Source organism: Drosophila melanogaster, chromosome X, assembly GCF_000001215.4.
Source record: "Drosophila melanogaster chromosome X".
NCBI classification, from domain to species: Eukaryota; Metazoa; Arthropoda; class Insecta; order Diptera; family Drosophilidae; genus Drosophila; species Drosophila melanogaster.
Window position 1 is genome coordinate 19,117,954 of NC_004354.4, and position 208,157 is coordinate 19,326,110.

Below are 208,157 nucleotides of genomic sequence, written 5' to 3' on the forward strand. Positions count from 1 at the left end.
ATCTGGCCAGCTTGAGATCCATACTCACTTCGAAATGATCAGAGTTTGTTTTAGTGCATCCTCTTGTAAGCTACTTGAAGGAAATGTGTTGCATAGTTTAAGGCTGCCGCACACAAAGAGCAGCTGAAACTGAGGCAAAAACAGCAGCCAGAGCAACGGGACTGACTATCAACTATAGTCGAGGAAATTACTTTCAACATTTCGAATGCAGTCTCCGGGAAAGCGCCCCCCTGCCCCCCTGCCACCCTGCCCATCCTGCCACCTCTTCGTCTTCAAGACAGCACAAAGTGTGTATTTATATTTAAGAAAAATGTAAAAGAAATAAAATAAGAAGTGAGCAGCCGGAGTGGAAGTGGGGGGAACGAATGAAAAACAGGAAAATTATTTGATTTTTATGCATTTCACTTAAGCAACAAAAAGGCCACCAGAGACGAAGGATAGAACACAGCAGGATGGCTGGATGGCGGGAAAATCGGAGAGAGAGAGAGAGAAAGAGAGACAGAGCGAGAGCAAGAGAGAGATGGGAGGAAGGACATGCATGCATTATAGATGAACTTGCCGGCAACGAAATAAAGCAAATAAATGCAATCAGGAATAATAATTTCAGGCCAAGACAGCCGGGGATAACTTGATTTCCACCACCCCATCAACATTTTCCGCCCGCAAACGCATAAACAACAATTTCACAGGGCCTGAAGGTTCTGGATAAAGTCATGCACTTGGCTCGTAAATAAAGCCAAAAGCCTATCTTCAAGGCCCTGCCCACCACGGGCTCAAAGTCGACCGGAAAAGCTGGGAAATCGGGCTGGAATCGGGGAAAAATAGAGGGGCCAAGTCAACGCCCAGCCAGTTTTTCACTTGGAAAAACTTAATTATGCATGGTTAACACGAAAACTCAATAAATTTTCAAATAAATTCACATGGGCCGAGCCGAAAGAAGAGAAATCGAAAAAACGTCCGCCTGGCCTTTTGGTCTATGTAAATTTTATTTGCCAAAGGATTTTTCACCAAGTTTCCTGGCTCTGTTGCATTTAGATTTATTCGCAACGTGTGTGCTATGTAAAACCTATTAGGAGCCACTCCAGACCACCGTCCATTCCCCGCCCCGCTCAACCACGACAGCCCACTCCATTCACTTCGCCCACACAACCCACTCAACTGTTGCGCAAGCAAGGACTCGAATCCCAGGACACGGGACTCCGAGGAGAGTCCCGGCACCTTCGCAAACTAATCGCCTGTTGAAAATGCGCCGCACTGTGCGAGTTAGAATTTATTGAGTTCTCATATTGAGCAATGCTATAAAAATAATGAAGCCAGGACCGAAAGGTAGGTGGCCAGGATGCCGGGATGCCAGGATTCCGAGGAGGTCCTGCTAACTGCTCTACACACGGGCGGGTGGCACTGACGCAGGATCAAGCCATATAAGGTTGCAAGAACTTCAGAGCTCAGGTGAGCAACTCAGGTGTCAACTTAGATGAGAAAAATGTATTTCATTGCGAAAATATCTAAATACTTTTTTCTACAGCAAGAGCTAAAAATATATCTATATGAGACACAGGATATAAATGCATTGAATTTAAGGAGGACCTTTTTCAATAAAACTAAAAATCATTTACAAAGAATTAAGGTTTAGAAAATTCCAAATAAATGTTTTAAAGTGATTTGATTAGTAAATAATTATTTGTGCCACTTAAAGATGCATCAAAGTTTAATAAATTCTAGCTTAGATCAAAGCAAATCAAATAGAACTTCATTTAAACAGAATAATTTATTTGGAAAAATGTTTAATATAGATCGATATATAGATCTATATAGATAGATATAGATATAAATTGCAATTAACCCATAAATCATTTTATGTTTTGTTAAAGCTGAACAATATGAGCTATATATATATATATTGTATTAATTTTGATGTACGCACATTCATAGGAAGTTGCATATTCCACAAACTGAGACTCGACACCAAAACTCCCGATCCTCAAGCGTAGGGGCCACGTTTTGTCGTCGACAGTTGGCTTAGTCGAAAGCCAAAAGCCCACGCAGCTTAGTGTGTCCTGCGAAGGACAACCACCCAAGGGGGTGGTGGAGCTGAAAGGGGGCGGAAAGCAGGAGCGGTGGGTCTCTACGACTGCTGTGAATACTTGGGCAGAAGTGGCAGGAGCAGCGGCAAAAAGTAAAATGAAGCCGAAAGGCAAATAGAGCATAAATTACGCAAATCCAACACGACACTTTACAGCGTCGACTGCGGCAGAGGCAGCATCCTGTCCGTGTGTGTGTGTGTGTGTGTGTTGGTGAGCACATGTGTGGGTGTGCGCATCAGTGTGTGTGTGTGTGTGGCGACAACTACAACAAGAACTGCAACAATAATAACAGTAACAGCAACAGGAAGAGCAACAAATAAGTTAAGTCAAAGTCGAAAAAGCAAACAAACATTGCACACGACGGAGATGGCAGCACTTACACTCACACACACACACACACACACACACACACCGAAAGACACCCATTGCAGTTTTCTCACTTCCGCACATTGAAAAGTACACTGGCAGAAAAATAACTATCATAAAACATTACTAGAAATTTAATCTTCTGTGGCTAACTTGGATCTGAACTATTACATCATCGATCAATCTACAAAAATGTAAATTTAAATTGTTAATGGATTTTCATCACCTCCCCTTGATTTCTCTCAGTGCAGAGTGCAACTCGCACTGGGCAGGAGTGTGGCATGCAATCAGGCGCCAAATGCTCATGTGTCTCATTGTCAGCGTGTTGCATGTGCAGCGGGCGGTGGCAGAGGACGGGGGAATGGAGGCGAGTAGCCGGGTAAAATAAAGTAAAATGAACAGCAGCAGCAAAAATGTTAAAGCAAGTAAATAAACATTGTACGCCATTATCAGGCACTGTCAGCAGCAACAGCAGCAACAGTGGCAACAATCAACAGCACCAGGCAACATAATTTGCAGTTGCAACTGAGAACTTTTCAATGGTTTGAAGCTGAAAAAGCTGACAGGACCTCCTGCCCCCCCCCAGCAAAAAGAAATAAATGGGGGGAAAACCAGAGGCAGCACTGCATGCCAAGCACAGTGGGGATAGCTATTGCCTACTTTTAGGATGCCTCTAATGGGCAGTAGGACCAAAAGAGGACTTTTTAAAATCAAATAAGCATTTCAAGCCGAATTGATATTGAAATTATTTGATTATAATCGAAGAGAATGAATCTAGATTTCTGTCCAATAACACTTTATTCTTTTTGCAACCTGTTGCAACTCGCGTATCTGCAACATTAGTGTCTGTAGGCTACAAGGTTCTTGAGAACATTATGCATTCGACTTTGCTTTCGAATTGCTTTCAAAGCTATCATAGCATTTTTAAAAAGATTTCCGTGTTCATTTCGTTGGCTGTGGAGTTATCATGTTTTCATGTATTATTTTTTTTTTATTTCAACATTCTTCCACTGTCCGAGTAAAAGTCCATTGCCTGGCATAAAGGCCGGATATGCCGGCGAACTCGGTACTGCTCTTGTATGTGTATGTGTATGGGCCTGAAAATGTGTGTGTGCATGCCTGTATGCAGCTGTATGGATGAACAGTCAATGGCGGTGTAGCTGAAAAGGCCGGAAGTGCAGTCGAGCAACAACGATTGCATGCATGTACATACATACACATGGGTGTGTGCGTGTCCTAGCTCGTGTGCGAGTGTGTGTGGGTGTAGGTGCGAATGCAAGTGTGCGGGTAGCGTTTGTGTGCGTGTGAGTCGGCTAAACAAAAGTGGCACAACAAGCTGAACTTGTGAGCGAAATGGGAGTGCTGAAAAACGAAAAGAAAAGCAAACACAAGTTGACATAGAAATTGTACAAACTGAAAATGATTTGTGTGCCCCCTTTGCCACACAGACACACACACACACACACACTTACACGTGCAAGCATATGTATATTTGCACAACGGTAGGTCGATTTATAGGAAAACCCCCAAAACAAAAAAAAAACAATAAAACAAGAGAAAATGCTTTGGTCGAGTTCCCCGACTATCAGATACCCTTTACACAGCTAGTGTGAATGCAATCGCGAAATTTCATAATTTTTCTGGGATATCAATGGATATTGGGGAATACAAATTGTTCAAAAGTGTGGGCGTAACCGATTTGGCGGCTTTAGGTCGTTAAAGTGGGATAGAAATTTACACGATTAATAAAATGATGAAAAAATATCCAACAATTTTTTAAATATGTGCGCGTGGTAATTCTGGGTGGTTTGTAGGCGTTGGAGTGGGCGTGGCAATATGTTATAGAAAACATATCAGCTAGAAAACTTTTATAGATCCTGAGATCTCGAAGTTTATACGGACAGGCGGACTAGATGGCTAGATCGACTCAGCTATTGATCTTGATCAAGAATATATATATATACTTTATTTGCCTGTTACAAACGTTTCAATGAATCTAGTATACCCTTTTACTGGACGAGTAACGGGAAGGAAGGACATACATAAAATGGAGAAAAATAACAAATGGACTCCTTTTAACAACGTTCCACTCTTCAGTACAAAAACTCTTAGCCTGAAATAGTTAACTACTTAAGTTTATTATTTCTTAAGTATAACTCTATAAATCTACATTCATTTTGGCAACTAACTTGTAATTTTTAGGTACTTTCCCATTGAACACATCCTCCGACTGATTCGAACCTTAAACCATAAACCTAGTGGGTCGCCAAAATGCGTCCGATTTCAAAGTTAAACCGGTGGGCTCCCGTACCTCCCAGCCACTGCGTGGGAAGAGGAGATGGTGGATGCCGCAGGTCCAGGACCCGATCCTGCCAACCAAAGAGCCACAAGCGAGACAGACAGCCTGCCGAAGGGCAGCCAGCGGGGAAGGGGCGTGGCAGGTGGACAGGCATCGGCGAGGGGAGTCGGGAAATAGGAGGCGTTGGCAGACAGTTGAAATTGCAAATTATGCTTATGGGAGGAACAGGGTGCCAAGGGGTAGGAGAAGGAGGAGCATTGAATCGGCGGCGGGGAGTCCACTGTCTGCGCTCTAATTATGCAAACTACCTGCTGTTACTCAATTAATCTTGATTACGTTTGTGTTATCCAAATACAATTATTTTGGTATTAATTACAGTGGCCAGGAGCCACCAACCACTGGCCACCCAGCCACTGGCCAAAATGGCAAGACCAGGCGGAGGACCACTTTTACGAGCGGAAATTGTCTGGGTCGCCGGGTAAAGCAATGTGGAGCACCGCCCCCACTCGCCAGATTGCCTTGGAAAATGCACACCACGCATTACGGCAAGTGTTTTAGTCCAATTTTTTCTCGGCATTTTAGGCAAAATTCGCATTTCCATTCTGATTCCACTGCCATTCGTATGCGATTCGCATTTGACGCGACTCTACCGACTTTTCCAAAGAAACACAAAATGTCGGCCGGTAGGTAGTCTAATTTCCTAATTAGCCCAGGGAATGTGAACTATTGGAATGCCAGTGTTTCACCCAAATTTTTTGGGGTGAGCCGCAGGGAGCGATGACCTTAATTAGCTGCCTGCGAGAATGAGACTTAAGTGCTCTGAAGTGGACTTATAGGGATAAGCCAATGAATAATTGTAATAGTGACCCACTGAACTGAAGTGGCTCCTCAGTTAATAAATTGAAAAGCATCAGCTTTAGGCCTAATTTGAGCCGAATATATTTCAAATACGTTCAAAACTAGCTGAATATTCATCAGTAATATATTGTAGTATGCGTGCGATGAACCTTGTTCTATAGAACTTTAAACTAAACTAGAGCCGGCGAGTGTTTGGATTTTTTAATTATTGTATTAAGTTAACATATGTAGAAGTTTTCTTATTCGGGGTGGTTGATAATATATTCGTAGACCAGGTGTGCACGATGCAGCGCCAGGCCCGTGATCACTCTCCTCACATCTTTGAGCTTCAACTTGGGTGCCCTACGGGAGCGGATCATGGTGGACACGACCACTGGTAGCCTGTTCCGGAGAGGGAGTGGTGATTGCATCATCATGAACGTTTTATGCACCACATTTTGCATCTGTAGGTTGATGACCTTCACGATCCGTGCCGCATAGTCCATACTCTGCTTTTGGGTTAGCGCTTCGGGATTATTGGGCGCTTTGGTCGCTTTGGGTACAACTGCCGCAGGCGGTGGATCTTCCTTCGAAACAGATTGACCCTCGAGGTTCTTTTCCTCGCCGGCAATGTCGACATCATTCGGGGTAGCCAATTCAGAGAGTGTGTCCTCACTGAGCAGCTCCTTCAAAGATAGTTTCTCCATATTCGCGAGTTCTTTGTTCATGTTCTCCATCCTTCTGGGTTTCGGCAGCAATCAATTTAGGGTTTTCCTCAGTATTCAATATTCCCAGAAGATTGAAAAGTTGGTTTTTTAATTTATTTCGCAATAGCTCACTTGAATCGTGTAGAAAGTAAAGGATAAAGTGAGAATCATTCAACGAATAGCTGATTAACTGGATCTAAAAGTCTGGGCATACTTAAATACCAATTAGTGTGCCCGCATGTGTAAAAAAAAATTCGAATAGGAACAGAGCTTTTGCAAAGAACACTTGACTGTACTCAATACAATGCTAAAATAATTTAAAAAAAACTATACACATTCTGTTATAAATAATATGCTCTATGATCATTTTTATTTCCAGTATTAAAAGTTAAGTAATTCGATTTTTCGAATCGAGTGTTTTATATAATAATCCACATATTTAATGTCAGCAGTAGTAAAATCACTCTTTTGATCATTTGCCTTAAAGTAACAAATATGTACTTGCTTTTCGATTTCTAGTACTAGTGTTGCACAATGACGTTAAAAGGTGTTACCAGGGTTTGAAACAAGTTGCGGTAAGTTAAGCCACTCAACGCCACGTGGCCATTATTATTTCATTTACTCATTGTAGATTGTTGAAAACTGTACAAGAAGTATAACCATTTCATACGCCTTAGGCTTCTAAAGAAAACTGTTTATTTTCCTTGCGTACATATGTTGTAAAGCCAATCATTTATAGAGTTTAAGATTATTATGGCATAACAAAGTTCAAGCTGGCAACTCTAATTTGTACCATTCAACAGATCAGAGATTGCAGTCATTTCGTACGTACACTTACAATGTTAATAGTGCAGCCATACCATTATAGTTGCGACTAATTCATTTTTCTAGATATGCAACTTTTTGAAATCCTCATTGGAAATCAAGAGTAAATGTCCACCCAGTAGCCCTCCATTATCCTTTTAATGCCTTCGTGTGGCCCGTCTGCCACGAGCTGCTCAATAATAAATACATGAATAGATAAACTAGGACGTGGATCGGGCAAGGACAAGGAGTCGCAACAGGACAGCATCTGGCAGCCTTGGCACGTTCGCCTTGTGCCCATAATATATTAAATACACGATAAGCACACACAAAAAAAAAAGGATGGAAAATATGTAGATATGGACTTGAGATTGCTGCTGCTGAAGTGGCAGAATGGCTGGCTCCTGCCTAGGACACCGGATTGTCGCTCTCGGGGATGACCAGCTCCTCCTCCCGGATCTTCTTGGGCAGCCGTTCCGCCACCTGCGCCCTTCCGGAGAGCTGGAACTGGTAGTTGAAGTAGTCGTACACGTACAGCTGCTTGCTGTGCACATAGTGAAAGGCCACCGGGTACTCCGACAGGCAGTCCATGCACTGCAAGAATACGAAGATAGTTTAGATAATAATCAAAAGAGGACAAGGAATGCGAATACGAAGGTGGAAAAACTATACGTTGAGGCTTGAATATCAAAGATAAAATGCCTCCTCACGCGGTTATAAGCCAGTGACGAACGCACCTTACCACCACCTTTCTGGTAACGAAGAATGATGATTACGTTCGACTAAATAATATGAGTGCTTGGCAAAATATGGCGTTGTCTTTGTGACACTTGAGTTTATTTTCTATTTTGCTGGATTGTTAAAAGGTACTGGATGGGTAAGCTGTGCATTCATTCATATATCTACATACATACAAACGTACTTTTAGTAGGGTGCTAAATGCATCCAAACTCACCGATCTCGGATTGTAGTAGGCGTACTTGTACAACCAAAAGTCCATGCCAACGTTGCCCGAGAGAAGGGCTCCATAAGGAGCTATGGGATAGAAGCGGTTGCGCAGCTGCTCGTCCCTGGAATCACCCGCCTTCACGCCCAGGTTGAACAGGCACTTGCCCATCTCGACGTCCTCGGCGTGATCGTCCTCCTGGCGACACTTGGTGGTGTCGTTGACGCCCTCGGCGAAGATCCTAAGAGCCTCGCGGCTCAGTACGTAGCCACTGCCGCCGGACATGTATGACTATTGAATCGGATTCATATTCAGTGAGTTTGTAATGTAATCCGAACCGGACAGAAGATAAACTCACCTCGTTCTTCTGGTGAGTGCCGACCATCTTGTAATTAAATCCAAAATAAATAGGTGTCTCCGGTGAATACGGGTAGAGCATGTAGCGCAGATTTTCCAAAAAGAGGTAGCTATTGATAGGAGCAGATTGAAAGTTCAGTCAAACTTTAATAATGCTATCTTTTCTTTATCGGTTCCTAATTATTCTTCATTCAACTGTTTTGGCTGTGGCCCTAACATTGAGATACCATCAGTAGTTACACCACAAAGGTAAAACAGAATGATAATAATGTTCAATAAATACATACATACATATATACATATGTACGTGTATCTGTGGTGACGAAAACAACCATCCATTCACTTATCAATTCCTGCAATAAAATGCCACTCTTTCCCTATTTAAGAATCTGAATCTTTCACATACGTGTCGTCGTCCGCCTTTATGAACCAATCCGCCTCGTGGCGCATCTGCTCGTGGATGTGGACAAAGGCCTCTTTGGTCTTGCCCCACAGCATCTCGTATCGGTCCGGCTTGGTCAGCACAACGGTGGGCAGCTCGTCATCCGGCTCAGAGGTCATGAAGTAGATCTTATTGCAGCGTTTGCCCCACGTTCGCAAAACGTGAATGGCCCGGGTCTTGTGGTATTTGGGTGTGGTGAGCACCCAGCACAGGACTCTCACCTCCCGATGCATCTTCTCGGCCAGGGTTTCGTTGCGCAGTCCAGGCTCCATGTAATCAACAGAGCTAGTGCCTCTGGACAGTGGCAGTGCGCCGGCGTTGAGCACCATTACATCCCAGTAGGCAAACAGCCCGATCACCGTGGTGCTCACCAGCAGAATGAGCAGGACCAGGCGATCGGTGGAGATGCGCTGGGCGGAGCGGTACATGCCATTCGCCAATCCGTTGGAACTGGAATGGAAGCCCGGATAAGTCGACGAGTTCTCCAGTATGATATATTCCCCGGCCATTGAAACACTGACTTGCGGCATCGTAAGCACTGTCTATACCAATCGAAAATGGTCTTATCGCCGGGAAAATGCGGCCCAGATTAGACAAGGTGGCTGGCAGAACTAATACTTATGTCGGGAACATCGACGAGCAGGTGCGCTCAATTAGTCTTATTACTAGGTTGAAAGAGAGAGAGAGAGAGAGAGGGAGGGAGAGGGAGTAACATGCACAGAACAGAGTTAAAATGAGTGAGTGAAAGTTGCACCAGAGCTGCGGAAATAGCAATACACTAATTGATATGGTTTCTAGGTGAATGGAAATCCTTATTTAAAAAAAAAAAACATATACTCGTACATGTGGCAAACAGTAGACAAAAATAAATAAACAATTAATGTAATTAATTGCGCGTATTTCCTGATCCACAATCATAAATATTATATTGATATATTATTGAGTAACAGTTAAGCTGCTTAGAGAGGTACCAAAAGCCACTATCTATTTAAAAACTCTAAAAACTTTAGTGGTCCAAACTAATTGCTTGCCAGCTTGGATTGTACTAAGAAATTTGTTTAAATTTCACTCAGCATAGTTCATTAATCAAAACACTTGGGACAAGCACACAGAGCAACAAGCACCTCGAAAGGAAAAATATAGAAATAATAAAAAAGTGAGTTCTAAAAGGGGGGGGGTTGGGTGAACGCAAAACCCGAAAACAGTTGAAGTTGAGAGAATCTTTCAATTAATCATGAGCGACATGTGGTCGTTGCTGGACGCTTTTCAGTGGCGTTGCCAAGATGGGGGGGGACTAAGGCGTGGGCGTGGCACACTGGCAAGGACCGCCAGCAGTGCGGGAAAAATAATATAGCGCATACGCCCTGTGGGGCACTCCAGCACTCCGACGCTCCGGCACTCGGATGCTCGCGTGCAAACAAATGGCTGCCATAATAGCGACGAGGCGGCATCCTGGTCGCATCCTGGTCGCATCCTGGACGCATCCTACACCCCGCGCCCCGTAACCATCCAATCCGCCTGCGCTGGCAAACAAATTCCCATTAATAAAATAAAATGCAGCCAGCGGCGGTGAGGAGTAGCGGCTAAGAATGAAAACTATTTGGCATTGTGGGCGTGTGACCCCGCTGCGATTTGCCACCAGCAAGCAGAAACCAGCTACCATTTCTACCATTGCCCATTGCCCAAACAAATACAAATTTTTCCAATAAAAGCGGCGGCTTTGCTCGCGCATTTTTTTCTCTTCGAATGTCAAAATTAGTTTTGGCCTGGGCAAACAGTTCAACATGAAATGCAAATAGGAGTGGGTGCCAAGTGGGCCTGATAAATGCCTTTGACCTTTCCGATGACGTGACCCACATGGGCTGTGGGTCCGCCCGACCATGGGCGTTGGCCAGCGGAGGAGACTCCATTACTTTCCCGGTACAATTTACTTTAAATGTATGTATGTAAGAACCACTTAACGCGTTCTTCCATTGTTTAATGTCGGTTCAACTATTTTGCCCTGCAACTTCGGTGGCAATTCAATTTAAAGGACAAAAGAAGCTGGATCCTGTCTCCTCTCTCCTGACCTATCCCATTTCCTAACTCTCCCCCCCCCCCCCTTTCAATCCCATCTTTTCGGCCGACACTGGCCCCACAATCAACAGTTCCTTTCCATCTGGTTCCCGCAGCCTCAATACAATAAAAACTCAGCCAAACAGGCAGTCCTGCGATGGTCGGTCGGTTGGTTGGTCAACTGCAAACTGGGCAAATCACAAAAATAAACCAAAGTCAAATGTATAACTGCAGATTTTTTGTAATAATGTTAGCTTTCGGATTTTACAAGCGCGCCAAGGCAAACGCCATTTGTCTCGCTGCCTGAATGTACTTCTCCCCGTCTCATTCGCTCCTTTCCATCTCTTTCTTTCGTTCTGTATGTAAATATGAGTGTGTGTGTGTGCATTGTTTGCCATGGAGATGACCGCGTGAAAAGATTCATCTTGAATAAATTGAAGTATTCAAACACAACTGAACTGAGCACATTTTTGAAAAAAGTCAAACTTAAGAAAAATGCATGAAAAATGATTGATAAGATAGGATATTTTGTGAAATCAATCTAAGATTCTATATAATCAAGATCGCTCATTCTCTCTCTCACTCCCACCACCACCACTACCAACCAATGCATGTGTCTGCGCCACACACATGCACACGTAAGCACACCGACGAACACACACACACACACACACACACACACGCAGTGAGACATCAAACGTGCAAACATTTGCCATATTTTTGTAATCAAAGTAAACAATCCACTTAACCCAACACGGACATGCAAAACGACCGGCAGCTGGCTGTCCTCCAGCCATCCCGCTCTGAACCTCAACTCATCTCACTTCCGCCACAGTGAAACGTCTTTCGCTATTTCGATTCGATTTTTTTTTTTTGTTGGATTTGGAGGCCAACGACACCAGTGCTGCACTCCACCCACTTAACCCACTCAATTGGATGGCTCTGCGAACCACACTCATATTTTGTACTATTTTGAAACTTAACTGAATAAATAAGAACTAATAAGCACTATTATTATTCATATTGTTTGCTGGAGAATTTAATAAATCCTTTTGCCAACTGCTCAAATAGTTTTTAAGTAAATATTACTACTTTAGACAAATATCATAAAATCATGTTAAACCTTATTTCATAGCATAATATATTTATATGTATAGATAGATTAGTTCCTGAAAACATACTTTCTCATAAAAAACGAATCGAATATATTAAATACCATTCACTCAATATAATTCCATATAATAATTTTTAAAATGATTTTTTTCTTGTGCATCCACTGCTCGTTCATATATCGCTGTCGGCATCCGTTTGTTGCTATTGTCACTACTGAATTCCAGCAGTTTTTTTTTGTTTTTTGGCCCCACATTCCACTGGGATGGAGCGAGGAGGAACCGACTCCTGGGCACGTGATGCCTTTCGATGTCTTGGCTCGTTTTTTATGCAAACAGCATTTGAATTTGAAATGAAAACGCTGACGGGCGCCGCCAATGCCAATGCACATGGAACTGGGGCTCGGATCCGGTGGCCGGGACTTGGGACCTGCGATCTGCGAATTTCCCTGGATCCGGGAGCTGGTCCTCCACCCTCCCGAAGTCCTTCGCTGCAGGGGGGAGGCCAATGCCATTGCATACTTGTGAGCACCGTGCGGTTACTTTTAGCTCACTGATATGACAACGGTCCATCCAAAACACACGTAAGGAAGTAGGGTGGCTCATATTGTTAGGCAGATTTGAAATGCGCTTTCCATAGCTAAACATTGTGCAATATCCATCAGTGGAAGTGTTATGCAGTATGTATGCAGCAATATATCTCATAAGCATAACCGCAATCATAAGGATTAGAATCGCACATATCGCAGCATACTTGTAAGCACTTCTTTTGCTAAAAGAGGTAATAATGGTCAAATATAACCAGCTTTTTAATTGATTTTCAATATCTTTTCTGTACGTTTTTGAGCGCTTCTTTGAATTGAGCCACCCTTCCGTGGGCGCATTGTGTCCATTGGCATTTTGCTGGCACAAACACAAGAGTCATGGCCGGCGGATGGGGTTTCCAAGGGGATTGGGCAAATAGTTTTTACTGCACACAAACACAAAACGCAATGACAAAAAAGGGTATAAAAAGCAGCGCCGCCAACTTTGTTATTACATTTTTATACCGGCCACACACACTCACACATGTGCAAACCCGTTTTTATTGGCATAAAGAAGCAAGTGGAACACCTGTTCCAAACTCCACCGACATCCCGCTGTCGCGGATTCATTTGCATTTGCATTATTTCCCTGTTTGCTCGGCAACCCTTTTGGCCATTTTTCTCCCTTTTTTTCCCCCCATTTTCCACCCGCCTTCGGACCAGACTTTTATTATTTTTGGTTAGTTTTGCTGCATTACAAAATGTGTTGACATGTTATGATTTCGATTTTAATTTCAGCAGCTGCAGGCGGGACAAAAAGGATACTCTGGCTGCGGATGTTGGCGCGTCGAACATTTACCAAAGTCAAGATTCAGAACTGAAGCCGGAGCTCAGCTGGGACTTGGAGCACATTGGAGTTCGGTCCAGGTGGGAGAGAAACAGGAACATTGCTAACCTGGCAATGAGTTAACGAAAGTTCAGGATTAACCCATGGAATGGCAGCTATGGCTTACCATATTCTTATAATGGCTTTCCTTTCCCTTTTCCCGATTGCACATTAAGTACCATAATTTTGTTATTATCTCAACGGCAGCCATCAATTTTACCGGCACTTTCGTTCGCCTCGTTAAATTGCGTTAGTACAGCTTAGGATATTATGATTACCCATCGAAGGGCTCAGAAGCTCGTCATTATCGGTAACAAGTACTCAAACAGATCGATTACCGGATCCCCCATTTCGATGTTTGCTCCACAGGCAAAAGGACACGGTAAACAACTTAACGCAAGGATATGCCAGCTGCAGCTGGAGTCTCGATTACTTATATATATTATTACTACTATTATATTGCAAATGCCCCGAGTTCAGTTTGCCTGAAAAACCACTTGGCAGTTCACTTAGCGTATTGATTTCATTGTATGTATTCAGCTCTCGACGTCCTTAGACATTAATTACGAGAGGGATTACTTATTGAATGCATTATCCTTTGGCCAGTTATGTTCGCCTTAGCCTTAGTTTTGAAGATGATAAGCTCGACTATATATAATCCTTGTTGTAATTTTTGTGTGATTCCTGGCCGAATTTGTTTACTGCCCCATTCATCATTGTTGTTCAAGCCATCACCTTCATTCAGTGTTTCGCAGATACCGCTTGGTGAGTCATCTTTCAGCTGATCCCTCTGTCATTTGTCAGCTGGTTGCCTTGGCTTTTAATTAAATATGTTGCCAGGATTTCAGCCACATCCTCGGGAGCTGGCTCACAAGTGTCTGAAGACTGTGACAGGACATGGACATAGTTGGGCATCCTCCAACTCCACCACCGCCACCGGACGGCACAAAAGTTGTCACTCGGGTGTCAGTCGGGGAGGATAAATAAATAAGCTGTGGGCCAGCGCGTTAGGCAAGTTGTGCTGTTATCCTTGCGGCTCCTGCCACTGCCACAGCTCCCACTACTCCATATATTTATGCCTTTGCCATTGTCCTGTTGTTGTCACGCGAGCCGGGCGCGCATTTCCAATAATAATCTCTTGTCCCGGGCATAAATGTCGCATTAAAATGTCACGCACTTGTGGCTTAATCACGCCAAAGGATAACGGCATGCTCACTGCCCCTAGATAACATTGAAAGAAATGAAATTGTTTACAAATATTTATATTTCATTCTATAGAAAGACATCTAAAGTTGCGCACTAAACTTTCTAGGAAATCAGCATTAGTCCGGTAAAGGTTGCTGTAAAAAAAGTTATGATCACATGATTCCGCCACTGAATTAAGGATAATAAGGATATTTTCTTGGATGACAAGGATGTCGATCTTATTATTCGAAAGACGAGTATTTAGTAAAAGGTAAGTAAGAGTACCATGGATATGCTGAAATGCAATAGTTGCCTATATTCGCATGCCTTTTCAGCCGCTTTTCAAAACATTATTCAACATTTTTTTTCTTCAGGTGCAGGACATCAGGACGAAATGTGGGACACCAGAGGAGCGCTCTGACAACAGCACTTGAGCAGTCCGCGTCTGCCCGCGCCACCCCACTCCTCCCGCTGCTGTTATCTCAGCTTGGACTCGGTCCAAGGACACTGGATCCGCAGGACTCCGGACTGGCGGAAGGAGTCGTTCGGTTTGAGCACTGCGGTTCGTAGGCATTACTTGTTTGCGGTTTTTATTATATCATTCTCGTGTCAAACGGGCTCAGCATTGTCACATCCTTAGCCGCTGCTGACGATGATGATGCTGCTGCTCTGCCAGCTCAGCGTCCTGTCATTCCAGATCTCACCCATTGCCGCCACCCCCATCCGCATCCACATCGGCTCCGCTCGCTCTTCAATGCCCAATCCTCAATCCCCATCTAAGTCGCACGGTTCGCTCTTGTCCTTCATCTCAAGCTGCCAGTTATTACACATTGCCAGCGTCTTAATGTCGGGATTCTCGGACGGGGACTTCAAGCAGCATTTTCTGGTGATGAGCCAGTTGGAGCCGGGCAGCTCGACCCGAGTCCTGCGCCCAAAACTCGCCAACAGGTGGCGGGCCTGGCTCAAGTGGATCTGTGGGAAGCGATGGGCTAGGGGATGCCTTTTGTTTAAGCGAGATGAGATGTCCTTTGGGCTCTGGCACACAAGTCAAATGCTCTTTTAATCTATGCACTTACTTGCATCAAAGTACTTTGAAAATTGCTGACCTTAAATTGCATTTAAGTGAATTTAAATTAGCCTAATATCTTTTCGGCCCACTAAGACTATCGAAAATTGATTGCGATTAAAGCTAATATTTAAAAAAGCTGTAGAAAACACAGCGAACACGAATCCAAGTTGTTAACTGTTTGTCCTTTGATTTAGCCAGAAGAATTAAAATCGGCAGGCTTCTTGTGGATTTCTTGAGAGTATTGAAGCTTCGGTCCAGGAGATGTGAGTCCACTTAGGCTGGCTGCAATTGGCAGCAGTGGGCAACATTTTATAAGTTAAGGCACGTTCCAGTGGTTAGGTTCACTCAACGGCCTGGTCTGGCCAGGACTGCAGGACGAGAGGGTCCTGTGGTCAGGAGTGAACTGCAGTCGACTGTCGCCGCAATGAGAACGCAAAGTTTATTTGCTGAGCCCGGACTAAAAAAGCCAAAACCATGACCATGACCATAACCGAACCGAATCCGAATCCGAATCCGAATCCGCAACCCCGTTTTCTCTGCGATGCGGCAAGTCAGGAATTGAATTATGGAGAAGAGAATGCAAAGGACGCTTTCTGCGGGGCTAATTCGATTAGACAGCTACAAATGCTGATTCAATTTGCATTGTCAATTAAATCGCTATCCTGGTTGCACTGCCGCCCATAATTGCATTACAGCATATTTGCCTGTCATCAACATGTTTTGCCCACAAATTTTCCACTGACTTCAGCACTTTGCGCAACGCCCCCTTTTTCCTTTTCCGACTGGTCAAAATAACTCCTAATTTGGGTGGGCCGTTGCTTATTGCCAACATATAAGCAGTATTGCCAGTAACCCGTAACCAGTAACCAGTGACTCGGCGGCTTTCTTGATGATTGGCTAGCAAAAAGTTTTTGTGGCAGCCGCAATGTCGCCCAAGGAGTTCGTGTGCCATGTCCTGCGTCCTGCGTCCTGCGTCTTTCGTCCTGTGTACTATGTACTGTGTCCTTTGCACTCGACTGCGCTGAGTCGAGTTAATGAAAGGCCAAGTCAAATGCCTCACTGATTGCATTGACATCCTTCTGGCCCTTTTTGGCCCTCTTGGCCCAAAATGTATTTGGCCAAACTTTACGTATGATTTGCTGGGAAAATTGAAATTTGCCCTGCATCCTGTGGGGTCGACTGGGATTCATTATTACGTCCACACATCCGCCCCATCAAGTCGGTTCTGCAGTTCACAGTCTGCGATTTGCATTTCAATTATGTTCAAATTGCATCTTCCATATCTGCCATTTCAAATATTATTCAAGCAGGGGGAAAATTTTGTGTTTGGCTTCCCAGTCCACCCATATATGTACATATGTACATGCATACATACATATTTGGTCAGCAAACTGAAATTTTCTGTTATTTATTTGGCCATGTTTCTTGCGAATTTTCGGAAAATAAAGACTCTGATTGACTTATTATTGCATTATGTATTTCCACCAGTTCTACGTTACTTTGCATAAAACAAATCAATAAAAAGCAGACGAGTTTAAAACAATGCATGTCTACTATTTTGCTCTAATACAATTATTAATCACTGTATACAAATAATAATAATGAAAATCACACTTATACTAAGCACAATCGTGTGTAATTTCCATTAGAGGGCGTTTGATCTGATTAGAAGACTCAACAATGAACTGTGATGAAGCCCATTGTGTCTGTCATGTGTGTGTACATATATGTATGTAGTAATGTATATATGTATACTTTATTTTTTGTTTATTTGGTAAATTACGAGGCGATAGTTCCACTCTGCTTGCCCTTAAAATAACACTGGAGAATCAGGTATGGATAGTCGCACGTGTCCAGATTGGTGACGCCATCGAACTGCTGCTTACACTGGGACAAAATCACGTGGTCCTCTTGAGATCCTCGCTTTCCCACCTTCTGCAGATCGATTTTCCCATCATCACCGAAATAATCCTGGATCAGACACCGGCTATAGCACTTAACGGCCACTGGAACATCCGCAACGGGAGTGGATGGAGCCACTGCCTGCACTTGGGCACTGGTCAGATTGTGGTGCTTTAGGCAACCCTCTGCGTTAACGCGGCCAGCTGATTGCCACTAGAATAGATGGTATTGTTAGATGGACACATAACTATTTCGTTAAGAACTGACCATAGTTATCAAGCAAATCCATAGTACAGCTATGCTGCACACAACCTTCATGGCGAAAATCTGTTTCCCAACTAACAATGAGCGCATCATCACAGCTCTATATATATAACCCATCGATTTGCTAATTCAGCTCAAAAGTAGACAGGAGATTTTAATTAAATAATTGGATGCTACTTTACATTCGCCACACACCAACAAATAAAGTCTATAATTGAAATTTTAAGCGCAGTTCCCGATTATGAGCTACACGTATGTCGTATGCGCAATATCTGCATTACAATTGCCAATAGTAAATTACCAACTTGGTTTTCTTCATATTTATTAAGATAGAAAACATACAATTTTTGGCTTTTACACTCCAAGCATCTCTGAAGTTTAAACAAAAAACATATGTGTAGCCTATCTACTGTATTGGACTTTATTCGTATATTTTATATGGTTCATTAATATAGGTATAAATACAAATTATATTCACGCTTTGCGATTTGCAGCGAATATCACATCTTATACACGATGTAAAAAAAAAAAAAATATTTCGTCATGTTTTTAGGTTGGCCGCAGGCAGTGCTCACTGTACCGCCACAATGTTTATCGTTTTGCATTTTTTTTTTCTTTGTTTTCTTGCGGTTTCCCCTAATTATCTTTAGTATAAACTTAGTCTACTGTCTTTTTTGGTAAGTATTTTCGTGATGGGCTCGTCTATGCGAATTCCCATTTCCAATGAATAAATAAAGTAATTAGAACATTAAAATTAGCAATAAAACACGTACATTTAAAGCTGACAACAAAAAAAAAAAGTATTCTTATGTTAAACTGTAGTATGTGCCTATGCAATATTAAGAACAATTAAATAAAATAGCATATTAACTTATGGCAGCACTTTGTTGCTATGTTTATGTTTATGTTTATGCACGCAGTTAGGCCAGGGCGGATGTAACATGATCACCCACTCGAAGGCAAAAAGTATAAGTGCATGGTCAGCATTCACACGCCGACCAAATACATATTACATACGTACATACATATCTCGCTCTCCCGATAAGCCTAGATATATAAGATATACATAAGAACGCCGCTCCGCTGCTGGCGTACCCGGCAGCGCAGCTACGCGGATTAGCCTAAGTCCAAATATATTAAAAACTGTAAAATCAGAGAGACTCTGTAGACGTTGAGCTGACAGAACCATTTCTGCCTACTCTAAAATCAAAAGAAGAAATTGAATAAATATATGTCAGCCCGACGGCTGCCTTCAACTTAAAACGGACTTGTGTTCTGAATTGGAGTTCATCATTACATGGCGACCGTGACAGTCGTCCAACGCTGGACGAATTGACCAAAGCTGGTGAAAACAAAGGAACAAAGGAACACTGGACTGGAAGAAGACTGGACTAATTAAATGGAACTGCAAAAACCAAGGAAAAATCTGAGTGAGTAGAGTTCTATTGAGTATGGGCAAACACCGTGGCGGTTTGAAAACTAAGCTGAATAAACGTATAGCCCACGTAAGGTGGCTAATATACGGTCAGCAAACGCCACCGGTTTGGTCGAAAGCTCTAAAGCTACATGCAGAGCTAGACCACTTGTTGCAATATCAGCAAGAATTAAAGACCCATAAGCTCGAGAAAACTCACTCAGATAATATTAAAAATATACCCACAATTAATGAAGTTCCAAAATACCAGGCATGTCCAGCACCAGCACCAGCATTAACAAAACCAAAGAAGTCCTGCCCCCCTGGCTGCGAAGGAATCTGGAGTCCCCACTGCCTGGGGACTTGTGAGCGACCATCGACGTCTTCAGCGGCGAAGAAATAGACAGCAGCGAGGGAGTGTCAGCGTGCCACCCCCGGCGACGCCCAGCTGACACCTGATGAGCATCATCAACAGCAGAATATAATAATAAATATATATAAATATAAAGTAAATATAAAATATATATAGATAAGAAAAATTGTAAGAAATATTGTAAAACGGAGCATATACTATTATGCCCTGTTAACCCAATATGGCCCGTGAAGCCATAGCTAGAATCAGGCAGGCAACAATGTAAAATACAATTTTTTTTTACTCTTGCGAACATTGAAAGATTTTATAAATAGATAATTCCAAACATAAATGTCTATAGAGACAAATGAAATAAGTAAAACTGAAAATAAAAGTATATACAAAGGAAATTTTCTATTCTATTCTCCAAAATATAAAATTAGTATACCCAAAATGGGTCTAATAGACACTAAAACTGTGGACTCTACAGCCAATGTAATAAATAAAGTAGAAGTCCAAAATGCAGACTTGTTCTGGATAACCATAATACTAATTGTAATTGCATTAATTATGGTATCCAATGCATTAATAAAAATATACAAACTGCATAACAAGTGTCTTAAGAAACGATACCGTAGCACTGCTAACGGTATAGATAATATTTAAGGAAGATCTTTAATAAAGTCAATTATGAATGAAAATATGAGAAAAATTATATGAAAAAAAAAAAATAATAAATAAAAAAAAAAATATAAAACGTAATATTGAATTTATCTACGTTAAAAAAAAAAATATATACAAATGAATAAATTTGAAGTTATGAGTATACCACAGCATGGACTGGGAAAAGCTTGTTGATCAGATAAAAGATCAAAATGAAAATTTCAGAAAATCCTATAAGTGCTTAACGCAAAACAGATCAACACAAGCTGTAACAATCAATAGGAATGCCCAAGTCTTGGTAAATAGTTATAATGAAATCAGAGAGTTGATCCAACAAAATAGAAAGAATTTGGAACGCAAACAGTGTGCTAAGGCTTTGAACCTACTGGTGACATTAAGAGAAAAATTAATATTTATAAAAAATAAATTCAGTCTCCAGATAGAAATTCCAACCATAGTAAACACCCCACTAAGAATAAATTTGAATGAAGACAGCACTAACTCTGACGAGGAAGATAGGACTATAGTCAAGGAAGACATTAAAGAGGAAGATCTTCACGATCTAACTATACCAGCAAAATTAATGCTGAAGAACGACGATAAAACAAATAACGCAGCCGACTCCGAAAATAACTTAACCATGGCAGAAGAAGCAGCTGCCATTAGGTCTTACATTAGGGAAGTCGCCTGCACAGTGCCAGAATTTGATGGGCAAAAGATCCATTTACAAAGATTCATTAAGGCAATCAAATTGGTAGACCTAGCTAAGGGACCATTTGAAGACATTGCAGTTGAGGTCATTAAGTCAAAAATAGTTGGCACAATTTTGAACTCAGTTGACAATGAAACGACAATTCCAGCAATTATAAACAAATTGCAGAAAGTAGTTGTCGGTGAGACATCCAGTAATGTCAAAGCAAAGCTAGCAACAGTTCAGCAGAGAGGTAAAACTGCAACGCAATTTACCGCTGAAGTTGATAGCCTGAGAAAACTTTTAGAAGCTTCCTATATCGATGAGGGTATACCTCTAGAACATGCCACTGGTCTAAGCACCAAAGAGGCAATTGAAACCATGATACATCGTGCTGAGCACGAAAGTATCAAAACAGTACTGGAAGCAGGGACTTGCACCACTATGGATGCAGCGATAAGCGCATACATAAGAACGAGTACAAGAGTTACCGGTGACATCAATAAAGTGATGTACTTTAGAGGTAACAGACCCAATAGAGGATACGGAAATGCCAATAGAGGTAGTAACCGCGGTAGAGGCTTTAATAACAATAGTATTAGAGGCAACTACCATAACGGTTACCAAAATAACGGTTACCAAAATAACGGTTACCAGAATAACGGTTATCAAAACCGCTATAATGGAAATAATAACCGTTATAATGGCTATAACAGAGGCCGTTATAATGGAAACAGAGGCCGTAACAACAGTCAGAACAACTACAACAGAAACAATGCCAATGTACGAGTAATCCAAGAACAGGGAAACTCGCAACAGCCTTTAGGTACTCAGTAGAAGAAGATCGTAGAGTATACACCATCAATTATAATCTCAACATATTTTCTACATTCATTCATGCCAAAACAGGCGTAAAACTAGTTTTTCTACTTGATACAGGTGCAGATATCTCTATTCTCAAAGAGAACTCTGACAAATTTTCTAATATTCAAATAACCAATAAAATAAACATTCAAGGCATAGGCCAACAGAAAATTCAGTCTCGAGGACAGACTTTTATTGAGATACAGACAGGTAAATACGTTATCCCACACGATTTTCATTTAGTAGATAAAAACTTTCCAATACCGTGTGATGGAATAATCGGAATAGATTTCATAAAAAAATATAATTGCCAAATCGATTTAAACCAAGAAGAAGATTGGTTTATAATTAGACCAAACAATTTGAAATTTCCAATATATATTCCCATAGCATACAGCTCTGGTATTAACACAACGTTATTACCAGCAAGATCCCAAGTTGTCCGAAGATTAATAGTATCATCAAAAGATGATAACATTTTAATTCCAAACCAGGAAATTCAAACTGGTATTTATGTTGCAAATACAATCGCAACATCAAGTAATACATTTGTCCGAATTTTAAATACAACCGATTCCGACCAATTAGTCAATATGGACACTCTAAAATATGAGCCACTTTCGAACTACAATGTAGTTCAGGCAAATAGTGAACACAGAAATAAAACTGTCTTATCTCAATTAAAGAAAAATTTCCCCGAATTGTTTAAATCACAATTAGAAAATATATGCAGCGAATATATAGATATATTTGCATTAGAATCAGAACCTATAACAGTTAATAATTTGTATAAACAACAGTTGAGATTAAAAGATGATGAGCCAGTATACACGAAAAATTATAGAAGTCCTCATAGTCAAGTGGAAGAAATACAAGCCCAAGTTCAGAAATTAATAAAAGATAAAATAGTTGAACCATCAGTTTCACAGTACAATAGCCCTTTGCTATTAGTACCCAAAAAGTCAAGCCCGAATTCTGATAAAAAGAAATGGAGATTAGTAATAGACTATCGCCAAATTAATAAGAAACTTTTAGCTGACAAATTTCCACTACCGAGAATAGATGATATTTTGGACCAACTTGGTCGAGCAAAATATTTCTCCTGCCTTGATTTAATGTCAGGTTTTCATCAAATCGAACTGGATGAAGGCTCGAGAGATATAACATCTTTCTCAACCAGCAATGGCTCATATCGTTTCACGCGATTGCCATTTGGCTTAAAAATAGCGCCTAATTCATTCCAAAGAATGATGACTATAGCATTCTCCGGAATAGAACCGTCTCAAGCATTCCTTTATATGGATGACTTAATAGTCATAGGTTGTTCCGAAAAACATATGCTTAAAAACCTCACTGAAGTTTTTGGTAAATGCAGGGAATACAACCTAAAGTTACATCCTGAAAAATGTTCATTTTTCATGCATGAAGTCACATTTTTGGGACACAAATGCACAGACAAAGGAATTTTGCCGGATGACAAAAAATATGATGTCATTCAGAACTACCCAGTTCCACATGATGCGGACAGCGCTAGACGTTTTGTAGCATTTTGCAATTACTACAGACGTTTTATCAAAAATTTCGCCGACTATTCGCGGCACATAACAAGATTATGTAAAAAGAATGTTCCATTCGAGTGGACAGATGAATGTCAAAAAGCATTCATACATTTAAAATCTCAGCTAATTAACCCAACACTCTTGCAGTACCCAGACTTCAGCAAAGAATTTTGCATAACAACAGATGCAAGCAAGCAAGCGTGTGGCGCAGTTTTAACTCAAAACCATAATGGCCACCAACTCCCAGTTGCTTATGCATCCAGAGCTTTTACGAAAGGTGAAAGCAATAAGAGTACAACAGAACAAGAGTTAGCAGCAATTCATTGGGCAATAATACATTTCAGACCATACATTTACGGAAAACATTTCACTGTGAAAACAGACCATAGACCATTGACATATTTATTCTCGATGGTGAACCCCAGCTCTAAATTAACTAGAATAAGGCTTGAACTAGAGGAATATAATTTTACAGTAGAGTATCTAAAGGGCAAGGTCAAAAGACATTATTACTGGAAAAATATGAGTAAATACATAAAAGAGTACGTAAGGAAATGTCAAAAATGCCAAAAAGCAAAAACAACAAAGCACACAAAGACTCCAATGACGATAACTGAAACACCAGAACATGCTTTCGATAGAGTTGTTGTGGACACAATTGGTCCACTACCCAAGTCAGAAAATGGTAACGAGTACGCAGTCACTCTCATATGTGATTTAACCAAGTACTTAGTTGCCATACCAATAGCAAATAAAAGCGCAAAAACAGTCGCAAAAGCTATATTTGAATCTTTTATTCTAAAGTACGGTCCAATGAAGACGTTCATAACGGACATGGGAACAGAGTATAAGAATTCAATAATTACTGACCTGTGTAAATATTTGAAAATAAAAAATATAACATCAACAGCTCATCACCACCAGACAGTTGGAGTAGTAGAAAGAAGTCATAGAACTTTAAACGAGTATATACGATCCTACATATCGACGGACAAAACCGATTGGGACGTATGGCTTCAATATTTCGTATACTGCTTCAACACGACCCAATCTATGGTACATAATTATTGTCCATATGAATTAGTTTTCGGTAGAACAAGTAATTTACCAAAACATTTTAATAAACTACATAGCATAGAACCAATATATAACATAGATGATTACGCTAAGGAGAGTAAATATAGGTTAGAGGTAGCATATGCTCGAGCAAGAAAACTTCTTGAAGCACACAAAGAAAAAAAAATAAAGAAAATTATGACTTAAAAGTAAAAGACATAGAATTAGAAGTAGGAGATAAAGTTTTACTAAGAAATGAGGTAGGTCATAAATTAGACTTTAAATATACGGGGCCCTATAAGATAGAAAGCATAGGAGATAATAACAATATTACGCTACTTACTAATAAAAACAAAAAACAAATAGTTCATAAAGATAGATTAAAGAAATTTCATTCATGATTGAATTTAAACTTATATTTTCCTTAATCATTTATACAAATTTTCCATACACTACGTATATTTTTATCTTTGCATTATAAAATCAACTATTGTTGTTCAAACAAAAACACAAACAAAATAAAAATAAAAATAAAATAATTTGCATTTAATAATCAAAATAACTTCACTAGGTTACGTTATTTTTCAAAAGGAGGGAGATGTAGTATGTGCCTATGCAATATTAAGAACAATTAAATAAAATAGCATATTAACTTATGGCAGCACTTTGTTGCTATGTTTATGTTTATGTTTATGCACGCAGTTAGGCCAGGGCGGATGTAACATGATCACCCACTCGAAGGCAAAAAGTATAAGTGCATGGTCAGCATTCACACGCCGACCAAATACATATTACATACGTACATACATATCTCGCTCTCCCGATAAGCCTAGATATATAAGATATACATAAGAACGCCGCTCCGCTGCTGGCGTACCCGGCAGCGCAGCTACGCGGATTAGCCTAAGTCCAAATATATTAAAAACTGTAAAATCAGAGAGACTCTGTAGACGTTGAGCTGACAGAACCATTTCTGCCTACTCTAAAATCAAAAGAAGAAATTGAATAAATATATGTCAGCCCGACGGCTGCCTTCAACTTAAAACGGACTTGTGTTCTGAATTGGAGTTCATCATTACAAAACATATGGTGAGAGGGGTGATGTTTGATGTTTGAGGCACTTGTATATCGATGCTGCTCGATCTTGTGATGTGCGGAGAAGGGGGCGTGGCAGCGAAGGGCGGGTAGCCTGCATCCTAACAAACTAGACGCTCATTGTCCGGATGAAAGATGCGATCATAGTTCTCGATCAGCACCTTGGCCAGCATGTTCATGCGTCCAATGTCCAGCTGTATCTGATTGGCACTCAGCAGACAAGGACCCCAAACGATGGCCAAATTGGTGGACGGCATGCGATTCGAAGCGCTGGCAGCGGCAACTCTGAAAAACATTTATATAAACATTACTAACAATCGCTATTTCAACTTATATGTACATATGTATATGCAAAGACCACAGAAAGTGGGGGATAAACCAAATTACTTGCTTCGTGATTCATAACAGCTTGCAGTGTTTCTGCTCACATGCTATTCATGTATTTAAGATCACTGCTTCTAGCTTTTGAATTTGGGCAAACTTGATCGAATCGTTGCAACTCTTTTTGTTTGCCCACTAACCTGGTCAAGTGCCTAATGAGGAAGCGCAGCGTGGAGCGGTTCGGCTCCGGCATGTCGTCAAAGGCCAAACTCATCCGCTCGATGGCGGCGTCGTCGTTAAGGCTCCTGCCCAGTCGCTCGTAGGCCTCCTGGGTGATGAGCGGAGAGGTGAGCTCTCGGAAGAACTGCTTGTGCAGACTGGTCAGCGTGTGGATATCGTCCGTCTTCAGCCAGCGGGGATCGTACACGTGCGTCAGCTTCTTGCGCAGCTCGTCCACCAGAACCTTGTTGCCCGATGCGCGGTACAGTCCGTCCTGCTCGATGCACTCCGGCTGTTCGATGTAGGCGCAAACGTCGACCACGAAACGTGGAACATTCGGATGATCGGTCATGTTGAGCTCCAGTGCGCTGAGCGGAGCGGCAAAGAGCGGATACTTCTGCTCGTCCAGGTACAAACTGTTCACCTGGCCTCGACGTGAACGCGACTTCTTCTCGCTCTTCGGCGAACGGTTGCTGGAAAGTGTGGCGATTTATCAGATATATTCTTGTATGATATTCATAGCTTCAATTTAATACTTACATGCGAAACACATTGCTATTGACGGCGACTGCATTGATTTCGTCATCACGCACCCAAACATGGAAGGAGAAATTATTAAAATTTAGTGCTCGACTTGCAACTGAATTATGGGTCTACATTGCGACAAACGCCTGTCGAGGACGAGGGAATTCTTCGACATTCCGCTGCGGAAGGCGATCAGGAATCGAGCCACTCCCGACTGAGAGACAACTGCGAAATGCGTATGAATACGCTTGCCTAAGCAAAATATCTCAGCCTCAAGGAATATCAAGCATTCAGTCAATCAGTCAGTTACTCAAGCATTCCTCGCCTTACGGAGATCATGATTCATTGACGACTCATTTGCATTATCCGAATACAGCAGCAGCCCAGCCAAAGCTATGCAAAGCTTACCGCGTCCGGCAAAAAGTGAAACCCGCTTTCATTAACGAAAATACCCGATAGAGACTCTAGTATTCGTCTTCGCAATGAATGGGAACTCAGGTGTCCGTAGCTATATAGATACCCGTACATAGAAGTCAGACATTCGCTGTGTGGGCCGCAACGACCTTAAAAGGCCAGGCAGCGCCGAGCTCGAGCCACAAATGCACTTGAAAAAATGAAGTGAGCACTTGCTAGATCTCTTAAAATATATATACAAATATCGAGATCTAACCATTAGCTGTGACTACAATGTTTGATCATTGATTGCCTTACAACAAATTAAATATAGAAAATATCTTATTAAGAGCAAAATCAAAGCTCAGTACTAAGAATAACAAAACATTCCATCGTTAAGTCGAAATATGCTACAATCGGAGTTTAAAGATATTTTTCAAAGCGCATTTGGTTGAGTGCACGGCTAATGGGTTTTCCATTCGCGTTGGTGGCTTCTACTTGGAATCGGAGCTCCAAGAGCAGCTCCATCTTCGCAGACAGTGGGGCGCCCTCTTTAAACCGGTTGGCACTGAATTCCCCCGAAGGAAAGTCATCGTTGGCACAAGAAGTTGTAGACACTTTCGGATGGTGACTAAATGCTGCCAAGCGGACATAAATTGTTGCAACTTCTTGCATCACCAACGCAACAAACTAATTATTTGAAAATCGTGAATGCAAATGCTAGTTACACATTTATAGATCATAGTTATATCCCATATATGATTTCTTCCTGGCAAATTGTATACATATATTCCGGCGATCTCGCCACTTATATGACAATAATAATCAAACACAACTCTGTGTACACTAAGCAGTTTAGGTTTACCCATCAACAATTTACAAACAATTCAGCAAAACTGGTGCCTCAGTCTACCGTGTCTACGGTAATTTGCAATAATTTACACTATGTGCATCATATTGCAACGTGCAACCGATGAATGATTCGTTTTGAATATGGAAAAATCATAGGCTGCATCCTGTACTTACACTTCATTCGCATGCGATTCTTGATGGACTTCTTGTCATCCTCGCCGGGCAGATCGAGCAGGTTGCCAATGGAGACGCTCTTATAGCGCTGGAGAATCGTTGACTGCTGCGTCTGCTGCACCTCATTGTCCTCCTGGATCTGCTGCGCCCGCAGAATGTCAGTCACTGGCACAATCTGCAAAATAGCAAATGAGAGCCCACAGAGGGGTGTCAGAGTCACGCAGTGCATAAATATTCAAGTTCGGTTCGCAAAAGTCTGGTGGGGGAAGGAAAAGTGCGGGGCTATCTAGTCCAGAAGCTCTGGGAGCGTACAATTGAGATACACAATCCGACAATCTAAGTAACGTCTGCAAATTAATTGCAGCTTTTCGTGCCGTTGTCGATGTTTATTCTCTTGCCATTTTTTTTTCTTTTCGCTTTAATACCTATTATTTGAGCTGCAATAGGGCGTTATGTTTAGGCAAAGAGCATAATCTTCGAGCTTTAACACATAAACTAAACATTTAGAAAAACTAATTGTTCATACGAAATTGATAAAAGCATCAAAGACACAACACCTTGTTGTTGTTTTTTACGTGTTTTTTTTTTCGTTTGTTTATCTATTTTGCGAGGTATTTGGCAGTCGACACCATGGCTAGAAATTGGTGTTTTCTTGTTCATACCGTAACTGCCATTAGTTCGGGGCAAGTTCTTTCTGTTTAGTGGGTTTCTTCCTATTCGGTTCCACCCATCGCTCACCGTTGTTTGTCTTCGCTTGAGATTCAATCTGCCTTCCATGTCTTATCGCTGTCTCTCTCTCTATTTCTCTCTCTCTCTCTCTCCCCTTTTAGACTGCACACCCACAACAACTATGCGCTATCTCTTTCTCCGTGGACAGTGAAGCGGGCGGAAAGCGGAACACACAAACACCGATACAGAAAGCAATTGCGATAAGAAATTGATTTCGACTTGTAAGAAATCGCGCAACGCCACGGAAAATAAATGCAAGCGTCCAAGATAACGGCTAATCGAACAGTGCCGCTCCAAGGTGCCGCTGCCAATGCATTTATCGCCTTTGCCACGCCCAACCGGCGTGGCCGACCGATCTGTTGTTTACGGCAGGATAAACAAATTCCTCAGGTTATCGGCGACATATGTACAAAACCATTCGTAAAGAAGGGGGGAGTTATTCTAAACCCCATATAACATACATATACATATGTACATACTAAAACATATATGTAGATCAGTTCTAGCTGGCAAACTATTTGGTGCAATTCGGAATATATCTCAATCTTCAAAAACCATAGATGAACTATAGCCACTTGATTAAAAGTAGCGCAAATATATTATAAAAGATCGAATCTTTCGGAATAATACCTTACTTATATATATTTAATAAATTTCTAATAGTTAAGCCTTTAAAGACGATTAAAACGATCCCAGTAATAAATGCCTTTCAAGTGGGGGAAACTCCCGAACTCAGACTGTCACCTGTCACCTGGAGTTTGCCGGAAATGCCCATGGCTCCACTTTTCATTGCCTTCCCAAAGAGCTTCACAGATCTATTGTAACTTATTGAAGACATAGGTCAGTGTAATTATATGTTAACCCAGCAGTAAGATAAACAATACATATCTTATCTTATTCACAATGGAAAACCATATAACATTTTATAAGGCTAATATTGTTAGATAGCCTACAGCAGCGAAATCTTTTGAACCACTGCAGATTTCGATGATGACAAATGTACTATATCCACCTTTTTGATTCCAAAGTCCCCGATCCTCGATTGCCCGAAAATCCATTTAGATATTGATTTGGCCGCATAACATGCGTACAGCCAAAGTCTACTTTTTAATATCAACAAAAGAAATGTTAAATAAACAGAACCTAAAATTCCGCATCGAAATCGATCGAATAAATATCGGATATTCGAATATTCAGATATTCGTTCAGTTCAACCCCAATTAGCTATTGATAATTCCGGGAAATTGAGATTCGAGCCGCGGCATTCAAACTGATTAGACTCAATTTGTTTTGGCTAATTTGCTTTCTGTTTTCGGCTTTCCATACGAGTGCCGCTATAGTATTTTAAATTATTTTTGCGAGCGTAAACAAAAGCGCAAATATGGCGTAGTTTCAGTGTTTTTTTTTTTTTTTTTTGTTCTCTTTATTTTGCCGCTGCTGCCTTACACACACAAAATGGAAATTTATGTGCGCCCAAACAGTACGTACATAACTATAAAGCCCGAAAAAAAAAATGGGAAGGTAAGGCGATTTAATTGATACGACCTCGAATAGTACTAGTGCTGGTGGTACATGTGTTTGCATTGCTTTATTTTTGCCTTATTCGCGCGCCCGCAGATACAGTATCTGTGTCCATATCTAAATACATATGTATCGCCCCATTCGCCACATGATTCACTAAAAAAAAAAGCCACGACAAGCCGAAAAAAAAATACTGAAATAAAACCCGATACGAACCGCGGAAAATAAACAAATGATCCGAAAGCCAAACAAAGTCGACTCAGGCTAAGTTGACCTTTTTGTTTTTGTCGATTTTTTGTGGTTTTTTTTTTTTTTGGGGCTTTTGAGTTGGGATTTCAAGAGGAGGAGCTGCCTTGAAGCCCCTCCTCCTTTCCCTCCAAGCACCACAGCACCCAATATCAAATCTTTGAAAGTGCGTGGGCAATCCACTCATAGAAATCTTCGAGTTCGGCTCATCTGAAGACCCATTGAGATCGTGTTTTTTCCAAGTGAGCCTATTTCCAGAGTGTTGACAAACTAAATAAATTTACTTTGCCACTTCAGTTTGACACAACATATGAGGCCACTAGAAAAGTCGCTTCTTTTTCAGTTCGAGAAACAATAGAATTTCGCTTGGGATGTTATCACACACTCTATGTATAAAGATACCGAACTACATAAACAACCAGTTAAATGCCAGCGAAATGAGGGGGGGAAAGAGCTTCAAGCGAATTCAATCTTTTGCATATGCTCACGTAAACATATCCGTACACATATCGCCCAGTCTTATTTATGGAACACTCAAGTTCCGTTATGATTTTTACAGTGCCAGCGATAAAATTTGGTAGCCCAGTCAGTCGAAGGTTCAGTTTCCGAGAAGGAACACAGAGGAAAAGCATTCAAGGCGTTTACAAAACGACCAAGAGTTACAAACATATTTGACTAATGATTAACCAATTAAATGCTGATAAATGCCATGAACACAGCTTCGAGGCAGGAAATTACACATAAGAAAAGGCAAATAAGACCATAACACAAAAAAAAAAAAAAAAAAAAAGGGAAAAACCGGCCCGAAAATGCCCCATAAAATGTGCAAATTGTACATTCATTGCAATGAATATGTGAATAATATTGCAAAAACAGTTCACTCATTTCGCACACTCAAAGCAATATCATTCATATTACATTTTGAGTATTATATTTAAAAGATAAAAAAGGGTATACGAAATCCAACGAAAGTTCTATTCTCAAGCGGGGAACCGGTTTGGCAAAGTTTATAACAAAAATCAAAAAATTAACTTTGGACACACACTAGCAAATACCGATACACATACAAATGTATGTGCAAAATATATGCATGCCAAAAAAAAAGGAAAAAATAAATACGGCAAAATAAATAAATAATTGTCGTTCGCGAAATGTGAATCAACATGTTGGGGCCCTCGCGTCCAGGGGCGGGGTATCAAAGGGGTCGAAAGGGGGCCGAAAGGGGGGGATGAACTCTCCCTGCGAATTTCTATGGAATTTCACATGCAGCGGCAACTGCAGCAAACAGAAAACAACAAACGTGAGAGGCAAATAAATAAAAACACATTATGCAGAAAGCAGCACACGTCCCTATCTACAGATGTACAAATGTACATACATACATATGTACATATGTATGTACACACCTACAGCCGTATGCGTTATAAACAAATTGCAATCAAAAGCCAAGTTTGGGAAACCAAAAGATACACTTTCGGTCGACTCAAAAATGCCCTAGAGAAACCGAAGTTGCGACACAAAAAAAAAAAATAGATAGATCCCTTGACAAAATGTATCTTTATCTTTGTATCACAGGTTACGCTTCTTCTCGAATTATTTATATATGTATATACATATATACAACACTTGGATATGAATTCATAAAGTCAAATCAAATCATGCTAATTTGTTAATGCGACAAAAGTTCAGTCGCAATATGCGATTGATTCGTGACCAGAGAATATATGAATCGATTCAGTAACATAAGCATATTAGTATCATTCCCAAATCGACTCATAGTCATGACCTCCCAGTGTGACTCCCAGGGTACTTCAGCACAACTTTTGGCTCCCCAAACGGAAGGTTGAGTAACTTTTTTAGCCCTCGGAGAAGGGGTTCACCGACTACAGATCCAGCCCAAAACAATCGCATGAGCCGTGGATACGGAGATACCTAGATAACTAAGCTACAGATACATTTGCTGACTTTAATTGATGTGACAAGTAACAAGTGGCGAAACAATGGCCAACCCGAAGACGAAGAGACTGAGAGAACGTATTGTACATGGCAAATTGCAAGTGACAGTGGGGTACCCACTCGAAAAACCAACTAAAGTCATTTGCTTGCTTAAAATAATATGAACAAAGAAATCAATCTTTCTCATTCTCTTAATTAAGCTTCATGAAATATAAGTCACGACTTTAAGCTTGATTCAACGTTGATACGAAATGACTTTCCCACTATTTATAGATTATTTAAAGATCGTTGGCCGGAAATTCCAAAATCGGAATTTGGATGTATGAATAATGCCTAGACTAATATATATGTTTTTCAATTCATCTTTCAAGACATTTCCCCACCCACTCACCATGTCCTCCTCGTCCTCGCAGCAGTTTACATCCTGCAGCGTTTCCCGCCACGCCAGCACGGAGTCCGTGAGCAGCAGCCTCGCATTGGAGCGAACGCGCAGTTTGCGTCCCGTCCTCGGAGCCACGCCCCTCTTACCGGCCACCGCCCCCGCGGCGAGCACGGCCCGCTCCCACTCCTCCTTCAAGGGCTTCGGAATGGCCGGCGTGGGGTTGTGCTGGTGGTTATACGAATCCTCCGCCTCGCAACTGCAGCCACTATCATCGCTGCGTGGTGCCAGACTCGTGGTGTTTGAGGTGGCCAGTTGGGCGGGTGGCGGTGGTGCTGGTCGGCGGATCCGGGTCATGAACCGCTGGTGGACCAGCGAAAGATGGTAGTCGTAGAATATAGCGCTGTACTTCTTCGGATCTTTTTGGCTGTAGAAAATGCAAATGTTCCTTAGGATCGGATGCACCACGACTGATGGCTGCTGATCCGCTGGCAGATCCTTTGGCGTATCCTTTGGCTGCCCGGTGACGCTGCTGCCAGTGCTGCTGATGGAGCCCAGGGTCGCTGTGCTGTTCGTCACCGTACTGCCCAGGCTTAGCGTTTCATCCGCCTCCTCCTTACTCTCCCGCGAGTACATGAACTCCATATCCGTCTCCCACGCTCCATGGTCCATGGAGGCGGTGGGCGAGGGCAGGGGCGTCGGCATCATCATCTTGGAACGCTTGGTCAGCGTCGATGTGGACAACTTATGGCGCACTCCGGCGGCAAAGACCGCCGCCGCTTGGAGAGCCATCACATCCGGATCAGCATCGGATGGCAGCGACTCGTCGTAGTCCCCCAGATCCTCCTCCTCATCATCCACGTCGTCGTCTTCCTCGTCTTCGTCCTCCTCATCTTCGCCCTCGACGGGAAGGGCTTCGATTATCTCCTGATCTACGGGTTCGATTGTCTTGAACTGCCAAATGGGTTGGTAAATGGACTCCTCCTCCTGCTCCTCTGGGCTGGAATTCTCCGCGGCAAAGGAGTTGCCTCTCAGGTTATCCTTTTTCCCTCCGTTCGGCTTCGTCTGCTCCTCTTCAATCTGGCGGGGATTGCTCAAAGATGTGTTGGGATTTCGAACGGGTACCTTTGGCGCCGGTCGTCGAACTTTAATAACGCAATTCTAAAAGTTGAGGTGGAAACATACTATATTGTCAAAACAAAAAATAATATCCTGTTTCGACTGTTGTGTTTTACTCGCTGCAATAATTGACGAACGGTGGGATATCGTTTTGATTTCATTTCGTTTCAATTATAATAAAAACATTTAAGGAAACCCCATCTTTGAATAAAGTTACGAATTTAGGGTTACTTCTCACAAACTGATAAACATAGTTAATTAGTTAGGTAATTACGTAAAATAACAAAAGTGGAGGCGGATTTCCCGATCAGCTTTTAATGGAAATTATCATTAATATGCCGCCTGCGAAAACAATGAATTACTCCATTAATAACTTCTTTGCTAGGAATCACAATATTGAACTTTTTTGTGCAGTTGTGATGGCAACTTTACTGCTTTTTACGCAAATTTTGCAATCAGTAAAAAAAAAATATTCAAAAAAATAGTGTGAAAAATGACGTTAATTAAACGCTGATTATTTTATAGTTATCTTGTGCTTTCATTGCAAACTTGTTTGTTTTACTTCACATTTTTTTCATTGTTCAATGGTTGTTTTTAATTAGATAAGTTTGTTTATTTATTTATTTTTTTTTTTCGTTTCGCTGGCCAATCGAATGTTGGCATCCCTTTCGCACGTGAACCGTTAGTCAATTTTGAACTGCAGTGAAACGTAACAGAATCAAGTACACAGAGAGAAAAGTATAATTGCATCACAATATTAACGTATTGCCCTCAAACTGTTTTTCATATATAAGAACAGAAAAAAAAGTAGGGATCAATTTTAATCGTTCCTGATTGATGTTGAACTGATTTGACGGATCGCAATTGGGAATTATAAATTTTATATTTATTTACATGCACTATTTGTATTACTTTGATTTACGGAAATCAAACCAATTATAGTTAATAAAAAAATTGGTAAAATTCAACCGTGTCAATTGAATTTTTAAATAATATATTTTTTTTTTGTGGCGCTCGTTGATACCGCCCAAACTTTTTCTCTCTGTGCATTTTAATTTTGCCTTTGATTGATGCGGCTTTTGTTTTTGCTTTTTATTAATGAGTGTTGACCTGTGTGATTGGCTGCTGTTGTTGTTGTTGCTGTTGTTCATTGACATTGCAATTGGCGTTGCCGTCGTTATTCTTGTTGTTGTTGATACCGCTTTCATTGTCAACGGTGTGATGGTTGTTGTTGTTATTGCTGATGTTGTCATTGTTGTTGTTGCTGCTGCAGTTGATGGTGTTGTTGTTGCTGTTTGTTGAGGGGCGCTCTGCCTCGCCATTTGGCTTAGGCGCTGCCATCAAAGCTCCGCTGTTGTTGTTACTGTTATTATTATTGTTTTTCTTGCTGTTGTTACTGCTAGTGGAGCTCTCGCCCCCGCACACACCCTCTTCCCTGACTATCGCTGTCCCTCTTCGCCTCGTACTTCGATTCGCGCGGCGTCGCGACGCAGCAGCAGCACACACGTCTACGCTCTCTGAAATCGCTGGCGAAACTGAAACCGAAGCCGAGGCCACCGAACGATCGTTGCCGCCGGCGAAGGAGAAGGCGAAGAGAGGCAGGCGCCGTCGCCAATCCCCCACAACGCCAACAACTGAGTCACGCGCTCTCCTTCGCCGATAACCGTTGATCGGTGGTTGTTGTCGCTGTTGTTGTTGCTGGTGCCACAGCCACAAGCTGAACGATTTGTCATAGGCGGTGAGAAAGCCACGCACACTCACGTGCAAGCTGGCCGAAAGAGCGAGACTCTGCATCAAGCGCAAGAGAGATACAGAGACTTGAGGCTGAATTGCGATTGCGACGACTGCGACGTGCTCTTCGATTGCGGCCACCTGTTGATGTTGCACTGCCTCTTTCTCTTCGCCCAGTGCGCTCAGATAGTCATTCACAAAGTTGGCCGTGATGGCGCAGCGCCGTTGCTCTCTTTCCGGCTCCACGTTGTGCGCTCTCTTCTGCTGCAGCTTTCGTTTAAAGTCCTTGACCAACTTCGCCTGCTCGTCCGCACACTTTGCACTCTCCTCCGTGCTTCTCCGCAGTGTGACCGTGCTCTCCTCGGCGGAGGATGAAGGATCGCGCGCTGGTACGCTCTTTGGCTGCTGCCACGGCCCCTCGTCGTAGTGGTGCACCTGCCGCCTCAGGGAGGTCATCCACTGGCAGATGCTCTCGTTGAGATACAATGATGAGGATCCTGATGTGCTTTCGTCCTGCAGCAGGCGAATGCGAGAGACGCGCGGCCTCTTGCGCTCTCTCTTGTGGCTCTGGCTCTCTTCGGGCTCTCTTACGCGGCCGTAGATGTGCTGATCGCTTTGGCTGCCCTTCAGTTGCTGCTGCTCTAGCTTGAGTTCGCAAATGCGCTGGAGGTCAAAGGTCTCCTGGGTGCGGAACACCTCGTCCACGTTGTGGATGATCTCCAGGGAGCCAGCGCTGCTACTGCCAGTCGTGGGTGTCCTCGGGAATATCCTGCGCTGCAGCGACGACGAACGGTTCAGCTGCTTAAGAGAGCCAAAGAGACGGGTCAAGGTCGCCGCACTGGACTTGGAGTAGCCCAAGAGCGACCGCGACTTGACCTTGGTGGGTGGTGTGGGCGGTGTGGTTGGTGTGGACGGTGCGGGCGCTTTGGCTGGCGTCTCTGACCTTTGACACCGGCACCGCTCGTTGTCGCTATAAATGCCGCGGCACAAATCGCAGATGTTCTCATAGATGTTGCTGCTCTCGCCGGAAATCGTCGAAAGGGGCGGTGGCGGTGGGGGAGGCGGTGTACTCACCACGCCCCCGCTCACGATGCACTGGCAGAAATGGCAGTAGCGTCCTTGGGCGGCAAACACGCCGTAGCCGCAACCCCGACAAAGATTCTCGTAGATCGCCTCGCGCGGAAAATACTTGCGCAGCTCCGCATTCAGGTGACCTTTGGGGGTGGAGGTCAGGCCCGGCAGATTCTCGTAGATGTGCGCCTCCATGCCGACGTTATCGTTAATGTCCTTCGCCTGCTGTGGCATCTCTCTTCTTTATTTCTTCTTCTGCCTCCCTACTTTCTCTTATCGCCGCTGCGTCACATCGTAATTCATTATTAAGTGAGAAAATAATCGCCGAGCGGGGCAATTGGAGAGATAGTAAGTGAGAGCACTGTCATCGAGAGAATTTCGTGCACCGCAAAAGAAATGTCGCGAAGGTATTTAATTAACATAAATTCGATTTGGAAATGCTCGAATGGCTCTTCTTAAATTTCTCACTCGAGTGAATTGAATAACTTGTAATCTTCGATTACTCACTATTATTTTTTGAGAAACACCCCAAAAACGACCTTAGTTCTCGCAGTGTAATCACTGAGAAAAGTCAATGGGCTTGAACTCTTTAAGTGATGCCACTACCCTCATTTTCTTTCTTTCTGTCTCTTTCCCTCCCGCTTCCGACTGCAATCAGCGATATTCATTATCTCAGCCAAAGTCGCTGCACTCTGCACTCAGTTTTCCTCCAAACCATCGGCTTTGCCTTCAAAACACAATTCTTTGGCTTGACTTTTTTTAAATCTGGGAATTTAAAGGATGAATTTTTCGAATCTAATTGCAAACAGCTTTTAATAATATGACCCTGTTATCGTGAATTTCTTTACCATTTCTTCTAATATTTACATATATTAGCTATTTTGATAAAATATTATTGGAACCCATTGCTGTATTCAATATATGTGTAACTAGACCCAATATCTCTGTATATTTCACGCCCAAAAAGATCCAGAGCACTTATCACTAATCAGTTTAGAGCTCTAAAATGAATTGTTTGTTTGCCCTAAAACATTTGATGCTTAAATGCAAATAATGTTTAAAGTAAAAAAAACCCCAATGCATTTCATCTGACTAGAATTCCACAGTGCTGCTTCTGCTTTTGAGCTTTGTTTTTCGTTGATATACGGAGATGAGTCACTAACCGATCCACCAAACCATGTCGGTCCTCTCGTAACCCCCGTCCTTATCCCTCGGACTCAAAATGATGGCCATGACTGGGTGAAGAGAGCGGAGAGGGGCGAGAAACCCCAGAGAAAACCCCGGAGAAACAGAAACAGGTTGGCGGCCAGTCGAGAATTGTGTAACGATCGTCGACTTCCTCACCTACGCCTCACAGGTGCCGCCAGGTAGATGGAATGTGGAACATGGTGTGTGGAATATGGAATGTGCTCAGTTCACACTGGCAAAAAATAGTAGCCACTGATTTTGGGAATTTAAAATATTACAAGAATTCTACAATTCCTTCTTACTGAAAAACCAAAACGGAAATATGCAAAATTTCATTTTACATATATTAATATATGTATATTCTATCTTTTTTTTTCAAGTGCACAGTTATCCCGAACGGAAGGCGAGAGTGAGCCTAATGGAGTTAAGGTGCCAAGAAACGAGGGTCCGTGCATTAATCTTTCGATCGGCGTAAGTGGGGAAATCATGTTTATCTCGATGGTAGATCTTGAAATCTTCTTCGGGGGCTTCGTATTATTCGTAATTCTTTGATCTAGGATCGCCGCCATTAATCATAATCGGCTTGGGGCGGAAAGGGGAAACCGGTTAGGGGTTTTAGGTGCTTAAAACATGTTTCGCATTCTCCAACACCACCAATTGTTGTTACAGCGTCATTTAAATAAAACTGATTCAAATCCAGTCGAGAGTAGCCTACCACCATATTTCAAAATACAACAGATTTGGATCGTTAGGTACCACAAATGTTGGTTGGTTGGTAGGTAAAAGCGTTTTCACGGTGTTGTTAATCATACTTTGGTCTAGAATCAGGGTCAATGGTCAATGGTTGTCTTGTTTGCTTGGACAATAACCTGTATTATTAATTTTCAATTCTTTATAATCATGTTTGGGTTGTCCTTTAAAAGATAATTTTACAGAACATTCTATAAGATATTCATTTCTCTGATAAAAAACACACAAATTATACAGAAACCGAATTTATTTAAATAGAAAATCTTGATTAATTACTTGCGTGATATATTAACAATCCGAGAAATAATTTAACAAAGAGCCATACACTTAATTGTTCCAAACTATTTGAATTTTAATAGCAAACAAAAGGCTTGTGGAATTCTTCATAACTGATTGACTGTGTTTTCACTAATATAATTGTTGTGGTCTCATTAGGAGCATTTCTCTGAACTAATTAGCTTTCTACAAAATAAACAATTCTTAAATTGAATCCCTAGGGTCTGAAGGTTCTGAAGCATAGTTATTAATAAATAAGTGAATAAACTATTTAGAAGCCTGACATCACTGGGCTTGTTGTTCATTTTGGAAATTTTGAAAGTATATATTTCAAATCCTTCATGACTTAAGAAATGCTTGCGATTCACTTTAAAGTGTTAAAATTTCATTAATAAAATGTTTTTATGTACTGATACGAATCACCAAAATGCAGCAATAGCATAGAAAAAATATATTGATACCGAATTCATATACTTTTTTAAAAATTTTCATTCAGAAAATCCGTTTCGTTATAAATAGCTATAAAAATAGCTGTAGCACAACCAATTGAATATTATATTTTTTAATATGATTATGATATATATTTTGTTGAACCCAATTAACTAAGTTTAACTTCAAACACTGGCAAAATACACAGTTTATAGTTTGATTCCTCAAATACAAAAAAAACAAAACCGCAAAACTTTGGTTTTTCGGGCGCCTTGGTGATAAACTTGCATACTTTTGGGCATTCGATCGAGACCTTCTTGACCCCGTCAATAAAACCTGTCCAAATTGTGCAGCCCCCAAGGAGACAGCAATGCAATCAGTGTGGATTGTGGGTAATCCGCTGATTTGCCTATGCCGATGATTCATCGCCGTTCATTTTCAGATGGCGCGACAAATGAATAAATGACGATGAATGCCATTGTAAAAGCAATATACTGTAATTCACAAGAAACACATGAGCACACACACCCATATTATGGGCGAAAGGAAGGAACAAATAAAACGGGATTGGTCCCGTTATCTCGCAGCGCTTATCTCACTTTCTCTCCAATTTCCCCAAATGCACTGTTTTATTATTAAAACTATTGTAGATCGATCGAGGCACTTGGTGGGCTTCAATACCGAAACCCGAGCACCAAAACAAAAAGCACCGATTTTGGCCAGCACTGATAAGCCGAGCTTTAAATGGGAGCATTACGAAATTGGGCTTGAGGTGGGGCTCTCCATCAAATCGGGAGCTGCAGGCGCGACGCGTTCGCGAATTTAACAGAATATCAACTGAAATTGAACTCAAGATGCCGCCGAGAATTTTCTTGGGTGGCGGTCCGCCTCGTAAGCGATTGACGTCGCAGTCGCCGCGCAGTCGCAGTCGCAGTCGCAGTCGACGCCACGAGTCGGTGGCGGTGGCTATGGCTATGGCGATGCCGACCTCCGGTCACCCAGGGAACTCGAGCACTCCACACTAGTCAGCAAAAGTGGGCACTAACCCCCAAAGCCCGCAACAAAATTTTGTTGCTTCCGATGAAAAAGCAAGTTGGGAATTATAAGCGGGTAATTTCAAATATTTCAGATATTCAAATGAAATATAATACATATATTACAGGATATATCAGTATTTTTAAAAACTATAAATGCTAACTATATATGCCAGCCTTACAAAATTATATCATCAATAAGTTTCTTTAGAATAAAACTTTTTAAATTAATATAAGATTCAATAGAAATTCTTGCCTTGTCTAATACATTTCTTACAGTTATTTACTTTTATAGGCAAAGTCTATGGATCATTATTATGACCATGACTATGGACCATTATGAGCTGTGATTCATCATCGGTGAAACTATGACTCATGTCAACCGAGCTTGAAACTATCCTTCGTACCCATGTCATGCTGACCAGTGTGGGCCAGAGATCAGTGATGGGGAGGCAAAAGCCCAGAACAGAACAGAACAGCGCAGAGCAGAACAAACCTAAAACTGAACTGAAACCGAACCACATGTGTGTAATGGAACATGGGCAACATGTGTGGCTCTGTCTGGCTGTGCGCCACCACATTCACGAATGTGCGTGTGTGTGTAAGGGTTGGGGGTGGCATGGGCTAATGAGGGGGTGAGAGGGTAAGGGTGGGGCGTGGCAGCGACAAAAGACGCTTTTTATACTCAACGCCCGTTGCCTAATTAAGCATATCGAGTGCGGTCCCTGAAGGAGGGTGGTAAAGGGGGGGGGGGTGCTGTCGAGGGTTGGGAGTTTGTTTTTCAGTTCGGCTGAGTTGGGAGTAGGGGGTGCAAAAAAAGGGGGGGGCTGGGGTCGGTTCTGGGACCGCAGAGGGGGCGGTGCTGGGCGGGTGGATCGAGCTGTGTAAGTAACCATGATGAATGCTAAACACTGTTCAATTTATGCACAACAGTTGCGTAAACCGATTACGATATGCATATACATATGTACATACATACTTTTGCTCAACACTTTATTGCAAGCAATTCCGATATGAAAATGAGAACTGCACTTTCAGCACGAACCGTAAGCTCTCTTATTTCTTATTGAATTTTGAAACCAATCCTCATAATCCTGTTCCTCATAATACTGCTCGCAATCATGTTTTGAAGATCCATATAGTACACGACCGATATTTACAAAAATCGGAATCCATATAAAACAGAACCGGGAGCAAATAGAGAAAGAAAAGATGAGGATGCATCTTTGGGGAAAAAACAACAATTCCGGGGAAGAGACTTAAAAAATAGGCGAATGAGAGTGAGACTGAGAATGAAAATAAAAATAAAAATGAAAATGAAAATAAAAATGAAAATGAGCAGAGGCCGGCGAAGAATCGCATTGCAGCCGATGTTCAGCAATATGGTCGCTTGATCTTTGAACTAAATTAATTAAGCACAATGAACACAATTGTTGTTGTTGGCTTCGCTGCCGACGGCATCAAATGTATCCACCAGATACGAATACAAATACAAATACAGATGCGGATACAAAACAACAAATACGCACACATACCGAAATAAAGAAATGCATTCAGGCTGTGACCAACATTGCATTCAACTGTTTGCTATCGGCTACCCTACATACATACATATGTACTTTTATGTATGTATGTGTATATGCAGGAATATACCAATAAATCATAGGGTTTTCTAGGGTTGACTAAGTGTGGGATTTACACTATAGATTTAATATCTATCTTAAAGCACGCCACCACATATGAGTTTTAAGTGCATAAATTGAAACCCAAATATATTTAATATATATTTATTCGGCTAATAAATTATGAATTATATCTCGGAGTAGGGCATTTAACATTCGCAGTGCTTGGTAAATTAATTCCTGAAGAACATATTTCTCATGTTTTCGCTTTCAGTTTCCATCTTTTTTTTTTTTTTTTGCCCCGACTCATATTTGGTTTGGCTTTTCTGCGGGTTCCTCGGCCGCCTTCTTTTCCCGAAAAAAAAAAACAAACGAAGAATTAAAAGGGGTGGCCCACGGCTCATGGCCCGTGGATGATGGTTGATGGCTGATGGCCCTGTCCAAGTCCCGTCCATGTCCCAACCAAATCCACAGCCCCGTCCCCACTCACATCCACATCCACATCCCTGTCCAGAACCAGACTCGCGTCTTTGGCAGCATTATGTTTCCGTCGGTAATGAGTTGGCAGCGACTGCAACTCAGTGTTGTCGAGATCCGACAGTAAAAACCCGATGGATTCGAGTAACAAGTGCATTTCAATATTTCAATGTGTATATAATAAGCCTCAATATGCAGTTATGATAAGCGGAGAGATTCTATACAATTTTATCTAATCTTAAATGTGTAGTATATCCTAAATGTATAATAATATCTAATAGTGTGCATAAATAAAGTGTATTTTAATAATAATTTTAATTTTTAATATTTTCAGTTGGTTTCTGAAAATGCAGAAAACTTCATTCTCAAATAATTTGCAAAAGATTAAAAAAAAATGCTATTTCTTGACTAGCAATTAAATAGTTGGAATGGCAACTCTATTTCTGCGTTGAATGTTGCATGTGGCTGTATTGGTGTTTACTCCCCCTCCCCCAATACATGCATCCTCTTCACCCCCCTCTCCACTGAGTTCACTTTATGATTATTATTGTTGGACGGCGGTCTTCTCCTTTTTTAATGAATTTTATTAAGCGCGACAGCAGCAGCAACAGATAGATCGAGTTGAAAAGAGGGGAGTGGGGAGTGGCTGTGTGTAAGTGTGTGTGTGTGTGTGTGTGCTGGGTGACCGAAGCCAGCAGCTTTTGTCAACGCCTCAAAAGTAAAGTAAAGAGCTGCTGGTAAAATAATAAAAATACAAAAAAACTGCCTTAATTGGTACTTTTTATTGACCATCGCCTGTGACTCATTCGATGTTTTATACCATTCAAGCATGAAATCTAATCCGATGAATTAGTCAATAATTGATAAAATGGAAAAACAATTTGCGTAAAATGGTGTGAAGTATGCAATAAATATGCACTGCATTTGTAAGTGCTTTACGCCTCTTAATTAATAGCATTTAAACGATTGTGTGGCTAATGAGAAAAGTGTGAATTAGAGAGGGCCTGTTCAATATTATGAAATTAGTTTTGTTTTTTAAAAACGCAATAAACCTTACACACACACAGAACCTTGTAAATTTTGAGAAACCGTTGCATTACTGTGTAAACTATTCCCGATTTTAACCATATTTCCCTATCAATTGCTTGGTCAAAGAATTGAACTGAAAGATATTAGTTTTCGAAACGTGTATTTATGCATTTTGCAAACGTTCGTGTTGACAGGAACAGAAGCTTGAATAAGTAAATGAAAATTGTTGTTTCCTATATAATTTTGTTTTCGATCAATCCTACTTATATGTAAGTAACACCAATTTAGGGAATGAGCCCGCTTCTATATAGCTCATCTCCAGACTTTCCTATCAGTAACACACTGCCGAAGGGCCCCCGAAACTTGACTCATAGACTCACAATTTGAGATAAAAACCTCTGAGATACAAATTGTGAGAATTCAATGACGCACGCGAGAGGGGGGGGGGGGGGCAGGGAGATAACGGAAGCTGAAATTGGAATTGGAATCGGAATACGTAAACGAGTACGAATTCGAATTGAAATGAGAATGTCAGCTCAAGTGTCAATCAGACGACGACAATTCTACTTGGCGCTGCATTAACAAAGAAAAAAAAAATTAAATTAAAAGAGAAATTTCGAGGCAAAAGTGCGGGGCAAATCAGAGCGAGAAAATGAAATGCATAAATAAAGCCAAATGGAAATAATGCACGCAGAGTATCTATGTGACCGACTGGGTACGTGTATTTGTGCCCGTTGTTGACTGATGACAAAATTGTTGCACTCGTCAGTCAGACGAACCAAGTGATAAGCCTCTGCACAGCAAAAAACAAAAGGCATTCAGTTGTTATTAGGCATTACAATTTACACATAGCAAAATTTCGTTACATAAGATGCATTCGGTGTCTGAAAGTATGCAGCAATATATTTCTAAGACAAAAGATAGATACATGCGAGAACTCGACATACTAGTGACTCCATCTAGCTAATCTAGCTACTTGAGTAACTTAAAAAATATTTAATGCGATAAAGAAATAACACGTATTTTCTCCCGGTGCATGTCTTTTATGTTCCCTCATTCGCATCAGAGAAATTCGCTTGACAATTGCTTGCTAATGAGACCCAGCTTATAATGGTTATATTCTATTTTTCCTGGTTTCATTTCTTTCCCCATTTCGCAATGCAAAAATCGCTGGGAAAACGCGCCCGAATCGCTGCCAAGTCGCGCGCAACACGCATGCGCAGCTGCACTCGCAATTAGTCGCCAAGTTGAGCGGCACAATGGAAATGAAAACGAAAACGAAAACGAAGATGGACTAAAAGATGATAAAGTAGGCAAAGGCGAATGGCAAAACACGCAACGGAAAACGAAACAGACAAAAGCTCGAAATAAGACCATGCGCAATGCATTTTGCCATTGCATCAGTGAGAAAACCGCATGGGTTAAGGGGGTTTTAGGGGGTTAAGACGCTTTTCGGATGGCACAATGAAAGCCCCTATGCCATTGCAAACGCCATGCCAAACGATATTCACACAAGTCCATGATGTTACTAACATTGATTTATGGTAGTTATCAAATAATGTAAATGTAAATGTAATAATGTAAAATTATGTGAAAATATGCACCCAGTTTGCCAGGAAACAGTTTTCCCTTAGCAACAAAATCGTTTATATATATATTTTATCCCATGAAAATGGGTCACTAAACTTGCCCAGCACGGCTGCAATGTAATCAACAAGGTTAAGGTTACGAAATATGTACATATGTCCATATTTTTATCGCATTCTTCGCACAAACGGAAATGTAAACACTGATGTACATACATATACACGATGTGTTTTTGATATAAATGAACTTGCTTATATGCCCATGACAAGTATGATTTATTGGCTAATTGGCCAATGGTTTTTTATGGATTTCACAGTTGTTCACGTGGGTCATCTTAGTTTAATGATACAGTTTCCAAGCAAGGTTTTACTCTTTACTGCACGCACATTAATACGAAAAGTCGTGTATTAAAACAAATTAGTTATCAAAATGAGTTGATCTTCAAGCTAAGCGATCTGAAGGACGCCGAGATGCGCCAGTGGAAAATGGATTTTCACTTTCGGACCCAACGGAACTCTTTCGGAACCCGTTCCGGTCTCACTTTCACTGGGAATGCAAATTTCATTCCGAACCCTCCAATGAAAGACCGCTAACGGACCGTAAACGGGTTTAAATTCATGGGCCAGGGAAATCCTATGGATCGCCGATAAATAAAGCTGATACACGGATTATCAGTCGAAGATCAGTAGTTGCAGCTTTTTCGGGGAAATTCAATCTCGGCTCTATTAGGGCCTCCCCATTCACATTTATATGGACTTTTAAAGAGGTATTACCAGTGATTAGCATTTTTGGATCTCTCTAAGGTAGCTGGATGTGTCATACAAAGTGATCAAATAAATAAATTACGAAATATCAGTTTTCGTACATCACATAGGCTTAAAAGTTAATGATTGATTTAAAGTCAACTAGGATGGACTTTCTTGGCTGATTCTCCTCTTTGATGGATGTCTTGATGGATGGGTCTGGTTAATGCCATTTTTGAAAGGCGTTTGCTACTCCCCACAAATTGATGCATGTTTCTAGGTGAGATTGGACTTACCCTCAAGCCGTTCTGATGGCGATGGTTGGAGGTCAGATCCAGCATGGAACTGGCCCTTAGCTTCTGGTTTTGATCCGCACTGGCAGCTGGAACCGGCACTGCTGGCACTTCGGGAGTCAGGGCTTGACCTTTTGCCAACTCCATGTCCTGGCCATGATACGGATCTGGGTTTCCACACTCGCTGCAGGATATATTCTCCGCCGATCGCGCTGATCTGCTAGCCAGTGGCGACAAGGATGCGGTGGATGATCCCGCCGATGCGGACGCAGTTGTGCACGTGGAGATTGTGGGCGATGTCGACGTCCATGTGGCTGTGGGTGGTGTTATGCTGGTGAGCGTAACTGTTAGTTGGCCGATTCCCTCGTTGTTGTTCTCGATGGTGTTGTTGTTGTAGTTGATGATATTATTGTTGTTGTTACTGCTGCTGCTGTTCGTATTACTCGAGTTTTTTGCATTGGCGTAGAACACCTGGGATATGCTGCGAAATATGGTGCGATAGCCCCTTTTGTTCTCCGTATCGCCGGCCATGATCACACTGTGCAAAAAAAAACTAATAAAAAAAAACAAAACAGATATCACACACTCGAAATCTGCACGATTCTGCTCTTTCCTAATTCTTCACTCTTTCACTTTAAACTCATTGGTTTATGGTTGCGTTTTGTTAACTCTTTTGTTTTTATGGCGTTTTTGTGTTGTGTGGGAGGGATTCACTGAAAAGAAATTGGGTTGGTTGTGGGCGTCACGTTTTTGGGTTTGTACAAATTAGGTTTTTTTTTGCATTTTTAGTGGAACAAATCGTTTATAGGTAAGTCTCGTCACAGTTTATTTCATATTCATGTACGAGCAAGTGTGTAGGATCCAGTGAAAGAGTGTACATATATTAAATGCCTTGTCAAAGATTGCACTTTTTTTGCTCAGTGCACTTAAACGAAACGTGAAAACGTCGGAAGAAAGCCAAAAGCATGAGCAACGCGTCCACTTCTTATCACTTTTCTGCGCGGGGGAGTGTTTCTGGGGCCACACAAATCAATAATTTTAATCGTAACACCCTGGAAAATATCATAATTACACGAGGCCAGTGGAAATGGAAATGGAATGGCATGGAATGGGGACTAGACCATGGCGACCATTCGTATCGAAAACTGAGAATTGAAGCACACGGGAGACGCGTTCGGGCAGCGGCGGCCAACTAAATCGTTTCGCAGCGTTACCGCCTTCAAGCGCCACCGTTACCTTACCGCCAACGCCGACGCCGACTGCGACGTCGACTGAAGCAGCAGCGGCTGTTGGCGTAATCGTTTTTCTTGCCGCTTTGGCTGTTGCTTCTTTTTTTTGCAGACTTTGTTGGTCTTTTTCGGTTTTTGTTTTGTTTATGGGGCTCTTCTAGGCGCACAGTGGTTGTGGATCCATTTTATGGCTGGCAAAATACTGTGAAATCGGAACTATATCCTGTTACGTCCATATGGTCCTTCAGGCGGGATAAGAAAAAACCCTTTAATCACCATTTGTGGACAATTCCTTTCATTTTTTGTCTCGTTCTTGATGTTTTTATACTAGTTATGCTATCGAACATATTATTGATATTTATGGAAATTAATATCCCCCACATACGACATACATTTCGTTATAAACAAGTTTTAGGTAAGCTATTAATGGTTATAGAAATTTTAATTTATTGATTTGTCGGAACATGTTTTGAAAACCTCAGAACCCCAGACTTGACAGTGGAATATTGATTTTTTCCAGCGACCACTGTAGCCCATTATGAGTGTTAACTTTTTTTTTTTATTTATTTACCCCGCTTCGAGAGCTTTCTTCGCCTAGTCTGCATGCAAATCGAAAAACAACAATGTGCGGCATTTTGTATAGATCGAAAACTCGTATCCAGATGCCAGATGGAGAACAATAGTGACACAAATTGGACAACGAAACAACAACAAAAAAATGATCAGAAAGGGAACTTATCAATCACAACTTTCACCGAAAATAGCCATTCGGAAACAAATAAGGCAATAATCCGCGGCCAGATGATGCAATTCCACTGTGCGCTTAAATGTTTTACACACTTGTCGCGGAGTGTTTATCACTGCCCACCGTTGTGTTGTTGCTTTTATTGCCATGGTTGTTTTCGCTGTCGCTTATCACGCGCTAAAATTTGTGTGTGCGATGTGTGTGTGTGTGTGTGTGTGTGTGTATGTCACACAACACGCATAGCTGCAGTCAAAATAATAGTGTCGAGCATTTCAAGCAGTGATAATGCAACTGCTCTGGCTTTCTTCTGTTGAGCAGCCCCGATTAAAGTGAAATAAAGATAGTGTTGCTATGTATATACAATGTAATTTTTAAGACCATATATTAAGTCGCAAATATTTGGCTATCAGATAATTCATGCACTTAACAAGTACGCGATAGGTTATTTTCAAAATCGCTATGTGCGAAAAAATATTAAATTAGCTTGAACTTTTCTTACTATTTTTATTCGGAAACCTATTTAGGCAGAGCAATTTTCAAAAAATTATATCAAGTTTACGACTTGAAATATGACTTAAAAGTTACAGTTAGTTAATATGTATTTTATCAGCAAAACAACTTTTCTCAGATATTTTTTTTATTTTGGAAATCCCAAAACTCTACCCACAGGTGTGTGGCAACTGTTTGCTCTTGATTTTGTATCTCAGCAGAGCCAATTACGAGTGCGTTACTCACTGGCCAGCAGCAAGTGCATTGGCAATTCCAATAGCTGACCACTGATAGCCGACTATTGATGCAGTGGCAAAGATGCAACAGCAAGCGCATCTGCAAACGTCACGTACGCGCCTCAATTAAATGCATCGCATCACATTAAAACAACTCAAAATCAGCTCAGAATCAACAGCAAATCAACGAAACCGAATGGGCAAATCGAAAGGGACGGCGGTTGACAGGCGACTAAAAGCCAAATCACCGAGCACAAACTACGGAGCGACTAACTGTGGCCAAGTGGCACACTCAAAGCCCAAAAACACGGCGGCAACTGCAAATAAACAAAAAATCAGAAACCGAAAACCGAAAAAAAAAACCGAAAAGCCAAAGCAAAACAACAGCGGCGCAAAACAATACCGAATGTGAATAGGGATAGGAATACGGGTGCTATAGATATGGGAATAAAATACATATAGTACATAGATGTAACCAAAAGCTGAAGAAACAGAAACACCGGCCGCACCTCTGCCGCAGTCGACGTCGGCGTTCGCAGAGGCAGCGGCAGAGGCGTCGACAGCCCACGCAAACGTCAAGCGGAAAGGGAGAGACCCCACAAAAAGAGGCGGAGAATCGGGGGGAGCGATAGGAAGCAGAGCACCGACGTCTTGATACCCTCTAATACAGTGGGAACATGCTATGGGGTATACTCTTATACCCTTTGCCACAGAATTCGAGAATATATCCTATGTTTTCTGCATCCTTAAAACCCTGCTGTTATGAAAACAGCAAAATTACATACTTTTAGTTAACTTTTAGATAGATAGATTTTAAATAATTTTAAAATACAAGTTAAACAATATTCTCTATATAGCTATATCGTGTATCCCATTCCACTCAAGTGATTCTTGAGACTTATCTTAGGATTTCTTCTTTCTGAAAACTCTTCTGTAAATTTCCTTCCTTTAGAACTTATCAACATGGTACGTCACATTTACAAAAGTAACCAACGTGTTGACACAAATATTAACAAAAATTGCTAATTAAGTTAAATATTTATCAGTCCTTCATTGTCTGCACCAATTCAAAATTCATATGCATACAATCGCCAATCACTATCTTTATCAGTTTCGAGTGCTAGAAATTGATAGGGAATCTTGTACGATAATGAAGTGTGTCTCATTCAGACTAAGTTAGGATCGTCATTTTTTTTAACTAATGCAGCAAAAGAATCAGTTCTGCAGAATACTCCTATCAGCTGGTGAGTCACAGCAAGCGGGATCTCCAACTGATATGCCCCACGTGAGTGCGGGGCATATTAAACGCCACACGAATGGCTTTTGAATAATATTTACATTCATTCACCTGAACGAGTGCCAGTGTGAGTGTGAGTGTGAGTGTGAGCGTGAATGTGAATGTCAGTGTGAGTGCGAGTGAGTGAGTTGCGTGGCGTGGCGAAGGCGGCCAAATGCGAGCGAGTTGCGTTGTTAATGTGCGCAAAACAATGCTGAAACCACGACGATCGAGGGAATCTGGGGGCTTGGAGCTTGGAGCTTGGGGCTTGGGGCCTGGGGATCGTCCCAGCAAAAATGACGAAATTATGGCAGCAACTAGTTATAAACAATGCACATTAAATGCCAGCAGCTCCTAGGTAACAAATGTAGAAGCGGCGGCTCATCACAAAGTTAATTCGTATATAGAAGCAAACTAAAAATGCTAGAAGTATATTGCTTAAGATTGCTTAATAAAATTGTAATAGAACTATATAAAAATATGAAAAATATGTATTTTTTACGATATATTATGATGGTATTCATAATACACATTTAACTATTTAAAACAAATATAGATGAGCTAAAGCCGAAAATGTTCTCCCTTCTGCCAAGCATATTTGTGTATGAGTAACCTATTCCTACGAATATTTTACAATATTTTACAATATATCGTGACTTTAAATAGATTTATATTCGCTTATTGTCTTAAAACATAGAAGTACATAATTTTAAAAGGAATTGAGAGGAAATATATGCAATATACAGATTTAGATATATGCAAAGGGCACGAATTAACGAACGACAGCAACGTCAATTGATAGTCGGCAGTCGGAGGACGAGGCGAACTGGGGATCCTAATCCAATCCGTGGACCTGATCACTAGCGATCCTAGACGGGACTCTCCAGGGTGCTGCCCGATGCGGAGGTGCGCAGCTCGCAAAGTTCCTGCATTAGGTCGCGGAAGAGCATAGGATTTACGTTGACGCTAACCTTCATCATCAGGAACCAGTCGCCGATGGTCAGGTCCCGCAGGGCACGCTTCACATGCCGTTTGGTCATGAAACGCAACTGGCTGCGTATCATCTGCTCTCGGAGATACCTGCTGCAAATCATGGCCAGCCGGCACAGAAGGTTCAAACCGGACATCAGGGCCATGAGCAGGAACCACGCCCAAAGGAAGACGAAGATTTTCTCGTTCAGAATGTTCAGCGGCAGGATGCACAGGTTGTCCATAACGTTCGCCGTGCCGCTGCCCCCGAACTTGAGCACCTCGCACTTGGCGATCTTCGGGAAGACGCTCGAGGACACGCGGTTCCAGCGATCCCAGTCGTAGAACGGAATGGTGGCCAGCGCGCGCAGATACTTCGACCAGAATCCGTTCAGGAACACTTCCAACACGATTATGTTCACCACCTGCGGATTGGATACCATAAGCTGTATTACGATTATGGTAAAATTAGTAAACATATCTTGTGATATATTAGTTTTTCGATAACAAAAAAACTATAATACAAAATCCAAAAGTTTAGATGTCCTATTGACTGTTATGTTAAGTCCTTATGTTTAAGTACTAAATTTATATTTTACACAAGCTAAGAGCTCTATATTCAAAGAAAACCCACGGAAATTGTTCATAACAGTTTAAAGTCATATATGTTATAATATTCTGTAAGTTTTCTCCTCTTCACATTCACAAACCTACTCACACTGATGAGGAAATTGAGGACCTCGCAGAAGACGTACTTGGCCATGTAGCAAAAGTGCATGTCCTCGTAGTCGGTGGTGAAGTACTTGACCAGCATGCGCAGCCGGGTATTGTAGGTCTCCTCCGAGAGGAGCGCGTCGCCGACCTCCGAGCAGAGCTGCTTAAGCCGCCGGCCCTCCCACACCTTCCACAGGCACGAGGGGAAGTAGAAGACGAACGACTGGAAGAGCAGCAGGATGATGACCCACTGGTAGTAGCGCAGATACTGCCGCTCCGTCTGGCCACGAATCTCGGGGCCCACGCCCTCGGCTATCGACAGGGACCGCGCGTAGGCCTCGTTGTACTCGCCAATCCTGCGCAGACTCGATCTGAAGTGGGGCCTGGTGCGGACCCTCGACGATGACTGCGGTGCGTTGGTTGTGGCGGATGAGAAGAAGGCAGAGTTGTAGGAGACTTCCTGATTTGGGGAAACCAGCGCCTGCTCCTGATCGCCGAAGTCGTCCAGCTTGAGGATGTAGGTGCCCATGGTCCAGCAGTAGGACTGTATGTACTCGATGTTCTTCTCCTCGCTGATGCACTGGATCGGATCCCCAAAGTACTGACGCGCGGACAGGAGAAGCGAGCAGGTGAGCAGGATGACGACGGTGCACCTGGAGTGGATGGTGAAGACGGAATCGTAGATGCGTATTGACTTGAACTGGAGATACTTGGAGAGCGGCTTCACCGCCGAAAACATTTCTTCTGCCTCCGGGAAGAGTTCCTCGAGGACAGTTTCCAACTCTCAACGCTCCGCTCCTCTTCGCCTCGCGGTGCTACCTGTTTATGTTCCTGTTCCTGTTCCCGTTCGTGTTCCTGTTCCCGATCACAGTCCCGATTTCGATCCTCCTTTGTCCTGGTTTTCGTCCGGGTTTTTGCCCTATCTATGCTGCCCCTGGGATTAATCACTTCGATCTTTGAGGGATGACAATGAATGCAATCGAATTGCCGACCGAGGATGGTAGCCAGTTCACAGATCAGATCGTCGCTTGGTTTTACATATTTTTTTGTCCGTGCCGTCATTATTACCTACTTGTTTTTTTTCCCCATTTCTCTCCGGAACTTGGCAGTATGTCAGTTGGGTCCTGTCACTGCCGACCAGTGTTGTACAATCGATTGATGATTACCGAAATCCGATTACCCAAATTATTTTACAGCCCAAAAGGCTGCCAAACTCCATTGCCTACTTTCGGGCATTTTTTTTACTTAAACACAAGAACCCAATCAATATCTTTGCTCACATTGCTTTAAGTTTATTTAAGCGTTTGTTGTTAGCCGTAAGATTATGACAGATTTCTAGCTATAATTCTCATGATTCAGCACTTCAGCCTTGGCTCTCTAGGTCAGCCGGTCAGCTCATCGAATTTGGGGTAAAAGGGGAGCCAAAATCATCGTCGTTGTCGCCAGTCAGTCCAAGTTCAGGAATCCAATTATCGAGGGTATCTGCAATTAGGCAAGGTGCACGCAGCTAATTACCATAAATCAAATAAACTTGTAAAGTCCGCTGACGATGACCTTCAAGGTTCAAGAAATATGTATCAACTTTTTCTTTTTGGAGTTACAAGCGACAAAAAGAGCAAAAACACAATGAACCCATCTAATATAAATCGTGCATGAAATAATAAGCAGAGACAATCGAAATAATATATATAGAGAGAGAAAAAAGATGGGACTGAGCTTATAAGTATATTCGTTTTTGGAAATCCTAAGCAAAAAAAAAAAAAAAAACAAAACGCCAAAAGTGATAAAAAGCTAGTGAAGCAATTGCCAAAGTTAATTGTCATATTTAAATATAATTTACATATTCAGCTGCCAAGACACCGAGTAGCATTAATATAATTACAAACAAAATCCAATCTTAAGCTTTCTTAAAACGTTTCTACTTTTGTGCCTTCTCCAAATATGAATCAATCAAATTGTTATATTAACTTGATCTGAGTTTAACAGGCATTAAACTTAAATCAATGAGCAGGAAGAAAAATTAAACTTGAAGAGCATTTAATTCAGCTGAAGAATATTGTATTTTCCTAAATTTAACATCGAACAAGAACCCAATTATCTCAAATTCGAAAAAGGCAAATTGAATTTGATATAGAAAATCATCACTTCCTGGCACATTGAAAATCACACAATTCAAACAGCTCGCGTCAAGCGCCATTTGTCAAAGTATCTAAATACTTGAGCAATCAGATACTTTGACACCTGCGCCTGCAATCCGAATCGTTAAGCTCCGGCACAGTAGAAGATGGAAAAAATAACCATAAACTGGTGTTCCCTGAACTTGACCTCCAATGGCATTCGAAACGAACAAAAACCACTTGTTTGTTGAGGGGGGGGGGGGGGGGCGGAGGATTGGGAAGGGGACTCGTCACGATCCACCGATCGAGCTCCAAAGCGCCAAATTGAGCGTTAAGAGCTTCTCGTTCGGCTGCCATTTGTAACTTCAATACTTTATTATTATTAATTTATTTGTGCACGATGAGTGGGCATGTTTTTTGTTCTCCGAATTTGAAATTGCAAATGAAATATGCGGAAGTTCTGGCAGATACGCCAACGGCGTATTAACTGGATTTCACATTTTTTTTTACAAGAAAGAATTACGTAGATAGTACTTGACCACATAGAAAAATCACCAATTAATTTGATGTTCTTTTTATAGCAATCTCATACTCTTGGGCTAACCAGACTTGTGATGAAATCATAGGTATATCTGTATGCTCATATGCTTGATAACTACATATTAGATAGTTTCTATGATAGTTAGAACTTGAGATAGAATCTGACGCCAAGTTCGTGTCTGGCTACTGTTTTTGATTCTATTTCTGATTCTGAGGCTTGTCTGACTTGTCGTTTTCGTAGCTCCAATACCCACTCCCTTGGACATCGGCGTTCCGCAACGCTGAGCGCAGTAACAATTAAGATACTGGAGCGCAAAGGCAAAGATACTTACGTCGAGATACTCGTGCTGGCACTCGAGTGCCAAAAGAGCTGGCTAGAAAAATCGACTGTCATCATATACCTGAGCCAGCCAGTTGGCTAGGTAGCATTATGGCTATAGATACACTTAACTGGGCAGCAGTCGCCACAAGCGCAGTTCGTGTATCTGTATCTCTTGGTCGCAAAAACAATTGTTTATTATTTACGAGCATGGAAGGAGGCGTTCTCCGCAGGCCCATATCTCAATGTCCCCTTCTGCATATGGCCAGCATTAATTTCGTGGGCCTGGTCAAGTCGTTTAGGTAGATGCACTGCGACAAAAGTCGTCATAGGAAGAAAGTCAGTTACTAGCACCAAAAGTATGGCAAACAAATGCTACAAGTGTTTCTATAGCACATACTATTATTTCCGTATTCAATTTAATTAATCCCTTAGTCGCAAGTGAACTTTTATTTTCTCAGTGTCGGGTGGATTGCAACATTTGCCAGGTGTTTTTTGTCCACAATTGGCGGAAGGAAAGTGAAAGAGTTCGGATAGACTGTATACTTTTTATTAGATCGCCAACATAATCAGAGATCAGCGTATCCCAATTAACCTCAAGAAGTAGAGCCCCTTTCAATTTGTTAGCTCTTTTAGTTGTTTATTATTGTTATGACTTTTTTTTGGGGCTTCATTCATTCATCAACAGTGCAGCCTTCATTTGCTGATCGCTAATGGAGCTAAGTGTCTGAATAAAAACAAAAAAACTAATTTAGATGACAGATGCTGCTAATTGCCAGCACACTTCTTTTTATTAATCAATTTCGGTGTTCTGTCCTCATCCCATACGTTTTCGTTTGATCTTGGACTATTTGTTTAAGGTTGGGGCACCTTTTCAAAAGCCAAAAAACGCAGTTCAAATGTTCCTCTCAAGGTTTTCGGTTTGGTTTTGGGGAATAGAGCGGTGAACTCACCTTGACTAACCTCTTATTCACAAAATGCATTCGCAGTTCACTCACACCAGACGATACAAAATTCCCTCGTATTTGGATTTATAATTATGTACATACGGAGCATTGCTGACCAATTAGCAAACGAGTGGCGATGTTGTAACCACAAATTAATGGGAAACACTGGAAGCCCCAATAAAAAAAATAAGCCCTTTGCCAACTGGTTTGGCATCGGATTCTACTTCCGCGCCACCAAAATGGATTTCCTAGCCAACCATTCTCCATTCAAATCGAATTTTATTGTCTTCGGCTCCAAAGCTTCGCCTTGACCGTGCCCCACAAGCTCGGTTTTTTTTTCTTTTGGAAATAACTAACCTCTCAGCGAATTAGCAATCCCACAGATCAATGCTAACTTCATCTATTCGGATGCTCTGCATGTGGTGATTAGCAAATTTCCGCTAAATTATTACTATAAACACCAGATGTGTGGGAATCGAATAGACCATGGAGTACCTCTTTTTAAAATTTTGTATACTTTTTTTAAAATTTAGAAACTTATCTACCAGTAAAAGAAGAGCTCATTAACACTAAAGTACATACAAAAATAAAATGACAAAAATGCTAACTTGATAAGCTACGCGAATAGCTTGAATGTGGCTGTATTAAATACTTTTTGATAAAACTTCTCTACAGAAATGTAATATATTTTATGTATATTCACTCCACTCATTACTATTAGTGCTCATATACCCTAGAATGTTTGGTTTACATAGCAACAAAACCAATCAAGCAACCAATTGCTTACTGCTAATTGCTACCTTTGATTCACAATCTTGTCGAGCGCTCACCTTGGTGATAATATCATCCTCCGGCTGATCTTGGGGCGGTGCCATGGCTGCTCCTCCTCGGAAGTGGGACTCTTCAGAAAGGCGGCTAGTTACAAACGATTATGATCTGCACCAACAGTCCATAGATTGTCATTTCTCTTCTGGGTGAAAAACTCGCGAAATCAAACAACAACAACAAAAAACAAGTGTTTTATTTGGGGATTAAAACAAAAACAAAAAAAAAACAGTAAAGTTGTTTCTAGGTTCGCGCTTGATCTAACAAGTAAGTTGATTTACTAAGTGGCAATCAGTGAACCGCCTCGTCTGACACTCCGTTTTCGACTGAGTGAGTTGGACTCACCATATCGATATAGTCGCCAGGTTTTTAAAGTCGGCAAACCGAGAAACGCGAGCAAAACGCGCGGCTTATGGCCAAAAAACTGGTTATTATCGTTCTGGGTTCTGGGCTCTGGGTTCTCTGGTTCTCTGGTCTACAGTCTCTATTCTGCTCGGGGTCTGGTCTTCGGGTTTTCCCTCGTTCGCAGAAGAATCTGAATTCGAGTCCGAGTGATCATGATCAGAATTGGACCCACCTGTGGGTACGTGACGTCAGTTGAACTTGCCGCTTGAACTTAAAGTTGAAGGCCATGCTGAGTCAGCTGGGAAATGGCGATAGCCGCCAAATGGAAAATGCTTGATGCAAAATGCGAAATGGAAATTCAATGGAAATGAAGTGCTCAAATGGCAGCTGCAGTCAGCCATTGGCATTGGACATAATAGGTAGAGATAAGTAGATACGAACGTACGCACATGCACATGCAACCGAGCTAAGCTGCGACTAAAATCGCCCTTGAAACGCTGACAAACCGCTCGAAATGGTTTTTCACTTTTATTGTTTTTTCTCGCTGCACTTTGGCGAGCGTATTTAGTTGTTAGTTAGTTTGAATTGCAACGGGGACCAGTCGGTCTGGCTATGCCATAAAAACTAATTATTTATACATATGGCCTATCAAAGTAATCGCAATAGAGAGCCAATAAAAAACTGGAATCCAACGAATTTCCATTAGCATCAGTTCCAAAGGGTTAATTAAAAAGTAACTCCAAGTATGACTTAACTGAAAGTGATCAAAACGACCCTTAATTAAAAGTGGAAAATTAAAAAAATATATTTTGTAAGTTTAATTGTTCAGAAATAAGATATAAGATATATATATTTGAATATTTATTATATCTCTTATTTGAATTTAAGTCAACGAACGAACAAAAATGCAAGCTACATTTTTTCAAATTTTAATACGAGTATATTTATAGTAGATATGTGTACATATAAACATACATGATGAAAATATAATTACAACATTATTATTGTCTTTTAATTATATTTTTCTATTTTATGTACAATGCATACATTTATCCAAATCGCAACTTTTATGTTGTAAGGTAATTATTTTCAATAAATGTCATAAAGCAAACTTGTATTGTGTGAAAAGTGCATGTTATTATATAACTAATAGATTTTAATCAAACTTTTAAGAAAGTTCCTTCGTCTACAAAGCAAAGAGCATTCAGCTGGAAGTTCAATTCGCAATTCGTTTTCCAGTTGTCATCCAAGCGAATTCAACCAGCTTTCGTGGTGGACAGTCTGACGAGCTCTGCTGCGCCTACACTTGAGTTCGCGGAGTCTAGAGTTTGGAGTCTTGGATCTTGGTTGTGGGTCTTGTTGACGCAGTCTGGTGATTCTAGTGCACAAGCGTTTTAAGTTCAATGCAAACTCGATGGGTGACCAAATTGGGAGGAGGCAACGCATCGAGTTGGCCATAAGCAATCCAACCGGACTGGGCAACCAAAAGCGAGGAGTTGACGCCGTTCAGAGTCACAGTCATAGTCCAATAATCATCAAATGTAAGGCGAGCGTAATTAAAAGCCAATCGTTCCAAGGTTATCCGCACACACACAACCCCATAATAATCCGCCTGCCAGCCACATTAATAATGAATTGGTATCTTTGATTAGTCGCGGGCTTCCAAAAATCGTCAAGAACCGCCGAAAGTGCTTAACTTAGTTTTGATTAATAATAAATCTGAAAGGGAAACTTCTCTTTGATCGGCTGACAGGTTCAAGCCAACTGGGAATTATAATTGGTTAGCGCTTGACTTTGATGGCTTTAAAGCTGCAATTGACATAAAAGATACGTTTTGCGAATGGCGGTTTAGAAAGGCAATAATAATAATTAACCATTCGCGTTTGTGTACATAATAAATTGATTTAATATTGTATGAATGTATTTAATGCTTCTATGATTTATGTATATGTAGTGGCTATGCTGTTGCACCTACTAACTTTGTCAAGTTCTGTTACTTTTGATGTTTATTTTATTAGTTACTAACCTGGAAGTACACCGTATCTATCATCGATGGCTTTATCCCTGACAGAAACCCATCAAAAACTCTTATCCTATTCACTTCCTCTTACATTTCGTTTACTTAGCAAAGGAATTAATCGACATTTAGATGTTTACAATATAGAATTATGTACAAAACATAAGATAAGCGCTACACACGGTGATGGAAACAGAAGGTCAGGGAAGGGGCAGAGGATCGGGCCGCGGATTAGGATTGGCAAGGTCCAAAATGCTATGCCAGAGAGTCTTTAATGCAAAGTATAAAAAAATTCAATTACATCTAGTTGTGAGCCACGCGAGGAGATGCCGCAGCAGGAGGACAGAGCGGGAGCCGGGTTTCCGACTAACTGATCTCGTACTGATATGCATCGTCCGAGTCCTCGCCGCTGGATAAGTCCCGCTTACGGCGACGCTGCTCCCGCTTGCTGAGCTTCTTGGCGGCTGGCGCCACTTCCGGTTCTGGCGGCGCAAGGGGCTCCTCCTCGGGGAGCTCTTCCTCGATGGCGGCCGCATCCTCGTCCGGCTCGTTGGCCTCCTCCTCGGCCCGCTTCTGCGTCTTGACCAGCTCGCAGAGATACTTGTAGCGCACCAGGCACTCCTCCTTGGTCTTCTCCGGCACACTGTTGGCGATCTTCTGCCAACGGTCTCCGCCGGCCGTCTTCCGGTACTTGACTATCGCCGCCTCCAGGGCGCGCTGCTGCTCTTGCGTCCAGTTGGTCTCCGGAATTAGCATGCTCTTCTCGGCTGAAGCTCCTGCATTTGCGGCTGCCTTCTTCACTTTTTCCTTACGCTGCGCCTGCTGGGACTCCTGGACGAGAGCCTCGGCCACGCTGTCAGTTTGGCCGGGAATGCGGTAGCCATTCTCCTTCATCTTGGCCGCCATAAAGGTCACCTCCTGAACGCTGCGGTTCATCGACTCGGCGATAGTGTTCCAGCGGCTGCCAGCTCCGCCAGGATACTTTTTTACCAAGCGAATCAGCTCGGTAAGATCCTCGTCAGTCCAGAAGCCGCCGCTCACCGTGCTCTAAAAGTAAAAGCATGAAATTAGTAGGGTTTCGAATTTACTAGGGAACAGGAAACACTATACTGTCGGCTTTATACCTTCTGGGAAGCTGGACGAACTGCATCGTCATCTGTCAATTCGCGAGTCTGAATCTGCGAATAGCCGCGCAATTCTTCCTCGGTCTTCTCTGGAGCCTTGCTGTTCTGCTTGCGCTTCCGCAGATTCTCCTTGTGCTCCTTGCGAAGGCGCGCCTGCTCCTCGGCCTCCCGTTCCAGTTCCTCCTGACGACGGACGGCCTCCAGTTCCCTGTGGATGCAAATTGGGATGAATCAATTAGTTTCTTACTTCTTACTTTTGGATACCGTTCCCACACGATTTTTGTTAGCTTGTTAGCTATTCTACGCTAATCGAATTTTAGTACCTTATCTGTGGTCATATCAAGAATGCTCAGTTTCATTTGATTATCGTGCGACACAAAGACTGACAATATTCCTTCTTTGGAACCTATCTAATGGTGCAAGTCATCTTAAGGTGCACTCATGAGCACCTTTTTTGGAAAGCATAAAATGTGTTTGCATGGTGACATATCGTTTTCTTTCTTTGTTTCTTAATTGAATTGCCTATATTTAGAAGAATTGTTCTAGCTTGTGAATATAAAATGCTAACTAAAGGCTATGACCAAAATTTCAACTGAGAAATGAGAAACTAACCAACTTTTAATATTAAATGATATCACTCTGCATGCAATGAACATACAGAAACCACAGCGAATTAACGATAAGAGTGGCAATGTAAGTTATCAAAACCTGATGCAATACAAAACTAGAATTATATTCTTTTGTTGCTCTATATACTAAGATATTGAAGACTAAAGTAAGAGAGGTCTGCCAAAACTCCGAGCACAAGGTCGCAAAATAATAATCCTTCCGCTGCCAGGACCTCTCGATATAGAAACTTAATGAAATAGCAAAATCCTACAACTCCAAAATGACTACAATGGAACAAGGCGCTATAATAACGTAAAAACGTAAGGTAAGCAATAGAACCCTGCCACTTACTGCCTGCGCTTCTCCAGGGCGAGTTCCTTTAGCTCGTTGGCCTTGCTGAATCCGTTCTTGATGGTGCGCGGCAGGTTCCACAGGGCCAAGGGGATCTGGATGGGCAGGGTGTTGAGTAGCGAGGGCATCGGTATCTCGCTAAGGATCACGTCCATGTCGATGTTCTTGTTCTTCTTCTGCAGCTTCTTCAGCTTGGTGCCAAAGACCTGTTCGGCGGTGTACTTCTTCTCGAGGTAGGCCGCCCAGGCGAATAGATACTGGCCCACGGTGGTTATCAGGAAGAGGATAAAGGCGCCCTCATAGAGCCCGATCTTGCGCATACGTCGGTAATAGTAGAGGGCAGACTTCCAGTTGGGCATGCCCTCCTTCAGTACCCGGTCGTACTTCTCTCGGCGCGACGGATCTTTGAGAACCTCGTAGATGGAAACGAGGTTGCGGAACTGGATGTTGGCATCCTCGGCCGGATTCTTGTCCGGATGCAGGACAATGGACAGGGTGCGGAAGGCGCGCTTCACCTCGGCGCCCGTTGCCGTTTGGTTGATGCCCATGAACTCGTAGAAGTTGCGGTTTACCTCCTCGACCAAGTCAAAGATCTCCAGTTCCTCCGAGTGCCAGGCGCTGGCGCCAGTGGCGCAGAGCAGCAGGAGGCCGGCCAGCGTCAGCTCCGGTCGCATCATCATCGTGGTCCGAGTTCCGAATCCAGGTCAGGTCCAAATCGGAGTAAAATCCAAATTTAATGCGCCAGACCCACGCACGCACCACAAATACACACACACGCAAGCAAACACGGATAGGCTCAGCTGGAAAGTGGCAACGTCAGCAGACTGGTCGCTGGTGCGACAGCGTTGCCACCACTCGGTAAAGTTTGTGTAGACAAAAAGATATTTGCAACGTTTCTATTATTTATTTTTACGAATTTCTGTTTTTTTGTTCAAAAATAATTTACTGCACTAATTCTGTAACCATATATATGTAATCAAATTTTACAAATTTTTTTTTCCAACTAACGACACACAGTAGGTCAAACAGATTTCGTTTGTTTGCTCATTAAAATTTGCTCATAACATTTGTCAAGTTCTTCCTGAAAACAATAAAACAAATTCTCTTTCTATACCGAATTTTGTTTTAACTTGATACACGTTTTTCACCTGTTTCAAACCAAAACGCCCAACACTGTCGACTGTTATCGATAAGCTCTCGATGGTGCATCACTTGTGCAACTAAATGAATAGAAGCGACGCGACGTTTCACTCTTATAAGAATAAGAAATCAGACGACAATGAAGCTGCTCTATATGCTGTGGCTGCTGAGCATCTTGGTCCTGGTCTCAGGCCAGCAGAAGCAGACAGCTAACTCCGCCACCAAGGACGCCCCAGTGGTGGCCAATGCGACGAACGTGCTGCAGGCCAAAGTTATTCCAGGATCGAAATTGGAATCTGGATCTCCGGGAGCTGCCAGCCAGCTGGTGCCGGGTAAGGATGCAGCTGTGTTGCAACAGGACAAGAACTTAAACAAAACGGCCACAGCAGAAAATGCAGGTAAAGCCAAAAATCTCACAAACACCGATACAGGAGTGCCCACCATTCCTTTGGTCACTTCCAAGCCGGCTGTGGAGCAAAAGGCGGCCAAGGAGGCGACCAATACGACCTCCACTACAACTTCTTCCACCACGACCACCACCACCACGGCAAAGCCAGCTGCAGGATCAGCCATAGTCACCGAGGGCCAGTCCATGAAGGATGTCACCAAGCCGAGCAACTCGTCCACCAACGGCGCGGCAATATCCCCGACCAACAGCACCCACACCGCCACAGCCACCACCAAAACTGTCAATTCAACCATCATCGCAACCACGCCAAAGCCGAAGAAGCCCCCAGTGGTATTGAGCACTGATATACACCAGGAGGGGGAGGATATGGCGGAGCTGGAAAAGAGTCAGGATAAGCCAGGTACAAAGGGCGCTCCCACCCAGCCATTGGCCACACCACCAGAGCCATTGGTGCAGGGGCTTACTGGAAGTAATCTTGCCGATCACGGAGAGAACGGGTATGTGGTACCCATTGTTACCGTGCTGCTGACCGTTCCGCTGGCCATCGGCGTGGTGACCATCATGTACCGCCGCTTCCGCGACATGTGGAGCACCAGGCACTACCGTCGCATGGACTTCCTGGTGGACGGCATGTACAACGACTGACGAAGACGCGGACGACAGGCTGGCGGCAAGGGCGGCCACTTCACCGGGTGCTCCAACGCCTCCTCCGGCGCACTCGGATGATTATTAGTTGTTTAAGTTATACACGACTGGACGTGCTTGCATTCAATGCAAGATCGCCGGATCGAAAGCAGAGTGAGAGTAGCGGAGAGCAGAGGAGGCGGTGGGAAAACGAAACGAAACTATGATATTGCTCAGTCAATTAGAGGAGGAGGAGAAAGGGATTCGCTTTGCAGCGTGGCTAGGATACCCTTCCGAGCGGCCAAATTGAATTTAAAGCCAACTGATTTTCAACACTAAATTCGAGTGGACTCTTAAGTTTAAGCATTTGGATTATTGTCAAGCATTTGTTAGCAATCAAAAATTGATACCGGCACTTATATGTACCCTATATATACATATATCTACTTAGGCTGCTGCTGTACATCGAAGGCTGCGGACTCTCAACCATCAACCATCAACATCAACATCAGCGCAATTAGCAATCACTTGATGCATCCACAATCTAGCCGTAATGTGCCTTACGAACCAGCTCTATATACACCTTTACACATGATATTCTCCATCGCCGGGTCTTCGAGGTGATTTCTTCGCATTTACTTTACGCAACCAAGCAGCAGCACTCACTCAAAAAAAAAAACCAGCAGAAACCAAAAACACAAGCAATCGGCCTGAAACAAGCAAATTTATTGCATACCATGTGTATATACATAAATATGAATATATATATATATATATATACATATTTCTTATTGTTATTAATTTAACAACTACAATAAAGCAACAAGGCTAAAAAAAAAAAGATATATTTGGAAATGAAGTTTATTTATTAAGAGCCTCGGGCACTACTTGTGCCTCTATGATATCGTTTTTCCTCGTTTTAAAACAAAACTAATTGCTTATTCTGTAAAATGCAAACAACCGCAGTCTTGAATGTCACGCTAATTACTTGGTTTTGAATAATTCATTGAAATGTTAGCAATCAATTAAAAGGAAATTAGATAAAAACAGATATATATATGTGATATTTTAAATAACAAATAATACAGGATTGTAGTTAGTCGAATAGAACCCAAATTCAATTAATTCCTTAATAATTTTTTTCCAAACTCATTTTGGTAGTGTAAATCATGATTTATGCTTGCCAGCCCCGTTCAAATTCAAATATCATGCACTAAATCTTCTGGTTAACCCATTAATGTCTTCATTTATGCTTTATGGTTGGGAACACGCAATCGACTCCAGTGGCCAGATTTCCCTGGAGATTCGAGGCTACCAATTGATGTGCGTCCGGAGCTGTGACCTTTGGTGATAATAGATCACCAGCGCCTGTTCCTCGCGTCTTGATTTAGACAAATGGGGAACGAGGAACTGCCTCCATGCAGCCACCAACCCACCCACCTACAAATGGGCAACCTCCAACCAAGCTATGAAATAATGGAAGACAAGCGAGGAACTGCCGAATGCTCTCGATGAAGTGGTTTATAAATGATCTCCATCTGCGAAGTTGTTCGTGGATCGTTTCAATAATTTAAACAAAAAGAACTAAACTGCCAACAAAACGATCCATTCCGCGTGCGTGTTAGTGTGTGCCGGGAAATTCGGAAAAGCGGGAAAATCGTTCGGCCACGAAAATGTGTGAAATGAGCCGAACGATTGCCGCTGCCAGCGTTTTCACCTCTGTCTAGGATACAGTTTATGATACCCAATAAAGTGTAGGACCCAGAGGGTATAATGCATTTATGAAACATTCGTTAACCAATTTGGTAATATATCAAAGATTTGAGAAGTTTTAGCAGCAATTAATTAAAAATATAAAAACGTTAGGGAATTATTCATATTAAATATTCAAATAATTTATTGATCAATGCAACATAATAATTAGTTAATAATTAAACTTTTATTTTAAATAATAATTGGTGCTTCGTTTTGAGTATGCCATTGTGAATTGAATGTTCTTGTTAAAAGAAAAATTAAGATTATAGATTATTTTTGTTATACGATTTTGGTATATATTCAGAATATATGAAAGGAAACTTCAAAGAGATTGATTCCAATTCGAATTTCCACTTTGCATGAAATATGAAAATGCAAAATTAGAGTGCACTTTTACATGGTATCTAGCAGTCGGGACACCGATTGGTATGTGGAATAGTTTTATACTTCCTGTCTTCGCCTCTGCGTTTGGCTTTGTGTTCGTTCTTGGCGTGCTCATTTCAAAACGTGCGCTGGACGCGTGCAGTTCTCCAGTTCGACCAGTTAACGTCTGATACCCGTGGAGTGGAAATCGCATCCCTCCCATCCAATACGATCCGAGAACGTGTCCTGCTGCAATGCATCCTGCCTCGCCGCATCAGCACCGCGCCCGCCTGCATGTCGGATCGCCAGGATCGGGTGGCATACAGGCCTCCTCCTCCACGGAGACCTTCCCACTCACTCCGCAGCACCAGTCCTCGCAGCACGCCGTTCACATCCCGCCGCCCCCCTCCCTGCCCTACCAGGGACTCAAGACCTGTAAGCATGGCGAAAAAAAGGGTTAAGAATCTAATGATATGATATGATATGATATGGGATATTCCATTTAACATTGATCGCGGATTAACTTTTTAAAAAATCATTCATTCATATCAGGTCTAAAAATATGATCAGTGGTATGTTCAATTGTGTTGCGCCTTGTTAAAAACGAACTAAAAGTGATATACCCAAATAAACAATGGTATAATTAATGTTCATCGAAACCGAAAAACAAACAGCGAGGTATTCGGAAAATATACAATACTTGAGCACTTTTATTCGAAAGTTTTTATGACCTTAATCAAGATATGCAAAAGAAATAATATTTACGTAACGAGTTACTCTAAATAAACGGACTAAGTTTAATTGTTTCAATAGCAGTATTATAAACATCTAATTCAACTTTAGACATTCTAGTAATTTTACTACAAGGTATATACATATATATTAATCGTCCGACAAGTTTTAATGATATATATGAACTATATACATCTGCTGGAAAGGCTGAATGAAACAATTGTGAGAATCTTACTATTGATTACTTTTAATTCATTCATTCAATTAACATTCTATTGCCAAAACATTTGCGTCTTTTTGTCTTGTTTAGCTAAACAATAAAGTACTTGTAGCCTGATTAAAAAGTGAATGAAATAATGATCGCAGATGGCCCAGTCGTGTGTGTGTGGCAAGACTTCCTTGATATCTGGACCGGATTTCCAGATGCATATAACCAAATAATTCGCTCGGCGATTTGTTTAGCTCATAAAACTACACGCACATTGACTGCCAGATACAAATAGTTTTTCACATTTTCCCACCGCACCCACACACATGACCTCACCCCACAGAACTCTAGTGCTCCAGAATAATTCATAATGCATAATTCATAAATCGGCCAAATGTGCGATTAATGCGATACGAAACCATAATCAAGGCGCGAGGTGAGTCAGTGAATCACCAGAGTGAATCAAGTGAATCGTATCCATGCATCGATCGATCGTCGCGACCACCTATGAAGTATGCAATATAAACTGTGCGCCGACATATGAAAATAAATAGAGATGATCGGTGCGGACCGGATCGGATCAGATCGGATATATGTATATGGTACGGATCGAAACTCGAGAGATAAACAGAGCGCCGGAATGGGCAACAGCCAGGCACGGGCGCAAACATGGCCAGTTGTGGAGATGTGGAAATCAGTGATCATATTCAATGTCTGGTCCATAGCCATAAACAAAAAAATGCCCAGCCATGTTGTACATAGTTAGTCGAGCATAAAAAGCAAAGGCAGCCCCGTTGCTGGGTATTTATGGAACTCCTGGGCATTTGTACTAGATCAAAAGCAATTTGTACAAGTTAATTGCCCCAAAAACAAAAACAAAAAAAAATACAGTACCAATCGTGGAATATGCTGGCGCAATTGAAACAATCAGGTCGATCACCGAAATCACCGAAGCCACTTTTCATTGTAAACAAACAAACAGCGGCCATTTCGAAAGGATCATAAAATAGGTAATTGGAAAACACATTATTGGGTCAGTCACTGCTCGCTTTCCCTACGGAAAATCTACGGAAAATCTCAACGATTTGCCAAATCCAACTGAAACATGTATCTTTTATCTGTTTGGCCAGCAGTTGTAAAGATACATCCATACTCGTACTTAGTATTGGGATCAGTTTTCATTTGATGGAGTGTATTCAGAAAGTTATAATATACTCGTATGTTTTTAAGCTAAAGTTAAATGCAAAAATGGTGTCCATTTTCATAACCAATGATATTAATTGCATATCTATTGTTTAAGCTTTAATAATAAATATTAAATTAAGTCCAAAATATTACAAAATGTTGTGAGAATTGATTGTCCTAAGCAAAAGTTTAAAAACAATCATACCAGCTAATCATCATCATAACCAATCATACCACTTTACATACTGCATACGATGATCTTCAAATCTTGCAGCTGAAAACGATGACATGGGCTGCGTGGAGATCCTGGCCACGGTGGTGTCCGTGCTGATCATGGTGCTAACCTTTCCCATCTCGGTGTTCATCTGCTTCAAGGTGGTCTCCGAGTACGAGCGAGCGGTGATCTTCCGGATGGGGCGACTGCGCAGCGGCGGAGCCCGTGGTCCCGGGGTCTTCTTTGTGCTGCCCTGCGTGGACGACTACTATCCGGTGGATCTGCGCACCGTCTCCTTTGACGTGCCGCCGCAGGAGGTGCTCTCCAAGGACTCGGTTACTGTGACGGTAGATGCGGTTGTCTACTACCGCATCAGCGATCCCCTCAAGGCGGTCATCCAGGTGTACAATTACAGCCATTCGACGAGTCTCCTGGCGGCCACCACGCTGCGCAATGTGCTCGGCACCAGGAATCTGTCCGAGCTGCTGACCGAACGCGAGACCATCTCGCACACCATGCAGATGTCCCTGGACGAGGCCACCGATCCCTGGGGCGTTAAGGTGGAGCGCGTGGAGATGTGAGTAGCCAACTGCCGAAAGTCGTGATGTGATCATGACATGATCCACTCTATCCATGATCCGCTTGCAGCAAGGACGTATCCTTGCCAACTGCCCTCCAGCGGGCGATGGCCGCCGAGGCGGAGGCAGCGAGGGAGGCGCGGGCCAAGGTCATTGCCGCCGAGGGCGAGATGAAGTCGTCGAGGGCTCTGCGCGAGGCTTCCGAGATCATCTCGGCCAGTCCATCCGCCCTGCAGGTGAGTCATCTTCTTCCATCTGAATCCAACCATCGGACATTTGGAACTGGCCCAAATGGTTTCATTCGTTCCATCTTCTTCTCTACTTAGTTGCGATACTTGCAAACACTGAGCAGCATTTCAACCGAGAAGAATTCGACCATCATCTTCCCGCTGCCCATGGAGCTGCTCACGCCCTTCCTGAATACCCAAGCACACTCGCAGCAGCTGCAACTGCAACACCAGCAGCAGCTGCAACAGCAACAGCAGCAGCATCAGCACCAACAACAACAACATCCTGCGGCTCCTGGCACGCCACTCCATCGACACCCGCACCAACACCACCAGTGACGCTCGATGTCGGTGCTGCAACCATATCTGGAGGCACTGCATCGCTGCGAGCTGCAGCGTCAGCAGAAGCAACAGCGAAGCGGAGCGGCTGCAGCGGGAGCGGCGGATGACGATGACGACATCGTGGGTTTCTTGCTCTAGTGGAACGGCGGCAGCAGCGACAGAAAGCGGAACTGTCCGGAAAATCCGGAAAATGAGTCACCAATGAATTCGAATGAAAGTGCCATGGAATTCCCTAGATTCTGGAGAGATTCAAACATGGTTCGGACTTAAAAATAAATTTTTTTTTTTTAGAATTTATTCTAATATGTCGAATTTAGTATGCAATAGTAACTGAGGCTTTTCCAAGGCTTTTCCTTCTTCATTCACAGTCGTTTTAAGTAGAGACGTTATATTTAAAATAACCAATATTATTTGTTTGTATCTTAAGAATTAATAACAATAGCTAACTACAAACCAGGGTAAAAGCTAACCATTTAAATAAACCAAATGATTCAGAAAACACATTTTTTTTTTCAGTTCTTCCCCCTTTTTCGAAACAACAAAATTTACATTTATATATGATATATATATATGTATGTACATATTTGCTCTTCGCTTATCTAAATAACTCAGATTTGCATGCCACTTCAGCGAGTGTGGCAGATAAGCTCTTCAGTGCTAATGTGACCGCCAGATCAGAATTGAGTCACCATCGGGTGGCTCCAGCCAATGACCCGTGACCCCAAAGCAGAACTGCGTCTCAATGCTCCAGCTGAGATAACCGATTGATTAAAGTGCTAAACGCACTTGGGCCAGATAGAGCTTACTCGGCTTTCATTGATCGTCGGTCGGAATAATCTGAAAGTGTACGCCTCCAGTTGGCAATTCTTTCGGCGCAGTGCAGTGAATCATCCGTGGTGACCCATGGCTCTCGACTTACAGAGCGGCTCTTGGTGTTTCCCCGGTCGTAGATACACTACACTGAACGAAAATTTACGAGCCGATGCATTTACATTCCATTCCATTACATTCTCTTATATGGCATGTGCTCAATTGCTGTGGAGGATGTACGGACTAGAGATCGCCTCTTTCAGTGGCGGCACACTTGGTTCGTGGTGTTTCAGTGCAGTGCTTCTTTTCTCTCACTGTTGAATCGCATTTAAGCCGCTCGGCAGCTCAGCGTAGCGATAATGCCAATGCGATACTTCGTATCTGAGAGAACCAGTGCGCTCTTATCACGTGAGAACGCTTTTGGGCATTCAGTTTGGCTTTTGCGGCGCTGACCGCTGGCGACAGTTTCGAATCCATAGCCGATCGGAGAGCAACGAACGTAGGCCAGAACGGAGCAGAGAAACAGCAATGGAGCCGCACCAGGATTCGCCCGTGTACGCCAACTACGAAGATATGCGCAACTCTGGGCCGGCCAGCTCCACGGCGTACATGGTCAACATGGGCGCCGCCGGCATGGCACCCGAGCCGGCACTTCGAGTGCCCGGCACCACGCAGCAGTATCGTGGATTCAAAACTTGTAAGCGGGCGGAAACGGTGTATACTATAGATGCAGCAAGATGATGACCCATCCCGGCCAATATTAGGAGAATTATTATTGTTAAAAAAAAACAAGTCTTTGCTTACTGTCAAGCGCTAATCACTTTAGATCGATTGAGATACGATTTCTTGGAATCGCTGGTTCAGATAAGATTGCAACAGCATTTTGATCGCGTGAAAAGTTTGTTTTTGGCTCAAAGCATTCTACAATATTTCAGACATGCAAAACCGCTTGATTCGGTTAATAGTATTCACTAGATAGGAGTTCTAAAAATACAAACTATCTCTCGCTTTATCAAAGTAGTACTAGTAGCAATTTGATTTCCATCGTAATCCCACATAATCGTCAATTGCTACAACATTCTAATTGTATTGGCGCATATATATTACACCTGTCTATATTTTTAATCGTAGGAATTTTTATTGGACTCCAAGATAAGCGGGCTGATTGGTGTTTATCCGTGTTTTCTTTTTTTTGATTGTGATGGCTATTGCTTTTCACAGCTTTCTCTTTTTCAAGTTGTTACATAGTCCATCATAGTCCTGTTTTACTTAATAATAAGTTGGTCTCTTCGGAATCCGGACAAAGAAGGTACTTCATCTTGGCCATCGAATTGAAGTGGACTTATCTACGTTTCTCTTGCGGCACAATTATTGTACACATATGCCTGAAATATGGCCATTTTGTAGATGAATATTTCATATTCATATTCCTAACATCCCATTGCAGCGGAGAACGAGCCCAAGGGCTGCATGGAATGGGTGGTCACCCTGTTCTCCGTGCTGATCTTCATCATCACATCGCCCATCGCCATCTTCATATGCTTCAAGGTGGTGGCGGAGTACGAGCGGGCGATCATCTTCCGGCTGGGCAGACTGAGCGGCGGAGCTCGTGGTCCCGGCATGTTCTTCATCCTGCCGTGCATCGATGAGTACCGCAAGGTGGACCTGCGCACGGTTACCTTCAATGTGCCGCAGCAGGAGATGCTGACGAAGGATTCCGTGACGGTCACTGTGGACGCCGTTGTCTACTATCGCATCAGTGATCCCCTTTATGCGGTCATCCAGGTCGAGGACTACAGCATGTCCACTCGCCTCCTGGCGGCCACCACGCTCCGAAATATCGTCGGCACTCGCAACCTGTCCGAACTGCTAACCGAGCGCGAAACCCTGGCCCACAATATGCAGGCCACGTTGGACGAGGCCACCGAGCCGTGGGGCGTCATGGTGGAGCGCGTTGAGATGTAAGTAGCCATTTAGTAGGCATTTGACATCCATCAGATCAGATCAGTATTTCTTAACATCTGTACGTTGTATGCACTTCACCCGCTGACAGCAAGGATGTCTCCCTGCCCGTTTCCATGCAGCGTGCCATGGCCGCCGAAGCGGAGGCAGCTCGTGATGCTCGTGCCAAGGTGATCGCCGCCGAGGGTGAGAAGAAGTCCGCCACAGCGCTCAAGGAGGCATCCGATGTCATTTCCGCCAGTCCATCGGCCTTGCAGGTGGGTGTTGTCCTAGTAAAAGCTGAAATCAATCGTTGAGCACGGATTACCAGCCATTCGAATTTTTCTGTCATCACAGCTGCGCTACTTGCAAACCCTGAGCAGCATCTCCGCCGAGAAGAACTCCACCATTATCTTTCCTCTGCCCATGGAGCTGCTTACTCCGTATCTGGCCAAATATGCCCACTTGATGGGCCCGCCACCGGAACTTAAGCAATCGCCAGAAAAGTCAGATAACATAGTTTTAGACGCACTGGACGCTTGGCCGAAAACCAACCTATGATTTGAATCTAGGGCGTTGCCAGAGTTTGAAAATATTAATGTCTTATTCATTTTTTTTTTTTTTTTAATAAATGCAATTCGCACTAGCTGGCAGCTTCAGCAATCGGAAACTTGCCGCCATTTTTCATTTAACGATTGCACGTGAATTCATTTGGTTTACTTTTGCAAGAGAACTTTATTGCTAAACGATGGCGGACAAAGAAAACAGCCCCAACAACAAGAACACAGGTGGTTTCCCCGCGGAGGAGGAAAAGCAGAAGGAGAACGATCAGCAGAAGGAGAACGATCAGCAGAAGGAGAACGATCAGCAGGAGGAAGTGCAGGAAGAGCCGACAAAGGATGAATCCAAGGAGGCCGGTTCGACGCCGCCTCCAAAGCACATGGGAGTTCACAATTCGGCTCGGGCAGAGCTGGCTCGGCTGCTCGTCGAGTTGTTGGTACAACAGGCAGAACTGGATGCAACCAACGGTGGCAGCGTGTCAGGGAATCTCGATGGCGGCAATTCCAATGAGTCCCAACCGTTGAACGTGCCGCCTACGGATGCGCTCCTGGTCCGCGGCAAAGCAATTGAGAATGTTATGTACAGCTATATGCTTGGTGACACGGTCTACTTCATTGTCACCTGGAAGGGATCCAAGTGGGGGGAAGCCGTGCCTGTTCAGGAGATCAAACATGTGCACCCCAAGCTACTCATTGACTACATTAAGAGCCTGAAGCTACAGGACTGAAAAAACCTCCGAAGCCCGAGGATTTATAATATAACTGGAGCAGATCTCCAAATTGACTTTATCCATTATCATTATCCATCCATGAAGAAAATGTTAAAAGATCTTGAATCAACTCACAGTATTTAAGTTAAATTACTTTATTTTTTTTTTCGTTTTTGTCTTGTAACAATAAGTTTGCTTCAAAATAAAATTATCCTTTTTATTGTTTGTAAGTAATTCAAATTATTTTGTAAAGAATGTTTCGAAATAACGAATTGTTAAGGCACAAACACATTTGTTTCTCAAAATCAAGGTACAGGGTATGTTCAAATTGGTGTTCAGATTATTCCAATCTGAACACCAATTGGGTTGATTCCTAAAATATCATCCACTTGGTATGACTTGAATTAGATTGGATCACTAATAGTCAAATGGAATCATAACCATGTTGTGGACACAGGAGGTCAAATAAAAAGATGACCATAGAGAATGTTTAATGGCAATTGGATTCATAATGTTTCCTTTCGATTCATCCAGTGAATAACCAGACGCTCAATTGTATTAATTACAGCGAAAACCAGTCGGCTTTTTTAAAGACAATTAAATCCCGATCGATACATTTGGTATGAGAATTGCAACTGCAATGCTCAGATTTTAACAAAGTAAATGATTTGCCGACAGCGAAATGGATTGAAGAGCCACCTGGATGGCCAAAACCATATGTTCATTTAGCAGCGATAAGTATAGATGCCCTATAACCAATTAAAAGTAGCAAGTGTGGGCAAAACAGTAGAAGTAGTTGGAGTTACCTGTATTACTGATGATGAAGAAGTGAACTCCTCCTCCTTTATGGAAGTACACATTCCATTTTCGGTACACTCAAATGCTTAATTGGAAGTATAGAAAACATGTAAAAGTTTCAAATGCCAACTAGAGAGAATGCTATAGTCAAGTTCCCCGACTATCAGATACCCTTTACTCAGCTAGTGTGAATGCGAACGCGAAATTTCTGAATTTTTCTGGTATATCGATAGATATTGGGGAATAAAAATTGTTCAAAAGTGTGGGCGTGGCAGTTATGGCCGCTTTAGGGCGTTAGACTGGGTGTGGCAAAAAAAAAATTGTAAATCGATAGAAATTTACACGACTAATAAAATTATTAAAAAATATCCAAAAAAAATTTCAAAAATGTGGGCGCGGCAGGTTTGGGCGGTTTTAGGGCGTTAGAGTGGGCGTGCCAAAGTTTTTTTTAAATCGATAGAAACTTACACGACTTATAAAATAATTTAAAAATATTTCAAAAATGTGGGCGTGGCAGTTTTGGGCGTTCGAGTGGACGTAGCAAAACGTTGTTTGCAAGTCGATAGAAATTAATGAAGACTAATCAAAATGTGAAAAAATATCAACACATTTATTAAAAGTGTGGTCGTGGCAGTTTTGTGCGGTTTGTGGGCGTTAGAGTGGGCGTGATAGCCTTCTAGCATTTATAGTACCTAAGATCTCGACGTTCATACGGACAGACGGACATGGCCAGAACAACTCGGCTATTGATCCAGATCTAGAATATATGTATATCTTCTGTCTGTTACATACTTTTCAACGAATCTAGGGTATAAAAAATATAAAACCCTCGGTATAACCAGTACGATCACAAATTCATTAACAATATTCAAATATTTATAAGCAACTACAGTTTTTCCCGGCATTTACAACATATAAATGTTTGCCGGATCTACGTCCAATGATTGTGTTGCTATTTGGGCGATGTTCTTTTGAAAACTTGAATCTCCAGCCACGATGAGGACACGCTGTCCGGGAATCGCGGGATTGAGGTGGGTGGCCAGTTCGGTGGCATCTAATCGGGACACCTTTGCCGTCTCCTTGTAGCGTAGATTGTCCCGGAGCTGAGGGCACTGCTGGGCACAGTGGCCCGCCTCCTGGCAAGCGGAGGAGTCACACTGCTGATGCGGCAGGTAGAGGCAGCTCCTGTAGTTCCAGAACTGGGCGAACTCGAGCATCTCCTCGCGGAAGTAGACATGCAGCAGGTCGTGAGCGCACACCAAATGCCACAGGCGACTCATATCCTCCTCGTTGTCCAGCACCTGCCGAACCAGCGGCAGAGTGGGTGCAATAGCAACTCCCTGGGCGATAATATAGATGCACTTGGCCGGCTGCGGTTCGTGTACGTATTGCCCGATGGGACCACGGAATTCCAGCAGATCGTCGGGCTGTACGGCTTGCAGGTGCCGAGACATTGGCCCCTCCGGCTGCAGCTTCACCAGGATACGGAACTCTTTGGCCACAAAGTCGCTCCAATAGGGCGAATACGGACGCAGCAGGGAGCCGACGCGCAGCATCACATGGTGGCCGGGCGGGATGTCAAGCACCGTGTCCACCGCTCCATCGCCGTCCCCCTCCTCTGCTGCATGAGCAAAGTGCAGGAGCAGCAACTGTCCATTGGGTCCCAGCGCTTCCCGCCGCAACAGGCGGAACTTCGTGTAGCTCAGGATCACGTTGCGTTTGCCAGCCAGCAGGACGCGTTTGCTTGGCCGTGGCTTGTTGTCGAGGATGCAGTTGGTGCAGCCATTGCCGCAGCAGTCTGAATCCCGCAGCTGGTCCTCGTTTTCCTTCAAATCTTCCAAATAAGATAACATTTTCCTGTGCCTATCGAGGCTATCGATAGCAGGCTAGCGTAGCCGGAAATCTGGCGAATTGTAGCCAGACATCTGGCTAGTCCTTAGTCAAGCCAATCGCCAGAGCAGGCAAGAGTTATCGATATCGAATCTCGGGACAGAAATGCCAGTCAAAAAAGTGTGTAAATAAAACAAAGAACAGAATATCTACAGGGAAAGGGGTGAAAGATCGGCGCCAGGCGTAGAGTACTAACTGCCCCCGCCCCCCCACTCCATCATAACACACAGCCTTGTTCGGGCGAAGATCGCTTCGTGGAGCGGACGCGGTGCGGCGGGTGCCCACGAGCAACTAGTGTCCAGGTACCAAGTGTCCAGTGACATAGCTCTATGGTGTCCTCAGCAACATGAATCTGGAATCTCTGTTCCGCGACTTCAATCCCTGGTGAGAAGCCTCCGACTGCGGACGACCGGATCACATGGGTTCCCAATCTAAAACATAATCGACCATGTTCCCTTTCAGCAAGTTCATCGTCCACTGCAGCCTGTTCATCTTTGTCACGCTCTTCGCCTTGCGCCTCGACAACTACATTGGTGGGTACTTTTCTGTGGCAGTTCTGGAATACACAACGTCACCCAGAATTAAAATAGCACGGGGATGCAAGAAAATACAATCATATAACAATACAAGCATATACGACCCATACACAAATATGTGTACGGTGCACCATCGCTTCTTCTAGAGAATAGTCCAGATTTATTGTATACAAGGGTTAGCAAGCAGATCATGAGATTGGATATAGCAATATCGAAGAAATCGTCTGACCATAGAGGATCATCCAAATTTGGTCACTTAACGAGGATATTAGTTCTCTCGCTATTTTAAATAACTTATCTAAGCTAAATATTTAGATTTTTAATTACTGAACAAGATTTATTGTAGGGCATTAACCTTATAATTGGCCTAGTAGCCTAGTCTAATCGAATGCCTTATCCCAGATTGGCCCTACTGGGCGATTTTCACACCGCTATGGATATGGAAATGCACCGCCATCCTGGGCGCAATCGTAGGAGCCATTGTGTGGTGTCGGTATCCGCATTATCGTCTCGAGGGCGATGCCTACACGCAGTTCAAAGCGATGCTCATCTCACTGGCCCTGCACCTGATCCTGCTGATGTTTGAGCTGCTGGCCTGCGATAAGCTGACCTCGGACCGTCACTTGTGGGTGCTGGTCTTCATTCCGCTGATCTTCGGCTCGGTGGTTAGTGTGGGCGCCTGTGTCTGGGCCGTCAAGCACGATCGCTCCTTCGAGCTGGAGCTCTTCCTGGCGGTCAACGCGCTTCAGTTTGTTTCACTGCCGCTAAAGCTGGATCGCTTTGTCTACTGGAACTGGGACGTAGTGTTTGTGCCCATGTGGATCGTCATATGCCTGAGCCTGGTCAGCGTATTGTATAACATCATCTTCTGTGGCATCATGATGCGTACGCCGGAGGTCTCGCTGCAGCAGAAGAAGGCGGCATTAAACGCAGCGGTGGGCAACATCTGCACGGTGCTCCCACTGCTCTGCTTTCAGGTGAGACCTCATCTAGTCCCTCCAAAAGATTGTGCATCGCTAACCCATCTATTCCGCCAGGTGGTCATCTGCGACAAGCTGGACGGCGAGCTTAAGTTCCCGTACATCGTGGTCTTCTCACCGCTGCTCGTCTCTATTCTGGCGCTAATAGTTCTTAGCTCCTCGGCAAAGGGCGGCAACATGTGGTGGTTCGGCATCCGCAAGTCTTTCAGCCAGTTCCTGTTGTCCGCGATGCCGTTCCTGCAGGAGTACGGCAACATCAGCTATCACCCGGAAACCCACAGCAATGCTGCACAGTCCATGCCGCTGGACGCAGCGTCCTCCTCGACGAGCATGGCGGCCAGCGAGCAGCTGCACGAGTTCCACAAGCACGACAAGAAGAGCAAGAAGGGGGCCAAGAATGACATTCTCAAGCCGGTGGTTCCGTTCGTCAGCATCGATCTGCCGGACTAGATATAGACGGCCAGTACAGCACAGGAGCAGTACAGGAGCAACAGTAAAACAGCAACATTTACAATAAATCGCAAGAACCGCGTAGACTTAAGGACAGCCTCTTTGCACGCGCACAAGGAGACGCCGCACACCTTTGTTCAGGTGTTTATGTTAGGCATTGTTAAGCATACCCATACCCACTTACACACTCACGTCTCCGTCGTAGCTTTTAGACTTGTACTGAATTTTAATTGTAAGACAAACGCTAACACCGCCCACGAACCATGTCCAACCAACCAACCAACCAACCAAGCACATCGCACCCACCATGCTCCCTTCCACGCATCCGCCTGCATATGATAGCACATATAGCACATACATGCATACAGGACCTGACCACCACACGCTTTTGTCCAGACCCGAATCGGACTCCAACTTGACCACAAATTGAACAGCGCCGCATTCGGAATTTTGACTCGTGTGCTAGTATTATATGTAAAACATCTCTCACACCTTGAGAAGCCCACTTATGTGTAATGACCTACTATAAAGTGTAAATAATTAACAGAGTACGTGAAAACGAGAAATATACTTAAGTGCTTCCATCAAAATGAAAAGACGATGATGAAATGGTTCGAAATTCGTGTGAGTTGTATTTATCTTTATTCAATTAGGAAGCTACAAAGTTTACATATGTATTTCATAGTTAAGTTTTGCATTTCATTTTTAATTAATTCTCTTACGTTGTGTCGCCTAAAAAGTTATGCAAAGGTAAAAAGTTGCATTTTAAAAAGTGACCATCCATTTGCCGGACAAAATAATTGAAGATTAGCCGGTGAGCGGTATATATAAAGCGCATATATATATATATATATGAATATATGAATATAGTCTGCAACCGGATCGGATGCGACTGGAAGTACATATTCTTGGGGGTGTGGGAAAGAGAGAGTGAGGCACATAATCGGAAATGGGGAATCGAAATGGAGCGGGACAGAGTTATACATTAGTATAGATATAGTTAAAGTGGGCTAAACGCAGGCCGTGTAAGCATTAACAATAATTCAAATACAATATATATCTGATCGATCGCGAGGTGCAACTGGCAACTTAACTATTGCATAACATATCGCATGAGTGGGCGTGAGCTTGCTTGCATTTGTTAATCTGTATAACATTTTTTTTTTATAGAGTGTCCGTTTGTATTTGGTTTTTTGTGTGAGAATTAACAATTGTTTCATTGGCTTAGCTACATAAATACGTTGCTCGTTTTCGGGAACATACGGGGTTATTACCTAAGACGTCGATCTCCTGCAAATATAATGCACAATCGCAATCATAATTAAGGTTAGCAATAGCACGTACTACTTATCGAATAAAACCTTCCGCCTGAACCTGCTGTGTACATATGGCACAAAGTTGGCCAAGTAGCGATATCAATTTGAACTCTTCTCGATTTACACTAAGTACTCTTGTGTAGAAGAAAAAAAAACAAAAAAAAAACACCTACGCAACTCCTTTGCTGCAAAATATATTGATCCTAATCTGGTTTGCAATTCGGTTACCTATGATGGGCCTCTAGTTTTCACCGGATTGCTCCGTCTTTCGATTTTTATTTCACTATTAAAGTTGGCTAAGAACAATTGTTTACTTGGCTACATTTGCTTATACCACTGACCTTCTGACCCCGTGAGCACCAGAAGCCGCACCTCCACGTCCATTCGGATTATTCAATCCGATCCACGATCAGTGAGGGATTCTGAAACTATGGGCATGAGTTAGCTAGCTATCAACTATCCGGGAAATATCATTTGCCATCACTGCTCGGATGGAATCTGTGGAGGTCCTGGTTCGTTGCCCGCAGCAAAGTCGCACACTTAATGTCTATTGTCTGATTACCGTCTATTAGAATCGTGTCCTTGTTCCTTTTATGTTTGTTTGTTTTTCTTTTGTGGTTGGGGGCCAATAGGGCCTGTCCCAAGGAGGCTATTTCCCGCTGCTCGTTATCATCTTGTATAAACGATATGTACTAAGTGGTAAGTAATGCGACTTCTATTTATTTTACTTTACTTTACTGCCTAACAAATGAAACTGCTCGCACCTGGCTTGGCTCCTTGCATTCCATTCGAAATTGACATGAGATCTGGCGAGCTGCGATCCATTTGGTTTGGTTTTGGTTTTGGGTGCACTTAATCCCTAGGTAACTTATTTCACGTATTTAGAATGTGTACATAGAACGGTATGCCCTCTAATCTGGCAAAATTCTTTACATACTTGTTGTTAAATTCAATAGCTATATTAATCATGGAACTATGGAACATTTATCTCTGGATTTTGGTTTGGTTTCGCTTTCGGTTTAGATTGATACATAAGTGTAAGTGTAAAGAGAATCGAAGAATTAGAAGAAGGCTAAATTTGCTATGGTTGATCGGTATGGAAGCGCTTAGTTTTAAAGTTGAAGAAGTTCGTTAATTGTACGTTTCGCACGGGAATTACACGCACACGGTTCACTGGAGGAGTGGCGTGCTGGGGGCATCTAGTCCTGGTCGAATCTAGTCCAGTTTCGGCCGGTTGCTCAAATACTGGGCAAGATTCTCGCGGGGTCCCTGCACGATCATCATGAACTGCGATGGGAAGTCCCAGATGATGGTGAAGTGGAAAAGCATGTTGGCAATGGCGATCAAGTACTCGAAGAACGCGAACCAACTGAATGCTGTCAAGAGATGTGGGAATAGAGATGTGGGAGATTCATTATCTGTTTCGGGGTGGAAAATGTGAAACTAAGAGATTTGAAACGCACCCAAGTCGTGACAGTAGAAGCGATGTTTGGCAAAGAACACCAGCAGGCCGACGGTGCTCAGGATGGAGACGGCGAACAGGATCTTCTTCCACTTGATGGAGAGGAGCTGCTTTTCGCTCAGTGCCTGTCCGGCATTGAGGATGCCGTTCAGCTTGATGGTGGCCAGCATGTAACACAGCGAGCAGACCATGAACGTGATGAATATGCGCTCGTGAACGGCTGGAAGAGAGAGAGCAGACGGATCAGAGGGATCAGATGTACGATTGGGGGGCTGGGCAGGACCTACGGTAGTTCTCGCGATTCGATATATAGGTGACGCCGCCCAGGGACGCGATCTCGATGCAATTGAGCACCAGGATCAGCGTGATGAGCAGGCTCGTCTGAGGCACCTGGGCGGGACTGATCCGACGCAGCTGCGAGCGGTAGTAGTTCTTGTAGACAAAGGCGATGGGGATTCGCGGTCCGATGTGGAGCGCGATGCTGAAGCGCCAGAAGTAGCGCTGCGGACTGACGCCGGTAATTGCACTTATCGAGGGTATAATGTTGTAGACCTGGTAACGAATGCCATACATAATTAATAACATTAATCTGGAGACTGAAGATATGGTGGGAGATGCTCTTGAATATGGACGGACGGGTTACCCTTGAAGTGAATGCTCTCTATACTTGCAAGGAAAATGAATTATGGCCACTAATAATCAAAATATATATTAATAACATAAAAAAATCAGATATGTATAAATCTATTTGAGTTATATATATACCCAAATAGGAATATATTTCACTGGTGAAATTTATTGTAATTAAAATTAAATAAATGACCGCTGGTGAAAATAAAAACCGCCATGCGTGGAGCAATTGTGAGCGAATCGTTTGGAAAAGCGGATTTGCGTGTCTCCAATCTCGGCGGGATTCCCGCAGGGATGACAGTGATTTATTGGCCACGGGCGACGCGCCGGAGCCCTGCCCAAAACATTCATCATTCATCAGCATCATCCTGGCCACTGAATACCCTTGGATCGCCCGGTGCCCATTTACTCACGCGGCAATGTGTCTCGTGGACATCGTCGTACTGGAAGACGTAGGCGGTCACGAAGCACGTGAAGAGCGTCACCAGCGGCAGCAGGGCGGTCACCACGCACAGTTCATGGAAGCTAGCCAAGTAGTGGATGGCAACCTGCTGCTCCTGCGGCTCCCTCGCATCCGCCTGCTTGGAGCTAATCGTTGTGTTGATCTGCAAGGAGTTGCAAGGAATGGAGGCCATTAGGATCGAGCGGAGTTCAAGCAAAACCACTGCGCACTATACTTGGGATGTGCGAAATGCCACATAATAACATGTGATGGAGAGTATTTGCAACATATAGCTTTTCGTTATCAATTAAATGAATTAATTAATATTAAATTGATAGTTAAAATCCACTCATTGAGTTATTAACGTATAGGTAGTAATCAGTATTAGGGTTTTTCGAGTTATCATTGAAATTAAATATTTCCCAGGACAATGTTTGCTTATGTGGCATCGTTCCAGCCCAGAACCGCAGTGGTTTCGCCTCTTAAATGGAGGAGTGGAGAATGGAATGGGATGGCAGCCCTTACCTGGCCATAGTTGGTGGTCGAGTGTTTCGTTTTGGTTAATGCACAACAACGATAAAGCGCTAAAAAAAAAATAAATAAAGGTAAAAATAGAAATGAAAACCAAACAGAAGGCGTGTGAATAAATCAATAAACAAAAGACGAACGATGGGGCGCAGCGAATTAAGGCGGAAACTATGCGATCCGGCTGAATAGTGAATGCGGTTCGCCTGGCATCCCGAACTGGATGAGCCGGAGTTATAAATAAACAAGTCCTTGAGTTCTTGGGCAGACAAGGGGAGTAGGGGGCGGGGGCAGGATATGAATGATAGCCTGGGGGGGTGGCAAGGACACTCTCTCCCCCTTTCTCACTCTCTCTCTTGCTCTTCCTCTCTTTATCGTTCTCTGGCGCTGCGAAGCAGCAAAGGATTAAGGACCAAAAATAGACGAGCCTCGCCTGACGTAACCATTATTACCAACGGCAGCTGGCCAAAATTAATTAGCTCAAGTTAATGGGAAATTGGCCGGGCGTCAGAAATGAAATTAAATATGTGCTGCGATTGAATCGGGACACCGGAAGCGAGCAGCTCGAAGCTCGCCAAGAAACTGGGCCAAAGGTGGGTGGTTGGGTGGTTGGGTGGTTCGCAAGGACATGGCGAAATCGAATAAATGATTAAAACGAGAAACAAACAAACAAGCGCCGCCTGTGTAAATACACGCATTTCGAAAATTAGGCAAGCCAGCGAGAAAAACTAAATAAATGCGAAAACGTGTAGCAGAAATGCACGGAGAATATTTTTCATTAGCTCAATATTTTCCAAACTTCTAGAACTTAGCTGGGTTTACAAATCAAGTATTTGCAGTTCAAAAAGATTCATCCGTTATTTCATGCAGTTTACGATACATTTACAGGGATTCTCAAATATCAATTCTATTCTGTATGGCATTATATGTACTTATTGGTTATCCAATAAACTTTTGAGTTTCAGCAAGTTAGCCATTTGTGGAACACCTCTATTCCTGTAAGTGGTAAGCTTTCTTTCGGCTTTAAAGAGAGAATTGTGGTTTCGAAAGGAATATTATTAGCTTGATTACTTAGCCTTACGGAATAACTGGTGGAGTAAAAATATGTACTTGTGATTGTTTTTAAATCCACTGATTCTGTGTGCTAAATTTGGTTTCATTTTATTTTGTTGCAAAAATGGCTTTTAGCATTTCTGGATTTCTGGACTAATTTGAAAATATTTTCGGTGTGAAAAGTGTTGTGGGATGGTGGGAGGGGGTAGCAGGGGGGTGGCATGCGCGCTGACTGCGGAAAATTACAACAAACGAGCCGAGGAGGAGCATGGAAAATAAAACGTTCGCCCACACACACACACACATGTACACACGGACACACACAGTTGTTGTGCGCGTTTACAACGCTTTTTGCTGAGCAGCGGGGTGAAATGGGTGATGGTGGAGGATGATAAGGAGGAGGAGGGTTTGGGGGTGTCACTAAGCGTGCGCTGCCTCCGCTTAAAGTTATATAATTTTTGGCCAGGCCAAACAAACCATAAATACACACACTGGTTCGCACGAACACTTAAAAAAAAAAAAGAACAAGAAGAAAAAGTGGAAAGCAACAAAATTGGGCAACTCCATGGAAAAACGCCTCTCACCGCTGCTGGGTCGCTGGATCCGCCGGAGCAGCTGTTCCCGCCACCTCCCCCGCCGTCGCCAACGCACCTGGACACCAGGTCCGTCGCCCCCATCCCGCTATCTGCTGCGGATGACGTCGCCGCTCCGGTGCTCTGCTGCATTCTGTGCTCGGTTGTCGGCGTTGACGCTGGCGATGACTTTGGCTGTGGCGTTGCTGTTGCTGCTGCTGCTTCTCGTGCTCGTGCTCCCGTCGATGGTGCTATTTGGCATAATTTGCATGCCCCAATCGCTGCCGTCGCCCAGTTGTGACCGCGCGCGCGCCTCTCTCGCAACTGCTGCTAATCCGCGGGCCGTGTTCCCAGTGGCTGCTTTCTTGCGCGGCCTGGTCGCACTGCCCGTCTGGGGTGGCATGTCCACACTGGCGATATACCGTTAGCTTTTGTTATTACCGTTATGCTTTGTTGGCAGGGTCACACTGATCGCTCGACCTTAGCGGGCATCAGGCATATCTATTTCGAAATTTTGATATAAGACAGAAAAAGCTAAACAATCAAGTCTTTTTTCGAGATTAGAATAAACAACTTGAATTGTCACAACTTTGGCCCCTTTTGTTGCATCCTCCTCCCTGTGGATGATTTGAAAAGCATCATAGAATTTTCATATATTTTTTGTTTAATATATATTTCTGTTTAGTTCGCTCTGCAAAAATAAATTATATTACATTATGTACCTTAGGTTATGAAAGGTGTACTACTTCCTAAGGGTTAGAGAAAATCTTTACAAAAACAAAACTAATACCATTAACCCACATTTACCTATATTTGTATAATAAGTATTTGCTTGAATAAGCTACATTTTCAAAAATACTAAATTAAGATTGATTCCTTATTAATATTATCTAATTTATAGGAATATAGCGACATTTTCTTTAAAAAAAAAAAAACCGATAAATTCAAAAATAAACTGGAGTATTAGTATGATTTTCAATTATCAGCGGCTCTGATCTTTTCAACTTAACGATATGAAACAGAAAAGACAATGTAAGAAAAAAATATGAAATCCAGTAATTCCTAGTTTAGAGTTAGGATTAGAGCAGTACATTACATTACATTAGTACATATTCATAGCTTGCTGTATTCTAAATATTAATTATAAACTTGAAGATATTCGGCGATTAATACATCCTTATTCGCATCGCTTTTACTTGGTGACATTTTATTGAAGAAATAGATTCTCTTTTACAATCAGATATGAGAACAAGTTAATGCACCAGCAGGGGTCTCAGCCATCTCGATTCTATCGAATAAACGAGTTCGTTCGATGGCTAAGTACTTGTCGCGAATTCATGCTTGGAGTGTTTACGTAAGATTTGTAAAAATAAGTAAAGAACTGAATTCTCCATTTTTGCGTAGTTTTGTGCTTGAACCCCTACTGCCACAACTTTCCGTCGGCGATTTCCAGGGCCATCTTCGTGCGGAAGTACAACATTTCCGCCTGGGAGAAGGTAATCGGAACATCACGCGTTATATACTCGGCGAACATGCAGCTGAAGACACCGCAATCGCTGCTATTCCCTTGACGTGGTATATTCTGCGCGTTCTCGACAACGAAACCGGTCATATCAAACGGCTGTTTGCGCTTGTCTAGTGACTCTTCGTGCAGATATTTAACTAGAGCATCAAGCGCCGGTTGGTTTGGTCTTCCCATTGAGTCGTAATAGAAGATTGTCTTGTTACGCAAGTGTATGATGGCCATGCACCAGTGGACGTTGCCGCAGTGCACTGGCACCGGTATTATGTCCTTGCTGAACAAGTCCACTTTGCGAGTCCAGCGCCTAACGCCTGCATACCCAGCTTGCAGGAGACGGGGCATGAAGAATGTGTTCATGGCGTAAGTGGCGGGAAGTTCGCCAGCTCGCTTCTCCGAGCGTTCCGTCAGCATGGACATGTAAAAGTTGATGATCGCGTCGTTAAGCCATTCGCCATCAACAAACGTGAATATGTCGTCGGTAGTTATTTGTAGGTTATATTTGAAAATTAAGTTCTGAAATAAGATTTTAAAGCGCAAGCATATAAACGTTTTAAATGGGTACACATATAAATAAATAAATATATTCGTTTACCGTCGTAACCTCAATAGTTGTCATTTCTTGAAAGCGAGCGTGGTCCTCCTTTGTTAGCGGAATGAGCTTGGTCTCTTTCTTCTCTTCCGGCTGTTCCAGGGGCCCGATTTCAAAAAAGGGCCGGTGGGGAGCACCAGACCGGAACATGACTTCCCGCAGCTTTTTTTCATAGGCAAGGCGTTCATCTTTGCTTTCATTAGCCCTAAAATTGGAAAAAAGCCTCTTGGTACTGGGCCTAATTATAGCGTTACAAATACTTACTGCTGTTCAGCTATTCCAAGAAGATGCATGGATTCAAGTTGCCGGCGATTCGCTCTTGCTTTGAAATTTTCCGCAAAGTCATTCCTTAGAAAGATACAGTTGGCAAAGCGACGGTGCAAGAAGTCTGGTTTCTTGATTCTGGTAGTTGTAGGTTGAGGTGCGTCACTAATTGGTGATAAAATCAGGATTTTTGATTATTGCAAATTATTTACGTTTGGATATAAAGCATTTATTTACTTTTCCTTGGTTTCGTTGGCTTCGTTGGCTTCGTTGGCCTCGTTGGCTTCGTTGGCTTCCTTGACCTCCGGGCTATCTTTAACCAACATTGGCTCAGTGTCAGAAGATGAGCAAGTTGAACAAGTGCTGCAGGAGGAAGATGCGCTGCTGGAAATAGTGGACGCATGGCTGGCAGAGCTATTGCTAGCGTTTCGCTTTGGCTGCTGTGGTGCCGGAGACCTGTTCTCCTCATTCTCCTGGCGGTTGATCAATTTGGCGTACTCCGTTAGCTCAGGGTTCGCACGGCCATGTGGCGACGGGAACGAATCTGTTATATTCGATTGGTTGTCTTGCAGTGAGCAGCTGCTACTGGTTGCCGACTGGGCTTTAGCCCGCTGAAACGTTGGCGGGGTACCCGGCTTGAGGTAGCGACTGCCCACGTAATTTGTTTGGGTACGGATAAGTTCGTTATACTGCTCTTGATCCTTGCAGTTCATCTCGTGGGACAGAATGCTTCTGTGCAGCCGAGACGGTTCTCTGCGCACCGTATGGCTGGAGTGCCCATTTACGCGCGACTCGGAGATGCCATTATGGCCTAGACGCACCGCATCCGAGTAAGTCATGGGCCTGGATGATGGGCCCGCGTTAGCAAGTCTCTGTGACGACTCCTCATCGTCAAATGGCGTAGGTACGTGGGGGGCATCATTGCGCACTCGGTGCTGCGTGTATACCGGCGGATTAAATATTGAGAGCCGCTTTGAGCTCTGGGGCTGATCCCGCTTGGCCATCGAATTGTTGGGAATCAGGTCCTCGGCCGTCTCATTCGTTATCAAGCGGGGAAAGCTGTTGTCCACACGCCGGTACTTGATCAGACGAGGGTTCTCTTCTTGGTTGCTGAAAGTAGAGAAAAAACATTAATTGAAATTTTTACATGGGAGTAGCAATGAATGACATAAAATTGTTGCGCAGGCTTACCTAGTTGGATTTAGGTAAACAAAATTAAAAATAACATAAAATTCTTAATGCTTACCGTCTTTTCTGGGATAAAAAACTATTTTCCGGCTGGCGGCCGGCACCAAAACCTTTTCCGTTTTGAGCCTGGAATCCCGTTCCGGTATCCGTGGAGTCCGTTTCGCTTTCTCTGGAAGAATACCAACCGGATAGCATACCACGGATCTTTTTTAATATTTCTAAGCCCATCGAAATGTCTTCTTGGAGGTCTCTTTTCGGCGTGGGGCGTGGAGGTATTTCCTTAGTTTGCTCGAGAATCTCTCTCAGAATGGAGATGATCTCATCGGTGGCCCGGCCGTGTATAATTTCGGTTAGAACCTTATGGCACACATCGGCTAGCTTCTGGCGGAGAAGGAAAATTGACTTCCGGTGGGCTTCGGCTTCGGGTTGCTCTGGATCGGCCACCAGACTTTCAGAGATATCGCGAATTAGATTGAAGGTTTTGCGAATACAAATAGTGCTCGGATCGAGTGACTCTAGCTGCTCCCAATGTTCAGGTGAAACGGGGTCTGATATATCTTCTGAAGTAGATCCTGGTTGAGCTTCAGCGGGCGGTAATGGTGTCGAGACCTCATCAACAAAGTTCTGATGCTCGTGGCCTGTGTAACTAACCAGTTCTCTGTCCCGTTGGCCTTCGTTTACCTCGTATGCTGGTTGAACCTCAAAACTGTTTTCCTGGGATATTTCCAATTGAGGTACGTACGGAGTCGCAGTTTGTATAGTTTGTATATACTGGACCTTAGAATAAGCCTGGTTAGAGTGGATGGTGAATTCCTGCTGAATATACTGCCTCTCTTGGATATGATCTTTCTGACCTTTCTGCTGGTATTCAGAAAAGGGCTGCAACTTTCTCTTTTTGACCTTAGATTCGAACTGGTGGGTTTGCTTCTGGATCTGTGGTACACTCAGCTGATCTTGCTTCTGGAGCTGGAATTGTTGGTTCCCCTCAAAATTCAGGTAATGTTGATCTTCCTCTTGGTCTTCCGGTGTTAACTGCTCGTTTTCCTCCTGGATGTATGTTGCGAACGGGATGTCGGTTACATTGTGATAATTTTGTTTGTGAGTGTCAGTAACAATCTGCAGATCTCGCTTCTCGATTTCAGATGCGAACTGGAACCTTTCCTTTTGGAGCTCGGCTGTTTGTTGATCTTGCTCCTGATTATCAGATGCGAACTTTAGATCTTCATTATCATAATGGATCTCGATTACGAACTGAGGACTTTGTTGGTTTTTCTCCTGGATTTCAGGTATAGTGTGCAGATCATCAGATTCGAACTTTAGATCTTCATCATCGTCATCCTGGATCTCGATTACGGACTGAGGACTTTGTGCCTGTATATCAGTAACAGAAGGAGATGCAAGCTTCGTAACTTCGGTTACGATCTGCTGGTTTTGCTCCTGAATCTCAGCAGAAAACGAGAGATTTTCCCATTGGATTTCGGAGACAGCCGAGTAATCCTCCTGGGTCTCGGTTATAGTCTGATGATTTTGCTCTTCAGTTACAATCTGGTGATTTTGCCCTTGAATATCAGACGAGGTCTGGAAAACGTTCACTTGGATTTCGGGGGCAGTCTGGTGAACTTCCTCCTGGATCTCCGTTACAGACTGGTGATTTTGCTCCTGGATCTCTATTACAACCTGAGGACTTTGTACCTGTATATCAGTAGTGACAGGAGATGCAATCTGAAGACATTTCTCTGGGATCTCGGTTAATGTCTGTTGGTTCTGGTCCTGAATCTCAGAGGCACGCGTGAGATTTTTTTCTTGGACTGCAAGGACAATCTGGTTTTCATCCCGGATCTCAGTTAAAGTCTGATCCTGAGCCTCAGTTGCAATCGGATGATTTTGTTCCGAGATGCCATTTTCAAATTTCTGATCTTGCTCCTGGATATTATTGATTTGAATTTCGGGGACAACCTGGTGGAATTGCTCCTGGCTCTCAGTTATAGTCTGGGGATTGTGCTCCACGATATGTAATATAATCGGTTGATTATTCTCGGAGGCCTGATCGCATAGTTGGATTCCCGTTCCTATATGAATGTTTTGTTGATATAGGACTGGCTGATTGTTGTACTGCTGGACATAATATGCGACCTGGTTGTTTTGGTCAAGATCGATCAGGGCATCAACTGTAAGGGTGATGGTCGGTAGTGATGGTGGTTCTGGCAAGGGGGATGGAAATCGCAGTCTTATCGGCGAATCTATCAATGGACAATTTTGCAGCTCATGGAGTTGATGTATTGGCGATCCATCTGGAGAGTAACGCTGATTCGGAACTGGGACACACCGCGGCAGCAGCGGCGAGTAGTTCTGGCTAGGGAACGTAAATCGTGAATCCCCTGGCGGGGAACAATACGCATTAGTGTTCAATGTCTCGAATGCCTGTTCAGTTGGCAATAAGTGCGATGTCGGGAGACCTTGGTTCTCCGCCCATAGGAGTTGTGTTGCTGTGGCGTTGGCTGCTGCTTCTTCCGATCCTCTTGGCGCTACTGACGGATTACCCCAACTTGGAAACGTGCTGCGGCGTGAGTCCACATGAGACGCGACGCGCTCAATCACGTTCGGGTGAGCTGCTGGCGACGGCGAAAATCGCTGTCCTACTGCCGAACCGACTACTCGTGCTGCCGACACATTGCTCGCGATTTGGAGTGCGGATTCGTATGCGGAATTTGTGGACAAATCGGTGTCCTCGGGAGGCAGCGACATGCGTGTGTTCGCTACCGCTTTCGCTACTTTTAGCTGCAAATTGAAATTTAATCAGAAATTATTTTTCCACACGCATTCGCTTTCAAGAATCGCAAGAAGAAGAATAAGCAAAAAAGGAAAACGAGCCGGCAAAAAGGAAGCCCGATTTTGCGCATTTTTCGCTGTTTTTCGCCGTCTTTGCTTGGTGCCACTTCTGCGGCCGCCGGAAAATGCCGACGCTGCTATTGCACCGCACTGAGTGCCACACCACAAGCGCCTTGCAACAAACACTTACCCCTTGGCCAGGTTTTAAACAATGTACACTTTTCACTGTGACTTGAGAAAATTTTCGCAACTTAGCTCGATGAAAATTGAGTAAAGAAAGAAAATTTCGGTTTTGGCGTACTGGTGCCTTAGTATGACCGTACAAGATATTGCTCTATAATACCAAACCAATCGATATCGGCCAACAGTGTTGGGTCTGGCTGCCGCATCATAGCAGGCAGCTTTCGTCACGCAGCGAATGTAATTACCTAGAAATATCTGAGGAAATAACGGCATTTAGTCTTACTGTAAAAATACGACAAATTCGGTGAAAAGGGAAATTTTTCGTCAATATTTTCCAATAATATTTCAATATTTTCAATATTTCTTACACAGCGAATTTTGTAAGAACATGCATTTTTTTTAGTGTGCGACAGATTTCTAAAAAATTGAACCAATCTCTAGAATGAACGCAACATTTTATACTTTTAAACTTATTTTAATCGGAAAAAAACTGTCCACATTTCCAAAGTACAGTAGTCAGCACAGCTTAATGGAAAAATAGCTAAAAGGCTATAGCTACTTCTGTAGCAGTTCTTTAGGGATATTTTAAAGGCCAGCATTCCATTCTTTTTTCAAATTGACGTAATAAGACTTTTAAGACTTATGTTAAAATGTATGTAGCTTGCTTATAGTTTATATATTTATTTATTAATATCACTGCACAAATACAACAACAACGTCAGCCACAGCAGCACACACACACACACACATACACGATGCCTTGTTGTGTGAGAGTGCGCGAATTCTTCAGTCCCTCAATCCTTGCTCTGGCAGCAGAAGAAGAGGAAGTTCCAGAGCAGCGTGGTAGTTCCGTAAAGGGCGCCGGCCAGTCCCACGGTGGCCTGGAAGGAGTACCGCTCCACCACCCAGTGGGCCAGCGCGCCCCAGAGGAGAACCAGCAGGCCGTTGGTGAAGTGCACCGGACGGCGGATGGCCGTCCAGTTGGCCCGCGTCATGCCCATCTGGAAGACCAGCTCCTGCAGAAAGGCGGTCACCACCTGGCCAAATCCCAGCAGCACGGCGGACACACTGAGCAGCAGCTTGGAGGTGGAGAAGCTGATGACTGGAAGCGAAACAAAAGATGGATCTATTGATGGCCCGGGGAAAGCTTGAAACGGGTATCATGACTCACAGATCAGCGCCAGGCACTTGCAGATGCTGCCCAGCGTGTGCCACTGGAGCTTCCGCTTATAGAGGCTCGTGCCGAAGCGCGGAGTCATCAGGGAGAAGCACATCCATGGGAAGGCCAGCAGCGAGAAGAGGAACGGGATCTCGGCGTTCTTCAGCGCATGGTGGCTGACCGCCAGTCCGGGTAGCACCGTCAGGCACATCACGTAGCTAAAGATGTCCGCCGAGAGGAGCAGCGTGGTGGCGTACAGCTGCGGCACCAGCAGCGCCTGCTGCAGCGGCATGGCGATCTTGTCCAGCAGATTCCACCACAGGTGCGTGGTTACCGCACGCGACATCCGCCGGATGCGGCGCTGAAAATGAGGAGCATACGGAAAGGTTTCACATCCGGTCACCATATTCCACAAAGCCTGCGCACTACTCACCAGGTTGGCATAATCGGGAGGTAGGGGTGAGGAGCTACCTGTACCAGTTCCCGTTCCTGTGCCCAAAGGATGCTGGGGCGTCAGTGGATAGAGACGTCCATTGGACAGGGACTTGTGCGACATCTGCGAGGCGGACATGGCATAATTGTCGATGGTCGCATTGCTCGACCGCATCATGGACACCGTCTCGTCCTCCTCGGGTATGATCTCCATAATCTCCACCCCGTTGGGATTCACATACGTCACATACGCCTCATCGGTGGCCAGCATGTAGTTGCTGTGCGTGTCCACCACCACAGCGGCGGCGACGGCACCACTGGGCGTGGCCATTTCGGTGGTGGCCGGATTCCGCCATGAGAGCGTGTCCAATCCGTCCAGCTGGTCCGCCACCAAGTTGGCCGCCAGTGCGGCTCGCAGCGGCAGTGCAGCGAATCCCGTTTCCGCCTTGATCACCGATATCCGCTTCGTGGTGAAGGCATCCTCGCGATGCTTGGTAATGATCAGGCTCAGCGGGATGAGGTTCACCAGCAGGGCGGACATCAGTACGATGGACTGGGCGGTGCCGTACAAGGTGCGCAGGCTGGTGAACACGAACGAGAGGAACAGCTGGCAGAAGGCCTCGCCGCACAGGTGGATCGTCTTGCGGACGTACTTGTCCTCCCGCGGACGCACTGCCTCCAGAATGACGTGCGTCTTCCACAGGTACAAGCTGGAGCCGATACCTTGGACAAGGCGATAGAATGTTGTGTTAAATTTGTCGCTTTTCCGCTTTGAAAATAAAAAATTCTGTCGAACTTAAGTTTAACTTTAGTTTGGGCACAGTTTAACATCATTGATTCTTTAATCGAACTCCTTGCGGCATAGAACTATGAAATTATTGAATTCCATTTATATTTGAATACATAAACAAAATCGGACTGATAAGGCGTGCAGTGTAATAATGACACCCACTAATATATATATATACGTGATATGTGATATATTGGGTATACGATAAGCGACTTATTATCACAACGAAGCTGTCGTTTTATTTGAATAAGTATGAAAAATATCCTAAACTTTCTTTTAAAAGTGCTGTCACAAATAATAAACTCCGCAGGCACAACTATGTTTATAAGCACAACTGTACAAAAGGCTTCCCGCCTTTTTGGACTTGAGATTGCAGATGACAGATGATTAGCCCCAACTTGTTACGGATGACTGAATCCCAGGTAACTTACCTGCAAAGAATCCGTAGAAGACAATAGCTACCACCTGTGTGGTGGTTGTGACCACGATCCAGGCGGAGGAGAACAGGATCCCGCTGACCATCAGCGATACGCAGGCAATGAGCGTGGCCAGGAGGAAGACCCGTCGGTACTGCGTCGTCTCCCTCGATCTGCCACTGTACTCTGTGTCCAAGTGCTCCATGATCGAGCGGCAGAGCTCGCCTGTGGCCTGGTAAACGATCGCCGGCCATATCCTCAACACCAGATCCTTGTCGGACTCCACCACGTTCCCGTACAGATAGGCGGGTGTGGCCAGGAAAGCCTAGATCTCAATGGGATTAGAGAGACAACATGATGGCATATACCATATATTTACGTGTATGGCGAAGCCGCAGAGCATATACTTTTGCTGGATGTGCTTCTTGACCACCCTGCGTCTCTGGATTCCGGCGGTGGCTCTGGCAGTGGGTCGTCGCACTGGACCGGAGGCAGCCACGCCCACGCCCGCCCCGCCGATCGCTGAGGTTGCCATCTAGCTGGCTATACCGATGTGCGGCTACGGGGACTCTGCTCGATGTGGACTAGATGGACGACTAGATGGCTAACTCGGGAAGGTTGATCCGTATCCGTTCGCTGGGCGCTTGGAATTTTTGTGTGCGCTCCGTCTAGCCGCTGGCATTCATCATTCACCAAACCCCAAAAACCGTTTAGATAATGGGCGCTAGCACACACATATGGAGCACACACGAACGGTACGGACCACCAGTACCAGTACCAGTAACCATACCCGGAGAATCGGAGAACCGGAGAGGCAGGCTGATAACATCGGGCCTCTTATCACGATATACCACAGATATACCACAGAGATATCTCTGTCCACACACTGCACAAGTGTATCTGCGCAGCTGCGTATCTACGTATCCGTGTATCCATAAAGCCGTGTATCCGTGAGATTAACGTCAGATATGTAAAGCGTTTGCCTGCAATTCAGTCAGCGCGCAGCGGCGTCAGCGCCGGATTATGTTTATGGCCGCCAGTTGGAGCAGATAAATGGCTACATATACAACTGTACACCTAGATCGACAGACACCTGGTGGGTGGTGGTCGCCCAGAACGGTTAACAAGGTCAACAGGCTTCCGATTGACCCTCATCTCGCTTACGAATCGTGCTTTTAATGGAAAGTACATGTATCATTTTTGTTGAACTCCAACGTAGATATGCGCTTATCGGTTCAAAAATATCCACTAGATTGCAGATAGATGACTCAAAATTGCATAGGTGGAGCGCATAGACAAAGCATACCATATTTCTAAAATCATGACTTTTTGATTCTAAATACTTCATACATACTAAATATATATATATTTCACTGTTTATCACGTATTATATTAACCGTTTTCTTCAAGCCAATCATTTATATTCTTCCATAATCTCTATCGACTTTGATAAGCCTTTGCACTTTCCCTTATTATTTATATACCTTCGCGCACATATGTACTTTCCCAATCCAAAGATTCCATCCTTCATGTTATGATGGGCAAATCTTGGTATTTTGGCTTTTTTTTTAAAGAGAAAAGTGACTCAGAAGGGGGATATGGTTAAATATAGATAAGGTGTCAGCATGCGATTAAGTTGTACATCACGGAGTTTCTTTGAGTGCGCTAGCTCATAATGACGACAAAGTTCTAAGTTTCTTTAAATAGAGACCAGTACTTCAGGGAATAAAATAAACCATGTTTCGTTCATTTTTATCAATGGAAATAGTCCTGTAAAGATAATTTTTACGGTGATCATAAGTTATGCTAATCATTTAAGCCTACAATTTTATACTTAGCTTATTTTGTAAACAATAAAAGAAAAGCTACCAAATAATTAGAGTTATAAACGATTATGAACTTCAAATGATCCTTTTTAACGAAAAACGTGTTAAGCTGCGCAGTGAGGATGTTAGGATGGAATGTCACCATGGTTTGCAGATTTGGGATGCGTCACTACCATTGTTATGGTTCTCCTCCGGAAAGATCGGCAGCAAAAAAACAGTAGCGGTGAAGGGAAGAAGATCGGACAAACATGTTTATCTGGAGCTGCCATATGACGCCCACTTGACCTCCCCCCAGATTTAACCGACTTATCTTTACACACTTCCGTTTCACATCCGCGGGGGCATGTGGTGCCGGTTTACAACTGTATTTTGCAACCCCAAAAACCCTCCGGCGACGTCAGAGCGGGGTGAAAAACAACCAGATATTTTATTTGCACCATATACGGAACGTATCTGGCTGCCTGTCTATCTGCCAGATACAGATACGGACATACGGCACAGTTACCGGGGAGATGCGAGGTGCTAAGCCCGATAAGGCCCGCCACCATCACAGCATCCCCGACGGATCGGCCAGCTATATAATTGGCCGTATTCTCGGCTAGCAGCTCACACAACGATCGACCGACGTTAGCCACTGGCAACGATGACAACGACCACATCACCTAGAGAAACCACACAGACCACATTTACGGTTCGCAAGATGACGGGCCGGCGAATGTCAAAGCTATCCACAGTCCTGCTGTTCTGCGCCGCCTTGGTAAGTTTCACCGGAGGACCCAAGTTAGGCCAAGGATTAGGCCGATACCTGACCATTTGCTAACTTGCAGCTGCTGACCAAGTCCTGCGGCATCCTGGCGCTCAGCGGCGACGGTTTGCCCCAATCCCAGGATGTGGGCCAGGCGGAGCTATGGAGCGATGATGCCACCACCACCATCATTTCGCCCAGCGAGGAGAACAGCGGTTCCGGTGGCTGGGAACTGACCACGGAGGCGGACACCACCATACCGAGTGAGGAAACTACTGCGGGCAATGAGGAAACCACCGTTTCCGAAGAGGAGACCTCCACGGACGCCTCTGGAGATGTAGAGACCACCACTGCTGCGCCGGAAACTTCACCAGCTGACCAGGAGAGCTCTTCCGCTCCCGAAGAGACCACTTCCGCTCCCGAAGAGACCACTTCCGCTCCCGAAGAGACCACTTCCGCTCCCGAGGAGAGCTCTTCCGCTCCCGAGGAGAGCTCTTCCGCTCCCGAGGAGACCACTTCCGCTCCCGAGGAGAGCTCTTCCGCTCCCGAAGAGAGCTCTTCCGCTCCCGAGGAGACCACTTCCGCTCCCGAGGAGAGCTCTTCCGCTCCAGACCAGACATCATCAGCTCCCAACGAAAGCTCTGCTCCTCCAGAGGAAACCTCATCAGCGCCCGAGCAGACATCTTCCGCTCCCGAAGAAACCTCCTCCGCTCCTGCAGAGCCAGAGAGTTCTAGCACTTCCTCTGCAGCCAGTCCTTCCACGCCGGCAGGTACCACCATTGCACCCACCCCGCCCACTTTCAAATGCCAGACGGCAGGACTGTTTCCACACATCAGTGGCGATTGCAGCCGTTACCACAACTGTCTCTTGAATCCTGTGCTGCGACAGCTGCAGGACATTGAGCTCACGTGCCCGGAACTGACCGTCTTCTCGCCGAGCCTGGGCAGATGCGTGAGGGACTTGGCCGAGTGCCAGGTGGAGAGCTTCCCGTGCCTGTCCGTGGGCAGATTTGCCGGAATTGATGAGACCTACTACTACAGCTGCGTGGCCAGTTTGCAGGGCGGCTTCCACAAGTTCATTGTGCGCTGCTCCAGTGGCCAGAGGTTCGAGCCCCTGATTGGAGGATGCTGGCGCTATGACTGGACGCAGATTGTGCCCGGACAGGAGGCAACCGAAATCAGCGACCTGGCTGCCATCAAGCGGGAGCTGAAGCTGTACAAGGCCGAGGCCAAGCTGCGCCTCAAAGCGCAGAAGGAGCAGGAGAAGCTGGCCAAGAAGCAGCAGAAGTTGGAGGAGAAGGCCGCCAAGAAGGCCGCCAAGGAGCAGGCCAAGCAGCAGGCGAAGGCCGAGAAGGACAAGGCCAAGGCCGAGGCCAAGGGCGAGTCCATCGAGAGCGCTGAGTCCGCGGAGTAACTTGCTCCAAGCTGCGAGCTCCACGCTCCTTTTCTACAGATAAACCCTTCCATTTATGTTGGTCCCTTGCTCTAGTCTAGCGAAATTATCTATACTAATTTTTTTTTGCTTTGTGGCGTAAATAAATATTAAAAAAATATGCGTTTTTTGTTAAAATAGAAAACCTTAACCATCTTATAAGGTTAAAGTGCGAAATCTTTTAAGATTTGTTTAGTTATGATAACCTTTTTTCCAGAGTTAGTAACTTAGTCTAACTTTCTTTATCACAACTAAGCAAACTAAGCAATAAACGTGGTAGGGTAAAAATATTCCAGTCAACGGTATGTACATATTTATAAGCAAGAGCTTTAAATACATCTTTAAAATACACAGTAGCAATAAGAAAATAGTTGTTTATAAAATAAGATCTTAGGAAGTTACTATTTGATTTTAAGGGATTTTCACACTTTATCTATGGACTAAACGAGTTTGAAAGGAGCTCAAACATGGTAATTTCCATTACGGAAGAGATACGTTTCTTCGAGGGCAAGGAGATATGACCGTACTGACATTTATAATGATCCCCTATCTGAAGCTTAGTCACCGGGCCAGACTTTCGGCCATCACTATCGACATGCCTACGAATTCTGTCTTTATCAGCTAATCGTTGGCCATCTAGAAGATTGCCACCGTCACTGGCTATAAAAGAGCCCGGCCGATTGTCCGGCCAGTTAGTCCGTCGAACCAAGTGCCGAAAAACGAAACCCCAAACGAAATGTTTAAGCTAACGATGCTGATGGGCCTGGCCCTCATCCTGGCCCCATCAACGATCCAGGCCAAGTCCCTGTGCCGCAGCAGCGGCTACTTCGCCCTAGTGGATAACACACCCGACTTCTATGCCTGCCAGTCAACCGCCTACGGTGGCTACTCTCTGCGCTTCCTGCGCTGCCCCGCTGGTCTGGTCTTCAGCTCCTCGATGGCCCAGTGCGTTCAGTCCATTGCCGCTTTCGAGGCTCGTGATGATAGCAACATCGAGAACCCTACCATTCCGCCGAGCAACCTGGATGAGAGCACCACTGAGAAACCAGCCACTGAGGCACCTGGCACAACCGAGAAAGTAACCACTGCGGCACCTGGCACCACTGAGAAAGTAACCACTGAGGCACCTGGCACCACTGAGAAAATAACCACTGAGGCACCTGGAACCACCGAGAAAATAACCACTGAGGCACCTGGAACCACCGAGAAAATAACCACTGAGGCACCTGGAACCACCGAGAAAATAACCACTGAGGCTCCTGGAACCACTGAAAAGCCCGCCACCGATGCTCCCGGCACCACCGAAAAACCAGCCACGGATGCACCTGGAACCACTGAGAAATCAGAAACTACTGATGCTCCCGGCACCACGGATAAATCAGATACTGATGCTCCCATTACCGACGAGCCGTCAACCGCTGAGACCAGTACCGATGAGCCCAACACCGAGACCACTGAAAGCGGCGAAGAGACCACCATCGAGGACAATGTGTGCGCCACCACCGGACTATTCCCGACGGGCAGCTGCACGCACTTCATCGTCTGCAGCTACGCCGAAGGGGACGAGCTGAAGGCCTACACGAAGAAGTGTCCTGGCGAGATGCAGTTCGATCCCTTCAACAGCGTTTGCTCAGCGTCTTACGACTGCACTGCAGGAAACTAATTTTGGGATGCCAGAGGGAATCGAGAATGGATGGATGGTGTGTCCTTTGAGTGGGCTGCAAACGAAGCGGAGTAATAAAAGCAGTCCAAACCCAAATTTAATCGAGCTCTAGCTTTTATTTACTTCATTACTTTAATTTTTTGTTATTCACTAGTGATTACCTGTTTATTTTTTTTTTTTCTTTTTTTGAAGTGAATAAATTCTAGTTTAATTATTATTAATTTATTGGAAATCATATCTGGCATCTTGATGGGCTGTCAAGTGGTTGCGAGTGACGCCAATTTCGAGTTCAATTTCAATTCCATTCGCATTATCCATGCGGGCGATAAGAAGGCATCCTATTGGGCCTCCACTATCTTATCGCCAGTCATTAATCATTCCAGTTTGACCAATTCTCGAGTGACAAATTAGCCTCGCAGAGATGTCGCCAAATCGATTTCGTGATCACAAATCAAGTGTCGAACTTCGAGTCACTTCGAGAACTTCCAGGAAATACCTCTTACTTTTCGGCAAAGTAAGTTGTTTTCGTTTTCGGTTAGCATCCATATTGAACTTCAGCATGGCAATTTTCGTGAAAATTATCTAATCTTTGCTACTTTCATTCATCTTTCACAGAAGACTCACTTCGTTTATAGATTGCAGACTGCAGCCGAGTCTTGTCTTTTCTGAAATGAAATTGAATAACTTTTAATTTTTAATTTTGAAAGTAGTATATATTTTAGCTCTCATAATTGAAAAATAATAATTCCTCGTTCTCGGGTCTCCAAAGACCCTTTCCAGTTCCTGGAATCATATCTTATCTATATTTTATTAAATTGTCATTGATTGATGAAACTTTTGATGAACTTTTTATTGTTTCCTTGCGTTGAACCTATTGACATCTATTATATCAGTTTTTATGGTATTTTGTTTTGATTCTTATGTTCATTATTAAATGAAAACTAATTAACGTATGTGGGCCTTTTTAATCAACCGAGAATTCCCCGAATATTATCTAATCTTTGTCAAATGAATATAAATAATTGCTACTTTTTTCCCTTTTATGATATGATTTACCTACAACAATTTCTTAGTTGATATGTAATAATGTTGAGAAGCTATATCATTTTTTTCCACATGTAAACCAGATCCCCTTTACAATAAAATATATTATAATTATGTATAATATAATTTGATGAATTTGATTTTTATAAAACTGCAGTTTATATGCAAAAAGGTAGTGCGAAAATATGGATTTATACATATGTAGATATATGCTATTTATATTCGTTTTTGCAATTTAATGTAGTAATGATACGTTGATGAGGTGTGATTATATCCCACTCCTGTTTCCTGTCCTTGGTCCTAGTGTATATTTAGTTGGTTCTACCCCACTTGTATAATTGGTTGTGAGATAAGCCCACAAAATAAGCAGCATATTATTTGTTGTTCCCTTATCCCCGCCGTGAAACTGGCATTCAATCACGTGTATTCATTTATTCACGGCGATAATGAATGAAAATACCCGAGTTATCTGGCGGTTCCGTGTCTTGGCGACTATGCGATGGATGGTCGGGTGGCTCGGTCAGTGGTTTCATCGGCTTCTGGTCAGTGGGTGGTGGTCCGGCGAATGGCCAATAAACTTCCGCATGGTGGAGCACGGGTCAAGAGCTGATGATGAGCTGCAGAGGATTGCAGGGGATTGGGATCTGCAATGAATGCGATAAATGCGCAGGTTACCGCCGCAAACCGATGGACGCAGATTTTCAAATGAGTGAAAGTCTCTCTCACCGGGCGCCATCGCAATCGCCGTGGCATTGGGGCTCGGATCGGTCCGCTGCCCGGAGCAGTTGCATAAAAAGTGGCGGATAGACGCGGAGCATCGGCGACGCCGCTTGGTTGGACAATTGCGCATGCGCGTAGCTCGTTAAAATGCCTTCTTTCGGCGGCGACAATTAAAGCAGCCCAGAGTCTGGCCAAATTTGCTGGCTGGAGGCAGTAATTCGGGGCACGTACGACTGTAGCCACTCCCCGTCGCCATCCTCAGCCTTAGCCTCAACCTCATGCTCATCCCCATTCAAATACCCAACCGCCTTCCTTCCAAATCGCAATCGTAAAACCCTGGATACGTGCATAGTGCCATTTGGCACACAAGCTGTTGCCATTTGGCCCTAAACGATCATAGGCAAATGGATAGTTAACTGAGTTCGCGAACACGTAAAGAAAAGCTGATGTTTCACATAATGTTAGCGAACACTACTTTCCAAGAATATGTAGCGAAGAAGTTGGTTTATTTACTACGTACTTACAAATAAATATAAATGTGCCTCAAAATGCAAACCATATTTGTATATATTTACATATGTATATGATTATACATAAGAATATACATTTATTACAATAGACACTTAAGCGATTAGTGAATAATGAACTTAGGAATTCTGCAGCTAGTATTGGTCATGGGTCACCTTGTGTTCGACTCGATGGTGGTGAACATGAATAGGCTCCTAAAGATATTTAGCTGATAAGCTAGTAAATAATACATATCTTAGAAATCGCAGTTGTGTATCTTGCCCCGGTGCGCTTTGCGCAATTGGCCACCGCAAATATTGACTTGTTGCACTCTTACTTTTCGCAGTGTAGATAGGCGTATTGTATCGGGGTCACCACAAAGTATCTGTTACCCATCCTGCATCTCGAACAGTGGAACGCTCTTGTTGACCACTTTCATTTGTGCAAACTCGAGGAACAATCGGCGCACCGCCGACAAACATTTGCGTGCGAACATTTGTGTTTTTTTTTTCTGGAGATTTGGGGCTTTGGGTGGGGACACCCGAGATAAATGGCCAGATACAATTGTATCTTTATTTGAATGTCAGCGCAGACTCGTACTCGTTATGTCATTTGCACATTTACACGTTTTATGCGTTTTTTTTTTTGAAGTGCTGTTATATCTTTTATCTCATTTTGGGCAGCGTCTCTGCCAGTCAAGATCAACATTTAAATGTTGTACAATTATGCGAGCTTCTCTGGACCGCAGGCCCATTAAGATTATGTGTGGCAGCAGCTTCCTAGTCCAAAGCCCATCCAAAGCCGAGCTGCTGTTGAGTAACTGTCATGAGCGTAATCATGATTTGGAAATTAAGAAAATTGTCAACTCTCAAGCGAATGTAAGCGATGTAAGCGACTGGCTGTTGGTCTGGTCATTTCTACCAATCCATCGATCTGCTAATATTGCAAAACTCTCCGTAATTGAGGAAATCTTCAGACAAACTTTCAAGATGAGGTGGAGAAATGGAATTGACACACTTAAGGTAGCATTTTAAGCAATCAGATTGGCTTGCCAGGTGTCATAATCATCAGTAACATGTCATTTTTATGGTATTCTGGTGATAAAAAGTCCTGCTCCTTGACTTTCATGATTCATGATGCTGCTTGTGTGTTTCTAAAATTGAATATGAAAAAAAGGGGTCACCAATTATGCCCATTATTAAACTCATTTAACGTAACTGAAACTTGTTATTGTTAGACTCGAGTTATTTCTTTACTGATTTTTGTTATGATGCGAAAGCACATTTGGCCCTACTTTCAATGCCTTTATTTCAAATTTCTATTACCGAGTATTTCCGTTTCCGTTAATTCTTAACGTTATTAAAAATCAAAAATTAATTTTTATCATATAATATAATATATAATAGTTATACCATTGGATTATAGTATGTTTTTAGTCAGTAACGTTGTTAAAGTTTAAATGTTACTTCTTTTATTTATGAAGTGATTTAATTTAACAAATTGAAGAAATTTTCTATGAATATTCGATTTTCCAATCAATGGACACATCATTGGGCACAGACCCAGAGCACCGAGTCCCGAGCCAAATGGTAACCCCACTGCCTCCCAATCCGCGTAGCAGGATGCAGGTCCGTCGCAGTCGTTGTCACAGATATTTGCAACATTTTGCATGTGGCCTTTGAGCGGGTGCCGCTCACGTACGCTCCGCGCAGTCGCAGTATGTCTACGTCACGATTCCGCTCTCTCCCGCCAAATTTCTCTTTCCGGATTGCGCTCTGTTTCTTTCTCTCTCTTTCTCTCTCTCTCCCGATCGCAGTTGGCAGTTGGGTTGGCCTTACCTGCCGCATTTTCCACGGCCAGCGCTCAGTTCGTGGGCGCCTGCGCGCATGTGCAGTTCGAGTTTTCAGTGAGAAGATATTCAGATAGTCAGATACTCAGCATTCGTTCGTCGGCGGTGTTTTTTGATTCCGAGATCCAGTCGGCGATATAAAATATATACATATATACATGCGTACTCTGCGCTGTGTACAGCATCCCTGGCGATTCGGTGATAAAAGTGAAATTTTAAGTGCCCAAAAAGTTGCCAAAATCACAAACAAATTTTTTGTTTCGTTTTTGTTCGAGTGCCGAGTGTTTAGTTAAACAATCCTCAAGCGAAATTCAAAGGAATTTCAGGTAGCCAGCGGGTTTACCTGATCTCGCCGGGGATCACATCAAGATCAATCGCCGGATAGAGGAGTTCGACCTTCAGCGAGTAGTAGGTTGATCTATGTTCCACATGTTACCGAGAAATCATCTGTCAGTAATGGTAAGTGCAACCGGCGAGAATTGAGAATACAGAATGCTAAGTAAGCCGGTGTGAAAATTACCAAGAACTCTTCACATGGAACCGTGCAGAATCGGGTTTACGATCGTCGAATAAGAAGAAGAAAGAGAAAAAGAAGAAGAAGGGGTCTCGTAGGTCAGGATTTTATTGAGGGAACCAGAGCGATTCTCGCTCCCCGGTGACTTTTAGGGTTTTTATGACCACTTAAGAGATGGAGATTGTCCGATATTTGGGCTATAGAATATCACCTGTTTGGTGGAGGGGAGGGGGGGGGGCTCGTTATCACTTTCGATGGGGAAAGAAGACAATGGAAAGGGAAATCAGCCTAGAAATTTCTGGGAACATCTATAAAACCCATCTAGTTTATTCATTTAAATCGGCGATGTTGCTTTACAGTTTATTGTGAATATAAAGAACTTCTATTGTTTAAATCTTTCGAGAGCATTTCACTAAGATATTGCTTATAGATGTATGGCTTAAAAACCCATTTTAATGAGTTCGGAATTGAGAGATTTTAGTGACTAGTTTGTTAGGAAATTGAGTTCTGAATGAAATGGAGCATAAATAAATGGTATCTAACTACCATTTAATAATGACCTGGCTTATTTGAGCATATGCTTTTACTTTATGAAAACTACAAATAATTCTCGTTCAACTTCAGTTTAACAATGAAGAAGTAATAGGTGCTTTATTACCTCAGAAACTGGGACAGCTTCTTTTTTTAGATACTTCAACGATTTCTACAACTACATAAAAGTTTTGGAAAATGGTTAGAATTGCAATGCAAGGCATATAATAACCATTTACTTATTTTAATAATCATAGAATGAGATAATATTCACATTAGTATCCATTAGTCATTATGAATTCAATTGTCGGGTTAAAGGCTGCAAATTGATCAATGATTGCAACAAAGTAGCCAATTAATCAATCTGCTCGCTTTGATCTTCGGCCAGATCATTGAGTTGAGTTGCCAAATTGGTCGTGATGCCGGTGCTCCAATAAAATCCCAACTCATTGCGCGCTGCCCTTTCCCATGGCCCCCAGATCAGATCCGATTCGATCAGATCGAATCGGATTGAATCAGGTCGAATTGGATATTTTTTTAGCGCCCGAGGTGATCCATGATCATTACGCACCTTATCGTCCGACGATCTGATGGATCACGGGAACTACGAAATGCCGATCACGGATGGCAAATCGGTTGCGCAAGAGCCAGAAAATATTATGCCTAAGTGTAAGTATTACACACATCCAATTGGGTGGCTCGGTTTGTTCAGTTAGCTCAGTTCAGTTAACTCAGTTTGGTACAGGTAACACGCGTAACAGGTGCGTCGAGTGCATTTCAATTGTAATTGTGGTGTTCGCATTGTAATTGAAATCGAAAATCGAAAGAGAGTGTTTCGCTTTTGTCTTTCGTTATATGTTTTCTGTATTTCTGTTTTTTTTTTTTTTGGACGGCAGGGGCAACCACGCGAGATGCATGACGAATTTGTATAGACGAATATGGGTATTATTGCCATATATGTATGTAGTTAGGGTACTGGCCACGTAATTGTAACACAGCCCCGAATTTTTGTGCAGAAATGGTATTGTCTTTAGGCACCCAAATATATCATAGCACTGGCCATCACCAACACGCATTGTACATACCAAAAAGGCCGTGGCAATTCCCATTGTGTAATTGTTGAATTGCACTTTATGAGGCGGCACACACTCTTTATTCCTGGATTTATGTCTCTGTGGATATTTTGCATTTTATTTTTATTTTTTTTTTTGGGCCCTTTATCGCTGTGCTCTGTGCCGTGCATCGTAAAAACCAATAGGCAATCACCAGCCATGGAGTTGGTGATCATCGGACCACTTGAAACACTTGGACCACTTGGGCCACTTGGGCCACTTGGACCACTGGAGGGTTAAGGTGTCAATGACTGGTTAATGCGCTTGCCGCCCATTACATAATCGCCTTCGATGATGGCACCTTAATTCACCGAAGTCAACTGTCAACGCTTTAAGTAGATCGAAAAGAAGAAACAGTTAGCGGGGCGTGAAAAACTAATTCACATAATTGCTGAATTCACGGCAAGTGCATATCTCGCCCTCAAGAAGGGGCCAATAAAAAACACATTCGTAAAACACCTCAATTTGCACTCAACAAAACCTCTAATTTCCCGGCTGTCGTTTTAAGTGCAGGGCATTGTTGAACGGTTAAATCTTAATTAATTATGCGTCGATTTTATGTTTGAAGTGCTATTGAAATGAAGTATGGATATTCAAATATGAAATGTAAGTCCCATTATTGCCATTATTCAAGATAACAATATGGCATGCCCATTGATGTATTAAACTCATTATATGTACATACATATGTATCTATTGAATGTGTGAAGAACATTTATTGGATAGATCATCTTTTGCCATTTGGAAATATACTTCTATGTACAATACATGTGTAATTGCTTAAGATATTTTATATAACTCACGTTAAATATTGTTAGAAGTTAAATATTTCAATCACATCGCTTTGAAAAGTTAGCTTTTTCCTTTTTCCGCCCAGTCAGTTTAGCATTTTGGCAAATCACTCGCTTCCGTTTCGATTTGGGAAAGTACATTTCTTGGTCTTTCTGAGCGGAAGACAAAAGAAATTGAAACCTTTCTATGCAAATCGTAATAAATCAGAAATCTACATTTCCCAAAGACCTATTTCCGATCCCACACCGCCCGCTAAATTGTATAATAGATGGACAAACGAGAGCAGTTATGAGAAATGCGCATATATATACATATATATATATATATATGTATATGCGAGATATATGATTAGCAGATTACGCATACGCCGTGTGTTACAGTGGGCCAATTAAGGCAATGGCTGGCAATTAACGAGCCGAACCAAACAATAAAATATCTGGCGCGACCATCGCTTTTGCAGCCACACTTAATTATAATTTAAGTATCATATCTGTGTGTTTTTGTGGGGTAGGGTAAAAATCTGGAAACTGAAATCTAAAATCCGAAAGATAATAAAAGTTGAATACATAGCTATGGTTTTAAATAATCAGTTGCAATTTCACTTCAATCTTAGCAGCCCACAGAGTTTGCCAGATTATTTATGTGACACGGTCTCAGCCTCCGACTTTCATAATTGGAAGCTGTCGGTTTGTTATTTTACCATTTGGGCTTTTCGTTCCCACAGCAGTTGGCATGTCCAGATTTTCCCCTTGACGGCCCATTTGCAGAACTTGCATAACGAGAAGCGAGAAAAGCGAGCGACTAGACCAGTGAGAAAATGCACGCCTAAAGTAATAATAGTACTAAGTATAAAGGTACGCGGCTAAAACTCAAACACGACCCCTTTTTCCCTTCCCCCCCTTCTCTGACTACCAACTTCAAACTCCAACTGACCAACGTAACTTAATTGGCGTCACTTAGGCCGGCGAACGATCTTAATTACCGCATGGATCAAGAAAATACAGGTGTGTGTGTGTGTGCCGGCAAAGGGTGGTGGGGGGAGGGGGGGATATGATGTTGGACAGGTGCTCGACTTTTTATGACCTTACCCCCACTCCACGCTACCCTTTCTAAAGAAAAGAAAATAAAGAGCAAAGAAAACCCAACGCGCAACACGCAGCTGAAAAACAAAGGAAAATGCCTAGAAACAAAAGTGAACTTCAAGTCTGCGACAACAATGAGAGCAACAACAACCACTTTTACTTTTGTTTTCATTCGAGCTAGTTGTTTTTTTACAAGTTTATGCCGCCGACTTCTTTCTTATTTGGGATTTTCAACAGCCAAGTTCAACGTTGCACAGTGGGACGATTTCTATGTAAATCAAATGAAAAAAAATAAAAATATTTTCACTGAACTCCTATTAAATTTGTTTGCAATTAATCTTCAAGTTTGAATTCCACAACTATATAGTTGTTAGAACATAATAAACCATTTGGAAAACAATTATTTTTAACGCTCAGCATTTTGGGAAATGAAATTCTTTCTTAGATGAATATTTAATATATTTGTTTAATTTTATAAACGATTTTTAAAATGATAAGAAAAACTAATACTTTTGGTTATTTTTACATATTGCATAAAACCACTCTTGGTTTATTTCCCAACTATTTTCTTTTTTTCATTAAATTTAAATGATATCTGACTTAAATGTAGACTTAAATATGCTGACTTGAATATAGAACAAGCCATGCTGATTTAAAATATCAGATTTAAATCTTAACTATACTTGCCCCACTGTGCCGCAGTAACCCACAAGGCAGGTCGCCGGAATACCGGCCATCTCCACTCGGGGGATACCCCGCTCCCCGCCGGAACCGTGCAAAAAGTAAAGCAAGCGACTAGCCGGCCGAGCGTGCGGTCCACAAAATTGGTGGGCAGATCGGGGGCAGACCGGACCGGTTCTATGGGATGGGGAAAAAAGGTTTCCAGGCGGAGTCAAGCTCACGTTGTCACACGACAATTACACGCAAGTGTTGAGAGTGAAGCGGCAAGCCCCCTTTCCCCTTTACCCTTCCCCATCACGCCGAACCGACCGAAACTTGGAGCGCGTGTGAAAAGCGCATAATTTTTGGACGCGGACAAATTTTCACTTTTTTCCCGAGCATCTCGCCAGCGATTCAAGCTTTTCTCTGCTCTGCTCCGCTCTTCTTGTTTCGTTCGCTTTTCTTATTGTTTGAAATGATCACACCGCCTCGGAGGAGCTCTAGCCCCACATTGGTGGAGGGTACTTAGCTCGGGTTGCGGCCAAGCCTGTGGGTGAGTGGAGCGACAATGGAAAGAGGGAGCAATAAAGTCCACAATGCGCCGATTATGTTAGCAATCTTGGGAATCGGTATTGTTGCCATTATTTTATTATTACTATTATGCCGGCTCCCTATGGCTTTTTGCTCCATTTTATCATGGATCCAAATATGTGTATGTATGTGTGGCTATTTAAGGTAACTATATCCACCGGCACCTTTGGACAATTATGGTTTCGCCTTACCTTCATTTTCTACTTCTATGCTGCTTGATTTGAGATTTGATTGGATAATTTATGAGTAATTCATCATCTATCTTTTATCTTTCGCACTTTTTGTGGGCATACTGTTCTCAGTTCGAGTGTCATGGCAAATATAAAAAATAAACATTGTTAAGGAGTACGTATAACTTAACGTAATAGATACCTTATATTTTTAAGCATTTAAGTTATGGGTAGCTTTACATGTTAAGCCTTTATATATCTTAAATTATTTTGTAGAAACACATCCACATTCCAGCCTACAAATTTCTCTTTCATCCTTCCTTGTTGTGCGCAGATACATATAGTACGTATATTTCTCTATCCTATAGCCGTGGGACATTGTGCGTAACCCAGGGAGCAGAAAGTCAGAAAGCGGTAATCGATCCCATCAGACGAGCAAGACACCACAATCGACATCGCCTGCGGTCTTCCGGGACTCGAGATCGGGATTTTGATTGGGACTGGAACTGGGATTGGCTAGACCCATAGATAGATATATAGATATATGTACATATATGGATGGGTATTATGCAAAGTGGCTTGCATTGCACTGCGATCGATTGTTCAGACAGCATGGCATCCAGATGGTAAACAATACACTAATTTGTTTATAATGACTGGCGAATGTGTAGCCATCGGGTTATGCGACAAATGCTGGGTGGAAACTTGTTAATTGCTCGCGTGCTGTCACAATTGTGATTCCGCATTGCGTTGAATATATATATATGTAGGGGTATATGAACGTACATCATCATTATGATCATCAGCGCAGTTGCGCATTGCTCGTCGCACAATTATGTACCATATGTACCATATGCAAGTAGTCACCAGCCATGACAGATATTTCGAAAATGTCTGTGGCATTTTTCGTCTTCAGATCAGTCACTTCCACATCCCAAAATTCAACCCGATCCGCAACTCTAGCTGAAACTGAGCGTGGCGAGCACAGGTAATCAAATTAGTCAGCTCCATGAATTGTCCACATTCGAGTGAATCTCTGAGGTCGTGACAAGGCCAATGGCCACTTGGACACTTGGCCACTTTGTTTTCCGTCGAGGTGAGATTTATTTTTCGGCAGCGAATCTACATGTGCAATTTTCACGTCACACGAGATAGAGTCATCATACTTTTCGCCGGACTAATGAATACCTGCAAAATGGGTTTAGCATGGTATTAAACCATGACAATCTTCTTCATCTTCTGCCAAGCTTTTATTAACCAATAGGCAAATCAGGGCTGATATACACGTACTTGGCTATTGGAAGAATTATGAATTTCATTAACTAAGTAATTAGTCCATTGGACATCTAAATAATAAATATTAATTCATGTCAATAGGTATAAATTAATACTCCAAAGTGCTCAATCGTTTTTCATATTATAGGTATAACTAAGTGCGTACTACCGCATCCATATCAATTTTCTGCCCAGCGTCAACAAAAACTAATCAGGCAATTTAATATATATACAATACATATATATAACTTCGCATTATTCGCCGGCCATCTGAGATAGCATTCGTCTAATATTCGACAGACACCTGTCGACCAATGAAATTGCAGACAGACTAAAGGCGAGATAAGTCGATCATCGATAAAAGTCACTTCGAAAGTATTCGTAATTATAATTTGAGTTGTAAGTGGCCCACGGTGGAAGACCATAAAGGCCTGAGGTCGATAACGAATATTGGTGAAATTAATTATTGATTGTCACTCGTCATTTCGTTTGGCTTCATTCGCCTCAGTTGTCCCACATTCGGCGAACGGCTATCATTTTGCATGCATTTTGTGCCATCTCATTTGGAAAAAGTGTTGTCGCCAAGAAGCAGGGAGATCTCAGTCTCCACCTGTCGCTGGTACAAGCGACACCAACCACAACAGACGTTTCCGCCACGAATACCCACCCATACCCATATGATGAGTGGGCCAACGTAAATACGGAAAACGTTTCTCAATTGCCTGGAAAAGCAAAGAAACACGGCTGCCACTGATCAGCAAAACGAAGCGAAAGTGATGGCCTCACGTTGGGCGCCATTTGGTGAATCAGATAGTTCCACGTTGGGCGCCACCTAATGGACCAGATAAATGGATCGATAGGAGGCCAAGGCGTTACCTGCGGAGCATGGTGTCACGATCCGGTCGATTGGGAAAACAATAGAATTGCAGTGTGCAATCACTGCATTTGGATCTGTCTCAAGACATGTCGCACATGACATTCAACGTGTGTCAGCTGCTACCACCACTTTATGTCAAGCCAGCAGCAAACGTCATATGGAATGACCGCGTGTAAAACTAAGTAGCAGTTACAATACTGTTAATGCATATATTGGAATATTGTGCGTCTTAAATAGGCCCACCAAATTGTATATACAGTAAAGAAGAACTACGTTTTTTGTATGATCAAAGAATTTTTACATTACACTTTATGATGGCTTGTTGTTTGTGAAGAACTTGAAATCGCTGCTATCCAAAGCAAAGTTAAGCCTTTCAAAAATATAACTCGGCTATCAAGTACTTCCTACTTAGATAGTGGAAGTGTGAGAAAGATATTCGAAATTAAACTTTCTAGCTTTTTTGGTTCCCTAGATCTTGAATAGTGGTGTTTCTGGGCAAGAATATATATATATATATAGGGTTGCAAACGCTTGCATTTACCCGTTACATGCTTTTCAACAAATGTGGTGTACCCTTTTAATCTAAGAGTAACGGGTATAACCAGCTTTCTTTTAAGCTTAATGGGCAGCCAACTTAAAGAGTGTACAATTTGGATTATTACCCAGATAAATCATCACATTTAAAAACATTCCTTGCCTGGGTTTTCCGGGATGAGCATATCCATTTCCTTGGATGTGGGGCTTGGAAGCCCAATAAATTTGAATGCACATATTCATGGGGTCATTTCTGGGGGCATAGCTGCCATCTTCGTGGCCGCATCCATAACCATATGCATTTCCATTGCCACGTCCGCTGGCGGTTGACGACTTTGAGGCCCATAAAATGGCATTTGTTGTTGCCATTACTTTGTTTTATTTTATTTTTTGTTGTTGTTTCTGTCCGCCTGGGTTTTCTTTTTTCCTTTTTGCAACAATATTTTTCAACGGCGCATGCGATATGAGTATATTTTCATAATTAATTTCTTTGCCTTTTGTTGTGCGAAGTGAAATATTGCTGCAAGCACTACTGTTTTTGTTGCTGTTGTTGTTGTTTGGAAAACCTAGTGCCGCGGTGTGACAGTTTTTCTTGTTGTGGCGTTTTTCCTTTAGCTTCAAATCCCCCCGCTGTCCGCGCTGCTGCCTAGCAAAGCTGCCGAGTTTTATCGACAATTTCACTTTTGCGCAGCCGCAGAGGAGCGAAGATGCAGCTGAAAAGCGGGAGGTCGCTTGGTCTGTCGGTCGGTCGGTCGGTCGGTCGGTGTTTCGGTCTCTCATATGCGATGACGATGGGATGCCAACAATTGCGGTTTGGTTATTTGCCCCCAAAAAGATTCCCAAGCACATTGTCGGATCGCGTGCAGTAGCCCACCACCACCAACCACCCACCACCCCAACCCCCTTATTTTTCTGGGCCCCCATTTGTCAAACCCTATGGGCTCCATGGGCTCGAGTTTCCCATTTTTGCCATTTTCAAGTGCAAAGCCAAGGTTGCATGCGCCCATACAGATCCTCTCCGGCGGGAGTTGCAGAAGTTGCTTGTATTATCGACACGAAACGAGTTTTTTGGGGCCCTCATGCCGCCGGTTCCCAGAGCACCGCAAGTTCCGAGAGTCGCAGTCAGACCAGATCCAGACCCAGACTCCGATTGGGGCGCCTCACTTGGCGAAAAGAGTGCCGAAAAATCTGGCCTTTGGGTGCTAATTATATGCAAGCTTTGTTTATTTAGTGCTTTATTTTGGAATTCCTCAGCATCTTGGCTTATAAGTACTCACTGACAAATGGCTTCCCACTCAAATTGTTTCATGTGAAATCAACTGTTATTGCTAACTTATTAATAAACCCTTTTCTTCATTATGTTCTATTTTATATTTAACAACAATATGGTAGATGAAAGCCAATTTATATCCGAATAAATACATTTATTTGCAAATATTTTCTGAGTGTAGGAGCTGACTCCTCCATCTGTCAGCTGCTCGGTTGTTTGCCAACAGTTGCAGAATTTCACTTTCTTTTCAAATTGCGGCGACCTCGATTTATTGCCAACCCAGCGACATCGCCATGTGGACGAGGTGGATTCCAGCGGAGTGGGATGGAATGGGGACTGGAATTGAGTGGCAGTGGCTTTGGTGGCATTAGTGGCCCCCGCGGATCTGCTTTTGTTTTGATGCCCGCACCGTTGGCGGGCATAATTGAATTACGTTGAGCCGAGCTAAGTCCCAGCTTCTGCTGCTCTACGATGGGCTCTACGTGGAAGTATCCCAAATAGGAGACGAGCTGAATAAACACATAAAATAAAATCATAATAATTATGGGAAAGTGAACGCCCATTGTTAACTCTCTGCTGTCTCCGTTTTTGGCTGCTTATTGATAACTCACATTAATGAGAGCTAATTTTCACATAATTAGTTGTTGCCTGGCTCACTGGGTACTGGGAAACTAGGTTGGTTGGAGGTCCAAGGGTTGCTTGGGATCTTGGATTGTATTAAATGGGGATTGGTCCCAACGGGGCTCTCTTTTCCAATGACCAAAAGGCAACTTCAAGACAATTTGATATCTAATAAAATTCATGACGAATAATTGTGTCTTCAATGGTTTCTAATGTAGAAAGTCTAGTATCATTGGAATTGGAATGGTATGATTCGCGGAGCGAACCCCTAGTTCCCACACTTATAAATTGGTGATGAGTGATTATCCGATCGATTTCCATCGTTTCCCAGCTTATCTGTTGACCTTGGAGCGACCTTGTGAGGGGGTGGCCTGCGATGAGCATCAATCGCATCGGATCGGATGCAGTGCAGCCAGCTGGCAATAAATCAGCGGATGAAAATTATGACCATAAATAATGGCAAATTGTCGTTTAGAGATGCACATGAGTGGGGAGGAAGTCATCAGCCGAGATGTTTTTGGCTTTTTTTGCTTCGATGCTGCGGTCGAGTGTGTGTGAAAAGGAAGTTGAGGGGATTGATTGGTCAGTAGCTGTTGGCCAATTGCCTTGGCTAATTATCAATTTTGGACAACTGACCACCGACCCAGCCCCAATTGACCAGCCCGACCCAGCTGGAGAAAGTTGCGTCCAAGCTCCCATAGCCAATATATGTACATTGGTGATTTTGCCTTGAAGAAAATGAATTTCTTTTAACTATTACTTAACTATTTATTCAGCATATTGAAACGAAGGTTCTTTCGTGTGTAAACAACGATAAAGGAATTTTTACTCACCACCTGATAATTGATAATTGAGTCTATATCTCGCCTCTAAATAGTTTATAACTTAGTCAACTTGTTTGTGCGTCCAAGTACTGGGTTAATCAGTTCGTGGCAGTCTTTCCATTCAAATGCCACTATCGTTGTCCAAAAATCGCATTATAATTTATTATTGTTGTCAAAGTCTTGTCATGGTTATAACAATGGCATCGTATTACCATTCTTAAGACATGTCCGACCATCAGCATTAACCACCCTTAAGCTTTCAAAATGTACACTTAATTTTTTAGTAGGAAGTGAGGTCTGTGACACCTTCTTTCGAAGTAACTAATTTTAAAAGTAGACTATTGTAAAATTCCTTTTTTAAACATCCAGGAATATGATTGAAAAGTTACAGAATGTCTTACAGAGAGAAAACACTTTCAACTGGGAAAATCAAGTAACCAAGTAATGTGTTTCAACATAATTACTGTGTTTTATAAATCTATCAACTTAGTTCGTTTTTATTTGGTAACAAATATCTGAATCAGAGAGATAAAACTTGAATTGAATGCTTCAATTTTTTTCAATTAAATTGGGTTATTTATTCCGTGGGATTTCTTGATTTGCCAAGTATCAACTGCAAGTCCATGAAAACGGAACCGGATCAGCTGCTTGGCGCAGTGGCACATCTTTCATCTCAATCCGCAACCGGATCGCCTGCTCTCTATAAATTTGGATCGTTGGCGTCTGGCTGGGATTTATGAGATGGAAAGTGAAATTTGGCATTCAATTGAACTCACCCAGGTTTCTCCCGCTCTTCATTTTTCCAGGCTCTCCAACGGCGATCGGCGTCTCTGGGTCTGCTCACCTTGATATTGGCCTCCTCGCTGGCGGCATCCACAGCGCAGGTCTCGGTAAGATCGGGCAGATCTCCACTGCCCGCCCAACCGGCGGATCACCTGGTGCCGCCACCACTGCCCGTTCCCCAGAGACTATCGCACGCCGGTGCGGGTTCTCCAGCGCCTCCTCCATCCTCTGCACCCGTTGCCGTTCCCGAAGCCGGCTTCATGACCCGCGTGGCCAGGTGGTTCGGCTTGGCTGGCGGCCAGTCGTCCAAGGATCAGCAGCTGAGTGCCACCAATTCGTTGAGCTATGCCTATCCGAAACCAGTTTCCGGCTTCGACGCGGGTGGCAAGCCGTGCAGCCTGTGCAACAAGTATCCTTGGGTGCCAATGGTGGGCCAGCAGCAGCAGCAGCAGCAGCCGAATCCTCAGCAACTGAACAACCAACTGCAACAGCATCACCATCATGCGCAGCAGCTGCAAGTGCAGCAGCAACAACTGCAGCACATCCCGCAACAGAAGCAGCAACAACCTCACCACATACCACAACAGCAGCAACAACTGCAGCATATTCCGCAGCAGCAGCAGCAGCAGCAACCCGTCCCGCAGCAACACGCAACATGGCAGCTGCAGCAGCCGTTGGCTCAGGCCTCGCAGCAACGCCAGCGGGCTGTGCAATTCCGTCCCAGCTCCGGACAGAGTGTCTTCCTGCCCCTGGCGGTGCCACTGCCTCCGCTGTACAATGCCCAGCCATTCCGGCCTGTTGTACAACCGCTGGTCAAGGAGAACGTAGTGGCCCAGTCGGAAGTGAGACCCGTGCCGGTTTCCCTGCCCCTACCAACTCCTGCTCCGCCAGCCAGCACCTCCAGCTTCGAGATCGTGCAGAGCCACCAGGTGACGGACTTTGTGACGTCCGTGGAATACCCAGCCACGTTCGTGCAGTCCCATGCCATCGATCTCGGCTCTAGCGGATCTGCGGCCAGCCAAAGGCCAAGTCATGAGTTGGCTTTGGAGCAGGAACTTCAGGCGGATATCAGTACGGTGCGCTACCAGCTGGAGGATCTGAGCAGTGGTCAGGTGCATCAGCATTTGCCAGCCTCGCAGTTGCTAACGGAGATCGGACATTTCGCTGAAACCACCACGCAGCCACCGCCGGCGGATAACTATCCAGCGGCCTCGTCGCAACAGCAATTGGAGCAGGAGCAGGAACAGGAGCAGGAGCAACCCTTCTACTATGCGGAGCAGTTTCAGGATGAAACCAGCACACTGTTATATAGCACCAGCACGGAGTTGCCCACCACAACAGCACCGCCACCGCCACCACCGGCGCCGGTCATTGAGCTGAATAACCATCTGGCTGCAGTGCATCACTCGCACCGTCAGGGAATCGGTAGGGGCAGGGAAACGCCAAAGCGTCTGCTTGACTCGCCCATCAACCACGCCCCCTTGGCGGGAGCCGGAGGACGGCCCTTCACCCGCGATCCAGCCGATCTTAATTTCCGAGTAAGCCAGGTGTACACGCCCACGCAGCCACCAACGCCCACGTCCACGTACGGTGCGATCGATGCCAGTGGACAGTTTGCTGGTATGTCACCACCGAGTCCGCAGCAGGTGATCATACCCTACACCACCAAGCAGCGACCACGGCCCTTCGAGAGCTGGACGCCCTTGAAACAGCACCCTCAACATCAACTACACCATCAGCCGAATCACCATCACAATCACCACAACCACCAAAGCAACGACCTCGAGGAGGAGCCACACGAGCAGCAGGAATCGAAGCTGGCTACAGCCACCGTGACGGCGCCACCTAATTCGCGACGCACCACCAAATACCTGACCAAAATCCTGGCCACCAATCTGAGGGAGTTGCTCAAGCGGGAGAGGGAAACGAAGCGGCTGCCTGGTCAGGGATTGGGTGTGGACATATCCCGGCTGCAGAAGAACATCGATGGCTGGACGGAGCAGGAGTACAACTCGCTGTCGCATCGACCCAGCACACCCACGATTCGAGGAAGATCCAAGCACATACCGTCCGAGTATCTGACCACCACTACCACAACTCCAGCGCCGTTATCGCAGCGCCAGTCGAAAACCACTCGGGGCGAGGGATTCGAGCTGGGTGGCGCTCCACCCACTGATGCCGGTGATCTGTCCACTTCCATCAACAATCTGGAGCAACTGCATCTGCTCGGTGAGCGGGGATCGAAGGGCTTTCAGCCCATCGAAGACAACCGCCTGCATTTCGACTACTACGATGCCCAACAGCGACCAAGATCCACGTCGGCCATGACCACCATCAGTCCGCCCAGCACCACAACCACCACCAATACACCGCCCACCACAACGACAACGGTGGTGACACCACTCTACGTGCGCAGCACTCCGGCGCCCAAAGAGCTGTGGAAACAGGCCCAGGTGGCCATCCTGCCGCAGACCAACGAGAAGGTGTACGTGGTTACGCCACAGCCACGGCATCAGGAGCACCACCCGGCGGAGCATCGGGATCGCCATGTGGCCTCCGCCTCGGCGCCCAGGCCTGTTTACCAAACGCCAGCGCCGCGGTTTCCACGGATGCGACCAACTCCAGGTGAGGATGGGGAGATTAGGGAGCTAAGAGAGAGCCTTACATAACCATATAGAATATTTATGATCGTGGACATATGCTTCTATTAGCCACTCAAAACTAACTGCTTTCATTGTCCATTGTTGCACAAAGCAGGCGAAGTGAAGTCGGCCACGCCCACCAGCTCGTCGCAGCTGCGCAACTATACGCCGGACATTTTCGGGCTGATGGGACTGTCCGCCTATGTGCCCGCAGAGCCCGTGGAGATAATCGACGGAAACTCCAAAGTAAATCGCAACTCACCTCGTCTAGACATGTAATCGAGCTTCTCTCTTGTCTTCACCACACACTGAACACTGATTCATCCACACTGATCCATCCATAAAATTGCACCACCACACACCATGCACAACCCATCAACAAACACGCACCACCACCCACCACCCGCCATACATCGCACACCGCAGGTCAACACGATAGTGACAGCAGCGCCGACGGCGGCGGCACTTCAGCGACCCACAGCGAGGCCCACGATGTCCCCCTCGCCCAGATAGAGGTCGAAGCAAGGTCAAGGCGCCCGGAGCCGCACAGCCCCCCATCCTGTTGTAATATATTTCACCCCAGCCGCCCCTCCAGGCCCCCCGATCGCAATGTGGAGCGAGGATACGGCCTAGATATAGAGCAAAGTCCTTGGAAGCGCTATGACGATGAGTGGAGATCCCGAATCAAAGTTAGAGTATTTTCGCATTTGGTAGCTTTATGAACAAATGAGGAGGATCAGAGAACCAAAGGAGTGGAGCTACGCGTAGTATATATATATATTTGAAAAAGGATTTGTATTCACAATTCTCTTTTTTGCTTTTTTTTTTTTTTAGTAACCTCTGTGTTTTTTTCGTTCTGGCTCTTCCTTTGCTAGTTGTAGTTCTATGTATAAAATACCTATTATATCTATTTCAATCTATCCGAAGAATGGGTTGTCAGGCGATTGACAACGTTATAATCGATGTGCAACCAAAATATAGCAAATATGAACAAACAAACGATCGAATAAAATTAAACCAAGCAAAGTCATTTTAATGTACCTACTCGTAATATAAATAAATTATCATCGGACTTTTAATATATTGTATAAAAGCAGCACGAATGGATTGCTAATGTAGTTTGTTGACTGATTTTCAAAGCATCCCAAAAGTATACTTTTCGAAACTGAATGCAAAAATTATCGGTCACATTTATTATACAAAACTTTTCCTTAAGTCTAACAAAAAAAAAGAGTTCTCCCTACGCTACAATGTCTTTGAGTTGGGGGTACAGCTTTCCGAGGAGCTCCTCAGCTGTTCACCAGGCGCTGTTTGCGGCGATGCCGCCGGATGAGGGCCTCCAAGGACCAGGATGTTGCTGCCACAAAGGACATCATATTGAGACAGTGCAGGGTAACCGAATAGTCGTAACGGTCACGCACCAGGCCTAAAAACAAGGGAAATATTAACATAACTAAATTTGCATCCATGGATAAGATATTTCATTATATTATCAAGGAGATATACGGATTCATATTCATGTAGATATATGAACAAATGATGATACTTATGACAGTATCCTTTTTTACATCCACATTGAACAACAAAGGTAATGTATCAGATTCTATAGGCACTCACCGACAAATGGACCACCGATCAGGGTGAATAGTCCCGAGATCAGCAGTTGCAGTCCCGAGGCGCCTGGCAGGCGGTTCAGAGGCACATAGCCGGGTATGATCAGTGGCCAGAAGATGGTACGCACTCCCTTGCAGAGACCGATCCACACGAAGCTGCAGAGGATCAGGCTGTAGGAACGCGTGCAGGCCACCACTGTGCGGCCGAGAGCGATGCCCACCACGCCGATGAGGAAGAATACCCGGTTGTCCCACGGAATCTTCTCAGTGAGGAAGGGGACCATGAAGCGCATGGTGATGTCCAGTCCCGCCAGCAGCGACATGGCCAGCGTAATCTGTGGAGTATCGAAGCCAAAGTCCACCAGAATGAAGGGCGTCAGTATGGAGAAGTTGAGCTCCCCAAAGTTTATGATGGTCAGTCCGGCCACCAGATTGACGAAGGTGAAGTCGCGCAGCAGGTCCAGATCGAAGAAGGTCACCACCTTGGCCAGAAAGCTCATCTGCGGATCGTGCAGTGGAGCCGACTCCATTCCCGCCTCCTCAGCCTCGGCTTCCTTCTCCTTTCGGTTATTGTTGTGCTCCTCCCGCTTGGCCGAACACTGGCAACACAGCTTGGCCTCCAGGTTGGACTCCACCCGCTCCCTGCGAAAGTTATTGGGGCGCAGGAACTCATCGCTCTCGTGGTTCTGCTCCTCGCTAATGGGACAATGCAGTCGCTGCGTCTGCTCCAGATCCTTGGAGCTCGAGATGGTGCGAAAGCGAAGGCGGCCCGAGGTCAGCGATAGCCGGGATCCATACCAGCCATCGTTGGCGCGCGAGAGCATCGGTGTGCCGGGCTCACAGATCTCGTAGCCCGGTCGCTGGGCATCGTCGTCCTGGCATAGATACTGACTGGAGAATATGCCGCCCGGCTCGCGTTTCTGCTGCCACGAGCAGTGGGCACACAACGCCTCCGCCTGCTGCTCCTGATCCGCCAGCTGCTCCACCGGTGGCTTCACATGGTACCGAACCGGCTGATAGATCAGGGCGCAAACGAACGAGTGCAGCGAGATGGCGGCGAAGAGTAGCGTGGTCCCCTGCACCCCGTAAATGGTCAGCAAAAAGGTGACCAGATGCGGCAGAAAGATCGGTCCCAGACCCGTTATGGTCCACGAAAACCCGGCCGCCCGACGACGCTTCTTCTGGAAGTACGTGTTGATCGCCAGCGAGGAGGCCGACACACTAATGCCCATGCCAAAGCCTGTGGATTGTTCAAAAGTTAGTAGACAAGCTAACACAATTGCTTTCAAAACAAAAATATCCAATAAAGTATAATTTAACTTTGCAATTCATTAATTATAATGTCAAAGGATAGTTTTGAACGACATCTTGAGTGCATCGAGATGCCTTTGTACTCACCAAACAACAGGGCGTAGGCCACCATGTAGCTGAGAAAGGTTTCACAGAAGGCGGTTAGTATGAGACTCCCGGAGATTAGCAGAGAACCGGCCATGGCCACCTGGCGAAAGGTGAACCTCCGGAACATCGGTCCATTGAGCAGACCCGTGCAGGCCGATACGGCCGGATTTGCGTTAATGATGGCTGTAATCTGGGAACTGGACATGCCCAGATCGGACAGGCGCTCCCTGAATAGAAAGCCAAACTGTTGCAGGCAGGGGTAAATGGAGAGCTGTAAAGCAAATCTATTAGAGTTCTTCCGAGTGATAGGACTTCAATAGGAAACAGTAACTATATGCTTATGTTCACCTAACATTCACTTAAAATATATTTGACATGGAAATGGATGAAATTGGCTTAGTTTTACCTACATTTGAAACGCCAGCGGCGACGCAAACGATCCACGCCCATCCCGCGTCGGGCGCCACAAAGTCGTCGCCCAGATCGCTCTTGTCGTGCTTGTTATAGTACCGTGCACGGGAGACCCTGGGCAGCGGTCGCGTTGTGTCCTGATAGACCTTCTTCTCCATGGCCAACTGTAAGCGAATCAGTGAGAAATATTGTATTAAAAGGCATGTCCGTAACCCTGAAAACAAATGCAAATAGGGAAGTGATATGGGAAAAATTCCATTGAAGGCAGCTGGCCGAGTTCGTAAATGATTTACGGCAATTACTTGGCGCAATACGTTAACGATCACTTGTCACAATTAACCGCATACGGGTTATAAAGATGCCATCCCAGTCGCCGCCAGCAGGCAGATCGGTGGCACAGTGTTGTTGCCATCTGATCAGAACCCGGGTTCACGATTGGGTACCAAGAAACGAGAATACCAAATCTGACATTCGAAATCTCCGGTTTTCCAATGCCTTCTCACCCTCTACCTCTCCACCAGCAGCAGCTTTCCTTATCAGCGGCGTCATGTGACAGATTTCCACCCAGAGACGCAGACCAAAACCAAAGTTAGCGCGCAAATTGTGAATCATATTTATGTCCTCTACGCACACAGAAAGATGCTAAATGTGGTTGATGGTCTAATGAGGAATGTCATATCTATGAAATATGCATCTTCTGGCAGTCAAAAACTACGATTAAAAGATACAATTTGTGTCAGATAGAACCAAGTGTAACAATGGCTCATTTTGCATCATCAAAACCTATTTGAATATTAAACATTTCTTTAGAGTATTTTTTTGTGTGTGATGATTGAGCGTAGCGATTCCCCTGCCCAAGGTCAATGGTGTCTGGTCCGTAAGATGTCCACTTATCAGTAGTTCGATTCTGTATTCCGTAGTGCTCCAGATTCGATCTACGTTTGGGCAAAATTTGAATTCCAGCCAATTTCAGATTCTAGATGGTTTCGAGTGTCTGCGGATTCGGTGCAAGCCACAAGACTGATGGCGAAATGGGAAATGGAATTCAATGGAATGAATCCGAAGCTGAAGTAATGACACAACTTAAATGGTAGACGATGGTATTATTCAATGAAGTTAACTACAATAGTTCCTCACTAAAGCAATTGCAAATAGAATGCTTACTTCTCACCCTATAATTGAGTAATGATTTAGTTTTACGAGGTGCGAGAAAATGTGATAACAAGCCCCCACTGATAGCGACTGAGGTCAAATCAACCAGTTCGATTAGTATAGCTCTTCAAAACTAACCACAAATGGCTTGCAGACAACCGGTGGAAGATTTGATTTGCGAGCAAGTGTGATAAAAGCCCACTGATAGTGACTTAGTTCAATACAACCAGTTCGATTAATAGAGCTTTCCAAAACTAACGAAATGGATGGAAGATTCGATTGGCAGGTATCCAAAATATAAACTATTCCACTGAGAACTGACTTGCGTGAATCGCTTCAATTAAAACAATTAGCATTCAAGCTATTGAGAAAACAATCAAGAATGCCACACTACATACATAGTACGTAATACTAGTGCATATTTGAGAGGCTGAACCCACACGTTTTTATAATATACATATAGTAGTATAAATCTATACAGTTTTTAGACTTTCGATAATTATAGCACAGCTGCCCTAAAATGTTTGCACTTACGTTTTAATGTAAGCTTGTGGTTGTTTAAAAGTTACAGAAATATTAAATTTGCACGTCGCTCGTAACTTATTTGACAATTTCTCATAACTAAGTCACGAATACACATAGCGTATTTCGTATTGAAACAACATGTTTCCCATTTTCTCGTTGTTTCACTAAACCTTAATTTGATTTCCAAACTGTATGTAATAGTTTTTTGCTTTTTGTCGGAAGCTTTCTAAGCAACTGAACTTTCGTAACATTATGAAATAGTATAGATTTTTGTCTATACTTTTTACCCAACAATGTTTTGGGTAAACATCCATGCTATTGCCAATAAGACCGAAGCCGCTAAACACTTAATTGACTGAAGTTGATGGAAAACAATGGGCCCAGGCCTAGATACACAGATACAGATACAGATCGAGATAAGCAAAGCCCAGTGACTATGGATCCATCGATAAGGTGATAAGATTGCGATGGGCAGCGTGGTTACATGTGGCTCTGGAGTGGAAGCCACATATTTGGCTACCAGCTGTGCCCCCAGATAGCCAATGATTCGATTCGATGGGTTGTTGACACTTTCCCGCCTTCGACTAGTTTTGGCATGCACTGAGAACGAAATCGTGGAGTTCTGAACTTAAATCAAATTAAAAGATGCATTTAAATCGATTGAATATCACTGCACTTAGATCTTTGCATTTCAAATGCAATTCAGAAAAACATTGGAATTTGTATTCAGAAATTCAGTACATTATAAGTGTATCTTATGCTTGCAAATATGAGTAACTTACACCTCAGATACACATCCATACATACATATGTATGTCTAATGTACTTAATGTTTTTCACAATGCAAATAGCATTTTTTAGATTTTTTATTTAATAATCAGGGTCTATACATGTATGTATCAAAAGCTGATAATGTAGCTTTACTTTTTATTCAAAGAATTTATTTAATTTGGTAGAAATTTGTTAAAATTCACTGGGTAAACGAAAAGTTATAGAGAAATGAGAAAGTTATCTATACGACGAGTATCTTTCAAGTCGCTGTGTTCTCATTAAGACATAAATTAAGAGTTTAGTTTGCGGTTTTTTAACTAACTTACAGAATGTTTTTGGCCACTTTCCGCCCTTATGTCACTCAACTCAAACGAGGGCTATAATAATCTGAAAACCAATCAGGTGTTTTGAACATCTGCTGATAGCAGGGCAAAAACAAAAACGATTCCAAAAGACGTCGGATGAACTCGTGCGAGGTGTGTGATGTGAACGTGTCGCACCCATCATATCCCATCGCGATTCCAATTCCCGATGCGATTCCGCCCACTTACTTACCTGTGCTCCGTACGTAGTATTCTAGTATTTGGTATTCCCAGTGGGATCCGCGTATAGTATCTCCTTGGCAAGTTCGCCAATTGGCAGCACAGTGCTTCCTGCGCCAGTGGTTTATGGCTTTTATTTTGGGTGCTGGTGCTGCTGCTGCGGCTGCTGCTAATGCTATTTATTTTTATACACCACGAGATGCACTCACTAGCGGACCAAACGACCAACCGAGTGACTGAATGACTGAAAGACCGACTGAATGGCCTGCATCTAATTGAGAGGCGCTATGTGGACTACGACTGAAGTTCAAGGTTGTAGCATTGATGGTTACCACAGGGAAGGCTCAAGGTTTGCCACTCCTTGCCTTAAATCACTGCGAATGCTCTATAGAGCTATATTCCCAAAATGCCACAAATTCCACGATGCCCGCGATATGATCCCGAAACCAAATCCGAAACCGAATCGAAAACCCAGCTAAAATCTCATTTGACGAGGGCTCGACGTAATCGCGGTACTTCCATCGCCGCCAGCTGCGAAAATCAACTAAACCGAATCTGAACAGAACCCAATTGCTATGGGCATGAGCCGAGAAAGCGCCGATGGGAAGATCGGATCGACTAACGCCAATCGATCGGCGCTACGTCCACGTAATAGCAGCGCCCACTGCTGTTGGCTAACAGGGCTGTTCGGGTTTCGACCATCCATTGACCTATGTATGTCTATCTGTCCATCCATCTACTCGTAGTAGTTCCTTCTTGGACGCGCCATCTAAAAACTACTGGCGGCTCCAACCTATCCATCACAAATTTCGGTTAACATGTGGTCTATACACACATAATATACACACGTAAATGCTACGGATTTGTTTCCGGTGTGGAGAACCCAAATGCCCAAAAGTGTGCAGCGATTTTGTAAGCCTTATCCATATACACAATCCCATTTGATTTATTGACCAAAATTATGAAATTATTATGAAATTATGACTTGGATTACTTTAATTTGCTTATTTGAATTTTATCTACCCAGCTTATAGTATAGAATAACTCATGATTGATGGTCCACTTGAGACGAAAGAGTATTCTATGCGAATTTTTTTTTTATGTAATATAAGCATTGCTTAACTATGTGTATTATATCTTGTCTCATAAGAAGTTCTTGTTACTTAAACATAATATATACTGTTTATTTAAATTTGATTTTCTATTAACATGATATAGTTAAGTTTTAAGTAAGTGCAGGTATATTACATAAATCTACAACTAAGCTTTTCTCGATTTTAATAAAAACTTTAATATAGCGTATCATAAAAATCACCTGTTAACGACATAAAAACTATTGATATACATTTTCATTCAACTAAAAAACTGCCATATCTAAGATATAAGTCACGCTTTGTAAAAATATTCGAGGTGGACAAAATTCATTTGAAAGGAAGTCTCTAGAGCCAAGTGCTTAGACGTTATGGGCGTAGAAACTGTAGCTATTTATAGAAGTTTTTCCGCTAAGCTAACGTGTTTTTCCAAAATTTGGTCATATTTAGTTGTTTAACAGAAAATATAATATTTTAGGTTTTCCAAATAACGTTTTGTTGCGGGAGAAAACCAAATCGACATAAACTCTCATTTTGAAAAATGGCCAATTACTTGTTTTGAAAATATATTTCAAACGGAGGTTTAACAAGACTTCGGTTTTTTTGTCAGTAGCAATTAAAACGCAACTGATGGGTCTCAGTTCCAATTTGTTGTACTTTTATCGGAACCATAAAATTTTGTACCTTTTGATGTATCACTCGTTATCTGCCAACTACAGCAGATTTTCGTTCCTTGTGTGTATACATACTTATATCTACATAGCACACTCTCCTGGTGCGCTTCGGCACTACGTGGACTGCCGTTCACAGTGATGTATTTAATAATAAAAAATATTTGTATGCCCGTTACTCGTAGAGTAAAAGAGTATACTATTCGTTGGTAATAGCTAGATGGTAGCGTTTCCAACCATAAAAATTACATATATTCTTGATCAGGACCAATAGCCGAATCGTTCTTTCGTGTGATAATTCTTTGTTTTATTTTTTTTTCCCAAAGTCTATAATATGCCATCAAAATAATTGAATTCCGCTAATGCATTTCCACTTGCTGAGTATCTGATAGTCGGGGAAGACGACTATAACATTCTAGATTGTTTTGTTATTAGGCAAAGATATTTATTATAGAGTATTTGTTTTGCCGTATCAATATTACTCGTAATATACTCTATATTGTTAGGTACTCGCCAAAGTTGGGAATACCCCATTTGTTTTTCCGTCAGAGAGTGTTTTTGGTAATTGGTCACACTGCTCTCCAAGTGCCGGGTACAATTCACGTTGTCACTTTCGTTCGTCTGGGAGTGGGTTTTCATATCGAGTAGCCGAGGAACTCGGAACTTGGAGCACGGAAAATGTCCAGAAAGTACGGCAAGCTGCAGCAGCAGTTCCTCTGTTGCTATCCGGTGAACAAGATGGCCTGGTCGGTGAGTAATCCATGTGATACATTATGACCCGGCCACCTGTTGAATCGATTTGGTGTCCATTGCAGTCGGTCACGCTGCCCCTCAGCTGGGAGGATCAGCAGGAGCTGTTAGCGGCCACCTGTGGCCACCCGATGAACCAGTGCTATCCTGTGCGTCGCAGCTACCTGGAGGCCTTCCTCAAGCACCTGCTACTCCTGCTCGGAGATCAGGAAGATCTGCACGACGATATATACAGCAGCTTGTGCGGTCCGGTGGCGGAGAACGAAGCGAGCACAGGGTCATCCACGTACGCCTACAAACATTATCTCCTCGAACCGGGCGCCCACATCACGCTCCGTGAGTCCACCAGCTTCGTGGCCGAGGGCACAACGGGATTGTGCACCTGGGAAGCGGCTCTGGCCCTCGGCGATTACCTCCTGCAGCACCGCGACCTGGTGCGTGGCAAGAACATAGTGGAGTTGGGAGCCGGTGCCGGGCTGCTGGGAATCATGCTGAAACTACCGGCCCTGCAGCTGCAAGTGGGCCAGGTCCTGCTGACCGATGGCAGTGAACCCTGCGTCCAGCTAATGCGCGAGAATATCAGCCTGAATTTTCCAGACACGCCCAAGGAGCAGATGCCCCAGGCGGAGCAGCTAAACTGGGCTGCGGTCAGTGAGTTCCCCTGGGATTCGCATGCTAAAACGGATCTTTTGATAGCCGCCGATGTGATCTACGATGATTCCCAGTTCGATGCACTGCTGGGTGCCATGGACTATTTGTACTCCCGACGCGGAGGTGGACTGGAAACCCTGCTGGCCAGCACGGTGCGGAATGTGGACACGCTGCACAAGTTCATGACCCAGCTGGGTGAGTCATGTCATATCTCCAGATGGGGAACGCCCGCATAACTAAGCATATTATCCTCCAGGTGACAGTGGCTACAAGGTGACTCCATGTGCGAACGTATCGGCCTGTGCCAGCCACTTTTGTCGCGATCACACCGCCGCCGTCCAGATTATCTCCATAAGACGCTAGTTTTAGTCCTAAAATAAACCTACACCACGTAAACAAACACCCACTATCTGGAACCCACTTAAGGCCTTGATTGTATCTCTATTGGGATTGTTTGGAAAATTGGAAAAGAATTTACAGCTCTTTAATGATGATAAAGATACAACTGCAAAACCTTTTAGGCGGATCATATGAAAATGTGTATATCAGAAGTTTTGTATCTAATTTCCAAAGAATTTGACTTAAGCAGTTATAGTTCTATATTTAATATTCTTAAGTCGTTTATATGCCTTGATATATAGACGAAATTTATAGCTTCTTCAACTCAGGCTCCTATTTCTGTTGTCACCAATTGTATGTGGATAAAGACTGAGAAGTCTTTTTATTTTCGATTCATTAAATACTGAGTATTTGTGATAAGATAAGAAAGTGTGTGTGTACAGCTCGGGGACCTAAGCTCAAATTCGGGCTCACTGGTTGATGGTGGGAATGGTGCCGTCGTTCAGCCAACGGACGTTGAGCTGCTCGATCTGGTGCTTCATAAAGATGATGCCGTACACCTCGTACTGGATCTCCAGCAGCTGGGCGCGATGCGTCCGGGGCACCTTCATGCCCACCACGAGTGCCAGCAGCGAGGTGATGATGAGAAAGACGAATCCCTGGGCCATCAGAGTGCTCGAGTCGGTGGCATAGAAGTAGGAGTTCTTCGCATCCGCCACAAAGTAGAAGTACACGATGCTGGTGCAGATCAACTTGAGCACATACGAGATGCATATGATGCATTCGGTGAAGCGCAGATGGGTGACCTCCAGCAGGAGAATCTGCTGCTGCGAGTACGACAGGCCAAAGAGCACAAGGAGCAGCCAGAGCGACCACCTGGAGTCCGTAACGCTGCAGAGGATCATGGCCAGCAGAGTGAAGGAGATGAGGGCCACCTGCGAGCCCACAAAGGTGACCTTCACCGACAGGAACCACTGGCAGATGAGGGCCAGCAGGCTGCCCGCAAAGATCACCCAGAACATGCCGTCGATGCCGGAGAACTCTGTCAGCCGGATGGCCGGATTAAGGGCAAACCAGTAGACAAAGTACACGAACAGGGCGAACTGCACGGCCTCCGTGAAGAGGAGCAGTAGCATTATGTTCCACTGCTGGTTCTTGGTCACGTAGAAGAACTGCAGTCGCTTGATGACCTCCGATCGCTGCTCGAAGATGCTGCCATTCGAGTTGGCGATCCGCAGGTCGTTGTCCATGCTGTTCACCAGGTCGACGGTGCCCAGAAAGTGGAGCACCTTCTGGCCCACCAGAATGGCCAACACGGCGGCCGCCACACTCAAGTAGGTGCCGGCGAAGTTTACATAGATGCCATCGATCAGTTGCTCCGTGGTCACCGTCTGTCCGGCCAGCTCCTTTACATTCCGGCTGTAGGAGGCCACGATCAGGCTGACGGCGGACGCCACGCCCAGCAGGTAGCAGCTGCAGCTGCCCGAGAGGAACAGCGACCTGCTGCCCTTGGAGCTGATCGTGAGCAGGAAGCTATAGCCGGCCACGAAGGTCATGCTGTGCGCCAAGTACGATATATAGGCTCCGACGTGGTCTGAAGTGATAATAATAGTGGGATTAAGGAATTGGAAAAACTCGCTGAAATCATACATTCAAAACATTTCTTAACGATATTGATTTAAGAATATAGATTTCAAAATCTAGCCAAGATTGAATCATGCTCAACATACTCAGATCGAGATCGAATCATTTTCAGATTGCAAATCACTTTGCCTCTCTCTCTCTCTCTATTGGGAAATAAATTCAAGTATTGTTAACTGAAATCTATTTCAAAACTTATATGTAGAACATCCCAGTTCCAGCCATATAGATACAGATTGATTTACTTTTCACAAGCCTTTCGAAGCGAATTAATAGCCCATAGAAATGACTCACCAAATCCATCGGCAAAGTAGAAGCAGCTGCCTATGAGATTAAAGACTCCGGCTGCCAGGAGCAGCCATGGCTGCCAGTAGACGATGCACTTCTTCACGAACTTGACCGTCAGCATGGCCAGGGCAGTGATCAACGCCCAGCAGGCGCCCAGAATCAATGGTCCATAGTGAATGAGTCCAGCGTTGAGGTTCCGCTCCGCAACAAAGGCGCAGATCGTATAGCCAAAGATCATGCCGCAGGGCAGGAAGCACAGGCAGACTGGAAGTGAATGAGACGTAATCTCTGGACAAGGATCTCCATTGGCGTGGCTAACTCACCCACATAGCTGGGCGCATATTTAAAGAACTTCAGCACCAGTTTGCCCCACACATTCGACATTTTTGCGATAGATTTGCGTTAGTTAGTCCAGCAGCAGGGAGAGGAAGGTTCGTCTATCGAAGGAGCTTAGAGCATTTTAGCGAGCAGCTGGAATGGAGATGCCTACGATGCGACGCCGGACAAATGGCAAATGGGCCGGTGGAAGTCCGGCGGAGAATTCGACTGCGACGAAGGCGGCGCAGATAAGGCGATAAGATAAGCCAACCCGACCCGACCAGGTGCATGTGTGTGGTGGCCATGGATACACGGGCGGAAAAGTTGAGGGTTTGGGATTATCTAGCCATTTCTCCGCTCGGGTTCATGAATTATGATAGTCAAAAGGAAATCCGATTATGTTGCGCATCTTGTGGAGAAATTCGTTGGTTATAGATCAATGTTTTTTTTTGTACCTGAATGTATCTTTTTTTGAGCAAGTATCTATCTATGGCATTACTCGAAGTACTATATTTCCCATTTTATGTAAATATTTTTACCCCAATTTATATGATCGAATTTCCTGGCGCTTTTTTCGCCAGTGTATCCCAAAGTGAGTGACTAATGCCGCAGTGGAATAAGCCACTTGGACAGATAAACAGATGTCCGCCGGTTGATAAGCTCCTTGGCAGTTGGCCCAACTGAGGGCCCCTACTATTTACCACGCTGCCACGGAAACGTACAATTTTTTGGCCTTTCATATGCATAAGAAAACAATGTGGCAAAGGCCATTGGGCCATTCCAACGATAGGGCTTAAAACTAATCTCAAATGGCTAATGGTGATAGGAGTACGGGCAATAGAACGTCCGGCGATAATGCTTGGTAAATTGATTTCAATCCAATATTAAATGCCAGCAAGTACTTTATCAGACGCAAATGGGGTGGTTGGGTTGTGGGTGGGTGGTTGGTTGCCAAAGTGGGTGGGGGTAAGTTCTTGGTTAGTTTGTTTACCTTTGAGCGGAAAATTGATTGAAGCCGAGAGCAAAAAAGAGAGAGAGAGAGAGTTGCGACAGGAAGTAAGAAAATAAAAGGCCGTATACGAAAAGATTATGGTCGAATAAATATTAAGATGGCATTCCCAGCCTACATAACAAACTATATACATATATACATTTTTAGAAATAATAAAAAATATTAGAAATACTACTTAACGATTGCGTTTTTGGAGTACATTTTATCATGTATTCGTTGTGAAGTTAGAAATTAACAAATCAATAATGTCTATTATTATTGCTTAATATAAATATAACTTTATCAGACTTGGAAATTAATTACTAACTTAAGTGAAATACTTATTTATTAAGATTTGATTTGTGTAGAAAGCAAAGATTTCGTCAAACCCTCACAAAGCGGAAATTCTTCAGATTTTAGTATCTTTTGATTTAACTATATATGTCTGCTTTCTTTCTTAAAGACATGATGTGATAGCAAGCTGTCACTACATTAATTATCTGCTACATTCAAGACTTGGCACTTCTTTCGGGCAGTGTACATTTGCGACGTCACACCAACGGCGATTCGACGAGCTGGCGAGAGAGCAAGCAAAACGCTCAGTTGCATAAGCGTCCCGAGACGAGAGAGGATGTGTCCAATGCGCCTGTGCGCTTCCCAGGCGCAACCATGACACGGCCGCTTCCCCCACCCATCCTGTCATCCTGCACAAACGGAGCCGAACCGGCGGCCCAGGCAGCGCTTATCCGCTGGCAGGGCACCCCAATGTCTTGGCCCTGCCTTATCCCTGGCTTTCACTTCCGCAACTCGGCTGCGACGACAGCTCCGGCACTTGCAGGCCGAACTCGTAGCGCCAGCACCACCCCAACCACACCAACCACCCACCAGCCACCTAACAGCAGCAGCAACCACCAGCAACTACCAGCAGCTCCAGCGTTGCGAACAGCCCCATTCCTTCAGTTGACTTCGCGTTGGCGGTAGCCGCCAGCCGCTGCTGCGATTGCAAATCACAATCGGAATCCGGATGCTGCAGGCAGTGCTCCGGGGCGACTGAGTGGCAATGGAATTTGACGGAGCGCTCGGAACCGATTATACCGCCAGATGCGAGACACGGCAGCCACTAGCGCCCAGCCAGCCATGATTGTGATGAGCATCTGGTGCAGCAGCCTCAGCCTGAGCAGCCGCAGCCTGGCCATCGCCCTGGTGATCTGCGTGACTCTGGTCTACTTCTCCTACAGCTTCAATGCCTGCCTCCTGGCCAGCATCAGTCGCAGTCTGCAGCAGGTGAATATGTCCACGAATCACTGGACAATGTCTAAGTGTAGGGGCTAAATGTATCCAATATCCAATGCATTTATTCATGAAAACAAACTGATAATTGGAAAATCGAATATAAAGTTTCGCTACACACATGTGTAAAGTGGAGCCAACTCAAAATTAGGGGGGGGGGGGGGGTTGTAATAATCCCCAGCGGTTTCAAAACATTTAACAAGCTGTCCAAAAGTGTGCTGTGAAAAGTTTAAGTTTTGTCTTTCGCTGAACTTTGCGATGCTATCTACATACATATATACGATTATATATATGTACATTTATAGTTGCATACTTTTCGGCATACTTACAAGTTGGGCATTTTCATAAGCCAATATGTTGATATGTTTCGCACGATGTGTGGCATTGACCTCTGACCTCTCCCGCGCAGAGCAACTTACGCAATCTACTGGCGCTGACCTCCTCGCCCCGCAACGAGACCAATAACGCCGCCAACAGCAGCAGCAGCAACAGCAGCAGCAGCAGGAACAGCTCATCCACCACCGGTGCTCCGCCGGCACAGACGGTTACTAGCAGCCTGGATGGGGCGCCCAAGTATCAGCTGCTCCGTCAGCAGGGGCTCCGACCATCGCGCCACCTGCCCGACACGCTCATCATTGGCGTGAAGAAGAGCGGGACGCGGGCGCTGCTCGAGTTCATCCGCCTGCATCCGGACGTGCGGGCCGCCGGTTCGGAGGTGCACTTCTTCGACAGGCACTACCAGCGGGGACTACGCTGGTACCGCCACCACATGCCGTACACTATCGAGGGCCAGATCACCATGGAGAAGACGCCCAGCTACTTCGTCACCAAGGAGGTGCCGCAGCGCGTCTACCACATGAATCCGGCAACAAAGTGAGCTTTTCTACATCAAACCTATTGTGATCATAATCGTAAATTGTTACTCCATCAGATTTGATAGAACTTAAAAACGGTCAATTCTTAAAAATGATATTTTTAGAATACTGCACTTTATCCACAAGACTGTATTTAGTCATAGCATACTTTTTAGCACCTATAATAGAAGTGTTGAAAATTGAAGAGAGATACTTTTTAAGGCCGATTTGATATCCCTTAAATATTGAAACCGTACGTAAATCGTAGCATACTATATAATAAAAGTGTTTCAAACGCTTAGCTGAGATTTTTAAGGCGGATATCCCTTAAATATTGAGTCCTTTTAAATATGTGCTTTATACACAAGACTTTAGAACTTGTTTTAGGTTTTATCATACTTTTAAGCACCTTAAGTGAAATGGTTTTCGGAATACAACATTCGATTTGATCAACATAGAAGGGATTAACATTATATTCTAAATGCATTATGCGTTTTACATTAACCCTACGTATCTGGACCATCAATCACTAGCATATCTTCACTTAACCTCAATTTTATACGCCCGTAGATTACTGATTGTGGTGCGGGATCCGGTGACGCGGGCCATCTCCGACTACACACAGGCGGCGAGCAAGAAGGCGGACATGAAGCTCTTCGAGCAGCTGGCCTTCGTCAACGGTAGCTACTCGGTGGTGGACACCAACTGGGGCCCGGTGAAGATCGGCGTCTATGCACGCTATCTGGAGCGCTGGCTGCTCTACTTTCCGCTCTCGCAGCTGCTCTTCATCAGCGGCGAGCGGCTGATCATGGATCCCGCCTACGAGATTGGACGCGTACAGGACTTCCTCGGTCTGAAGCGCGTGGTCACCGAGAAGCACTTCTACTTCAATGCCACCAAGGGCTTCCCCTGCCTCTTCAAGTCGGAGGCACGCTCCACGCCCCACTGTCTGGGTAAGACCAAGGGGCGCAACCATCCGCACATAGATCCCGGGGCCATCGAGCGCCTCCGGGAGTTCTACCGGCCCTTCAACAACAAGTTCTACCAGCTGACGGGCATCAACTTCGCCTGGCCATAGGATCCACGGCTGGGTGAGTAGACGGAACTGGGATACGTGCAAGGCTAGTACCGAAATGGATTGGATTGGCCAGAGGCTAGGCACCTTCACTGATCTGCTCAATTTACATATCACATCCATCCCCATTGGAGTATGCTTGACTATCCCTAAGCCCTAATCCCTAATATCTGGTATCAATTTCCGTTTCAGCGGGCGTGAAATGAATGGAGTTTGAGAATAGGAGATATTGTTGTTGCTGGCCACGGCAACGGACTGATATTGTTGATTGCATTTTTGATACATATAATTGTACTTATATATAGTATATACACACACACATAAAGTTAGTGCTCAATTAATTGTAGCTTTATCAGGAGACAAATTCAACGAAGTGCGCAACCTGAAAAGTCCGCACTCAAACAATACGGTTCCTCACTCCAATTCAATTCAAATGAAATGAAATGAAATGAAACTCACTTTTCCCACTATACTCGAATGTCAGGCAGTTGGACGTGGAGGAGCCACGTTCGATCCGAGATGGACATGGTTCCCCCGTCCGCTGGGCACACACATTGCTATGTACTACCACTACCTAAGATCATTATACCTAAGATCATTATGTGCATTTATATACAAGAATAGTGAAAAAATAGAGCTTACTACGAAATTCCTACAGTCTCCTAAACTAAACATATACAAAATATTGTATGCATAGTTCCAACAATTTCAATTGCATGACTCAACCAATACGATTGCTTAGCCAATTTCAATTAAAAAACAAACTAAATAAATCGACCTTAAATCTAGTCAGCCCCTAAGAAGATTGTTATCTTTCCATACGATTTTAAGTAAATAGCACTTGCTGGGTTTAACTTTTTCAATTTTTATAGTTTATTGATTTCATTTCATTTTGGTTTTAAAGTGATTGTGAACGATTCACGGTATGCTTCTTGCTTTGTTTTCAACAATAATGATAATTTCTTGGTTTAAGGTTTGTGTGGTCTTTTTGCTTTCGCCTGCCACTGGGTCTCTTTTAGTTTTAAGTACATTAATTAAATAAATTGCGGTGGTTTGTGGTTGTTTCTTGTTGCTTCAAGGCAATTATCCAATTTGCTTTCGATCTGCTTCTATAAAATATGTTGGTACACGCTACATAAGAAAATTATATATTATTTTTTGGGATTTTTGTCGTTTGTTGGTTTCCTGCTTACGGTTATGAATTTCTTTAAAAATAACTATGCATAAGTGGTGATCGTAAAAGTAACTATGGTAATAACTTTAATTTTAACAAACTAGTCGAAAATAACTTAAATCCTATAGTACGGATTGCCTTAATCTACGTAGCTACATGTTCTTTGATTTGATATATTACATTTATCCGATTGGTTTCGGTTTAGGAAGGCGGGCGGCCAGTAAACGAGATGTAAGAGTAGGCAGTGCGTCCCCATTGGGCTACTTCAATTGATCTTCCGCCAGTGCGTCTAGGAGTTGTCACGCACAGTTGTCAGTCCCACACCACCGGATGCTCTTCTCGCCTTCGCCACCTCATCGAGGACCGCTTCCGATTTGGAGCTCTGCAAGCGCTTCTCGCAGTACAGGCTGCCCACCGGCCTGGCCATCGATGCCGACAAGCTCTTGGTCACAGTGGAATATCTTAGGGCTGACGAGGAGTCATTGCTGCCACCGGTCCGCTGCATAATTGGCAGCGCACTTGTATTCACATCTGTCTGAACCGTGGGCTTGGACTCGATTAAACTTTCGATTGGTGGAGGCGTTGGTGTTCGCTGGCTGCGATTCTTGATGGGAAACTTGTTCTTGGTGCAGCTCAAATCGAGCTCCAGCGTATAGAATCGTCCGCGTGTGAATTGCCGGTTTTCATTCTTTAGACTTGTACTAGCATTATCAGATGCGCTTGTCCCAGCACCAGCGGAGTTTGAAGTTGCCGCACCTGGCACCAGCTGGCTTGCTGTGCATGTGCCAATGCTGCTACGATTGCTGTTTCCTGTGGGCAGGGCTGTATGAGCGGTGGTCACCGAGCTGGCCTGGGTGCCGGCTCCACTGCCGTCGCAAACATCCTCACCGGAATCATTTTCGCCATCGGTACTGGACAACGAACTCTCCGTATCGTCAATGTGCAGCTGGTTCCGGGCCTTTGCTTTCGTTTGAGCATTGGCCGGTTGATCGGCAGGCGATGACTTGTTTATCCGTGGCGACTGGTCCATCAGCAGGTTCTCCCAACTAGTCTCATAAACGCTAGCCAGTTGGGCCGCCGGTTTAGGCTTGAGAATCGTTTGCTTAAACGGCATGGCCTGCATTGCCGTGGGGGCCGTGGCCTCTGCTTTTTCCTCAGCGGAAAACTTACGTGCCCCGATTATGAGCTGAGGCTCCACGTAGAACGAGTCAAAATTAAGGTCCAGAAAGAGCTCCTGCAGGAAGCGGCGGGCTATCATCCGATAGCTACTCCGGCCTATCGTTTTGCAGGCCTCCGAATAAAGGCAAATATCCTAGAGATAAAAACGTGGTAAGTACGAACCATCATTTGGATTTCAAATGAGTCTCACCTGAAAGGCGTGCGGGTGTTTCTGCTTAAGCTCCAACAGAGCCATTTTCGACTGCTTGGCACTAACGGGATTGGCCAGACGCTGCACGTTGTACAGAATGGAGGCCGTAAGCCTGTCCGGCAGGCTATCCTCGCTCAGCATGCTCTCTGGGGAATGGAAGCTGATGTCGGCGCCAAGTGCCGCTGAAGCTCCTTGGGCAGATGAGCCACTCTTTTTAGCCAAAACTGGTCCAGCCTGGATGCCGGCTGCCACCAGAGCTGCTGCTGCACTGCTGTACAGCTCGCAGGGAGCGAGGGATGCGCCTCCTCCACCATTACTATGGCTGCCGCTGTCATTACGCTGCTGTCGCGGGGAGCGGGCACAATGGAGACACAGACTTCGCGAGTGCTTGGCGCCTTGCTGCAATTGTCGTGTTTGTCGCCGACTTGCAGACGAGACGTCCGACAGCGATGATATAACCGATGACTCGTCGCCGCCCTCATTGGTGAGTGAGTCATTGAGACACTGTGGCCGTAGCATGGTGTTCAGCAGATTTATGCCCACTATATCTTGGTCCTGGATATCCCGCGAAACGTACGTTCGACTGAGGTTACGCGTCGGAAACAGGTCCAGAACGTTCTTAGGCAAGCAGATACCCGCATAGCATGGCCCTTTCAAATCATTAGGAGGCAGGAACTTGGGAGCATTAAGCGTGGGCAGAAGCACATTCAACTCGTCCGCGGAGAGGCGTCTATGAACAGATTACCAAGCAACGCTATTAGTACCTCTTAACGCGACTACCATCCACAAAGGATGACTCACCTATAAACATCACTTAGCTGGCGGTCCAAGCTGCGTACCTTAAGCCGACGGTGGGAATGCGTCCAGTCGAGCTTGCGCATCTGAACCTCTGGTGTGTCCAGTATTTCCGCAAAGTCGTAGAATTCCGCCGAAGATTCGGAGAATACGGGTCGGCTGTGCTTGCGCAGGGAGCGTAGCTGGACATAGCCCTTCATCGCCATAGGACTGAGGGTGGAGGGCAGCATACTGGTGGCTAGCTGATTTCGACGAAACAGCTCATCGCTCTCGAGCAGATTGGACATGCTTGGAATAGGACTCAAAGGGAATTGCTGTAACTCATTGGCTGCGGCGGCATATGCAGCTGCAGTGCGTCCGGTCACCGATTCGCAGCTGCTAACGCCGGAAGTGTTTGAATCCGTGCACGAGTTGTAGCGTATTCGATGCTGATACGGCGTTGGGTAGAGAACAGCTCCCGACATCGTACCTACACCACTGCCCAACAAGCTGATCACATCCGTGGTCTTCGATTCGGAGAGCGAGCGTTGGTGCTTGCCCTGACGCAGATTGCTACCTTCTGGCAAAGTCTTTGATTTGGCAGCCACTCCAACCAACATTCTGGGGTGCACATCATCGGTCGTGGTGCGAACACTGTCCGTGGTCGTAATCGTTGCATTTGGATCCTGCACTATAGGATGCATACCGACGACTGTGCCGGCTACACCCCCACCACCACCACTCGCATCAGTCTGATCGGCGAGCATGTGCCAAAAGTCTGAGCCCGTTTCGTAGAATCTTTCTATATAGTCATCCATCATGGTCATATTGTCCGCCGGCACGTCCTCGTAGTAATGTCGCACCGGTGTGTACTGGCTGGACATCCAATCCTCCGGCTGATGCACGGGCCACATTGTGTTCTTGTCATGTCGCACGCTCAGCCAGTCTGCAAAACATGCATTTTTCAATTAGGACACAATCAGTTTTTCAAACACATTTGTGATGGGACACTTACTCAACTTAAAAAGGATATTGGCACCTGCCTGTGTGCCTGCGATAAGACCTAAGGCACTAAAACAGGTGGCCCTCACCGAATATACCTCGCATTTGGTCACCAGAACAATAAGCTTCTCGTATAGTCTACAAACAATAAATAACTTTGTAACATCTTGCATCTTTTGTGTATACTCTTTCAAATTCGTGGGACACGATTCGAAGTTATGTGATATGTATGTGACTTACCTGGCATTCAGTTCGACAAAGTATTCAATTCCATTGGAGTGGGTTGAGGCGTGGGCCAGTGCCCAAATGGCGGCCTTCAGTTCAAGGCACTCGGCATCGTCCGTGCATTTGGCGCGTCTGAGCAGTTCCAATAGCTGCGGCAGGTCTCCGTGCTTCCGCAGAGCTGTCATACCCTGGCCAGTCTGTGCCATTTGCCCGTACAGATGAGGTGCAACGTTTGGTGGTACAGTCTGTGGTCTCTGGTTGCAATTGCGACGCGAGTAGTAGCCATCCTCATTGCGGATGTGCAGCGTCAGGCTTGAGTGGGTGTCGGCTTCCACGAGGAGCACGTAGCGCTTGTTGTACCCATTCCGCCAGTAGCGGATCTCATCCTCGATTCGTGCCATCGTACTGTTCAGGCCGCGGGGCAGTGAATAATAGCGGGCCATCAGCAGCCGTCCTGCATCACCACGATGCGTTAGATTGGGCCACCGACTGACAATCTCCTCCAGGTAGTACTTGTCGTGGCAGGCCTCCTCCAGTACATCCATGGCTGCCAGCCCCACGCTACGGTCCGAATCCCGCGTCTGGTTGATAATCAATGGAATGCCCCATACCTCAAAGTGAGGCAGACGGGCACGCAGCAGCACTGCCATGAACTGGGTGGAGTACAGACGTCCGCGTGTCTTCGCCGACGTAAGCGCCTTTTCCAGCACCTGACGTGGTAGCTTCTCGTAGCTGTAGTTCAGGCCGGACACAATTAGCTTCACATAGCAGACGTGGTCCGTCACCCGCACCAAATTGATCAAGCTGAAATTAAGGAAATCTCGATTAGCGAAGGTCTTACTAGGTTTAGTTAATATTGAATGAGTTAACCCCTTCCGATTAGTCGATTCGTTTTGGTCTAACATCTTTAGATTCTTTAACCTAATTTGACAAGATTTAAGTCAAATTATGTACATATCACTCAGCACTCACTATTCAAATACGGTGGTATTTTTGAGTACTTCGATGCCTTTTACGGTTCGGCACATGCGTCCGATGTAGAGGAAATACTGCTGACACATCGTGTTATTCATATGCTGTGGACTAAATAGACAGTCGTGTGCACGATTCGATGTGGTGACGGCCGCCAGCTGTTGGCTGATGTCCGAAAAGTAGTCGGTTATAAAGCGCATACATTCAAGCTGCAAATTAACGAGTAACTTTAGGCTATTTTCACTAATTAGGCCATCATTAAGAGAATCTACCTCATTGCTGGACAGGAGGACGTCAATTAAATCCAATCCGGCACTGACATATGTAGGCAGCCTCTGTCCAGGCACCAAATCCTGGTGAGAGAACCGATTATTGCGCGGCTTGTAGAAGTCCACGAGTCGCTTCAGGAACTTTCCTTGGGTGTAGTCCAGTTTGCGGATTAAATTCGACTGCAAATGTTAAGATGAGAATCGTTTATAAACTGGAGATACCATAATATTTTCTGATTTAGTTTACCTTCAGTATGGTGGTAATAACATCCCAGTCCCAAAGATGCGCGTCCGCTTGGCTCAGCACACGGGAGTCTGTCAGCAGCCGATTGAAGGCTCGGAAGTTATCATATAAGGCTTGCGGAAGGAACTTACGCTTCAGTCGAAAACTGGACCTCGACGAGGTCGAAGCCTGTGAGTTGGACTCGTCGCTGGAGGAGACAGAATCCAGCCGAGAACGATCGAGGGTGCCGCGAAACTGAGTGACAGGCGGTACCGCAAATGCCGCCGCCTCCGCCGTTTCCTGCAACTGTAGCACAGGACCCGCTTGCTCCTGCACGTTGAGGTGCCGACGAAACAGTCGCGTCTGGATGAGAGCACCGCCCTGGATAATGCTGTCTAGGAATAAGCTGCGCGACGCCGGCCGCTGGCGCAGCAACTTCTGGTAGTTTTGCAGAGCGGCCACCGCTGCATTGGCCTGCTGGTTCCCCAATGTGGCATGACTCACCAGCGTGGGCAGTGCCGGACTCGTACAGCAAATATCCGGGGGCAGGTGGGTGTGCATTAGCTGCAGGATCTTGCCAATCAGCACCGTAGCCTGTACCGAGACGAACTGATCGCTGCTCACCACAACCTCGACGAGCGCATTGAGCAGTCCAGTCTCGAGGAAACAGTACAGCATCAGCGCCAGGTGCTGCTCTACTACGCTCGGTGCACGCGCCGCCAGCGTTGGCAAAATGGAGCGCCCTTCGGCGGACACGAAACCATTGCTCAGCAGCCACGTGTCCTGGAAGTCCGACGGATCCACAGCCTGCAACGCCACCGCATAGTCATCCGTCCAGGTTGGCTGCGGCAGCGTGAGCAGCTCGTACAGCAAATCCAATATTGCTTTCTGTTCAAATTGCATGTTCAGTAAGTTCAGATCGATACTAAGAGGGGAATGTACTCACTCTGACTTCGATCTGGTTCAAATACAGAGCGTCGACTATTGCTTTCAGGCCTGAGGGTTTGCTAGGATCACAGAATTCGAGGGTGCCCGTCCAGCTGCGCAGCACAGACAGCAGTGCCAGCCGACAGCTGGTGTAGCGAAGTTCGCGCGCATCCCTGAAAGATAGTTTTATTTATAAAAGAATGATGTAACTGATAGCGCTTATCTACAACTTGTAGTAGTACATCTTGTGAAAAAACTTCAGTAGATGTTTGTGGGATAGTCTTGTTCGATTTTCCAAAAGTGTTTCGCCCGATTTAACTACTCATTTAGAGCATGAAACGAGGTCAATGGCCGTGCTGCCTTTAGTTATCTATTTTAGAATTTCATGTTTGCATCCGCTGTTTGATAATCTCAAAAGACGGCGTGATGTTCATCGATTATTTGGTTACAATTCAACAGCAGATATAATTACTCTACATTAAATTACTTTCGGCGAATTAATGAGTGAAGTGGATCCGTCTTACATCTGGCTTGATAAACTGCTTTTTGTTTTGGGTAACCCATTTGTAGTATTCTGCAGCCAAGCTGCAGTATTCAAGGAGGGATTGGTGGGATCTTCACTAGGGCACTCACTTGTTCTTATCGACGATACTCTGCCGGTAGGTGAAATCGCAATAAGGAGCTGCCAGGCAGTCCAGCCGCACACCGCAGATGTTCCTCGTTTGCGGCCACTCGAGCAGGTACAGAAGCACGCCGCACAGGCTCTCAGCGATGCGGGGATTGTGGCACTCTAGCACATTGCGGGTTATGGAGGTGACGCCGCCGCAGACGATCAGCAGCGCCGGATTGAGCACAGCGAACTCTGCCAGGGTGGCCAGGCAGGCACGCAACAGATTGTCGTTCTCCTCGATGCCGCTATCCGCCAGCGAGACCAGGCAGCGCACCACCGCCGGACTGATGTCCTCCGGCGCGATGGCCAGCATCTTGCGGACCAGCTTCAGTGCCTGGACGCGCTCGTCGTCGTTCTTCAGCATTAGATCGATGGAGCGGCAGAGCAGGTGCTGCAGCTGCAGTGCATTGAACGTCTTGATGTCATTGGGCGTGCTAATGGCATACCGGATCGTTCGCAGTGCCGCCGCTCGCACTTGGGTGAAGGTGTGCACCAGTGAGGCACTAAGGCTGCAATTAAGGGCGATCAATTAGCCATGTTAAGAACAATGGTTTCCCCAACGGGCATCTTACCAGTAGAGCAGCTCCTCGGTGGTGAAGCGTATATTGCTGTGGTGGGAGCCCTTTCGGGCCCCCAAACAGAGCGAGGCCAGCGCGTTGAGCAGAAACAGGCGCTTCGTGTCCCGCGTCTCCTCCAAACAGAGCATCGAGTATATTTCGAATGCATTTTCGGCGGCCGATCGCTGTGGATCCAGGCGGTAGAAGTCCTCCGGATCCTGCGAAACTGTAATGGAGGAAAAGTTTCATTGCTTTTCTTATCAGATCCGTACACACTAATTACTAATTAAAACAACCTTTTATGAATGAATAATATGGCCACATCGATGTACTTGAATATTACATAAATATTATTTGCAAGTAATAGCTTTTTCGGATATGCACATGTTCAAATCATCATAGTACATGGGGTTTTTACGGTCAAGAGGAGGTGCACACATGCATGCACACAGCGACTTGCATTAGAAAGCCATCAAAGTGAAATTGATCGTGGATCGTGGAAAGCTAATCAGCTCAGCCGCTGCCTCTGTCTCTGCCGACGCTGACGCAGGCTGTGCACGTGAAATGACAACAACACAGCGTCATAACAGTTTCGTTGTTGTTGCAGTTGTCGTCGTTACAGCTAACTGTACTTGCATGATGGATTTGGTTGGAAAAGGGGGAGAGCGACAGAGAGAGAGAGAGAGAGAAAGGAGAGAGCATGACGAGCGAAGAAGAACGAAAGAGTGAAGGACACGATGAATGGAAGAAACCAAGCTGAGCATTTCGTATGTTATTGTTTTTGTAGTTCTAGTAGTGGCTGTTGTTATTGTTGTTGTTTCTGCTGTTGCTATCGCTGTTATTGTTATGGTCGATGTTTAGTGAATGTCTATGTTGTTGCTTGTGCTGCGTCATCGTTTTTGGGGGCTCTCTCTATGCTGTGGCGACCGTTCTATAAATAATCGGCCAACATGTAGTCGAAGAATTTGGTCAAATGGCAACAGCAACAACAACAAAAGTAACCAAAATAAAACCAAAAAATACATAAATAAAAATAAAAACTAAATAGAAAATAGAAACGAGAACAACAACAAATGTATAAATAACGGAGGAAACACTGAGGAGATCAGGAGAAATGTTGATCAGAATGCCATGCTGTCGATACATGCGTACATCACTGTTGCATCGCTGCTACATCGTTACCGTTATGGGCAATGCTGCCAGTGTGCTCATTCCCGCCCCCCTCAACAACATATTATTGTTGTTGCTAGTTGCCATCAATGTCAACAAAAAAAAGAACCCTTTGCTACCAATTATTGGCCAAGTCCAATAAACAGAAGGCTGCTGGAGGGGTAGGTGGGGTTGGGGATGAGGTCGGCTCAAGATCCACAACAACAACAACAACAACAACAGCTGCTGCTGTAATGCTTATGCCTCGCCGTAATGCAAAATAATGCAAACTGAATGGAATGGCGGGGGTCGGTGGGGCGAGCCATGTGAGACAAAACGTCGAACGGAGTGATTGCGCCATTATGCCGATGCCACCGTCGCCGTGTTTGATGTCAATTAGCACATTCGTTACATTACCTTTGATGCGTAATTGTAATTTGCTCCGCTTGCCAAAACGCCAACTGGAATGTTGGGAGGCCATCGCGTTGCTTCGCCTCTTTTTCGATTCGCCGATGGGGGCGTGGCGAGGCGGGTGCGGCGCCGTCGCCCGCTCGCCTATTAGCTGTATGTCGAACACACACCCACACACCACAACACACAGATCACACTTAAATATATTGCTTTTCAATTTCACTTGCTGCACAATTTACATTTTTTTTATTGCTCGCCGCTTTAAAGTGACCGTCGTCGGCGCAGGAGAAAAAACCAACTACGAAGCGCCACCGCGGGCACGAGAATTTGGAATATTTACGCGACTTTCAATGAAAAACATTTCATTTTACACTTACATCTTACATTTACATTTGACATACAATTTTGCTTGCTTACTTCCTCTGAAAGGCTAGTGTCTGTAATATAATGAATTTCTTGTGCACTAATTATAAAAATTGAACGGAAATATTCAAAATATTACCTGAGAAATTCGAGGACAGCTGAATTACCCCCAGATAGGAATTCTCCTTATCGTAGAACTATTTTATATGATTATAAATTACGAAATTAAAACAAATACTGTAAGGGAAAATTTACTTAATATTCTTCTGCAAGATTATTTGGTGACTTTTTTTTTGGAGTCAATATATGTCATGTGTATTTACTCTACTTACTAATTTACATCAACTTGTTATATTAAAGCATACCGAGGTGCACAATTAATTTTCGTCACAAAGTAACAATGCTATTAACATATCGTAAATACCACACATGCAGTTGGTATTTTCGAAGGAGCCGCAAGCGGTTACACGGCCGCCCAGACTGTTATCGAAGTCGAGTATGCTCTTCCTCTTCGATAAACGCAATATTTTGCAATAAAGTAAATTAGTTTTAAAACCACAGTGGCGAGCACTTTCTGAGCAACTCGGCAGCCGCAAGCACTGTTCGCGCGTATCCGGTGCACAGGGTGAGCCCTTCGCGAACGCGATACACCCCACTACGCTCGAATTGTCCCGAAATCGTTGTTTTTGTTGTGTGTGGTGTTGGCTAGTGTTGTGCTCTTCATTGCCTTCCGTTTTTGCTCTGTGTATCTGTGCTCGGGTTCACCAATCCAATCGCAACGGCCAACTGATGAGTCTCAATTGTGTCCATTAACGCGACGCGAGTAGCACCCACCCACCCTCCTCCTCCCCCCTCCAACACTTGCCAGTTGGGCCCGCGCCCCACTTCACACCATCACCGCCAACGCCAGCGCCCCACCCGCAACCCCTCCTCCAAATCCGAAACGAAAACCAAATCCCAATCCATATAGTAATACCCAACCCAACCACTGCGAGATGGCCAGCAGCAGTAGCAGCAACAGTTTTGGGGGCGTGGCCGGCGTGAACGGGGATCTGTGGCGCGAGTGCGTCGCCTGGCTGACCAGGTGCAAGGTCATTCCGCCCGACCACAAGGCCGCCCAGCCGGACGCCGAGATCCGCATCCTGGCGATGACGCTGCGCGACGGCGTGCTGCTCTGCAACCTGGTCATCCACCTGGACCCCAGCAGCTTGGATCCGCGCGAGTTCAATCGCAAGCCGCAAATGGCACAGGTGAGTGAAATGCGAGAAGCAAGTGACTTTGCTGGCAAATTGTGAATGGGTGGCACACTCTAAACCTTGTAAACAAGCAACACTGAGAGAAATAGGGGGAAGTATATCTGTAAAAATAATTTAAATCATTAAAACAAACATCACTTACAATTAGTGACAATAATTGGCCAAAACATCATAAATTCATAAAGAAATAGAATATGCCAAATTTATGCACGAATTTGCATGTGTGAATAAATAAATAATAAACATAAATATATATAAAATGAAATAAATGCGTTTCCAGAGAAAAATTACTGTAATAATTTAACGAATTCGATCGAAAATGTGTTTAAAATGTGCCGAAATAAATTCTCCGAAATCCCATATTTTGTTCAGTATGCCAAATTAGAGTGAAATATTATTGAACAATATGATTTATTATTTTATTTTTAAGTACGTCTGTTTTGAGTGAGAGTGACCTGAAATATAATATAATGCCAAATACAATTAGAATGGCACGTAATTAAATTGAATTGAATTTAATTGATCCATTGCAGTTCCTGTGCAGCAAGAACATCAAGTTGTTCCTGGACGTGTGCCACAACAACTTCGGGATCCGGGACGCCGATCTCTTCGAGCCGACAATGCTGTACGACCTGACCAACTTCCACCGTGTCCTCATCACGCTCTCCAAGTTGTCGCAGTGCCGCAAGGTGCAGCAACTGCATCCGGATCTTATGTGAGTGCTCCGATTGCCCACATTGATACCCAGTTAGTTAACCATCCCGACTAGCAAACAATTGGGTCTTCTGTTCATACCATTCAGAATCGAATGGCATAGATGCCAGTCCGAGCAACTGGTGGTTCAAAGGGAAATTCATTGTGGAAACACAATTGAAATTATAGTTTTCGATGCTTAAAGAAAAGGTTTCAGTTGTAGTCTGTAGATTCATTAAAAAAAAAAATTCCAAAAATTCATAAATCAAATGATATGTGTACATATACATATATGTACATTTTGGAAATACCTGCACGGAATGGTTTTCAAAATAACACATGAAGTAAATCATTCCATCCAGCTTGCAAATATATACATGTTCATTTCAATATGCTGAATCGGAATTTCTATAAAGATGTATAACATTGTTTTGGCGCGTACAAGTATTATTATTATATTGTATTACAATTGCTAAATATAGCTTTTTGAATTATATTTTTAGACACTTACGTATTTCAATTTTTAGAAATAGAGGGAATCCGATCAATAGTAACCCCAACCAACTAATCAATTGCTTACCATTTCAGTGGCTTCAACCTACAGCTTTCGCCCACGGAGCGTTCCCATTCGGACGAGGCCATCTACAAGGACCTGCATTCCACGTGAGTTGACGCGTTTGTTGGGCGAGAGCCCTGTCCCTGTCCACTGTTCCCTTAGCCATGTTGCGTATTCCACCGCTTGATCTTGATCTGCTCTCCATGAGCGGGCGATGTGCCTGCATTTCCTGCGCCACCATTGCAAACCCCTGACCCTGCCCCTGCCCCTGCCCACGTCCACGCCCCTGCCACACGAATACCCGTTCTCATTATGCGCTCACATGCTGACCGGTCCCAAGTCTATAAGCCCATGACAGCCTGCTTATCGCGCACATGAAAGAAATAGCATTTCCAAAATATTCTCTTGTTTTGCTCCCTGTAAAATCCCATGAACGAAAGTAAGAAAGTATTGAAAATACACATCAAAAGTTGCCTGAAACTGTGTGATGCTTTTAAGAAATGCTACCTTAAAGTGCGCTATTTAATCGAACAAAAACCGTAGAAATCGCTGAACTTTTGAAACTAATATTACTCCTGATATCTAGCCGTCCATATCGAATGGTCGCCCTCGGGAGATCGGTAGAGTTCTCTGTGCAAGGCGATGAAGTCGGTCCAAGATATCTCCGTGTCCAACTCTATCTAACACACTCTCTCTCTCTCTCTCTCTCTTTCTCTCTGTCTCCTATCTCTGTCTAACACACTAACCCTTTATGTGAATGTGTGCGTTTGTTGCTTTGTGTGCGTGTGCGTGCGTGTGTGTGCGTGTGTGTTTGGCATATGGGGAGACTCCCCCAGCGATCTGAACATGCGGAAGACGAGCAGCATAGACGCCTCCGCCTCCTCGTCGGCGGAATACTACGACCGAACGTCGCAGAGCGGATCGCTGGACGAGAATAGCGATATTACGATCGAGAACGGCACCGAGGACATCGACGACTACATCGAGGACTCGCTCTCCAATATGTGCGACTCGACCATCGACAACGATGCGGAGGATGCGGGCGTCGAGACGCCCCTGCTTTCCGACTGCCAGGGCAGCCATGTGCGCGAGCTATCCTTCGATCTCGCCCTGGATGTGGTTAGCTCCACGACGGATGGCGCATCCAATGCGGTCACACCCACGCCGGAATCGTATGCCCGCCAATCGCAATCACCGTTGGCCGCCGCAGCGCCAAGCGTTCCTGTGTCCGCTGCACCGGGGCCACCTATGGGCCGTCTGGTGTCCACCTCCTCCTCATCGTCGTCGCTTCTGGTCAGCGAGAGCCAGCGGCTGCAGCGAGCGGCCGCCGCCGTCTACAACTACCGCTCCTCGATGGCGTCCACCGAGCACGAGTATGCCTACATCTACAGCGAGGACGACGAGAAGGTCTACGAGGATTTGTGCTACGTTACCTTCCAGGCGAAGGCCAAACCCGAGGTGTGCTGTCCAACATATTAAATGTCTTTGTGTCCAGCGGGGTGGGATGCTACTATCAAAACGCATCCCAAGCGTGGCCAAATCCCAACGAGACGCGCTGTGTAGCAACGGAGTTTCCATGCAAACCCAAATGTTTTGCATAGAAATTATCTGTTTCCACGCAGCTGTGTTTCCTTGTCTGGCTGGAGATGGTGTTTGGGTCCTTGGAACGGAAAGTAATCTTTAAGCCACTTACGAGTGTATGGGCTCAATTTAATTGGCTCCTTTCAATTTTCACCCAATCAAAGCTACGATGTAGTAATCTTCTTTGATTGTGGAAAGGAAACGTAACATGAACAGAGATTACCTTCTGCTCCTCGGATTTGGTGTTAGAACTCAAACCACCCCCGTGTATCGTCATGTGTAACAGCCTCTTAGATATCAGCCTCCTCTGGCCTCTTTCTATCCCTCAACCTCTTCTTCCTTCCGCGCCCGATCCTTGCTCTTCCCTCGAATGCCATGCCCCACAATCCCTTCGATTCCTCTCTGTAGACCTATGCAATCCATGCCCTGCACTGCTTGTCTTGCTTGCGCTTGAGCTCACTCTCACTCCACTAACCATTAACCACTAACCACAACGAACCACTAACACTAACGCGCACCACCACCACCGACGTAGCCCGCATCCCCAAGCCTATAGATAACTGTATCGCTGCGTCTGCGGCATTCCCATTCTGATTCCGCCTGGCGGTTCCTACAAGGCCGCCACCAGAGGTTCCATAACGGGAATGCAACGGAGCAGCGGTGGCGCTGGGTTATCGAACCCAACTTGACACCGATCGAAGGCCGGGCCAAACATAGCCACCGGAAGTGGCTATGGAAGTGCCGTCCGCCCATCACCGCCTTACGCGTATTTACACCGATACTACCGAGTTTCTGCGCTGCGCGAAAGTAGTGCGGTACAGTCATCGGAGCGCGTGGATGGCGATGGTGGGGAGGGTGGGGCAAGAACACACCGATCCATAACCGAGAGCTTCTGCTTGTCAGCTTGTCAGGGATGCGGTGCGATAAGGTCGATATACGGAACACGGAATACGGAGCACGGCCGATTGAAAGCCAAATCCCATTAACAACATGCCCCACTATCTCTCGTCCGTTTGGGTTTTACCAAAAATTATATCCCAATTCCCTTTATGTTAATTATGCCACCTTGATTTCTGTGTTTTTCTTTAGTACATCATTTTTATAGCGCAGGCTGCTACTAGTTGCGCGTTAGTTAAGTTAAATGACTAAGAAACTAAGACGCCCATTGAGCCCATTGACTTTTTTACATTGAGTTTCGTACATACATTGCCATACGTATTGTATTTGGTTTGCTTTCTGGTTTATCTAATGCGTTTACATTCGTTCTTTCGATTAACGTATTATGCTTTCGTTATCACTGAACGAACGTACGTGTCTATCTATGCGGCGCTGTGCACGCCCTATTCTTTAGCGGAAAATCACTGTGGACGGTTGTCCGCGTAATGACGACGAAGCGCAGTGGTGGGAGTCATTTGAGAGCCCACACGATATTTTGTTTGTTGATTGTGAAGCAACACAGCTAGGAACTTGCACTTGAACCCTGAAACAAGCAGGCGACCGACCAGAGAAGCACTCGGATGCGTTCGCTCAGACTCTGAGTGTCATGGCATCGGCCTCGACTCCCAGCTTCTGTTGCTCCAGCTCCAGCTGCATCTGCTGCTGCTCCTGCTGGAGCTCTTGATCCTCCTCCGTCTCCTCCAGAACCTCGCTCCTCTCCTCGTCACTGCTGCTTGGCGCTGGCGAGCTGAGCGTCACATCGCTGCCCAGGGCCAACAGTGGCTGGACATCCATGTCGGGAGCAAACTGCTTCAGCAGTTGTCCCACCACGGTGCACAGTCCCATCAGACGCTTCTCCATTCGCTGCTCGTAGCGACGGCGGTGCCTGCAAAGGGGATTTTACGATTAATCTTTAGCAGCAAACGGGATTCACCGTGTAGGTAGCACACACCTGTAATACTTCTCCTTTTCGCTGAGACCTTTGCGATGGTGTTTCCTTAACAATTTACGCGCCTTCGGGATAGGCTTCTCCGGCTTCTCGCTCTTCACAGCCGTTGCCGTGGGCACTGTCGCCTCCTCGAAGTCGTTGTATCTGCTGTTGGATAGCGACACCTCGCCGCCAATCATCACCGGGCCGCATTCCATTTCGTGGCAGTTGGTGTTGCTCAGCATGCACACATCCTCGCCGTCGCCAACTGCCGCATCCTTGCGCGCCGTCGCCTCGGCCAGCAGCCTGTCCAGCTCATCGTTGTTGCTGTGGCCACTGTTCCCGTGGCAGGGCGACGTGTTGGACTCGTCCATGTCATCGGTGTCGCATCCGTTGGGCGGCGAGCGTTCGCCAAAGTTGTGGTCATTGAGCACGCCCAGCATGAGTGGCGAGAGTTGCGCCTCGTCGCAGGAGTAGACACTGGCGATGGCCAGGTTATTGTTCGGCTGCTCCACATTCGGCTCCTTGAGCGCGTACGAGTGCAGGTCGGCGGTCTTCTGGTTCATGTAGGCGTGGATGAGGCCGAAAAACTCCCATTCCTTGTTCAGCTCCTCGATGCTCTGCTTGTTGAGTGGGACGCCCAGTGTGTTGGCCTTGTGGATGCGGTACCGCTGCACCATGGAGAACCACTGCTTGCGTAGCGCAATCTCGCTGAAATCGCCGATCTTGGCCATTTCCTTGAATTTTCTGTTTGTCAATGGAATTGGGTTAGTTTTCATAGCAATCGAAGCTTTTAATTTGCTATATTTAAAATTTGAGGTAGTGAAACTGAATCAAGTACATGCCAATTGTTATTTTTTCTTAGTTTTAAAGTTTCAATTAGTAAAACTAGTTGGGAATTTCAAGAGTGCCTAATTAATGCTGAACACACATTAAGAATGAGTTGTTTGAGCTTCTAAGCTTGACTCTATAAATGGATTAGGTTTCAAAAAAAGTTATAATTTCAATTAATAATGATAATCACAATGAAACCTACGTTGTGTTTATAACCAAGCTTTTAACCTAATATCTGATCTGGACATTGTGGCACCTTCTTTTGCCACTCTATTGAAAGCAAAACAAACCAAACAAAGTCTTCGATGGCCAAAATGTCCGGATTTGGCCGCGATCTCCTCGTGGATTTGATAACCAAGAAACCCCAAGAAACTCACTTCCATGGCTCCGCGTGCTTCGGTGAGTAGCGGGAGAAGAGCTCGTCCGCCGCGATCCGCTGCACCACCAGGTTGCGCTTCTCTTCCGCGGACCCTGCAAAAGTGCAAAAGTGCAAGAATGCAAAAATTGTTGCAGTTGGAGCAGCGAGCACGTGCTGTGGTTGTTGCTTACACTTCTTGGATCCGCTCTTGGCGTACGTGTGGTGGTCCATGTTGCGAGCACTGCAGTAGCAGGTGTCCAGGCGGTGCGAGCAGGCCAAGTCGCTGAATTCGGAGGGGGGAAGTTGCCAAATTAAATTCCGAAAATACACAGCGAGTATTTTCCTTTTTTTTATTTGTTCTGCCACAGATGTTCTTGATGGCGATGCAGCCCTGGCTGCACTGGCACTGGCAAGCCAGGGCTGCTGTGGCGGTGGGCCTGTTGGACGTAACAGCGCTGTGTTGGCTAACGGTGGGGAAATCGATTACAGAGTAGACTGACTATCGGTCTATCGAGTTTCAATATGTGGCGCACTCAGTAGAAATTTTAAACTTGCCAAAAAAAAGTGTTTTCAGTTCCTTTATTAATACTCCTCCATAATCTATTGTTAACAACTGTATGTTATAGTTGCAGGCAGGAAATAGCTTAAAAAAAAAACAACTGTTGAATATCGTTTTGCTACTCATTTATTGTTTTACCTCTGCTCGAATGTCCATTATGATTTTGCATTGTTTATTTTATGATTTCTGGCCTTTGTTTCGTTTTCGTTTAGTACCACCGACAATATTGCATGCAATGGAACCGGTTACGACCACACCAACACAAAAGAGGAGGAGGTGTACCAAGACCTGTGCGCCCTGCACAGGACGAGTAGAAGCCAGGTAGAATTGCGTACCAAACCGCCTGTCCATGCATGAGACACTTCGGTGGCCCCGTCACTTAGGCCGGAATCGTGTCCGTACTAACTCCCTGCTCTCCATGTTCTTCCTTCCCCTCTAGACCGCCTCGTCGACGAGCTTTGAGCAGCGCGACTATGTCATCCGCGAGCTGATCGACACGGAGTCCAATTACCTGGACGTTCTCACTGCGCTGAAGACCAAGTTTATGGGTCCGCTGGAGCGGCATCTCAACCAGGACGAGCTGCGTCTCATATTCCCGCGCATCAGAGTGAGTTGCAGCTGCCTGTGATTTATTCTGTTCACCTTAAAAACTTCATGAATCCATGTTGCGCTTCAGGAGCTGGTCGACATCCATACAAAGTTCCTGGACAAACTAAGGGAATCGCTGACGCCCAATGCCAAAGTGAAGATGGCCCAGGTGTTTCTCGACTTCCGCGAACCCTTCCTCATCTACGGCGAGTTCTGCTCCCTCCTGCTGGGCGCCATTGACTATTTGGCGGATGTGTGCAAGAAGAACCAGATCATCGATCAGCTGGTGCAGAAGTGCGAGCGGGACTACAATGTGGGCAAACTGCAGCTACGTGACATACTCTCAGTGCCCATGCAGCGCATTCTCAAGTACCATCTGCTGCTGGACAAGCTGGTGAAGGAGACATCGCCGCTGCACGACGATTACCGCTCGCTGGAGCGGGCCAAGGAGGCGATGATAGACGTGTCGCAATATATCAACGAGGTGAAACGCGACTCCGATCACCTGGTCATCATACAGAAGGTGAAGGACAGCATCTGCGATATTCATCTGCTGCAGAATGGCAACGGCAGCGATCTGCTGCAGTACGGCCGCCTGCTTCTCGACGGTGAGCTGCACATTAAGGCGCACGAGGACCAGAAGACCAAGCTGCGATACGCCTTCGTTTTCGACAAGATCCTCATCATGGTGAAGGCGCTGCATATCAAGACGGGCGACATGCAGTACACCTACCGCGACTCCCACAACCTGGCCGACTATCGCGTGGAGCAGAGCCATTCGCGACGCACTATTGGCCGCGATACGCGATTCAAGTACCAGCTCCTCCTGGCCCGCAAGTCGGGCAAGACAGCCTTCACTTTGTACCTGAAATCGGAGCACGAGCGGGACAAGTGGCGCAAGGCGCTCACCGAGGCCATGTAAGTGAAGTGATGATTGTGTAGCGTGATCGAAATGCACTTACTTAACCGATTTCGAATACGATATACAGGGAAAGCCTGGAACCGCCTGGCTGCCAAAGCACAGACCACAAAATGGAGATCTACACGTTTGACGCCCCGACAACGTGCCGTCACTGCTCCAAGTTCCTCAAGGGCCGCATCCACCAGGGCTATCGATGCAAGGTGTGCCAGATCAGCGTGCACAAGGGCTGCATCTCGTCGACGGGTCGCTGCAAACAGAATCCGGTAAGTGTGCCGCCACCCGTCTGCGATCGTCAGTTGTCCGAGTTCAATTGGTTTGCGGGCAACATGGATCGGGAGACGGCGGCCCACCGGCTGGAGAACCGGCGCATAGGCACCTACCTGTTGCGAGTTCGTCCGCAGGGCCCATCCACTGCCCACGAGACGATGTATGCGCTTAGCCTAAAGTGAGTAGTTAACACTATTTGGCCAGATCTGCATTGGAATCATCGTTTACGGTTTTTTTTTTCCATCCAACAGGACCGATGATAATGTGATCAAGCACATGAAAATCAACCAGGAGAACTCCGGCGACTCCATGCTGTACTGCTTATCCTCGCGAAGGCATTTCAAGACCATTGTCGAGCTGGTCTCCTATTATGAACGCAACGATCTGGGCGAGAACTTTGCGGGGTAAGCAAATATTGTAGTAAAAGCTATTCGATTGATCACGACTCTCTCGGTTTGCAGGCTCAATCAGTCGCTGCAGTGGCCCTACAAGGAGGTGATCGCCACCGCTCTCTACGACTACGAACCAAAGGCGGGCAGCAATCAGCTGCAGCTGCGCACTGACTGCCAGGTGCTGGTCATTGGCAAGGATGGGGACAGCAAGGGCTGGTGGCGTGGCAAAATCGGCGATACGGTGAGCTGAGCGCACACAGTGCAATCCAACTAAGATAGGTTGTTACTGAAGCGTTGCATTGCAGGTGGGCTACTTTCCCAAGGAGTATGTGCAGGAGCAGAAATTGGCCAGCGAAGAGCTTTGATATTACAACTACGAGGTTTACTTTGCACCCAAGGCCATTACGCCCACAGCGGCAGCCATTGCTGAATTGCCAGGAGCAGGAAATGGAGCTGCAACTGGAAGTGGAAGTGGATGTGGAACTGGAACTGGAACTGGAGAAGCTGTAGCTGCAGGCGGAGCCATTCGAGGAGCCGCCATCGAGGAGGCCGTGGCCGATGTCGCCAGTCACAGCAACAACAATTGCAGCTAGATCGTAGCCTAGTTAAATGTATACCTTAAAATGTAACTTGTTTTTATTCGTGATTAAGCCTATTTTGTTTGCCTTCCTTTTATTTTCTTTTCTTTTTTTCTTTTTTTTTTTTGCGTCGTCTGCTCGAAACATTTGTGCCAATCACCGGAAAATTACAAAATCCACAGCAAGCAGCAATGTTTGTGTGAGAATGTTTAACGTTTCAATTGTTTACAACTATATATTGCAAATATATAAATCTGAGTGTACATGCTTACATTTCTAAGAAACTTTATAGCCACTTAAGTTGTATATGTGCGTTTCTTTTATTTGTTTTATTTTTTTTTTTCTTTCTCGTTCTTAACTTGTAATCGTCCCACGTCGAGTGAGGGTTGTGCGAATGAAATGAAATGGAAGGGAATGCGTATTTCCATAGAAACAAAGCTTTAAGATTTATATTCATATTATTGTACTTGTACTGGTAGATATTTAACCCTAGTTGAAACGCAAATGTTAACATAACGAAAGCAACGCAGCCACAAAATGTTCGAACAGAGAATAAGAATACCACAATGAAGTAGTAACGACGATAAGGAAGTAAAAGCTTTAGAAATAACGATAGCCGTCATATTTACACGATGATCAACATTTTAGGCCAGCCAATTTATAGATATCTATACCTATAACTATAACTATACCTAATAACTATAACTAACTATAATGTACCTATTTATATAGCCAACGAATCACCTTGCGAACTTGATGGATGATGAGTCGAAAATGTGTAGTTAGCAAACGCAACGATGTTCTTGATAATGCAAAAAAAAGATACGAAAGTTTATTCCGCAAATATCAGTCAAATATCATGTTCCCATTGCCACTAAATTCGAACTAGTATTATTAATTGCTTATTCCTAAGCTTTTCAATGTCATATTAGCTGCATTAATTGGTGTCATCAAAATTGTGTTAATCAAAAACTAAGCCCCGCTTGAATGAAAGTTGAGAACGGTGGCAATTGCTAGGTAAACTATTTCTAACTATTTCGCACAGCACTAGGAATATGCAATGTCATTTTTTATGCGCACCAAGCACCGGAGCAACAATAGATTTAAAAATGCATACTAAAATGCTAGGCTAGAGTGTCGGTTTCAAAATCTTTTCATGTGCTAAGTGTTCAAGTTGTGTGTGTGTTTGAGTTGAGGTTTCAAATTGAAGACACTTCGATTTCATTTCGTCGAATGTCGAATCCGAATAGTTAACGTTAGCGATTCCCAAAGCCAAAGCTGCATTTATCACCAGCTGCTATAGCCGTCTCTTTCGCCGCTCGCCTGCTGTCCCTTTCCCTTTCGCATCGGCAGCTCCAAAATTATTGTTAAGTAAATGTTGTTCGTTTCAATTGCAAATTGTCGCATCCAGTTTAATGCCAATGTAATGATGTTTGTGGTTTTTACAAATAAATGAAATGGTTGGGAAATCGACGAGAGCGCTCCCCTCAATAAACGACTTTTGTGCAAGTTTTCTTGTTCAATTGAAATGAATTCATCGGGTCTCACTTGCTTGTTAGTTATTAACATTGAATCATGGTTTTATTTTGCATATATCCTTGTTGTTCATATGTCTTACAATTGTTCCATACTTTGCCATTGCCACAATTACACTTCATATCAAATTTTATAATGAATCTTGAGCTCCGGCTTAAAACAAACTCAAAAGCAAGCAAATATTTCGAAATGCCTATGCTAATAGTAGATGTGTATAAAAATCCACAAGAGTGCCTCATATTTCGGAACTTCACCTACTGATATTCGAAGATTTTTGGGATAAAAAACCTTTTTCTAGCTAATCGTGATCTTAATCTCTTCCAGCTGATTAGCCCACAAGTATGCAATGTGTTCTTACAGAATGATTTATTGTAACAAAAAAAAAAAATGTGTGTGGTAATCAATCTAAGCTAACGAGTGGGGTATACATTGAGTCATGCGAATGAAAACACGATTTTTATTGCACTTTAGCCGGTCCGCGCCGACGCGTAATCTTCACCAGCCGCCGGCGACGCTGGCGTGGCACTGGGAGCTCCGTTGTCCCGCCGGCCGGCTGCTCCGACCGCGGCCCCTGCTGATCCGTGCCCTGGGCATAGCTGTAGCTAATGGTGCGCTTGTAGATGCGCTGCTCCTGCTCCGACTGCTGCGACTGCTGGGAACGCGGCTTACGTTTGTGAACGGAGCTGGACGGATGACGGGTGGAGGAGGCCTTCGTCTTTCGGGTCTTGGCCTTGCGGGCCTGCACATCGTAGCAGCGTTCGATCTTCTGGCCCTTGCTGTCCTTGCACTCGTAGCAGACGCTGTTCTTCTGCTGGCGGCGCACGCACAGGCTGCTGGGCGCCACCGGCTCGGCCTGCTCCTGATCCGCCTTCTGTGCGGGATCGTCGCGGTAACGCTTGTACTGGCTGCCGCTGCCATAGGCGTACTGCTGCGGTTGGTCGTCGTGCGAGTAGCTGCACGTTTCGGACACCTCGTTGTTCTTCAACTGGCGACAGATCTCGCACAGCTGGCCATCCTTCCGTTTGACCTGCCGGCAGCGCTGATCCCTGACATTGGTGGCCTCCGCCTGGGTCTCCTCCTCCTCCTCCTCCACCAGGCCTTCGCCTTCGTCGTGGTCATCGTCGTCGGCAGCCCGATCGAAGTACTCCTTGACGAACTGCTCGTAGTTGCGCTCGTAGTTGTCCTCGCCGGAGTAGCCCTCGTGGCTGGTCTCCGCACTAAGGCTGTCCACATCGTCAACGGCCGCCGCCTCTGCATCCGTCTCAACATCCACGTCCACGTCCTCATCCACCTTGGCCTGCGCTTCGTTGGCTGGCAGGATGGGCTGCATCAACTGCGGCAGTTTGACCACCTTCGATTGGTCCACATCCGTGACGGTGAGAGCGTCCAGGCGCTGGAGCAGCTTGCCGGGCGCAAAGGCCTCCCAGTAGTTGACGCTTCGGTCGTAGCTGTCCGCCAGGGAGACGGCCAAGCCGAGTAGCAGCAGCTCCGGCAACAGCATCGCATAGAAATCTGCGACTTCCGTCGCCTGCCGTCGCTTTTATGGACTCGACACTCGGCCTGACTCGACTGCACGCCACTTCACTTCACTGCAGATGGAAGCGGGTCCAATGGAGCGCGTCCAAACCGCAGAGCCATCAGGAAGTGTGGCCCAACTGATCCGCGAGGAGGGAAGTGCGAGTGAAAGGCAAGATTTATTTCGTGTAGCCAATCAACTAAATCGAACAAAAGAAAGGGGAAACAGAATGCAGGTGGTCGGTTGTGGAATGGTCAGAGTGGGTGAGGCTGGTGAGGTTGGTGAGGTTGGCTAGGGGCTGGTGCAGCTACAACTACGCCGCTCGCTGTCCGGCGGTCAGTCGCTGAGCGCCCACAGTGGGCGGGGCCGGGCGGACGGGCGGCTGTCGCTGATGGCGCAACTCACGACGCTTCTCACGCAGAATGTGCTTGGTCTGGGAGGTGTCCAGCTCCTCCCAGCCGCCGGCATTATCATCCACCCAGTCCTCGAGATCGGCCTGCCGAGTAAGAAACATTAGTTCGTTTCATGCATTCCATTCGGGCTATAACTGGCTCACATTTACGCTAATTGGCACCAAGTCCTGGGCCTGCAGTCTTGAAAAGTCACTTTGTTGGCTGGTCGCCGCACTCGTGGATGGATCCTCCAGGTAGAACTTCATCTGCGGCTTGATGGTGGGCGTCAGCTCCTAAAAGAAGGTTACATTTTAGCCAAATCGTTGAGGATATGAAACACAGATATTATAAATACTTATATATTCTATATATAGTCATATAAAGAATATATGCATTGTGATTCACAATTTTTTTATTTGCTTGTTTTTACTTTTGTAGGTATTAACTAACTTATTTAGCTGGATGGTTCTTCATGTTTTTTATTTTTTACTTAAATCAATGCCTGTTGCGTAGAAATAATATGGAGTTTTTGTTCATAAAACAGATACCTCAATATGAACAATTAGCAAACTAAAAACGGCTGTTCATTAACAAATATTATTCAGCGTTGTAAGCACTCACTTTTTAGTTTACTATGCAAGTTTTCTATATTTTATAGCTTTAAAAATCATAGGATAAATATTTTGACATTTGCATTTGTCAAATCTGCAAGTATCTATTAACAAATAATGCGTTTAAGTACACTCTTTAAGTATTCCTGGTTCAAATGTTGTGGACTCATAAAATCATATTTTTGAAATTTCTAAAAAACTATTGAAATATTAACAAATTATCACAGTAATAAGCTAAATATTCATATTTTTTAAGTAAACCTTTTAAATATTCCACAAATATTTAGTTAAACACAACTAGAAATTAAGCGTAATTTGAAATAAATGGTTGTGAATAGTTTCGAAAATGATTTCTTTCTAGATTTTTATACCTGTCGTTTTCTATGGCTGCTAATCTTTATGACGTGATTATGGCCCACATACAAACTTGTGCAGTTGATAGGGTATAGGGTAAACACGCCGAAGTCACCTAGATACGTGTACAGGTGGGGATGTCGCCATTTAGCCCCAACATAGCCCACTATCCCACCATCAGCGAGCGTGAATATCCCTACAATTGGGCTACGACTATGGGCCGTGCAAGCGGCGCAATCTGCGTAATCCGCGCCCATTGCCTGAGTACCAACTCACACTGAAGAAGTCCGGTTCGGGTTCCTCCTTGGGCGGAGTGGGTGGCTGGGCCATTCGCTGGCGGTACTGCTCGATGTGCTCCTCCACGGTGCGCGGACTGTCGTCCCAGGAGTTCCAGTCCCGCTCGCGCGCCCCCGCTGTCCTGCCACCGCCGGCCTGGCCAGCGGAGGTGGCGCCGGTGGCGGAGAAGTCGCCTCGCTCCACGATCACGTTGACCGCTTGCAGTTGGTCGGCGGATCCGGTGGCGGAGCCGCTGTGGCTGAGCTTGCGGCGCCTGGAGAAGCAGCACAAGGCACGCCGGCACAGCGTGATGATGCCCAGCACCAGCATCTTGATTTGCTGCAGCATTGTCACCTGGTTAACTATCCTATTCTATATTATTTACTAAATTTCAGTTTCTTGGACCCCGTTAGTGTGACCGCCACGTGGACAGCGGCGAATACCAAATGGTTGTACTAAGCTACCGACTTCTCTATTTGTAAATACCGAAAACTGTGACATTACCGTTAAGTATTAAACAGTTTAACTGTGATTTTTGAATTTATGTTTTTTCCTTTTTTGAAAAATACTGTATCACATTCATTTTTCCAAGCTATTATATTAAATATTAAATATATATGTTTCATTATCAAATTTCCATTTTAAGAACAAGCTGTTTTTTTCTTTATCGCAAATGATACTTTTGACAATTTAATTTCCCATCTAAAAACATGTTTTGGTTTTATTTGCTTAATACTTCTCGTAATTGTACCTAAATTACCTCAATAATTCACGATATGTTTTGTTAAAAAAAAAGGAAGGGGGGGGGGGGGTGGTAGAGTTTTTTTTATTGGACCATTGCACTACGTCCCTGGTTATCAACATCCTCGTGATCAACGTTGTTGCGTTCGATTTTGTTACGCCTCCGAAACTTGACGATCAGCACTTCGAGGACCCAAGGAGCGGCGCACAGGATCATGAAGCCGTTTAGGATGTGAAAGACGAAAATGTAATCCCTGGTCTTGTCCCGAATAAACCCAACAATGGGACCGATGAGGAACATGGCATTGCCTTGGATGAACATGAAAAGGCCATAGCCAGTGGCGAACCTTAAACGAGATGGAAATATATGAGGAATATATATTATAATTTTGTGATAAATGCTATAAGCTTGCCAAAAGAACCCACCTTTCCTTGGGCAAGTAGTCGGCAAAGACCAGAGGCAGTGGAACGTGGAGCCAGGTGCGCAGAAATCCAATGACCGCCGTGATGCAGGCCATGCCCACAAACTGTGTGATTCCGTTGAAGGCTGTGGGAAAATGAGTGAGATTAGTGGGAGGAAGGGAGTTCTTGGAGCCCAAGGAAGGGTTCGCCTACCGAATCTCGCAAAGACGGTGAAAACGGCTCCGGCCAAATAAATGTATCTCGAAGGAACCTGGATGCACACGGCGGTGATGGCCAGGAAAATACGAGATGCCAAGTCTGCGGCCGCTCCAATGGCGATAATGGTGGCCGTGTCGGGCTGAAAAAAAACAATATTATTTATGGGATGTAGAAGTTACTGAAAGAACTGGAAATAACCTGGTAATCGCAATAATCAGACTGGGAAAACCACTTAGAAATCGTTTATATATTCTTACGGTAAGCTTATGTTATTTTTATGTTTTTCTTTTACAAGGTTTTTAATTTTTTTTTTTTAATCTGTAAAATACTGTTTCCGATTAGCCGTTTTTTAACGGCGAAAGCGGACAAAGTGAATTCGAATAATTCAAAATGGCGTCGCGTTCGTTTCTGCCTTTTTTTGTGAACGTTTTTTATTCTTTTAAGTTGCTTCTAAATCTCATATAACTTAATTTTTGTTATCGATTTCAGATTTATCAGTTGCTTATATGATCGCTCAAAGTGTTAAGTTTGGTGTGCGTTAAAAGTTAGTAATTATTATTGAAACTGCGTTTTCGCAAGTAAATTTTGGCATTTTGTGATACCTAAAAGAAATCTATTTGTATATAATTCACAAGAACAAAAATTCAATTAAATCAGCAACGGGTGTCGGGTTCCGCGACTATTAGATACCCCTTACTTTGCAAGATATGATTATATGCAAGCATCGTAGATATTGCTTGGCAAGTAGTAAACTGCTTGACAAGCAGCAAGTCGACTGCTTTAGAGATTGTTCAAGGTGACTTTAGATATACGATCTATACCACGTGATATAATTTCAATTCAGTTTGAACTGGTTTCTCAAAGAAATTTTGAATAAGGTTATCAAGATTAGGGATATGATTAGGGATACGAAAAGTAAAAAGTACATATGGAAAGATTGCGAAAATTTATGTTAATTACACATAAATATGGTGTCTATTCTACTTTGCTAACATATATGCATACAATTTTTATGTAATTTTTCAATCAACCCACCACATCTACATTTCTTTCAATAGAGCTAGCAAGTTTAGTGTAAACTACGGTAAGCCTACTGCTCCAGCCCTTAACTGTGGATATTGTGGTAATGACTCACCCTGCTGTATCCCAGCTCAAATAGGTAGACTGGCTGCATGGTGAAGAAGGTGATGTCGGAGTAGAGGGCAAAGGTGATGCCCAGCACGATGTTAACGAAAATGGGCTTCTTCAGCAGCGTGAGATCGAGGAAGTCGACGATGGTGCGCACCCAGCTCTTTTTGGTAGCGTGGGCTGGAGCTACTGCACCTGATGCACCGGCAATCGTGCTCGGACGCCGTGAGGTCTGCAGGCTGTGCATCATCTGGGGCGAGGCGTCACTGACCACCACGGGTCCGGACCAATTGCCCAGGCTGGTGATGCTCGAGGCCCGACTGGACAGAACCTTCAGCATTTGCTCCTCGGCGTGGGAGAGCTTTCGCGCTCCTGGATCAGCGGTATGAAAGTTGGGCTCCTCTCTGGTAGCCTTAAGCGGTGTTTCCGGCTGCACTCTAATCACCACCGTTGGGCTCAACTCCTTGAGTTCCTCCTGCTCCTCGGGCTGGATGGGCACGCGACGCATGTGCCACTCCACTGGGTGCATGACCAGCATCCCGAACACCGCATGAGCATTCAGTCCCGTGAGGATGAGCAGGCAACCGCGGAAGCCGTACCATGACATCAACTTCTGCATGACAATCGGATATAGCATGGAGCCCAAGCCAATCAGTGTCTGGGCAAAGCTCATCCACATCACGCGGTTCTTGACAAAATAATGGTTGAATGTCGTATAGCAGGTGGGCACCATCAGCCCGAAGGCGAATCCCTGAACGACGCTAAAGGCCATGATCAGGTGTAGCGTGGAGGTGGCGAACAACTGCATTCCAGTGCCCAGGAAGTACAAGATGCCGCCAGTGACGCCCACCTGCCGCATTCCAAAGCGCTGGAACAGGGAGCCGGAGAACAGGCCGGCGAAGCTCATCGACGAGAAGAAGGCACTCGTTATGATGGCCATGGCACTCGTCTCCGCTCCAATGCTCTTCAGGAACTCGCCGAAGACCAGGCCAAACGATGGCAAAGCCGCAAGGGCACTTGTCTGTAAGTAATCGTTTGAATTTATGCTAATTGCGTTCTTTATTTATGCCATTATATCATTAGTTCTAGAAAAAAAAAGTTTACTCTGAATTTTATTTAAACTATTTTCCATTCACTTAAGAACCACCTCGATACCCACTGACTTTGCATTTCTTGGCCGATTGAGTTCCCTGCGTTAGTACTTACAAAAGGCAGGGCCATGCCAATGCAGACGAGGATTCCCCAGCCGCCATCGGGTGCCTCCAGTGTGTAGGATTTCGACTTCTTCATCTGGTATGCTGGGCGCGACTGGAGTCGGTGCTCGATCGTCAACCAGACGATCCCAGTCTGAGGCATCCGTCCGTGTGCGTATATCAATCCCATCATATAAGTCGGCGCTACCAGTAGCAGCCTCCTCGATTATCCGCTTATCGCACCTCGGGACTTTATGGCCAAGCTAAGCTTCTTATGACAAAGGTTCATACATAATATGGCTTTCCCGATAAGATTAGCCCAGATACTCGCATACAGTTTACAAATTTCCCTGCGGTGCCGGCCCCCGTCGTGATTTTCAAGCATTTCCGCTAGTGTAAATAGACGAGAGATCGGGTGGGTGGGTTGTCTACGCCCTACTACCACGCCCCCGAATTCCAAATTCCGTGTTGTAATGGTAATGGTACATTTGCGAATAACAAAACAATTTTTGGAGCATCATTTGGGGTCTTTATCGAGAACAAGTTGGCCCGACTCCTACGCTGATAAGAATTTCCAGACCTAGTGCTACGGACAGGTTTGTCACTAGATTTACAACAGTCCTCGTGGGTCGTCGCATACCACACCCTCCTGCGAGATATCTACTGCTTAATTTATACAAACTTAAATTTATTCTTCACGCATTACATTTGTTTACACGCAGACGGTGAGTTTTGCTCAACTCGATACTATAAACGCATAAACTTCGCACTAAATGATGGCGATTATGGGGTTGGGTGTAACTTAACCGGATGTTTGAGTTCCCAAATGATTTTAAAAACCTTGCACTTTTCCTTCAGTTACTCATCTATACCCATTTATTTATCTATTTTAAAGAAGGCTAAGCCGCACGCCTTTTTTTATTTCTAAGATTTCTAAGATCTAATCTGTTGGAATTTGTTAACTTTTCCAGCCTGTGCAGTTCCAGGAAATATTATTCGCAAAAATGCATACTTTTCATCGCTTTATTTTACCAATTTAATATACACACATATTCATATATATATTATTATTATAATATATTATTTAGTAGGGCTACAATATCGGGCAATACATTTCCAAAAGTTCGCTTCAAACGCTTGTATCAAAAACGCTCCTTACTGTTTTACTAATTCGACAAAAATATATATATTTATATATATATACATATATATATATGTATAATCCATGATAAATTTAAGTACCCAAAATATACTTAATCTAGTAGTAATTTGTGTATATAGAATATCCGAATGTCGTCATCTGGGCATCGGCTAGTTTAGTTCTCAGTGTAGCATTCCGCGCCGAGCCCAAAAGTTTGCTACATTGAGTTAACTTGGTCTTTTTCCACGATTTGTCGTGGATTCGTTTGCATTTATTGCTTATCGGTTGGGCTTAGTTATTTCATTAAACAATGCACATAGATCTTACTTATTAATATTTTAATATTTTTGGACCAAACATACACGACATCATCCCTTCATTTCGATTTCGATTTCAATTTCGACTTTGTTTAGTCCTCTCCAAGTATTCTTCATCAATTGTATATATATATATATATATATATGTATTGTGGCATTTCGTTGAATAGAATAGAAACAGAGTCTCATCGCCTTTAAAATTGAGGAAAAGCTTCTCTGGCGGACTGTTCTTCCATATTTCGTCAATTCATTTAACATGCCAAAGTAGTTTTCATATTGAACGTAGGATAAATGATATATAGTGTTTTATTTATTATTTGTATAGTTTAATTGTTTTGTCGCTGCTTAACTTCGCTCCTTAGGTACATTTTAAAGCCGATCAATTTTCAACACTCCTTCCTCATCTTCCTGTCACATCGATGTATCTTCAGATGCAGATATCAGTATTTCTATAAGTAGTGATTAACTTCTAAATTAAGAACTATCTTTGAACTATCACATACAAGTTCACTAAGAAGCAAATCGGAGAACAATTCAAGGCGAAACGCTTGCGAAAGGGAACGGCTCGAATAATAATAATGATAATAATTAGAAAGTTGGGAACTTAACTGAATCAATTTGGGTTACCTTGATTCTAACATTAAAATGTAAACGCACTTTGTTGTGGTTTTTGTGGGCCTTCTGCGTGGGCCACACACCCCCACTGGGTTGGTTACACTTAAGAGATGTGTTCATACAACTAAAACTGACAAAAATTCATCTTAATCATATAGTTAATAGTTATGGTTACACGTTGGGTATGGAGTGTGTGTGTGTGTGTGTGATTATGTCTCTCCAAGATCTTAAGTCTCACTAAGCATATTGCAAGAAAAAAAAAAAAAAAGAGCGCAAACGAAAAAAATGTCTTAACTATGTTGAGTTTTAATACATTTTGGGGTATTAGGCCTCCACACTCGAGGATCAAACGTAGTCTTATCCTTCCATTGTGCAGGAACCTCTTAAGTATATTTATAGTTGGGCACTCGTACTCGCTGTACTGTCTTCCTTAAAGTAGATCTCTCTGGTCCATCTCATCTCGTGTCCATTGCCTCCTGCCACCGGCTTACAGCTTACAGCTTCACATCGTTCTGGTCCGACGTCGCTGTCGTCGTGGCTCCCACATCTTGGGTTGGCAACTGGGCGGCATCGGCGGTGCGACGTCGCGACTGAATGTACTCAACCAGATACTCGATGCCCCAGGCAGTGGCACAAATCATTATGCAAACGCTCTGGGTGTGTATGCAAATCGGATAGCTGTCGGTCACATCCCGAATGAGACCTGAAATGGGCAAAATTGTCTATGTTAACTGGGTATTCTGGGCCAAAGATCGTTCGATTTCCATACCAATGAGCGGTCCGAATGTGATCACAAATAGGGCTTTGCCCACCAGATGCCAGCCGAATGCCGAGGGCAGCTTCTCCAGTGAGCAATATTCGGATACGGTTAGGGTGAAGTTGCTCAGTGCGGATCCACGGAAGAAACCGCAGATCGAAAGCCAAATCATCAACTGGGTCCACTCCGTTTGCTCAGCCATAACTGCAAAGCACAATCGTGTGTTAGAAATTCCAATCAAAATCATCATCAAGCATTAAGCAGCTGTTATCTGAATGAAATTGAACATTTTTTTCAAATACTCAAGTAGCTTTGAATGGTGCGTGCCACTTGAATATTTCTACTCCCGGATGACGCAACTACTCACTTGAACGGGTCAGGGCAACAAAGATGATGGACACGAGGAAAATGGTGCGCTTCTTGATTGTGGTACGATCGAATATCGGCGGCAGGACAATACGAGCGGCGATATCCGTAATGGCCGTAATCGAGAGGCAAAAGGCGACGTCCGTCTTCTGGTAGCCCAGATTGGCAAAGAAGAACGGCGTGACCATCTTGAAGTTCATCTCGGCCACATAGAAGATGGAGAGACCGAAGAGCAGATTGAGAAACATCTTATCCTTAAGCATATCAATGTCCAGCAGATCGGCAAACCGGCGCCAGAAGCCCGGCTTCTTGGCCTTCTTCTTGGCCTCCTCGTCGAGGGCGGCGGCTGCCTCGGCCTGCTTGTCCAGCTCGGTGGGCTTCATTTTGATGAAGCTATCGCGATGACCGCCGAGGACAATGCTGCCCGTGGCGGTGCCAACACGTCGCAGTTCGCGATCGTTCTGCTCGAACTCATCGTCGCCGGTGTTGAGATGCACCTGGAGAATGGAGCCGGTGAAGTCCATGTAGGAGAGGTTCGAGGTGACCGAGGCCTTGCGGCAGCGCAGCTGCGTAGCGTTGACCTCCGCCTGCGATGTATAGCCGCCCGAATCTCCGCCCGCTCCATGGGCGGCGGACTGAACTCCGGCCAGGGACATGATTCGCGGAAATGTTGGCCTCTTCGGAATACCCAGCCGAGAGCCGTTCATCGTGTTCATGGCCATTTCGGAATAATTCTTGCGCATCGAGTGCTGGTGGGGATGAGGCTTATGGAACAGCAGCGTGTTCATCTCGGGCAATGCGTCCTCCTCGTTGCCATCCTCCTTGATCACCTTAAAGACGGGCGCTCCAGCTGATGCCGCGCCACCAGCACCGCCCACCGTCAGCTGTGGCTGCGGGGTGGGCAGGGCCGAGATGCACATGAGCTCCTCGTCGTCGAACTCCTCCTTCATGTGCCACTTCACCGGCTGCAGCAGCACCGATCCGACCGTGGCATTGAGGGCCACACCAGCCAGCAGCAGCACCGCTCCCCGGAAGTCGTACGCTTCCAGCAGGATCCGCACCAGCTGCGGCATTATCAGCATGCCCATGGCGGTGCCAGCCATCGATAGACCCACCGCCTGTCCGCGCTTGTGCTTAAAGTAGTGATTCAGAGCCACGAAAGCGGCCGATGTGGAGAGGCCCACACCGATGCCGTTGATCACCGAGTACGTGCTCAGGATGTGGGCCATGCTCGTCGCCGGCGATGTGAGCGCCAGGCCCAGGCCGCACAGCAGAGATCCGGCGATGGCCACCTTGCGGTATGAAAACTCCTTCAGCAGCGGTCCCACAAATAGTCCAGAGAAGTTCATGCACACATCCAGTGCACTGATGATAACCGCTGCTCCCGTCGTGCCCACATTCAGCTCCTTCAGAGTGTCGCCAAAGAGCAGTCCAAACGATGGTTCGATGGAGCGGGTGGCCAGCTATAAGAAGGGGTAAAGCATTCGGATGAGTATCAAGTGGTTAACTGGAATATTCCCCTCACTTTGCGACACTAATATCGGGCACACATTAAATGATGAGGCTCATCTCATCGTGAACTGTTATTAAAATTAATGTGCAAGGCCAAATTTTCCTTATAATTGGAGAAGACTTTAATCAATTTGTTTTCTTTCGTTATGGTGATCGAAAAAATGTTCTATAGCTAACACAAAAAAGAATAATTGATATCGAGCATTAAAGTATTCATCAAATTATTCACGTAACGTTTGAGAATAGGTTTCAACTTCATAAGTTGGTGATATTAAAAACTAAAATATTGATTTATTTGTTGAGCTTGATTTTTTGATAGAGATATCGGGGACTTGTTCACTGAAGTTTGTTTGCACTCGTCAATGTTTTTCAAGGCTTTTACGTCATACATCCATCCATCAGATTATCGACGAGCTTTCATTGCAGTTCTTCGATTTGCTCACCATAAATTATACACTCGATTCGCGATCTTGGCATTACTTTTATTCTATTTGTATTTTTATGTGGGCCAATTTGTGCTAGCTAATCTGTCGTTCAGAGGCCGCGTGATTTATCGGCTCCGGGGGCAGAGGGCCAGCATAGAATAGCAGAAGAGCGTGTAGGGAGTGAGGATGGCTATGAGCCATAACCATAACCATAACCGTCTGATAATAAGCAAGCGACTTGGCAATCTTGGCGGATTGGTGGATTGATGGAATGGTGGCATGTGGGGGGCAGGAAGATACGTCATCACACGGATAGTCGTATCGCAAAAATACCCCTTATCGCTTTTCACAGCAGAACCCTTTGGCGCGGCCAAGTGGTCAAGAGGAAACCCAAAGTCAGCACTACAACGCCCGTATCGATGCACTTGAGATGATGATGGTCCCCCGATGGTGGTGGTTCCAACCTTATCGGTTGTGCAATTCAACTGGACGGGCAGCCTTATCATTGCGTCCAGGGTCTTTGGATTCAGCTACGACCAGCGTTCTTTTCCATTCATGATCGTTTTGATTGATGCGTTTGATTGCGTTGCTATTTCCTTGTGGAAACTCCATCTGGTTGCCAACTATAACTGGCCATATCTGCAACTGTCATGACACAGTCCCAATTCGAGCATGTTCAATTTGTATGCACAAGTGGTTTTGGTTTGGCCCAAAAAAAACTAGACTGCTGCGAATTCGGTATTAGATTGAAATTCACATACTTTGGGTCAACCGATCGAAATGTGCGATGAACGAAATCAGAAAGAAGAAAGCCCTCGGATTCATGCTGATAACTTTTATATACTCGTATATAAATGGGGGCTTGAATTACTCGAATTGCTTGTCTTGCAATCATAAACATGATCTAGAGAATACTCCAGTTTCTGATATCAATAACTCAGCATCTTATGCCTTCAAGTTCGCCGAGGCCAACGTATGTGTACACGATTGATGGGCTTCTTTCTTAAAGTGTTTTATTTATTTGCGACGGGGCTGCGATTATTATTGATTGCGCCTCTCTGGTGTTTGTCGATTTTCGAATTTCTTAATTGCGGCGCTATATGTACTTTTATGGGGCGTTTCAGTCAGAGCCTTTAATTGCCTGATAATTCAATTATCAGAACTCATAATTGCAGGAGGAAAAACATTTGTGGCATTCGAACACGCGCTCACAAGGTGTTCGCAGCCCAAAATGGCCTGGCATGGTTCAATCATTGGTGATCGTGGGTGGTATACATACAATACAATCGATATTGGGGGCATCCATAATTCACTTTTAGTTCCCACACTTTGATTGCAAATCGAGTCGAGTGTCGACTGATTGTTCCAATCAATCAAGTTTACCATGGCTGCAAACTATTGTCTTGGATCAAACTTCTTAGACTTTTTAACTAACTTAAGTACGCAGTCTCTTAAGTTGGCTAATAAGAAGGGAAATTAAAGTGCTAAGCTACCAATAATTTATCTTATTTCAACTTTTTTGATTTACATCGAGTGTATGTACTGGATTGCAAAGCATTCCGAACTTCCGCTATAACAAGGAAATCTCAATCAACGCGTTTTTTCGATTTTCGATTGTTTTTTTTTTTCGATTTCACAACATTTTTCAACACTACCAGTTTCCATTTGAAATCTTCACATTTTCAGTCGGATGAGATGTGTTGGATGGCTTATTGTAATATGTAAATATGACATACATTTTCTGTTGCCTATTGCCCGCTGATGGGAATTGTTTATTGGCACATGTTTTCATTTATTTGGCTTCAATCGCTCGACAATTTTCGCGAAAAACAGCCAAGTATAAACAGCAAACGCGATAACAACCGAGTGATCTGTTTGTTGGATTTGCATATTACTCCAAATCATCTTATTGATTTATTCGCCGCTGGCTATAATTTACACAATTAGCCGCTAACTTATTTTTAAACATTTCGTGCAATATTTTCGATTTCAATTCACAAGTGGATGCCCCGTTGCCGCCGCTTGCGTGAAATTAACGTGACACTTGAGTGATACATATAAACTATATAGGTGTGTATCGTTACTATTCCATATATATATGATATATATATAACTTAACCCTGTCGAAGTGCAAACCATCACAGAAAGGGTTTATGGCATGGAAAGCAGTACTTTATTACGACTACTTGGGATGTGATTTATTGTTTTTTTGTTTTGTTGCCACCATTTGAAAAACTCATAAATAACACTTCCGAATCGGAAGCCATACGTTCCATAAATGCAACTTGCTTTTAAGAAGGCATATATTTCGTATATTCATTACTGAATATTGAATAACACCCATTCATTTGTGAAACCAGTTGGCAGTTAAAGATGGTCTAATTTGATGGGACTTGAAATGACAACCCAAATACGCAGATTCGCTAAATATCTATTGATCTATTGGCAGCACCTCGATCGAGATCCAAGTCCATTTCACAATTTGTGAATATGACACGCCTGGGAACCGGGATACGAAAAGTTCCACTGTTTATCTGAAAAGATATTGGATTGGGACACTTGGGAGCCACTTGGCGGCGCGTGTTTCATTGGCTTCGAATTTCACTTTTGGCGTGTTATCAATTTTCAAGTCCAAAGTCCGTGTCTCTTTCCTGCGTGCGAACGTATGGATGGATGGATGGATGGATGGATGGGTGGATGGATGGATGGATGGTTGGATGGGATATAACCCATATTGTTATGCCATCACAATGTGTCACCCTTATGTCAACGATGACGTTGTCGAGCGGAAGACGTCACTGGATTCAACGTTCTGCGTTCTCATTCCCATTTCCAGAAAGCTCTTGACCACCATCGTAAATCAAGTCAATTCCATTCGATCGATTTACCATTTTGCGTGTTTTGCGTGGCATTTTTTATGCTTCCACCAACTTGATATTTCATCATTCTAGTGCTGAGCCCGTGTCCTTCACTTCATTTCATTTGAACTTTATAAATTTTTTTGTAATTGGTATCTGAATGTCCGACCGACCGACTTTTAAGCCCGATAAGGAGTGAATAGTTGAGCCACAGTCTAATTTCCGCGTCGGTCTTGTCCAACTGGGCAGAGCAGTAATTGGCTACCAGAAGTTAGTAGCTCATTTTCAGTTATACTATACTCAATTATGGGTAATCTAGTCTAGAGAAATTGTAGAAATGCGTTATGTAATTGGGAGTGATTGGGAATGCCTAATGAATTTATTTTCGGCACTAATACACGCTGTTTTCCAACTCGCAGTGCGGAAAATTGCGTTCTATTGTAACTTAATATCACCGTAATTGCGTGCGAATCATGCAAAGGTTGGCTATATATTCAATTTGCTTTGCTCTTAGCTTTATAATTAAGCCATCACGAACTTAATATCTTTGGCAAATCTACGGTAACAGCTAGATATCGAAATAATTGAATTGCAGTTTATTGTTCGATTTAGGTTTAAGTTCAGTTCATTGGAATGGGCTGACTTACTTGTTAACCCGTTCAGTGCGAATTCAATGCGTTTTATTCAGTTTCGGTTACACCGCACCATCCCAACCCCCTTGACTTAAAATCAAGAGTGAATTTACATATTGAAATTTCATGCACATCTGGATATTTTTAATTATTTATTTTCTGTATTTGTAACTTTAACGAGAGCCTTGAACTTGAGAAGACTGTCTGTCTGTCTGCCTGGAAAAAGCAGGAAAAATGTTGAGAATTTGCAGGAAAAACCGAGAAACGATCCGCAGAGAATTAATTTGTTTGAATTGAAATCGAATTGCCGCTGTTGCTGGGCCCTTGTGGCAATTGAAGCAATTAATTGTGAAGTACATTTCACTACCGAAACAGCAAAGCCGAGCGAATTGCAACTCAACTCGATTCAACTCGAATGAACTGAACTTAATTGAAGGGGTATTCGGCCGCTGCCAAACATTTCAATTAAAAGCAACAACAACAGAGCAGCGGAAAAATAATAATAATGGAAACGAAAAACCAAAAAAACAAAAACCGAAACAATGACAAAAAGTTGACTCGACTTTGTAGCCATAAAACAAAAGCCGTCACCAAGCTGAACTCGAAATTGAATCGAACGGAATCGAATCGAAGCCAGGCCGATCCAATCGCATTGCAGCACAGTGGGCACTGCCTATGGCGGAACTAATTCTTTCATTTATTTGCTTATTTTGTTCTGGGAAAAGCATTGAGTGCTGTAATTGTAGCAACAAGTTAATATTCAATATTATTTTATCATCGGTTCGTGCCAGCGAGGCTCCACTGTTAATGGGGCAGCAAATGGAGCGGATGGGAGCTTAATGTTGGGTCTGGCCTGCTGGAGATGATGGTGATGCGGCTTTTTAGCTGGCTTGCACATGATCGCAATCATGTGATTTACCCAGCACACACAGTGGACATTCTCGTGCACAGAAACAAAAAATGTTGGTGGTACATACATGAATAATTTGAATTACTTTGTATAGCGTAACTATCAGACATTATATATATATATATATATATAGAAGGGGGTATTTATGGGAATATTATGAAGTCAAATTGCGCAATTGTTGTTCAGTTAAAATGTTTAATTTGATATGTTTATGTGTTATTGCTTTCTGAATATTTAAGGAACATTCTATTCAGCTTCTTTGAGCTTTTCTACTTTTTTGTTACTATTTCCCCAATGGTATTGCAAATGCCTTTTTTGCTTGAGGATTCATATTTTCTGGTATTCAGTAATTCGAAAATATCAAAATATATCCATGTATCTTTGTGTTTGCTTGCGTGTATCCAACGGATGGATAGCCAGCCGCTTTTTTAACAGTGCAGATACAGATAGCCAGGCAAAGATTCAGATACAAAAACAGAAACAGTTACGAGACCAGCTGTTTGCCGTTTGCCTGTAAGCGGCAAACGAGTTTGGTTTAGCTAGATTCCATTTTTCTCGAGCGGCACGAAGGCGGGCAGTGCAGGAAGCTGCAGCACCACGGTGCAACTTGCAACACAGTCACGTGATCGCGCGACAGCATCAGCTGCTGGCCTTTGTTGTGGACAAACTGGATTTGTGTTTGTGCCCCAAGACAACGTCAGTGGCGCACATTTGACTATTGACTGCTGCTGCTGCAGAGCTTATTTGGGGCTCGTTTAAATTCTGCTGCCTTGGCCACGATCACGTGACGTCGCTTAAGGCCAATGCTAAACTAAATTGGTTATAAAAGAAAGTTTTCTTCGTCCCATTGTCTTGCCTTGTGGCAAAAACGTTTTGGCTTTCGTCCAAACTAGTACATTGTACTTGCAATGGCCATCTGCAGTATCAACAATTTAATCTAATGGTCTTCAAACTTCATTTCGGGCACAGCAAGAGAGTAGATAAAAGATCTACAGATTTGCATGTGATATCTGTGTATGTTTTCAAGATCAGACAGCTGAATCATTTTCGACTATTGCAAAATCGGCTGATCTGCAGCCATAACACGCCTGAAAATCACCACTTAGTTGATGGGTAAATGAAATGTCTGGCGCGTGGGTTGGACATTAACACCCTCATTCTAAATTGATAGCCCATCCAGATCGGAAACTCCGGCGCCTGCGCCAAAGTGCCTATATGTACATATGTACATATGTATGTATGTATGGCCAATGAAGCACAATAGATCAATTTTTCGGCAGCTCGCTTTTAGCAGTTGTTAGAATCTAATTTAATTAACATTCAGATATAGCCGCACGCTTTTCGATCGCCCAGAGATGATATTCATCGATGTGATATAGTTTGGTTTTAGCATTCACTTGCGAATGCTCATCGTGCAGATTCTTTGTGCGAAATGTGTTTGCACAGCTAAAGGGGTTCTGCGATATGTGGGATGATATATTATATTATACATATGTTTCAAGTGATTACTGTGTGCTCTATTTAAATTCTATTTGTTGTTTCTCTCGCGATCGTCACTCGGAATTTGTCAAAGAAATTAGCTGGCATTTGCGAAAACAGAGGCCACATCCACACAGAGCCATTCGCCAATTGTGCAAAGAAGCTGAACGTCACAATTAACCAGCAACCATTCGAATTACTCGAAATTTGTTTGCGGGAATTAAGTGGTAAAATCTACAAATTTTCATACAAACAAATTGGGCAGTGCACATATGTATATGTACGAGTACATATATATGGAAATTACTTCCTACAAAAACATTCGATGGAATAATGCTTATTATTATTGACTTTCTAAATGGCAACAATATCTCAATGGCATTTGACCGTCAGCTAATCGAACCATAATAAATCAAGCAATTATAATGCTGAAAGCATTACTTGGCCGGTTTGTTGGTTTTTTGACCCGACCAAGGTGTCAGGCCTAAAGAGTTGTTTTTTTTTTTTTCCAAAAGTTAACGCTACTGAAAACCCCCCAACAGCCAGCTGATTCGAAAGACGTTAACTTATCTGAAACACCATTCGGAAATGTTCTAATTGGATTGCGAAGTGCGACGACACTAATGCCACTTCACATATATCACAATTCGTATATATGTACATATGTGCGGCATGTCCAGATATAGATAGATTGTTCGACTCGAACTCGAGTGAAGCATGCCGGATACTTTTATGACGTATTGAGTGAGCATGCGTTAGTCGAATGCTAAACGGTCGCCAGTTCGGTCAAACACTGGGTGATTACACCCCACAGAGGTTTCATGCGAGGAGGGGGCTTCTTTCGGATTCGACGGGCATTCAAATTCGGTCTCTCACGCCCGCCTTACATGTCCAGCCAGCCAGCCAGTCATCCGCTAATCAAAATCCGCATATTCTAATTATCAATTAAGCCAATGTGCTAACTTTGAAGTCTGGTAACATCTTGAGCACCCTGAACCAATGTGTTAATCGCGCCTGATAATGATGATAACACACAGACTGAAAAGCGGAGACCGACCGATACAAGAACGGAATCGCAACTAGTGACGACTTTTCCTTTGAGTATTTTATTGCTTGTTTTGTTCTTCTTTGTTTTCGAACGTTAGAAAACAAAAGGCTTAGCCAAAAAATACACTATGGCTAACAGATACCCTGCTTTTAAGCTTATATCTGTAGCTAGATTTTTTTTTACACTCATTGCGTTGCTCGTTGAGCTCGTATGGCAAGTGAGGGGAAAGTGTTTATGATTATGTGGGTATCAAATTCGAATCCAAGCAATTTTATAGGAATTTTCATAAACATATAGTACGAGTACATATGTGTATACACACCAATGGCACAATATACCCCGAGCATTTGGGAAACTGAAAAAGAGCACCCGCAACATGAACTTGGTATTCAATTTTGCACTGACACTGAATACACAAAGGCGAAAACACCATATATAATTTATAGGTGGTAAACAGAAACAGACGACGTTCTCGGCATAAAAAAAAAAAAAAAAAAAACAAGGAAAAGGTGTATAGAAAACGACCGATGAAAATGAAAAAAAAAAATAAATAAATAAATAGAAACAGATTCGTCGCATGCTCAAAGTCAGTGGAGCAAAGTCCACAGTTGTTCCGCCGAAGAAATCTTCGATCTGTCTGTTTTCAATTGTTTTGCAAATTTCATCATCGGTCAACCAAAGAGCCACCTCCTCCCTCGTCGTTCCACTCGCCACTAAAATCTACGAAATACACTTTATTTGCCGTTTCCAGTGTTTGAACAAGTAAGAACACAACACGGTTGCAAATCAATCACAATCAAACAAAAGTTGACGAGTTGCGAAGTCAATCAATTGACCCCCAATGGATTTCAGATAATTTTTCACGGGTGCTTCCTTCGGTTTTTCAGCGATTTTCATGACTAAATATCGAGACTAATCTGAATTATCTGAGAATTAATCTGTTCATTTTCGAAATCGTTTAAGGGATTTAATTGAGCAGTTATGTATGTCTGATTCTGATCTATTTGATTGTATGATTGATTGAAATATGTATTTACAGCTTTGAGTAATGAACAATCGAAGATATAGGTTATGCATATCCATGTGAAATCGTTTTGCGCACTATTGAATTGAATATCCATTTTATTTCGATTAAAAATAAACCATATAAAAAAAAATTTGCATATATCTCTCTGCTTTTGTAGACCCATTCCGCTATCGGTCACGTGCTTTTGCTTTTTCCAATGGGTTTCTTTGTTTTGGGGTCTTACGTAAACACTTTCCTCCAGCTAATTTCCAATTGGATTGCGCAGATATTTGACTACAGGTATATATGGCTAGTCGTTCTTTATCATTTCCACGGGCCTTGCAGACAGACAGACGACGCGGTGTTATATTCTTTGGCTACCTGATAAGGTATTTAAACAATACGCCCGGATTAGACGGTCTACATATGTATATGGTATGTATGTACCCAAAGTTTCTAGTTAATCCCCAGAAATTCAGTTTTAATCGGGCGATAGAAAAGTAGTACGAAACTACGCATAAATAAACATTATTATTGAATGAATCGCATGAACTAAACAAATAACTAATTATCAGACGATAAACTGGATTTTCTGGGGAATTGTTGCATTCTGATTAATTGCGTATTGTCAGCATTTCTTAAAGTATGCCTAAATCAGTGAATAGCAACAATTTCGTAAAGTTTTACGGTCACGTTTCCGGCTAGATTGCGTGAAAAATGAAAAATAGGTTTTTTTCAGGGGTCCAGCGGCTTGGCAACACCTGTATATTTTTAGGGTTTTTTTCTTTATTAATTTTTTTTTTTTTTTTTTTGCTTTTAGTAAGACTCATGTTGTTTTTGAGCAGCTTCAAAACGGCATGGTTTATGGTGCACATATTTCTCTTCAATTGGTTTGCCGCGTTGTATAAGGTTCAAGTGCTAATTTGCCTCGTAAATGATTTAAAAGCGATTAAACGTGTGCCTGATCGAAGATAGTGGGCACCCAATAACTGAGCGAAAACAAACAAAAGACGCGATTGCGATTAGTAATCGTTCAAACTTAACCTATAATCGAATCGAAGCGTACACATAACCGAGTGATTGGCATATCAGGCATATCAGGCGATCTAACCCCAATATTCCTGCTCCCCTTTCGAGGATGATCGATTTTGTTTTCGCCAAAATGCACCTCTCATTCTATTGTGCCCAAAGCTCAAATAGCTTTACGAGTGCTCCAAATTTCTGGGACAAGCGAACTACTCGAGATTTCGGAGTAGAATTCTCTCTGGCAAGTTGGTCGTGTGACCATGTGGGTCATCAATATCTTATCTATCTGCCTGTTTCCATGGGATACATTTGCACGTCCAGTTTTAATCGATTGATTGTAAGATGACTAAAGACAAAGAAAGATATGTTTCTTTTGCTTGAAATTATTGGAAGGTCGTGTGAACTGTGCCCTCCTGATGTCATTGAAGTTTCAAGGATGCGGCACATTTATGGCGAAATATTTTTGGGAATTCTCATGTTTTGCCTGTATTTGAGCCTAAGGCTCCAACCCAAAGTGTTATGAGTTTGGGCTTTCTCTTCACAAGTACATATTCAATGCGACCGAATACAAAAGGCAAATTCCGTGGCAAACACTCGATTTGTTTTGCAAATGGCGCGTTTCTGATGGGTGCTATTTTTTTTTCTTCTAGTGTTTTGCTTTTGTTGCAACAAATGTTGGGTGGGGATTGACTGGAAGAGGGCATCGTGGGTTGGCCGATTAGTAACCAGAAAGAACGATCGGCCCTACTTGAAACTTGACAAAGAAAGTGTTCAAGATATATATAGATATATTTTGTGGTGCAAGTATTGTGAGGTTTTAACACTTTACAAGTACAAGTCGTGATAAAATTACTTCTTACAGTTTATATATGTGATACTTTACTTGTTAGCTTGCTTTTGTATGTAATGTTGAGACATTGAAACCATTAAAACCGCCCTCGCACAAACTTGTCACAACGCATTTGGCTTCAATGGCCGAGCCATTGGCACTCAATGTGTGCTCACATCCTAACCATATACCCCCCCACCCCCTCTCATCAGTGCCGTTGATTATTTTCAGAGTCGGCGGCACCCAGATGATATAAGCACCTATAATGCTCATATCATTGCCTTCACACTGAGCACGCATAATCATTGCATGGGAGACTTGGACTGAAACTGGGAATGGGAAATGGTACCATTGCTGTCAATAATTTCGAGATCTTCGCTTGGCCACACACAAGCATTAGCATTTGTAATTGCACATCGTCTCGACTCAATTAGCAAGTCGCTTTGTTATCGCTAATATGGAAAGAAGGTAATTTCAGGACCATTACATAATTGACATGATCTGATTTCGTGTCGTTTACTTCAAGTTCGCCATGAGTCATGCCCATAGATAGTGGACATTCGACAGGTAAAGCGCCATTGATGTGTCGCGATTGTGAAATATTCTATATATAATATTCATATTCTTACTTTCAGTGAATTTGTCTGTTTTGATATAGATACATATGTACATATATAACTTCTTTGTTCCTTGAATGCATATGGAATACAAGAAATAAACGATTGGATCACAAATGCAATGAAAGAAGCAAAACACGACGCTCAGTTAATGATGATCTCACCATCAAACACACAAATATGTGTCAAGGTGAGTGTTTTCTTTGGGAATATTCCAAAAATCTTTTCAAAAACCCATTATATGTACATATGTATGTGCATATAAAATCTAAGGAAGTGTGTCAATTGATTCTTTATTCTGCCATCACCTCCAACACTTCACAGCCAGATTTGTGCAACAGCAAACAGCAAGAACAAGGGGCACAGAATAAAACTAAATGAATGAGAAACAATGTAGCACGTAGGCATATAAGGAGTCCACCGCAGCCAACTACATAAATTGTGGAAAAAAAAAAAAAACCACCTCCGTTGAGACGCATTTTCGAGATCACGCGGCGGGTGCGTGACCGCCAGCCAGATGCGATCCCATTTATCCACAGCAAACTCTTTGGCCATGATCGGGGTCTCCTTTTTCTCTACTCCACATACACGGCTCTCTGTCTGCTCTGTCAGATCCCTTTTTAAATCGGGAGCTGCAGCTGTAGCTGTTGGCCAAAGAGGCGTTTTATGCCAGTGCGCAGATGCATAAATGCATAGAAGCAGGTTCAGGATAAAAGAGAATGCATATGTTCGAAACGAAATATTCCTCGAAAATGCTACTAATTAGTAAAAACCTAAAACTGACGGTATTAGTGCTCATTTAGACTGTGATTTATTGACTTAAAGCACAGCGGCCTAAACGTGTCAGTCAGTAAATAACGGTCTATTTCATTTAAGTTTTATTACAAGCTCAGTATTGCGAGCATTTTAATGACCAGATATGCAGTGATTTTAAGGGCGTTTGAAATTTGATAAACACCAACATCGCCCTTCCAATAACCTCTTCCCCTTTTTGCTGACCAAAACACGTCCATTTGACGATTTATTATTAATGAAAATGGTCTAAATGCCGCCCCTACACCAAACATACGAATATTACAGGTAGCCATCATAAATCCGTGTACAAACATGTGAGAATGCGGGTAGGACCAGAAGCATATTGAGTTTCGTCATATTTCATTTGAATCTTATCGTCGATGTGAAAACACGTTTACCACGAGCCATATAAAAATATACAACTATGAAATGCCATGGGCTTTTGGAACTAACCTATCCTAAGTGCAAATGGGGAAAGTAAGTGAGATGGCCGAAGGGAATTGCTTGATAAAAGCTTGGCCAATACGTATTAGCTAATTGGCATTGGAATGTTGTGTCGTTGGGTGAATCTATTTAGTATTAATCAGTGAACTGGCAACTAAGAACTGGAAATTTGAACTTACGTTGACCAAACTAACGCCAAAGCAAGCGACCCATCCCCATCCACCGTCGGGCGCCACTTTTCTGGGTTGTTTGCTTGCCATTTCTGCTTTGTTGTGCTGTGCTGTGCTGTGCTGAGTTCTCCTCGGTTGTCTGCTTTTCCTGGATTTGCTTTGTTTTTGTTTTGGTTTTATTTTAGGTCTCTATATATGAGGTGTAGCACACATATAGATTTATGGATACTTTTTTTACGTTGTGGCTTTGTGTTTTTCGATTTTCTTAATTTATGCCCGCCGTCTCCGTGGGGTTTGTTGTTTCTGATGTTCTAATTATATTTTTCCATTTCTTTGATTTTTAGACAACACACTTACGAAAAAAATTCGAAAAAAAAGAACAGACGTGAACTCTTGTTTGTTAGGTTTTTACGATTATTTCAGCTTTATCACATTGGAATTTGTTATTTAAATTCATTTGAATCGGTGTTTGTTTGTTATGTTCTTTCTGTTTTTTTTTTTTCTTTTAAGGCACTTGGTGGAGAAACGCGTGGTGGTTTGTTGGTTTTTTCGTATTAACTTTTGATTAAAATTCCCTTTGGTCAGTCGCTAATTTTGACATTTGTTTTGTCAGCCTGTTTTGTTTTCTGGTTTCTTGTTCCAGCTGTTTCACTGTTCTCCCTTTCGTTCAGGGGGGTGTTGTTGACTGCGGGTGTGTGTGTGTGTGTGTGTGTGTGTGATAGTGTTGTTGCAATAGTTGTTCCTGTTCTGTTGTGTCTATCGCAGGGGGGAGGGGGGCGGGCCTTTGTGGCCTGCGTTGCGTCGCTCTCAGCGGACTTTTGCCGTTTGGTAGTGTGGTCGCTTCGCACAGCGCTATTTATTACAAAAGAGGGGGCGGCAGGCGCTCAATGTCTCCTTCTCGGTCTCCGTCTTGGTCTCCCTTTCCCTGCTGTCGCTGTCTCTGTCTGGTCGCCTGTCCGTCTTGCTCGCTCTCTCGTCGCGTCTCTTCCTTCCTCGATTTCGATGAGCTACGCGCGGCTGTTCAATCGATACTGAATACTGAACACTGACTGCCGTCGCCGTTTGCCGTCCCGTCGCTGCCGCTGTCTCAGTCGCCGTTACCGTCGTCGCACAGTGGGCCAAATTAATTGGTTAACTAGCTAGCAATGGGTATTGGTGATCCAGATTTCTAGAACTTTTGATCACACTTTTGTAAAGAACGCGAAAAATTAGAAGGCTGCAAGGTGGGAATTACTAATTATTATTAACTTATGAATTACTATCGGTTTTTTGATACTAGATATATTTAGCCTGCCGATCTCTTACTAAACAATGAAAATCGGAACTGGTTCAAATGAAATTGGAGTAGAGTGGTTACATTTGGGCCCACTGTGCCACAGTGTCGTTTCATTCAGAGAGAGTCCCCATGTCCATGTGTGTGTGTGTGTGTGTGTGTGTGTGTGTGTGTGTGTGTGTGTGTGTGTCGGTGTTGCAGTATTTCAAGATCGCGTTCTAATGCCGATCGAAAGAGAAATAAAACGTGGAGTGAGAGAAGTCGCTTACTTCGCTTGCCAAAATCTACAAACAATGCGCCTTCCTTCTTTGTTTACATTCGTTCTTTGTCTGCAGTTGTTGCGCTGCATTCGCAGGCTCTTCCTCTCCTCTCGTTCTCCTCTTTACGTTCTTCACTTGGCCTTTTGACGCTGCTGCAGTTGCGCAAATGAGCCAGCTCTCTCTTCAGCTCTTCGCTCTTTACTCTCGCTCACTCTTTTCTCTTCTGTTAACTTGTTGCGTCTTTGTTAAAGAGTGATAACAGTGCGCCCTCGTAAATGAGATCAGGAGATTTTAAATATTGTATCTGGATTTTGTTTGTTAGTTCTTTTTGTTTGCAAATCATGTATGTCATGTGTACATTTTTATCCAACATTGGTATTTATTTTTAATTAAGGATATTAAACTGTATATCTAAGGTCACGGCGGTGTCCCAAAAGATTGACAAATAATCGATAATTGCTGGAGTTCCTGTGGGGATAGTTGAGAAGTGGGGCAATGACACCGCACACAACCACGTGGCATTTGCATGCGAGTACCTGAAGCTGAAACTGCCGGCAACAGATTGTTGATTTGCTGTACGATGTTGCCACTAAACCACCCCTATTGGTTACACACCTGCTAACAGTCTATTGACCCGATCTCGAACAAACTAGGCAGTCCTGGCGCCACACATCCGTGCAGTGAGTTATTTTGTTAGGACTTGCAAAATAAACTCGAATTTTTTTAAACGTTTCTAGAAAACAGGCCCGTTTTCTATAATTGGCAAAAAAATATGTGTAAAATCTAATTTCGCACAATTTTAGGGTCAAACTTGACATTACCAAAATGAATTATTGAGCTTATATTTAAAAAAAAAATTTTTATTTTAAATAATAACAAATCGTACACCAACATATATGGTATTGAAATTGTAGCTATAAAAAGGCTAGATGGGCAGCACAGCTGCTGAGTCCTGTTTCCTGTTTCCACTTGTTGCTCAGTTGATTACGCCACCTACTCTCTGTGGGTGGGATGCCCACAAGTGGGTGGCTTTATATGTGTGCCTTCGTTTATCTCTGATGAAAAGAGGATTTAGTAGGGCGAAGGTTCAGTTGTGCGAAAGATGGATTACCACCCACTATGCGCGCAATGGATCACTGACCCACACGAAACACCTTAAAAAATTGTTAGTACTTACACTATATGTTTAGATACATACAATATATAATAAGTTAATTTGGATTTAATTGGTTTTTTTCTTTTTTGAAATGAAAAGAGTGTTCGGTATGCCCAAGCTGGTCGATTTGGTTTGATTCACTCAGATTTTTTTTCCATTTAGTTCCGCTGATGGCGACAGCAATACTCGTGGTTACAAAAACCGACTGCGACAAATTTATTTGCCATTGACTTGGTAGAGACAGTGAACTTGGCCCGAGTTTCCTGCCCGATTTTTGCATATGTTTTCAGTATGTTTCCTCTCGATCTATTTGATAAGCACCGCGGTGCATTCAACCTGATCGCCTCGTTATGAGATTGTTTTTAAACACTTTTTTTTGAGCCTGTAACTTTCCGCTGGCGCGGAGTTACATATCATTTTGATTCCCGGTTCTTAACCCATTCATTGTTGTATGTTTTGTTGTCATCGACCAAAACTGGTTTATTCTTTAGCACGCGTCAAATTTTGCAAATTTAATTGTTTGGTCAAATAATTTTACAAATCCATTCAGTGTGGGTGTTTTGCATTGATAACAGTTTCAATCAAATCTAATATGTTTTAAAGGTTTGATTTAACCTTTCACGCCGTTATATCTGGATATCTATATCTAGGTATTTATTTATTTATTTATTTCCGAGCTTCCGATGTTCATTAGTCAAGTGCTCAGCCTACTCAGTATAATGAGATAGAATGAGAAAAAATATACAAATTGTTTCAAAGTGTGGACGTGAACGGTTCAACGGCCTAGGGCGTTAGAGTGGGCGTGGCAAAAAGTTTTATTTGGCAAATCGATAGAAATTTACGAGACTTATAAAAATGTGAAATGATATCAACTCATTTTTCAAAAGTGTGGGCGCGGCAGTTTTGTACGGTTTGTCAACAAACTTGCGCTGCGTCTTTGTTTCTAGAATCAGTATGTTGAATCTCAACCTTCTAGAATTTGATCCAGATCAAGAATATATATACTTTATATGGTCGGAAACGCTTCCTTCTGCCTGTTACATACTTTACAACTAATCTAGTATACCCTTTTACTCTACAAGTAACGGGTATAAATATAAATTCTCAGAAGTCAACTTGCCACCAGTGTTTGTTCAATTTTTTTTTCCGCATCAATTCTCAGTGTCATTGATCATTGATTTGGATGTTATGATGAGTAGACTCGTGATATTCACGTGCTCCTTCCAATTCAGTTGGACTTTCTTCCGTTGTGTCATAAGATTTTTGTTAGATGTTGAACTTTGGATGCTGTCAGACGGATGGACAAACAGATTTTAATTCGACTTTATTGCTGCGCCACAAGAGATTGGATCATATAATGTTGAGACTGATCGTTTACCAGGGCCACGTAGTAACGAATCGCACCACAAGAAAAATTGACAGTCTGTGGTTGTCCGATGGTTTAGAATATTTCAAACGCTATAAATTGTCGCATAGATCTTAGATAACTTTAGGTATAACATTCGAAGATAACATTCAATGAAACGCTTGTTTTAAGGTTTAAGTATTGGCAGCTTACGCATATTATTTAACAATTATCAATATCTAATACAATTTGCTACACTCGAAAAGTATATACACAATGTACACGCTGAATATAGTTTACATAAACATACAGATAAAAAAAAAAGCACTGGGCAAATGCGATAACAAGAATAACATTTTGCTAAAGTTAGGATGGATGGGGGAACGGTGTTGGTCCTGGAATTCGCTGGCACTGAGTAAAACTACGCCATCGTATGTTGATCAGTTGATTGACTTGACCGGTGGCGATTTCCGGCTGCGCGCGCGGATGAAATCTTCCAGATACCAGCCGGCAAAGGCCATCACGCAAAGGGCATTCAGCAGGTTGAGGGTCACCGCATAGCTGGTGTGATCCCGGATTAAGCCTGGATGATCGTTGGGTTACACAATTAGAAGATTAGAAATTGCAATTATATTGGTCTATGTATATCTATTGCTCACCAATCAGCGGTCCGAAGATCATCGAAAAGGTGCCGGACATCAGCAGCTGCAGCCCAGCTGCCGCCGGCAATCTCTTCAGGGGCACATAACTGGGTATGATCAGGGACCAGAAGACCGTGCGGAAGGCCTTGTTAAGGCCCAGCCACAGGAAGATGGCCATCATGACGTAGAAATTGGAGGTCATCGAGAGGAACATGCGGCCAATGCACATGCCCAAAATGCCCACAACGAAGAAGGTACGGTTGCTTAGATTGATTTTGGCCGTGATCAGGGGTATAAGGAATCGAACAACCAGATCGAAGAATCCCAGCGTGGACATGGCCAGGGCAATCTGATCCTTATTGAAACCCAAATCGCTTAGGATGAAGGGTGTCAGGATGGCAAAGTTGATCTCCACAAAGTTGATCAGTGTGATGCCCACAGCCAGGTTGACATACGTGATATCCCTCAGCAGATCCATATCAAAGAATATCACCACTTTCATGTAGAATGGCAGCTTCTTGCGGCGCTGGCGCTCCTTCTCATCCTCCAGCTCTTGCTTCTCCTTCTCCGTTAGCTCGGTGTGTTGCACTTCGTGGTCAGAATTGTAGCCAGTGGCCTCCTCCTCCTTAATGCTGTGACTCACGGATATGCTGCGCAGCTGGCGTCCCGGATTTGAGTCCTTACTGCTTAGCCTCTTCAGCTCCACGTGGCCATTGCTGTCCGATTTCTCCCAGGTGTTCAGTCGATTCCGAGTGCCCACGCTGTTCAACGAGGCCCGCGAGCCAAACCAACCGTCATTGGCACGTGGCAGCACCGGGGTTTCCGGCTCTACAACATTCTTGATAATATCCTCGTCCTGATCCTCACGCTCTGCCAGTGGCTGGACCTGCTGCAGTGCCTCCGCATCGCGATCTCGCTTCACCACGTGCCATTTGACTGGCTGGTAGATCAGCGAGCAGGCGATGGTGTGCAGTGAGGCGCCGGCAAAGAGTAGTGTCGTCCCCTGGACACCAAACTCGTACAGCATGTAGGTGGCAAAGTAGGGACACACAATTGGTCCCAGGCCGGCTACTCCGAACTGAAAAGCTGTGGCAGTGCGTCGCTTCACCTTGAAGTATGTATTGACCGCCAGCGAGGATGCGGATACCGTCAGTCCTCGTCCGAATCCGTACAAGATCGAGAAGCTCATTATGTAGACGGCGAAGGTGTCGGCGAACACCATCCAGAAGAGACCCAGAAAGGTCAGCACGGATCCCACCAGGGCCACCACTCGATATGTGTAGCGTCGGAAAAGCGGACCGTTCAGCAGACCTTTGATTAAGAAATTAATATTTAATTGTTGTCACGTAGTTTAAATTTGTGAAGAAGTAGTATTTTGGCTTCATAATGTGAACTATTTATATTTAATATTCAAAACTTACTCAATTTAAAATACTATCGATTTTTTTCATCAGAGAATCGTAAAAAAATTGTGATATAGTGCGATATTATAAATCTTATAGTCACACCCTCGTTGCGATTCGTCACTACGTGGACTACATACAAATGTGAGTTACGGCTGCTCATGGCTTTGAATATCTCTCTGTATCTATCACTCTATAATCTCGTATATATGGTTTTCATCGTCTCACCTGTAAATGCGGATACAGCAATCTGTGTGTTGATAATGGTGGTCAGTTCGGAGCTGGAGATTCCTAGACCAGCCATGCGATCGCGGAAAAGGATGCCAAACTGCTGGGCCAATGCGAACGTCACTAGCTGGCGTGGAGAATGGATATGGGAATGGGAATGAAGAAAAAGAGGCATGAGTGAATATCTATGTGCAGACAGGCGAGTAAATGCGATGGTCACTCACAATGTTAACGCCACTGGCGACGGACACCAGCCAGCCCCATCCGCCGTCGGGCGCCACAAAATCTTCACCCAGATCGCTCTTGTCTCGCTTTTTTTTCGCTGGTACCTTCTGTGGCACCGAAGCGGCGGCTATGGAATGAGTATGCGTAGGTGGCGCTATCTTGGTCTGGCCGGCTGATCCATTCTTGGGCAGCAGCTGCTCTGCCTGCTCTTCCGGTAGCCTCAGTCTGAGTGCCTCATCGTTGTTGTTGTTGTTGTTGTTGTTATGATTGTTCCCATTATCGGTCATCTTGGAACTGTGTATACGGCTAGGCGTCCTGGACTAGGATTAGGTGGGCTTGGAACTTGGAGCGTGGGGCTTGGATTGGTTTAGCGCTGCGGGCTCTTGACCGGTTGTTGCATTACTGCTCGAATCGGATTGATGGGTGCGATCAAATGCTGGAACCAGTGATTGCAATTCTGTGCATTGAAAAGCGGGAAGATTGCAAACTTCGTTAGTGGAATCGTTAGAATCTAAATTAGTTTTGTATTAAACATCACTTTATTTATTTCGGCATGCTGAGTTCAGTTTCATTTTGCACATTCATTGCTTATTCATTTAAAGTGTTCGCTCTCATGAAAATATTTCAAATGTAATTTTATATTAACTAGAGAATAAAGGAAATAAAACTAAGCAATAATTGAACTTTTTACACAGGCAGCCAGACAGCCGTTTACAGCCTCAATTGATTGGACTTTTATTAATTTTTTTTTTCTTTTTTTTGTTTAGATCGGAACAAGATGTTGCGAGGCGGCGGGACGAAAGCCACAACCTCGACTGACTGATCAATCGGGCTGCGTAATATTTTTGGCAACTCTCACTCATCGTGTGCTAAACGATTTGATATTTTTGAGTTTTTTCGAGGGCGGGCGGGTGAAATTTTTGGAGGCCTGGAAACGTGACTGCCTAAAAGCGACAGGTATGTAAATAGTATCGATTTAGCACCCATTATATAAAAACGGTAACACCAACCAACAACGTCTCATCAAAACGTCAATGGGTTCGATTGTCGTTTGCGATGATTATGATGATGATCGTTTGGTTGGTTAGTTAGTCAGTTTGTTTGGTTGGTTGGTTGGTCGGGAGAGCGCCGCCTTATCGCGACCGCCAGCGATTTCATTTCGGAGAGCAAAAGTTACGAACTTTATTTGCTTTTTTCTCGAATTCGGAACCCGTATCCGAGAGTTTGCTGACCAGAAGTCAGAAGTGTCCATCGTAAATACTTGAGCCAACTTGGGCGACAAAGGCACCGAATCATCGAGATACATATGTATATGTATGAATGTATGACATGTATCAGGGCCTGTCGGCATGTGGGGCTTTAAATGAGATCATATGGCGGTGGCGGTGGGGGTGGGGGTACCATGTGATAAGGCGCACTCCTTTGCCCGCGCCGATATCGTCTAATTAGATTGTAGCACCTCGGTTATATCCGCCACACAAGGGTTTACACAACCACAATCAATTGCCGGAATCACTGTACTACAACTGCAATGTCGCTTCATTGCTCCTTTTAAACTAAACTATATATTTAATTCCACTCCGCACATCATTGCAACAAACAATGTTTATGGAATTGTGTTCGAGTTTTTCTCGTAGCACCCACTGTCCCACTTACTCACTGCTCTATCGCACTCCGAATGGCCACCAGTGGTCTGGCGACAGCTGCTCCAGCAGCTGAACCGAACCGAACCCAGCCGAACCGAACCCAAACGAACCCGATCCGCGAATGACCACTGCAAAAATATATGGGGGCAAGTGATAAGACTCGCTGGCAAAGTTCGCCTTATACTCGTAGGCGGATACACTAAGAAAGCGGTATGCGGCTTGTACTAAAGGTCGCGCCACACGGAACAAGTTAGTTGGCCAGTAAAACGCTGTTCATATAGCAATTTTACAGTGCTTTTTAATTGCCAGGCAATCAGCAACATACACATTTCTATGCATGCCAAACAAACACACAGTGGGTAGGATCAGACTTTTGACTCTGCGACGAGTGCTTATCAATCGAAGTGTGTTTCGGTACTCGATATAACCGCATATAATAGGCCTAATTGACCTCAGCTTTCAGTTTTTTCAGTCCAAGTAAATCAGCTCGTTGCGTTATCGAAGCAAGAGTGGATATGATTATGACCACAACTGTGGAATATTTCAATGCCAATCATCCATCCATCCATCAGCAGGCACATGGCAGAAATTGGTCATAACGGCAAGACAAGACACACGTGATAAGTGATAAGGTTTTGCACCTAAGAAGGAAAAAGTACGCAGAGAAAAGAACGCACTTTAAGATGCATATTTAATTGCCATCTTGTGGTGTGAGTTATGAGCATGCATAACTGAATGGGATAATTGAATTATCATGATTCGAAACTAGTTCTTGTTGCGAGATTTGTTTGGAAATCCAGTGAAATTCGTTTATCAGATTAACCAATCAGATTATTTCAATTGTATCTTTTTTGTTGTACCCACGTAATTCAATTAAGTCTATCTTCATGTGAATAATTACATTTGTTGCACAATGACTGGAAAGGCTACAGAGATGAAACAGATATACATATTTAGTTGACACACATCAAATATAATCGAATGAACAGCTGCTACTCATTGTTTTTCAAACAATAAATAATCAAATAATAATACTTTAAACCACTGTAGTGCTTTTGCGTAATGAAATCATACAATTTTTATAATCAGCTAATTGTGAATCGATTCGATGTGTAAACTTTGACCGCTGATTAACTGTCGTTTCCTGATTTTATCACTTTCCACAAAGAAACTTGAGGATAATTAACATTCCTAAATGTTTGTTTTTTACTTGGTTTATTCGCACATATGTATGTATGTACATTCATTAGTATCAAAATTCAAGATTTAAGATTAGCGTTTCGGAAAAGCCATCTAAGTACTCCAGGTGCCTCAAGTGCTTGATTAACACGCGTCGTTTAAGGCGATCAAGAGCCGTCTAAAGCCAAACACAAACATTTGTATAATTAGAGCTTTCCGCATTATATGACTACCCCCCCTCCCCCCCCCCTCCCACCATTCACTTTCCGTTCCGACCCATCAGGCAAGGGGTATGATGATTATATTCACACACCATAAAGGAGTATTTGCATTGGCCTAACAAAGATGTCGGGAATGGAGATGATGCCGTAAAAACATTTACGGCCGGTAGACTGCCTTTTGGTAGCCACTGTTTGCCACGGTTTGTGGCTCTACATACATACGTACATACATTTGTATCTATGAGGCGAAATCGCTCCGTTTGAGAGGAGTAGCCACTTTGATTGATATTCGATTGATTGATTGATTGGCGGGAGAATAGCACAGCACGTATGCACCGCTATCGAAATGATACGTAACGCTCAAAATTATTTCATCCCATGTCGTCGTCGACATTTCACAATAAACCGACTATTTTTATAAAATATATCTGAATATATAATAATGAAGTGGTGAAATTGCTTGCAATAACTAGATTTCCAAAAGACCTTCATTACAAATGATGTATTGCACCATAGGTATCTGATTTTTTGTTAATCATAAACTTGAAACTCGCAAACTTTGATAAGACACACGTAAAATATGTACACTGGGAATTCCAAGAATATTTGACTATCTGATATCAAATTGTTTTTACCGGTAATTTCACCATTAGAAGTGATTTTGGTGAGTTGTAATCACATGGCGAAGGTGTTCGAAAAACGTCTTTTGAAGTTCACATCCATTTCGAGAAAGTATCTTTCAGATACTTGCGTTACATACGCCCCACATATTATTCAGTATGGCGCACGTGTCTCGCGAAAAGCGCGCGCTTCGGGTAAAAAAAAATATATCATTTAGTTTGCTGCTCTAGTGCTAATTGCTACTAAACTTAAATACAAATGCTAACGCTCACACACACACTATATATATATACATATAAATATATGTACATATATTTATGTATTTGGGCCGTACGTTTTATTTTTGTAAATGATTTCCCCTCTCCTTCGTCGTCTGTTGTTGTTGTGGTTGTTATGCTGCAGTAAAGTTGAGATACAAAACAATAACAAAAACAAAAGCACCAAAAAAAAAAAATTAAAAGAAGAAGATGAAGAATTCAAAACGAAACGAGCGGCGGCGGCGACAAAAACAATTCAAGTAAATAGAATATATATATTTGTATAAAAACATATATAGAACTAATGTAAATATTCAACAGGCGACGACTTTTCCGTTACGTTCACCAGCGCGAACTGAACTGAACAATTTTGTGAATTATAGTATTAAACAGCCAAACACAACGCACACACTGGCACACATCAATGCAATGGCCCGCTCGCCGTTTGTTTCCACTTCTCCCGTTTGTCGTTGTGTGCGTGTTATTTTGGTCTTTAGCTTCGGCTGTAGCTTCACCTTTACCGTTGCTCCTGCTCGCTCCGCCTCATCTTCCCAATTTTTTTTTTTTTGTTTTTCTTTCTTTTTCGCCTGTGTTTGCATTTGTTGTTGCGCCGCCTTGCCGCGTTTTTTGATAAGGGCATTATTCCGTGTTACCACTGTATTTGCTTTACTGTTGTTGTAATTAGTTTTGTCGTCGCAGACCCGATTATCAGCGGCAAATATGGGCATATGTATGTATATACATACATATGCACCACACACACCCACGGACATCGGCGCACACACAGATAACTCCGTACTGAGCGCATTACGTATACGCACGGTACGCGAAAACCAAAAACAAATAACACAACTCATAAATACATTATGATAGCGTCGACGATTAGAATTTGATTTTGCCATCGACCGACAACGCCACCGTGGGGCAAAGTGTGATTTGATTAATTGGAAAACACAATATTCACGAGTATCAGCCGCCGAACTAGCCATTTTAATTTAAAGCGAGCAAACGATGGTGGAATTCCCTAAAACCTGAAACGTTTGGCGTTGGTCTATGAATACGGTTTCTAGGCCAATTAGAATGGCGTTTTTAATACGATTACGATCTTGAACTACTGCTACTACATATGTTTTCTAGCCTTGGTTTCGAAAAAAAAAAAAACATTTAGCTCTAGGCCAAATTAATAAAAATTTCCTAAGCTCATCCCACTCGTTACTTATGTATGTACATACATAATGCTCCTTCTTTTCAAGTCAAACTTTCGGCAGAGATATGAGATGAATGTTTTGAATATCACGAAAATATGGAACAGGATATAATTCCAGCACTTTTTGAGTCCTTTTCACCAGCACACTGCCCACTGTGCGTCTTACGTCTCTCCCAGCAGACTTTGCCTACAGGAAGTGCGCATAGTTGGCCGGCAAGTGACAGGCGTGTTAAGTCCTTGGTTTTAGCCCGAAGCTGACAGGTTGTCACTGTAACTCGAACTGGAACTGGAACGGAGACCAGACTCTAACCAGGAGTCCCACTAGTCACATATGTATATGAGCAGTATATGGGCAGTATGCATTTGACTTCAAGGCCGTTGGAGCCCGTGACGCATGACGGTGATGACCAGATCGAGGACTGGGCGCTCTAAGTGAAAGGTTCTGCTCTAAATGGGATTATTTCGTCGGTGTATCTGGGATCTTCTGCTCTGACATCTGTCCGATTATCAGTGTCAAGTGCTAAAAATATACTTGCGAACTAATTCATATTTTTCTGTCCGTTGATCTTAGGGATAACCTACCGTACCCTGCAGGTGCTTCGAATGATTAACTTATGATATTGACTGGAAAACTACGAAATCGCTTTGATATATTGATATCGATATTTGTACCAATAAAGATTGGGCTTGTAGTCGCCCTTTGCTCCTCATCATCCATCTGTAGTGGTCAGAATGCGAATTTGTTCGTTTGTGCCATTTACAATTCGCCGATAGCTTGATTACCTGGAATTTGGCATTCTCCATTTTTCATTTCGATACTTGCCACCGGGGTACAAAGACCAAGGTGGGTGTGTCGAACCGCAAATAAAACAGCGGCAACAGCAGTTGTGTTTGTCGTCCCAGTGACGATGTCCACGACATGGTCATATAATCGGCGAATATACATAAGTATTTGAGACCTGCCCCCACCGCCAAAGATAAGCTCCGTATTCGAATTTTAGAATCGCCGGTTTGGCGGATGTCGCAGAGTTTATGAAGTGCGGTGCACAGTGAAGCTTCGAATGGCGAAAAAACAAGCAAACACACATACGTACAGTTACCGACACGTAAAGGTTGAAAGGTTAAGAAGATTGTTAACACGATTTGAGAAGATTTTAATTGATCTAAAGACATTTATCGCAATAAACCAAATGTAAGATTTGACAAATTACGTAATTACGTTCTTGCGGAACATAAAAAATTCAATGGAAAATCACGTTTAGTTCTAATTGCACAGCTAAAATTCTAAAATTCTGGCAAATGCGTCTTTTCGAACGTCATTAAATGTATAAATAAAATGTTGATTCAACAAAAACAAAACCCTAAAAGATGTTTTATTTTATACTCTTCTTTTCTGTAGCTCTAGAAATGGATATGGTTTTAGAATGTCCCTATTCCCCATCAAAAATATATAGTTTATATAGTTAGCCAAGTGTGTTCCAGATAAAGTTAAAGTGGAACTTTGAGTTTAAAAGGTGTAAAAAATAAAAATAATTCTTGCTAATGGTGCAGAACATGGCAAGCTGACAATTTTCAAGTCTACTTTTAGGGGAACCTTCAAAGTTCGCCTTGTGCGTACCAATGAAATTATTTAACATGATTTTCCCTAATAAATAAATTGGCAACAAATAAAGTCAAACGAATATGTTTGTATTTATTTTACATTTCAACAACAATAATATACATTTTAAATATTCAATATCGAACCAGAAACGTACACAACATTTACTTATCTATTTATTGGTTTATTGTTAAGCTTTATATGCAAATAAAAATGTTTACACATATTCTACCAACGGGCAAATTTATTATATGAACTTTATTAAATCGTTCTCAAATGGAAAACACCGACTATAGCTATTGAAAATAGTTTCTCACAGTTTTTAACTTTACATACACAAAGATTGTAAGTAATCTTAATAAGCTAGTTCAACAAGCTGCATTTGCACATATATTGTAGAACAAAACAAACTTGAGATTGTATTTATTTTTAACTGGCCGATATCTTAATTAGAACCTTGACAAATATTGAACAAGCCCTCGAATTTCTGGTAAATATTTATTTCTTCTACGTAATCTTTGAGTAAAGTGCATACTAAATGTAGTATGAACTCATCATGAAATCATCCCCAAACATTGAGATATGCTTTAACATTTCCTTTAAACCTACCCTCTAATCACTACATTTATGTATAAACGAAGCACACAAAAGTAGTTCAATTTCCCATTTTATAAATATGCTGACTCACATGTTCAAACCATATGGTGTATTTCAATTAAGTCACCTTACCAATAGTGCATTAACTTTTTTCTAACTAATATACATATATATATTTCTTTATCAACTGCAGAACAATATTATTACACTTATAACGTATCACTAAGTACATTCAATTATTCTAGTACGAGTATCAAAAGCTAAAAAAAAAAATGGACCGTAAATTTTATGTAGCGATGGGTGATTATGAGCTAGTTAAGAGATATGTTTCTTAGGTATCTTTACGCTCAATTAATACTATTCGCACACATCAATCGGGAAGTATGGACTAGGTTATGTCTACAGCTCCAAGTTAGCCATGATCTCGCACACTGGGATGGACATATAGCAAGTAGTTCAGTTCCGACGAAGGTTTTCAGCTCACACTCGTCGCAATTTCAAATCGGATTAGTATGAATGCCTCTTCTATTGGCCCAATCCTTTGGAGGGTATACCCAAAATGCGGCGCACCACGGACTCAGCTAACCAAAGGAGTAAAGCCAAAAGGGTGAGTGCATTGATGGTATGAATGGTGGCTGCATAACCGTAGGCCTCCGTCAAGATACCTTTAAGGAAAATAGTAAAGGTCATTTACGTTTCAGACACAATCTAATTAACATTAAACTCACCAAGAATTGGGCCCATGGCGAACGAGAATATTGTGTTGAAGATGAGCTGCAGACCAGATGCAGCTGGCAAGCGGTTGAGCGGAACGTAACTGGGTATTATCAGCGGTGAGAAGATGGTGCGGAATGCCTTGCCAAAGCCGATCAGCAGGAAGACGCCGATCATGATCTCGTAGGAGTCGGTAAAGGCCACAACCACGCGGCCCACGGCGATGCATAGGATGCCGAAGGCAAACAGCACACGGTTATCCAGCTTCACCTTCTCCAAGGCGAGCGGAGCGAGAAATCTCACCGATATATCCATGCAGGCCAGCAGCGACATCACCAGCGAGATCTGTGTATCCGTGTACCCAAAGCTGTTCAGAATGAATGGTGTCAGCACCGAGAAGTTCATCTCGCCAAACATCATGATGCTCATGCCAACGGCCAGGTTGACAAATGTAAAGTCCCGCAGTAGATCCAAATCAAAGAACTTGCTCACCTTCTGGAAGAAGGTCATGCGCCTTTTGGCCTCCTCCTCGGCCTCCGTGTTGTCGGCCGAATTATTGAACAGGTTCACCTGAAGCGATTCGGCTGTCTTTTGCAACAGTGCCTTGTCCTCTGCACAGGTGCAGCGCAGCAGCTCATCCTGACCAGGCCGAGAATACACGCTCGTCTTGCTGGCATAGCGATCGAGATCCTCGCGCTCCCGATTGAAGTAGTTTGGCTTGTACAAGGCCGCAGCGGATGGAGTGTCTGGACCCTGGTCATGACGATTCTGTTCCAGTCTATCGAGATTCTCACGACTTCTGGATGAAACCTGACGCATCAGAGCTTGACGAGTGCGAGAGCGAGCTCCTCCCGCGCTCTCCGAGGTCAGGGAGAGCTTCGACCCGAACCAACCGTCATTGGCGCGAGCCAACATGGGAGTTCCTGGCTCGGTGATCTCGTACCCCGGCCTCTCGGGATCATCGACATTGAAGAGGTATTGGGACGAGAAAAGGCCTCGCTTAGAACGTTTCTGATACTGACAGTACTTGCACTCGTAATCCTTCCACGGATCATTGCTGGGCGACAACAGATTGCCATTGGCCTCCAAAAGTTCTGGTTGCAGCTTCTCCGTCTCGGCAATTCCCTCGATTGTATTGTGAACTGGTTTTTCGGGCTTCTTCACATGCCAAAGTACGGGTTGCAGGGTCAAAGCGCAGAGAATGGCATTCATGGCGATTCCAGCATAGATCAGAATGGTGCCCTGGGCACCATAGTAGCCCAACAGGACGGTAGACACCTGCGGAAAGAATATGGGTCCCAGGCCAGTGATCGTCCACGAGAAACCCGTGGCACGACGCCTCTTCAGCTTGAAGTACGTATTGACCGCCAGTGAGGTGGCGGCCATGGCAAGACCCAAACCGATACCAAATATCGCCGACAGACAGATGATATACTGCCAGAAGGTGGTGCAAAAGGCCGACAAGAAGACGCCCAGGAAGGCCAGACTGGTGCCGGTCAGGGCCACCTGACGGAATGTGAACCGCCGGAACATGGCGCCATTGACAATGCCTATGCACGGAGAATTTAATGTATATATATATATATATCAGTAAATGCATAATCGATTGAACGTTGGCCAGGTGAAACTCACCCACTAGCGAGGAGATTGCCATCACCACGTTCACAATGGTCGTGGTTTGCTTGGCATCGAAGCCCAGCGATTGCATCCGCACCCTGTAGATCAGGCCATACTGCTGCAGAGCCGGGAAAAGGAAGAACTGTGCGGGAATGTGAGGATGAGGATAGGGAGATTATTATGCACCATCCAGACTGCTGCAATTCGGCCACGCTATATATCACTTACGTTATTCAAACCGGCTGCCAGACAGACCACCCAGCCCCATCCCCCGTCGGGCGCCACAAAATCCGGACCCAGATCGCTCTTGTCGCGACGCTTGGGCTTCTTTGGCTTCGTTGTGTCATTGTACACTTGGGTGTGATTCTTCTCCGTTAAGCTGGATTTTTCCATTGTGGCGAGATTTGATCCTGAAAAGGGCAAAGACGTTGATTAATGGCACTGCCTGGGTCGTTTCTTTTTTTAGTTCAGGCCTTAATTTGTCGCTGAAGGCAGAACACACTGGGCCTACTATAGTAGTATTCACTGATTTAATATTTAAGGAGTAGGAATTTTGCGCTGTTGAAACCATCCTATAATGCGACTAATGATCTACTCGATAGTGTGCTAATTGAATAAATACTTGTATGTACATACAAGGCTAAATGATAAGCAAATGTCACATTTTTCGAAGAAATTAGTTGGTGCTCTCGTCGAAACAGCAGAAATTAGCAACTTTGCAGGTGAGCCCATATACCAACTTGTAAAGGGTTTAACTACTTACAACTATTAAGCGCTTTATTTATGTACCTAATTTGTGGTACTTCAAGAATCTTAGTGCTTGACTTCGATTTCCCACCACTTTAAAGTGCAAATTGCTGAGTAAATCGTGTAAATTAAAAGGCATCCACACTTTTCATTAGGTAACACCTATTTTTCCTGAGACCTCTCTCACAATGCGTTATAAGTTCTAAAGCAGGCGTTAAATGCTCAACCCATACCAATGCCAGCGATCTAACGAATCTACAAATGCACATCACTTGGGACAACATATGCCCATCCGGCGATTTTCCAAATTACAAGGTATCAGACTCCATCGGCAATATCATATAAATCGGCGACACACCTTTAACGACTCTTTGCAGTGGTAACGTGGTAAAGGGTGGTGACGGGGGAGATAATGCTCTAATTGCTAATTGGGATCGCAGCAGATAGCTGGAATTGCTGGAGTCATTTTTATATGACAGTCATAGGCATTTATGAACGGGGTGGGGTCGATAGACCACTCGATCGAGTGGCTCCATCGTATAGATAGTTCTATTTTTTCTTTTTTTTGTTTTTTTTTTTTTGATTTGCCTTTATCATGGGTGCGACACACAGCGCACGGAGCTTGGTTATGCAAGGCACGCTCTGCCTGTACCGCTAAAAAAAAACTGATGCAATTTGGTGATCTTGAAGGGAAATCACTTAGCGGGTGTGTGTGCTTTGATTGGGAGATTGGAGCAGAGTGCGAAAGCCGCCAGACCGGACCATCAAAATGCGGCAATGCGAGACACCAACGTGTTGTCATCGTTCGGTTCTTGCGATAATCAAAGGACAAGTTTTAAAAATAAAAGCATAGCTCGACGGATCGCGGATCGCGTATCGTGGATCGTGTGGCATCGCACAACCTCGGCATCTCGTTTATTTATGCATCGATAATGCGGGAACGAGTACAGCTGGTGCACTGGGGATATGTCTTCATTCAGACAGTGCTTCCCCGGAAGCCCCGTCCCATCATCAACGCTCCATCCCATCATCATCATCATCATCATCATCCATGGAACTTCATCGAAGCGTGCCATAAATTGACGCCCGCCCGCTGACGCAGTCAGTCTGGGATCGAGGGCAGAAGGGGTAGAACCAGAAGTACAAAACCCCCGACGATGGCACTTAGCAGACTCTAAGTTCCAAGCCATCGATCAACTGAGAAAAGCTGGATGAGAGTCTGGCCATCTGCACAGGATGAGTTAATGAATATACAAAAGTTAAGAGGAATTGATTGTGTTAACATTTCTACGGAAGTTAATGTATTAGCAATGCAGTTTCTAAAGAAAGTTTAAAGGAATTATGTATTTAAACAAATAATTTGGTTACCATGTGGTGGCATAAGTATTCTTCTAACTTCTAACATTTTTACTTGGTTAAGTAGTACGCCTATTGTAAGATGTTGTAGCCTACTTTTAGACACCTTTTCGATAAAACTGAAGTCTTTTCCATGAACTACAACACTTCCAATGCGATAACATTAAAATTATGCCACTACATTATTAACATTATCGACTAGAAGTGATTAAAAACAAACACACTCGACTAGTTTGCTACACTGTACTTGCAAACTCATCGCATGACATTCCACATATTCAATATGGCTCTACGCTATCGTGAGAGCATTAAGTGGCGATACTTTCTCTCTGAGTCGTCGGAATATCGAGCAAGTTGGAGCGTTCGAGAGATCGCCCAATCTCCATCGATCGATCCACCATATTCCGGTCTTTGGGGCTTCGGGTTACGGTGGGGCATTTGCCGAGTGGTTTCCGCAATTTGTCGTTGATGTTTTCTTATAAATGACAATGTATTTTGCGCCGTCATGCCGCATGGGCAACAATTTTTTGTGAAAAAAAAAAAACAAATACAAATAGCTGCTGAGATAATGTTGGTAAGTGCTGGCTGTTGTTTGGTTGGGTTAGTTGGTGACAATTGGTTATTTCACAATTATGTTTTTTTTTATTATTTAATTTTTTTCTTTTTAATTCGCGCACATTTCGATTTGCCAACATGCAATAAAATACAAATCGCAATTTGTCTGGATGGTTGAAACCTATTTTTGGATAACCCGTTCATCGATAAGACGCTTGTGTGCCGCCTATAATTTTGCATTTTAATGACCGGGGCCCGGTGAATAAGAAGTCAATAAACAAGGGATTCGCTGGGCTTATTGCCGTCGAATGGTGTTATCTTTTATAAACGATAAGACGGGCCACCACGAATGGAAAGCCGGAGTGTTCCCCAAGCGATCGGACAAAGGAACCGAATGCGCCCAAGGATTGGCAAATTCTTTTCGCAATGGCCAGATAATAGAATCGAATACAGCCAAAAAGCACGTGCTATATATGTACATATATATCGCGAATCTGTCTGTCTAGAAACTTGCATGCAAACTGGAATATTGGTGGTTATACGATCATGTCACTTATGAGATAAGATAACGCAAAAATTGGAAGACTAAAGCCAAAAAAAAAAAACGCAGTTCCAAATCCCAAATTATCTTCTTTTCAAGTCCGCATCGGTAAATGGTGTTTTTCGAAGATTTCGATTCCGCCATGATGTAATGTGGAATCAAAGATGAATCTTCAAAGAATTGCTCTTGAAAAGCCAATCTCAAAATGAGCAAGGCTTCGGAGTGAAGAGCAGCTTGATACTGTGTATCAAGGAATGCGGCTTACCAATGACATCATTTTTTTTTCTCTGTGCACCAATTAACGGGTCTACCAAATTCTAGGCCTTATCGCACCCGGAATGGCAAACGGTCGGGCCTGTGATGAGTCATACGCTCGGAAAGATAGAAAGATAAATATATAGATAGAGGGCCCCGATGGCGCGGCACTATTGATTAGGCCGATCGCCGGTTATCTCTGGGCGGGACGAAGTGGAGCCAGAGAACAAAGTGCTGGAAACACTTGTACTTTCTCGAGTTCACGACATGCCCACTCAGGCACACAGATGACAAAAAAAGAATACAAGGAGCAAGCGTGTAGAACAGGTGCAGCTAATGGGCGAACAACTATCAAACAAGCTTCCCATTGATACACTCAGAGAAAGACATATCAATTGTGTTAACAATTATTCACACATAAAATAATTTAATTATATACAATAATAATATAAATACGTTATCATATTATGCTATTATTATTATTATTATTATTATATTATATTATATTATTACGATCACTTCTTCAGTTCTAACGTACAAGATTTTCTCCCAGTGTTTACACACGCAACGGAAGTTTTCTCCAGCATTTTCGCTCAGCCAATTGGCCCCTAATTGAGATTAATCGGTTTGCTTTGTGTGTAATAAACGGAATCGAATCGTATATATACAACATATGAGTATATGAGTATATTCATTCACAACATATAGTGAATACATGGGTATGCGCAACGAGAGGCGTCAACGAATTGGCGCTCAGATCGTTTTATTTCACAAGCAAACGCTTCAATTAAATTGTGTCAATGAGAATTGATTAAACACCCAGCGATACGCGCGTAATTGATTCGCTGCTAATGAGAAAAGTAAGAGAACGCCCAACATTCAGCTGATCAAATAAGAGAACAAACATATATGTATGTACATATATGTATGTACATATGTACAATCTGGTTGGAGGTGTACTTAAAGTTTGAGAAGGGAAAAGGGCAACATCGGACTTGTGAACTGAACGCTTCGTTGTAAATATAATTATTATAATCACCCACTGGTATGGATGGCTATACTATATGGGAGATATCATCCATCTATCAATGAGATACATATTTGCCCGAAGAGCTTACCTCTTTTTCAGAAGATTACAATAAGAACGGATTCCGCTTTGATCTGATTGAGGAACATTATTAAATGATTTAGTATTCGAGGAAGGCGAAAACAAATAATGCCACAATGCTTTCAAGTTGAGTGTCTAGAAAATGTGTTAGAGGAAATATTCAGTTTTTTATACCTGCGCACTAATCTAGCTATCAAAACAATAGAGTTCTATAGAATACTTTTTACTTAATTATTTGTTTCGGAAGTCATTTTGTTGGCTAGAAATCTGTAGTTATATACATACCTATTATTAACTAAAATAGTTCCTCGTTCAAAACGGGTTTACATATGTACAAATATGTCAAACTCTCGTTTTTAGGGGCGTACTCTTTAATTGACGGTATAATGACGCTGAAATCGTTGAATCGTTGTTTAGAGGAAGTGATTTGTATGCATATAAGGCTGGAAAACCGGTTTTTAGAGATCAACGTCGATGGGAGGAGGAAAGTCAAAAGCACAAATGTGTGTTGCGTTTTGCAGCATCAATGTGTCCAATTAGGGTTTATTTCGGTAATATAAACGCATCGAATCGTAAACTCTAATAAAGAAGACCCCCTTGGTTTCACGGAATCTATGGCCTTTATTCCGAACCCAGAGTTTTTGGCGCCTGCTACTTTCGTGGTGGAAAACAAATTGCAAAATGCATAAGACCAAATCCCAGGAGTGGGCAAAAATTTCGGGCACCAAGCCATACAGTTGAACTTCGCTAACTCGAACAAACGGTTGGGTGAATGGATGGGCTTTGCTGTGTTAGAAAAAACTTCTCGCCGCTAATTAGCCAACAACAAGTGCAAATGATGGTGTTGTTGGTTGGCTGATGATGTGTTTTTTGGTGGAAATGTAAAACATAATTTAAAGCATTGACACCTGGTGGCGACAACCAAAACTGAAGTTGGACTGTGGCTTAGAGACGTTTTTTCGGCTTTGTTCTGCAGGTTCGGACGATGTTGGTTGGTCGGCCATGGTTAGGAGCTCAATGGGGATGCTGGTTGGCATGGCAGCGGGCGTCATGCTCGCTTTCAATAGGGACTAGAAATGGCTATTAATACTCCAGCGGGCCTGGACAAAGTTATCATTCATGTGCTGGCTGCCAGCACTCAATTGCATCGGAGATTATGAGCAACGTGTTTGGTGTTTGCTATTTTAAGGCGCATTTCGAATGATTGTTATTGCCCGAAGGCCTGAAGGCCTGAAGGCCCCTCACCCGGCCACAAAATAATCCCAACACCCGGCACATTCTCACATGTGTGTTTTGTGTGTTCTCTGCGATTCTCGAAGTGAAAATGGTATAGTAGGGATTTGGGTTAGGGAATGGGAAATGGAAATAGGAGTGGGTAGCCCAATGGAATAGGAATACGAACGGGAATGGGAATGGGAATGTCAATCTCCGGCGCAATCCCCATACCATGTCCATGTCGCTTTCCTATGCAAAGCGTTTAATGCACATTTCAGACCATTTCTAGGCACTTCTCCCCTCCTCTCCTCTCGACCCTGCTCTTCACTTCACTTCTTTTATTTTATTATATTTTTTGTTTAATTTTGTTTTTTGTTTTCGATCTTGTGTGTTGTTCGAGTCTCTGATTTTTGTGCTCAGCCAAATAAACTCACGTACTTCAAGCCGACTCCCACCAAGTGGTGCCTTCCGTGAACTGAAGTGGTGGCCCGAGAGGAGTGCACTGCGGTGCACTGGAGAAACCCAAAACCAATCCCAGAAATTCTCTTGGGCAAACTGGCCAATGGTTCCAGTTTCAGTCCCCAAATGCTAATGCCACTTGGGTGTGCTGTCAAACAAGACAAGTGGCTGACACACGATCTACGCGGAGGAGGCGGAGTTGGGTTCAACTAAGATAAAAAATGACAATTCAATAATGAAAATGCATGGTTATAAGCAAAATGCTTATCTACATAAATTATTGATTGGCTTTGTTTTTGGCGGCAAGAAATTAGTGCACACCTGAATGTTGATAAATAAAACTATTGATATAATATCATATCATAATCATATTGCTTTGTTAATTCCCCATTTTTTTTTTTCTGAATATTCATTGTGAAGTGTCAGAAGGCAAAATAACACTTCTAAGTTTTTCATTGAAAAACCCCTCTAACTATCTACGAGTATCTGACATATAACAGTCTGCCTTTTTTTTAGGCTTATCACCCCTTGAGATTCTGGACTTATGTACAGACCTTTGCACCGCCTCCTTGTCCATTGCAAATTTGCGAAAGGTGGATAGACCATTATACATCATCATCATCATCGCACAAACACGTAAGCAGTAGGCTTAGAACTGTTGATTCAATTGAGAATCAAACTAAATGCGAAATTTACCATCAATTTTCCAGATGAATGCGCACGAATGTGCTTCCATATGAAGGCCAAAATGTGGGGGCGCACAGGTGATTCCATTGTTTACCCCATTGCGAAATGCAACAGGTTATCTGGTGGGGAGTTAAGTCGGAATTTCAGACAGAGCATTTCACTTCTGAGCCGATTGCAAATACTATGGAAACCTTGGCAACCAGCAATGGTTATCAACGGCCAACAATATTTGGTTGCTCTTGAATGCCTCGGATGCCTTTTAATCAAATAATCGGTCAATTATAATCCAGGACTCTAGTTAAATCGGTATGTTTTCATAATTAAGCGCTTATGTTTGCTTATGCATTCATGCTCATTTTGGTGCACACCAAAGGATTTACAAAGTATTTTTTACCATAAAGTTGCAAAAAGCAGTAGTGATTACAAAACAGATTATAGATTATGTGCCTATATATATATATATATAGAATACACATTTATAAGTTGAACATGTACATATTCAATGCAGCACTTACATATTGAAATGTGACTTGCAGTGTGGGAAAAATACAGTCTCCTTGATTCAGAATATGCAATTTGGTGCTGTTAAAGCTTTCGATTACTTTCTACAATTAACCTAATTTACTGGTCCACCCTAATGGCGGCGCCATAAATGCATTCCCGCTCTCGAAAACGTGGACTCCTTCCATTCCGGCTTCGGCACCCGGACACACGGATTTCCAGATTCAGGACAGCACCTGAGGCCTGTCAGGCGGCGGGGTGGCGGTGGCTTTGAGGAAGGGGGAAGAGCAAGGCACCAGCACATCATAAAAATGTGTAATTCAATTTGGTAAACATTTTCTGCTCCCCGTCGATGGTTAGATGAAAAAAAAATGCACATGAAAAATGCTGAAACCTTTGGCAAAACTCAATTTGGTTCCGGGATCAGATCAGACTGGGCAGGGGATTATGGTTTGGACTAGACGGATTCCACCCACCATGTGAACTAATCACTTGGCCAGTGGTTATTATGGAAACTTCAGCTAATTCTTAAACTCAATTTGGGTTCTCACACTCTCTCACAGAGAGAGAGAGAGAGAGAAATCCTATAAGGTTTAATTCACGAATTTCCAAATCACACGTTTTTAATGCCTTCTAATTACGGTTTATGCTCAAAAGCAAAGCTTCTGAAAATCCCCTACCCCCAAAACAGTGGGCTACATTTGTCTTGGGCATAGTTTGAAAATTTCACAAAATCTTATTAATCTTCTTAATCTTCTTATATTGAATCACAAATAACAGTCACACATCACGTAAATTAAAAGCATGATTACTTTCTTAAAACGCGTTCCTATCGGTATAGTACATATGTATATTTGCAAATGCAATAAATTCTTGTTCAGTTCTTTTGCCACACTTAACTAACATCTTCACTTGTTGATCGACACGAGACTTACGGTGGTAACTTGTTGCCAATTTGCCTTCGGGTGTGTTGGAAATCACAGGTTAGCCAGATGTCTTGATGATCTGCTAATTCTAGCACTTTTCCCCCTGCGCTGTGTGCAGCACAGAGATTTCAAAAATATATGCACAGTAACAAAAAGAGAGTTCAAATACGACGACGAAACACGACGGATACGGATAACAAACAGCAAGTGCCGCAGAACGGAACAGCGTTAAAAAACAGCGTGTGGCTCAGCTGTTCTCTTCGGACGGCACACAATAATATTTGTACTGCTGCTGCTGCTGCTGCGCTTGGTGTTTCTAACAAACAATAACTCTTTCGTGGTAGCCAACTTCTTCTTTCGCTCCGTGTACGTCCGCTCGTTGGTGTGTTTACTGTTACGCGGCCAGCAGTCGACTTGCTGCTATTCCACTGCTGCGGTCTGCTTTATAGCATTCTCTACGCCAAAGCAAAGCAAAGTCACTGGCAAAGCAAAACGGCGGAACGAGAGCGAGATGGTCGGAGAGAGCTGGCCCGTACACTGAGAGAAATTTGCATTGGGCAAGCAAGAGAGAATGTAAATCTCTTGACCAAGGATCACATTACACATCACATGCTTGGCATGCTAGCAAATTCCCAATTTTATTTATTTTATATAATTACGTTGTTAAGCATAAGCTTATGAATGTTTCGGTTCTGAAATTCGTTAGCTTAAGTCCCTGGTACAAATTTGTAATTAACCGAAATTAATAAAATTTTTTTTTGCTCTGTACCGCCGGCGGAAGGCGGGAAGAGTGTGAACTTCTCTCTTCGTGCGTGGGCAGCGCCAGGATAGACGACGATGCACCGTAAGTGCAGCAGGAATCGCGGCAGAGGATGCAATGCAGCATTTAGCCATCCCAATTAGCAGTTGCCGGGCAATAGCCTTCCCTCTCTCTCCACCTGTCTCTTTCTCTGTCTCTCTGTCTTGGCCTGGGCGACCCCTCTCTATCGCACTCTCACAAGACCGGCTCAACAGTGGGCTGTGATGTGATTTGGCAAATGTGTTTACACCATCATGATGACGACGTAGAACTTGGACTGTTGAATAGATCCGCTCAGAGATCTTATTGCACTGAACAAAAATTCCGTTTCTTTTGACATGTTTTTGTTTAGCTTTGAGCTGAACACGTTTCTAAATTAATAAGAAATATAATAGAAATTATTATGCTTAACTAATTTTGGAAAAAGGCAAAATTATTGGCTCAAATTAATACAAAAATATAATAAGAATAAGAATAATTATCTGCGTTCAGAAATCATCTTATGGGAAAAAAGAGAGAGCTACAAACAGACAGAGAGAGAGAGAGAGACAGAGAGTAAGGGGAAAATAGATCTTTATAGAGCCGCTCTATGGCCGACCAACTGTTGCCACTTGCCGGCCACACAGCAAGTTCAAAGGTCGCAGGCCAGGTAGACAGTAGCCACTAATTGGTTGGTAGACAAATACCCATACACAGAGAACAATTTTGAACTTCGGTGCTGATGAATACAAAAAAATAAAAATGTATGCACAAACATATGCAAATGAATTTATAATTCATACCTGATATCTATTGCATATTTAGGTCCTTTAAAACATAAAAACATTAATGAACTCATGATTAACCAAAGTTAACTGTGTAGCAAAATTTGGTTGGGCTAGATTAAGTATTGAGTCCTCACTCGTAGCAACCCCTAAGAGGTTTTCTAGGGTTAACCACAATTAACGATCGTTTGGTCGCTCGTAAAAAAAAAGAACAATTACGATTTTATCCCTTCCTGTAATATTTTAAGGATTCCGTATATCCTATTTCTCATTTTTACGACGGCAATAAAGTAATTATGTAAACCATTTACCTTAATCCCCATCAATTTAAAGAAAAGAAAATCCAAGCTTTCGATCATTTATCAATTAGTAATGAGCCAGCCATCCTTCATTTGTCAATCCTTGCGGTCCCATCAATAAGTTACCAAGTGCACAGCGAATTAATTAATCTGACTCACGGTTCTATTTCGGTTTCACCGCATTGCTCCACTGTGCACTCTGCCCACTCTCTCTCTCTCTTTCTGGCTCGCCCGCGCTCTCTCACCCAACTCCCACTAGTTCTCCCCACATGAAAACTCCTTAGATACGACGACACAAGTAAGTCGTTTGTTCCGGCGGCAACCTATCGCCCCTGTCACCTTAACCTTGCACTTGGAGAAAGTGTGATGGCCAATGGAATATAGCATTGCTAGTTTTTGTTTTTAATAATTTATTCGGCATTATTAAATAATATAAACGATACATCAACAGTCCATCGGTTCTTGGGTAGATACATAAATAAATTATTATTCCATAGCAGGAGAAGTGGCCCCCTGTTTTCTCGCCGTGTTCTGCCAACTTTTGCACCAACAGGTGTTTGCGGTTTGGCGGGCACTCCACTCGCGTTTCGCTGTTCCGATTGGCAATTGCCACTCTGTTGGCCAAAGCAATTACAATGCTCCAGCCGGAGATAAATGGACAAACAAATCGAGAGCGATTCCCTGCAATTATGACGGAATTAATATGTGCAATAATACATACATACATACATATGTATGTACATTTGTGCATAGGGATATGAATGGAATATACATACATACGTATGTATGTACATACATGTGTGTGCCCGCAGGTAGTACGTGCTTATGGAAATCGAATACATCATCATTTCATTCACTACGATGGCAATGATGATGATGGGGATGGCGATGAGACATCACACCAGCATTGGAAGGCAAAAATTCGCTGTGGGCCATTGACTGGCTAACTTTTGCCAGGTTCTTGATTTTAAACAAATTCAACAAATACCCGTTTCCATTTTTAAGTCTGTATCTCCGCCGTTTGCGTGCTTTTCGTTATTTGTTTTAATTTTCCGTGATGTTTTTATTGCCCATAGTAGACAACAGAAAAACACAAAACAAAAAAAAAAAAATGCTCGTGGAGCGTGCTGATACTTATGATACTTTTGTTTGTGTTCCTGTCTTGGGAACTACCAAAATATTATTCCATCTAATTGGGTGAAAGTTTCCAACTACTATATACTTACTACGATTCTTGGCCATTGCAGATGAAACTTGTAGGTCATTCACGAGTCGCAGAGCACTTGGTTTTGAAAATTAACGCTGACAACAACAATAAGCCACTTGTTCAACTTCAATACGTAGCATTTTTCCCAACATTTGATAAGAAAGCCGTAGTCATAGCTGATATCACCAATTAAAATCAGTTGCGGAACGAGCGTACATAGATTAAATAAATAAAAGGAAATCAATTTCATAGCACCTCCCAATTGTCATTACGTTTGATCTTAAAACCAAATGTACATACATACATTCGGTGTATATGATTGCGAAATTATTACATTTGTGTTTTATTTGGTGTTGTGGCGAAAAGATTAGAAGTTTCGGGAGTTCGATGGACAATAACTATCTATTGACCAACCAACTACTCGCACTACTCTTAATTTTAATAATGCCTAGTTGCTCTCACTACATACGATTTCTTGGGTAAATATTAGCAATTAGATTAGACTACTTCAACTAGCGAAACCCCCAAAACGGCATCGCGATACAGTAATTGCCGTCATAATACTGTGCTCTATATAAAAAAGTCATCGCAATCTGAATGCCTCAGAATCTAAATATTTACGACGCTAATTCGTAGGGAAAAACTTTGGCCTACACCATGCGTCACTTTTAACCAAAAGTCAAACAATTTTGTACTGGGGAACCGTGATTGTTAATATTCTTTTGACGACACCACGATTGACTCACAGAAAGCACCAAAATGCTCGGCTCATTAATGGAGCTACAATTACTGGCATTTCTGGATGATTTTTTTTTGGGTATGATAGAAGAAATAAATTTTGGAACTGATTGTTCGGATATAAAAGCGTTTATTTGCTTTTATAAAATAATAACGTTTTCAATAAGGTGCGTCAGATTAAAAACAAATCAAACTATGCCCAAACAATCATTGATAGACATGATTGACAACATGTCACAAATGCAATTCATTCCTTATATTCATTTGCTGCTTTCACAATTCTACGTATTCTATGTATTAACTAAGCCCCGATTATAGTAACATAATAAATTATGACCAAATTTGTGTAACAAATTTGTCGATTTGTGGAAATCTCAAAGGGGCTTAATGACATTTGTTGTATTAATGATAAATATTAAAAAAAAAAATTAACATGTAGATGGCGCTGGCATAATGGAGGTTTAACCTAGCGCCACCTGTGTTAATCTAACGGTACTATCCATCGAAAATTTCACTACTTCCCATCTAAATTGCTATTATGAACTTTAAACTCAAACCCAAATTGTCGATTGAAAATCTGTGCTATTTATGCGACAATGGCTGTCTTCCAACAATCCGCAACTGCAACTGCACCAACATATTTGCGGCGTCCAAACG

General features: G+C 43.8%; 32 protein-coding genes, 1 long non-coding RNA gene and 2 other non-coding genes across 60 annotated transcripts, besides 7 other annotated features; 12 read left to right on the forward strand and 23 right to left on the reverse strand.

Annotated features, from left to right (window-relative positions):
- Positions 1-4,002: 4,002 nt before the first annotated feature.
- Positions 4,003-4,452: a mobile genetic element.
- Positions 4,453-5,801: 1,349 nt separating this feature from the next.
- On the reverse strand, positions 5,802-6,435 carry CG15882 (uncharacterized protein). Its single transcript, NM_133120.3, has one exon. It carries the CDS (start codon positions 6,321-6,323, stop codon positions 5,847-5,849), a length of 477 nt encoding a protein of 158 aa, NP_573348.1. The 5' UTR covers positions 6,324-6,435; the 3' UTR covers positions 5,802-5,846.
- Positions 6,436-7,049: 614 nt separating this feature from the next.
- tgy (twiggy) lies at positions 7,050-9,363 on the reverse strand. Of its 2 annotated transcripts, none has more exons than NM_001298496.1 (4): positions 8,807-9,363; positions 8,402-8,510; positions 8,053-8,334; positions 7,050-7,691 (listed from the first exon to the last, which is right to left on the reverse strand). In NM_001298496.1, exons 1-4 carry the CDS (start codon positions 9,349-9,351, stop codon positions 7,506-7,508), a joined length of 1,122 nt encoding a protein of 373 aa, NP_001285425.1. In that variant the 5' UTR covers positions 9,352-9,363; the 3' UTR covers positions 7,050-7,505. The 2 variants fall into 2 exon arrangements, with proteins under 2 accessions (NP_001285425.1, NP_573349.4); NM_133121.5 differs by having other exon boundaries at positions 7,321-7,691.
- A 5,610-nt stretch (positions 9,364-14,973) lies between these two features.
- Positions 14,974-15,610, forward strand: lncRNA:CR45711 (long non-coding RNA:CR45711). The gene has a single exon (NR_123956.1). It is a non-coding gene; the product is annotated as a long non-coding RNA:CR45711 (long non-coding RNA).
- A 1,517-nt stretch (positions 15,611-17,127) lies between these two features.
- Obp18a (Odorant-binding protein 18a) lies at positions 17,128-17,915 on the reverse strand. Its single transcript, NM_133122.2, has 2 exons — positions 17,840-17,915; positions 17,128-17,785 (listed from the first exon to the last, which is right to left on the reverse strand). The coding sequence occupies exons 1-2, from the start codon at positions 17,888-17,890 to the stop codon at positions 17,450-17,452; spliced, it is 387 nt and encodes a 128-aa protein (NP_573350.1). The 5' UTR covers positions 17,891-17,915; the 3' UTR covers positions 17,128-17,449.
- A 238-nt stretch (positions 17,916-18,153) lies between these two features.
- On the reverse strand, positions 18,154-49,129 carry RhoGAP18B (Rho GTPase activating protein at 18B). Of its 5 annotated transcripts, NM_133124.4 has the most exons (8): positions 40,167-40,248; positions 35,075-37,048; positions 32,858-34,006; positions 28,015-28,189; positions 26,611-26,638; positions 26,052-26,543; positions 25,520-25,815; positions 18,154-18,652 (listed from the first exon to the last, which is right to left on the reverse strand). In NM_133124.4, exons 2-7 carry the CDS (start codon positions 36,998-37,000, stop codon positions 25,632-25,634), a joined length of 3,954 nt encoding a protein of 1,317 aa, NP_573352.2. In that variant the 5' UTR covers positions 37,001-37,048; positions 40,167-40,248; the 3' UTR covers positions 18,154-18,652; positions 25,520-25,631. The 5 variants fall into 5 exon arrangements, with proteins under 5 accessions (NP_573352.2, NP_001138220.1, NP_001285426.1 ...); NM_001144748.2 differs by lacking the exons at positions 18,154-18,652; positions 40,167-40,248 and having other exon boundaries at positions 24,160-25,815; positions 35,075-35,505; NM_001298497.1 differs by lacking the exons at positions 18,154-18,652; positions 32,858-34,006; positions 35,075-37,048; positions 40,167-40,248 and adding exons at positions 46,198-46,747; positions 48,904-49,129 and having other exon boundaries at positions 25,500-25,815.
- Positions 18,654-25,515: a mobile genetic element.
- Positions 49,130-50,823: 1,694 nt separating the features above from the next.
- Inx5 (Innexin 5) lies at positions 50,824-52,930 on the reverse strand. Its single transcript, NM_133125.3, has 2 exons — positions 51,857-52,930; positions 50,824-51,563 (listed from the first exon to the last, which is right to left on the reverse strand). Exons 1-2 carry the CDS (start codon positions 52,589-52,591, stop codon positions 51,039-51,041), a joined length of 1,260 nt encoding a protein of 419 aa, NP_573353.2. The 5' UTR covers positions 52,592-52,930; the 3' UTR covers positions 50,824-51,038.
- mir-4959 (mir-4959 stem loop) lies at positions 51,178-51,295 on the reverse strand. The gene has a single exon (NR_047834.1). It is a non-coding gene; the product is annotated as a mir-4959 precursor RNA (primary transcript).
- A 193-nt stretch (positions 52,931-53,123) lies between the features above and the next one.
- CG33939 (uncharacterized protein) lies at positions 53,124-56,947 on the reverse strand. Its single transcript, NM_001316643.1, has 2 exons — positions 56,606-56,947; positions 53,124-53,334 (listed from the first exon to the last, which is right to left on the reverse strand). Exons 1-2 carry the CDS (start codon positions 56,648-56,650, stop codon positions 53,299-53,301), a joined length of 81 nt encoding a protein of 26 aa, NP_001303572.1. The 5' UTR covers positions 56,651-56,947; the 3' UTR covers positions 53,124-53,298.
- A 1,208-nt stretch (positions 56,948-58,155) lies between these two features.
- On the reverse strand, positions 58,156-61,877 carry CG7556 (uncharacterized protein). 2 transcript variants are annotated; one of them, NM_001298498.1, is made up of 3 exons: positions 61,047-61,877; positions 60,087-60,294; positions 58,156-60,009 (listed from the first exon to the last, which is right to left on the reverse strand). In NM_001298498.1, the coding sequence occupies exons 1-3, from the start codon at positions 61,724-61,726 to the stop codon at positions 59,329-59,331; spliced, it is 1,569 nt and encodes a 522-aa protein (NP_001285427.1). In that variant the 5' UTR covers positions 61,727-61,877; the 3' UTR covers positions 58,156-59,328. The 2 variants fall into 2 exon arrangements, with proteins under 2 accessions (NP_001285427.1, NP_573354.1); NM_133126.2 differs by having other exon boundaries at positions 59,044-60,009.
- A 342-nt stretch (positions 61,878-62,219) lies between these two features.
- Positions 62,220-64,071, forward strand: CG7453 (uncharacterized protein). Its single transcript, NM_133127.3, has one exon. The coding sequence runs from the start codon at positions 62,326-62,328 to the stop codon at positions 63,238-63,240; it is 915 nt and encodes a 304-aa protein (NP_573355.1). The 5' UTR covers positions 62,220-62,325; the 3' UTR covers positions 63,241-64,071.
- A 1,396-nt stretch (positions 64,072-65,467) lies between these two features.
- Positions 65,468-69,325, forward strand: CG33253 (uncharacterized protein). Of its 3 annotated transcripts, none has more exons than NM_206789.2 (4): positions 65,468-65,772; positions 67,737-68,253; positions 68,325-68,490; positions 68,581-69,325. In NM_206789.2, exons 1-4 carry the CDS (start codon positions 65,592-65,594, stop codon positions 68,818-68,820), a joined length of 1,104 nt encoding a protein of 367 aa, NP_996512.1. In that variant the 5' UTR covers positions 65,468-65,591; the 3' UTR covers positions 68,821-69,325. The 3 variants fall into 2 exon arrangements, with proteins under 3 accessions (NP_996512.1, NP_001259699.1, NP_001285428.1); NM_001298499.1 differs by lacking the exon at positions 65,468-65,772 and adding an exon at positions 66,513-67,494.
- Positions 69,326-70,081: 756 nt separating this feature from the next.
- Mec2 lies at positions 70,082-72,240 on the forward strand. Its single transcript, NM_133129.2, has 4 exons — positions 70,082-70,330; positions 71,081-71,594; positions 71,687-71,852; positions 71,932-72,240. Exons 1-4 carry the CDS (start codon positions 70,162-70,164, stop codon positions 72,133-72,135), a joined length of 1,053 nt encoding a protein of 350 aa, NP_573357.1. The 5' UTR covers positions 70,082-70,161; the 3' UTR covers positions 72,136-72,240.
- Positions 72,241-72,260: 20 nt separating this feature from the next.
- HP1D3csd (Heterochromatin Protein 1D3 chromoshadow domain) lies at positions 72,261-73,076 on the forward strand. The gene has a single exon (NM_133130.3). It carries the CDS (start codon positions 72,323-72,325, stop codon positions 72,860-72,862), a length of 540 nt encoding a protein of 179 aa, NP_573358.1. The 5' UTR covers positions 72,261-72,322; the 3' UTR covers positions 72,863-73,076.
- A 697-nt stretch (positions 73,077-73,773) lies between these two features.
- Positions 73,774-73,890: a mobile genetic element.
- Positions 73,891-74,217: 327 nt separating this feature from the next.
- Positions 74,218-74,409: a mobile genetic element.
- Positions 74,266-75,495, reverse strand: CG7914 (uncharacterized protein; the record flags this gene model as incomplete). The annotated part of the gene is made up of 1 exon (NM_133131.2): positions 74,266-75,495. One exon carries the CDS (start codon positions 75,493-75,495, stop codon positions 74,548-74,550), a length of 948 nt encoding a protein of 315 aa, NP_573359.1. The 3' UTR covers positions 74,266-74,547.
- Positions 75,496-75,601: 106 nt separating this feature from the next.
- Positions 75,602-78,084, forward strand: CG14194 (uncharacterized protein). Of its 2 annotated transcripts, none has more exons than NM_133132.2 (4): positions 75,602-75,916; positions 75,995-76,065; positions 76,471-77,045; positions 77,106-78,084. In NM_133132.2, the coding sequence occupies exons 1-4, from the start codon at positions 75,879-75,881 to the stop codon at positions 77,496-77,498; spliced, it is 1,077 nt and encodes a 358-aa protein (NP_573360.1). In that variant the 5' UTR covers positions 75,602-75,878; the 3' UTR covers positions 77,499-78,084. The 2 variants fall into 2 exon arrangements, with proteins under 2 accessions (NP_573360.1, NP_001259700.1); NM_001272771.1 differs by having other exon boundaries at positions 76,543-77,045.
- Positions 78,085-78,104: 20 nt separating this feature from the next.
- Positions 78,105-84,026, reverse strand: CG7990 (uncharacterized protein). 3 transcript variants are annotated; one of them, NM_001258815.2, is made up of 6 exons: positions 83,511-83,827; positions 81,874-81,932; positions 81,320-81,511; positions 80,564-80,828; positions 80,278-80,496; positions 78,105-80,190 (listed from the first exon to the last, which is right to left on the reverse strand). In NM_001258815.2, the coding sequence occupies exons 1-2, from the start codon at positions 83,649-83,651 to the stop codon at positions 81,909-81,911; spliced, it is 165 nt and encodes a 54-aa protein (NP_001245744.1). In that variant the 5' UTR covers positions 83,652-83,827; the 3' UTR covers positions 78,105-80,190; positions 80,278-80,496; positions 80,564-80,828; positions 81,320-81,511; positions 81,874-81,908. The 3 variants fall into 3 exon arrangements, with proteins under 3 accessions (NP_001245744.1, NP_573361.1, NP_001285429.1); NM_133133.2 differs by lacking the exon at positions 81,874-81,932; NM_001298500.1 differs by lacking the exons at positions 78,105-80,190; positions 80,278-80,496; positions 80,564-80,828; positions 81,874-81,932 and having other exon boundaries at positions 81,074-81,511; positions 83,511-84,026.
- A 123-nt stretch (positions 84,027-84,149) lies between these two features.
- Positions 84,150-90,234, reverse strand: Ulp1. Its single transcript, NM_133134.3, has 6 exons — positions 90,081-90,234; positions 87,120-89,839; positions 86,111-86,983; positions 85,874-86,038; positions 85,613-85,814; positions 84,150-85,533 (listed from the first exon to the last, which is right to left on the reverse strand). Exons 2-6 carry the CDS (start codon positions 89,804-89,806, stop codon positions 84,919-84,921), a joined length of 4,542 nt encoding a protein of 1,513 aa, NP_573362.1. The 5' UTR covers positions 89,807-89,839; positions 90,081-90,234; the 3' UTR covers positions 84,150-84,918.
- Positions 90,235-90,740: 506 nt separating this feature from the next.
- Positions 90,741-94,129, reverse strand: CG14195 (uncharacterized protein). Of its 2 annotated transcripts, none has more exons than NM_001298501.1 (5): positions 93,250-94,129; positions 92,886-93,195; positions 91,666-92,387; positions 91,245-91,593; positions 90,741-91,175 (listed from the first exon to the last, which is right to left on the reverse strand). In NM_001298501.1, the coding sequence occupies exons 1-5, from the start codon at positions 93,403-93,405 to the stop codon at positions 90,868-90,870; spliced, it is 1,845 nt and encodes a 614-aa protein (NP_001285430.1). In that variant the 5' UTR covers positions 93,406-94,129; the 3' UTR covers positions 90,741-90,867. The 2 variants fall into 2 exon arrangements, with proteins under 2 accessions (NP_001285430.1, NP_728227.1); NM_167641.2 differs by having other exon boundaries at positions 93,250-93,556.
- Positions 94,130-95,300: 1,171 nt separating this feature from the next.
- Positions 95,301-96,985, forward strand: Mur18B (Mucin related 18B). The gene is made up of 2 exons (NM_133136.3): positions 95,301-95,453; positions 95,524-96,985. The coding sequence occupies exons 1-2, from the start codon at positions 95,340-95,342 to the stop codon at positions 96,853-96,855; spliced, it is 1,446 nt and encodes a 481-aa protein (NP_573364.1). The 5' UTR covers positions 95,301-95,339; the 3' UTR covers positions 96,856-96,985.
- Positions 96,986-97,561: 576 nt separating this feature from the next.
- Muc18B (Mucin 18B) lies at positions 97,562-98,707 on the forward strand. 2 transcript variants are annotated; one of them, NM_001298502.1, is made up of 1 exon: positions 97,562-98,707. In NM_001298502.1, the coding sequence occupies exon 1, from the start codon at positions 97,610-97,612 to the stop codon at positions 98,534-98,536; it is 927 nt and encodes a 308-aa protein (NP_001285431.1). In that variant the 5' UTR covers positions 97,562-97,609; the 3' UTR covers positions 98,537-98,707. The 2 variants fall into 2 exon arrangements, with proteins under 2 accessions (NP_001285431.1, NP_573365.1); NM_133137.3 differs by having other exon boundaries at positions 97,562-98,629.
- A 3,961-nt stretch (positions 98,708-102,668) lies between these two features.
- CG7884 (uncharacterized protein) lies at positions 102,669-117,957 on the forward strand. 2 transcript variants are annotated; one of them, NM_001272772.1, is made up of 4 exons: positions 102,669-103,115; positions 114,316-116,917; positions 117,050-117,180; positions 117,361-117,957. In NM_001272772.1, the coding sequence occupies exons 1-4, from the start codon at positions 103,077-103,079 to the stop codon at positions 117,445-117,447; spliced, it is 2,859 nt and encodes a 952-aa protein (NP_001259701.1). In that variant the 5' UTR covers positions 102,669-103,076; the 3' UTR covers positions 117,448-117,957. The 2 variants fall into 2 exon arrangements, with proteins under 2 accessions (NP_001259701.1, NP_573366.1); NM_133138.2 differs by having other exon boundaries at positions 117,047-117,957.
- Positions 117,958-118,105: 148 nt separating this feature from the next.
- CG14196 (uncharacterized protein) lies at positions 118,106-123,887 on the reverse strand. Its single transcript, NM_133139.2, has 5 exons — positions 123,360-123,887; positions 120,356-120,520; positions 119,946-120,216; positions 118,552-119,787; positions 118,106-118,360 (listed from the first exon to the last, which is right to left on the reverse strand). The coding sequence occupies exons 2-5, from the start codon at positions 120,512-120,514 to the stop codon at positions 118,224-118,226; spliced, it is 1,803 nt and encodes a 600-aa protein (NP_573367.1). The 5' UTR covers positions 120,515-120,520; positions 123,360-123,887; the 3' UTR covers positions 118,106-118,223.
- A 1,516-nt stretch (positions 123,888-125,403) lies between these two features.
- Positions 125,404-125,525: a mobile genetic element.
- A 152-nt stretch (positions 125,526-125,677) lies between these two features.
- CG7889 (uncharacterized protein) lies at positions 125,678-127,271 on the forward strand. The gene is made up of 3 exons (NM_133140.3): positions 125,678-125,858; positions 125,924-126,704; positions 126,766-127,271. The coding sequence occupies exons 1-3, from the start codon at positions 125,787-125,789 to the stop codon at positions 126,870-126,872; spliced, it is 960 nt and encodes a 319-aa protein (NP_573368.2). The 5' UTR covers positions 125,678-125,786; the 3' UTR covers positions 126,873-127,271.
- Positions 127,205-129,297, reverse strand: CG7992 (uncharacterized protein). Its single transcript, NM_133141.3, has 3 exons — positions 129,101-129,297; positions 128,784-129,041; positions 127,205-128,442 (listed from the first exon to the last, which is right to left on the reverse strand). The coding sequence occupies exons 1-3, from the start codon at positions 129,159-129,161 to the stop codon at positions 127,319-127,321; spliced, it is 1,443 nt and encodes a 480-aa protein (NP_573369.1). The 5' UTR covers positions 129,162-129,297; the 3' UTR covers positions 127,205-127,318.
- Positions 129,298-130,685: 1,388 nt separating this feature from the next.
- On the forward strand, positions 130,686-134,092 carry Hs3st-B (Heparan sulfate 3-O sulfotransferase-B). Of its 2 annotated transcripts, NM_001272773.2 has the most exons (4): positions 130,686-131,370; positions 131,786-132,249; positions 132,801-133,321; positions 133,498-134,092. In NM_001272773.2, the coding sequence occupies exons 1-3, from the start codon at positions 131,188-131,190 to the stop codon at positions 133,306-133,308; spliced, it is 1,155 nt and encodes a 384-aa protein (NP_001259702.1). In that variant the 5' UTR covers positions 130,686-131,187; the 3' UTR covers positions 133,309-133,321; positions 133,498-134,092. The 2 variants fall into 2 exon arrangements, with proteins under 2 accessions (NP_001259702.1, NP_573370.1); NM_133142.2 differs by having other exon boundaries at positions 131,035-131,370; positions 132,801-134,092.
- Positions 134,093-134,157: 65 nt separating this feature from the next.
- Positions 134,158-143,287, reverse strand: rictor (rapamycin-insensitive companion of Tor). Of its 3 annotated transcripts, NM_001298503.1 has the most exons (13): positions 143,034-143,287; positions 141,483-141,693; positions 140,874-141,419; positions 140,260-140,413; positions 139,466-140,201; positions 139,338-139,405; positions 139,094-139,270; positions 138,822-139,030; positions 137,865-138,653; positions 137,638-137,762; positions 136,650-137,568; positions 135,849-136,578; positions 134,158-135,791 (listed from the first exon to the last, which is right to left on the reverse strand). In NM_001298503.1, the coding sequence occupies exons 1-13, from the start codon at positions 143,095-143,097 to the stop codon at positions 134,769-134,771; spliced, it is 5,751 nt and encodes a 1,916-aa protein (NP_001285432.1). In that variant the 5' UTR covers positions 143,098-143,287; the 3' UTR covers positions 134,158-134,768. The 3 variants fall into 3 exon arrangements, with proteins under 3 accessions (NP_001285432.1, NP_573371.1, NP_001285433.1); NM_133143.2 differs by having other exon boundaries at positions 139,338-140,201; NM_001298504.1 differs by lacking the exon at positions 143,034-143,287 and adding an exon at positions 141,764-141,890 and having other exon boundaries at positions 139,338-140,201.
- Positions 143,288-143,866: 579 nt separating this feature from the next.
- On the forward strand, positions 143,867-155,327 carry Vav (Vav guanine nucleotide exchange factor). Of its 4 annotated transcripts, NM_001103560.3 has the most exons (11): positions 143,867-144,640; positions 145,180-145,361; positions 145,928-146,002; positions 146,732-147,355; positions 151,304-151,412; positions 151,531-151,698; positions 151,768-152,597; positions 152,669-153,046; positions 153,120-153,272; positions 153,330-153,501; positions 153,566-154,136. In NM_001103560.3, exons 1-11 carry the CDS (start codon positions 144,386-144,388, stop codon positions 153,623-153,625), a joined length of 3,006 nt encoding a protein of 1,001 aa, NP_001097030.1. In that variant the 5' UTR covers positions 143,867-144,385; the 3' UTR covers positions 153,626-154,136. The 4 variants fall into 4 exon arrangements, with proteins under 4 accessions (NP_001097030.1, NP_728235.1, NP_001259703.1 ...); NM_167642.3 differs by lacking the exon at positions 146,732-147,355 and having other exon boundaries at positions 153,566-155,327; NM_001272774.1 differs by lacking the exon at positions 151,304-151,412 and having other exon boundaries at positions 146,732-147,353.
- On the reverse strand, positions 148,703-150,943 carry CG8010 (uncharacterized protein). Its single transcript, NM_133145.4, has 4 exons — positions 150,724-150,943; positions 150,552-150,645; positions 149,365-150,087; positions 148,703-149,298 (listed from the first exon to the last, which is right to left on the reverse strand). Exons 1-4 carry the CDS (start codon positions 150,761-150,763, stop codon positions 149,004-149,006), a joined length of 1,152 nt encoding a protein of 383 aa, NP_573373.1. The 5' UTR covers positions 150,764-150,943; the 3' UTR covers positions 148,703-149,003.
- Positions 155,328-155,395: 68 nt separating the features above from the next.
- Positions 155,396-158,586, reverse strand: CG32537 (uncharacterized protein). 2 transcript variants are annotated; one of them, NM_167643.3, is made up of 3 exons: positions 158,265-158,586; positions 157,447-157,575; positions 155,396-157,386 (listed from the first exon to the last, which is right to left on the reverse strand). In NM_167643.3, exon 3 carries the CDS (start codon positions 156,873-156,875, stop codon positions 155,832-155,834), a length of 1,044 nt encoding a protein of 347 aa, NP_728236.1. In that variant the 5' UTR covers positions 156,876-157,386; positions 157,447-157,575; positions 158,265-158,586; the 3' UTR covers positions 155,396-155,831. The 2 variants fall into 2 exon arrangements, with proteins under 2 accessions (NP_728236.1, NP_001259704.1); NM_001272775.1 differs by lacking the exons at positions 157,447-157,575; positions 158,265-158,586 and having other exon boundaries at positions 155,396-157,212.
- Positions 157,051-158,945, reverse strand: CG32536 (uncharacterized protein). The gene is made up of 3 exons (NM_167644.2): positions 158,524-158,945; positions 157,447-157,575; positions 157,051-157,386 (listed from the first exon to the last, which is right to left on the reverse strand). The coding sequence occupies exons 1-3, from the start codon at positions 158,869-158,871 to the stop codon at positions 157,204-157,206; spliced, it is 660 nt and encodes a 219-aa protein (NP_728237.1). The 5' UTR covers positions 158,872-158,945; the 3' UTR covers positions 157,051-157,203.
- A 277-nt stretch (positions 158,946-159,222) lies between these two features.
- Positions 159,223-162,396, reverse strand: CG8028 (uncharacterized protein). Of its 2 annotated transcripts, NM_001103561.2 has the most exons (5): positions 162,220-162,396; positions 161,021-162,034; positions 159,880-160,024; positions 159,691-159,811; positions 159,223-159,611 (listed from the first exon to the last, which is right to left on the reverse strand). In NM_001103561.2, the coding sequence occupies exons 1-5, from the start codon at positions 162,367-162,369 to the stop codon at positions 159,350-159,352; spliced, it is 1,692 nt and encodes a 563-aa protein (NP_001097031.2). In that variant the 5' UTR covers positions 162,370-162,396; the 3' UTR covers positions 159,223-159,349. The 2 variants fall into 2 exon arrangements, with proteins under 2 accessions (NP_001097031.2, NP_573375.2); NM_133147.2 differs by having other exon boundaries at positions 159,307-159,611; positions 161,021-162,396.
- Positions 162,397-163,278: 882 nt separating this feature from the next.
- Positions 163,279-180,209, reverse strand: CG8034 (uncharacterized protein). 2 transcript variants are annotated; one of them, NM_133148.5, is made up of 4 exons: positions 179,163-180,209; positions 165,404-166,865; positions 165,049-165,240; positions 163,279-164,982 (listed from the first exon to the last, which is right to left on the reverse strand). In NM_133148.5, the coding sequence occupies exons 1-4, from the start codon at positions 179,241-179,243 to the stop codon at positions 164,774-164,776; spliced, it is 1,944 nt and encodes a 647-aa protein (NP_573376.2). In that variant the 5' UTR covers positions 179,244-180,209; the 3' UTR covers positions 163,279-164,773. The 2 variants fall into 2 exon arrangements, with proteins under 2 accessions (NP_573376.2, NP_001162794.1); NM_001169323.2 differs by lacking the exon at positions 179,163-180,209 and having other exon boundaries at positions 164,567-164,982; positions 165,404-166,848.
- Positions 180,210-182,568: 2,359 nt separating this feature from the next.
- Positions 182,569-182,640: a mobile genetic element.
- Positions 182,641-182,818: a mobile genetic element.
- A 558-nt stretch (positions 182,819-183,376) lies between these two features.
- CG8051 (uncharacterized protein) lies at positions 183,377-189,972 on the reverse strand. Of its 2 annotated transcripts, none has more exons than NM_133149.3 (5): positions 189,686-189,972; positions 185,684-186,141; positions 185,460-185,586; positions 183,847-185,139; positions 183,377-183,770 (listed from the first exon to the last, which is right to left on the reverse strand). In NM_133149.3, the coding sequence occupies exons 2-5, from the start codon at positions 185,969-185,971 to the stop codon at positions 183,628-183,630; spliced, it is 1,851 nt and encodes a 616-aa protein (NP_573377.1). In that variant the 5' UTR covers positions 185,972-186,141; positions 189,686-189,972; the 3' UTR covers positions 183,377-183,627. The 2 variants fall into 2 exon arrangements, with proteins under 2 accessions (NP_573377.1, NP_001285434.1); NM_001298505.1 differs by lacking the exon at positions 189,686-189,972 and adding an exon at positions 187,341-187,346.
- Positions 183,750-183,920, reverse strand: sncRNA:763 (small non-coding RNA 763). Its single transcript, NR_002469.1, has 2 exons — positions 183,847-183,920; positions 183,750-183,770 (listed from the first exon to the last, which is right to left on the reverse strand). It is a non-coding gene; the product is annotated as a small non-coding RNA 763 (non-coding RNA).
- Positions 189,973-192,559: 2,587 nt separating the features above from the next.
- Positions 192,560-204,153, reverse strand: out (outsiders). Of its 2 annotated transcripts, none has more exons than NM_001298506.1 (5): positions 203,703-204,153; positions 195,572-195,753; positions 195,359-195,485; positions 193,741-195,276; positions 192,560-193,677 (listed from the first exon to the last, which is right to left on the reverse strand). In NM_001298506.1, the coding sequence occupies exons 2-5, from the start codon at positions 195,734-195,736 to the stop codon at positions 193,538-193,540; spliced, it is 1,968 nt and encodes a 655-aa protein (NP_001285435.1). In that variant the 5' UTR covers positions 195,737-195,753; positions 203,703-204,153; the 3' UTR covers positions 192,560-193,537. The 2 variants fall into 2 exon arrangements, with proteins under 2 accessions (NP_001285435.1, NP_573378.1); NM_133150.3 differs by having other exon boundaries at positions 193,072-193,677.
- Positions 204,154-208,157: the final 4,004 nt, after the last annotated feature.

Bases quoted from the DNA above. Each gene is read 5' to 3' on its own strand.
- CG15882 (NM_133120.3), bottom strand. From the start codon at position 6,323: ATGGAGAACATGAACAAAGAACTCGCGAATATGGAGAAACTATCTTTG.
- tgy (NM_001298496.1), bottom strand. From the start codon at position 9,351: ATGGCCGGGGAATATATCATACTGGAGAACTCGTCGACTTATCCGGGC. The intron at 8,335-8,401 runs GTGAGTTTATCT...CCGATTCAATAG, and splicing joins GCACTCACCAGAAGAACGAG to TCATACATGTCCGGCGGCAG. The intron at 7,692-8,052 runs GTGAGTTTGGAT...GTATTCTTGCAG, and splicing joins CCTACTACAATCCGAGATCG to TGCATGGACTGCCTGTCGGA.
- Obp18a (NM_133122.2), bottom strand. From the start codon at position 17,890: ATGAAGGTTGTGTGCAGCATAGCTGTACTATGGATTTGCTTGATAACT. The intron at 17,786-17,839 runs GTCAGTTCTTAA...CATCTATTCTAG, and splicing joins GGATTTGCTTGATAACTATG to TGGCAATCAGCTGGCCGCGT.
- RhoGAP18B (NM_133124.4), bottom strand. From the start codon at position 37,000: ATGCCACAGCAGGCGAAGGACATTAACGATAACGTCGGCATGGAGGCG. The intron at 26,544-26,610 runs GTAAGTATTAAA...CACACTTTCCAG, and splicing joins AATAGCAATGTGTTTCGCAT to CAACCGTTCGCCGAAGAGCG. The intron at 25,816-26,051 runs GTTAGTGGGCAA...AATGTTTTTCAG, and splicing joins CTCATTAGGCACTTGACCAG to AGTTGCCGCTGCCAGCGCTT.
- Inx5 (NM_133125.3), bottom strand. From the start codon at position 52,591: ATGTTTTCGGCGGTGAAGCCGCTCTCCAAGTATCTCCAGTTCAAGTCA. The intron at 51,564-51,856 runs GTGAGTAGGTTT...TCCAATCCGCAG, and splicing joins TCCTCAATTTCCTCATCAGT to GTGGTGAACATAATCGTGTT.
- CG33939 (NM_001316643.1), bottom strand. From the start codon at position 56,650: ATGGCACCGCCCCAAGATCAGCCGGAGGATGATATTATCACCAAG. The intron at 53,335-56,605 runs GTGAGCGCTCGA...GCCTAATTGCAG, and splicing joins AGGATGATATTATCACCAAG to ATACCCTCGATAATTGGATT.
- CG7556 (NM_001298498.1), bottom strand. From the start codon at position 61,726: ATGATGATGCGACCGGAGCTGACGCTGGCCGGCCTCCTGCTGCTCTGC. The intron at 60,295-61,046 runs GTAAGTGGCAGG...TTGCATCCACAG, and splicing joins GCCCTGGAGAAGCGCAGGCA to GGAACTGGAGGCCGTCCGTC. The intron at 60,010-60,086 runs GTATAAAGCCGA...TTTTACTTTTAG, and splicing joins TTCGTCCAGCTTCCCAGAAG to AGCACGGTGAGCGGCGGCTT.
- CG7453 (NM_133127.3), top strand. From the start codon at position 62,326: ATGAAGCTGCTCTATATGCTGTGGCTGCTGAGCATCTTGGTCCTGGTC.
- CG33253 (NM_206789.2), top strand. From the start codon at position 65,592: ATGCATCCTGCCTCGCCGCATCAGCACCGCGCCCGCCTGCATGTCGGA. The intron at 68,254-68,324 runs GTGAGTAGCCAA...ATCCGCTTGCAG, and splicing joins AAGGTGGAGCGCGTGGAGAT to CAAGGACGTATCCTTGCCAA. The intron at 68,491-68,580 runs GTGAGTCATCTT...TTCTCTACTTAG, and splicing joins CCAGTCCATCCGCCCTGCAG to TTGCGATACTTGCAAACACT.
- Mec2 (NM_133129.2), top strand. From the start codon at position 70,162: ATGGAGCCGCACCAGGATTCGCCCGTGTACGCCAACTACGAAGATATG. The intron at 71,595-71,686 runs GTAAGTAGCCAT...ACCCGCTGACAG, and splicing joins ATGGTGGAGCGCGTTGAGAT to CAAGGATGTCTCCCTGCCCG. The intron at 71,853-71,931 runs GTGGGTGTTGTC...CTGTCATCACAG, and splicing joins CCAGTCCATCGGCCTTGCAG to CTGCGCTACTTGCAAACCCT.
- HP1D3csd (NM_133130.3), top strand. From the start codon at position 72,323: ATGGCGGACAAAGAAAACAGCCCCAACAACAAGAACACAGGTGGTTTC.
- CG14194 (NM_133132.2), top strand. From the start codon at position 75,879: ATGAATCTGGAATCTCTGTTCCGCGACTTCAATCCCTG. The intron at 75,917-75,994 runs GTGAGAAGCCTC...GTTCCCTTTCAG, and splicing joins TTCCGCGACTTCAATCCCTG to CAAGTTCATCGTCCACTGCA. The intron at 76,066-76,470 runs GTGGGTACTTTT...GCCTTATCCCAG, and splicing joins GCGCCTCGACAACTACATTG to ATTGGCCCTACTGGGCGATT.
- CG7990 (NM_133133.2), bottom strand. From the start codon at position 83,651: ATGCAGCAGAGCACCGGAGCGGCGACGTCATCCGCAGCAGATAGCGGG. The intron at 80,829-81,319 runs GTGAGTAAATGG...ATTCGTTACCAG, and splicing joins TCCACGAGACACATTGCCGC to GTCTACAACATTATACCCTC. The intron at 80,497-80,563 runs GTAGGTCCTGCC...TCTCTCTTCCAG, and splicing joins ATCGAATCGCGAGAACTACC to CCGTTCACGAGCGCATATTC.
- Ulp1 (NM_133134.3), bottom strand. From the start codon at position 89,806: ATGTCGCTGCCTCCCGAGGACACCGATTTGTCCACAAATTCCGCATAC. The intron at 86,984-87,119 runs GTAAGCATTAAG...CTCTACTTTCAG, and splicing joins TTTTTATCCCAGAAAAGACG to CAACCAAGAAGAGAACCCTC. The intron at 86,039-86,110 runs GTAAATAAATGC...ATCACCAATTAG, and splicing joins GCCAACGAAACCAAGGAAAA to TGACGCACCTCAACCTACAA.
- CG14195 (NM_001298501.1), bottom strand. From the start codon at position 93,405: ATGGCAACCTCAGCGATCGGCGGGGCGGGCGTGGGCGTGGCTGCCTCC. The intron at 93,196-93,249 runs GTAAATATATGG...ATTGAGATCTAG, and splicing joins TCTGCGGCTTCGCCATACAC to GCTTTCCTGGCCACACCCGC. The intron at 91,176-91,244 runs GTGAGTCATGAT...TTTCGCTTCCAG, and splicing joins CAAGTGCCTGGCGCTGATCT to TCATCAGCTTCTCCACCTCC.
- Mur18B (NM_133136.3), top strand. From the start codon at position 95,340: ATGACAACGACCACATCACCTAGAGAAACCACACAGACCACATTTACG. The intron at 95,454-95,523 runs GTAAGTTTCACC...GCTAACTTGCAG, and splicing joins TGCTGTTCTGCGCCGCCTTG to CTGCTGACCAAGTCCTGCGG.
- Muc18B (NM_001298502.1), top strand. From the start codon at position 97,610: ATGTTTAAGCTAACGATGCTGATGGGCCTGGCCCTCATCCTGGCCCCA.
- CG7884 (NM_001272772.1), top strand. From the start codon at position 103,077: ATGTTCCACATGTTACCGAGAAATCATCTGTCAGTAATG. The intron at 103,116-114,315 runs GTAAGTGCAACC...TCATTTTTCCAG, and splicing joins GAAATCATCTGTCAGTAATG to GCTCTCCAACGGCGATCGGC. The intron at 117,181-117,360 runs GTAAATCGCAAC...CGCACACCGCAG, and splicing joins TAATCGACGGAAACTCCAAA to GTCAACACGATAGTGACAGC.
- CG14196 (NM_133139.2), bottom strand. From the start codon at position 120,514: ATGGAGAAGAAGGTCTATCAGGACACAACGCGACCGCTGCCCAGGGTC. The intron at 120,217-120,355 runs GTAGGTAAAACT...TTTGCTTTACAG, and splicing joins TCGCCGCTGGCGTTTCAAAT to CTCTCCATTTACCCCTGCCT. The intron at 118,361-118,551 runs GTGAGTGCCTAT...CCTTGTTTTTAG, and splicing joins GATCGGTGGTCCATTTGTCG to GCCTGGTGCGTGACCGTTAC.
- CG7889 (NM_133140.3), top strand. From the start codon at position 125,787: ATGTCCAGAAAGTACGGCAAGCTGCAGCAGCAGTTCCTCTGTTGCTAT. The intron at 125,859-125,923 runs GTGAGTAATCCA...TGTCCATTGCAG, and splicing joins TGAACAAGATGGCCTGGTCG to TCGGTCACGCTGCCCCTCAG. The intron at 126,705-126,765 runs GTGAGTCATGTC...ATTATCCTCCAG, and splicing joins CAAGTTCATGACCCAGCTGG to GTGACAGTGGCTACAAGGTG.
- CG7992 (NM_133141.3), bottom strand. From the start codon at position 129,161: ATGTCGAATGTGTGGGGCAAACTGGTGCTGAAGTTCTTTAAATATGCG. The intron at 129,042-129,100 runs GTGAGTTAGCCA...ATTCACTTCCAG, and splicing joins ATATGCGCCCAGCTATGTGG to TCTGCCTGTGCTTCCTGCCC. The intron at 128,443-128,783 runs GTGAGTCATTTC...TTATCACTTCAG, and splicing joins CTACTTTGCCGATGGATTTG to ACCACGTCGGAGCCTATATA.
- Hs3st-B (NM_001272773.2), top strand. From the start codon at position 131,188: ATGCGAGACACGGCAGCCACTAGCGCCCAGCCAGCCATGATTGTGATG. The intron at 131,371-131,785 runs GTGAATATGTCC...TCTCCCGCGCAG, and splicing joins TCAGTCGCAGTCTGCAGCAG to AGCAACTTACGCAATCTACT. The intron at 132,250-132,800 runs GTGAGCTTTTCT...ATACGCCCGTAG, and splicing joins CACATGAATCCGGCAACAAA to ATTACTGATTGTGGTGCGGG.
- rictor (NM_133143.2), bottom strand. From the start codon at position 143,097: ATGGCCTCCCAACATTCCAGTTGGCGTTTTGGCAAGCGGAGCAAATTA. The intron at 137,763-137,864 runs GTAAGTCACATA...TATTGTTTGTAG, and splicing joins TTTGTCGAACTGAATGCCAG to ACTATACGAGAAGCTTATTG. The intron at 137,569-137,637 runs GTAAGTGTCCCA...CATGTTTTGCAG, and splicing joins CAATATCCTTTTTAAGTTGA to ACTGGCTGAGCGTGCGACAT.
- Vav (NM_001103560.3), top strand. From the start codon at position 144,386: ATGGCCAGCAGCAGTAGCAGCAACAGTTTTGGGGGCGTGGCCGGCGTG. The intron at 146,003-146,731 runs GTGAGTTGACGC...AGACTCCCCCAG, and splicing joins TACAAGGACCTGCATTCCAC to CGATCTGAACATGCGGAAGA. The intron at 152,598-152,668 runs GTAAGTGAAGTG...TACGATATACAG, and splicing joins AAGGCGCTCACCGAGGCCAT to GGAAAGCCTGGAACCGCCTG.
- CG8010 (NM_133145.4), bottom strand. From the start codon at position 150,763: ATGGACCACCACACGTACGCCAAGAGCGGATCCAAGAAGT. The intron at 150,088-150,551 runs GTGAGTTTCTTG...ATTGACAAACAG, and splicing joins AAGCACGCGGAGCCATGGAA to AAAATTCAAGGAAATGGCCA. The intron at 149,299-149,364 runs GTGTGTGCTACC...TCCCCTTTGCAG, and splicing joins GAAAAGGAGAAGTATTACAG to GCACCGCCGTCGCTACGAGC.
- CG32537 (NM_167643.3), bottom strand. From the start codon at position 156,875: ATGCTGTTGCCGGAGCTGCTGCTACTCGGCTTGGCCGTCTCCCTGGCG.
- CG32536 (NM_167644.2), bottom strand. From the start codon at position 158,871: ATGCTGCAGCAAATCAAGATGCTGGTGCTGGGCATCATCACGCTGTGC. The intron at 157,576-158,523 runs GTGAGTTGGTAC...ACCTTCTTTTAG, and splicing joins CCGAACCGGACTTCTTCAGT to GAGCTGACGCCCACCATCAA. The intron at 157,387-157,446 runs GTGAGCCAGTTA...CTTACTCGGCAG, and splicing joins TGGTGCCAATTAGCGTAAAT to GCCGATCTCGAGGACTGGGT.
- CG8028 (NM_001103561.2), bottom strand. From the start codon at position 162,369: ATGCCTCAGACTGGGATCGTCTGGTTGACGATCGAGCACCGACTCCAG. The intron at 162,035-162,219 runs GTAAGTACTAAC...GATTACTTACAG, and splicing joins TTGGCATGGCCCTGCCTTTT to ACAAGTGCCCTTGCGGCTTT. The intron at 159,812-159,879 runs GTAGGCGAACCC...ATTTTCCCACAG, and splicing joins CACCGTCTTTGCGAGATTCG to CCTTCAACGGAATCACACAG.
- CG8034 (NM_133148.5), bottom strand. From the start codon at position 179,243: ATGGCAAGCAAACAACCCAGAAAAGTGGCGCCCGACGGTGGATGGGGA. The intron at 165,241-165,403 runs GTGAGTAGTTGC...TGTGCTTTGCAG, and splicing joins TGTTGCCCTGACCCGTTCAA to TTATGGCTGAGCAAACGGAG. The intron at 164,983-165,048 runs GTATGGAAATCG...TGCCCATTTCAG, and splicing joins CACATTCGGACCGCTCATTG to GTCTCATTCGGGATGTGACC.
- CG8051 (NM_133149.3), bottom strand. From the start codon at position 185,971: ATGACCGATAATGGGAACAATCATAACAACAACAACAACAACAACAAC. The intron at 185,587-185,683 runs GTGAGTGACCAT...TCTCCACGCCAG, and splicing joins TCGCCAGTGGCGTTAACATT to CTAGTGACGTTCGCATTGGC. The intron at 185,140-185,459 runs GTGAGACGATGA...TCTTAATCAAAG, and splicing joins TGCTGTATCCGCATTTACAG to GTCTGCTGAACGGTCCGCTT.
- out (NM_001298506.1), bottom strand. From the start codon at position 195,736: ATGGAAAAATCCAGCTTAACGGAGAAGAATCACACCCAAGTGTACAAT. The intron at 195,277-195,358 runs GTGAGTTTCACC...CTCCGTGCATAG, and splicing joins GGCAATCTCCTCGCTAGTGG to GCATTGTCAATGGCGCCATG. The intron at 193,678-193,740 runs GTGAGTTTAATG...TTTTCCTTAAAG, and splicing joins CGCCATGGGCCCAATTCTTG to GTATCTTGACGGAGGCCTAC.